Below are 288,358 nucleotides of genomic sequence, written 5' to 3'. Positions count from 1 at the left end.
TTTTGCAGTTTGCTACTATTTCCATGTTGAAATGTACCTTTTTCGTCCTCCATCCTAGGAAGAACACAAGTTCTGCCAGTGGATTTGTCGAGCACAGTGGAAACATTCAAGGCATTCTTTCTGGAGGAAATCATTAATGGTCTGGTGCCTGCCCTGCAGAGTGGGCACACCACCTTTGTCCATGATTTTTTGCGTACCTAGTACATAGTATGAGATTTAACTAGTACCCACAAGATGATGGAGCTGCTGTATAAAAGGTGCATACTATCTCCAAGCCCAGGGACGTGGGCCATCTCCAGGCATGGTGTTGAGAATGCCAAGCATCACTTTGAGCCTCAGTCACCTCTGTGGAAAGTAGGGTTTTCAGAGGACCACCCTGCCAAGGTGTTTAGAGGACCAAGTAGCATGAGCCCTAGTAGTGTTTGCCTCAGGCCTAGTCCTATGGAACAGGCTGCCTAGGGTTCTGAGCTTCTGTGGGTCTGTCTTGAGGAAGTTTTCTGACTCAGGCCTCACTACTCTGGGGCCTCAGGAAAAGTGTGGATTGCACTTGGGAGGGTTCCTGATCTGCATGTAGCTAGCATATGGACCCCTGGGATGATCTGAGGGAAAGCAGGCTTGAGACAGATAGGCAGTAGGTGGTTGGGTTCATTCATCACTCAAATGTATGTGAAGCACCTACTATTGGCAGGTGCACAGCCTATCCTTCAGTAGTGTGGACCAACCTCCCAGCCTTCCTGAGTTTCCATTACTATTAGGATGTTAATTAGGCATCTAGGAAGCTAAGGGGAATGGGATATAAGAGGTGACACCCTCCTGGCCTTCCCTAGTCAGATGTTGAGGAGGAGTACCTCCAATAAAGAAGTGAGTGGTCTTTCAAACTTCTTACGGGATTCTAAACTTTGCTACAAACTTTGGGGGTGGACTCTCAGTGATGAATCACTATTCAAAGTGATTTATGCACACTGGATGTTAGGAAGGTCCTAGAAATATACCCACTGAAGTAACCATGTACAAGGGAACATCTTCAGAACTAGGCCTTTGAAAACCAACATTTAAAAGACTCTGGAACTATTAGACTCAGAGCCCTAGGTGCTATCTACCTGACTTAGAGAGAGCTGCTGTGGTAATGGCCCACTCCTGGTATAGTGCATTTCTGTTTGAATGCTTAGGATGTGAGGGCTCTTCACCAGATGTCACCCTGACACATGGTCTGAAAAAAGATAATGCACATCATAGTGCCCTAGAGGTAGATGTGAGCATTCAGGGCAGTGGATGTCTCAGGTACGAAGAGGTGATTTGCAGATCCTATGTAATCCTGTAGGTAGCATGCCTGAAAGTGAGATCTCACTTAAGGACACTGCCACACTGTGGGTGTGACAGGATTCCGGGAAGAAGAACAGATTTAGACAAAGCTGGGCCTGTCCAGTAGAGGGAACAGTGGGCAGAGACCAGAATACATGGCAGCAGTCTGTCTGCAGGGCCCTCTGAACCTCTGTGTGAGATATTGCAATGCAAACTTTGACATCTTCAAAATGGGGATGAAATGAGCATGGGGAAACTGAGGCTTTGCTAATGCTCCCCCTCTGCCAAACAGAATGACAGAATCAGGATCTGAATTCAAGTCTGTAAGGCTCAATGGGACCCAGCTTATAAGGGGGATGGACTGAATGTCATGGCATGGCCCTCTTGCTCTGCACTTCTATAATCCTCTGCTCCTAGTGCCCACACAAAGGCCATGATTTCCCCAGAGATACACTGGTCCTTATGCTGGAAGACCAGAGGGCTTATGGGCCAGTCTTTTGCACCCCAATTCACAGCCATGACAACTGGGTTCATCCTCAGGGTTGATGGATTTTGCTCTGAAAACATAGTCCTGATGTGCATGTAACCAAGTGATGACTTTAATTCAAAGAACATTTTGCCATTGTTCTCAAATATTTGTTGTAATGACAGAAAGTCCTGTGCTAAAGATGAAAAGCTTCCTCTTCTACAAGATGCTTGGTATGTCTAATTCGTGTGGAGTATTTGGTGCATTCAGCAAGTTAAACCCATGACCTCAGCTCTCACGATTCAACATCACCTGCTGAGTTGCTGCAGGCTGTTTCAGAGGATCCAGCACCTGAGTATGGGTTCACGTTCTAGCACCTTCATTAGCTGTGCTGACTGGAAAGTAGAATATGGAGGAGTGTCCCTTCAATGTGATCAACAGGTTTATAGAAGCTGAGTTCTAAGGAACAAGTTTGTTCTTCCAAAGATGACAAGACTGATGACATGAAATGATCCCTCTTAAGAGCGGAAGCTTGCCTCCTGAATAGGAAAATGAGTCATTGTCTATCTTAAAATCCCATTGTCTTTCCACCTCCAATGTGTTCTCCCCAGGACATTGCTTCTGATGGAAAGTATGATCCAGAGTTCAATCAAAGTCCTTTCCCCTAAGGAAGATTGGATTGGCTGCTTTCATGGTAAGAAGAGACATACTAATTAGGTTACATTATGGACATGTTTAAAGTAAATAGGAAACAAAAATAAAAATAAAGAATAAATTGATTTCTCCCCTTCTCTCTCCTTTTTTTTTTGTTGTTGTTATATTTTTATTAATTTATTTGCATTAATGGTGACTGATCATTGATCCAGGCACACTTCACCACTAGGCTATACCTTTGACCTTTTTTAATTTCATCTGGAGACAAGGTCTTGTGTTGGAAACTGTATAAATTATGGGTTTGTTTGAGCCAATACAGGCAGGGAAGCTGCTTCTCAGGGATTTCCTGGGTGAAATTCCCTCATTCGCGAAAGACCAGATCATGCTGGTGCCCTGCCTTAGCTCAAAGCCCTAGGATCAAACACAGCTGCTCAGAGATGGGTGTAATCTGCCAAGCACCAAATATCCTGTTTTTCCTGAAGAAGTGCTTTACTGATTCCCTTTGGTCTGTACCACTATAAATAAAGCAAGTGCAGGTTTTTCTCTTTATAAGGAGTCAGACCCATCATGTCTGCTCAACCCATCATTGCCCTGCCTTTAAAATATATATTTCTGGTCTTCTGTGTTTATTTTTTAATATTACTTTCATAGCTTTTACTTTGCAGCCCAGCCCACACCTCTGATGGTTACCCACTCCCTCGCCCATGCAGTACGTGAGTTAGAGTCTTGTTCACTTGCTGAGGCTAGCTTCAATCCTGACATTCTCCTGCACCAGTCTCCCAAGTCACTGGGATTACAGGCATAAGCCTTCATGCTGTGCATTCTCTTCCCCTATTTTTGCAACTGCCTAACTCTGTCTCCTTTCCTATGATGGGATTGAGCAAGAAACCCTTGGGCTAGTCTTCTCATGGGTTTCTCTCTAGGACTGGAGAGAGATGTATTCCTATTTTTAATTTCATTTTGTTTTCTTTTAGTGCTGGTGATAGAACTCAGGGTCTTGTGAGTGCCAAGTGCTCTACCACTGAATTATATCCCCTCCATCATTCTCCATCCTTTAGGTTGGAGATTCTTTCCTGGGATGATGAGGCCATTGAGGCATTTCTCAGGTGTGGCTCCCCATCTATTGGCCTTCACCATTAGGCTGAGGTGGGTTCTGATCCTGGACTAGTTGAACAAATATCTCTCTAGGGGATGGCAGGTCCAGACTAAGGAGCAACATTTTATCTTTACTCAGCCCTATTTCAAAATTCAGATTTACACTCAATAACTCTGACACCTTTCTTTTTTCTTTCTTTTCTTTTTTTCCTTTGTTGTTTGTTTGTTTTTAGAGGCAGGGTCTTTCTGTGTTGTCCAAACTGGCCTCCAACTCCTGGACTCAAGTGTTTCTCCTGTCTCAGCCTCTGGGGCCATGGCTCCCAACAATCATTTTATTCTCTCTGAACTGTGTCTATTTAATTCTCAGTTAAAAATTATACATCATGCTATACATGATGATGAACTGAATGAGAGTAGAAGATGAGAAAAGAGCAACTGCGAAGTCTCAAGTTTTAGGTTTTGGCAATGATGGGGGAGGGGAAGAGTTAAAGTTTGCACTATTGCACCTACCAACACTGTAATTTTGAGATGTGTATTAAAGATATTCAAATAGGTGCACACCTGTAAGTACAGCTGATCAAGGAGTTGTGGGTGAGAGAAAGGCCTGTTTCAGGCCAACTGGGCAACATAGGGAGAACTCCTCTCACAATGCAAAAGAATAAAAGTGCTGGGGGTGTAGCTTAGTGGATGAGTACCCTTGGATTCAATATTCAGTAATACTATGTTTGTTTTCACAAAGATATTTGAAGAGAACTCAAGGATAAATAAGCTTGGGACCTTAGTGCCAAAGATATAAAATATTTCACCAGGAATTGAATCAATCATAAATGAACAATTGCTGCTTGTTTGCATTTGACCTCCCCTTCTATTACAATGCTCACACATTGATCTTACTGATACTGTTATAACATGCACAACTTCTTGTGTTTTGTCATAATGCAATTATTGCGAGATGCTATAAAAGGGAAGAAAATATTAGTTCTCATTCTTTTTTGTCCCAGGGATGGGGATGGAACCCATGGCCTCATGCATGCTAGGCAAGCTCACTACCACTGAGACACACCTCAAACTCAAGATACCACTCAGAAATTGTCTCTTTTTTTGACTGGCATGCACATGGAGCAAGATCTCTCCTTTTGTATCCAATCAGTTCTTTACTTATCTAAATATTCATTCTTATTTTGGTTGTAGGATGATGCTCAGAGGTAGAACACTTGCCTAGCTCAGATGAGACCCTGGTTGAATCCTCAATATCACAGAAAAGGAAAAAGGAAGAGAGACAGACAACTGAAAACATTCCAACCCCCACTTGCCTCTGTCCTTCATGTGAGGACACCATGACACAGTTCTGTCTGCAAGCCAAGGAGAAAGCCCTCACCAGACCAACCATTCTGGCATGCTCATCAGAAACCTCCAGCCTCCAGAATTGTGAGGTAAAAAATTTCTGTTATTGAAGCTACTGAATCTATTTTCTTATGGGAGCCTGAGTTGACTGAGATACTTAAAATCATATTGAGGAAATGTAACTAGAACTAGGCAAAGTGAGCCCAGAAACATAAATAATTGTTGAAAATAATGAATGTTATGGGGTGTGGTGGTGTGCACTTGTAATTCCAGACACTCAGGAGGCTGAGGCAGGACAACTGCATGTTCCAGGACAGCCTGGGCAACACAGGCTCACAATAAAATTTTAAAAAGAACACTGTGTAACTCAGTGGTAGAGCACTTGCTAGCATGAACAAGGCCCTGGTTTCAACCCCCAGTACTGCCAAGAAATAAAAGAACGAATAATAATGTGTTCAGAAGAAGCATAGCATTCCCACTTAGTTGTGCCACTTTGTGTCAACTAAACATGAGCTACTTTTTCAGGCAATTTATATAATGAAGCTAGATAGATACTTTAGACAAAAACTTACTCAAAGAATTCAGAATGAAGTAGGCACTGAGGAGTGAGATGGAGGTCACAGAGTGGACCAGAGCTATACATGGAGCCATCAGAGTCCCTCCTCTGTCACATCTGTAAGAACAAGGTACAGTGAAAATCTCCAGTGCTAGAGGGCCAGGGAAACCAGTGTCCCAAGGGTCTTATGACAGCAAACTCAGACTATGAAAAATACTAGCTTGACATAAGAAAGAAAAAATGTGAGAGCAAGCATAGACCTTAGAAATTCCCTTAGAACAAAAGGACCAGATAGTAACCTGGAGCCCAAGAGGAATTCAGGACAAACTCAGCCTGAGTCAAGTGTACTTCCCATTTCCCTGCTCTCCTCCCTGGAGTTTCACATCTTCCCAAGATTGCCTGATCTCTAAAATCATCTTTCTCCAATTTCTCACCTTTCATATGTTCACATCCATATTGTCTGAATGATTTCCAGGCCCAAATTCATATTGCTTTTACTTTCTTCTTTCCTCTTTCCCTGATGCTAGTATTGTGGATTCATTATTTTTGCAATGAATCTAATTATTATGACTCAGCATTGATTGATAACAAGTTTTCTCCTTCTACTGAAGACATGCTTACCACTACAATGCCTATTTTCAAACTGAGAAACACAGAGGTATCCTTGAATCTCTCCCAAGCTCAAGTGAGAACAAATGATAACAGAGGGAAGAGTAGGAAAAACTAATTTTTGAGTTGGAAGCCATCCACTGAGATGTTTTAGGATCCAGAGAAATGAGAGGAGATTTCTTTCTAAGCTGTATACCTGCTACAGTCCTTTTTGTTTGTCCAACCCACCTGGATCTACAGCTCCCCTAATAATCCTGTGACCCTGTGCATGGGACTTCTCCCTGTTTCATTCCTGTGACTTGTATTAAGACAAATGGGGAAGACTGGAAGATGACAGTAGGGAGCTGAGTAGTGAGTCCTGACTACCTCACCAGGCAGAAAGAAGGCAGCAAAGGAAAAGCAGAATTGAGAAGTAGGTGACAAAATAAATGTTCTACATCTCAATATTGTACAGCTTGAGACTTGGAGATTCTTGAAGATAGGTTACCAGAGTAGAAAATAAGCACAGAGTCCCCTAACCCCAAACCCAAACCAGGGAGGGCGAAGAGGGAGGGGCGAAAGAGAGAGATGGGGGAAGAACAAGTCTTCAGCTCAATCACTTAAAAACATCTGGAAAGGCTGACAAAATTTAAAGCATGATGGGAACAACAGGGTCCTTAAAACAGAACAAACAGCTTAAAACTAAATTGTGAAAAGAAAACTAAGCCAGGTGTTTGCAGCCATCTTATGGAGCCCTCAGTCTCCAGTCAGCCCCTTAAATCAACATGGTGTCTTCTCATGCCCAGAGAGCTGCAAACCTCACCAGAAGGAAATCCCCTGTAGTGGGAACTCTTAAGAATTTTGGCAGAAAGAAATTCAAGGACAGCTACTTCCTGAAAATTGCTGAAACCCACACCTCTACCCCCAACTGCAACTAAGGGGAGTGGGTTGGAGTGGAACTGTGCCAGAAAGTGCCCCTAACCCAGTGCTCTATTCAGCCTCCACAATCCAGGCAGAGGACAAAAGCTCTGAACAGAATCCACTGAACTTACAAAAAGAGCAACCAAGCATCTTTGGGAGCAGCACAGGAAGAAAGATTGACCAGGACCCAATAGCCACAAGTGCTGACATTGGGGAGCATATAGTGAGAAGCCTATGGAATGTCCCCAGGATCATGGGGCCTTAACAGAGAAAAGCTGCCTGAATATCCAGTGACACATTCCCAGTTCTCAGAAGGTGGCAGGCAAAAACAGAAGTCTGCTAGGATAAGTTTCCTATAGTTCAGGAAGGCATCTGCACAGATAGCCACAGGGTCATCCAATAAGGTAGAAAATCACCAGAGCAAAGGCAACAGGAAGTGGCTGCTCCCAGCCTTAATAAGTGCCCAGCCTGACCAATGATCACAACTGGTGAGTGAAAGGGCATTGTTTAGATATTGGCAGTACCTTGCAGACATAGTCAACAGAGGGAATCATGTCAACTATTTACAATCTGGGGTACTGGAAACTAAGCCCAGGTGAACCACATTAGTCCCTTCACTGTATTAACTCAGAGAATGACCTTGGCTGGGAGAGTACTTACACAATAGATCACCTATGAATAACCTATGGAGTTCCTGCACATACACACAGCCACCAGGGTCTTCACCATCAGGAAAAGAATACTGTAGAGGGGAGCAAGTACACAGTGACCCATAGCAACACAGGGGTACCCCAGAGCCCTACATCCTAAATTTCTACACACAATAGAAACAATTGAGCCGTAGCACTGTACCCTCTGAACCATCGGTGGCAGGCACCTGAGCTAACAATCCAGAAACTACCAGCAGGAGGTTCATAGCAACTAGTGAATTGGCTCCTGTGCCCCTGCAACTCGGGCACAGATTCACAGATAAACATTGAGTGTTGTCTGCTACAGGTCCAAACCCAAATGAAATCCAAACCAACATTCAACAAGAATGTTGTTTACCTAGGCATGATTTACTATAAATTAGTCTAATGTCTATTTTATTCATGTGAATAACTCTTTAATTTGAATGATAGTTATTACTCTAATGGCAAATACTGTACCTTCAATTCATTTGAATGAATAGGTTTTAAGCATTAATTGGAATTAATTTTTTCTATCTTGTTGTCCTAGTTTATACTTGCTAAACTTTCCCCATATTTGACCTTTTTTATTATCTGCTAGTACATCAATTACCCACCATTGATCTAGTTCTCTTTTCTACCTTCTCATAAATTATTTTATCTTTTCTATATCTTTCTTCCTTTTTCTTTTCTGTCTCTATTATAACTTCTCCTTTTTGCCTGATCTCTCTCTTTCCCCCTTTTAACCCTCACTTAAAGTTACAGTGATTTTACTTAATTCGGTAACTATTTTTTGACCAACTCCTGAACTTTATTAAAAGTTTATACCAAGATTTGAGGAACTGTGAAGAATCATAACAAGTTTTGCTTTTCACAAAGTTAATAATAGGAGGCTTTGTTCTGAAATAATTATAGCAAATACTGTTCAGTGGCATCTCTTAAAGTGGTGCTGATGTTGGAATCAGCAGATGTCCCACATTGACTTAAAACATTAATACTTGGATATTTGCCTAACTCAAGGTTCTTAAGAGAAAAAAGCTCACACAGTATTCCTTCCCTTAAAAGAACAATTGAAAACTATGCCAATAGATGGACAGACATACAAATAGTATGAAAAGGCAAGGGAACCAATCATCAAAAAACAGCCCATAATGCTTTAATATTCGACTCCATTCAACACCACAGTGGAGGAAATGTCATACAAAGAATTTAAGAAAGTTCATAGTTAAAATCTTCCATGAGTGAAAAGCTGCAAGGAGAGAAATTAGAGTCAAAATTCAGGAGGTTAACTTCAATAAAGACAGATTCTCTAAAAAAGAAACAAAAGAATACTGTGGAAATGAGAGACTCAAATAAACCAAATTAAAAGTCAATGGAAAGCATCACCAATAAGTTAGACCACTTTTGAAGATAGATTTTTAAGCTTCAAAGACAAAGTACATAATGTTGAAAATAAAGTTGACCATAAAGAAAAGATGTTATGAGACAATGAGCAGAATAGTCAAGACATCTGAGATAACATTAGAGGCCCAATTTAAGAATCAATGGGATAGATGAAGACAACTGAATACAAGCTAAAATGTGAACAATCTTTTCAATAAAATATCAAAAAAGTTTCCAACCCTTAAGAATGAAATGGAAATTCAAAAACAAGAGGCATATAAGACTACAAAGATATAATATCACATTGGTTCCTCTCCAAAATCATTAAAATAAAAATGCCTAACACAGAATAATAGAATTTTTAAAGCTTCAAGAGAAAAACAATTAATCATATTTAGAGGTAAATCAACCCAGATTTCAACTGATTTTTCAATCTAGATCCTAAAATCCTGGAGGATTTGATACAACATATACCATGTTCTGAAAGAAAATGGATGCAATCCAAGAATACTATATCTTGCAAATTTGAGCTTTAGAACTGAACATGAATAAAAAACCTTCCTTGATAAATAGAAACTAAAATAATGTATAACTAGAAAGCATGCAAAACAAAACATACTCGGTGTAGTAGTTCATGAAGCAAATATGAAAACCAGTATAGGGTAAAATTATGCTAGAAAAATAGTCAACTAATATATGTTTTCCATGCCCCAAACAATGGAACACAACCTTCATCAGACAAATCCTTCATAATATTAAGAATTAATAGATGAAAATACATACTACTGGGTGACATTCACATACCCCAGGATAGATCATCAAAATATAAAAAAATTAAATTTCATAGAATTAAAAATACAATTAATAATATAGACCTAACAGGTATCTATTAAATATTTCATTCCATCAATGCCTACATTCACTGTATTCTCAGTAGCATTTAGAACATTCTAATATAGAACTTGTTTTAGGACACAAAGGAAATATTAGTAAGTACAGAAAAAGAGATATTATATAGTCTGCATTCAATTAGATCTTAATGGAATGAAATTAGAAATTAATAAGATAAACAAATAGTATCCACTCTAACACCTACACATGAAACAATACACTTTTGAGTTATGAATGGATAGCAGAAGAAGTGAGTGGAGAAACAAAAATTCTTGGAAGAAAATAAGAATAATGATCAAACAGATCAAATGTAACAAAGTGAAGATAGTTCTAAGAGCAAAGTTCATAGTATTGAGCTCATATATTAAGGAATAGAAAGATCAAAACCAAATAATCTAACATTATCTTGAGGCCCAAGAGAAAGAATAAACCAACAAAATCAGTGAAAGACAGGAAATAATTAAAGCAAAGCTGAAGTCAATGAAATTGAGAATAAAAAAAAATACAAAGGATCAATGAAAAGAAGATTTGGTTTTTTGAAAGGATAAACAAAATTGATAAATCCTTAGTCAAACTAATCAAAAGAAAAAGGGACAATAACTAAAATTTACAAAATTCATGATGAAAAAGGAATTTAAAACAAAGAAACTATTTTGAAAATTTATACTTCAATAAGCTAAGAAATCTTGAAGATTTTGACAAATTTCTAGAGACATTAGCTTTACCAAATAAAACCATGAAGATTCAGAAAACATCAACACATCAGTATATAATGAAATTGAAGTTGCTATCAAAAGACTTCCAACAAAGAAAAGTCAAGGACCTGATGGATTCTCAGCCAAGTTCTACCACACTTTTAAAGAAAAACTATTACCAAACCTCTCAAGACCCAGGAATTAGATCACAAACACTACAACTGCTAGACAAATGTGTAGGCCGAACACGCCAATATGTCAGCACAGGGACCAACTTCCTTAACTATACTCTTAAAGAGCAAGAAGTAAAATTAAAAATCAATATGTAGGATGGCATTTAATAAAAAGCTTCTTCACAGCAAAGAAACAATTAAGAGCTCAAAGAGACAGATTACAGAATGGGAGAAAATCTTTGCCATGGTTCCCTCAGAAAAGGCATTAATATCCAGAATATACATAGAACTCAGAAAATTTAACAACAAAAACAAATAACCCAATTGATAAATGGGCAGAAGAACTAAACAGATACTCTCAAAAGATAAATAGGTAACAAATATATGAAAAAATGTTCAACATCTCTAGTAAGTAGGGAAATGGAAATGAAAACAACATTGAGATTTTATCTCACTCCAGATTGGCAATTATCAAGAATACAAATAAGAATGTGTCCGGAGCCGGCAGGTCACGCGCCCTGCCTTGCCTCAAGGTCCACGCGCCCTGCCTCGCCTCATTGCTGAGCTAAGATGGCGCCTGCTGGATGCTGGCAGGGCGTGCCTCTACCTGTACACACACCTGTCAGACTTACCAGGTGCATCAGACTAGATTGCATGGTGCTATCATGATTGGCCAACTACACTTCCTTATTCGAGTTCTGGCGCGAGGACTAGTCTTGCCTTCGCGCGCCTTTTCCCGACTGGTTTTTGTACTTTATATTAACTGTGTTTATTCCCCTAATAAACGAGACTTGATCAGGCTTTTGTCTTGTCTCCATTTCCCGTGTCTCTTGTCTCTCCCAATCCCTGCTCCCCCCTCCAGGTTCCCGTTGAAGTCCTGCGGGTCGGGACAAGAATGAATGTTGAGGAGGGATATGGGGAAAATGGTATACCCATACACTGGGTGGGGGGTGAGGATTCAAGTAGTTCAATCACTGGCACAGGGAAAACAAACAAAATACCACCACCAAAAATCAGGGTATCCATTGGTTTTGTTTGTCTAGCTAATTACTGACTTTAAAACACACCACTTTTCATTTAGTTGACTATATTGGGGGTCAGCAATATGGAGTCAACTGCACTGGACAATTCTGCTTTCTGCTGGATTTGCTCCATGTTATTAGGACTCACCCATGTGTAAAAGAGAGAGATTTGCTCTATCACACATACCAACACTTAATTTTGAGATGAGTTTTTAAGATAATCAGAGGTACAAACCTGAAATCCCAGTTTACTCAGGAGTCTGAAGCAAGTGATTGGTGAGTTCAGGACAGCCTGGATAAATGAGAACTTTACTCACAATGCAAATGAATAAAAGGTCTGGGGGTGGAGCTCAGTGGTAGAGTACCATTTTGATCAATATTTAGTACTGTGTGTGGTGTGTGTGTGTGTGTGTGTGTGTGTGTGTATGGGTGTGTATGTTAGTGTATTCAAGGAGACATTTGAAGAGAGCGTTAGGATAAACAATGCCGGGGACATAAATTTTCAGTGCCAAAGTTATAAAAAGTCTGACTAGGAATTCAGAAATTGGATTAATAACAAAGAAAGTCTCATTATTCTTTTGCAATTCTGTCCTCTATGTCCTTTCTGCAGGTAAGACTTGGATCTTAGTGATACTCGTGTAATATAGACAACTTCTTGCCATTTTTGCAATAAACATTTTACTATAAGATGTTCAGAAAGGAAAAGATTAATGAGTCTCATTTTCTTCTTCTTCTTTTTTTTTTTTTTTTTTAGTGCCAGAGGTGGAACCCACAACTTCACCCATACTAGGCAAGCTAAGACAGAGATACACACTAACCTCAAGATATTATCCATGGAAATGGTTTCTTCTTTCAATTGGCATGCACATGTATCTGTCCTTTTGCATCCCTTCAGTTCTTTAAACATCTTTATTGTCATAAGATTTTGAGGCTAAATTGAGTCAAACATCTCTATATTGGGTGTGGTATGAAGCTGAGTGGTAGAACACTTGCCTAGCTCACAGGAAAACCTGAGTTTTGTTCCCCACTATCACAAAAGAGGAAAAAGTGAGAGAACCAGACAGCTGGCAACTCTTTGCCCCCATCCCCTCTCTTTCCACTATGAGAGGACACAGTCACCCAGTTCTGTCTGAAAGCCACAGAGAGAGTCACTCACCAGATCAACCTGCTGGCATTCTCATTCCGGGGTAGCCCATAGGGGGAATGCCACAACATGGCTGACCCATCTGGGGGAAGCTGTGGAGTCTGTGTGAAGGAGAGGGCTGCTTCTAAAGCTAACCTGCTGCTCACTCAGGCCATCCCTGCACCCAAGACCAGAGCTGGTCTGAAGGTCTTCTGTAAGGAGCAAAATTAAATGTGTGACATTTTGTGTGCTGTGTAACCTCCAAGAAGTAACTTGAGTGATGTGTGCTGTGATGATGTAATGATACAATGTTACCTCAAGATAAGACTGACATTGTCCCAAGCTGGAGGCATATGCAACTGACCCCAAGTAAAATAACTGACTTCCCTTGACCAACACTGGCTGGCAGGGTCTGATAAAAAGGATTTATAAAGACTCATGTTGAGCCTAGCTCCAGTCTCCGTTTTACACCAATGACGCCAGTGCAAGCCTGAAGGAGACTCACTGACTTGCTCATTGCTTGCTGGAATATCTGTCGTCCTGACCGTGACCAAGATGTTCCTGTGGAGGTGACCCTGGAGTTGCCCCGTGTGCATCCCACCGAAGACATCTCCGCCTGGCCTCCAGGCCATGACTTCACCGCCCTCCTTCGCCTTCCAACCGTTCTCGCCAATCAGGACTCGGCCGGAGGGAGTTCCCCAGCAAGATCTCCGGATCTGTCTTCTTGATTAACTTCTGGGTGTCGCTGCCCTTTGACTCAAGACTCGTCAAATAGGAGTGGACCTTAGGAACAGGTCTCAGTAAGGAGTGAGTCTTGCTTATTCAGGGCTTACAGTAATTCGGTGATTAAGTAATGTGTGATATTGGTGTGACTAGAGTTAAGATAACTATAATACTTGTGTGATTATCATCAAATAAAAGCCAATTGATTTTGGACCAAATTTATTCTCACTGACTCCTCCTTGCCGCTCATGCCATCTTCTCACCACGGCTTCACCTGAGTGGACCCAATGCTCAGGGCCATGGCCAGAGCATGCTGCAGTGACAGCAGGAGGCCTTCTTCCAAAGAAAAATCCCTTCCAGTTCATGGGCAGGACTGGAAGGGGATGAGGGTATTCAACAATGTCATCGTCTGCATCTACTTTGTGGATTCATTACTGTCTTCTGCTACACATTCAGATTCTGAAAGTCAAGATAAAGTCATTCAAATCCTGCCAAGCATCTCACCCAAGTCAGCAATGGGATGGATTTTACCATCTGGCCAAGGTGAAACACTTATGGGCACATTTTCTGAGCATAAGCCCGTCACAAGAAAGCAGGTAGGGAAAACTTGGGTGCTCCTGCTGGGTGAACTGAGAAATGAGTGGAATTTTCAATTTGTAAGTTGAACCAAGGCCAGCTCTCAGTCTCTCATCAGACAGAAAACTCTTCCATGAAATACCTCCATTCCTGACTGTAAAACTGCAGCTTTGACAAGGGTATTGGAAATGGGAGTCAGAGCATGGCTGTGTCTCAGGAGAATTTGGCTGAGATTTAGGGAAACTAAATCTGTACATTAAGTCTAAGCCTACAACTTTGGGATAAAGACTTCAGATTATAATTCTTCTAAAAATTATGAATTCTTTCTTTTGTTTGGAGAGTTAGTTATAGATCCCAGCAGGGTAATTTTGAGTCCCTTCCCAGGAGTGGCCAAAAAAGACAAAGTATCAGAAGCTGCCCTTGTTAGCTTCAGGGCTGTATATACTCACATGGAAACTGATAGAATTTCTGCCTATTGCATGATCCTATGGGGCCTTAGAGGCTGGTCCCAGGCTCTTTCTCCTTTTGAAGAAACTTAGTAGAACAGGGAATGTGTTCATGTAAGGACATCATCAATTTAATGCCTACAGGGAGAGGAGAGAATGGGGGGGGGGGGGCAATTATCATTCCTCTGAATATACATAGGGGCCATTTTCTGTTTTCACATTCAATGGAGCCTTAGGGTACATCAAGTCCATTACCATTCGGAATTGCTGATCTTCATACTGGTGACACTTCTCTATCTGCCATTCTCCAGTACATTTCAAAGAACACAGAAGCAGCCAGCAATGCCCAGTGCTGCTGGGAGCCCTCCCACTGGGGTGATTTTATAGGTGATTATTGATCTTCAAGTCTTTCCTGGCTAGTGGTCTATCATGCGCCTCTCACCTTTGGTGGGAAGGTGAATAGCTACTTAGCTCTGTTTGTATAAGGAAGATGGACCAAGGTCTTCTGGAATGGTTAGCTAATTTTTGAAGTTCCTTAAGTGAAGGTAAAGACGTTTCTGTTCCATTAAATAGTGAACACAAGGCACTCGGCAAATATGCATGAGGTTAATGAGTACTGCTGCCAAGAGTGGCCTCCTATTTCCTTTCCTTTCCTCAATGCTGAATTGTCCGTCCTTCTCTCTGCTCAGTAACCTTAGTTATTGATAAATATTGCCTGCTGAGATGCTTCTTTGTTCTTATTACTGGGGTCTTGTTTCCTTTTAGTTGGAAGAATAGGAGAAAACTGTGTTAAACTGTGTACATGAAAAAAGTGGCTTGATGCCACACTGAAAGAAGCAATACTGGCTTGTCAGAAAGACATGGAGTAAGAAAAGTCAACACACACGGTCACTGCAATACTACTGGACAAACTGGTGCCCAGTTCATTTCATCCTTGCTCCTTGATATATTTTGTGCAATGGTGAATTTTGTAATAGAATCTTTTCTACTATGTGAAGCACTAAGAAATGGAAGCACAGGAATGCCAGCTCCTTGCCATTTCCTAGGGTTCCCTGGTCTCTTCCTACTGCCACACCAGCTTCCCCCACAAAAGTCTAGAATCCCAGCAGCACCCTCTGATGTAAGGCCCCTCTCAGTCTTCCACTCTCTATTCTCTCTGATGACCAAAGAACAAGGAAGACTGACAAGATATACTGCTGTGACTATGTCACAAACATTAATACCTATTTTCATTGTATGATGACTGACCAGTAATAATGGGGAGAGAGATGAATAGGAGGAGTAAGAAAAGCAGGGGAAGATGATATACAATCTCCCATAACCAAGCTTTATCAGTTTTTTCCTGGCTGTGACCAAATACCTGAAAAGAAAAATTTTTGAGGAGACAAAGTTCATTTGGGGCTCAGTTTCAGAGGCCTCAGTGCAAGAATAGCCAGATCCATTACTCTGTGCAGAAGGTGAGGCAGAACATTATGATGGAAGGGTGTGGCAGAGGAAAGCACAAATCCTGTTTTGGGGACAGGAGCTGGCCTATTCTCAGGAGTAGGGGACTTGTGTGAGTTGGAAAAGACCCAAGGAAAGGAAGTCATATTGGGGTCTTCTGTAGCTCCAGTGCCACCTCAAACTTAAAGAACTGCTTCCAGCAGCAGAGCCCAATTTATAATCTCAACTGTGGAGCAGCAAAGGATCATATTCCCTGAGCTGGGGGAAGAGTAGCCATCAAAGTTGGAAGATGGATCAAGTCTGGCACCATCCCCACAGGGTGAGGTGGAGACTCCAGAAGCCACTGTGTACCGTAAGGACCAAGAGGCAGCTCAGTTGCCAGCAACCAAGCCAGAGGACCATCCACCATGTCTTTCACCCTGAAAGAGAGTCACTTTCCTCTGAGGCAGTAGAAATTCCAGGCACTGAAAAACCAGAGGTAGGAGTTTGAGAAGCAGTCTGGCCAGAACCCACTATATTGTTTGTGAAACACTTCTGCCCTGTTTCTAGAGCACTATCTAGAACTTCCCTCCATGTCAGCTCAAGAATGTGATCCAGTAACAGCCCCCCCACCACAGCTTCCTTCACCTCTCCTTGAAAATCGTCCCCTTTATTTTTTGTGACACTGATTTTTTTTCAATGTTTAGCATAGTATTTTAAGTATTTGTAGGAATAAAATTTCATTGTTGACTCATTTAAAGTTGGATGCTCAATCCACTCACTAGGCCGAGCCATGACCAGCACTCTTTGGTAACCTAGGGAAGGAGTGAGTCTTCATCACAGGTAAACTTCTAAGTTTCTTGGGAGAGACGACAGATATCAGAGCCACCTTGCAATTCAGTGTCAGTACTCAGGACATTGACTGTCCTAGGCAGGAGTGGAGTTGCAAATGCTGCAAGTTTCAGAAATGGGAGGTCTGATGATCAGTTGAGGGACACCCCATTCAATGTGTACTGTAGAATGACTTCCAGGAAAAACAGTGCAGTCAGAGCAAGGTAGACCTGTCCAACAAAGGGAAGAGAGTGGGCAGAGGCCAGCGACCATAGCAGCAGTGGGCTGGTATGAGGGAGACATCAGCAAAAACAGCCTAGGCTCTCTGTTTCCCTGCAGGGGCTCATTACCATCTATTTCACTTGCACTGTCTGCTCTGAAGACACCAGATAAAAATGAAATGAGCATACCCACTAGAGTGATGGGGAAATTGAGTCTTGAGCCCCCTCTGCCCTTCAGAGTGACAGAGATGGGGTCTGATCCCAAGGGTCTGAAACCCTATGGGTCCCACATGACAAGGGGGATGCACTGTGTGTCCTGGTATGGACCTCATGGATCTGTTCTTCCAAGAACCTTTGCTTCTGGGGCCTGGAGAAAAGCCTTGTCCTGATCACAGATAGGCTGGACCTGGTTCATGGAGAGCAGAGGGCCCAGGACGGCCTTACCCCACCCAAAATCAATGCAAGGAGTGATGATGGCTCTGCCACATGAGTTCACAGTGAGGGAAAAAGAAAAATCAGTTTGTGTGTTTTTTTTTAAAAAAATAACTGTATAACATGCTCTTGAGGCCTGGTGCTCACAGCAGACAGTATTCTGTTTGAGGAAAGCAAGGATTGAGGAGAAAATGCATATACCCTGTACAGGTGAAAGTTTTGTTTGGCCCTGGGGCCCAAAAGTTCTGCATGAAGGTGTTGTTCTCGGTCATGGTAAATTCCATCTTTGATACACAGGTCTTTTTTTTTTTTTTTCCATTGGTTCCTTGAACCTGACTCAAGAGCATCATGGGAGATTAAAGGGTGTGATGGTGATATGAGGGCCCATGGAAACCACTGTGATGAAAATCAAGAAGCTCAATGCACTTCTCATCTTTCCAAAAAGTCAAGGTTTCCTTGAAAAGTGGAAGTTGTCATTTTAAATAGCTTTATATCTTCAATATTAAAACTGCCCTGAGCTCTTCCAGGCCTCAGAATGGAATGAGCTTCTGGATATGAACAATAACACTCAGACTATAAAATTTCCTTTCTGAGGGACACAGCCAATACAAATACAAGTAACATGAAACCCAGCTCACATCAGTAGGACCAAAATAGGGAAGGGAAAGCTTCAGTTTAGAAACAGCACTGGTCTGTTCCCACCTGGAGCCATTTCTCAGGGTTCAGTTCAGAAGTGTGACCATGGGTGCTAGTCCACATCCCAAGTGTCACCTCTAGTAGTAAAACTCTTGTGCAAGTGTGATGCTTTGCATTGGGTGTGGTGACTGGTGCCTGGAGTCACAGCTACTCAGGAGACTGAGGAAGGAGGATGGCAAGTTTGAGAACAGCATGGGAAAAGTAGCAAGTCCTGGTTAAAAAAAAAAAAAAAAAAAAAAAAAAAAAATTATATATATATATATATATATATCAAATGGGTGGGGTTGCCTGTCAGTGGTAGTGCACCCCTGGATACAAACCCCACTACATCAGAAAACAAAATGAAGCAAAAGAGAAGAACTGCATTGATGCTTTTGGGGATCACATGAGCAAGAGTGATAATGTGGTAATAAATAATTTATTCTGGTGAAAAACACTTGACTGTTTCTTTTAAAAAATGTTTTTAGTTGCAGGTGAACACAATAACTTTATTTAATTTATTTTTATGTGGTGCTGAGGATCAAACCCAGTGCCTCACATGTGCTAGGCGAGTGCTCAACCACTGAGCCATGACTCCAGCCTCCACTTGTTTCTTTAACAGTTTAAATTCATCAGAAAAGGTAAACCAATCTATATGGGTCAGCATTAACTATACAACACACCAGGGCTGGGGATCAACCTAATGTGGGCACAAAGTTACAAACACTAAAAGCAAACAAATGCAAGTCCCCAGTTGACATAAATATTCCAAAAATTGTATTATTTTGAACGTGACTTTCTTTTTTTAATAAAGATCTACATCTCGCTGGAAACAAGCTGAATCCCACTCATACCTATGTCCTCATTTACTCATGCATCAGTCATGACAATCAGACTCTCAACAGATGAGACTGCTTCAGCCAAAGGAGCCATTGCAATACAATAGTCAAATCTAATCTGAGGGAAAAGAGCTCTTAAACAGCAAGGAAACCCAGCCTCTGTATACACACTGCACCATGCACAACTTCAACTTCCAGTATTCAACAGTCTCCAACTGCCAGGGTTTCTCTTGAATTAACACAGCGGTCACCATTTTCATACAGTCTGATATACTTTCTTTGGTACATAGCAGTTATCACCCCTCTCCCAAGCTAACAACAACAAAAATTCAACTGTGTCAAGAAAAAATATTCCCATCTTCAAATATCAGTCTCATATCCTGGGTATATCCTGGGAGTTGGGAATTTTGCTTCAATAATACAATCTTAGTGTGGACATAACTGGAGTTGATTTTTAATTCAGGGAATGTTTTCTCAATATTTTCAATTTTTTTAAGTGACAGGAACTCTTTTGCTAAAGACAGAATGCTTCCTCTATAATATAAAGTTGTGAAATTTACCACGCCCCCACCACTTTCACTGCAGCTATTCCTCTCCCTCCCATCTTAACATCCTAGCCAGCTATGGGTCCACTTACCAGCCTGTGAACATTCTTGGCAGCCATCGACCTGATCCCTAGCCCGCAAACTTCCTCACCAGCGATTGGCCCAATTGTTTTTAGCCTGTGAAAATTCCACTACTTAAAAGAAGCTCCCCCACCATTCTCTCTCTCTCTGTCTCTCTCTTCAGGGCAGACACTCTGGTTGTCTGCCTAATAAAATCTCTTGCTGAGTTCCTGTGTCCAGAGTAGTTTTTCTGGGTGCTTTTCATGGTGCTGTGACTCTCACAGGCTCCTTCTACTGCCACTATGCAAGTGGAATCCCATTTGATGCCCCAGATCTGCCCCCCAACGCTGGTCTCATCTTCCATTCACCTGGACGCTTGGTTCCACATCCACCACCAGCTTCAAATTGGTAGTCTTCCCCTAGGTCGACTTCTTAAACAATCCTCTGCTGACCTGAAGATGTGACCGTTGATTGTCTGGCGCCCTCTAGGTGGTTAAAGAGTGGGGGTTCCCCAGCCACGACTTTTACAGTTAAGACTGGCCCCCTTAGTTGACCTTATCTCACAGGTGGGTCCCCCATCTTTATGGTGAAGACTCTTTCTCAGGGTTGAGGCTCCTTTTCACTTTCTCTCTCGAAAATTCTGATTTTCGAAAATTCTCGAAAATTCAGGTCCTCAATTCTCCTGGCTTTTGCCTGACACACACTGAGGGTCGGGTGACGACCTCCATCACTGTGCTGCCTTCTTGTCTCCAGCAAACTAGTCTGTGACCTTGGGATGCCTTGGACACTGACTTGGCTGTTTCTCAATCTCCACCATGGGATCTATGTCTTCCATTCTGGCAGATTCACCTATGAGATGTTTACTAGAAAACCTTAAATCCCTTCACCTGATCCCTAACCTAGAACCATCAAAACTTATTTGCTTGTATAATGCTATCTGGCTACAGTATACTTTAGATAATCAATTGGAATGGCCAATTAATGGCACCCTGGACCCCAATATTTTATGGGACTTATACAACTTCTGTGAGTGAGCTGGCAAGTGGAAAGAGATTTTTTTTTTTTTATCTTCAACCCTTTTCTTTCTTGCAAATTAAGCTTGATCTTTGCTCTTTCTGCAAACCCAAACACCCTCTTTTGGCTTCTTCTCCCCCTCCTAATCCCTCATCCTCTTCCAAATTTGACCCAGCTGTCGAACCACCCCCATACCGGTCCCCTGCAGCACCCTCCAGTCCCTGCTCCTCCATCTCCTTTGTCCCATTCTGTTTCTGCTTCCATTCCCCCACTCAGCCCACCCAGTCCTCCTGCCATGAGGTCCCTTGCACATGTTCTAGCCCCTTACGGGAGGTGGCTGGTATGGAGGGAGTGATTAAAGTCCATGTTCTTTTCTCGCTGTCTGACCTTTCCCAGATAGAGAGGTGACTAGGCTCCTTCACCTCCAACTTCACAAACTTCATTAAGGAATTTCAGTATCTTTACCCAGTCTATAGACCTTACCCGGTATGACATTTATATGATCATGTCCAACACCTTGACCCCTGAGGAGTGCAGGAGAGACTGGGAACAGGTATGCAATTATGTAGATGAGGTTCACCAATCGACCCCACCCCACCCCACTGGGGCTGACTAGTACCAGATAGGGAGCCCCAGTGGGACTATAATATGGGGACTGGGCATCTGTGGCAGGATGAGTTCCAAACCTATGTACTTGCAGGTCTCTGAGAGGCTGCCATTAAACCCATTAATTATGATAAACTTTAGGAAGTACAAGATAAAACTGAAAACCCATCTACCTTTCTGAGTTGCCTCACAGAGGCCATGCTCAAATATCTGTCCAGGTGCCAGCCATTTTCTCCTTCCTGGATTGCCCACAGGACTGCTGAAAGACTAACTCCTCCTGTCCCCAGGGATGTTTTACGGATTTTACATATATTCACAGCCCATACTTAGAGGATTAACTTACCACCACACACCACATACTCAATTTAACAAGCCCTCTCACGGCACAGGGATGTACATGAGAGTGGGGTTGCTAGCGCCCTAGACTTTAACAGCTCTTTGACTTTCAACAGGGCCCCCTTGGATCAGAATTATCTCTCTTCCAATTTCCTTCCGGGTGCATATCTTCCGATGGAAGTCACCCTGTGGGGTGAGAAAGGGAAGTGCTCTCAGGAAGAGTGCTGCGTCTATGTCAACCAATCAGCTTGTATTACAGGAATATTAGGACCTCACAGGAAAGAACTGGAGCCTGGCTACAAGTGCACTCCCCAGAGGAACTATCCTGACCACAACCTCCACCTGCTGCAATGACATCTCCCTCCCCTGAATCATTTCTATGCCCACCCCAGCAGGAGGCAGTTACTGATGATGGATCTTTGCCCATGCACCCAAAGGAATCTTCTTATAAAAACAAAAACGGGGGAATATAACATAAAGCTGCAATCATGTACCTCTCCCCGACCCCTTTCACCGCAGCTATTCCTCTCCCTCCCATCTTAACATCCTAGTCAGCTATTGGTCCACTCAGCTTGTGAACATTCTCAGCAGCCACTGGCCTGATCCCCAGCCCATGAACTTCCTCATCAGCAACTGGCCCTATCATTGTTAGCCTGCAAAAATTCCACTACTTAAGAGAAGTTCCCCTGCCATTCTCTCTCTCTCCCTCTCTCTCTCTGTCTCTCTCTTCAAGGCAGACACTCTGCTCGTCTGCCTAATTAAATCTCTTGCGTGAGTTCGTATGCCCAGAGTGGTTTTCCTGGGTGCTTTTCATACTCCACTGCAAGACATTTATATCTAAGTAATGCGGATAATTTGGTGGATTCAGCAGGGCACATTCTTTCTGACCTCAGGTCTCAGGATCATCACTACCTGCTGAGTTGCTCCAGGTTGCCTTAGCATTAGAGCATGAATTCATTTTCTTGCAAGTTTGTTAGCTATTTGACATGTAATTTGAATATGGAGTGTACTCTCAATGTGATAATCAGGTTTACAAAATCTAGCGTCAAACAAAATAAATATTTGCTGAAGAAGAAAACAAGACTGATCATCTGAATTGATCACACTTAAAGCCAACATCATAATGTTGCCACATGAACTGAAAAATGCCTCAGTGGTTATCTTCAAATCTTATTTTCTTCCAACTCCAGGATGTTCTCCCTGACACATTGCTTCTAAGAAAAAGCAAAGTTCATGAACTAGAATTTTGATCCTTTCCTCTGATGAAGAGGAAAATGGACAAATGGTAGAGAATAGGAGAAAAAGAGGAGCCAGACCAATTCTCAATGCTAAATGGAGCAAACCAGAGCTGTAGCAAGCAAAACTCATAGACCGTCACCCAGAAAAAAGTAACGTATGTAAAAGTAACTTAATTTTCAAAATAACCAATCAAGTACACTACTTTTGGAGCACTGAGACCATTAGTGTCAGTAATAAATTGTACTTTATCAGTTAGTAAGTTAGGCAGATGAGGCACTTAATTATTTGAACTGTTATGATTAGTATCATAACTCAGTACTGGGAATCAAACCCAGAGCCTCACTCACACTAGACAAGTGCTCTACCACAGAGCTACATCCACAATAATTTTATTTTATTTGAGACAATACCTCCCTAAGTTAGTAGGGAGGCTGGCCTCAAGTCCTCCTGCCTCATTCTCCTGAGGAGCTGGGATACTGGCTAGAACCACTGAGCTGCTTCCATGAAGCAATTTAATGTATAGGAAGACTACAGCTACAGGAAAAATACAGGAGTAAACAAAAATAGATTCTTCCTACAGTGCTTGTCAACAGCTCATATGCATAAGAACTTAACAATATTCTCTTGGTAAAAAATATCAGAAATAAATGGACTTACGATCAACTATTCACAGTGAGATAAAACAAAATACAACAACAAACAAATCCATTCATGATGAAGCTCTAAGTCATAAAACACAGAACTCTTCCTGACCAACTTCTAAAACTATTACTTTAGAGATATTTTATTTAAAAATTTGTGGTTTGAGAAGAAAATGTTGGGCTGGGTGAGATAGCTCAGTTGGTAGAGTGCTTGCCTCATAAGCACAAGGCCCTGGATTCAATCTCCAACACCGCAAAAAAAAAAAAAAAAAAAGAAAAAAGAAAGAAAACATTTTTAAACATCTTGGTGATCAGCTTAGGCCAAGAATTTTTAGTGTAAATTTCATGATTTGAAAAGTTATATGGTGGCATGGAAACAGAATCCATGCCAGTCCAACCAGGGCCACTGTCCTGGGCTGTCCCTGGCCTCTGCCACATGTGCTCTGGTTCTTTCAGATGTGACAGGGTCTTCTGGAGCTGAACTCCACATTCCCTGTATCTTCAGACTCAGCCAAGCCCCAAACAGTACTACCCAGGAGGCCCAACACTAGAGTCCTGCTGCTGAAGTGGCACAGGGCCCTATCCTTCCACCTGTCAAATAAAGGATACTTTCTGACACCTGAGATTCCCCAAGAGGGTGTGGACACTACTGATCCCATGGACATGTACCAGGAGTGGTTAGTCCTGAAGCTGCGCGTATTTCAGGAGCTAGTGACCTTTCATGACAGAGCCTTGCATTTGCCAAGAGAACAGCAGACGTCTGACCTGGGCTACCAGACCCTTTATTGGAGTCTGATGCTGAACATCAGGAGGTTGGTTGCTTTGGGGTTTTGAGGCACCAGACCATACCTTGTCTCTCACCTGCAGCAGTGGAATGAGACCTGGATTAGGAGAGACCAGATTTGGGGGCAGCAGGGAGAGAACTCCTATCCAGCTCCTCTGGGAAGATCAAGCAGCTGTTTGAAGACAAGCTGGGAGGTTCCTGGATGGATTATGTGGGGCTCCTGTCTAGAAAGAGTATGGAATCTCTTATTGAAGGAAGCTTATCCCAAAGAGGTAACAAGAAAGCTTGTTGATGAGAAGAGATGCTGTGATTGGTTGACCTAGGCTCACAAAAAAGTCCACTTGTGGGGAAGATCCTAAAATGTGGCTGGCTTCAGGAAAAACTTCCTCCAGATTGCTGCAAACATGTACCTTCTCAAAGCCACTTTAGGGAGTAAAGTGAACAAGCCTATGGTTCTCCAGGGCCAGGTGTGTGGGAAGTCTTGCAGACAGTGGTCAGGACCCAGGGAGAAGCACAATAGCCTCTCCCCAGGTCAAGGATCATGATTTCATCCATATCTAGTATAGATCTGGCTGGGCTAAGCTGCCATAGCCAAGTGGCCACTTCACAAACAGGTCTCACAGGGATCAGGTCCTCTGAATGCTTCGAATGCAGTCAGACCTTCTGTGGCATTCCAACCTCCTGTGCCATTGAGAAATCAGAGTGAGAAGCCCACCAACTGTGAGCTGGGTGGTTGGGCAAAGCATCACAAAGTCCACACACAGTCCTGGGCCTACATGTGCACTGACGGGGCAAAGGCCTTCAAGCAGAAGTCCATCCTTCTCCAACACCAGCTGGTACATATTGGAGAGAGCCATTCTTCTGTGCTGATAGCTTAAGCCTTCAAAGATGCACAGCAGGGAGAAGCCCCATACCTGTGCCAACTGAGGAACACTTTCAGGTAGCCCATTAGGGGCTGCAGCTGACCAAGAAGTTCCACAAGTGTATGACCTGTGGGAAGGCTTCCACCACCTTGGCATCTTCCTGTGGCATCAAAGAGGATGAGCTCTAGATTTACCTGGGTCTGTCAGGTGCTGCATAGTTGGGCCTTGGGAAGCAGCTGCCAGGGCAGATGCTCTCGAGCCTGGAAGAAAGCCTTCTTGCTCCTCCAAGCAGTCATTTGGAGCTCTCTTTAATCCTACAAGTTGTTCTACCACGTGAAATGCCATCTGGAGAAGGGAATTCAAGTACAACAGCAGAGCCTGCAGTGGCTGCTCAGCAGGTACTCAGGCCTCAGTGATGTGGAGAGGGCACATTCAGACGGCTCATTCAGCTACCATGTGTCCCAGGCTGTCTCAGCCCAGGAATTTGAATTCCCTCCCTGGTCCCAGTGTTACTTGTGTGCCCTTTCATTTTCTTTCTTTTCTGGCTTCCTCTTCCCTCCTCTTGCCCATGTGTCTTTTTTCATCTGTTTCTGTGCAAGGAAGATTTGAGGTTTGCAGAGAAGCAAAACCTCTTCTGGGACCTTAGGAATGAACTCCTGTGTGGATCTGCAAACACAATAAGGAGTATGGAGAGACCTGATTTCCAGGGCAGGGTGTGGTTAGGGCACTGTGTTTGGCAATGCATCTGTGTGGGTGACAAAGAATAGAACCTGGGACACTCACAAGTCTATTAAAACCACATTCACAGCACTGTTCATTTGGCAAAGCTTCTCAGCCTAAAAGGAACTAGAGGCCAGGTGTGGTGGTGCTCACCTATAATCCCAGCTGCTCTGGAGGTTAAGGCAGGGGGATTATGAGTTCAAAGCCAGCCTCAGTAACTAGTGAGTCCTTGTCTCAAAATAAAATATAAAAGGGCTGGGGATGTGGCTCAGTGGTTAAGTGTCCCTGGTTCAATCTCTTTCCAACAAAGGCCCTTTGCTGCTTTCTTTGACAAAACCCTTCCTGAGGAAGCCTGCTTGACCAATCTTTTATTTTCCTTGTATTCTATAAATCCTATTAAAAAATCTGAATTTTATCCCACCTTTTGATATTTGTTTACTTGGAACAACTATTAACTGACTCCTTTATGTTTAGAGTGTGTTTAACCACTAAGTATTTAAAGAGCAACCTCATAAATTAACAATTGTCCAGTTATATTGAAGAAAGAAATTAAAATTTATTATGTAATCTCTTTATTGTTGATAAACTCCAGTTTAGATGACATGGCAACAGGGATTCTCAGACTTTGCTCCTAATTAGAATCAAGTGTGGGACTTTTAATTATTCCTATGCTAAAGCTGCAACCCAGAACATCTAAATCAGAATCTTTAATAACCCCAGGCATCACATGTCCCTAAATGCAGAAAGTTACAACTCTTTTGAAGCAATTTATCTTCTTTCTATAGCATCCATGATCAGAGATACTCTAGCACAATGGATGGCAGAGGTAGGGTAATTGAGACTTTTCAGCCATTATAAAGGGAACCCCTTTATTAATTGAATACTTACAGGTACTTCTGTAATATACCAAGCTTTGCCATTTCTTTGAAAATGACTAACAATGAAGAATGAAAACAAGCAATATGAAAAAAAAAAAACAACTACTGTTTACTGAAGGAATTTTTTCTGTATCCTTCTTGAAAGACTAGAAGGCCAAGAGTGGTGGCAATCCAGTAACAAAGGCTGGTCATTAGTAAAGTTTAATTGTCCTGTGAAGTAATATTTATGCCTTTGTGCTAGAACACAAGTTTAATTCATCATGTGAATCTTCATGTGTATAACTTATATACACAAAGGTGTATCACTGTGTCACATAACTTATACACAAAGATGAATCCAATTATCCAACCATCTCTTCAGGAAGAAACATTTTGTGAGGATAGGAGAAATGCATATGCAGAAGGATTTTACAAGAAGGAAGAGAAAAGCAGAAAAGAGTAGTAGTAGTAGTGTAGAGAAGCTCCAAGTTCTATTTGTTCCTTACTACCTTTGCTTTGATACACTTATTTTATTAGTTTTTATTCTCAAAGTCTCCAAATGAGGAACTAATCAAATGTCTTAGCAGCTGTTATGGTTTTGATATGAAATGTCCCCCCATGCTTCTGTGTTAAAGCAAGAATGTTTGAAGGAGAAATGATTAGATTATGAAAGCTGTAATCTACTCAGTCCATGCTAGTTTGTTTGTTATTTCCACAATCTCAGAGTGCTGGGGATAGTCCATGCTAGTTTGAATGGACTAACTGGATGGTAAGTATAGGCAAGTGGGATGTGGCTGGAGGAGGTGGGTCACTGGGGACATGCCCTTCAAGGGTTACTCTTCCTTGTGAACCCTCCCCCTCTCCATTCCTGGCTGCCAGGAATGGGGCAGTGCTCCTCCATCACTAACTTCCACCATGACATTCTGCATCACTTTGGGACTAGAGCAATGCAGTCGGCTTACCATGGACTGACCCTCTGAAACCATGACCCAAAAATAAACGTTTCCTCCTCTTTGTAGTCCTTGTCAGGTATTCTGGTACCAGAGATGAACAACTGACACAGCAGCTGTAGTAATCCTATACCTCAAATCCCCGTAGCAGAGTTAGAAGGAAAGATAATAAGGCATCACTTAAGAGTAAACCTTTTCCTTCATCTTGGAACTTTGGACATTTAAAACCTGGGTGAATAAATTTTGTTAAGTGCAGAGGAGAAAGTTGAGAAAGCTAGTAAAAATATGGTATTCTATCAATCTAACACCCCAAGAACAAGTAAAAGCATCTAATATTTGCATGTAAAAAAACATCAGTTACCTCACCATGAGGGACTTAAAGCAGTTTATTCTTGTTAGTTTTCTTAGTCTTTCATGCACATTACAAACTTTGCACAAAAACAATCTCAAAAAAATGTTATTAATCACTCCCACATCACAACTGAGGTATCTAGAGACAAGAAATATAATTTCTTATGTTCTTGATTCTTAGTCTTGGAATTACATCTGCTCTCACTTTCTGTGCATGCTGTACAAGTTTTATAATCTGCCTTCTGTCATTTCAAAAGATCTAGTATTTTGTAGTTCTTCAAATGGAAGACCATCGGAGTTACAGAGAACCTAAGTGCTCGGTGACAGAAATTCTCAACAGATTACTTATCTGCACTTGTAAAAATGAAAGCTCTAATAGCAACCACTGATTAAAAAGTCAAAACAAAAACAAAATAAAACAAAAACAAAAAGAGCCATAACCAAAAAGTCAGAATGTAAATTCTCAGAAAGGATGCTTTAAGGCTCAAGCAAAACAAGAGAAATAGAAATTTCAAGAGCCCTATCATAAAAAAAAGGAAGAAGTGAACAAACTGACACAGAATTTATAGTAACATGACCTTTCTCATTAGCATTATCATCATCTTTATTATATTTAGTAGCAGTAGTAGTAGTAGTAGTAGTTGTAGTACTAGTAGTAGCTGTAATAGTATTTATAATAGTATTTGTAGTGCTGGGGTCATTGCACATGCTGAGAAGTCTACCAATGAGCTACACACATCTTCTCATTATTTTAACAGCTCCAAGGTGACATTATATTTAAGAGCATCCTTTGCTCTACATCTTGAGGACCCTTTCATCTTATCTAAAATATTAGAACAAGTTTGTCCAATTAAACTCTGGAGTACTATAGTGCCTAAAAGCTTATTCAGACTAAGCAGCTTTTCTCTCTGACAAAATGTTCTCTTTAACTTGTAACTTATTTCTGTATTTATGACGTGTCAGTTTTCATGAAGATTCACCAAACATCAAAAAGTTTTTATGAGAACTCAAATGTTTATATAAGAACTCAAAAGTTCTTATATAAACGGTCTTTTAAAAAAAAGGGTATGGCCACTGAAACTTACTTCCGGGACCAATTTATATAAAGAAACATTATAAAATAACCACCCTTCTCTAACCAATTGCTGTCATTAATTAGAAGAGGCTGTCACTAACAGATAAAGAGTTATTTTGAATAACACATTTCCCCAAAATCATATGAGAAGAATAACTTCTAGGTAGTCCCAGAGTCATTCCAACAATTTAATTTTTTTTTTTTTTTTTTTTTTTTTTTTACACAAAATGTTTATTGTGGGAGTATCCATCTCTTTCAGCCCACTTATATGAAAAACGTTAAGTAGTAACTTTAAGGGCTCAGAAGGGTTAAACTAGCTGTGATCCACAATAGTAATTTAAATGTGCCCTTCTAAAGAGTTTACTTAATCTATTTAAACCTGTGACAATGCTCTGAGCAGGAATTCTCAGTGTTTTCATTTTACAGACAAGGAATCCAAGCAGTTGCAGATGAGCTGCCTCAGGCCCTGCAGTGTCCCTCAGGCTCAGCACTTTGACTCCCTGAGCTCTCCTAACTAGTGCCTGATCCTCATTCTGCTGCTTTCTTCACTGTATCACAGCACCTCTTAAGTTTATAGCCAGAAGCAAATAGAACAGACAATTCTTATTGTCTTCAGGAAAATACATGAAAGTATGTGAAACATATGGAGATAAAGGCAATATTTTAAAATGAATGTAAATTAAAAATATAACTTCAGTTTCGTGTCAGGATCTAAGGGTACAACATCTTCACAATCATTTGAAGAAAAATCTCAGACTGCAGCAACGCTCCAGGGTGTCAGTATTGACCACATTCTGTTTTATTTTTCTTGTTCACATTGATTACAAAATATTCTGCCACCTCAGCAGTATTTTACCTTCTGCTTTATAGCTGCTGATAAACTGACCTCCTTAAGAATTTAGCATTCACTTTTCTGTTTTGGCAGAATTCCCAAGTCCACCCAAATAGGTAAAGTATAGAAGAGTGGATTAAGTATATAGGACACTTAGGCATGTAGTTGTAACTTCTATACTTAAGACATGAGTCTCTCATAATTACTGATCATCTCTGTGGTTGGAAGGTGAGCATATTTCTACATACCTTAAATTTTGAGGTGAGTTCTCACTATGTTGTCCAGGTTGTCTCACGACTTCTGGACTCAAGTGATCCTCCCACCTCAGCCACCAAGTGGGTGGGTACATAGGTGTGCACTCCACCCAGCCCAACCCATGTTTTTTCTCTTTATTTTCCCTTATAGACCAAAGGACCACCATTGTTAATTTTGTCTAGCTACCTTATTTTCAAGGAATCACTTTCCTACATATTCTATAGATTAGATGAAAGCTCTAATTTGTTACAGAAATTACTTTTTATAATTACTTTCCAAAGATGAATATGCAACATCTATAATGATGTTTAAGCCCTTCAGAGACTAATTTTATCACACAAATAGCCTTAACTGATTGCATACGTTGGGTTTGCTAGGTATGACGGTTAGATGCTGAGCATACAAAAGTTGAATAAAATCTAGGCCCTTTTGAAAGTAGCTCAGAGCAGATGTTGGTTTTGGGAAGCTAGCTTTGACCCATAGCTTCTGTGGGAACTCAGACTTGTAAGGGTTACCTTTTTTTTTCCCCCTAAACATTGTTGTGGTCCAGACTCACTCTAAAAATGACACCAACATAACTGAGCTCAGAAACGAAACCATCAAACACAAACCCATTCTCTTCAAAGTTCAAGTTTTCTTCCTGGGTCAGACTGAGTGCTTTTTGGCAAATAAGGCAAAAAAGTATCATTTTCCACCGGCTTTGCTTAAAATAAATAATTAGGAGTTCTTTAATAATTTTGAGAACCAAAACATCTTAGAAGCAGTAAGGTTTTATGCTCTTATTTTATAGAAGAGAGAGGGAAGGAACTTGCCCCTCATCACATAGCTGGTTGGTGATTTGATTAGAACTCGGTTTTTACTACATTTTAAAAAACTCTAAGCATAATGCTCTTCCTTATGCTTTAAAAGTGTGTATCAGCTTTCTTTCAGTAATGTTTTCATTAAGAATAGAATGAAGTCTTTTTTTCACACAAGAGCAGGGTTAAAGAACGAAGGTCCACATAGAGGAGGTTTCTACACATTAATGTTCCTCTTTAAATAGTGACGCCCTTAGGGACATGCCTTAGTGATTAATTAGGAAATGATAAAGAACTACGGCAGTGGGTTTGACACGGTTCCTGATCTCTCAAACTCTCTGCTTGTATTACAGCATCCCATCAGTCACTTCAGAGTTCAAAAACAGTTTGAGCTTGTGTGCTTTTTTGTTAGATTGGATTTTCATTCTTAGCCAGTTACTTATGAAGGCTTTTGTTGGAATTATTCCTGATCAGCCATCGTGGAGAACCGGACAATTACAGTCACACTGCCCACTTCACAGAGTAATACAGCCCCTGGAGTCTCAGTTAAAGTTCCAATTTTGATGTCAATTTGCTGTGTAAAAGCAGATCCCACTGGTAGACAAACTTTATTTTTTTATTTTATTTATTTATTTATTTATTTTTGTGGTGCTGGGGATTGAAACCAGGGTCTTGTGCTTGGGAGTCAAGCACTCTACCAACTGAGCTATATCCCCAGCCCCAGATACAATCTGTAAAGTCTCAAAAGTCAGGGTTGGAAACTAAATGACAACTTTGCTATCAAGATTCTGAACCCACTTTGGTGTGGGTGCGCCTAAGATGACCACATAGGTCTTTTATTTTTCCAATTTCTGTGAACCATTATCCTTAGAAATAGATTATTTAATAGGCTAATACATATTTGTGTTTACTCACTCTGCTGTTCTTTTATTTGTTATATTTTACTTGGTTACCCTGGGAAGAATAAATAGATTATGTACATCCAGAGATACTCAGAGGTCAAAATCTACAAAGGACAGAGTTTGAAGGGATGTGGTCAAGAAAGAGAGATGGAGGGTAACAGAAAACTTCAGCTCACAAGTACTTTCTAGATGTTTCCAGAGCAGTGTGAGGGAAAGTACAAGATGTGATGTGTGGATGTGATGTGTTCTGGTGCAGTGGAAAAAAAAATGCAGATGGATGACTTAATTTGAACTCTGACTTACTGGCTCTTAATGATCCTAGCTTCCACACAGAGAGTGAATTCAACAATTATCTTGCTTATTTTAAGAGGCTGGTCTGAGAATCACAAGAGAATATATATGCTAAAGTATAAAATGACATGGAAAATATGGATATTATTCTAATTTAATGAAGTGATTCTTATATTCAGCTGAACAGAAATTTCTGTGCACAAAGATTCATGCCAAAACCAGTTGTATTCCTTAAAGTAATCATGGAAGAAAAGACAAGAAAAGACAATAGGACACTTGCAAAGTATGTAATACCTGCAAAAAAAATCTAATACTTGCAAAGCTACTTGAAATGATGTAATTCAGCAGAGATTTTTCTGAGTGGCTTCTATGTGTAATGTGAAGATTTAGAAAGGAAAAAGTATTAGTATTGTTCTTGGCTTTAAGAATTGCAGCTTAAAGAGGAAAAACAAGTACACAAATACATAAAATGTCTTCCAGGGATTAAAACAGATCCAAATGATTCTCACAAAAGAGGTTTTCTTTGGCTCTACTTGCTCCCACATCTCTCTTTGGTACTCAGGTGTTGTCTCAGGAGTGACCTGCACACTAATCATTGTACACCATGTTGCAAACACCATTCACCATTTTCCTTCTGTCTTATTTCAGTTAATTGTGTTGATGTCTCATTGTCAAAATCCACTGAAACCTCTGCAATTGCTGGTTGGCACAGGTGCCCTGTCTACACCTGCCTGAAGAGCCTCTGTTGCCTATATGTGCCACTAGTATAGCAGCACATGTGGCATTAAATACATGTCAAACAGGTATATAAATCAAGTACAATAGAATCACCTAATAGGAAACTATGGATTCTGCTCAGCTAGGAAAAAGTGAAGGGGTCACAAATGCTCTTCTGAAAGAGGACGTTTATTTTTTAGGATGAGTAGGATCTCAATAGATGGAGGAAGAGCAAGACACCCTATGGAACAGAACTGAACAGAAAGAGTCCAACATGAACTTTTTTCATATGTTCAGAAATAGTTAAACCTTTACTAATGTATTAGGTGCAAACATGATTTTCACTCAAAGAAAAATAAAGAAGTTAAGCATGATTTATAGAAAACTCAAAAATAGAAGAAATCCAAGGTAGAAACTGTGGGTACATATTTCTGGTATTTCTCTTCATTAAAAAAAAATGATCAAGAGAAGCACTAACTGCATGCTGAGATCATGATAGAAATTGTGTTTTCTTCTTGGATTCTACTTTTTAGAGGGCAGTGAAAATCATTTGCTTTTCTAGTCTATCTCATGTTAGGCCAAAAAAAATTTTTCTGTGAAAAATTGCATGTCAATAAAGCTTTTTTTTTTTTTTTTTTGCCAAAATCAAACCATGAACTAAAGAACATGAGGAAGTCTATTAACAAGCCCCAAAGAAATTAAATCCCCGAATTATCCTTGTTTATGGCACTGTGAACAAACCACAGGTCTCCCTTTGTCTCAACTGCCCTCCTTCCAAAAAGCCTCTGTGAGTCAGTGTGAGCTATAATTGACATTAGAAATTTTGCTAAAGCATCTGAAATGGAACAAAACCAGAACATCAAACAGTCTCCAAACCCAACCTGACCCAACCTGGTATTTCACTTGGTTTGCATCACTGGTGTAAAACAATAAGAGAAAAAAAAGAACGAAAAGAAATAAAAAGAAAAAAGAAAAAATTAAGTTGTACTTTAAATATACCATAAAAGAAAACACTGTTATTTCAAAAAGAAATTCTATGATGGACATGCTAGAAAAACAAAGACTTTTGTAAAATGAACAATAATCCATTGAAGTGTTTGTTTTGCAAGTGTCTGTTTTAGGGTTCTGGTTTGCTTAAACTACTTGAATCTCTACAGGCTTTGACTATGGCAATGAGACAAAGCTAGGTATAGCTAATAGTTGTTTTGTTTTCAGCACCTACAACTCTACCAACAAGATAACCTAGCTCATTATTTTAAATTAAAAATTACTTATGCAATTTGGATGATAAATGGAGCAATTTAATTTCTTTTACAGAGAAGCTAGGCTGAGGAAGTTGACATCATACATGTTCCACACTTAGAAATTTTAAGAACTTTAAGAAACCAAAATTTGGTCTGGGGTTGTGGCTCTGTGGTAGAACGCTTGCCTAGCATGTGTGAGGCACTGGATTCGATCCTCGGCATCACATAAAAATTAATTAATTAATTAAAGGTATTCTGTTCATCTACAACTGAAAAAAAAGAAAAAGAAACCAAAATTTTCCCATTCATTTTTACAATTCTGGGTCAGTGTCCATGAGAATTATGTTTGTGAGATACAAGTGCTTGCTCCTACTTCCTGTTTTTCCACAAGAAGACTCAGCCACCTTTCTGGAGGAAAACCTTAGCCAAGGAGTGGACACCATGACTGATGTCCCTTTATGCCACTACTGGGAAAATTCTGTGTCCTTTACAGAAATTTATTCTGAAACTAGCTATCTGACCTTGGGCAAATTACTTAATCTCTCCCATCATACCATTACATGGCTCTGTAATGTGATAAATTAAGAATTATCTTTAGTTGACAATGTTATTCTGTAGATTACATAGAAATGCTGACATTGACAGTACCTAAAGCATGACAGACTCAGACAATTAGCTCTCTTCCTTTCACAAATTTTAAACACATAAGCTATGTGAAAGTTCTATTACCCACTTGTTGAGACCTGTTACAAACAAGGTGTTTGATAGATTTTGCTTACATTGTATAATTTAATTCATTGCACAAACCATCCTGTTAGGTAAATGTTTTCATCCCCCTTTTACAGATGAATTATTTGAGACACAAAAAAGACAAGTAATTTGTCTAAAATCTCACAGCTGGTCAATGGAAAAACAACGATTTGGACCTATGCACTAAAAATCAGTCTTTCATTGCTGTGACCAAAATACCTGATGACGTAAAATAAATGAGGATTTTGTCACCTGGGTTTAGGGGTTTTAGTTGAGTGAGCTGGCTTCATTGTTTTCGGCCTGATGTGAAGGAGAACATCATGGCTGAAGGGCATGGCAGATGAAGCTGCTCAGTTCAACACAAAGAGAGAGAGAGAAAGAGAGAGAGAGAGAGAGAGAGAGAGAGAGAGAGAGAGAGACAGAGAGAGAGAGAAGAAGATGGAGAAGAAGGAGAAGGAGAAGGAGAAGGAGGAGAAGGAGGAGGAGGAGAAGAAGAAGAAGGAAGAAGAAGGAAGGAGGAGGAGGAGGAGAATAAGAATAAGAATAATATGCAATGGGCCAGGCATAAGATACAGTACCCAAGGGCATGCCCCCAGCAACCTACTTCCTTCAGGTCAGGTCCCACCTCCTACATTCCCAATAATGACTTCAATTTATTAATCCACTGATGAGGTCAGAGCCTTCAGATCCAATCACTTCCCAAAAGCTATACCTTTGAACAGAGCTGCACTGGAGACTAAGCTTTCAACACATGAGCCTTTGGGGCACATGTCATATCCAAAACATAGCACCCTATGACCCACAAAAATATTATACTCTTTTCTTTTCACAAGTCTGCTAATCAAGCATGAATAATTCCTTTTAAGGAAAAGATGTATGGGTCTACTTAAGGCTTATCAAAATGAATTAGTAGTCTTTACTCAATGATTAAGAAGATTGATTTATTTTCTGAGGCACTTCAAGAAACCTTGAGATATCTGACAATCTAGAAAATGCATGGTCATTTCCTAAGTGGCCTGACTTCTAGGACTTCACCACATACAAACACACAGACACTATGTGATTTAGTTTATATCTGTGTCCATTTTATCTACACAACAATATATTTGTGGAGTTCACTATGTTGTGTATGCAACTGTAGTTCGTTTTCACTGATAGCTGTCTCTGGGCTTGGATATTCAGAGTTTTCAGTTGCAGACCATCATGCATACATCTGGAGTCAATATTTTTACCTCTTTTGGTTCTCATTTCCATTGGAGAAGAACTCTAGATTTTAAGGTGTGTGTATGTTTAACTTTAGCAGATACAGACAGATTTCCAGAATTGTTATGTCCTTTATGTTTCACCAGCAGTGAGTTTCACTTTTCTACATCCTCATCAGCAATTGTTAGTGATCCATTCTGACAAGTGTCCTGCTGCCCCCTTTTTGTTGCTGGGGGGTACCAGAGATTTAAGTCAGAGGCACTAGACCACTGAGCTGCATCCCTAACCCTATTTTGTATTTTATTTAGAGACAGAGTCTGAATTGCTTAGTGCTTGACTTTTGCCGAGGCTGGCTTTGAACTCATGATCCTTCTGCCTCAGCCTCCCAATCCACTGGGATTATAGGTATGGGCCACCATGCCTGGATTGCTGCCCTATTTCATTGTGGTTTCAACTTGCATTTTCCCAATGACAATGAAGTCGAGCATTTTTTCATAATGTTGATCAGCCATTTGAGGATCCTCTTTTTTATTAATATTATTTTTTATTTTTACAAACTACATTTTGATTCATTATACACATTCTCTTTTATGAAGTTTGAGTTTGGTTATTCTTTCATCAAATGGGTTACTTTTTGACTTCTCCATATAGTCTGAATATGAGCCAGTTTCAAGGACTGTAAATATCTCTCCCTCCCTGGGGCTTGCCTTTCTCATTCTCTTAATTGTACTGAGTAATAGAACTTTTCTGTTTTATTGTTATCCAATTTATGAATAATTTCCTTCAAAAACAATTTTTTTATGTTTGGGTTAAAAAGTCATTCCCTTCCTTTAATGAACAACTCTTCAATATTATGTTTCAGGAACTTTATTATGTTGCCTTTCACAAAGACCTATAATCCATCTGAAATAGACATTTGCAGGTAATTCAGGTAGAGAGTGCCTCATTTATTTCATATGTGTATGAAATTCTCCCAGTACAAATTAATGAAAAGACTATCATTTTTCCATGATTATGGAGTGCCCACTTTGTCTGAAATCTGGGGCTTTCATATGTAGACTCCTTACTTTTTCCCCATCAGTTTGTCTGTCAATCCTTGAGACATCACACTGTCTGAATTATTTTATTGCATCTGGATATCTGAAAAGTAGAAAAATGGGAAAATGTTCTTGTTCAGTTATTCTTCATGTGTATTTTAAATAACCTCAGCTTTATTAAACTTATAATAGAAATTTTAGAACCAGCTTGTAAAGATTCTTAGAATTTTGGGAGGAATTGCACTAAATCAGCAAGATCAATTAGGAGAGAATTAACACATTAGAAATATCAATTCTTTAATTTCCATCTATTTATTTAGTTTTTTTTTTTTCAATTTTTGTGCTTCACCTTTACAAAGTTGCATGTAGAGGTCTTAAAAGGTGTTCTTAAGCTTCATTCCTAGAAATTTGGTATTTGGAAATGACAAATTGTATCTTTAAAATTTAATCTCCCCTTTAGTCTGTTGCAATTGAATGCAATGCAATTGATTTGTTTATTGATCTTTATCCAAAAATTTTCAAAAAAATCTATTCTGAATTTTTCATGTAATCACATAGTTTCTTTTCAACACTTTCACTTCTTACTTATTTTTCTTATGCTGTTTTCTAGAATTTTGCACAGAAGTAGTGATACTGGTGGGCCTCTTCCCAATCTGAAAGTGAATGCTTTCAAAAGTTGTTACCACTAAGTAAGGTGTTTCTTGAAGGTTTTTTGTAGATACCCTTCATGAAATTAAAGTTTATGTTCGTAATTGGCTAGGTTTTGTTAATCATGAATATAATTTAATTTTTTTCAAATATTTTCTACAAATACTGAGATAAATATTTTCTTTAAAATTATTTCATGTTGTGAAGTTTACTGATTGATTTTCTAATGTTAAACCACTTTGTCTTCCTAGTGTAAATGCAAATTGGTCATGATATATTAACCTTGGTACGGCTGGCTAATATACTGTATGAGGATTTTTACAGTTTGTCCATGAGTCAAATTTCCCTGTATTTTTTCCTTAGAACAATCTTGACAAGTTTTGTTATGCAGGTTACCCTGGCCTCATAAATTAAAGATGAGAAATTTTTCAAATTTTCTGTTCTGTGGAAGTATTTGTATAGAAATGACATTCTTCTTGAATGTTTGCTAAAATTCACAGGTTATCTTTCTTGGTCTGGAGTTTTCTTTGGGTGAAGATGTTTATTAACTTGTTATAGTTATTCACATTTCCTACTTTTTCTTTCCTCATTGTAATTTGACACTTTTAGTTATTTTTTTTAGTTAGTGACCATATAATTTATAATCTACATGGGACAATTTTCAAAGTGAGAGTAGCACTACAAATAATTAAAATTGTAAACACTTTGAAGTATTTATTTATTGACCTAAAATTTATTTTTATTATTATAATTTTATTGAAAGTCTTTTTTTCTAAAATAAAACTATTCTATAAAATATAAAATAGCGCTTTTTCCACGGGGCAAAAAGATGGCGGACTAGAGGGTGACTGCATCTCCAGTCGCTCCAGAACCCAGGATTCAAGAAGGGGAGGCATTGAGAGACTCAGACAAAATAGAGCCACGGGGTGAGTCTCCCGCACCCGGTGAAGCGCTGCCTGGGTGGCAGGCCCGGTTTCGGGTGGCTTATTACAGTAGGGCAGGGCAGCGAGAGTCCTCCCCAGGCAGCCCTGCGCACTCAGGTGGTGGGCTCCTCCCACAAGGCCAGATTCTCCAGCATCTCGGAGCAGGTCCCCCAGTGAGAGCCTTCCTCCACAGAACCAGGCTTCAAGTCCCTGAACCAGGGTGGCAAGTTCCTGCCCGCAGGTTGCTTCAGGGACCGGGACAGGGCATCCAGGGACTTCCCCAAGCAGCCTGCAGCCCGGCCCCCTCCGGCAGGAAGCGCCTTTCCAGGCTAGCTTCTCAGAGCAGACCGCCCAGTGAGAGCCTTTCCACACAGAGCCAGCCACAAGTCCCCAGGCCTGCAGTGACCTCCGGCCCGCAAGCAGCCTCTGGGAGCAGGGCAAGGCAGCCAGAGACCTCTCCAGGCGGACCTGCCCCCAGTCCCCACCGGCCGCAGGCTTTTTCCACGGGGTGATCCAAGATGGCGGACTATAGGTTGACTGCATCTCCAGTTGCTCCAGAACCCAGGATTCAAGAAGGGGAGGCATTGAGAGACTCGGACTAAAATAGAGCCACGGGGTGAGTCTCCCCCACCCGGTGAAGCGCTGTCCGGGCAGGAGGCCTGGATTCGGGTGGCTTTTTAGAGTAGGGCAGGGCAGCTAGAGTCTTCCCCAGGCAGCCCTGCACACTCAGGCAGTGGGCTCCTCCCACAGGGCCAGATTCTCCAGCATCTTGGAGCAGGCCCCCCAGTGAGAGCCTTTCTGCACAGAACCAAGCTTCAAGTCCCTGAACCAGGGCAGCGAGTTCCTGCCCACACGTTGCTTCAGGGACCGGGACAGGGCAGCCAGGGACTTCCCCAAGCAGCCCGCAGCCCAGCCCCCTCCGGTGGGAAGCGCCTTTCCAGGCTAGCTTCTCGGAGCAGGCCCTCCAGTGAGAACCTTTCCACACAGAGCCAGCTCCAAGTCCTGGAACCAATAGCGGGCTAGGGGCAGCTTTCCTTGGAAGCACTGCATTATCAAGTTACTCCAAGAATTCAGGCTACTGAAGGCTGGGAGGTGATACACTGGAAATCTACAGAGACACTATAAGCCAATAGAAGAATTCTGAAATATCACAAAGTCCCACTGACATCTGACCAATATGAGAAAACAAGGGAAGAAAATGTCCCAAACAAACCTAGATACTATATCAATAAAACCCAATGACAGCACAGCAGAAGAAATGTCAGAAAGGGAGTTCAGAATATACATAATTAAAACAATCAGGGAAGCAAACGAGGAGATGAAAGAGCAAATGCAGGCATTGAAAGAGGAGATGAAAGAGCAAATGCAGGCATTGAAAGAGGAGATGAAAGAGCAAATGCAGGCATTAAATGATCGCAACAATCAACAGTTAAAAGAGCAAATATGTGAAGCAAGAGATCATTTCAATAAAGAGTTAGAGATACTGGAAAAAAACCAAACAGAAATCCTTGAAATGAAGGAAACAATAAACCAAGTTAAAAACTCCATAGAAAGCATAACCAATAGGATAGAACACCTGGAAGACAGAACCTCAGATATTGAAGACAAAATATTTAATCTTGAAAACAAAGTTGACCAAACAGAAAAGATGGTAAGAAATCATGAACAGAATCTACAAGAATTATGGGATATCATGAAAAGGCCAAATTTAAGAATTATTGGGATTGAGGAAGGCTTAGAGAAACAAACCAAAGGAATGAATAATTATTCAATGAAATAATATCAGAAAATTTCCCAAATCTGAAGAATGAAATGGAAAACCAAGCACAAGAAGCTTATAGGACTCCAAATATACAAAATTAAAACAGACCCACACCAAGGCACATTATTATGAAAATACCTAACATACAAAATAAAGACAGAATATTAAAGGCTGCGAGAGAAAAGAATCAGATTACATTCAGGGGGAAACCAATAAGAATATCAGCAGATTTTTCAGTCCAGACCCTAAAAGCTAGAAGGGCCTGGAACAACATTTACCAAGCCCTGAAAGAAAATGGATGCCAACCAAGAATCTTATACCCAGCAAAACTTACTTTCAGATTTGATGATGAGATAAGATCCTTCCATGATAAACAAAAGCTAAAAGAATTTACAAAAAGAAAGCCAGCATTGCAGAACATTCTCAGCAAAATATTCCATGAGGAAGAGATGAAAAACAACGATGCAAATCAGCAACGGGAGGAACTAGCCTAAAGGAATAGCCAAATAAAGGGGAAACCAAATCATGTGAAAAAACAAAAATGAGTCAAATGACTGGGAATACAAATCATATCACAATAATAACCATGAATGTTAATGGCCTGAACTCATCAATTAAAAGACACAGACTGGCAGAATGGATTAAAAAGAAAAATCCAACAATTTGCTGCCTGCAAGAGACTCATCTCACAGAAAGAGATACCCATAGACTAAAGGTGAAAGGATGGGAAAAAACATACCACGCACATGGACACAGCAAAAAAGCTGGAGTATCCATCCTCATTTCAGATAACGTGGACTTCAAGCCAAAACTAGTCAGAAGGGATAAAGAAGGACATTACATACTACTTACAGGAAGCATAAATCAGCAAGACATAACAATCATAAATATCTATGCCCGAACATTGGCTCATCCATGTACGTCAAACAAATCCTTCTCAATTCCAGAAATCAAATAGACAACACAATAATACTAGCCAATTTTAATACAGCTCTCTCACTGCTGGATAGATCTTCCAAACAAAAATTGAACAAAGAAACCACAGATCTCAATAACACAACCAACAATTTAGACTTAACAGACATATATAGAATATACCATCCAACAAAGAACAAATATACTTTCTTCTCAGCAGCACATGGATCCTTCTCTAAAATAGACCATGTCTTATGCCACAAAGCTACTGTTAGCAAATACAAGAATAGAGATACTACCTTGTACTCTATCAGATCATAATGAATTGAAAGGAGAAATAAATGACAGAATAAAAAACAGAAACTTCTCCAATACCTGGAGATTAAATAATACACTATTATATGATGAATAGATAACAGAAGACATCAGGAGGGAAATTTAAAAATTCTTAGAAGTAAACGAGAACAAAGACCCATCATATCAAAATCTTCGGGACACTATGAAAGCAGTACTTAGAGGAAGATTTATTTCATGGGGCGCATTCAACAGGAGAAGTAGAAATCAACAAATAAATGACTTAAAACTACAGCTCAAAGCAATAGAAAAAGAAGAGCAGATCAACACCAAAAGAGCCGAAATCAACGAAATTGAAACAAAAGAAACAATAGGAAAAATTAACAAAATAAATAGAGGGTTCTTTGAAAAAAAATAAACAAAATTGATAAACCCTTAGCCACACTAACAAAGAGAAAGAGGGAGAAAACTCAAATTACTAAAATTCAGAATGAACAAGGAAATTTCACACCAGACACGAGTGAAATACAAAACATAATTAGAAGCTATTTTGAAAATCTATACTCCAACAAAACTGAAAACCTCGAAGACATCAACAAATTTCTAGAGACATATGAATTACCTAAACTGAACAAGGAGGACATACACAACTTAAATGAATCAATTTCAAGCAATGAAATAGAAGAGGTCATCAAAAGCCTACCAACAAAGAAAAATCTGGGACCAGATGGGTTCTCAGCCGAGTTCTACAAAACCTTTAAAGAAGAGCTCATTCCAATACTTCTCAAAGTATTCCATAAAATAGAAGAGGAGGGAACCCTCCCAAACTCATTCAATGAAGCCAATATCACCCTGATACCTAAACCAGACAGAGACACATCGAGGAAAGAAAATTTCAGATCAATATCCTTAATGAACATCGATGCAAAAATTCTCAACAAAATTTTAGCAAATCGCATACAAAAATATATTAAAAAGATAGTGCACCATGATCAAGTGGGTTTCATCCCAGGGATGCAAGGTTGGGTCAACATCTGGAAATCAATAAATGTCATTCACCATATCAACAGACTTAAAGTTAAGAATCACATGATTATTTCAATAGATGCAGAAAAAGCATTCGATAAAATACAGCATCCCTTCATGCTCAAAACACTAGAAAAAATCGGGGTAGGGGGAACATTCATTAACATTGTAAAGGCCATCTACGCTAAGCCCATGGCCAATATCATTCTAAATGGTGAAAAACTGAAAGCATTCCCCCTAAAAACTGGAACAAGGCAGGGATGCCCTCTTTCACCACTTCTATTCAACATTGTTCTTGAGACTCTGGCCAGAGCAATTAGACAAACCAAAGAAATTAAAGGGATATAAATTGGAAAAGAAGAACTCAAACTATCCCTGTTCGCTGATTACATGATAATATATTTAGACGAACCTGGAAATTCCACCAGAAAACTCGTAGAACTCATGAGTGAATTCAGTAAAGTAGCAGGTTACAAGATCAATGTTCATAAGTCCAATGCATTTTTATACATAAGTGATGAATCTTCAGAAAGAGAAATTAGGAAAACTACCCCATTCACAATAGCCTCGAAAAAAATAAAATACTTGGGAATCAATCTCACAAAAGAGGTGAAAGACCTCTACAATGAAAACTACAAAACACTGAAGAAAGAAATTAAGGAAGACCTTACAAGATGGAAAGATCTTCCATGTTCTTGGATAGGCAGAATTAATATTGTTAAAATGGCCATACTACCAAAAGTGCTATACAGATTCAATGCAATTCCAATTAAAATCCCAATGATGTACTTTACAGAAATAGAGCAAGCAATTTTGAAATTCATGTGGAAGAATAAGAAACCCAGAATAGCTAAAGCAATCCTCAGTAGAAAGAGCGAAGCAGGGGGTATCGCAATACCAGATCTTCAACTCTATTACAAAGCAATAGTAACAAAAATGGCATGGTATTGGTACCAAAATAGACAGGTAGATCAATGGTACAGAATAGAGGACATGGACACAAACCCAAATAAATACAATTTTCTCATACTAGACAAAGGTGCCAAAAATATGCAATGGAGAAAAGATAGCCTCTTCAACAAATGGTGCTGGGAAAACTGGAAAACCATATGCAACAGAATGAAATCAAACCCCTATCTCTCACCCTGCACAAAACTCAACTCAAAATGGATCAAGGACCTCAGAATCAGACCAGAGACCCTGCATCTTATAGAAGAAAAAGTAGGTCCAAATCTTCACCTTGTTGGCTTGGGATCAGACTTCTTTAACAGGACTCCCATAGCCCAAGAAATAAAAGCAGGAATCAACCACTGGGATAGATTCAAACTAAAAAGCTTTCTCTCAGCAAAGGAAACTATCAGTAATGTGAAGAGAGAGCTTACAGAGTGGGAGAATATCTTTGCCTCTCATACTTCAGATAGAGCGCTAATTTCCAGAATCTATAAAGAACTCAAAAAACTCTACACCAAGGATACAAATAATCCAATCAACAAATGGGCTAAGGAAATGAACAGACACTTCACAGAAGAAGATGTATAAGCAATCAACAGATATATGAAAAAATGTTCGACATCTCTAGTAATAAGAGAAATGCAAATCAAAACTACCCTAAGATTTCATCTCACCCCAATTAGAATGGTGATCATCAAGAAACAAGCAATAATAGGTGTTGGTGAGGATGTGGGGGAAAAGGTACATTCATGCATTGCTGGTGGGGTTGCAAATTAATGCAGCCACTCTGGAAAGCAGTGTGGAGATTCTTCAGAAAGCTTGGAATGGAACCACCATTTGACCCAGCTATCCCACTCCTTGCCTATACCCAAGGGACTTAAAATCAGCATACTACAGAGATACAGCCACATCAATGTTCATAGCTGCTCAATTCACCATAGCCAGATTGTGGAACCAACCTAGATGCCCTTCAGTTGATGAAAGGATAAAGAAACTGTGGCATATATATAGAATGGAATATTACTCTGCCATGAAGAATGATAAATTTATGGCATTTGCAGGCAAATGGATGAAATTGAACGATATCATGCTAAGTGAGATAAGCCAATCTCAAAAAACTAAAGGACAAATGATATCGGTGATAAGCAGATGAGGACATATAAGGGGGGGTAGGAGGGGTTAGCGTTAGGGATTAGGGATAAGGAGGGTGGTAAGAATGGAGGAAGGAAGGACTGTATAGTGGGAAAAGAGGGGTGGGAGTGTTGCGGGGGAAGGGGAAAAATAACGGAATGAATCAAACAATATTGCCCTATGTAAATTTATGATTTTTAATTAAAATAAATAAATAATAAAGAGAAAAAAATAAATAAAATGTATAATTTAACTTTAAAAAAATATAAAATAGCATATCTATTTTGTATCAACAAAAAAGAACTTACACATATTGTGTACCTAAGCAAAAGATAACCTAAAAATTTGCTCTTATTAATTATCCATTAGTTTCTTGTATTTTGTCACAAATGTCACTGTATCATGGACATTTCTGGAGAATATTGTTTTCACTGTCTCGTTTTTACATTTTTCCTGTAATTGCTTGCATATTCTTCAAAATTGAATTTTCTTTTCCTACATTTTAAATGGTTGACACTCCAATTGACTTTTCTCTATACAGTAAAATATTTTTAGTTGATAGTGTACTTTTTCTGCAGGTTACTGAGGTTTCTCAAAATTTTGTTTCACATAAAACACATTAATAGGGGGTTTCAAGATGGTGGCCTAGAGGGTGGCTGCATTTCATGTTGCTCCAGAACTCAGGATTCAAAAGAGGAGATATTGAGACGCTTGGGACCAACTCAAAGCAGCCGGGTGACTCTCACCCCCTGGGGGGGCATCCCGGATGGGACGGGGGTCCCGGAACACAGGAAACTTTGTGAAGTAGAAGTGCCGGCGAGACGCCCCTCCCCCCGCTGGAGCAGTGAACTCGGACAGCTGGGAGCGCCGTAAAGGAGGCCGCTGGGCACAGCGCTGGGACTCGGAGCAGCCACTGGGGCTCCGGCGGCTGCCCAGGGGAAGAGTGGCGAGGAGAACTGTGTGGACTCAGGACACCGGGGCCTGCCCTGAGAAGGAGGAGAGGAGCGTGGCCACTTGGATTCGGAGAGACTGCACCAGAGCTGCAGGCTGTTGCCAGAGGAGAAGCTGCGCGGCGAGCTGTTTGGAATCAGAACGACGCTTCTGAACCCCGGGGCCTGCCCTGAGGACTAGGAGGAGGAAGAGGAGCGCGGCCGCTTGGATTCGGGTGACTACACCAGAGCTACAGGCGGTTGCCAGAGAAGGGGCTGCGTGGCGAGCTGTTTGGACTCTGACCACCTCTGAACACTGGGGCCTGCCCGGAGGAGTAGGAGAAGGAGGAGGAGGAGCGTGGCGGGTCGTTTGGACTCGCAGTGACTGCATTAGCTCTCCAGGCGGCTGCTCAGAGGAGAAGGCGAGTGGTGAGTTGTTTGGTCTTAAAGTGACAGCTCCTGAACACAGGGGGGCTGCCTGGAGGAGAAGCATGGTGGGACGCGTGGTCTTGAGTGGCCACACCTGAGCTCCGGGCGGTTGCCCAGAGGACCCGTGCAGCGGGTCACGTGGATTCAGAGCCACTCAGAGGGACTGCTCCTGAACACCCGGGGGGTTATCTGGAGAAGGAGGAGGAACGGGGAGGGTCACTTCGACTCGGAGTGATTGATTGCCCCGGGCTACGGGTGGTTGGTGGGAGGAGGAGGCACGAAGTGAGTTTCTTGGACTCCTAGTGACCGCACCGGCATACTGGGCGGCTGTCTGGAGGAAGAGGCCTGTGGCGGGTCTCTGGGACTCAGAGCGATTGTTCAGGGCCACAGGTGGCTGCTCAGAGGAGGGGCCACGCAGCCAGGCGATTAGGTGCAGAGCAGGGCCCCAGGATCTAGGAGGCTTCTGGGTGGAAGAGCCGCACAGAGACAGGCTTAGGGCGGAGCGAAGGTTCCAGGCCTGTGGGCAAATTCTCTGAGGAGGGGCAGCCTAAGGAGATTCATCTGCGAAGGGTGAGGCTCCCAGGCCCAGGAGGTAGGGCCGGGCCCCTGGAAACTTTGCAGAGGAAGGCAGCCCAGCCCAGGCAGTAGCTGTAAATTGAGAACCTCTAGGAGGAAACTGACCAGCGAGACCTCCCCACTGGGTGAGTCTTCCCTGCCTGGTGAGGTTTCCCCACAAGGACGGTAAAACCAGAGACACAGGCCCAAACAGGCCTTGCCTCAGCCCACAGCCTAGGTCCCCTTTGGATGACCATTGGTCAACAAGTGGAGGCACCTCTGCCCACTAGCAGGGAATATACCCCACCTGAAGGCCACCACTCCTAGAGAGGCAGCTTCCTTGTGGAGCACCGCATTATCAACTTCCTCCAAGACTTCAGCCTACTGAAGGCTAAGAGGGGATATATATAGAAATCTTCAGGGACATTGTAAATCAACAGAGGAAATCTGCAATATCTCAGCGGTCCACTGATACCTGAACAATATGAGAAAACAAGGAAAGAAAATGATGCAAACAAATCTAGATGTTACATCAATAAAACCCAATGACAGCATGGCAGAAGAAATGACAGAAAAGGAGGTCAGAATGTACATAATTAAAATGATCAGAGAAGCAAACGAGGAGATGAAAGAGCAAATGCAAGCATTGAATGATCGCACCAATCGACAGTTAAAAGAGCAAATACAGAAAGCAAAAGATCATTTCAATAAAGAGTTAGAGATATTGAAAAAAAACCAAACAGAAATCCTTGACATGAAGGAAACAATAAACCAAATTAAGAACTCCATAGAAAGCATATCCAATAGGATAGAACACCTGGAAGACAGAACCTCAGACATTGAAGACAAAATATTTAACCTTGAAAACAAAGTTGAACAAACAGAAAAGATGGTAAGAAATCATGAACAGAATCTACAAGAACTATGGGATATCATGAAAAGGCCAAATTTAAGAATTATTGGGATTGAGGAAGGTCTAGAGAAACAAGCCAAAGGAATGAACAATTTATTCAATGAAATAATATCAGAAAATTTCCCAAATCTGAAGAATGAAATGGAAAATCAAGTTCAAGAGGTTTATAGGACTCCAAATACACAAAATTACAACAGACCCACACCAAGGCACATTATAATGAAAATACCTAACATACAAAATAAAGACAGAATTTTAAAGGCTGTGAGAGAAAAGAACCAAATTACATTCAGGGGGAAACCAATACGCATATCAGCAGATTTTTCAATCCAGACACTAAAAGCTAGAAGGTCCTGGAACAACATTTTTCAAGCCCTGAAAGAAAATGGATGCCAACCAAGAATCTTATACCCAGCAAAACTTACCTTCAAATTTGACGATGAAATAAAATTCTTCCATGATAAACAAAAGCTAAAAGAATTTACAAAAAGAAAGTCAGCATTACAGAACATTCTCAACAAAATATTCCATGAGGAAGAGATGAAAAACAAAGAAGCAAATCAGCAAAGGGAGGAATTATCCTAAAGGAATTGTCAAATAAAGGAGGAAACAAGTTGTGTCAAACAAATAAATAAACAAAATTTTAAAAACGAACCAAATGACCGGGAAACCAAATCATTTCTCTATAATAACCCTGAATGTTAATGGCCTGAATTCATCAATCAAAAGACATAGACTGGCAGACTGGATTAAAAAGAAAGATCCAACAATATGTTGCCTGCAAGAGACTCACCTCATAGAAAAAGATACCCATAGACTAAAGGTGAAAGGATGGGGAAAAACATACCATGCACATGGACTCAGCAAAAAAGCTGGAGTATCCATCCTCATTTCCGATAATGTGGACTTCAAGCCAAAGTTAGTCAGAAGGGATAAAGAAGGTCATTTCATACTGCTTAAGGGAAGCATAAATCAGCAAGATATAACAATCATAAACATCTATGCCCCAAACAGTGGCTCATCTATGTATGTCAAACAAATCCTTCTCAATTTCAGAAACCAAATAGACCACAACACAATAATACTAGGTGATTTTAACACGCCGCTCTCACCACTGGACAGATCTTCCAGACAAAAATTGAACAAAGAAACCATAGATCTCAATAACACAATCAATAATTTAGACTTAACGGACATTTATAGAATATACCATCCAACCAAGAGTGAATACACTTTCTTCTCAGCAGCACATGGATCCTTCTCTAAAATAGACCATATATTATGCCACAAAGCTAATGTTAGCAAATACAAGAAGATAGAGACACTAGCATGCATTCTATCAGATCATAATGGATTGAAGTTAGAAATAAATGAAAGAGCAAAACACAGAAACTATTCCAACATCTGGAGATTAAACAATATGCTATTATATGATGAATGGATAACAGAAGATATTAGGAAGGAAATTAAAAAATTCTTAGAGGTAAATGAGAACAAAGAAACATCATATCAAAATCTCTGGGACACTATGAAAGCAGTACTTAGAGGGAAATTTATTTCATGGAGCGCATTTAATAAAAGAAGTAAAACTCAACAAATAAACAACCTAACACTACAGCTCAAAGCCCTAGAAAAAGAAGAACAGAACAGCACCAAAAGTAGTAGAAGACAGGAAATAGTTAAACTCAGAGCTGAAATCAATGAAATTGAAACAAAAGAAACAATACAAAAAATTGACAAAATAAATAGTTGGTTCTTCGAAAAAATAAACAAAATCAATAAACCTTTAGCCACACTAACAAAGAGAAGACGAGAGAAAACCCAAATCACTAAAATTCGGAATGAACAAGGAAATATCACAACAGACAGGATGGAAATACAAAACATAATTAGAAGCTATTTTGAAAATCTATACTCCAACAAAATAGAAAATTTCGAAGACATCAACAGGTTTCTAGAGACATATGAATTGCCTAAACTGAATGAGGAGGACATAAACAATTTAAATAGACCAATTTCAAGTACTGAAATAGAAGAAGTCATCAAAAGCCTACCAACAAAGAAAAGTCCGGGACCAGATGGGTTCTCAGCCGAGTTCTACAAAACCTTTAAGGAAGAGCTCATTCCAATACTTCTCAAAGTATTCCATAAAATAGAAGAGGAGGGAACCCTCCCAAACTCATTCTATGAAGCCAATATCACACTGATACCTAAACCAGACAGAGACTCATCAAGGAAAGAAAATTTCAGACCAATATCCTTAATGAACATCGACGCAAAAATTCTCAACAAAATTTTAGCAAATCGCATACAAAAACATATTAAAAAGATAGTGCACCATGATCAAGTGGGTTTCATCCCAGGGATGCAAGGTTGGTTCAACATCAGGAAATCAATAAACGTAATTCACCATATTAATAGACTTAAAGTCAAGAATCACATGATTATTTCAATAGATGCAGAAAAAGCATTTGATAAAATACAGCACCCCTTCATGCTCAAAACACTAGAAAAAATAGGGATAGTGGGAACATTCCTTAACATTGTAAAGGCCATTTATGCTAAGCCCATGGCTAATATCATTCTAAATGGTGAAAAACTGAAAGCATTCCCCCTAAAAACTGGAACAAGGCAGGGATGCCCTCTTTCACCACTTCTATTCAACATCGTTCTTGAGACTCTGGCCAGAGCAATTAGACAAACCAAAGAAATTAAAGGGATACGAATTGGAAAAGAAGAACTCAAACTATCCCTGTTCGCTGATGACATGATTATATATTTAGAGGAACCTGGAAATTCCACCAGAAAACTCTTAGAACTCATAAGTGATTTCAGTAAAGTAGCAGGTTACAAGATCAATGTTCATAAGTCCAATGCATTTTTATACATAAGTGATGAATCTTCAGAAAGAGAAATTAGGAAAACTACCCCATTCACAATAGCCTCGAAAAAAATAAAATACTTGGGAATCAATCTCACAAAAGAGGTGAAAGACCTCTACAATGAGAACTATACAACACTAAAGAAAGAAATTAAAGAACACCTTAGAAGATGGAAAGATCTTCCATGTTCTTGGATAGGAAGAATTAATATTGTCAAAATGGCCATACTACCTAAAGTGCTATACAAATTCAATTCAATTCCAATTAAAATCCCAATTGTGTACCTTACAGAAATAGAGCAAGCAATTATGAAATTCATCTGGAAGAATAAGAAACCCAGAATAGCTAAAGCAATCCTTAGCAGGAAGAGTGAAACAGGGGGTATTCCAATACCAGATCTTCAACTCTACTACAAAGCAATAGTATCAAAAACGGCATGGTATTGGTACCAAAATAGAAAGGTAGATCAATGGTATAGAATAGAGGACACGGACACAAACCCAAATAAATACAATTTTCTCATACTAGACAAAGGGGCCAAAAATATGCAATGGAGAAAAGATAGCCTCTTCAACAAATGGTGCTGGGAGAATTGGAAATCCATATGCAACAGAATGAAACTAAACCCATATCTCTCACCATGCACGAAACTAAACTCAAAATGGATTAAGGACCTCGGAATCAGACCAGAGACCCTGCAGATTATAGAAGAAAAAGTAGGTCCAAATCTTCACCTTGTTGGTCTCGGACCAGACTTCCTTAACAGGACTCCCATAGCACAAGAAATAAAAGCTAGAATCAACCACTGGGATAGATTCAAACTAAAAAGCTTTCTCTCAGCAAAGGAAACTATCAGCAATGCGAAGAAAGAGCCTACAGAGTGGGAGAATATCTTTGCCAATCATACTTCAGATAGAGCACTAATCTCCAGAATCTATAAAGAACTCAAAAAACTCTACTCCAAGAATTCAAATAATCCAGTCAACAAATGGGCTAAGGAAATGAATAGACACTTCACAGAAGAAGATCTACAAGCAATCAACAAACATATGGAAAAATGTTCAACATCTCTAGTAATAAGAGAAATGCAAATCAAAACCACCCTAAGATTCCATCTCACCCCAATTAGAATGGCGATTATCAAGAATACGAGCAACAACAGGTGTTGGCGAGGACGTGGGGAGAAAGGTACACTCATACACTGCTGGTGGGGCTGCAAATTAGTGCAGCCACTCTGGAAAGCAGTGTGGAGATTCCTTAGAAAACTTGGAATGGAACCACCATTTGACCCAGCTATCCCACTCCTTGGCCTATACCCAAAGGACTTAAAATCTGCATACTACAGAGATACAGCCACATCAATGTTCATAGCTGCTCAATTCACAATAGCCAGACTGTGGAACCAATGTAGATGCCCTTCAATTGATGAGTGGATAAAGAAACTGTGGTATATATATACAATGGAATATTACTGAGCCATAAAGAATGATAAAATTATGACATTTGCAGGCAAATGGATGAAATTGGAGAATATCATGCTAAGTGAGATAGGCCGATCTCAAAAAGCCAAAGGACGAATGATATCGCTGATAAGTGGAGGATGACACATAATGGGGGGGAGGGAAGGGTTAGAGTTAGGGTTAGGGAGGGGGGCAAGTATGGAGGAAGGAAACTACTGTACAGAGGGTAAAGAGGGGTGGGAGGGGTGGGGGGAAGGGAAAAAATAACAGAATGAATCAAACAACATTGCTCTATGTAAATTTATGATTACACAAATGGTATGCCTTTACGCCATGTACAAACAGAGAAACAACATGTATCCCATTTGTTTACAATAAAAAAAAAATGAAAAAAAAAACACATTAATAATTCAGACTAAATATTTTCACAGGTTCTGTCTTTATACTTCAATTCAGAGTACATTTCTTTGAAAAATTATTTTTGCAAGTCAGCCTTCATCACAGACATGTTGTTATGATTCTTTTGAACATTAACTAAATTTATATGCTACAAAATTGTAGGCCTTTTCAATTTCATTTCACTCTTATTCAAAATATGAATTTATCCAATTAAAATGGGCGCTCCATCAAAAGATTCTTTGATAAGATAAAAATCTCACAAATCTCGATTATAATGTTTACAAAGTTAAATCTTGAACCCTTTTTGACTTATAGTTTATTTCCTCTTTGTTTTTAAATAAATAAATATATATTTCTGTGTGAAAGCTTTGTTATCTAATAGAAACTAGTAACTCTGTGAGCTAAAGTTTTATGTTGTTCCTTTTGTTGAATTTTTTTTCCTAAAAATTCTGAGAAAAACAAAGTTTTAGAGGTTCTGTTTACAAAGACCTTCAAAAGCACTGTTGGATACTGAGGTAAACTTACACAAGAATTCTTCAAAGGCTCAAATGATACTGAAATTTGATTGATGGAGTACAGCAAAGGTATCATGGATGCTCTGAGACCTGCTGGATGTTTTTATTATGAAACATCAGGTTTCTTGACAATATTTTTTATACTTCATTGTCAAAATTTACATATACCTGTAATTACTGACAACTACTGCTTTTGTTTCAATTAATACATTATAGCAACTTCTTCGGATATAATTATGAATTATGTTTTAGTTAATGATTAAGATGTAAATTTCAAATTTACTGAGAATATTGCCTACGTTGGTGGTCTCTTTATGGACTCATGCTTGCATCCAGTGCATTAAGACACTTCAGGTAAATCCCCACATACTGTTTTTTTTTTTTTTTTTTTTTTTTAAAGTAAAAATCAAATTGTTTATTGTTGCTTTTTGCCATTTGGTAGCATTTTACACACAGGCTTCTATCTTCAGAATACCCTGGATTCAGTAGAAAAACCTTTTAAATGAAGTTTTATACAATAGAAACTTCTCAGCAGTCAAAATTTAGACTGTAAAAAAATACATGCAAAACATACTTTTCTGAAAACACCTAACTTTGAACAAAGCACCGAACTACACAAATGCAGAATGAAAACAGCATTTCAACTCCACCAAAAGTAGTCATCATAAAAGGTGTAAAAGTCACCTAACTTCACTAGGCACTGTTCACTTTTTAAACATGAGACAATAAAAAATATTGTCCACAAACAATATCCCAGCTCAATGGCAGGTTTCAGAAAGTCTTCAACTTCATGCTTTAATAGCGACGAGGTGAGTAGGATCGTGATTTGGATCGTGATCTGTATCCTCCACGACTGTAGTAAGAAGGTGACCGCCTTCTGTAAATCTGATCCCTGTCTTGAGCAGCTCTCCATCCACCTCCTCCTCCACCTCCTCCTCGTATGATCTGCTATGGTAGTCCCGATCATCATAGCCTCGATCATATCCTCTGTCATAATAATCCCGACGGCGTGAGCTGCCATAGGTTGGTCTCCCCATGTAAATTCCTGGTGTTGGAGTATGTGGTCTTTTCGTTATAGAGAAATCAACTCTAATTCTGCGTCCATCAAGCTCCATTCCATTGGCACGTTCTTTAGCTTCCTCGGCATCATCTACATTTTCAAAATATACAAAGGCAAATCCTCTTGATCGCCTAGACTGCTGGTCATATACAATAGACACATCAGCAATGGGGCCATATTTAGAGAACACTTCTCTCAGATCTCTTTCTGTGGTATATAAGCTCAACCCAAACACTCCAAGACAACAATTGGGGTCAGGATTTGCCCAATTGCCAAAATGGCGCCTTCGAGGAGACATGGGAGAATGACTGTGGCTGTGCCGTCTGCGATAATCTCGACTGTAAGACCTGCTATGGGAACGTCTATGGGAGCGGGAACGGGAGCGGGACCTTGTATAATGCCTCCGAGAACTTCTTCTGGATCTAGACCTAGATTCAGATCTGGACCTGGACTTTGATCTGGAACGCCTGGAATCTTCCTTGGAGCGAGACCTTGCAGGGGTATGCCTTGCAGATTTCCCCGATCCGTGAGCACTTCCACTTCTGGAAGCAGAACGGGATTCCTAATTTATACGTTTCCCTTGGAAGGCACTTCGTTACCCTGTATATATTTTCTTCTATTAAACAAATAATGCATGCATGTTTAGCAAAATATACAGGGACACATAAACAGACTAGTAATTACTTAGCGTAGTGCTTTCTGATTCCAGATTACTTCTTATCTTAACTTCATTTTTATTTCTTTTCTTCATTCTTCCGTTTCAAATTCTGACTTCTTTCATCTTCCCCACTTCACACAAATTGCTCAATATTCTACAAGTGGGACTTTTGGTCTGACAATTAGCATGCATTCTTTCTTTTATTTTTTCAAATTTCAGCTTCACTTATTCCTGAGCTTCAAATACTCATTTATAAAACTTGTCAAATGACGACTTCCGCATTTTCCGTCTTCAACATTAACCCGCTCGCCGTAGTTCTGCTCGCCGCTGTCGCTCATGACTCCTGGCTGACATCGCTGCTCGCCGGGCTTCAATCGAAGCTTCCAACCTCTTGCACCTTCTCTCTAGAGGCTCCGCCGCAGCCTCGCAGGACACACGGGTTACCGAGCCGCTCAGAGCCGAAACGCTCCCCACACATACTGTTTTAATTGAAGTAGCTGTGTAACATTGAAAAATTAGCTGAAATTATTCTGAAATCTATTTTACATTTAATCTAAAAGCGACAAGAGTGTGTTCAATCTGTTTTGACACGGAAACATGGTATTGCTTTGGAAAAGTTAGTGATCTAAGACATTAAAAAATGAGAAAACACTGCGGTGGTCACTATATCCAAGGTGGGTAGCAGCATTAACTATTTCCACTAAGGCATTGGTGACCAGCAAGGACTAGTTGTACTCAGCACCTGTAATTTTTGTAGATCTTCAAAAATAAAAGCTATGAAGGATCTGAAGTTGATGAGAAAAATAATGAATGTTCCATTTTAGCTTTAACCACAATTCTTAAATACTTCCATGACAATTGGAAAATAAGAGTAAACCAGATTTTGGAGCTTCATGAGGACATTCCAGTTTAGTAAACCAGGCTTGTAAGTAAGCTCTTATGGTTTTTCATGAGAGATCATGGAAATAGTGAAATTGATATTTCTGATGGTCAATACTGTGGTGTCAGTGTCAGCATATTTTGATGACTTGATAGGCTTTCCCTCCCACCAGTTACTGACCAGTGTACAGAGTGAATTTTATTCAGAAAAAACACTTTGTGTGTAGAATAAAGTAGCAGACCTCCCAAAATCAGAATGCAGAATCAAATTAATTCAGCTACAATTCAAATCAAGATCCTATGTCCATGAAAAATAATTCTGTATTGAATTTAACCTTTAGGTTTCTTCCCTTTCTCCTATGCTATTTAAGTGAACGTAACTATGTGATGTGGTTATTTTGATATTGCTCTTTATTATCTATGAAAAATATTTACCCATTATATTAAAGCTCCATGAGGGAAATACTATGCCTCAGGCATTGTATTAATACCATGCACATAATTTCTCATTGATTTTAACACAACATTACAGAGGAGGCATGGTAAGGAAACTGAGGCAACAAGACAGTAGCTAAACTGTGATTTAAAAGCTGGTAAGTAATAATAAAATGTTTCAAGTAAGGTTTGTTTATTCCAAAAGGTATGGTTGCTCCAACCCTCAACACTGCCTCCTGGAATGGTGAGACTTCATGAACGTGTTGGAAAGGAAACATGTCATGAAATTTCTTTACAGGTTAAACTGTGTATATTCACCTCTAATTTTTCCAGGACCATATTATCATTCAGGACTTGGACAAGGTTGGTAGGATATTTGGCTTTAGGATGAATAGGATTTCACAGTGTTAGCACTGGAGATATTTTAAAGGAATTCTTAAGTTTTTAAATGCTGTAAATATTTCTTTAAAATTGTAGGATATATAAATTAAGCATACTTCTTGTCTATAAAAGTGAATTCATTTTAAGATTACAAAAAGAGCTCTGCATGCATCTCAAGAATGTGATATACATGGTGACGTGAAAGCAATGCTATTGAGGGGGAAAAAGAGAAGCAAATGAAATGATGCCACAGAGTTAAAGACATGAAATTATGGGAGTAGGGAAAGAGAAGGAAAGGAGGAAGAAAAATACACAGAAAAAGAGAAAGCAAGAAGTAAAAGGAAGAGAAAGGGACTTAATCCAGCTTATGTCTGTGGAAAAACTTCAGGATTTAAATGCTTACTATTCCCTTTATAGGGATTTTCTTACATTTAAATATTAGGTTTTAAAACTCTACTCCAAGAATTCAAATAATCCAGTGGACAAATGGGCTAAGGAAATGAATAAACACTTCACAGAAGAAGATCTACAAGCAATCAACAAACATATGGAAAAATGTTCAACATCTCTAGTAATAAGTGAAATGCAAATCAAAACCACCTTGAGATTCCATCTCACCCCAATTAGAATGGCGATTATCAAGAATACGAGCAACAACAGGTGTTGGCGAGGATGTGGGGAGAAAGGTACACTCATACATTGCTGGTGGGGCTGCAAATTAGTGCAGCCACTCTGGAAAGCAGTGTGGAGATTCCTTAGAAAACTCGGAATGGACCCTCCATTTGACCCAGCTATCCCACTCCTTGGCCTATACCCAAAAGACTTAAAATCAGCATACTACAGAGATACAGCCACATCAATGTTCATAGCTGCTCAATTCACAATAGCCAGACTGTGGAACCAACCTAGATGCCCTTCAATTGATGAGTGGATAAAGAAGCTGTGGTATATATATACAATGGAATATTACTCAGCCATAAAGAATGATAAAATTATGGCATTTGCAGGCAAATGGATGAAATTGGAGAATATCATGCTAAGTGAGATAAGCCAATCTCAAAAAGCCAAAGGACGAATGATATCGCTAATAAGTGGAGGATGACACATAATGGGGGGGAGGGAAGGGTTAGTGTTAGGGTTAGAGTTAGGGTTAGGGAGGGGGGCAAGTATGGAGGAAGGAAGTACTGTATAGAGGGTAAAGAGTGGTGGGAGGGGTGGGGGGAAGGGAAAAAATAACAGAATGAATCAAACAACATTACTCTATGTAAATTTATGATTACACAAATGGTATGCCTTTACGCCATGTACAAACAGAGAAACAACATGTATCCCATTTGTTTAAATAAAAAAAATTAAAAAATAAATAAATAAATAAATAAGAAGAGAAAACCTTCCCATGCAAAAAAATAAAAAATAAAAAAATAAAATGGAGGGGAACTCCTAAGTATCCTCCAGTTAGTTTCTGTGTTTGTTCTGAAGATATGTCCCTACATAATTACTGACACATATCAACCTTTACTTCTTGTATTCATTTGAGCAGAGCACTTTCCAATTCTTAGCAAATTTATGATGTTCTAGAGGCATAATTAGAACTTGACTTCACACAGTGTAGAAAAACTGAAGTTTTTCTTCTTTACATCAACCATGTTTTTTAAGAAGAAAAGGAACAAGAAAAAGAAGATTAAAATTGGAAGTGAAACCAAGGGTTACAAAGATAACTCATGACACCAAACTTGATTAAGAAATGAGTCAATAATTTTCTCATTTTTCTGTAGTCTTATGACTTAAGTATTAAAACAACAATTAGAAGTCTCTGTATTCCTTGAACCTTCCTTTTTATGCTGAGTTATATTTTGATAATACAACTGCAAGACAGTAAATTAGGCTGGGAATTTAATCTAGTGTGGTTAAAGATCATGTTGGTGGTGGGTACTGCAGGTGAAGCAGGCAAGGTCTGTTTCCAGAAGTTAAATGATAAAAACAACAACAACAACAACAACAACAACAACAAGGGACCAGGTGAAGGATGAGAAGTGGTAGTTCTTGGGCCAACTAGAGGCCACAGGCCCAGTTGATACTGACTTGGTCTACTCTTGTTTTTTCTTATGTTCAAGAAGTACCCTTTGTTTATTTCTTCATATGGTCCAAGCTACTTACCCCACTGAAACTGGATGAAGTTAAAGCTATTGGGTTTCTCTTGGAGACTTCAGGAAACTGCCTCACAGCTTCTTATACGTGTCTCAGATGGGCCTGCCAATGGTGAAGATCTCTAAGGGAGAAGCATGTCATCAAAAATTGGTAGGTCTCAGTAACACCTTTTAATGAAAAAAAAAAAAAAAAAAAAAGTTCCCCTCCTTCCACACTGCTCCAGCCTCTGCTCGTATAGGAAATGCTAAACAAAACAAATAAGTTCTAAAACCTCTCCATGGTCCTTCTTACCCCTGCCAGAACTTTTTGCTCATTTTTGGCTAGGACCTGGTTTTCTTCCCAGTAACCTGGTGGTCTTGGCAAAATCTAATGTAGATTCCCATGCCACACATACAGAGGTTATGGGTTGTGGTGGTCACAGGGAGTGAGCCAAAACAGAGAATCTTGAGTTTTGGTTTCTGCTGAGCAACTCTCTGACCTTGTGGATGAGTCATTTGGATACCACTGACCAAAAGGGAGAATCTGGAGCAAATATAGGAGCCTCTGAAATCCAGATGCTGTTTGTGAGCTGTGTTTTCCCAAATTAAATAAACAAGCATCCAGGCCCCAAAGAAAAATATTGTGTGGCCTAGGTGCGTTTGTGGCTGGTGGGTGGTTAAATTAGGTTCTTGTTTTGTCTAAAAGCATTTGAGTATGTATAGAAAATTTTGTAGCAAAAAAGCTGGTGTCCTAAATCTCTAATTATGAAAACTACTAGTCTTATGTCAGCTGCAAAGCACAAATATAAATTAAAAACCAATTCACCAAAAAAACTTATTGCTTACATATTGCAGAAAAACTTAAAGCAACAAGTCAAAACATTTAGATGTCCCAGACCATTGCTGATGGTTATGCTATTCTGGAGTCACATCACAATCATCATTAACTATTAAAATTAAAACTAGAAGACCCTCAGGGATCTCAGAACAAAAGTAACATACAAGATAAGATTCTTTTTTGGTATGATATTTAATCTTGCTAAGGAAAATTTTCCACTAGGTTCCAATTTCTTTCTAGAGGATAGCTGACATTTAAACTCTTTATCGAGGGCTGTTTTTTGTAGAACACTTGTAGGGTTTGGGAATTTACTTCTGCCTGTGAAGTTCTAGAATAGACAGTCTGGAAATCCCCAAAGAAATCCACACTCAGCCACCCTGATGTTTCCTAATTCCTCTTTTGAACTTTCAACCAAATCCCCAAGGACCATGGTGATGATCACCATCTGGCACCTTTTAGTCTTCCATGTGTTGAAAGGAACCTTCTGAGTTAGGCAAATTCCACTCTCCTCCTCCTCAACTTTCCCATCCTTTTTTTCATTGTCATAGATGTTCCCTGGCTGAAAATTTTTTTTGCTGACCCTTAGACACCAGCTAGTGTATTCCCTACTTTTCCTTCAGCTGTCTATCATATTCTCTGTAGGCTTTAGAGCACTCAAGTCAATCAGTATGCTATGATGTTAGCAGTTGTATTAAAGAAAGAGGATTTGATGTAGAGGTGAAACAACTGAAAAGGATTGGAGATAGAAACAACAGAATGATAATCTTGGGTCTATCCTAAGGTTTGAGAGGTTATTGTCTCTCTCTGGATCCTACTTTCCTCATTACCAGTGCAGTTAGCTAAGATGCTTAAGACTTTTCTGAAACTACCATTTAAAAACTGAATGCTTTTCTCCCCATGCACATAATTTTGAGAGAGGTCATCCTGACAATTTCAACTCAGCAGCTAAAGCTAAAGCATGACAGAGATTTATAGTTTGCTATTACCATGTAAACTTCTATATACCATGTAATAAGCAGTTAGCATTTATTAAGCACTTCATATGTATAAAAGTTACTCTGTGATTTTAAAGTATATTAACTCATTTCTTATCCTTATGATAACACCATGAAATAAACAGAATTATCACCATTTTAAAGATCAGAAAGATGGATAATAGAGAGTGTGAGAGTCATCTTTCCATCACTGTGATAAAATACCTGAGAAAAAACAACTTAAGGGAGAAAGGTTTATTTTGGCTCATGGTTTCAAAGGTTTAAATTCATGACAGCTGGCTCCATTGTTTTTGGACCTATAATAGAACATGGTAAGGAGTACATAGTGAAGCAAAGCTGCACACATCATGGTGGCCAGGAAATGAAGAAAGGGGGAAGGGGTCAGGGGTCCAATATCGCCTAGCAGGACACATCCTCATTGGCCTACCTTAATTCCACTGGGTTCCACCTCCTAAAGGTTTCACTTTCTCCCGGCAGTGCCACAATTAAGTCTTTAACACATGGTATTTGGAGGTCATTTACAATCCAAACAATAATAGAGAGGTTGCATGCATGGTCCTAAGGTTCACAGCTGGTAAATGACACAAAAGTCTATCCAGGGAAGCATAATCTTTAAAAATGCTATGCTAAGGGGGTTCTCACAGAAGGATCCTACTTTTTCCTGGTCTCTCCTACATAATTTAACAAGTCTCTGGATAAGTCTATAGATGAAAAGCCATATAATCTACAATATCATCATTGATACTAAAATCCCACTATAAGCTTTGGCCTCCTTGATCACTTTAACAAAAGCAAGCAAAGTCTCCATCCAGTTTTCTCCCAACCTTTGTGCATGACTGACAGCTGTGAAGATCTACTTATTGTCGAAGTTTGCCCTAGGTCCTAAATTTAGTCTGGCCTGGCATTCTTTCCTGTATTTGTAATATCTACTAGTATATCTGCCAAGGTGAAGTCACCTTTCTCATGGTCTTTTCTGACTAAAGCATATAGCTCTCCCATTCACTTATTGAACAAAGAGTTACAAAGGATTTTCCACGAATTTAGTGCTGTGCTATAACAAATTAAAATGGACACATATTCTTGAGCTTGTTGATTTCAAAGTCAAGAGAGAGAAACTATCCAAGGAGCAATTACAACACATAATAAACAAGTCCCTATGTACCAGAGCTATAATAAAATTGTACATAAATTATAATGTATAATATAATATAAAAATATTATAATATAAAATTATTTTATTATATATAATAAAGTTATACATAAAAGCATCTACATAAATGCTTCAGATTAAAATGCTTCTTCAAAAAAGCAAGAGTAAACATAATATTTTCTATTCCAATCTTATCAATTCCTATGATTTTTGTTCTTATATAGCATGCATAATTCCAAAGTTAAAGATACAATACATTCACCCACGTGTGCACTTTTACACCAATGCTAAGGGAAAAAAAAAATCACTATAATTCTAACCATAATAAATAAAAAAATGGGACTTCTGTCCTTTCCCTGTCTTGCATACTCCCCTTCACCAACTTACCTCTATTGAAATTTCGACACAACTACATTGTATCATAGGCCAGGTGTGACCTGATTAATTCATTCTGTAACTTCTATAAAATTTGGTAAAATTTTATTTCAGGCATCTTTTATGATCAAAATAATTTACATATTTCCCTATAACTAAAGGATAAACAAAAGAGAAGTGTTGGATGAGCCCTAAGAAAAAACTCAATTTTTCTAAACCTGGCTTTAGCTTCATGAATCTTAGCAGCAATGGCTCTCCACATCATACCATACAGACTCAACAAAGCTTGTTTTTCAGATCTTCTAAACAAATCTCATATCTAAAGGTGGTTTATTTTTGTGCTTCTAGTACTCCATTCTCATTTCACTATAGGTTAATTCACTCTTCAGGTCTTGGCTTAGTGTGGTTTTTGCACATCTGCTCTACCTTGGATTCTTCTCCACAACACCCTGTAACAGCACTCTGATTACTCACCAGTCTCCCAGAGAACTATGTGTCCCACCATCTGCCAGTGTCACCAGGGATAAGTATGATTCAATTCCTTGGCACAGTGCTGGCTGAGAGTAAAGGCTTATATTTAAGTATAAAGAAATGTATGTTCCTTTTGGGTTCTCTTTGGGAGAAAGAAGAGAAGATTCCTAGAAAGAGCCTAAGTGAAAGACAGTGTGTCCCAGATCGTACCGCTTAATGACAGTCTTTCAAGGAAACCCAAACTTTAGCAACTATTAGGAGAAAAGATAGTATATTTTCCTCAACCATCACAAGGGTCATGGCTGACACCCATATGATGAAAGATGGATTATAAGATGTAGGCATAAAAAGTTTATTTACTAAAGATTTTAATACATAGGAAACTTCTGGAATGACAATCCAAAGACTCTACTTTTATACTTAGGTTTGATGAAGAATTGGCAGTCATGCAAAAAAATGATTAGCCAAAAAGATGCTATGTCTTAATGATAATAAACTGGGGTGCAGAGAGTGAGGGGAAACTTGGCAAAGTCTATTTGTCCAGATTCTTCTTGGCCTTTATGTATAATATGCCTTCCATCTAGGCATAGGGCAGGACACCTGCCACATGAAGTTCTCAAAAGAAGGGTTGGGAGAAGGTCAGAAAGACATTTTTGCTTCTGCAGTTTTCTCAGTTTCCTTCAACTTAAAATTCTCAGTATGCCAAGATGCATACTTTTGGATAGCATTTCCTGCAGTCCATCTCAAACACCCAGAGGGTTTTTTCTTTCTTTTTATGAGTAGCACCCATGTCCTTTGTGTCTTTATTATCTAGTACAAAATCCTGTCAATAGTAGGTTATCAGATAACAAGTTTTCAAGGCAGGCATTTACCAAATAGAAGAGGGCTCTTCTGGAGAAGTGACTGGAAAAAGACAACCCCTGCCCCACCACCAAATGTTTACGATAGGAGGAAGGGAACTGAGATATCTGAGGAGGATCATTGACAGGACGTCACCAAGAGCAGAGCTAAACTAAACCTTGGGCTGGGAATAATAGTTTGAAAAATATCTTTGATGTTACTCAAAGTATAATTAAAGTTCCTTGTGCTTTTCCAATACCAAACATTCAAGTTATTTTTCTCTCAGATTCAAGCAATTCTGGGGTCTGGGAGCTGGGTTAGGCATTTCTCTAGTCTCCAGGAGGTGTCTCAGGATGGGATTTGCCCCAACTAAAGATGGGAGCTTTGGTTTCCAGGATAATCCAAGATGGCCACACTGCCTTCCAAACGTGTTGGCAAATGGGGAGCTGCAGCTAAGGGCATGGGCGTGGTCAGGCAGCAAAGACTGGCTCACAGAGAAACAGATATCCTCAGCTTGAAACCCGGAGTTATAGAGCTACAAGGAACACAGCCTCCCTTTAGTCCACCATCTTGGATTCCTGGATTAGGCATTTCTCTTTTGACTGTCTCTGCATTTATACATATTTGCTAATCTGCCTCTTCTGAGGGCAAATGAGCTGCTAAGAGGCCAGTAAGTGCCTGGAAGATGGAAGGGACAGTGGATGAATCCTTGAACAAATGAACAAAATGAATAAATGGCTGAAGGCTTAATCATTAAGTGGCTTCCTCATACTTCAGGAATCTGGCTTCCTTCTCAACCACATTTTTCAGTTAAAGAACACCTTTAGCCTAGAGCATCAGGCTGGGATGAGGAGCTTGAGACACTGTGAATTTGAATTTCTGACTCAGGACACAATGGCAAACTTCTTGCATGTGGCATGGACGGTAGTCCATAAGTGCTAGTTCTGACATTTGGAAAACAGAGTGCAACAATGACTCCTCCTTCCCAAAGTCTCAAGTTGCAGATATGACATATTTTGAGTCCATTTGGGTCTCAAAGTTGAGGAAAGGACTAGATAACCTGAGTGTCAGCCAATCCTGTTCCTTACCTTTCATCCTATAAATGTGTACTAATTAATCACTCTTTGTATAGCACTCAAAAACACTGAATATATACAGACTTATAAAGACAACATCCTGTGAGGAGTTTGAGACAGAAGAGAAGGGTGATTGCACACAGAGATCACACATTGCTTAATATCAGCAAATAGTGGTGAATCGTCTTACTTTCTTGACTCTCTAAACTCAAGAAAGTGTCTTCATTTACTGAGTAGATAATGAGCTGAATAAAAGGATTTGAGCACAAGACCTTATACTAAAGGAATAAGCGGAGTTTGTCCTTATTTAGCTGCTATGAAGTTTAATACAAAACCAAGTATAGAAGATTTATCTTGATATAATTATTTAGTTGCCATGAAATTTAACTTTTTAGTTACTTCCCATATCAAGTGTTAGCTAATATAATTTTTTATCCTTTTAAATCTATCAAGAAGTGGGTTTTTTTCCCCCGTTTTGAGTAGCACTTATTATCTATGATGGGACAAAATGGAAAATTCTCAAGCAGAGATGGAAATGTCAGTCATGTCCTAGGATGGAAGACAAGGCAGTGCAGCTGCAAGGAAATGCAGTAGGCATTTCCTCTATTTCACAGTGAAAGGGGGAACTGCATTCATTCTAGTCCCATTAATTTTGCTTGCTGTTAAATGACAGCAGGATATGAGAATATAAAAATTCTGAAAGTCAGCTCCATGTGTCACCAGCTGAACGCTCTTAGGTGAGTCCTCACTTTTGTGAACTCAGTTTCCCTGTCTGGCACATAACTGAGGTGAGAAGTTGGCTCTGCTGGTGCAGGCGTAGGACCCACCCAAATCACTCTAGCATCATCAGTCTCTGGTTTGAGGAGACACATGAAGAACAGGTTAAAATCTCACCTTTTGGGACACAGAATTCCAGAGCCTTGTGAGGCAGCCCAGAGGCAGGACCTGGGCTTTGGAGTCAGAATGAATGCTCGTCTTAGAACTCTGGAAGCTAGCTGTCAAGAAGGATGTTATGTACGTAGAATTTATCATTGCATTCATAAAATGAAAGTACTATTGTACCTCACAAAGTTGTCATGAGAATTAAAAATCAGTTCAGTCAATGTCTCCATTCATAGCAAATGATTGTGTATACCTCACCACTGTGCCACCTCACACACACAGAGCACATATGCAAACACACCCCTCAGACAGTACCCAGTAGTTATGATGGGGTATGGCAGGACCAGAAAGATGTTTCATAGGAGACTCACAGATCTCTTGTGCCCTGGATTACTAGAAAGCACGCACATGCAGAAAAACTATCCCTGTGAACTCTGGCAAATCAAAAGTAGGATTCTCTAAAACAGGAGTAAATGAAAAAAAAAAAAAGCCCCAGACAAAAGGACTTTGGATGGAAATACCCATTTCTAGGCAACCATGATGCCAGTTTTAGCTGTCAAGACTCCTTTTTCTAAGGGGAACACCACCCCTGATGGTTCGGGGAAAAAGTCCAGATTTCACCCTCTTTCCAGAAAACAAGACTCTCTCAGTTTGTATTTACAAGAAAACTAGCAGTTTTGCTCAAGCTGGAGATGAAAAGAACGTCACCCTCCTCTCAGTCGAGCAGAGCCCACAGATTTTGATGAGGATGTGCGGTTGTTTCTCTGGGCATGTGTGTTGGGGAGGAGTGAGGCAGGAAACATATTGGGATAATCACCTCAGAGCTGGATTCTCTTCACATTTGTACAATGTCTGTGTTGTGCATAAGGGGCTGAAGGATGAGAAATAATACCCTCTTAAGACAGTTCCTACTAGCTTGATCAAGGGAGGCCCCCCATTCATCTGTTCTGAAGAAGCTACTATTGATAGATTGCTGGTCCTTTCAGTCCTTTCAGTTCAAACCTCCACATTCATAATGTGGACAGAACACCGGGGAGGGAGAAGAAGGTTGCTTAAATGAGAAGTCACATGCTGGTGTGGGTGTGGCAGGCTTGCCACTGCTTGGGGCCTCTGACCCCTGTCCAGGACCACTGTGCTGGGGTGGATATGAGTGTAATCTTAGGTTCTGAGTTACGACACAAAGGCTGACTTCTTGCATGTGCCATACACATATGGGACAGTTCTGACCAATTTCCTGTGCTTTTATCCCAATAGGAATATGGCTGAGCAACCCATTTATGGAGATTGGACATGAGACTGTTAGTAGTTTCCATTACAAAGTCTTGGCAAAGTAGATCAAGGAAGTCACGGAAAAGAGTCAGCCCAAGTGAAATCATAAGTGTTCTCTGGAGAAAAGTACTTTGGCTCTCTGGACCTAATTGTAATATGGGGTCTCAGTCAAATAGTGTGGACCTCATGTTCTACATTCACTTTCTCTATTGTCTTCCAGTAACTGCAGGGCAGGAATGGGGCATCTGTATTCCCTGTTCTTCCACCTCCCAACTCACTGGACCTCTGCAGTCTCTGGGCCAAACTGAATCTAAAAAGCAAAGAAACCTTTGTTATCACCTTTTGTAGGCCTTTATTTTATTAAACTTGAAAGGAGTGAGCATATCATTTGGGGGGAAGAGGCAGTGGAAATTTATTTTAGAAGTAACAATAATGATAATCAGATGAGTGGGGCTCTCCCTTCTCACTTCCATGCTACAGTGCTCTTCTGTGACTGGTCTCCTTGGCTTGGTATGCTTGACTCACTTCATCTACTGCTTCTACTGTTGACTCAGCTCCCAGTTTCCTCTTGGCTCCTGTAGCTCAATTCCTGGTGGGCTACATTAATTCTATATAATATTTCATGCAAATTTATATAAACCCTGATACAAAGTTTACCAAGAAGGTACTGTTTCTTTTTTTGATAGAATTAATCATTTATAACTTGGATCTAAAAAGCCAGTAGAACACGTGGGTCCTTAGTTTCTGATCATAAGAAACATTCCCAGACCCACCCCCAAAGCAAAAGATTTCCTATTCCTCTGCCCTGCCCTGGCCCTGCAAAGTGCCTTCTATTTTGAAATTCCCACTAGTCTTACTTAGAACCAAGTTGCCTGGGAATTCCTCCCAGAAAGTTTCCATCTGCCCCATCTCTTGGAGTCCGATTTCCCACAACCACTTTGGTAGGTTTAGATTGTTGTCTACATCAATAACATAATAAACTTATTGTGGTTGCCCAGGCTTCTCCAAAGAGTTGTGGGACTCATTTGTGAATTACTTCTTTGATTTTTCTTAAACAAAATTCTGTTTTCCCTCACGTTAAATAACTATTACCAGAGTGATTTCTTTGGTGACATTGTAACACTAAAGAAGATGTGAAAAAATAAAAATAAAAAAAAATAAAGAACATGTGACCCCCCTTGTTCTGAATGTAATCAATGAAGTCACTGACCCTGGGTTTTCAATTAGGATAATTTTAAGTTCAGCCCAAACAAGCATCTCTATCTGCCCCTGATGCCTCATGAATAAGGAAGCCATTTCCCACTCTAAGTTTTAAACACTGTAAGGAAAATTTAAGTATGAATGTATGGATTTCTACAAATATACATAGACTGTTCTAGGAAAACAATATAATTTCTCTACTCTTATTTTCTTTATGCAAGAGTAAGAGTACACTATAGCATCTAGCACCTCAAACTTTTTAACCTGTAGAAAAAGTGACAACCTGTAGAAAAATGTTTCAAGTCATTTTTCTCAAACAGCATGGCTGGTGGGCTCTTACCCCCCAGTCTGGTGCTAGTGAAAGTTGTCTTTCTCTGTTTATAGAAATAGCTTTGGGAATAAAATTTCTGCCTTCTATCTAAATGTCTCACTCCTCATTTTTGTTGCAAGGAGTCATGGCAAAATATCCACTCAGGGACGCCTTTGCAAATGTCAGTAAAGATCATTGATATGAACATGGAAGAACATCATTTCTCAGTTCTGTGATTAGAATTCTAAAGTCTATTTTAAAATAAAACATGTAAAGCTCAGACATGTAGTCATATTTTCCAAGTTATACATTAATTGATTTAATAGAGTTAGGAATAAAGTCTAATTCTTCATATTCTTCTTCTAGTGTTTCTTTGTTTTATTTATTATCATTCTATGTCAAAAGTGCTTCTAGCACCATTCTGGGTACTAGATCTATTAGTAGAATTCTTTCCCAGAAGAACTCCATATCATATTATTCTCAGTTTATTCATAGACACTAAATAATAATAGGGTAAATATATGCAAACAGGCATCTGCGGAAGAGGCTTGTTTTAGTTAATGTATATGAGGCTCAGTAACGACTCTACATGAGACCAGTTTCTCACACACACTAGCAATCAGAACTCAGGAGTCAATAACCAAAATAAGAAATGTCTATGAGGCCAGGTCCTATACATGGTAGTTACAGCAAAGGGGGACCCTGTAAAATTTACTTGAAAGATCATACCCTTGCTCTTTTAAAATTAATTTTTAATTTTATAATGGGTTTTGATTTACAAAAAGTTAGTAAATATTGTACAGAGAGCTCCATCAACCCAGCATCCAGACTGCCCTAAGATCTTACAATGATGGAATAAACTTGTCATAATTAATGACTTAATAATGACACAATATTATTCACTGAAATCCACACTTCATTCAGACTTCATTTCATTTTACATGTTGTTCTGTACCCGTATTTCTGGAAAACAAATGCAGTGCTTAACTATATTCAAGAGTGTAGACACCCTGACACCACTACAAAAAAGAACAGAACAGGCTACTTTTATTAAATATTTCCCAAGGTAATTCTTATTTGCTGAGCCATACCTGCCATTGAGAACTCAAGGATTCGGTTTGAGGTTTTTTTTGGGGTCACCTCTGAAGTTCAACTCATCCAAACAACCTCTTCCCTACCACTGCTCCCCTTTCTTCTGTAAACTATTATGCTATGTCTGCATTCCTGCTACTGAAAATAAGTAGTATATGTACTGATCTCAAGTGCTTGAATGTTAAAGGTATATCAATGTGTTTACATGGGATTATTACTGTAGAACTTTGGTGTTTTTGTTTTTGTTTGTAGAGGAAAACCCCAACTTTATTCTATGGTACTGAACACAGTACATGCACATATAACAATGTGACATCACTGACTGAGGGAAAGAAGATGGAGAGGCACAGCAGCAGCATTCTCTACACTATGAAGTTATGCTGCTATAGACTCATATCAAGGTGGTGTCCCTTTCTTGTGTAAAATGCACGCCCATGGGAACCACCAAAAAATACCTACGGGACATACCCAAAAAGAGAGGTAAGGAATTAAAATGTTTCACTACAAACATCAACTAAATAGCAGTGAAGATAGTCATATAATGACATGAGTCACACTGAATCACAACTTATTCTGCTCTCCTTTCAAGGATGTAAGCCACACGGAACCAGGAGTCTACCCCACTCTCCTTATAAGGTGACAAGCCAGGCTGAACCATGGCTCATTCTAGCCCCTTACTGCCTTCATCTTAGGTAATCATACCATAATAATGTCATTTCTCAAAAAAAGACCTTATTCTTAAGTGGGTGCTGATACATAACGGGGGAGGAGAGAGTAAGGGAAGAATAGAGGAACAATGGATTGTGTAGAGGGAAATGTGAGGAGGGGAGAAGGTAGGGGACGGAAAGATGATGGAACAAGACAAACATCATTACCCTATGTACACCTATGATTATACAAATGATGTGACTCTACATTGTGTACAACCAGAGAAATGTAAAGTTGTACTCTATTTGTGTACAATGAAAAAAAAAGGCTTTATTCTTATGTGTGGAGCTTTGATCCTACACCTGTCTTTGGGGGTTATAATTTAATCCATAACATTCCCTGGTCCTTCTTACCTGAGATATTTTATCAATAGGTGTTGAATTTTGTCCTGTAATTATTCTATATCAATCCATACAATCATGTCTGTTAAGCTTTTCCCAGTCCCCCAACTTTTCCTTCTTTTTCTTTTAAAGCTATTTATAAAATGTTTTATTCTACTATTTCTAGTCTTAAAATATATCAAACACTTCTAAATATATAGGACTGAATATACCACTTAAGAACATGTCCACTATGCACACATCACTGGTAAATAAAATTGCACAAATAGCAGTAGTTATATTCTGAGGTATCCTCTAATATGATCATTTTTTCCTTTATCCTTTCCCTTCTACTTCCTTTGACTTTCAGTCCAGTGGACAAGTACAGGCATAGTAATGCTTAGAGATGGTTGAACCAATTCATATCCAAAAGTCATTTACAGAGGACAAGCTTTTCTAGAATTTCAACACAAAATATCCAAAATGTGCTAATTTTACTAACTACTTGATCATACACTGGCAACCTCTTTAACACCCAGACTAGATGTTGCAAATCTGGAATTCATTTGTCCATTATATACACCGCAAAACAAAATGCACAAAACATACAGAAAACTGATGTCTGAAAATGTCCAAGTATGAACACACTAACATATTACCTTTTGAAATTGCTTCCCTCTCACCTCCTCCACATTGCTGAACAAGTACAAATAGTATCATACTGCTGGCAGAGGTTATTTAACAGTTCCATTCACCAAAGACAATATTTCATATGTATTTTAGCAAAAAGTTATTTACAAAGTGATATTTTACTACCTCTACATTTAACACAAATTGGGCACTTCTAAACATTTTAGACAGACTAGAAGTTTCAAGTAAGGACTCAATTTGTCCACTGTGTACATGACAGTTTGGAATAAACTGCACACATGTAACAATACTTCTAATTTGAAAATGTCTTAAAAACATGAGCATTTTAGGCCTTCACCAACCCAGCGAGCTATGATGCTCAAATTTTCAGAAGATAATCCTTTCTAAGGATTTTAACAAAAAACATACAAAATCCGCTTACTAATTCTACTTTTGTCATACACTGGCAACCTCTTTAACACCTAGAAAAACTGGATGTAGATTAGGAGTCAATTGTCTTTTATATACAAGACTGCACAGAAAGTATAACAAAACCCACAGACATAAGGAACAACTCTTGCCTCATCATTAGCACACTTGCATGATGCTAGTGAGAAACAGCACACAACTATGTACTATTCAATACGGGTTGGGAATTGGCCCTCCCCTCAAAAAATTTCATAAAAATTTTAACAAAAAAATTTACAAAATGTGTTGTTTCACCACTTCTACTTTTAACATATTCCCAGCACTTTAGAACATTTAGAAAGTCTAGATATTTCAAAAAAGCACTTAGTATTTTTCAACTATATATACAGTAATAAGGAATAAGACGCACATACAAAATAATGGCTACAATAGAAAAATGTCTTTTACATAAAACCTATCTAGCCTAAGACCTTCTTTTCACGGTCAGTCTTCTCTATGTCCTCTAACCCACTTAAATGTGGACAAGTAACGCTTACAGAGGTGGTTTTAAAAATTCATTTCTGTCAATTTCAAAAGACACTTCTGATTTTTTTAAATAAATGGACATTTACAAGGTGTTATTTTCTAACTCTACCATACCCGTGCAACCTCTTTACATTTAGAATGTTCAGTTGTAGCAAAAATTTTAAAAGGTTGGGGGGCAAGCTAAGAGCAGCTTTTTCATGTTATATACACAGGCCTTCTACAACCCACCAGTAAATCTTCCCAAAGGGCGGTAGGCATTGCCAATTGGTCAAATATGGTATGTTACTCTACTTTTTCTCTCTTTGGTAGATGGAAACTCAACTGCCCGAGGGCCGCTAACCTTCGCCCCACCGTCGTCAGGGTTCCGCTTACCTTCCAGGATGGTGAAGGCCTTTCTTTACCTTGTAGGACAAGGTGCGGGTGTTCCGCGCTGAGGTGGGGTCTCGCGGGTCTAAGTGCGGGTCTCCGAGTAGAGGCGAGGTCTCACGGGTCGGTCCAAGTGCGGAGCTCGTGGGCTGAAGTACAGTCTCGCGGTTCCAGGCGTAATCTCGCGGGACCAGGTGCCAGTTTCTGGGAGCCAGCGTGCCCAGCTCGTGGAACGCGGAGTCCGCGTGCTGGCCTCGAGGAGTCCTGGAGCCGGCATGCCAGGCCGCTAACCGTCCCATCCGTCTTGGGCAGGGATTTGGTCACCTTCCAGGTCGGTTAAGTCCTTTCTTTGCTTTGTGGGACAAGGTACGGGTCTTCCAGGCTGAGGTGCAGTCAAGCGGGACAAGGTGCGGTCTCGAGGGTCGTCGTGCTGGTCTTGAGGAGGGCTGAGGTGCGCGTCTGGGGGCTGAGGGAAGGTCGAGGGTCAAGGTGCGGTTGGGCGGGACTAGGTGCGTGCTCCGGGTCAAGGTGCAGTCTCCCGGATCCTCGCGGATCGAGGTGCGGGTCTGGAGGGGCCAAGTGCCGGTCTTGTAGGACCAAACGCCGGTCTGGAGCCTGCGTGGAGTGGTCGCCGGGGGCTCTAGTCTGCTCGGCTCCACCGTCTGAGCTTTTAGCCATTCACTAGCCTTCTTGGGACCTGTAAGCTACTGGCCTCTGTGGCGTCCAGGCGGCCACCATTCTTCTCGTCATGCCCCGCGAGTCCACCACCACGCCTTGGTGGTTCTTTTAAGAATTCAATTTATTCTGTCACCTTATAAATCAACCCAGTGTTCTTTTTGAAAATAATAAGTATCTAGTTCACAGATAGCATTTCGTTTAGACATCATAGCAAATGTCCTCAAAAGGAATAGGGTACAAAAAGATAATTGGGACTGGAAGGTTTATGATCTAAAATTTATAAAGAAAATAAGAACTGGGCAATACGAGTGAGGATTGGAGAGGGAGACCCTGAGATGAACTGGAAATGCTGGGCTGACATGTGACGGGACGTAATTGGAGAGGAGTGGGGGGAGAGTGAATACAAGTGAGAAAGAGCTATAGAGATTATAATATGCAGCTGCTTGTTTAATCTTTCCTTTGAATCTGGCATTTTCCCACCATTTTAAAGATGAAGAGACTAACAGGTTACGTAATTTGCTGAAGTTTTACAAGACATGCAAGTGGCTACCATTGTCTTTTTGACTCAATGCCTAGGTTCTTCCAATGGCACGAATAAATGACCTTCTCAACAAAATATCATAAAATAGGCCACTAAGTGAATATAAATAAGCCAATACATGGTATTTATTTCAGTCTATATTCATTCTGAGGAATTTCTAGGGGTTGTAAAGATCAGAGAATGTTTTATATATGAAGGAAAGCTTGACCTGGAATATTTAAAGGTAGAAGGGAAGGAAGGGGCACAAAAAAAGAAGAAAGGAGGTAGGGAAAAGCCTAGCATATATGGAAAGCATTAAGTCTAATAAGAGTGGAAAATATAATTAAATGTGAAAAATGGAGTTTGAAGTTCATGTGTTGGTCAGGTTTTTTGCAATGTTGCTATGTATCAAAAAGTTCCAAATTCAAGTAGCCTGTGCCAACAGACATTTATTTCTTGCTCATGAGTGTGCACGTTAGTTAGTATGCTTCTCCTGGATTTGGTTAAGCTTTCTTGGGTTCAGCTCGTTTTGACTCTTGAATACAGGCCAGACCACATATTTTCATTGTAGAAACCAGGTTGCATGATCTATGGTTACCAAGGGCATGTTTGCTAAAGAATGTCATACACTCAGGAGGGCTGATGGAATCTTGCCATGCCTTTTAAAGCCTTTGCTCAGAACTAACACTCTTTCTTCCATTCACTACATTTGGCAAAAGCAAGTGGCATGTCCAAGCCTGATACCAGTATTCTGCCTAGGGAGAAGTCATGGTAAATATGGAGATAAATAAAAGAATGGTGAATAAATTAAACTATGTGTCAGAGTTTGAATAAACTTTGGAAAGAAGAGTAGGCATGTGATGGGAGACCATAAAAAATTAGAAAGGGCATCACATAATTGTGAGGAGCCATGCATTTTCTTAAACTGGAAAATGGCAGAATGATGTTAGCTTTTCAATAGGTTTAATATTAAAGTAAACTAGAAAGTGGGACAAATATGGAACAAAATTAGTTACCAAAGAAATCAGAGCAATGCCTACTTTGGAACAGAGAACTAAGGCCTTCCCTAATAGGACAATCAGAGTAAAGAGGAAATAAAAACTTAAAGGTACACTTAGAAACTGCTTATGACCAACAACTTTTCTAAAAGTCAACCTAAAACTTTAGACTTTTGTCTTGAAAGAACCAGTTTACCACTAAGGGGGGTGGGGGAAGAATAGTCTAGAAATAGCATGATGGAGGCCCTTTAAGAGTTGCTAATTTGAGATGATGGATTGTCTGAATGGATGCTTATGGCACACAGTAATCACATGGAAAAAGAATCCAAATAAGAAGTCAGTTGGGGCTGCTGTTGTGGCTCAGTGGTAGAGCACTTGCCTGTGTGAGGCCCAGGGTTCAATACTCAGCACCACATAAAAATAAATAAAACAAAAGATCCATTGCAACAAATATATATATATATATATATATATATAGTTATATATGTTACAAAGAAACAAAAAGAGTTAAAAAATAGATCTTGCAATCATCTGCTAATTGATTTTAGACTCATCTGCTTAAAAATTGATCTTAGAATTCACTGTATTCATCAAAATGGATTAAATCACTTATCAAGTTAAAAGAATGAAAAAAGTTAATTTATGAAGAAAAAATTTCAAGCCGTGGGATTACATGAGTAGTATATCTTCCATATTGTTATCCATAGTTATGTTCAAAAAATAAGAAGACAGTCCTTCCAAAGCTAGGTTGCCATTGCTATTTGGAGTACTTCCAGGTTTATTAAGCAAAATTAGATCTTTTTCTTTTTACTTAATATGATTCTAGTGTGACTGGATGCAAAACTTCCAGCACCAGGGCCTTTCTGGCATCAGTGAAAACATGATAATTACTGAACCCAGTAGGTCAGATGAGAGAAGAGAAAAGAACTTGGAGAAAATGTTTCTAGAACACCAGAATATGTGTCAAAGTCCTGATGGTTACACTGCTAAGGCCAGTATCATGGAATGAAATTCCTTCTGAATCAGAATTCTGGGGGGAAAGTTTTTTGACTTAGCCATGAAAGTTTAAGGAATTGTTCAGGACCTTACTCAAATCAGGAGTCTCTTAAGTAGTGAGATAGAAGTTTCTGTGCACTAGGAGACCAAACATTTGTCTTTGAACCTTTATTCTCTACGCAAAACATTATTAAACTCAGTAGATGCTAACAACACAGGTTTCATTCCTCTGTTAGTATGAGTTTTTTTCATCTAAAGTCTATACAGTTCTAAAATTTTCACCATCCCTTTTTTCAGGAAGTTGGGATCAAATAGAGACAACTGGATGACCCCTTCAAAGTGGCATCATACCTTTGAGCATGTTGTGAAATCTGATTATCTCTCCTTGAAGGCAATGGAGGGCCATGGTAGCATCCACTTATGAATCTGTTGGTTTTTAGGGTGAGTCCCATGGGTCGCTTTTTCTCTCTAGTAGCAATATTAAAAGCATCTAAGATGCATTACACCTTTAATGTGCTATAATATGCAGAACTTTTCTTTATGGGTAATCAGCACATAGATGCCACTATATCATGATGCCTCATGGTAATGAGGTGGGTTTCAGACCTAAATAAGATAATTTGTTCAAGAATCTTCTAAAACAGTTTCCAGATCAATAGTTTAAACATGTCCCATGGGCCAGAGCCACCCACCATCAAGTTTTTACTCTTACATAATAAAAAGTTTAAAAGAACCATATAGTATATATACAAATGTGTATATAAGAATGTTTGTGTGGGGCTGGAGTTGTGGCTCAGTGGTAGAGCCCTTGCCTGGCCTGTGTGAGGCACTGGGTTCAATTCTCAGCACCACATATAAATAAATGAATAAAATAAAGGTCTGTCAATATCTAAATAAAAAGAATGTTTGTATGCATACATATATAGTAAAATATACAAATATGCCTTTGTATAATTTCAAGCTATCTTTCCTTCAGAAGGATTGTTCTTTATTCTAACATTATATCATTTAATTTCAGAGGTAAACAATGTTCTCTACATTTTTTTTTTTTCTGGTAACTTGGAATTGAACTCAGAGGCACTTAATCATTGAGCTACATCTCCAGTCCTTTCTTATATTTTATTTAGAGGAAGGATCTCACTGAGTTGCTAAGTGCCTCGCCAAATTGCTGAGGCCAGCTTTAAACTTGTTCTCCTTGTCTCACCCTCTGGATCTGCTGGGATTACAGGTATGTGTCACCACACCCCGCTGTCCTCCTCATTTTTAAATCAAATCAAGAGGCAAGGGTTGTAGGCCTTTAAGTATGTGGCCTCTAGAGCTACGTTTTCTTGGTTAAAGGATTATCTTTCCACCAATTAAATATGTGGCTTTGGGCAAGTTGGTTAACCTTGCTACCCAACTTTTAGGGTTGCTATAAGGATTAAATGGGATTACATGTTTATTTCAAAATGGCTATAGTGCTTATAGTGCTTATTCTGAGTCAGCCATTGCTCTGAGCCCTTGACAAATGTTAACTTCCTTAATGTTCACAGCTAGTCACTATTACTTTTATTTTATGGGAGAGGAAACTGATGCACAGATAACCTAATTGACTTGCTCAACCACATGGCTGTTAGGGGAGAACTGATATTCTCACTAAGGAAGAATGACTTCAGTGTGATAAAGTATGTTACAGCTTGTGGTATTGATCATCATCATTACTATTGATGAGTACATTTTTTGTTTTTGTTTTTGTCCTCATTTGTTAAAATACTAAATTTGGTCTCCTGAATGACTTCTTGCATCTTCAATGTCCCCCGAAGGTTCAGATGCTAAAGAGTTTGTCACCAGCCTTTAACATGATTGGAAGGTGGTAGAACATTTAGGAGATGGAATCTAGTGAAAGGAAGTTAGGTCACTGGGAGGTTGCCTTGAAGGGGATTTTTGGGGTCCTCTTTTCTCTCTCTCTGTGTTCCCCACCTTCCATGAAGGGAATGGACCTCCTGTACCACAGGCTTCCCCCATGCTGTACCATCGCCACAGGACCAAAGCAACAGAAACAAGTGGTCATGGACTGAAACCATCAAAACTTTTGGCTAAAATAAACTTCCCCCTTATAAGTTGTTAATCTCAGGTATTGATTGTAGCATAGGAAAGCTGACAAATAACCCCCTTAATTAGTTTCTAAATTTTTGTCTATGATATTGAAAATCCAGAAATTACTCATTGTTACAATATTTCTAAGTCCTAAGGTAAAAGTCATATTTTCTGACTTCCCTACTACCCTGAATTTAAGTAAAGATTCAGTGAGATAAGTGAGAACAACTTTGAGAAATCATGATTCTCATGAAAGTTGTTTTTGTCAACATTGAGAAATAGTTTTCATTTTTTGATATTATCCTGTAGAAAGTGACTCTAAATGGCAGTAGGTAAGGAAAAGTTTTTCTGCTTATCTTTGTGTGTGTGTGTGTGCGCGTGCGCGCATGCATATACGCACCCCCGCCACACACACACATAGAATGATGAAAACCCCTTCAGTGTGGTGGTTTAATAACACTTAGGTTTCATGCTGTTTTAAAAAATGCAGCCCAGGTTTGAAAACCTTTGGACATCAGAAAGTACATGACTACCCCTGTTTTCACTGGGGATTGAAAAATGGGCAGGAGTACCAAGGAATCTCAAATCACTGTATGCAAGACAGTGAAGCTCTAGTAAGCAAAGTATCCAAGCTTTGTAGATATTTGCATAGTTTTACTAGTATAAACACCCAAGGTACCAATGCTTTCATGGAAATTCTGGCTGTGACCAGAGTTAACTGGCTTAGACCTGAAGCTTCCCTTTTAAATTACATTTGGTATTGTTGTTTTTCAGTATGTATAATACGAAGACTTCTTTCCTTTGCCTCTTTTTAATAGGCATGCCTTTCAAACTCTCACATATATGAATAGCCATGAAAACATATAAACAAACTTTTGGGACTGAGCTTATCTAAAAAAAATAGAAAATAAAATAAAACACCCCAACTCTAGCATACGGTACTGGGCTTGACCGCTCTTTCTAGCAAAGCTTAAGGGTTCACAGACTTGTTTAAGAAGACCGAGTCTCTCTGGGCTCCAGTGTGAGCTGTGTCAAAATCGATAAACAAAAAAATAAGGACCAGAGGCTCCATGGAGAGTTGGGGCTCCCTGTCTCTTTCATGAGTAATGAATATAGCAACTACAGAGACTTGGAAAGGACCAATATTCTCAAATCTGCAAGCTGACTTTTAAGTAGGTCAGTACACAATTACAGGAAATTTTGTAGGGGTTGGGGTGGGAGCCAAAGAATAACAAAGAAAGGAGGTTTGGGCATTTTATTTGTCTGTGAAATTGACAAATTGACAATAGGGGCTAGGAAAGAAGGGTACAAAAGGGAATGCTGGAAATCAACCCTCCCTTTCTCCTGAAATTTGTGTGTTAATGTTTAAATGTCCAGGACCTGTTGTGTAGCGTGACCAAATTTCCCAGCCAGTCTCTAGAGAATTAAGACAACTTGTGCCCAAGGGGGTCATCTGTCTGAAGTCTGGGTGTCCTCAGACTCTTGAACAGGTCTATTTTAGCGAAGGATCCATGTGCTGCTGAGAAGAAAGTGTATTCATTCTTTGTTGGATGATATATTCTATATAAGTTGGTTAAGTCTAAATTGTTGATTGTGTTATTGAGATCTATGGTTTCTTTATTCAATTTTTGTTTGGAAGATCTATCCAGTGGTGAGAGAGGTGTTTTAAAATCACCTAGTATTATTGTGTTGTGGTCTGTTTGATTTCTGGAATTGAGAAGGATTTGTTTGACGTACATGGATGAGCCAATGTTCGGGCATAGATATTTATGATTGTTATATCTTGCTGATTTATGCTTCCCTTAAGCAGTATGTAATGTCCTTCTTTATCCCTTCTGACTAGTTTTGGCTTGAAGTCCACATTATCTGAAATGAGGATGGATACTTCAGCTTTTTTGCTGTGTCCATGTGCATGGTATGTTTTTTCCCATCCTTTCACCTTTAGTCTATGGGTATCTCTTTTTATAAGATGAGTCTCTTGCAGGCAGCATATTGTTGGATTTCTCTTTTTAATCCAATCTGCCAGTCTATGTCTTTTGATTGATGAGTTCAGGCCATTAACATTCAGGGTTATTATTGTGATATGATTTGTATTCCCAGTCATTTGACTCATTTTTGTTTTTTGACATGATTTGGTTCCTCCTTTATTTGGCTATTCCTTTAGGCTGGTTCCTCCCGTTGCTGATTTACATCATTGTTTTTCATCTCTTCCTCATGGAATATTTTGCTGAGAATGTTCTGTAATGCTGGCTTTCTTTTTGTAAATTCCTTTAGCTTTTGTTTATCATGGAAGGATCTTATCGTCAAATCTGAAAGTAAGTTTTGCTGGGTATAAAATTCTTGGTTGGCATCCATTTTCTTTCAGGGCTTGGTAAATGTTGTTCCAGGCCCTTCTAGCTTTTAGGGTCTGGACTGAAAAATCTGCTGATATTCTTATTGGTTTCCCCCTGAATGTAATCTGATTCTTTTCTCTTGCGGCCTTTAAAATTCTGTCTTTATTTTGTATGTTAGGTGTTTTCATAATAATGTGCCTTGGTGTAGGTCTGTTTTAATTTTGTATATTTGGAGTCCTGTAATCCTCTTGTACTTGGATTTCCATTTCATTCTTCAGATTTGGGAAATTTTCTGATATTATTTCATTGAATAATTATTCATTCCTTTGGTTTGTTTCTCTAAGCCTTCCTCAATCCCAATAATTTTTAAATTTGTCCTTTTCATGATATCCCATAATTCTTGTAGATTCTGTTCATGATTTCTTACCATCTTTTCTGTTTGGTCAACTTTGTTTTCAAGATTAAATATTTTGTCTTCAATATCTGAGGTTCTGTCTTCCAGGTGATCTATTCTATTGGTTATGCTTTCTATGGAGTTTTTAACTTGGCTTATTGTTTCCTTCATTTCAAGGATTTCTGTTTGGTTTTTTTTTTCAGTATCTCTAACTCTTCATTGAAATGCTCTTTTGCTTCTCATATTTGCTCTTTTAACTGTTGATTGGTGCAATCATTTAATGCCTGCATTTGCTCTTTCATCTCCTCGTTTGCTTCCCTGATTGTTTTAATTATGTACATTCTGAACTCCCTTTCTGACATTTCTTTTGCTGTGCTGTCATTGGGTTTTATTGATACAGTACCTAGGTTTGTTTGGGACATTTTCTTCCCTTGTTTTCTCATATTGGTCAGATATTAGTGGGACTCTGAGATATTGCAGATTTCCTCTATTGGCTTATAGTGTGCCTGTAGATTTCCAGTGTATCACCTCCCAGCCTTCAGTAGCCTGAAGTCTTGGATTAACTTGATAATGTAGTACTTCCGAAGAACGCTGCCCCTAGTCCGCTATTGGTTCCAGGGAAAGAGACCTGGAGAGGTCTCTTGCTGCCCAGCCCTGGTCCCAGAGGCTGCTTGCAGGTCGGAGGTTTCCACTGGCTTGGAGACTTGTAGCTGGCTCTGTGTAGACAGGCTCTCACTAGGCGGTCTGCCCCAAGAAGCTAGCCTAGAACGACGATTCCCACCGGAGGGGGTTGGGCTGCTTGGGGAAGTCCCTGGCTGCCCTGTGCTGGTCTCTGAAGCAACCTGCAGGTGGGCTGGAGCTGGCAGCGGGGCGGGCCGGAGCTGGCCGCGCTGCTTCTGTGCAGAAAGGCTCTCCCCAGGTCATTCTTGAGCTGCTGTTGGACAAGTACACTAGATCAGAGACATCCTCTGTTGACTCTTTGTCACCTCCCTAGGTTCCAAGACCAAAGAGGGACATTTCAACATGAAAACAGTAGTCATCAGCAAAATGACTTACTGCCAGGCAGTCACTTGTAAACAGAATAAAAGATATTCACTCCATGTTTTCAGTTGACATCACAGAAACATGCACTCTCTCACACCTAAGAGGGAATGGGATGTAAGCTCCTGGCTCCTTTGTTTCATTTTTCAGATGTGATATTAGGTTATGGTTCTTAATTTATGTTAATCCAAACAATTACATATGGAGAAATAATATTCAGATAAAGAGGCTAAAGATGATTTCAAGATTAGGGTACCTTCTGTAGATTTTATCAAGAGACCCACTTATGAAAAATTAAGTACACAAAAATGTTTTTGTTTCTGACAACTATTATTAACATTATTAACATAATCTTCTAAACTGCTTTCCATACATAAGCTCAGTTATACATATTTTGTACATACAGAATTCTATTGTTAATTTTAAAGCTTATACTATTGTTTTAGAGTTCACATAATTAGCATTTTACAATACTACTTTTAATGCCAGGTTTTTGTCATATAATTGATTTATCCAAAACCATTGGACATTTGAATTATTAAAGGTATTCAAACAAATATATCTTTATATATAAAGATCACCTTTTCATAGATCCCTTAAAATATAATTGCTGGATCAATGATATAAATTCTAAGACTTTTTGAATAATTTATTGATTCACTATTCTTGACAGATGTTAACAATTCGAATATAATAGCTTCAGTTAATTTAGAGCAATAAAGCCATTACCTGTGAAACAAAAAGGTCATGAGACTAATTTTCAGTGTCTGTACTGGCTTCATTTTATAGCTTTGTAACTCTGCCCACTACTAGAGACAAGATCAAATCATACATTTAGTGAAAACTGGAGCTTCTTTTATTGGAATGCCCTTTTCAACTCAACAACATTGATTTTATTAGTAGGTAACTTTTATTAATCTTCCTGGACAAATAGAAATATTTATTAAGTCACTTCTTATGGTTTAAATATTTGTGCAATGCTAGGCCATTGTCAACAATTTAAGGGTAATAATGTTCCTGTTTATAGCAATCTTTTTCTACAATTAAAAAAAATAAAAATAAAAATGGGAAAACAGATCCCTATGTAAACCAATTAATTTAAAAAAATATTTTCTAAAAATTATATTAGGAGTTTCATCACTGCTGAGTGACACGTGGAGCAATAGAATGCACCACATTTTACAATAAGAACGTATAACCACAATGGTTATATACTAGCTCTACTGAGCTCTCAGGTAAGCGAAATATATGGGAAATCTATTGGGCCTGTTTCTCAGATCCACCTTTAATACACCCAATGATGTGGTCTGGAGAATCAATCCAAGTATTTACTGATGATATTCATATGATGGGAGGTTTTACAGATACATTACACTCATCCATGTGACTGGATTTAACTATACTGGCTACAATGGAACTTATCTAATGCTGGTCCCATGATAGACTCTGGCTAGCTAGAGGTAGCTTCTCAGGAAAAGACAGCATAAGGAATACCTAGGCCAACCAATTATACTGGCCCTTGGAATTTAGGACTGTTTATTCAAACAGTAATTAGAATGGGACTTTCTCATAAAATGTCAGTCATTTCTATAAAATATCCACTATATTGCCTTAATCATTCTGCAATAGAATCTGAAGCCTTTCCTAAATGTATAAAATATCTTTCCAATATTACATAATATTTTTAAAGGTGGTGGATATGTTTTAGATTGATCTTTAAAAATTGACAAAAGACAGTTATATCAAAATATCTTCCTCTAGAAGATTTAAATCCAGAAAGGCCTAAAGTGGCAACATCGCCACTAAGAATGTTTTACTTTTACTTCTTTACGCCATGTACAAACAGAGAAACAACATGTATCCCATTTGTTTACAATAAAAAAAAAAAAAAAAGAATTTACAAGCAACCATATTTAATCTAAATCTTTAATACTATGGAAGATCTAAGAAACTAGGCAAATAATGAGTTATTTAAAACTATTTTCAGAATACAAAATAAGATTAGATAACAATCATTCTGAAACTCCATGTAATCTGGGCTATTCCCTATTGTTTGGATATTACTTTGCACTGCTGGTAACTATGTAATAAACACCAAATTAGAATCCAACAAACTGATATTACACTAGAAAGAACTCCACCTCATGCTGTTTATCACAGAAGAAGCCCTTTCTGTTCTGGGCCCCTTCACCTGTGTGTTATAAATAAAAGGGAGTTGGACTACTCCATGTTATTAGAGGCCAGAGTTGGTGTGTCCAGACCTGTCATGCTCCCTTTCATTTAAAAAGAGTATTGACTTTTGTGCATTGATTAGGTAAGTTTATGGGTGATTGATTGATTGATAGCCAACATCATCCTCTGGCAGTTAACACTTTTCTCATCCACATGGGACATTGCTGAGACACCCCCACCCTCAGCCATGGCAAATCCCATCCTTGATAAGAGGTCTGTACCTTTTTCAGCTTGGTTTCCTTGAGCCTGAATCAAGAGCATCATGGGAGATTAAAGGGTGTGATGGTGATGTACAGGAATGACAGCCACTGTGACAAAAATCAAGTAGCTAAATGTACTTCTCATCTTTTCAAAAGCCAATGCTTCCTTGAAAAGTGGAAGTTGGCATTTTAATAGCTTTATATCTTCAATATTAAATCTGCCCTGAGTTCTTCCATGCCTGGAATCTGTAGTTATTTTGAACAGAAGTTGTCCTGAGGGTGAGGAAGAAGATGCCACCCAAAGAACGCAGACATCAGAGACCAGGCTTGGAAGGCACAGATCTAATTTTACTTATGATTGTACAAGACATATATAGGCACATTATCCAATCAGGTTAAGATACTCGTTAAGATACAGGTTAAGAATCAACGTATTGGTAAGCTACGCTTCGTACTAATATAAGCAAACTAAGTATCCTGGATTTGGTTGCTGGATTGTGTCCAGCAACAAGTCTGAGACAAAAGGCTGGGGGAAGAGCAAGCCTCCAGCACACAGTATGAGGCGAGGCAGTATGGGCGAACTCACATCACAGCTTGCTCTGATGTCTGTTGAGTGAGACCTTCCCTCAACTCGTAGCTCAGCCTCAGTAACTGCAAAGGCCTACGATCCATGGCGAGTCTTTACCATTTCCTCAGTTTCCTCATCCAGACTGTTGTATTTATTTAAACCATTGTATCAGCAACTGCTGTCAAATAAACTTGAGGAATGTTCCCTACAGGAATCTGCCTCAGATTCCCATACAAAAGGGAAAAACTGCATGAACAATGAACACTCAGTAGACTTTAAAATCCCTTTCTGAGAAACACAACCAATATAAATACAAGTAACATGAAACCCAGCTCACATCAGAAGGACCAGAATAGGGAAGGCAAAGCTTCTGTTTAGAAATAGCACAACACTGGCCTGTTCCCACCTGAAGCTATTTCCCAGCATTCAATTCAGAAGTGGCCATGGGTGTTGGGTCCACATCTCATGTGTCACCTTTAGCAGTAAAGCTCTTGTGCAAGTGCGATGCTTTGGGCTGTGTATGGTGACTCGTGCCTGGAGTCACAGTTAATCAGGAGAGTGAGAGGAGGATGGCAAGTCTGAGGACAGCCTGGGCAAAGTAATAAGCACTAGTAAAAAATATCAAAGAGGTGAGACTCCCTGTTTAAATCGCCTCCAGATGCAAACCCCACTACCTCAGTAAACAAAATGAAGCAAAAGGGAAAAACTGCATTGATGCTTTAGGGAAAACACATGAGCTAGAGTGATAAAGTGATAGTAAATAAATTCATTCTGGTGAAAAACACTTTACTTGCTTTTTAAGAATTTAAATTTATCAGAAAATGTAAACCACTCTACATGGGTCAGCGTTTAATACACACCATACTAAGGTCGGGGATCAATCTGATGTGGGCCCAAACTTAGAAACATTAAAAGCAAACAGATATCACCTGTAGTACATGGGGTTCCATCTGACATAAATACTCCAACATTAGTATTGTTTTTGAATGTTTTGGAGTGGCCTTTCTTTTTAAATAAAGGTCCATATCTTACTGGAAAAAATGCTGAATCCCACTCATACCTATGTCCTCACTCACTCATGCATTAGTCATAAGAGACTCTCACCAAAGGAGATTGCTTCAACCAAAGGAGCCATTCAATGCAATAATCAAATCTAACCAGAGGGAAAAAGAGATCTCAAAGAGCAAGGCTATTTTAATATATACCATCATGCACAAGTCTTCAACTACCAGTATTTCTTTTGAATTAATACAGTCATCCATTTTCATACAGTTCATAATAGGTCTTGGTGTTAATGTTTTTCAGACCAAGTCTGATATACTCTATTGGGTACAAAGCAGAGTTATCAATTCTCTTCCAAATTAAAATTAAAACATTCCACTGTAACAAGAACAAATATCCCCTTCTTTACACATCAGTCATGACAACTTGGGTATATCCTGTGAGTTGGTGGATTTTGCTCCAAAATTGTAATCTTAGTGTGGAAATAACTGGGATTTGACTTTAATTCTAAGAATATTTTCAGTTTTTTAAGTGCCAGAAACTCCTTTGCTAAAAATGAAAATCTTCCTCTTCTGCTAGACACTTTGCACATCTAAATCATGTGGACTATTTCATGCATCTATCAGATCAAATCCTTCTTGACATCGGTTCTCAGGTTCCAGCCTCACCTACTGAGGTGCTCCAGGTTGCCTTAGCATGAAAGCCTAGGTTCATTTTGTAGCAAGCTTGTTAGTGTGCTAAGAGGTAACAAGAATATGGAGTGTACTCTCAATGTGATGAGCAGGTTTGCACAACCTAGAGTCAAACCAAATAAGTATGTGCTGAAGAAGACAGTACTGATTGTCTGATCACACTTAAGTCAACAGCATTATATTGCCACATGAAGAAAAATGAGTCACTGGTTATCTTCAAATCTCATTTTCTTCCATCCCCCATGTTTTCCATGACACACTGCTTGTAATAGAAAGCAGAATTTGTAGACTTGAATCTTGGTCTTTTCCTCTGATGAAGAGAATGGACAAAAGGTAGAGGACAGGAGGGCAAAGGAGGAGCCAGAACTATTCTCAATGCTAAAATGAACAAACCAGAGTCATAACAAGCAAGCTCATGGAATGTGATGCAGGAAAAAAACCCAAAACCCTGTTATTTAAGTAAAATGCTTAAAAGAACTTAATTTCTAAAATTACCAATTCCAGTGATTGTGGGGAGATGAGACAGTCAGAAATGAATTGAACTTAATCATGTAAAAATGTAGATGATGAAGCACTTAAAGTTTTGAATTGTAATGATTATTTTTATAATACACTGCTGGGAATGAAATCCAGGGCCTCACTCACACTAGGCAAGTGATCCTCCACTGAGCTACATCCACACCGCCTTTTATTTTTGTGAGATAGTGTCTCCCTGTGTTAGGGAGGCAAGCTTCAATCCCGTCTCAACCTCCTGAGTTGATGGGATTACCAGCTAGAGTCATTGAACTCCATTTGCATGAGGGAATTTAATCTGTAGGAAAAAATAAATGACTATAGCCACAGTAGAAAGATAGGGCCAAGCAAAAATGAATTTATTCTGTCCTTTTGGAGTGGCCAATAACTCATATGCATAAAAGAATTTTGCACCATTCTCTTGATAGAAATCACCAGGAACAAATGGACTTATAGAACACTCTTCACAGGGAAGGAGATGTGCTTCGACTTCCTTTTCCTGGAGAAAGAGACAGGAAACCAGTCATCTTAAAATGTCAAAACTTGCATTGAAATTGCACATTCTCCTTTTTGTTAGGCAAAATATGTCCAACGACTTGGCAATATCACTCTAAAGTGTCCCCTTAGAAGAGGAGGGAACAGGGTGAGTGTCCTCTGGGCCAGCAACTCCTTGGAATGTATGACAAGGCCTTGCAAATATCCCTGAGAACAATTCCCACCTGAGCTGTCTGGAGAGGGTTTTTCTGTTGTAAATACAGACCTGATAATTTGAAAGCACAGAAATACAGTAAGCCAGGTGGGGGTTAAATAAACATGTGAAGAAAGGAAGATGGATGTGTTAACATTTTAATCACATGGTGGTTTCAAACTCTCCATGGAGCCTTCTTGATAAATGAGGGAACTATAACACAGTGGGTGAATTTCACTCTTCTCTGCTATAGAGCTGGACATTGTTACCAAGGCCAGAGTTGGCAAAGGAAGGGTAGACACTGGAAGTCATCTGTTAGCTGAGCAAGATGGGCCTGGTCAAGACTACTGAGCTGAGGTCTTTCAGTGTAGAGAGGACAAGCAATGCCTAGGGTATTCTCCCCTCATTCCGCATCCCCACCCTAGGCCAATGGCCTCAGCAAGGGTGAAAGGACAGAAAGGTCAATGGTAGGAGGAGGGAAGAGAGAAAAATGTGTTATAGTGCTGCATGAATCTGATTCACCCAACTCTGATGGTGATTCCTCTGTGAGGTTGCCTAGCCTTGCTTCCCTGCATAGACGCTCAACGCATTAACCTGGAGAGCTAATAGAGGATCATCAGCACTGACAGCTATGCTATAGGCGTGTGCGCGCGTGCGTGCACACACACACACACACACACACACACACACACACACACACACAAATAATTTAGCATGTAAAGGGAAGAAATCAGCTGCAATTAGAAGCCCTGGACCCTGGATATAGTTTTCCTTATTTTTTTATTTATTTATTTTTTTTGGTGGAAGGTGCTCAGTACTTAGATGGAGCTATACAGTACATTTGTAGAAATCAGAAAAAGGCTGTGATGCAGAGTACAGGCTAAACACTGATGGTCACAAAGCCCTCCCCAGTCTGTCCTCTTGAAATGAACAAATGGTACAGCTCTGTGCAGAGAGACTGCTAAGACTGTTTTGCAGGGTCACTGAAATGGAATAACTTGGAAAAATCAGAATAACTTAAATTACAACTTTGCTTCTCATATGGTAGAAGACATTAAGAAAGTTTCAAACTTCTGGTCAGGTTTCCTCAATCTGTAAATGGGAAGCATAGAAAAATCAATGGCAACTAGAACTGTGAGGTACATGAAGGTATGTGAGAGCCATGGCAGAAGCTCTGGAATGTTGCAAAGGCTTGTCAATGAATGCACCGATTACTGTTACCCAACTAATTTTTTCTTTTCTCATGAAGAGAACATTCTAATATTGATAATTTACCTTTCAAATTCATGGATTGCACAGCTGTGAGGTTATGGATAATGGCAAGTATAGGTTCTGGCTTTGAGTCTGTCGCTGAGATTTTAAATGAGATAATGCTGTGGAGGGGATTCATTCATAGGCTAAATAAAAATAATTCTGGCATTTATGTTCCCTTTAGAAGTTGGATGTATTCTGAATCTTTCCTTTGCCTTAAACTTGGATGTCATGTAAATCAGGGGATAGGAAGGAAAAATATGTTACTTCAACACCAGAAAAAGAGGAGGGAAGAGTTGAGAAACAATTTTTTAAAAACATAATAGCAAAACCCTAAAGCTGTGGTAAGAGGAAGTCCTCATCATAGCTACTGCCTCCCACCACAAGACACAGAAGATCAGGAAGTGAGGAAAGAAATAGAAACGCTGACATATCCAGTTACTCAGCAACTAACGAAGATTCAATCTAGAAAAAGCCAATGAAAGAGCATATTTGCCATTACCCAGAAGAATACACTTGGCCTAATTACTGCAGGTTAATGTTCCTTAGTTTGACAAATGAGGCACCCAGTAGCCAGTTCATCATCACACCTCTTCCTTATTCTTGCCTTTGTGTAGAACACAGACCCCAGTAACCCGTGCTGCAGGTCACCTCTTAGCAACTCAGAAGTGAAACTGGTTCCTCTTAATGCCCAATGTGTTCAACCAAAAGTTGTGAAGATGCAGAGTTTAAAAGCATTAACACCACAAGATTTTATTATGAGAAGAAACAAAATGAAGATAATTCTTAAGTTTCTCTGCTCTCAACCTATGTGAGCATGCATATAACAATTAGAGTCAGGCATCATCACACTGACCTGTCATCCCAGCTCCTCTGAGGCCTACATTGGTGCCTTAGAGAGATTTTGTCTCATAATAAAATAAAATGCCTGAGATCCTGTTGAGTAGCATAGTGCTTCCTAACTTGTATAATGCCCTGAAGTCAATCCTCACTACTGCAAATATAAAATATTAAAAGCAAAACAAATTCAAATAGCCATTAGAATATAGAATAAGATTATGAAACTGAAATCTCAGCCAATCCCTTTTATTCTTATAGGAAAAATCAGGAAGACTTTTTCACATAGGTCCTTTGTATTCTGGTAGAAAAGTTAGGTGTAGCTATGGCTTATAATTATAGTAGAATAGAAAAGGCTAAATAGATTGATAGTCTTATACAGAGGTAAATCTTCCTCACTTGAGAGGTTTCTGATGAGACTGACATGTAGAACAATCCTTTACATGTATTCTAGATAATAAAAGAAGAGAGTCGGTCATTCTGTGAGCCACTCAGAAAGTTAATCAGAACACCTATCATCACCAGAGACATTCAAATGGCAAACCAGAACATCTGTCAGAGTTCAGCAAAATCCCCTGCCCCAGCCTAAGATACTATGGCAATCGTTTCTATACTCATTATGATGGTCCTGGATAAAGACTCTCCCCATGATTTAATAAGTATCATTAGAAAATTGTTTCTCTAATACTGCAAGCCAGGGAACACCAATGATTGCTAGCAAGTCACCAGAAGCTGAAAAAGCAGCTTTTTTCCAACAGCTTTCAGAGGGAAAATGACCCTGATAACACCTTGGTTTAAGAATTATAGCTTCCAGAACTATGAGATAATACAGTTCTGTTTAAAGTCACTCAAAATTTCAGTACTTATGGAAGCTCTAGGAAATGCACATACTGGTTGTCTCTGTACTGAAGATGCCATTGGTTTCTCCCAATGTACCTTGTTAATCACATCAGCATTCAGGAGGCTATTCTGAATTTGAAGAGGAAGAGGAAACCTGGAGAAATTTGGACTTTGATCAGGGGGAGGGGACAAGAAACTGGGCATGACATTTGGAGGGTTGAATTGAAAGACTCCAGGGGAGGTGTGGCTCAAATAAGGTCAGGATATGTGGTTGGGAGGGACCTGCTTGATTTTGAGCAACCCAGTCCCGGTATTCTGAGTCTAGGCCCTTCATTGCAGTACCCTAGGGACATTTCATTCTGAGAACCCTGCTCTCACCTCCGGGATGAGCATCAGATGCAATAACAAAGGTTGAATTCTTCCTCCACAGGCAGTAAAGTCAATAGTCCCAGTATCTGGGGCATAGACCCCCTACTGTATACCCCCTCTGCTCAACTCATTCATCTGAGAGAATCCTCAGCACATTTTAGTCCTTTTTCTTGCTATGGTGGGAAAGGGAGGCCTATGCAGCAGCACAGGAAGGAGAGAGCAATGGCAGGTGTCCCAAGACTGCTAACCAGGTTGCAGGTTTGGCCCCTCTGCCCTCCCTGAGTTGGCCTGGTCCTGGTCTTGACTGAATGTGTGGATCATAAAAATAAGTATATTGCTTTATTTATCTTCATAATTTTTCTAGAAGGTGAAGGTTTTTTTTTGTTTGTTTGTTTGTTTTTAAGTTCTCCTTTTGCATAGAAGGATAGTGAGGATAAGATTCCCCTGGGGAAGAGGAGTGCATTCCTTCCTTGACTGACAACCCAAGTGAACACACATCTACACATAGCAAAATAGCATGGGTGTACATAGGCATGCAGGCATGCACATATACACACACAGTGTTACAACTTTTCTCACCAACAGATACTCATGCCTATTATGCACCCATGCACCTGTGCATGCATGCATAGTACACACACACACACACACACACACACATACACACACACATACACACAGCACACACGAATACATGTGTCCCTATCTGGCTTTTACCTCTGAGGCTATAGCATTAGAGGAAACCAGGAGAAGAGCCAGGAAAAGTCAAAGGAGGAGTCTGGCAGCAGAAGGGAGGGAGAAGTCTCACCTCCTAAGAGATTAGGGAGTTCCCTTTCCTTAACCCAACTCTGCCTCAAATCCTTGATTTCTCTCCCTGGGCCAAGGAATAAATTTTGCAATAATTGAACCAGAGAGACTCCAGGCTTATCCTTTTTCAGGGGTTGATTACCAACAGAGACCTGAGCTGAGAATATGAGTTCCCCGAGGTAGTCCTGGTCTCTTCTCCTTTCAGTCATAAAAGGGGAATGAGATACATAGCTTGGGCTTTGAATTTATTTGGAGACAAAATTTCTTAGGAGACTGACCAAGTGACCAACCAAACCAACCAAGAAAATGAGGAGATCAGTGTGGGAAAAAAACACAGGTGAATATCCCCTGAACGCTTAGGGAAACTTGCCCCATTTTTCTTCCTCATATCTAGAGATGCAAGTGGGGGATTTGTTTGATCAACTATTTCTGGTTTCTTTGTACACTGGGGAATGTGAGGGTTCAGTAGACTTCCTCTGAAGAGATGGAAAGTGTAAGTGGCCACGTGTGTCCTGTGGTTAAGGTGTGGCTCGATCACTAATAACTTCCCCATATTGCAAACATGAAGACCAAGCTGTACCCAAATCCAGTTCAGGTGGAGCTCTGAAGTTTCACTCTCTGTGTAAAGCCTCACCCAAAGTCCCTGCAAACACAGGGAGTTTGCATGTGTCAAGGTCCATTGTGTGTGTGTATGGGTATGTGGGGGTACTGCAGATTGAACCCAGGTCCTTGCACATGCTAAACAAGCACTCACCCACTAAGCTACATCCCCAGCCCATCCATTTGCATTGTTGATGGAAAAACTATAAACTCTCCTGACTCATCTGTCTCTTCTGCTCTGCCACTGAGGGAACTGGTATAAAAGGTAGGACTATCTACACCTACTACATCTCATTGCTTCTCAACTCCTCTTTCCCCAAAGGTATCTGTGTCTTGGTGCTGTGAGTAAACATCTCTGGGACTTTTGCAACCCTGGTGGCCCTGACAAAGTCCCTGGCTCCTTCTCTGGTGGCCACTGTGGAGTGCCTCACCTTTTTCTGGTTCCCTGAGTAGCTTTTTGGCACTATGGCCGATGAATGGACCTTACATTTCCCCCTCGAGGGCCTGTTGGGCAATCACAGACCATAGGGAGGTGAGAACAACCTTGAGGGTCACTTCAGGTCATCTCTGTATACCCTCCACCCCACTGGTCTCCCTGGTAGAGAAGACACTCCCATGGGTGGAGTGGTTTCGAGTTTCCCTCCCTCTGAGTTCCTCCTCAGGGTCTGGGCCAAGCTGACGGTGCTTTTCCTGAAGATCTCCCCTCTTGGTGTCCCAGGGCTTCCCTACACCCTGTGGGGAAGGGCGCTCCTCTCAGGCTAAGTATACAGCTTGTTATACAGAATAAAAATATTGTTCCTTTTAACAGGAAGCCTAGTTTTCAAGACTGTTATCCAAAAATAAAATTTTGTAGCTCAAACTGGACACTTTCTCTTGAGGAAGTTCAAATCTTCTCCAGTGCTGTAGATGTGACTATCAGGAGCCCAGGCAGCTGTGGACAAAGCTAATGGGGGCAAGGTGTGTGATTGGCCTCTGGGCCATGCCACCTGAGATGCAGGCGCTGGCACCTTGTCCACAGAACCATGGCATCTGCCAGGGTTATTCAGTCTCAGGGAGGTGGGGGTTCTGTTTCTCTAGGTTGGCTCTTCCTGGAGTAGATGGGGATGTGGTATGTGGTGTGATTGGTGGAGGCTCCTGGTCTCAATGAGGAAACAGATCCCTTTTGGTGGTAGAGGTCTCATGTGGCCCCACAAAGGGCTCCTGGCTACATTGCCTATCTGGTATATTTAAGTGAGGTTTGTCAGGGAGGCACCCAGTCACTGTAGCTGTTGGAAGTCCCTGGGCACCATGCTGTCAGCAGTTAGCTTTGTCCTCAGCACCAGTCACATCTGTACCTCGGTCCATGCTGCTGTGAGCATCGGGCCCAGGGCTAGGGAATGACTAATGGGCTATAGTGATTCAGGGTTCTCTGATAATGCCAGGTTGGCACATGGGAGGAAGATAGAATATTCTGGGAATAGGTGTCGCTTGGCTTCTTCACGTGGGTGGCAGGTGGAGGAGGAAAGTTGGGCCTGCAGAGGATAAGGCTGCTCTCCCCAGAGTGAGGAGTGAGTTCTGAACCTATTGCCTGAGAATTTCCCTCTTCCTTTTGCTGGTTCCAGACCTGGTCATGGGCCCACAGGGCCAGTCCAAAGCTGACCCAGGACTGGGTCAACATCCATCAAGGACTTCAGAATTCAGCATCTGGGAAACTGACACATTGTTCACCTGGCCTTGGCTCACTGGTGACAATCATTAAGCCTTGAGGAGGAGGAAGGGACAGGTCCTCGCCTCTTGGGTTCTGGGCTCAGAACCCCAGTGGGGAGGGCTATCCACCCTCAGCATAATGACAATCAGCCTGTCCTTTCTCCTTTTCCCTTTCTAGTTTTGTCCCAGGCCTGCATGAGAAGGTATGTGCACACCACCTATCCACCATACTTTTCCTTCCTTAGAGGACCAACCTGGGTCCAGCAGACACGGGGTACCTTGACCGCGTGGAACATTCTATTTTCTGCCTGCATTAGGTACCTTCCATCCTGAGATAAAAAGGATCATCTTGGTTATTCTAAACTGAATGCTGGGGAGAGGTTGCAGGAGGAGATATAAGGGTGGGGGTTGTCAAGTCCTGAGCTTTTTGTGTACTGGAATTTTGGGGATTAGTTTTCTAACATGAAATTTAGTGGGCAAACATTCAAACCATAGCACCATCTTTGCAGATCAAGGCACAAGACAATAGACTCTATTTCAGCTTGAATGTCTGAAATTAAAATTTAGAATAATCAAAGGAATGCAAGGACAGAAAAAATAGAATTGTCATAAATTTATCTGACATAAAAATTTTACATGTTTCTAATTTATTTCCCTTTTTTCTCTCACTGTCTTCTCTCATAAGTCTTTTGTTCTTCATTTCTGGAGATGTTCATCTGACTAAATCCGTAAGTTCCCATTTTCAAGCATTTCCTTGTTCAGATTCTAAAAGGTAGCCGAATATTTAGAAATATTAAGAGAAATCTTTGACCTACTAAAAGAACTTTTTTTATATTTGAATATAAATATAGAAATTTAATAATGTAATCATTTTTAGTGATAGGTTTGTCATCAGTGTTTATGTATTTTAAAATAGAGAACTAAAGGAGACGCAGAAAATTCTATATTGTCAAAGTTGTACCCTGTCAATCTGTCTAAGAGAAGGTCTTACAGATCACATCTCTCATGCTATATGGATAATCACAGAGACACATTTCCTAGCCTTAATTATATATATTTAGAAATATCCTAGAGAGGTGTGGGCAACCACTCAGTAGAGAATGTAAACTAAATAGTAGACAATTTAGTTTTTATATGTGGTAAATTATTGAATTTATCTAAAAGCAAGTCACTCCAGAAACCAGTAATTATATTTTACTTGAACTTCATTATTGAGAAATTCTATAATACATATGGTTTAGTTCAATTCATAAAGATATATAGGATTTTATAATATGGAAATGACACACTGATCATGCAGCAGCCTTACGTGGAGAACTGAGATGCCTGTTCATTTTCTTTAAATCGGCACTGGGTTTCACTATTTACACTGTACCAGCACTGCAAGGAGCACTGTATTCTTCAATTGTGAATTCATCTGAAATACAAAAATGATCCAACAATAAGCAATTAATTGTAAACAAGTCTATAAGCTAAGTAAATAGACATAAAGAATAGTTACAGAACAAATTAAAACAATTCTGTACTAAGCTGTTTGGGATTGGGGGAAGAGACTAAGAGAATTAAGTTCTTGGACACAGAACTGAGGGCTGGTGACATGGATGGTGTATGCCTATGTGCCACTATAGCACTGTGAACAGTCAATTCCCACACATGCATTTTCCCCAGTAGAATTATGCCCTCCTTTATGAACCTTTCTTAAACTCAAAAGGAGATAAGTCTTAGAACTAGCAGCATGCTCTGATGCTGGTAACTTTGACTTTACAGTTATGAGGAAATGGAAGAATTTCTTGATATATTACAAAATTCTCCAAATTGTGTGAGACTGTTCAAAGCAAACTACAAAAAAAAAAAAAAAAAAAAAAAAAATCCAATTTTAGGTCTTACATTATACATCAATACTGATATGTGGTTTTTAAGTTATTGCTATTTTTCTTATCTTTTGGAATAATTCAGTCCCAGAACAACTTTAGAGGGAAGTTTACAGAGAACTGATCATCTACACTTTATGATCAGTTCATAAGAATGACTCAAAGACTTGCTCAGAGAGCAATGTGAGGTTAATATAGAGAGACATCATTTTTTAGTGACCATAAACTTGCCTTTTCTTCCAGTGAAAGATTGTGGAGTTTCATTTTAGTTAAGGTGACCCTGTACCTTGTTAGTCAGTTTTTCATATCAAAGCTCAGCATATCTAAATCTCACCCACTCACCTGTCTCATAGTAATCATAGGCTTTTACTACAGCTGGTTTTAAATTCTCTACTTGGATGTCTTGTTCCACCAAGAAGGAGAAACTCAGGACTTGATTGGTTAGCTGGAAAAACAGGAGAAATGAATTGGAATCAAAGATTAACTTCCCTTCAGATAGAGCACTAATTTCCAGAATATACAAAGAACTCAAAAAACTCTACACCAAGAATACAAATAACCCAATCAACAAATGGGCTAAGGAAATGAACAGACACGTCACAAAAGAAGATCTACAAGCAAGCAAGCAACAAATGAAAAAATATTCACCATCTTTAGTAATAAGAGAAATGCAAATCAAAACCACCCTAAGATTCCATCTCACCCCAATTAGAATGGCAATTATCAAGAATACAACCAACAACAGGTGTTGGCAAGGATGTGGGGAAAATGGTACACTCATACGTTGCTGGTGGGATTGCAAATTAGTGCAGCCACTCTGGAAAGCAGTATGGAGATTCCTTAGAAAACTTGAAATGGAACCACCATTTGACCCAGCTATCCCACTCCTTGGCCTATACCCAAAGAACTTAAAATCAGCATACTACAGAGATACAGCCACACCAATGTTCATAGCTACTCAATTCACAATGGCCAGACTGTGGAACCAACCTAGATGCCCTTGAATTGATGAATGGATAAAGAAACTGTGGTATGTATATACAATGGAATATTACTCAGCTATAAAGAATAATAAAATTATGGCATTTGCAGGCAAATGGATGAACTTGGAGAATATCATGCTAAGTGAGATAAGCCAATCTCAAAAAAACCAAAGGAAGAATGATCTCACTAATAAGCGGATGATGACACATAATGGGGTCTGGGAAGGGGGCAAGAATGGAGGAAGGAGGAACTGTATAGAGGGAAAAGAGGAGTGGGAGGGGTGGGGGGAAGGAAAAAACAGAATGAATCAAAAACTATTACCCTATGTAAATGTATGATTACACAAATGGTATGCCTCTACTTCATGTACAGAGAAACAAGATGTATCCCATTTGTTTACAATAAAAATAAATTAAAAAGATAAACTTCATTACTGATTACCATCTCTTCTTAAAATATTATCAAATCCTATAACTACACTACACATCCATATAAAAACCTAGGAAATATGGGGCATTTTGTGACTTGCTTAACATACCCAGTGACAGAAAGGAAGGACAAAATTTCTGTAGGCAGTCAAATAGGGCAAAATGAAACGCATTTACCAGTTAGGTCTCATTTCCCTTTGTGACTCTTTGTCTTTCCTCATCTGTGTATGTGAAAAGCATTATTTTGGAGTCTGAATAGGCTTATTAAAACTTTTATTGGTTTTATAGACCTAGTAGAGTCTTAAGAAGTCTTACCTTCTTAAAGTAGATTAGAACATGATTGGTGCTCACTTCAGTTCTCTGAATCTCAGGCTTTTCTTGGAGCTATGGACAAAGAAGGTAAGCCAGAAACATGAAGAAATTCTATACTGGGAACAGCTTTTAGGTATTTATCATCAAAATGGCTTCTCTGGAGCATTCAAATTACTAATTTTTATTTCTTCAATAATAACAATAATGACATTATTTATTGATCCCATTCCCCCTATATATCCATATATATGTGATATACCTATATGATATAAATGTATATTCAGATATATATCTGATATGATATTTACACATATATATGCACATACATATCCCATTTTTTTTCTTTTTGTGTAGTTGAAAGGTAACTCAGTACCCCTGTACACGCCTAGATGTTGAAGCCTGCTAGAACATTATTCATCATGTTTATGACTTTTGCCTTATACTGACACCTTATAATCTTCATATCACTAAAAGTATGGGAATACATTCTAGAGAGGCAAGATAGAGGGCATCAGTAAAATCAAACTGGCAATGTAAATATCAGAATTTATCATGGGATTGCTGTCTATAAAAGATTTTTGGGTTTACCTTTTTCACTGATGGTTTCACAGGTATGAAGCCTGATATCATCTTCACATCCACAATAACCATGTTGGAACTGGGTCTTTCACCAGTATAACTATGAAATAAGGCAGAGTAGTGATAAGCCCTTTAAACAAAATTCCTTGGAATTGATTGAAGACAGAAGTCTTACTTTGTTTTTTACTGATAGAGTGGTTTCTCTATCTAGTGTATCTGTCTTATGGTTCTTTGGAAGACCCACCATTTTCAACTCCACTCTTCAGTTATGGCAACATCATATTATCAAGGTTAAAGTTTTTCAGTAAGGGTGAAGACAATTTTCTTGTAAATTAAATACTACAGGACTTTTATACCCATTACATAATGAATTTGCACAATAGAGTTACCCCACAGAAGAAAAAAATTTTCATATGCTACAAAAGGTCTAGTTGTGATTTAGGATTTACCTAATGTTGACATGAATCTGGAATTTCCTGTGAGCATCTACTCCATCACATTTTTTGGGATGAGAATCAACCTGCAGGGTGAATGGAACTTTCCCTTCTTTCTTGGGAGCGATGTTATATCTTAGTGATGTCTTTAAAAAAATGGAAAATAATTCATCTATGCACACAAAGAATTTAACAATCCTTCCAAACAATTCATTCCTTCCATTTAGCATACATTTCTTACTTTGACATTCAAAATTTACCCTTGAGACTTTCCCTCCCATTTTGCAGTATCCGCTAAACCTTGGCAGTCTCACCTGGAGGTACACACATCCTGACCCCAACACTGTGGTGCTGTAATTCCCTGGAATCTCAGGCAGCATGACCTCCTGAAGCAGCAGGCGATTGGTATCATCTACTTGGAATACTTCAGAGAATGTCTTAGAAGATTTGATAGTGACCAAAGCTGCCTTCTTACTTTTGGTGAAAGTTGCTGCTCCGTATTTGGAGAGGGCTTGGAGAGCTACTACTGTATCCTGAAAAAAGATGGTACAGAAATCACAGAAGAGGAAGGTGTCAAAATCACACTGAATGTAGACCATATCAACTCTACACTCATTCAGGATTATTTAGTAATAAATGCAATTCATTAATTTTATCTAAATTCAGTTCAAATCTGGATTTTAATGATGAACCATTCTAGATACTTTGGGGGAAATAAACAAAATTTTTTTTCATTGAAGTAGCTTACAATATACATATAGCAATAAGACTCAACTATCTGACATGAGGAGAGGCTATCAGTAATTTATAAATTCATGTAGCAATATTTGTTGGAAATTTCAGAAAAGGTAGAAGACAATGTGTGCTAGAATAGTAAAAGAAGACTGATAAAGGTGAGAAATGATACCCCTGAATAGTGAGAAGTATTTATGTAGATAGAAGAGAAGCATCAGGGAGTGTCAGGAAGGTTCTAAGAGAAGACACAGAAATGGCAGTGAGCCAATTTCAGAAAACCAAAGGGATCTGCCTAAAAAAAAAAAAAAAGAAACAGAAAACCTTAAAATGAAGGAAATAATAAACCAAATTAAAAATTCAATAGAAAGCATCACCAACATACTAGACCACTTCGAAGACACAACCTCAGGTAATGAAGACAAAAATGGAGAGAAGATGTTAAGAAACCATAAACAAAACTTCCAAGAATTATGGGATATTATGGGATAACATGAGAAGACCAAATTTAAAATTTATTGGGATAGATGAAGGCATGGAGATACAAGCCAAGGGAATACACAATCTTTTCAATGACATAATATCAGAAAATTTCCCAAATCTGAAGAGTGAAATGGAAAATCAAATACAAGAGGCTTACAGGACCCCAAATGTGCAAAATTACAACAGATCTACACCAAGGCACATTATAATGAAAATGCCTGGCATACAGAATAAGGATAGAATTTTAAAGGCTATGAGAGAAAGATATCAGACTACATATGGGGGAAACCAATACAGATCTTAACTGATTTCTCAACCCAGACCCTCAAAGCTAAGAGGTCCTGGAATAATATATACCAAGCTCTGAAAGAAAATGGATGCCAACCAAGAATATTATATCCAGCAAAATTAAGCTTCAGAAGAAAAGTGAAATAAAAACCTTCCATAATAAACAAAAGTTAAAAGAATTGACAACTAGAAAGCCTGCACTACAGAACATTCTCATCAAAACATTCCATGAGGAGGAAATGAAAACAAAAACAAAAACAGTGACAACCAGGAAAAGGAGGAACACTAAAGGAAAGGTCAAAGGAGAAACTAAGTCAAGTTAAAAACCCAAAATAAACCAAAATGACTGGCAATACAAATCATATCTTAATAATAACCTTGAACATTAATGACCTAAAGTCATTGATCAAAAGACATAGACTGGCAGATTGGATTAAAAAACAAGGCCCAACTATATGCTGTCTCCAACAGACTCACCTCATAGGCAAAGACGTCCACAGACTGAAGGTGAAAGGATAGGAAAAAATATATCACTCACATGGATCATGTAAACAAGCAGGGGTTTCTATCCTCATACCAGATAAAGTGGACTTTAAATCAAAGTTAATTATAAGGGACAAAGAAAGCCATTCCATACTGCTTAAGGGAATTATACATCAACAAGACATAATAATTTAAAATACTTATGCCCCAAACAATGGAACATCTACATGAATTAAACAAATCCTTCTTAATTTCAAGACTCAAATCGACCACACCACAGTAACACTGGGTAAATTTAACATGCTCTGTCACCACTGGATAAATCCTCCAAATAAAAACTAAATAAAGAAGCTATAGAAGTAAACATGTCATTGATAACTTAGACTTAACAGACATATACATCCATCAATGACTGAATACACTTTCTTCTCAGCAGCACATGGATCCTTCTCTAACATACAGCATGTTATGTAAGCTCTCACATATGTTGGCACACAATTTTTATGTTACCTTAATATATGTTTAGCAACTGTAGGGTTATTTTGATAGCTCTCTTTCCATTGATATTAGTTTTTGTGTTCTTGCTTTTCTCTTGATTACACTTGATTTTTATCAAATTTTAGCTCTATTATTTCTTCTCTATTTCATATATTTCTGCTCCTACTGTTATTTTTTCCTTAATACTAAACAATTTGAAAATAATTTGATTGTTATTCTAGCTTCTTTCTGATACAAGTACTTTAAGCTATAAATATTATTCTGAGTACTGTTTCATCCCAGAGATTCTGATATTTTAAGCTTTACTATCACTTAGTTCAAAGCACTTTTTATTTACTTTTCTTGTGCTTTCTTCCTTGACCTCTGAGATATTTATAAGTGTGCCATTTAATTTTGAAATAGTTGACATGTGGGGGTGGTGTTCTATATATCTTTAGGCAATTGATTTCTAATGTAATATATCATGCAGGAAATACTGCATGATTTCAAGTTATAAAAGTAATGAAATGCTTTTTATATTTATTGTATTGGTTACACACATGCCAAAACGGATCCAATTGCATACTTTAATATGTGTGTATTGTAATTTAATTTTACCTCAATAAAGCTTTGGGAAAAATATTAGGTAATTTTAGACTTTGGATGAAAAAAAAGATTTATTTTTTCAGAGAAGTAACCCCATGAAAGCATTGCTTTGGGAAGATTTGACCCATCTGTGCTCTCTAGGTCCACAAGGGAGAGAAGAAATGAAAGACTATAAAGCAGGTAGAGCATTAATTCATATACAGAAGAACCAGGCTGGAATTTGTCTGGTGGTGGAGAAATGGAGAAAATGTAAGTTAGAAATACTAACATTCACTTATTTAACTCCTAAAATATGGTTGTATAAACACATGTGTTAACATATTTATTTTCCCTCCCATGGTTGCTCCACAGACCTGAGTGGAAGAGAATCCTCCAAAGGGGTTTTGCTGCTTGATGATCCATTTCACAATACGTGATGCCACAGACAGGTCCTCTGAAGATGGGGTGGGCCAAGTGGTGAGATAAGCAAGGAGAACATATGACGTCATCTCCACCTCAGCAGAAGGAGCTCGGGGTTGATAGAGTGTCTTAGCTTCTTGGACGTTCCCAGGACGTTGCCAGTGCATTGAATCCTCTTTGAAATGAAAAGGACAGAATCCTCATATTAGAGAATGGTTTCAAAATCTAATCCATGAGGTATGATTATAGTTAGCACTCCCCCATGAATTGATAAAAATGAAGTGAAAGGGTTCAGTAGTCATCATCAAGCAAATCTTTGCCAAAAAAGTAAATTAAGCTTCTAGACAATCACATGGAGTCTGTGTCTATTATGTACTTGTCTGGTATTAGAAGTTGGGTTACATAAAATTGATAATTTGTGGATTGATACAATGGTCCATATTTCCCAAGAATTTGAGTGTTGGATAATGCTAATTGTTCATCATAATTAAGGTAGCATGATGGGTGTGAGCTTAGTAGAGGTACTCTCCCACCTTTTGATCAGTAGTGATTGTTAGAAGTAAATTTTGCAGTAACAGTTCTTACCTTCTCTCACAGCCTCTCTGCCTAGAGATTCAAGCAGCTCACTTCGCCTGGCCTGTTTTCCTGCCAGGGCAAAAGCATAGGCCAATAATGCCTTGGTATAGACATGAATTCCTTGGGTCTCTGAAATGGAGCCCCAGGCCGTTTCCAGGCAGAACAGAGCATTGCGGACAACATTATGCTGTAAAGATGAAAGGTGACCCTAAAATAGCAGAACCAGGCTCGTGAACTGTCCCCATGCTAACCCCAGATTTAAAATGCCAATGTGCCTATGCAACATTAGAATTCCTACCAGAGAATGAATTAGCTTCCCCTAATTATAGCTTCCCCTGCAGCTTCCAAAAGGAACTAGTTCTTTATATTCCAGAGAATGATACCAAAATTAAATATCATGAAAGTCACAATTAATTTCCCTCAGGGAGTCATGGTTATGTGATTTTTATTTCTTACATTCAAGAAGGAGGCATGAGGAAGGGGTCTGTACATACAGTGGCAGGCAGTGGCATCTCCAGTAGAGCAATGGTGATGTAGGCAGAGAGTGTCACCTCATCATCTACCCCACCCTGGAAGAATCAGAGGCAAGAGTCTCAAACACAACATTCATCAGCCAGCATCTACTAACTCTCTCTCCTTTTGTATTTGACTTCTTCCCTAGATAGGTTTTGTTTATTTGTTTGTTTTGCATTTTTGATTTCTCCCTTTCTGCCTTATACCTAAAATATTGGAGCCTGTACCAACTCACCTTTCCTCACTTTTAATGATATACTAGATTTGGGTTTTTCCCATTTTTTTTTATTGGTATATTATAGTTGTACATAATGGTGGGATTTGTTGCTACATATTCCTTCATGCGCAAAATATAACTATGTAATTTGACCAATATCACTCCCCAACACTTCCTCACCTTCATCCCTAACTCCTACCCCTTTCGTCCCTTTCCACTAATGATCTCCTTTGATTTTCATAAGATCCACCCCCACCTTTCTTTTCATTTTTCCTCTTTAGCTTCTGCACTTGAGAGAAAATGTATGATCCTTGACCTGAAATTGATTTATTTTTACTTAACATAATGGCCTCTAGTTTCACTCATTTTCCTGCAAGTGTCATAATTTCATTTTTCTTTATGGCAGAATAAAACTCCATTGTGTGTATATACCACATTTTCTTTATCCATTCATCCATTGATGGACACCTAGGCTGGTTCTGCAGTTTGGCTATTGTGAATTGTGCAGCTGTAAACCTGGGTAGATTGTTTTCTTTAAAAAAAAAAAAACAAAAAAACAAAAACAAAAGCCCACCATTTTCATTCAAAAAATTACTACTAATATATTGCTAGATTTTAAAGTTAACATCATGAGGACTGAAAGACTCAATAGAAACATCATTCCTTTCTACATATCACAATCTCTAGGGACCAGAACAAAAGGGAAGGCATCACCTTCATAGCATTGTTTAGCAGTGATCCTGAGAGTTGGAAACAGCCATTTTCCTTTTGTTTCTGTGAGAGCCAGGTGAGAGCATCCGTGATGTGTGAGTTCTCCACAAAGATATATGACTGAGCTTGAGAGAAGGACTTGAGCACAAATGCAGTGAGCCTGTCCCAGAAAAGATATGGAGATATGAAAACCACCTCAGCTTTGGAGCTCACTTCATTCACTGCCTGCAGATACAGACCATCACAATATAATGAGGAAATAATAGGGGAGAAAAAATGGGAGAAATGATTCTTGAGGGTTGAGTGTTCTCTAGACTAGCAAATGTCTGAATCTCTCTTTTTGTACTCTCTCAAATTTATTGGTTTCTCTACAGCTGATGCTTTTCTGCACTCTTTTCTCAAGAAGCCTTTATTGGAACCTCCAAGCCTCCTCACAACACTGAGTTTCCCAGATGACTTCTGATTTTATTCCAACTCAGTCTCTCTCCGTACTCTCACTCCTCTCTTCTAACGTGCAATGTGAAAACTTCATCCTCTGTCCTTGTACGTGATGACACTCTCTTCCTTCTATTTCCATTATTGTGGATCCTCACTTTACCACTGTTTGCTGGAAAAACTCCAGGCATTAGAGAAACTTTCTCTAAATCCTGAAATGTCAAGGATCAGCAGAGAGAATGTGAAGATAATTATCTTACCAAGTGTTTCCCTGACTTCTACCATCTTGCTCCCCAAAGGTGCTGTATGAACCATCTCTGTGCTTATAATTCAACTGCCTTTGATACCCTGAAGAGAAAATTTTCATAGGTTTATGAAATAGCAGAGACATTGGAAAATTAGTGGGTTTTTTCTTAATGATTCCATTAGTGAGGAATCATAGGGCAACAATTATTTTGCTAAAATGTCTCTGAGAATTGACGATGCCATTACATTTTCTTTTTGGAAATCATGGCAATGATGGTTATCAAACCTTAACAGAGGAAATGCTGATTTGAGTTCACTACAAGATAAGTAGGTTATCCATTAGTATTTTTCATTTTGAGATAATCTCTTACCACTGACAAGGTAGCCAATGGCTTTGGACTTGATCTTCTCTGTCAGTTGTTGTGTCTCATTGAGATAATTCAGAACATAGATGTTAGGGACAAAAAGAACCATATTCTGTTCTCCACAGCCATAGGGCATCTGTAGAAGATTCTGGAGGTTGTGCATTGCAGAGCCTAGTATATCTCCTGGAGAATGAAATTTATAAAAAAGAAAATCAGAGGAATATAGAAATGGTTTGTGTTGGCCTAGGAAAATAGATGACTAGATAACTGAAAGGTTACAGTACTTAAGGAGGGAAGAACCAGAAAGCACAAAAGGTAAAAAACAAACAGAAAGAAAAGCAAAAGGTGAGAAAAGCAGATGTTTCCAGGATATTTAAGAAAGCAGGGAAGAAACTGAATGGCACGTGACAAAATCTTTTCTAAAGGACCATGTGTCTTATAAAATGGAACTACCAATCATTTTCAAATCCACTAGGAAGTATTGCCACCTAGTAAACCACTTGAAGATCAGGGCACGGAGCTGGGACCCTCCTTATATTGTAGAGTACATCCAGGCATCACATGTTGCACAACACGCACTTAACCCCATTTCTGACTGATACACAGTGCAATCCTTAGCTTAGTGCTCTTTTTTTCAATCCAAGGCTGTGTGTCAGTGATTTCATTAATCCTGGGTAGTGAGGCACATGCACCAGAATTGTGGAGAGTGATGGCTGTTTCTCTTGGTCTGAAAGACTCACCCAAAACTGAATATGTTGCTCTGGCAGATTCTGCAACTACATTTGAAGGAACTCTCAGTGACAGCTTTTCAGATACTTCGGTATCTAATGAAAGAAAATAAATACATATAAGGGAGGGGAAAATGAGAGAAATGTTCTATTTTTGTTATAAATCTTTTTCCTCTGCAAGATTCAGATTCAACCTTTCATTTCCCGCATACATTATATCATTTCTTTGATACAATCCAAGTTTCTTCTGAAGTCATGATTAATCTCTCAGTAAAATTCACAATAATCATGTATATTTGTGTTAAATTTTTATGGCCTTTCTTACAAGCATATACCTTAAGATAAAATTATTCCCTTCCTTGCATGGCTGATTTTAATTTCTACTATTGTTAGTGTTTTTACATAATCACATTTATTCTATAAATATGTATCATGTGCTATGTATCAAGTTTTCTTTTAAGTGCAGTGATATAATAATGATTTTTCAAAAAGAATTTCCTGACCTTCTGGGGTAAGGTAAGTAAGCAAGCACATTTTTAGGATGATAGAGGTTGATAGGTGTTATGGGAAAAATTAAAAGAGGGCAAGTGTTTATATGATGAGTGAGTTAACCAGGTCAATCAGGAAGTGCAAGGTGTGGAAAGAGAGGGGGCTCCCTACTGAAAGGCTCATTGGTACAAAGTCATATGTGAACAGAGACCATAATTAAGCCAGGGCTATTATTTATAGATTCCTGGGGAAAGGTACTTCCAGAAAAAAGGAACCCAAACTAAAGTCACTTCAGGGATTGAAGCATCCTAGATGTCTTCCAAGAGGATAAAGTGGGCCAGTGTGACTGGAATGGAGTGAGCAAGGGGGAAATTAATAGGATATGAAGTCACAGATGAGGTGAGGTTATACAGTTGACATGAAAGGTTTAGACTTCAACACTGAGGAACAATGGAATCCCCTGAAGGGTTTGGGTAGAGGAAGGACATGATCTGATTGATCTGACATATTCTTTAAAGGATCCCCCTTGCTATAGGGAATGGAGGAGAGATGTTCAGGAGAGCAGTGAGGAAGTTATTGAGATAGGCCAGGGGAGAAAAGACAAGAAAGAAGTGCACATGGGGAGAAGTGGGCAGATTTCGGATATAACTGGAAGGTGGAAATCAACTAGATTTGTGAATGGATCCAATGTGGAGTGAAAGAAAACATAAACAAGGAGAACTCCCAAACTTTATCCCCAGAAAATAGAAAAATGGAATTTCTTATCACCTGAAATGGAGAAAACTGTGGGTTAAGCAAGACTATGGGTATGAGCAGATCTTCTGTTTTTTGAACATGCTAGTTTTGAGATGCCTATTAGACCTGCAGGCCCATAAGTGCAGATAATGCGTGGACAGTGGAAATCATGACTTTGAGTTCAGGAAGGAGGTGTGCACCAAAATGTCAATTTTATGGTCTCTGGTCCATACTTGTTACTAAAACTACAGGCCTAGAGGTGATTGAAAAATGATGGTTCAACTTAACATGATGCAAATGTGATGTGTATTCCATAGGAACTAGAGGCACTGCAGATTTGAATTTTAATCTTTTCCTGGAGTAGCAATATGTAGTATGATGCTTTCTGGTAATGCTGGGCCATGGCAGTGAGCACAGCTCCCTCAGATATGGGATCATGAGGGTGAAAAATAGACACCCTACACTGTACTGTCTGCTACACTAGGATGTTGGGCAGGTGCATAACATACATTTTTTACTCATGATATTTCCAATTTATGGTGAGTTTCTTGGGTTGTAATCTCCTTGTAAGTCGAGGGGCATCTGCACAGAGAACAGATGTGCAGATGGAACATTGTCTTCAAAATGATTCCAGATGGCACAGAATTAAAGTTTTAGTGGTAGTTTTTATATGATTACATTAATGATATTAGTGAAATACTGATTTATATACATCTCATAGCATTCCCCATAAAATTGTTTAATCCAAATATGAGTACATTTAAACAACTAGCTTAATGATAAATAGTTGTAATAATAAATAATAGTAATTACTACTAATAAATAGTGTTAAGTGCCACACTGATATTTCAATATTTTGAATACAGTTTTAGGAGAAGTTTGGAAAACACAGATATATTAGAAAAAATTATTTTCTGGGTCAACAACTTTAGTCCTTATTATTAGCCAACAGCTTTAAGGCAAGCCATTTCAATTCTCTGTGCCTTTTATCTTTATTCTTAAAATATGGCAACAATAATAATAATACCCTTGGTAGATTTATCTTTCACTCCCCTGAGAAAATAGAGCCTAATATTAAGTGATTATCATCAGAAATCAATAAGGATGTCTCTTGTCGAATGTCCTTAGAATTATTCATGGGAGAGTGTTTCAGATGGAAGCATGCACCAATGGACTTTTATTTCACAACTGTACACTTTAGTAAATGGCTTAACATAAGAATTTTATCACTTTTTATACTTACCTGATGCACAGAACAATGTATTGTAAGTTTCCTCCTTTTCTATTCCTTCAGGCTTTGTATCGAAGGCAAAAACAAACAAACAACAACAACAACAACAAAAAAAAGTAAAGTGATACTGAACATCCAGAAGAAAAATCCATCACTTTAAAGTGGGGGAGAAAGTATTAGTGAAAATTTGAGTTGTGGGCACACCCATTTTCACTTGGAAATGAATAGTCACTGTCATACACAGATTAGATAATAATATGTCATATGATAAAGGCTTTGAGACAAGGAATATATTCACATACCTCAACTATTAAGGACTTTACCACAGTGTCCTTCTGTACAAGAGCTGGGAATTCAGTCACCTCATTGCCACATGGTTCCTGAGACTGCAGGGCATCTGCAGTAGCTGTGAAATTCACCCTTCCTGGGGATTAAGGTTTTTAGGGAGTTAAACAGTTATTCTGCATTGAATGGTCTTCTTTTTTTTCTACAACAGATGCTTTAACACAAGAAAAGAAAGCCAAGTCATTCTTTAATGTAGGATACCAATGTATGATTATAGTGATTGAAATATATTGTTTTGCATTCCTGTTTTTCTTCTGCTGAACAATATATCTTCAATTCAAAATTGTCTTTCAAAAAACATTGTTCTGAATGATTTTCTTCTTAATCATTGTTGAATGAGGAGAAAAAGTACGTCTTGGAGTTTGAGAAGAAAGCAAATCATGGATTGTGAACAGCTTTAGCACTTACCCAGTGACTTTGGGGTCACAGCCCAAGACACGGTTTTCTGCCCATTTCCACAGACACAGTGAGATTCTTCATTATCCTCTATTGGTGTGGCCAGGAAAGAAGAAGAGACCTCCAGCTGCACTTTGACCTGTCCCCATACCCAAATGCAAGTTGGTGGCAGGACATGGGCAGAGGGTCATTTGTAGGGAAGAGGAGCTGAGAGGGACAGTACATACCAGTCCAGAGAGTGTGAGACATTGTTTGAACAGGTATATCCTATCTACTACCTTGTAGTTTGGGCATTTGCAACTAGGGAATTGAAAAACTTGTAGCGAAAATGATAAATGCCTGTGCCAATGCATGGAAAAAAATGTTTTTTAAGTCAGAATTAAAAGATGAAGCAATCATGCAGAACCAGTATCTGAATTTTGGGAATAAACAGAGGGACTCAGTGAAAATCATCGTAGTACATTGGGCCTGCCAAAGTGGCTTTATTTTCTTTCTTTCTGAAATTAGAATATATCACATGTTGTTCTGGTTTCCTGGGAGATTCTATAGGAGCTCAAGGCAATGATGATGATGGTGACCAAGTGCCTTTCTTTCATGTCTACTCACTTCCAGAGAAGTACCCTTACCTGGATACAGTGGGACAAATAGTTGGACACAGTGGCTTTGAGGGTGAAGGCTTCTCCTCGTACCACAGAGTAGGGGAGGGTGAGGTCCAGGAAGAAGGGCTGGAAGACTTGAAAAGAGACCGTTTTGGAGAGGCCAAGCCCTGTGGTTCCAGATAAGCAGAGTGCACCGGCCTTCCACTCTGTGATGGAGTCAGGGACCTTCATGGCCAACTCGCTGTGCCCTGACAAGCTTATGAGGGGAAAGAGGATGGTGGTGAACAAATCTCATTTTTAGCACAAGCCATAGCTGATCCTACAACCTGGTGACTCAGTAACCTTGTGAGCTTGACCTATGGTTTAGTGACTCCAACTAGACTCTGAAGGTTTGGTACTTTCTCTTCCTTCCTCCCCTCCATTCCTTCCTCCTCCCCCACCCACTCGTTCCTCTCTCCCTCCCTCTCTATATTCTTTCCTCCCCACTACCTAAGGGGAGAGGGTAGTCTCCTGCTTTCTATTATTTTAGTTATCTGAGGATCAATTGTTTTTTAGTAGCATAGCTTATCTGTGAGTTAAATGAACTGTGAGCCTAAAATAGTTACCAGGAAAGAAAAGAGCAGAATAGAAAGCGTGAGGAACCAAGGATAACACAAGTCCTAGAGAAGGATTCGAATCCTGTCTCAAACTTAATTTCAGGCAACATGTCACTTACTCGAGGACCACCAGGTCCCAGATCCAGGTCTCAGGGAAATACTTCCGGATTGTCTCTTTCACTTGCATAGTCGGAGAGTCTGTCGTCCCTGTCAGTGGGGAAACCATCCCAGAAGGACCTCGAATTCCAACAGGTAAGGCTTGTGGTTCTGCTATGGGAAGACAGCACACAGACCAAAGTGTGAACCTCGTTTTCATCATTAATTTCCATTTTTGTGTGTGTTATTGGGGACAGAACCCAGTAGTTCTCTACCAGTGAGCACTTTTTAAAAATTTTTGACACAGGTTTTCATGAAGTTGTGGAGTCTGGCCTCTGACTTGAGATCCTTCTGCCTCCATTTACAGAGTTGCTGGGATTACAGGTTTGTGCCACCATGCTCAGTCTCATCATACCTTATTTCTCAGATAGAATAAGGCCATTTGTGCAGGAAATGTTTCTTCTTGGAGTTATTTAGCCTTTCAAGTTGTTGCTTTGTTTTTTTGATCTATTTGTCCTATAGGAAGGCTAGTCCTATTGCTTGTTCAAATACAGTTTAGAGGTAAATATAATTTTGTCAATGAATAAAAGCAAATGTAGCTCTCTCTAAGATGAATTTTTTTTTATTAATTAGGAAAGGATTAGAGTGAGTTTATCAATATTGCCGTTACACTGAAATGAAGATAATGCTTTCCATTGGCAGTGAGAACTGAACAAGAAAAATGGACATTAGCTGCAGCAAGGTGATTTCAGAAATGATGTGTTTGTTGTTTGCTTGAAAAGTGAATGAGATATGGAGATATAAATAGTAAACGATAGGACACAGTAATGTGTGTGTTATAGACATGAGCTCTCAAGGAAGAAACGAGAATAGTTGGTTATGGTTGCCACAGCTATAATCCCATCTACTTGGGAGGCTGATAGAGGAGAATCACAAGTCCAAGGTCAGGCTCAGAAACTTAGTGAGGCTCTGTCTCAAAATAAAAAATAAAAAGGGTTGGGGATGTAGCTCAGTGGTAGAGTGTCCCTGGGTTCATTCTTTAGTACCAGAGAGAGGGAGAGAGCCAGGGAGAAGAGAATTAACTTCAGTTTCAGCAGAAAAGACTTTATCAAAGCACAAGGTCAGATGATTCTTAGTGGGTCAGAAACTGAGGAGAACAGAGGGTGTGCCACTGAAAGGGCAGTACACAGAGTTGCAGAGCTGGAAAGTCATGATTCAAAGTGTTTATGAAAAACTTACCCCTCCAGAGCAGAATGTCTATTTGGGGGTAAGTTTAACATCTCTGAGTAAATAGTAGATATAATTATATAATAAGACACCATGAAGCTGATGTCAGGAAAAATAAATTAGCTCTGTTTAGGCAACAGTTACTTAACTTGATAAAAAATAAAGTGATATTCCAGAGATCAGAAGACACACACACACACACACACACACACACACACACACACACACACATATATACACATAATATATATTAAATATTATTTTATTTATCTTTATTATAATGTTATTATATCCTTGTATAGCTGATTTCTGGAACATCACTTTCTTAGTATAATTATATGTAGGTATGTAATTATAAATACATACGTTATGTGTAAAATAAGATTTGAATATGGAATTTGAAAACCATAACTACAACATTCCTATGAATTCTGAAAACAGGAACTGAGACATGAGAACTGTTTAAGGTCAATTAGACTTTCACAGTATGTGGTTTAGATTGAAGTGGAGAAAGACCAGAGGCAAGAAAGGCAAGTACAGAGGGTGTTTTAGTAATCTAGTGTAAGGGATAGGAATGAGGGGATGTAACTGAAAGTGAAAAAGAAAGAATGAATAGGTGACAGAAGCTGAAAGAAAAATTTGTTCAGATTATTTAGGATAATATGATAATGATGGTACTCTGAATTTACAGGTTTTTCTGCATCATTCAATTGACAGATTTTTTTCTTAGAATTGAAAAGAAAATATGCATTTGGTATTGAGGAATAGGAAAATCAATTTATATTGCAATTCAGGTTTCTTTTTTCAGAAACATTTTATTACATGGAATCATAATTAGACTTTTTTTTTTTCATTTTATGCTCTGAACACCTCAGTGAGTTTGGTGCTCATTCTGATTTCAGATATGAAGACACTGAGCCAGCAGAAGGTTACATGAATCTGTGGACTTTCAAAGTCACATTCATCACAGCAAATAAAGGGGAGATATGAAATTGTCCCTATGTTCTAAGAAAACAATGTTACTTATTCACTGTAGGGGATTTTCTTCCTGCTGAGGGAATTGTCTTTTTCACTCCTTTGTTTATAACTAGATCTTTAGCTCGTGTCTTCCCAGGGGTTTTAGACCCCTTGTCTAATATAGTAATTTTACTGTATTTGATTATTTTTTTGTTTATTCCTTAAAAAATATTTATATTACCACACTTATTTTTCACTAGAGAGTTAGATCAGTAGACATTCAAGCTTCTAGGGATGCTGGATGCCTGGCATCAATAGAAAAGAATATTCAGAATCTTTTCAACTTTTCCTTATTTCTAGGTATCTTGAAAAATACACAGAGAACAATAGTATATTTGTCAAAAGCTGAATTATTCTATTATATCTATATATATCTACATATATCTCCAAATTGTATAAAAAGACATGTCATAGTTGATAACTATGTGATCCTTCCCATTTATCAGCTTCCCTTGCAGTTAGGGCAGGGATGTGGGCAGAAGTGGTATTTATCATTTCCACTCATGGTCATAAAAGTTATATACCAATCTGCTCCTTTCCCATGACTGTGACTCTGAAAGGTCCACTGGAAGTGGGGGTATCACCAGATGAAAGCAGACTGGTTATCCCTGACTTTATTTGATGGAAAGAGAGCTATAGGGAGCTACTGGACTCACAAGTAACTTTTGTGTTGAACAAAAAATAAATGGCTAGGTGCTTAGGCATTTTGACATAGGGGTGAATTTGTTACTGCAATAAAATAGACTAATTCATGTACTGAATCTATAGTGAACAAAGAGGATCCAAAGTAGCAAGACTACTGAAGGCTCACACAAAAAAGTAACCAATTTTAACATCAGAGAGAGGTTGAGAGAGAAGAACAATAATTGCTTTAAAGTTCTATTTTAGGGGAAAGATGTTACTTGTGCATAACTTGCCAAAAAAGTTGATGTATAGTCGTAAGAGTCAAAATACAGATGAAGAGTTGTTTATCCCAACCCACCCCAGTAATTATAATTTTTCTTTTGTTTTAGCAGACAAATAAAGTACAACCTTACCTCTTTCATAGAACAAAGGCATTGGTGCATATGGATAAGGACGTGAACAAAAATGTGGCTTACGGATTTTTGAGTTGGTAAAAATATTTAATCCTACAGACTGAAAAAAAAAATTAACTTGTTAAAGCATAGAGGAAATCTAATCTTGATATTGGAATTAATTTATTGAATCTGAATAGCACTTTCACTATTGTTTAACACATAGTTAATAGGATCATTATGAAAATTCTGCACAATAAAGAGGAGAGCTATATATAAATATGCAATGGAGTCACAGAAGGTGAAGTTCACTTACCTAGTGAATGGGAAAAGGGATTCAAACCCATTTCTGATCCCTTTTTAAAAATACTGTCTGTTTTACTGTGATGCCTTTGGAATGATTTATTTTTGTACCCAGGTAACTTCAGATTTCAGTCTTAGATGTTTTCTTCCCTCCCATTTCTTCACCAAACATATATGTATAGCCAGCGAGATAAATGTTAATGACTTCCCTGAAGAGAGTGTGTTTTTGTTATTTGAAATTGTGGGATTACATATTGGAGGGTCTTCTTCACCATTTAATAGATTTTATTGGAAGATATACCTTTCTCTGAATAACTATACTCAATTCATTCCTTTTGGGATTTCTCCTTCCCTCTTTCCCAGTTTCTTTAACTATATTGAATGTTTGCATTCAGAGCACACATGCCACAATAATCTGATTCCTGGAGTCTCCTTGTTCCCATATTTCACCTTCAATATTCATAACAGATTAAACTCTACTTACTGTCTTATCTCAGATTACTTGGGGTATTGTATGATCCTGGGGCATAGTTGTCAGTGGCGGTTGTGATAAGGGATGGAAAGAGTTAGACATAAAGGTTTAAATACTGAACAGCTAGTTAATAAACCTAAAGGATATTTCTTTCATCCCTTCATCACCTTATTATGAATTCAGAGACTTCAGAAGAGAAATTTAAGTTTCCCTCAGCTTAGCTGCAGACCTCTGTCAGATGAATTACCTATGTTTTCCTCAAGGTATAAAAAAAAGTTTTTGTTTCTTTTTGACAGTGGTATGATTTGGATTTAATTTCACAATCTAGTTAAACTCTTCTTTTATAAATCTGCTAAGGAATAGTTAAAACTACGTTTTTCAAACAGGCTGACATTTCTAACACAAATTTTGTTAATCCTCTCTTAATAAAATCTGCTTTCTGTTTTCCTGAAATGTTATTGCCCTAAAGGTGAGGGTTAAAGTAGTGCACTTCATACATTCAGTCATTATTCATATAACAAAGATTATAACTTGTATGATGGCTTCAATAAACTACTCATGCATTAGAATCTTTAAGAACCACTGAGAGGGGAATATAATGGTGGAAATAACCATGAAAATCAATTTAATTAAGGTTTTTGGCTCTAAAAGTAAACCACTTGCTGTTTAAGGTGGACAGAGAAACTCATGTTTGAAAATCTGTACAAAGTTTTCTATGCCTTTGAGATTCTGATATTTTTCTGTCACCTCATTGTTTTTGTTAGAGTTTGTAGAGAACCTGATCCTACATCTTAGAATTCTATTCATTCTCTGCCTTGACAGAGACTTAAAAATCAATTTTGGTTTTATTTTGTGAGAAAATAATTACCTCAAAAATTGTGTAAACATCAGTACCCTCCAGGACCTGCTTTGGTGTGTATTCAATTCCGTTGAGAATGATGTCTTCTGCATTGATACATTCTTCATCCTCTGTGTTTCCCTGGTATCTAACACTAAGGACATTCTTTATTGGTAGCAAATTATAGACCTGTGAAATTGAGAGAACAAGGGCGGGGGGCAGGGGGAACTCTTATTATGTTTATATTTAATGTAACAGTATTCAACATGGTATTTCAAAGTTTATGGGGTTTGTTTAATATTGCCATGCCTACCTTATCAAGAACACAGAGTCATGGAGAGATGTTGCAGGCCATGGACTCCAATCCTCTTACACAAATAAAGTAATCTTTAGAGAGGTGAAATAAATAGATCAAAGTTGATTTAAATGTAGCAGAGTAGTGTTTGCTAGGCAGTGGGAAAGGTTGGGGAGGGGTAAAGGAGGGATGATGGAAAATGGGTACCAAACTCAAAGAGCAGTAATTAGTTCTAGTGTTCCACAGTGCAGTGTTTGGGGTATAGATCACAATAACTTATGATATATTTTATGAAGAGAGGAGCTTGAATGTTCTAGACACAAAGCAATAAGAAGATAGAATTGTTAATTACCCTAATTTGATGGGCACATCTGAAATAAATGTTTCACCTCTCTAAATATTACTTTCTTCTGTGCAAGAGGATTAGGATCTGTGTCCTTTATTATCTCTTCATGATTCTCCGCATTTTTTCTTTGTAACATGAGCATGGTAAAGTTTGAGAAACACCATAGTCTTTGAAATACCAACTTGCCAAGCTCCTCCTAGTTTTCCATGCCACCTGCAGTCTCTCCTATCCTTCTGTCTCCCCACTACATATTAGGTCATTAACTTCTCCTTTTCAGTACAATCTAAATTCATTCTAACCTCACACTACACCTCATAGATGTGTACAATTATAATATGAAAATAAAAGTTTTAAAAATATTTAAAGAATGGGGGCTGGGGATATAGCTCAGTTGGTAGAGTGCTTACCTCACAAGCACAAGGCCCTGGGTTCAATCACCAGCACCACACACACACACACACACACAAAGAAAAGAAAAAGAAAAAGAAAGAAGAGAAAGAAGAAAAAAGAAAAAAAAAATGGAAATGCAAACTCCCTTAATTTGTTCTTTATACATTGCATACATTGCATGCCTATATCAATTTTTATACCATACCACATAAACACATGATTCAAAAATAATTAATTAAAAAAAATCACTTTGAGTAAAAATGCAACCCAAGTCTCTGTCTCACAGACCAAATGCCTACTTTTAAAAGAAAGCAGAATATGTGAATAATGCAGAGAAGCATAATGAAATAATAAAAGCCATTCAGAGTCCCATCACCTTAGAAAAAAATCCTTTGTACATACATGATTCATTTTTTTACTATTTTGTATGATTAAGATCTTACCAAGCTGTCCTTTTAGTCTACTAGTTTAAGACCCAGTTTAGATGCAAGGAGCAATTTAGAAATATCAGTTTCCATGCAGTTTTTACCCAGAGCTTAGTGAAAACCCACTTGTTCAGTTACAGAGTATTCAAATCTTTAAACACACGTGAGGCTCCACATAGACCTCTTAATCTGAATTCTGTCATCTCTTTTTTTATGTTTTTGCTAGGGAATTATGGTCATATATAAAATTGGGGTTCATTTTGGCATAATCATACATGAACAAAATATAATTGCTCCTCTTCAGTCCCCAGTACTTCATCTTTCCATTCTCTCTTCCTTTACTCTATTCTCCTTCCTCTACTCTATTGGTTTTCCTTCATTTATTCACAATTTTTAAAATTAGTACTTTATAGAAGTACATAAAGGTGAAATTCACTGTATTGTTTTCATATATGTACATAGCATAATTTGGTCAGTTTCATTCTGCAATTTCCCTTTCCTTGTCCCTCCTCCTTCCTACTCTGTCCCCTTCCTCTACTCCACCAATCTTCCTTCTATTTTCATGGGATTTCTCTGCCTTTTCCCTTTTCTTGTAAAGCTGTAGCTTCCACTTATGGGAGAAAACATTCAACTGTTGACTTTCTGAGTCTAGCTTAATTTATTTAGTATGATGTTCTCCAGTTTCATGAAATCACCAGCAAATGCCATTATGGCTGCGTAAAACTCTACTGTGTATATACACCATATTTTCTTTATCTGTTCATCTATTGATGAGTCATCTGGGCTGGTTCCATAACTTGGCTATTTTGAGTTGTACTGCTATAAACATGGATGTGCCTGTATCACTAAAGTATGCTGATTTTAATTCTGTTGGATAAATACGAAGGGGTGAGATATGTGGGTCATAGGGTGGATCCATTCCAGGTCTTTTGAGGAATCCCCATGTGCTTTTCAAACTGGCTATACTAATTTGCTCTCCCACCAGCAATGTATGAGTGTACCTTTCCTCCATATTTTCACCTGTTATTATTGTCATTATTTGCATCCTTGATAATTGGCATTCTAACTGGAATGAGATGAAATCTCAAGGTAGTTTTGATTTGCATTTCTCTGATTGCTGTGGATGTTGAACATTTCTTCATATATTTCTTGGCCATTTGTATTTATGAGATACATTTTTAAAGATAAGTTTGGATAGAAACTCTTTTTCATTTACTCTTAAAACTAGTAAAAGCTTGATATCAGGAAAAACTTAAAAATCTGGCATTTTACATGACAACTTACATGCAGTGTGTTAGGGAGTGGCATTGGAACCAATTTGGTGTAAATTTCACCTCTAAAACATAGTTTTGGCATGCTCTTTCCATAATTATTTAATATATACTAGTTATAATTTGTTCAGTCATAAAATAATGTGATAATACCTACCTGAAATTATTGCTCATTTATTCACTCATTACAAATCGGGTAAGCTCCTGCTATACATAAGACACTGTGCTAGTCATAGGGAATGTGATGGTAAACAAGAGTGCTCTGTCAGTGAGTAGACAACAGAATGAAATGAGATGATACATGTAAAGCGCTTTGTTCAATGATTGGTGTGGAATTACATCATGCCTATCACTCAGAAAAACTTGTCCTTTGCAGTCACAACATCCAAAAATAGTCTTGCTATGAGAGCATTCTGTTAAATCTAAGTCTGAAGTGGTACTCACCGATTGAGGTGAAAGCTCAGCTTCAGGTTTCATTAGCAGTACACTGTGGTCTACAGCCCTGAGAGCACAGAGGGAGAAGGGCGTGGCTGTGACCTTCAGGTGAGTGTTTGAGGCAGGCAGGCCCTGGGCTGATGAGAAACTTAAATTTACCTGTAAAGAGGATATGATCATAGCAGCAACTTTTATAAATACTAGAGTCTCAAGCCTCTCTTACTCTGGGCTAAGATGAGTCTTTTTGACTTTTTCTTTCTCTCTTTCCATCTTAGAGCAGACATAAGAGATGATTTTTTCCAGGAACCACCCATTAAACATCTCTGGAATAACCTACCCATGAGGTAATTTAAGTTTCCTATTTCTTGTATAATTGGGGAAATATAAGTTGGCTTTACTCACATAGAAATCAAATCCTGGAATGGAATTGAAAACACTTAAGTAAGAAAGATACATACCTTTCTGTGGCTGCCTTATCTCTGTGCAGTGTATTTGTGATGAATGCGTGTGCTTTGTTAAGATTCTGTGAAAAATCACATTTGGCATTGAGACTGGTCAAATGAATTATTCTCTAAGTAGATATCTTAGCCATATGAAATCTTAAAGCAGGGTACTACTGATAATCATGATTGGGTATTTATTAGGCAATGATATTCTAAGTTTTCAATTCTGTAAATATAATAAATATTCAAATATTATTATTTCAAAGTTACCATAAGAGGTATATTTTTTACTCAATTTAAGTTTTTGTAGATTTTCCACATCTGGGACAATGGGACAAAATGGGTTAAACATCCAATATACATCTAAAGAGTTTGTAGGGAATTCAAACAATTGTGAATAAAGAACAATAACAATAGAATAATTGGAAATTATGCAGAATTTTTTTTATAGATTTGATTTCACTTTAGTCAGTAGAAATTATTTGACAAGTGAATCTTTTGGTTTCTTCTATTTTTGCAGATATGTCCTAAGCAATATCTGAGTTACAGTTGAATTATAAAGTAGCAATATCAGATAACTTCCTACATTTTTTGTTTGTTTGTTTGTTTTTGGTACCAGGGATGAAACGCAGGAGTGCTTTACCATTGAGCTCCATCCCCAGCCCTTTTTTAATATTTTACTTAGAGATAGGACCTCACTGAGTTGCTTAGGGCCCTGCTAAGTTACTTAGGCTGGCTTTGAACTTGAAATCCTCCTGTCTCAGTCTACTAAACTGCTGGGATTACAGGCGTGCACCACTGCTCCTGGCCTTCCTACATTCTTGAATTGCAAACTTATTTGGAAAGAAATGAAAGATTAATATGTCTGACTAAATAACATTCAACCTGGGTTACTGAATTTAACTATAAGAATTCTCCTATGTGGTCTGCTAACTTAGCAGTTTGGAATCATGCACTACATAATAGGCATGAAAAATAATTCACTAATTATATATCTTCAAAATGCAGACATATTTATATCTCTAATTCAACATATTTGGAAAATAATGCTTATGGAAAATTCCATTTTAAATGTTTTTAGTTTTAGAAAATTTTAGTTAATTAAAATAAATTTATGAATATACAAATCAAATGAATAAGTAAGTTATTTCGGATTATAATCAACTAAAAATACTATTGACCAAGAAATGGATATGTGAGAAAATATAAAATCTTTTAATAATATGAAAATCCAAAGAACTTTATAGCATGTTTTGAAGGAGTCTGTATCTAACTGTATTAATCAATGTTTTTCTTAATGAATAATTATATTTAGTAAAGGATAGCAAACAATTAAATCCATTACATATTCAATGTGTGGACCAAAGCTGTTGTTTTTCAGGGGAAATATTTTTTTAAAAAAGTTTTTCTCTGTCCCAAAAAGGATTAAAAGTAAATATTTAAAATATATTTGAAAATATATTTATCTCAATCAAACCTGAGATTTTTCCTCATGTTCTCAGTCCACTATTTAGTCATCATCCTGTCAGGATGTCTAAATTCTAGAATCTTTGATTTGTACCTTCAGTTGATCTACCCTTCTAACATATTTTGGTATTTGATATGAAGTGCAATATAATGTCCATGGGCTTTTGCTTCTGTGGGAAAGTTTGAAGGTGTTAAACAGAGATTGTCACATATTTTGCAGAATGAGAAACATTGTTTAGTTTGAACTCTGAGAAGAAAATTGATGTCCTGTTGATTATATTTTTGAAAACCCCTCTCATTCCCCACTCTGAAGGGAATACCTACTCATCAGGAAGACAGCCTTGCTGCATTGCTAGAATGAGTGTTGTGCTGAAATCTGTGCACAGCACGGCCCTTCCAGGATTGAACAAACTCACTATCCAGGGTTCACAGTGAAGTCTGTGAAGCCTAAGCAGGAATCTCCCCTCAGCTGACAGGAAGTACACCAAAGACCCACATGGAATAGGCACTGTGCTCTTAGACATGAGGTCCAGGTTTATTAGCATTCTCCAGATGGAATTGAAGATATGTATTCGAATCCATTGTATGTTTTTCTTAGATCAGTGTATTTTTTTAAAAAAGTAAACAAATACAGTTTTAATGGGAGAAATGTTGCTGTAAACATACATTGTTTTATTTTCCATAAAATGTGTATTGAAGAGTCCCCCCAGTTATATTTTTGAAGGATATCTGAAATAGGTAGATTCTGATTGCTAATGTTAAAGTTACACTGCAGAATAGTAAAAATCAGATAAACAGCACCAAATTTTACTGAGATAAAACATTTTTATCTAGTGGACTTCACATTGCAGTTTTGTATTCTTTAAAAATAAAAAAAAATTTTTCTTCTCATGTTAGATTTGTGTGCCATAATCATCATTAGCAAATCTAGGCTGTGTTTCTCGAAGCAGAGTACAGACATGTTTTTGCTTTATGTTGTCAAGCTAAATGCAGACTTACAATGGTCTGCTGGTTCCTGCAGTGTGCAGAATGGAGATGTGCTGGGGTGTGACAGGATAAAATGGACACAGCTTTGTGAAGCATCATTTACAGGTGAAAATTTTGGTAATAAAATATTTTAAAATTAAAACTAATAAGAGTTTATACTGGAATTGATTTTGAAATCCATATAAATATTATGATAAAAGAAGAGACTTTTTAAAAATTCTGCTTGTGGCTCCCAGCTTTAAATATTGCCACCAGACTTCTCAGGGTATGATGTCACTCTGTCTTGTGAGGTTCTTTGGAGAAAAGTTTTAGGACCACATATGGGTGTATTTTACTTACTTGCTTGTTTTCCACACTTAGAAAGGGGAGAGGGATGAAATGACTAGGCCTAAACAAAACAACCTACCTTATTTGCTAAACAGTTTTCAATTTTAAGTTTCTGAGTGTCTGCAACAATTTCTCCATTAGGTAAAATGGTGTAAAGAAGTATCTGAGCAGTAGGAGCAATGTCTAGTTCCACTTGAAAGGAGAAGGAAAATGTTCCTTTCACTGGAGAATAAAGAAAGTTCAGGATTATAGATTAGGAAAAAAATTTCTCAATCTTATGAAACAGGGTTTCTCAGAATATTTAACTTATTCACATTTGGAGCAAGCTGAAGTAAGAAAATAATTGTATATACACTACTGTGCATGTAGTAGTTGTTTAATGAATATATGCTAAAATAATGATGTTTTTTAATGATATAGGTTGAAGTGTTTATTTTCTCTGCTTAAGTAGGAAAAAGCATTTAGTCATGTTTTAGAAAAAAACATTCCTAAATATGAAAAAATTTAAGAGAGTTGAGAGGAGGAAGGAGACAATCTCTAGTCAGCTGTAGTTATCCCTAAGATCCAAATCAGCACAATTCTCATCCTGTGTGTGAGGGTAATATAAATAATCCTTCATGCCATTTACAACACAGCAGAGATACAGGTGCAAATAATCACATATAAGACACTGTAAGACTCATTTCTATAAAAGAATTTCACCATGTATCTTAGTGACTGCTTTCTGTGTGAATCACATAGTGTTTATACAACATATCCACCTTGTTTCTTTCAAGAATGTTATAAGTTAAGTCTTTGTAGTTTAAAATCCTTTTAAAAAATTATTCCCTTCATGTATCCTTAAAAGATTTGATGGGCATAGAGTTTTATTTTGGGGTGATGAAAATATATTGAAACTAGATAGAGTTGGTGGTGGTTGAAAAATGTGAATGTGCTAAATGTCACTGCATTAATTGTACACTTGAAAATGACTAACTTTATGTTAAGTGAATTTCACTTCAATAATAAATTTGAGACCAGAGACCCTGCACCTAATAGAAGATAAAGTTAGGTCCAAATCTTCATCATGTTGGTTTAGGACCAGACTTCCTCAACGTGACTCCCAAAGCACAAGAAATAAAAGCAGGAATCAATAATTGGGATAGATTCAAACTAAAAAGCTTTTTCTTAGCAAAGGAAACAATCAACAATGTGAAGAGAGAGCCTACAGAGTGGGAGAAAAATCTTTGCCACACACACTTCAGATAGAGCTCTAATCTCCAGAATCTATAAAGAACTCAAAAAACTTTACACCAAGAATACAAATAACCCAATCAATAAATGGGCTAAGGAAATGAGCAGAGACATCACAGATCTACAAGTAATCAACAAGTATATGAAAAAATGTTCAACATCTCTAGTAATAAGAGAAATGCAAATCAAAACTACCCTAAGATTTCATCTAACTCCAATTAGAATGGTGATTATCAAGAATACAAGCAACAACAGGTGTTGGTGAGGATGAGGGGAAAAAGGTACACTCATACATTGCTGGTGGGGCTGCAAATTAGTGCAGCCACTCTGGAAAAAAGTATGGAGATTTCTTAGAAAACTTGCAATGGAACTACCATTTGACCCAGCTATCCTACTCCTTGGCCTATACCCAAAGGACTTAAAATCAGTATACTACAGTGACTCAGCCATATCAATGTTTATAGCAGCTCAGTTCACAATAGCTAGATTGTGGGACCAACCTAGATGCCCTTCAGTTGATGAATGGGTAAAGAAACCGTGGTATATCTACAAAATGGAATATTTTTCAGCCACAAAGAGGAATAAAATTATTGCAGGTAATGGATACAGTTAGAGAATATCATGCTAAGTGAGATAAGCCAATCCCAAAAAACCAAAGGCCGAATGATTTCTCTGACAAGTGGATGATGATGGGAGGGAGGCAAGAATAGAGGCAGGATGGATTGTATAGAGGAAAAAGGGGTGGGGAGAGAGTGGGAGGAAGGAAAAATAACAGAACGAGACAAACATCATTACTCAGTGTACATATATGATTATGCAAACGGTGCGACTCTACTTCATGTACAACCAGAGAAAGAGTTGTACCCCATTTGTGTACAATGAATCAAAATAAAAAATATATATTACCATTGAATAAAATAAATCATATTTTTCTTAAAAATATTTTTCCATTCACTTCTGTAGATACTCAATAAATAAATGATTTAAACAACATAAAAAAATTTTGAAGTTATTGCTTTATGAGGGAGTTTGTTTTTCATGTTATTAGGAATAACCTTATCTGCTCAAAATAGCAATCTAAGTCCAACCACATCAAATCAATGATTAAGTTGTGAATGTATCAGTTGTGACTTAATGCATTCAAACTCCATACAATTTTTTAAAAAAGCAGGAATAACTTTATTCAGAAATCTTGTAAATGTAAGAGACATACTAGATCTAAGAAGAACCCATGATGAGCCAGATTTTGGAGTGGTGGATCTCATGGCCTCATCATGACTTTGGCAGCCTCATGCTGCTTGGAAAAGGGAAAGTCTAGGGGGAAAATATTTTCATCTAGAGGTAGAGTTAGAAGAATTGTACTAGGAGACGAATTTGAAATTCAAAGAATTGCAAATCAATTTATTAGTCTTTTGCATTCCAATTGAAGTTCATATTAATTTTTAGGGATATGTTAACCACCTTTTTATTATTACTTAAAAGAAATATTCAAATAATTAGTTGACTAGTTAAAAAGCAATTTTCATCTGAAAAATTTTATAAAATATTAGGGTGCAATGTTTTCTTGATGTTGTGTTGAACTATATAAATGAACAGAGGTAAATGAAGCAAGACAAATGCACTTGGTGGAGACTCTTCTTGGTATAGACTTTTACTAAGTGGAGTAAGTTGAGATATTTCTCTAGGTATCAATTTTCCCACTTGCAAAATAGAGAAATTGACTAACACTTCTGAGTCTTTATTTCAACCTTCCATTCAGATTTTCAGAAGGAATTTGTTACAACTTCTAAGTGTTTCTACAGAAAAATAGAACATAGTATACCTACAAGATAGAAAGATATACTCTCTTTGATATAGTTCCAATGGGAAAGTTATTTTAAAATTTGGTTCTTAATTTTACTCAAAGAGTTATCAGCCCTAGATTCATAAATTAATTTTAAAATATTTATTAAATTCCCATCATGTGCCAGTACTAATTTAAGAAATGATATTTCAAAAATAAATAAAAAATGTACTTTAATCCTTGAGACGTATGTTCTTCAGTTTTTTTCTAGTTATATTGATTCAGTTGAGGGTGTGAACCTTTTGATCTTTCTAAATGTGACTGTTAATACAAATTGTTTTAGTCCTGTAGGGTGTGATGGCACACCTATAATCCCAGAGGCTCAGGAGGCTGAGGCAGGAGGATCTTGAGTTCAAAACCAATCTCAACAAAAGTGAAGTGCTAAGCAACTCAGTGAGACCCTGTCTCTAAATAAAATACAAAATAGAGCTGGGGATGTGGCTCCGTGATTGAGTGCCCCTGAGTTCAATCCCCAGTACCCTTCCCCTGCAAATTGTTTTAGTCTAATAACGACCTGTAAAATATTCAAATGAACCAGAAAAAGAAAAGAAGCCCATTATATTTATTTTTTTGTAAGAAAAGATACTTTCGTTGTACTTTTTCATGAGAAATTAATCATTATTTGTGAGGTAAAGGAAATTAACATATTTTTTGATTCAAGGAAATTCAGGAGAATATGTTCTAAGACACAGAAATGTTATCCATCAACTTGACCTTAGTAATATTTAGAGAACAATCCACAGCTGCAGAATACACAGTCTACCATTTATCAAAATAGACCATATTCTGGTCTGTACAGTAAGTCTCAATAAATTTAGAAAAATTAAAGTCTCAAAATCAAATAATTTTAAAGTAAAAATAAAGATCTTTGAAAAATCTCCCATCATTTAGAAAGCAAATAACATACATAATCCATGGTCAATGAAAGAATCATAAGAAAAAGCAAAAAATCTTTTGAACTCCATAAAAAATCAAAGCATTCCATGTAATTATTTCCAGTATGCAGCTAAAACAATAATTAGAGGGAAATGTATAACATTAGCCCTTTGTATTGGACAACAGGAAAAGTCTCAATCAATAACTAGCTTTCTCAGGGAAACTGAATGATATGGTAGAAATTAATTTTAGGAATGAAACAAGGATTTAAATTGTATTATTAGACCTAATTTAAACTACATGTACAAAGTGCATTGGTGACAACACTTATGATTTAGAAGATACTTTAATAAGTAACACTGTGCTACAGACAGATATTAAAAGCAAAAATAAAAATTTTGAGGTATTGATAATTTGGTAAAAAGCTGGATGCAAAACATTATTAAATAAGATAATTTTGAAAGGATTCAAGTGGAAAGATGACTTGAATGGTAATACAGAGTTTGGTACTTGCAAGTGGGTTGCTACTATAATAAATATCAAAAAACATGAAACTGGTTTTAGAATTGGGTAACAGGAAGACTCTAGAAGAATTTTGAGGAGCAGTGAGTGAAAAATCCTATACTATTTTAACAAACTCTTGGTAGAAATATTGATACTGAAAAGGCTGTTTAGAAGAACTTCTAGTACAGTGAGAATCATAGTAGAGAAGAAATCTGTCATATTAGAGTGTACCAAATTTTACGAACAGACTATTGGTAAAAATATGGACATTAAAAATACTGTCCAGGAGGACTCGAGGAAACAGAAGGGAAGGGGATTATTTTCGGATAATGGCAGAAAGTTTATCTGAATTGTGTCTTGAAGATATGTGTTTAGCAAATCTTGTAAGATGAATTTAGGTATTTAGTAAGAAGCTATGAAAGAAAAGCAGTAAGATCTAACCTGTTTTCTTTTGCTGCTTGTGGCAAAATTCAAGAGGAAAGAGATAAATTTAAGAAAGGATTTTTCACCAAAAGGGAACCAGGACTTGATAATTTGGAAATCACTCAGATTATCCAGATTTTAAACACACAAACCAACAAAACACTGTCAGGAAATTGTATTCTAGAAGAAAAGCCATGATGTGACTAGACAGCCTCTTGCCAATATCTTAAAAAAAAAAAAAAAAAAAAAGTCACAGTATTCAGTCACACACACAAAATTTTATCTTTGAGGAGATTAAGTGTATGACTCAGACACCTAATTCATCTCAAAGAAAGCCAAAATGAGGAAGTAATCCAAGAAAGGTCTGTGGAGAAACTTCTTGTTTAATGATGTTAATCACTATGACACATAGTAGCTCTACATGGTTCTTGAGGAATTTATATTGGGGAAACACTGTCAAATTGGACCAGAAGGGACAGAGAGAGTATAAAGTAAAAGAGGAATGTCAAACCACTCTAATTATACTAACAGGAAATAAAATGATGAAAGTATTTATGTATAAACACGTTATAACTAATGAAAAAGGAAGGATGATTCCAAGAACCACTTTTGAATATAACCTTGAATCTAGATGATGGAGACATGAACCAAGGATTATTCCTGGCATTGAAAATTAACATTGCTTGTCCAGTTGAATTTCAACACTTGGACTCTTTTTTCCCCTGGGCCGAATTACTTTCAGGGCCTCAACTCCTAATTTGGATGATGGAGATGATAAAATTTGGGACTTTTAAGCTGATGAGACTTTATGAGATTTGGGTCTTGAGTTAATGCTGCAATGGAAAGAGACATTTGTGGACACTGGATAGAGAAAATGCATTTTGAATGTGAATCGATATGAATTTGGGGGTCCAGAAGGATGACTGTGGTAAGCAGAATAGTGGCTACCTGAAAATATCCAATGTTATGGTTTAGATATAGGGTGTCTCCCAAAAGCTCATGTGTGTGAGACAATACAAGAAATTTCAGAGGTGAGATGATTAGATGAGAGTTGTAATCCAATCAGTAGAGCAATTCACTAATAGGAATTATCCGACTGGTAACTGAAGGCAAGTGGCATGGAGCTGGAGAAGGTAGGTCACTGGGGGCAACTTCTGGGGCTTATATTTTGTCCCTGGTGAGTCAAGCACTCTCTTTGCTTCCTGTTGCCATGTCCTGAGCTGTTCTCCTTGACCACATTTTTCTGCCATGATGTTCTGCCTCACTTCAGGCCCAGAGCAAGGGAAGTGGGCATTTATGGATTGAGACCTCTGAAAACATGAGCCAAATAAACTTTCCTTACTCTAGTTTTTCTTGGCAGGTCTTTTGGTCACAGTAATAAAAAAAAGCTGACTAAAACATCCAATCTTTAAAATCTGTGAATATATTGCATCTTATGACAATAGAACCATGGCAAATGTGGTTAAATTAGGAATCTTGAGATGCAAAGATTCTTCTGGATTATACAGGTGAACTCAATGTAATTACAAGAAGTTTTATAAAAAAGAAACAGGAAAGTGAGATTTGAAGATGGTGTGTTGCTAGCTTTGAAGCGAAAGGAAGGAGTCACAAACCAAGAAATAAAGTGGGTGCCCAGAAGCTGGAAAAGACAAAAAAAAAAAAAAAAAAAAAATGTATATATATATATATATATATATATATATATATATAGAGAGAGAGAGAGAGAGAGAGAGAGAGAGAGAGAGAGTGTTCTTTTTTAGAGCTCCACTGTGATTTTAGCTCAGTGAGATTTCCGATACACAGAGCTATAAGATAATAAATTTGTGGTTTTAAGTTAGTTTATTTGTCGTAATCTATTGCAGCAGGGACCTAATATGCAAATACACAAAAGCAAAATTTTTCTTTGGTTATTTTTCTACATTTTCAGTTATTTTTTTCTTTTAAAATCAATTATAAAATAAACACATTTTAACTTTATAAATAAAATGTGAAATATAGAAATGCATTATAAAAAGAAGAAGAAAAATACTATGCAAGCGAAAATGAACCTGGTATGCCGCCCTATTATATCAGCTTCACCACAGATAATAGGTTATGACAATTTCCTCTAATGTGAAAATAGTTCCAGCTTGCTACACTGTTGAGGATTTGGTCAGTTGAAAAGGAACCAAAAATGGAGTTAGAAAATGCTTACTGTTTCCTTGTTCAATGGACAATACATGGATTCCTGATCTGGAGATGCTTCCTTTTGCTTTGATCTAAAGACACAAAGAAATGTATTTATTATTATTTTAAAGTATATTTATTAATCTTACTTCAAAATATTCATAACATATGAACAAACAATAGTCATACAACTCCAACCAGAAGTTGTTTTTTATTACTATACTTACCTTCCAATATTTTCCTAACTGTGCCTTTGTCTATTTCGTATAACAAATTTTACCCATGCCTTACACTTTTATTTAATATTTACAATTTATGTTAGATGTTTCATTTTAAATTTATATTTTATTTCAATAACTATTCTAAGTGCCTACTATAAGCAGAACAATGCATAATGAAGATGGATGTAAAATATACATTTTCTCTATTATTGTCCCTTTCTCTAAAAAACAAATATATCCAGCATCTTCTTGTATTAGACACAGAACTAAATGATATAATTTTAATAATAATTACATGAAGTGGTTATTATTTCCAGTATTCAGGTGAGATGACATATTTGTCTTTACAGATGAAATTAATTATCCAAGATCAAACTGAAATTATAAATTGTTAATTTTTCTACTTTTTCATGGAATTAAGGAAATGTTATTTATAGTGTTTCAGTGGCAACAAGAACATAAATGAGAAATCAAGGTATTAATTCCTTAGGCATTAATTTCTCTTCCAGAATAAAAACAATACCCCCTTAGTTACTATTGACATCTTATAAAAAATATTACTTTGACAGGAACCCAGCAATTTTAGGGTTTATGCAATGAGAAAGAGATACAGTGATACTTATTCTTACCAAATAATAGAAGGTTAACTCTTTTTCATCCTTCAGGATCTGTTCATTTAAAATGTAGTGTGTTCTAATCTCTTGGGTTTGTCCACACATCAAAGTACCAGCAACAAGTTCTAGGTGAACATAACTCTTGCTTGGGGAAAACACATGACTTGCAGTGTGCTGTGCTTCTGCATGAACTTCCATGAGCCACCAATTATCAAAACAGTTACTATTCCGTTTGTAAATAACCTAATGTAAAAATAAATAGGCTATCTCTAGTTAATATCTATTCATCTATCTATCCATCCAAGAACCATGTTAAGAGGCTGCTTTCCTAAATACAGTTACGGTATAATCCATAGCCACCCTCCTCCTGAGATGATTTAGGTGTTTGCTGTACTGATTCAGTGGATATTATTCACTTGTACTCAAGATCAATTACTTTTTGTTAAGGTTGTAAATTGTATCAGAGTATTTAAATATTCAGTAAAAGCCAAACATAGTATTATGCCAAACCAACAAAGAAAAATCTAATGGTCATTAGAATTACAGAGCATTAATATTTTCAAGGAAACACCAAGATGATTCATACCATGGCACTGGCCTCTAATCCAGGTTGTAAAGAGTCCATCTAAGAGTTAAGGTTTTTCTGGCAGAGACTTTTATTTTGTGTAACTCAGGTCTCCACGTTGCTTAATTTATGTTATACTTTATCACCGTTTATCCCTAGAGTTCACATGCTTCTCATACATCCTTGACTATGTAGCCCTAGTGATCATCTTTCTGTCCCAGATGCCCCATTTCACTCACGGTGATGGCAATGGAAGCTGTTTTGAGGCTGGTAGTGTCAAAGGAAATGTTGGCCAAACCATGCTCATTTGTAGTAAAACTGGATTGGAAGGTGGCGCCATTCACACGGACAGTTAAGTTTTGATTGGGGATTGGCTGATCCTTCTCATCAATTAGAAGAACCTAGAAATATGAAAGTAATAGTTATGTGTCATGTAGGAGTGACATCTTTTACTCTTTGACCTGTTCAGCTTTTCACCTCTTTGTCACTCCCTATCACTTACTGAAGATCTCAGAATACAGAATGTGTTTCCTGAGCTCTAAACTCTGATATTTATTAATATTAATATCAATATTTTAATATTTATTTATTATGATTTTTGAAAATCTAAATGGTGGCTTATTTTACTATTATTTTCATTGAAAAGCCATATTTGTATATATTTCTGGGATATAATATCATATTCATCACCTCATTTTCCTATTATATTTTACAGTGAGACATTTAAAATTTACTCTCTATTTTTCATAAATACAGTACTATTGGTCATAGAACCCCTGCTGTAGAACCTCTGCTGTAAGAAATAGATCTTAAAATCTTTCTAATATTTCTATTTGAGACTACTCAAAAGTGGGACCATGAAGTTACCTTCCCAAATTTTCTCCCCTAGTGTTTTCCCATCTGGTTTCCAGCAGCTTTCTGTTTAGTCTGCACTCTGCCCTCTTGCTGCTTCCATATTGCTCCAAATCATCCTCTATACAGCATGAGCTGACCTGTTCATGGTACTCTCAAAGCCTGCAGTCACTTCTCAATCTGAAATTCTTACTGTACCCTAAAAGGCCCTCCTCATCTGATGGGCTTACTCACAGCTACTCAGTGAATTCAGTTACACTTTTTATTTTAGCTGCAGTCGCACTGCAGTTTCTTCATTCTTGAAACTATTCTGCACCTCAAGCCTAGGCCAGTCTCCTGTTTCTGGCCAGGTCATCCTCATCCTTCAAGTTTTCTCATCTTCTCTCTATCTGAAATGGCCTGGCCAGACCATATCTCTATATATTTCCTAATTTCTTCCCCATTTTATGGATGAAATACTGGAATGAATGAGGAAAATGGAAAATCACAACTTCAGATATAAAATTCAAAATATAAAATGAGGAAATTGGCTATAAGCTATCAGTTGAAAGATAAGTTACTCAAAAAGCAAATTTAAAAATCCTTGGGAACCTTACATATCTTATTTAAAAGGAAATTAATAATTTATTAAATTGGAATATTTATCCTAAATTTTACTGGTGTTGACATCATTAGATATTGAACTTTGAAGCTGAAAAAAAATTTTAAACTATCAGTAATAAAAAAATTAATCATCTAGATGAAAGTTTATTGCTATAGTTTGGATGTTAAATATCACTCGAATGCCAATAGTTATAGGTTTTGTCCCTGGGTGTTACAATTGGGAAGTTGTGGAAACTGGTCAGGAGGGTGGCTAGTGGGAGGTGCTTAGGAAATTGGGGGTGCATCCTTGAAGGAGATTGTGGCACTCCAGCATTCTCTCTCTCTCACTCTCTCTCTCGCCCCCTCCCTCTTGTAGCCCTTCTCCCTCCCTCTCTTTTTCCAGCTCTATCTCTCTTCTCAGCCTTGAGAGGAGGAGTTTCTCTCTGCTATATGTTCCCATCATATACTACCTCACCACAGGGTCTGAAGCAATGGAGCCAATCAGTCATGGACTGGGACTTCCAAAATTATGAGAAAAAATAAACATTTTCTCTTTGTAGCTAATTATGTCCGGTATTTTGTTTTAGGGATGGAAAAGTGATCGACACAATTACATTTTATTCTTTTTATGGAAAGTTTTATTTAAAAAATCATTACCTACAAAGAGAATTGCACAGGAAATACATTAGAGGTATGTTACGAATTTAATAAAAACATGCTTTGTTTTCCTGCATTTTTGTGCTATGTACTTTTCAAATTTTTTATTTGCATTAATTTTTTACCATTTTTTTATTCTAAATTTTATTTTTTTTATAAATATTGATTTTTTTGATTTTAAAATTTGTTTTCTTAAAAGCCTCATTCTGAAACTAAGGTTATGTTGAAATATAATTTTACCTGCCCAAAAAAAGGGAGTCCAGGTCTGTAATGTGAATCTGCTTTAGTAAATTTCAGTTTACTCAAGATATTTGTGATTTCACATGATTCATAACCAGTTAATTCTAATCCTGAAAAAGAAAAAAAGTGAAGTTGAACAGTTCTATGTATTTCAAATTCACCCTCTAATTCCACATTGGTTTCACTCCATCATAACTCCATATTCTCTTATTCATTCCAGAATTCCCCATACTTACACTATAGAAGCTATTTGAGAAGCAATTTGACATTAACTTCATTTACATAGAAAACAGAGTTAGCATCCACAATCCCTAGTTCTGGTTTTGCAAGAAGCCTACTTGTTCCACATATTTTTAAGTTCTCATCCTCTGTGATCTTGCTTCAACTTTCTGTCACTCTCACATCTCTGCTTTTTCCCTCAACTTTGTGCTTATAATTAGATCCTTCACATTCACATTGGCCTAAAAATATGCTTACATTTCTATCATGAATACTTCCCCAGAGACTTTCCCTTTCACTGGATGGCTTGTCCAAAGTATACCCAACATGTGGCATTCTTCCATTCAGTGAAGAATTTTCTTTGTCTTTTTTCGTCACCTGAGTCACCATGTTACCAAAGTCTAAATGATCCATGACTTGTCTCATAGATTCCTTGTCTTAGATTCATCATATATGTACCCTTGGTAATACTTCACATAGAAGTATCCTTGCTATTCTTTCCCAGGGCATCTAGGAAATTCTACATTTTTATTCTCCCCTCTCCCCGGGCCTTATGATTTTATTATATGCTCTTCTGTAATCTCCTAATGCAGTTGTTTTTCTTCTTGAGATCCTCTTTGTCCTGCCTCTATCCTAAATTTGGCAATGCTAAATGAGCTCACTTTCAGAAACTACAGCACTCAGGCTAGAAGAGTGTGGATCCAGGAGGTGTGGCTTCAGATTTATTTCTCTTACCCCAATCTGATGGCTCTCTTATTGGCACAATGTATCCACTTCAACTTAATATAGATATAATTAATTAAATTTGACACATTTTTATCACGATAGTTCTCTCACTGTGTTCTTTGTCATGGTTAATGACATTTCCTTTTCCTAGACACCAACTTTGGAATCCACTCATGCATTATTGGTGCAAATCAGCACCATCACTTTGAGAATCAGTGTAGAGATTTCTCAAAGACTAGAACTGGAACCACGATGTAATGACTGATTCCTCTCCATGGTATTTATCCAAAAGAACTAAAATCTGGGTTCATCTTTTGAATCAGCTTCTGGTATATCACATTGTAACACATTTTTTCATTTAGCTTATCTTCTTTATGTATGATACAGTTATATTTTAAAAATATCAATTTATTTAATTCATCTTTTCAAATATATCTGATAACTAATACTTTTTAGAATAACTTCTAAACTCTTCAGCATATGATTTACTTTCCTCCCCAGCTTAGTGTGAATCTACATTTTCAGATTCTTTTGAAAATGAACCCACTTTTCTATGTTTTCATGTTTCCCTGACCATCACCAATCTTTCAAAATATTAGACATCCTGTTCAACTCATTTCAAATGCTAGATTATCTTATAAAGCTTTCTTCTGGCTCTACATTAGGATTAATGATTTCTTTTCATATCCATTTGGCCCTTAGTTTCATAACTCTTGTAGAAATTTTATTATACATGCAAACAAATATAAACACCTAATTTTAAAATTTCAATGCCTTGAGGGCCCATGTCTTCTTCATAATCTGCTAAAACTGTAAAGTATTTAAATGGAAAGGAAGCTGGGTAAATGTTGATTGGATTAATAAATAATTTAAAAATAATGCAAACCTGTTCCCTCCTCTCTGATAGTGGCTTCTACTTGTATTTTCATGTCATAACCCCTTCGTCTCGGCTGAAACGCTTTAGTTTTTATCCGTTGTGTGAAACATCCTTTTTTGTCTGCCTGAAGAGAAAGGGAAAGAATTCTTGGGTCTTTTGATTTGCTATCAAAAAGTCAGTTATCGGGCTGGGGAGGTAGCTCAGTCAGTAGAGTAGAGTGCTTGCCTTGTAAGCACAAGGCCCTGGGTTCAATCCCCAGCACCAAAAAAAACAAAAACAAAAACAACAACAACAACAAAAAAAACAAGTGTTCAGACTACATTTTGGGGACATAAAATTTCACATTAACCATAGTTATTCATTGCTAACCTTTGCCTTCTCCCCTCTCTTCTGAAAATGATCCTGTTTCTGACATAGTGAACTTCTTAGAGTTTCCACATGTGCCATGATATTTGATAATTATAGTTTTTGTATGTCTTACTCCCCAAATGACAACTTTCTTTCTCCCATTTTTACCTTGGCCAAGGGTTGCTACTCCTCAAAACTCAAATTAGGCATAACACATTCTAAGAAGTCTCTATAATCACCTCCACCTAAATACTGTCTATGGATTACATACTCTTAACTGCATTTTCCTGCTATCTTGGATATTAATAGGAACACATTCATGAACTAGATGGATCCTTCTAGTAATCAAGTTTCCAAATGAAGAGTTGGGATGCATGTTTTCATAAAGATGTATCTTCATTTTGTACTCATGTACAAAAAAATTTAATGCATAATAAAATTCAATCATCTTTAATTTCTTCAGATGTCTTGACTCACTTTAAAATAAAAATTAGTACTAGTCTCCCTGATATAGTATAGATTTTGGCAGCTATATTCCTCTCGTGGTTTCTTGTTTATCTTGATGCTCATCATCAACTCTTCACCCTGGCCCTCAGTTGATTTCTGCAGATTTGTTAACTTTCATTTTTTTAATCCTTGCAACACCCACTGTCCTCGTCATACCCTAGGCTCTTACATCCTTTTCCTGTGAAATCAGTAATTTATGAATTCCATTTTATCAATGCAACATATTTAACTTTTAGCTGTTTCTCTTAATTTTCTTATTAAGCCTTTTCTTTGATGTAACTGGGGCCTCCAATCTCTTGTCCTCCTAGGTCTTCTCCTGAACCTTGTTCTAACATATTACTGTTCCATAAGCAGTTTGGATCCATGGCACATCTTTCAATTTTCATACTAGCCAAACTCTTAGCACCTGCCACATTCTTCTGTTATCTGTTGGATAAATGTCAAATTTGGACACTCCCTTATCGTTTCATACTTTAAATTTGCATGATGATTGCTATTGGAATACAATTATAAAATTGGCCAAATGAATACAACAATAAATTCATGAGCCCAACACTCCTAACACTGCCTGTATTAAAATTTTCCTTACTCCATAATTTTGCTTGTTGACTATTTTGAACATGTTCTCTATTGTATTGCATTTACTATTCTAAGCCATGAGAAAACAAGATCTGGTATTAGTTCTCTGGGGAGTTGTTTTCACATACCTGTTGGCTGAATTCTTCACAGGTATCTCGTGAATGTTTGCTATGGCAGGCGGAAAGGTGTCGGGAATATTTTCTGCATACATTAATTGTCACCAAACCAGGGACAGGTTTTCCATATGTGTACCTATAATATTAAAGTGGTCATACAAAAAGCATTTCATGTAAATGGCACAGATGTGTCTTCTCCTTCTTTGACCTGTCCATTCATCCCTCTTACACACCTAAAGCAATGGTTGTCCCTTCCATGACATTTGCACTCCAGAAGCAATTATTCTGAGAGACTGTGTCTTAATTATAACTTATAACTTTAACTTTATAAGTTAAACACTTATAACTTTAAGAAAAAGCACTTATTGAATCTTTTTGAAAGATCTCCAACTAGAAAGTTAATCAGTTTAGCTTTCCTCAGATCTGTTCTCCCCTTCCATTTAACACTGTCCTGTCTCTCACTTTCTCTGCTGTCTGATTATCTAGGTTATAATTCTAGCTTTGACAACACCTAATTGATTTAGAACAAAAAGTAAAATAAGGGTGTAAAAAGAATATATTTCTAAGTCCTCCATAATTCATAAGTATTTTAAAAGGACAAGTGGGAAAGTAGCAGCTACAAAACAAAAAAATGTGATTTATGAACATTATCATAATGACTTGATTTACTTTTGCCACATATGATGGAAGGATATGATGCAAGGCTCAAATCAGTTTACTTTTTCTCCAAGTATATTTTGTGAACCACCACCCTTGAAATTATCTATAATATAGAGTGAGGTTCCAAGTGCTTGAGTATTGCCTTAGGTTTATAAATAGAATCTCTGTAGGTGGGACCTGGGGTGTTCATTTTAATTAAATACCTCCTATAGATTCTCGTGTACCCTCAAGTTTGACTTCTGTTGCTTTAGCCCAGGTGTGAAGTAGGTGAGGTTCAGCCTCAGTGCCCCATGCTTTCCTCTTCTATAGTTTGCTCCTCAAAATTCCCATAATTGCTGATAAAGTAATAAATAATCTATAGAATTTAAATTTGATTTTGAATCTTATATTTAGATCTGGTTCAAAAAGTTTCCCCTCTGATGAAAAAATTTAAAGCATTGAGGCTCTTGAAAAGGATAAAAACATGTTACTTATGCTATTTTCAAAAGTAAGAGAGAAAGTTTCTCTCCTCTATGCATGTTGAGGATGCTATAATACATTAAGGCAATCAGGGAAGAAAAAATTATGATATGCATTTTAAATTCTATCATGTGTATCCACAAATCAAGGTACAGCATATGCATATGTGCTTTCCAAGTATTTTCCATGTCTTTTCACAGTGAGGGAAATTTGGAGCAATAAAGAAAACAGGACACAATAGCATAGAAGGTATGAACATGAGCTCCACGGTTGGACTACTGAGTTCAGCTTAGCACAGGGTCTGGGAAATGTAAATTCTTCATAAGCATATGGCATAGTGGTGAAGAGTTCAGAGTCTGGGGCCGCTTTTAGATCTAAGTTCCAGTCTGCCATCCACCATTTACAGTAATTCAAGCAAGTATTTTTTTTCCTTTATGTGTTTTGTTTTCTTCATTATAAATTGAGGATAATAAATATTTCTATTACATAGAGTTAGTATAAGAATAAAAATGTGCTTAAAACATTATGTCACATTTTAAATGTCCAGTGAATGATGTTATTATTAGTAGAAGTATCGTATATTGTCATCCCTGCTCCTTAGTATAGGCAAGCTGGGGAGAATTGTTACTCCCCTAATTAAAATACTTAAAGTACAGTAACTTATTTAAAATACATTCTCTTACATATAATATGGAGAGAATAATGAGATAGAAAATGCAACTCACAAGCCACAGACGGATACCTCAAGTTCTTCATCTAGAAAAGAAATAGTCTTGGGCATTTTCACTTGGACCTCGAATTTGGGTAAAACTGTTTTGAATAGAAGAGAAAAAGAGGTGAGAATGGGCCAGAGATTTTAAAGTATTAGTAATGGATTCCATTAGAGGAATTTATAACATATAGGATCATGTGAATTGATTTCAACTATAGTAGGATCACTGGAGAAAATACTGACAAGGAGATGTCATTCACATTACCAGGGGCACATTGTACTGTGTTATCTTGGTTAAGTGAGCACTGTATTTCCTAGACTGCTGTTCTCTGAGTGTGTACCAGATTTCGAACATAGAAGGAAAATAGTACCATGAGCCTCTGAAGATCATCACAGTAAGATGTGGCAGCAGAAGGACAAATAGATTCCAATGTGTCCTTAGTCATTCTCTGTGTCCAGCTTTTCTTCTTAAATGTTAGCTTTGCAGACTACCAAAATCCCAGGCCACCACCATACCTCAACTATGGTTCTACTGTACTGATAACTATGCAGAAGTCATAGCCTTCTGTCGGTCCTTACATAAGTTCCCCTGCATGGTGCACCCTGGCTGCTGAAGATGTTTTCTTCCCCAGTCCTTTGCAAGTTCAGATCAATCCATCCCCACTAATGTTTCAGATATGGTTATCAATATTGTCTGTCAAGTGCTGCTGATAGATTCTTATTTTCTAGCCTTTCCCAGAGTTGTGTAAGAGGTTATTCCTATAGTTTAATTTTATTTTGTAATTTTTATGGCAGTTCTGGTGAGCATTGGGAATTATTTTTCATGATAAGACCTCTCAGCTGTGGCATGAAACATTTATTTATATTAGAAAAGCCACATAATTTATAACTAATTAGTTGCTTGAATGTCTGATTTAGTAATTAGCTGATTGTTAAATCATCTGTTATAGTTTAATTGATTACTTAGTTGAACTATAATTTAGTTGAGTACTAAATTACTATGAATTAGTTGTCATAGTTGATTACTATAAGTATAAATTAGAAAACCATGAGATAATGCCAAGAAATACCTTAAGTTATAAGATAGATATAAATAGATACTTGGTGCATGTAGTTGATATAATGTATGGATTAGCAACTTATATTTGAATAGTCAGTGGTAATTATTGAAATTTCTCTTGCTTCTTATTGTCTTTATGATTTTGGCAAATGACTATTTTTTCTAGTATTTATATACTCATTTGTAAAGTGAAGAAAATAATTGTATCTGCCTCAGAAGGCTGTGGAGAGGATTAAGTGAGATAATACATGACAGTACTCAAGTGAATAAAAAAACTTGATTTCCGAAGACGATGTTAGACCTTGCTTGCTTCCTGTGTAAATATTACAATGTTATTCATGCCTTATTCCTGCATAATTCTTACCATATTCTTTCACCTCAAAGAAATGCTCTATTCTTTTCCCAGACTCCTTCAACAGTGTGATCTTGTAGGGACCGAGGATGGGCTCCACTGATAGTGGGAAGGAGAGCTGACTGAGTCCCCCTTGGAGCTTGAGACTTTGCCATTGGAAAATTCGGTTCTTCTTGGGATTCTATAGGTAAAAATATTATGAGCTCATAGAAACCATTGAAATAGATATTTTTGAGTAGTGGGGCCACTTTTCAGGTAAGAATGACATTGGGAGTTAGAAGCTAATGGGCCAGTAAATTGGCACTAGAAGTATTAGCAACATTTTCAGTGAATTTTAGACTGAGAGAAGGATAATAAGTTTATTAGCTCTGAGGTATTGCAGATGATATTTCAAACTGTACCTCTTTTGACATTATTAAATTACATCATTTCAAGTAATTTGTTCAGTTTATATAAAACCCACTTTTCCCAAAGAATTTAAGGCACACAGGGAAAATAGTATTTGTTAGTTTTGTTAAAGTAGGGAATAGAAGGGGAGAAGCAATTTAATGTAACTTGTAGTGAGCCCTCATTGAAACCGACATGTAGAATATATTACCTACCTCAATATAAATGACTGGGAACTGGAAAAAAAAAAAAAAAAAAAGAAGAAGAAAAAGTAGTTTGAGTGTGTGACAGAGTTTAGAAAGAGAAAACCATGAATTCAACACTGATAAAAGTTTATGGACCAAGGAAAGAAAGTAAATTTCTTGTTCAAATAAGGAAATATTCCTTGTTTGGTTCATAGCACTTTATATGTTTAGTTTGGTACATAAATCTCCTAAGAAGTCATGTCTTCCTTTTTGTGAAATAACATACAATTGGGTCCAACTAGTAAGTTTATTGTTATTTTCAAATGATACTTGTTTTACAAAAAGTTTTTAAGGAGAGAAATCAAATGTACTTCTTTTGTTCACCCTAATCAGATTTTTTTTTTTTTTTTTTGGTGGAATAATTAAGTTTCTCTTACATTGGTTTCTGGTTTTCCAATAGAACCTTAAATTTTGCCTATTTTCCTTAACCCCACCCACAGATATGAGACTCACTGTTTCATTGAACGGGTGAAAATTGATATCCACGGAGACAATGCGAAATCTCACTGAAATAAAGAGATTTTTTTCTCATGAAATTCCCAGCAGGAACCCAGGGTAACAAGAGCATGCCAGAAGTCTTATGACAGCTGAATCAAATAATTAAGAATATCCACCTTCCCCCAAAGTTGTCTTTGCTCCTTTGGTTCCTTATACCTGTTTGTCCTGGCTTGTATACAGGTTTGTCTGTCTGGACAAAGACCAGGTTCTCGACTTTGATTATGTGTATTGGCTTCCTTTTTTTGAAATGCTGGGTTGTACCCTTTATCTGCACAGTAATGAATGCTGTGGAAGATGGCAACTCTGGAATCTGCAAAATAGAAATGAGTGAAGAACCTACCCAGAACCACTTCTGAAAGTTTCAGCCTTCATGATATTCTGTTTTCCTGGTAAGTCCCTGAGAATTAGAAAGGAACAAGGCAAAAGGTCTATATTTCTCATCTTATAAGTAGATGATTGCAATTGTATAACATGACACTAACAATTCATTGATTTGGTCAAGAGGGGAAAAAATGAACTAACTCTTCTTCAGTCATGGTAATGAAAGAAATGACATTTTCTCATTTTCATAGTTGTATGGTGATATTCAAATAATTATTATATTTTATTTTCCAAATGCCAATAACAAATTTATTTTATTTATAGTAAGTAAGTAGGATTAAAGATTTAAAACTTTAAGTGATAAAAAGCTATGTGGAATAAATCAACAATTAACCATCTGTGAGATCTTAAGTGATTTGACTTTAGTATTTATACCTGTAATGGCAAGAGTATTACTTACTTCAGACATTTATTTTAAGGTTAAATGAAATTCTATAGGTACTGTTACCTTTCAAATACTGCATTCGATCTGTTTGTGTTGTGTAAGCATGTTTGGTACACTTTTATTTAATTTTTAACTTACTCCATACTCCTCATTTTCCTTCATTATACTTTTTTTTTTTTTTTTTTTTAATTTTGAGAGATGAGACCATGAGGTCTCAACTGAACACTCTTTCTCTAGCCACCTCCCTCATCCCAGTGGTTGATACTAACAATGAAAGGACTGCATTGGAATGAGTCCCTGTCTGCCACCAGGTCCGTGAGGAGGTTCCTGCTCTCTGTTCCATACTCCAGATCCATACTCAGTGTCACTGTCTCATTCAAGTGATTAAGGATAACACAGGCCTTTTCAGGAACTTGAGCATAGAGCTGTAATGGGACCAGAACCATGTACTGCCTGTGGAAAAAAGGATCAAACATAGAGAGGTTCAAAAGATGTTGTAATTGTTCCTGTTTTCTAGAAAATCTTTACTATCATCACCAATCATAGCATAGAGCCAGATTTCAGATTTTAACCAGATTTCATGTTGCTCAAAGATCAACATGAAATCAGACCACAGGATCAGAAAACATCAAATTAAAAATGATATGCCTCTCTCGTGTTTTGGAAATATCCACCCTTGGAACACTAGAAAACTTTGGGGAAGGAATCTTTAGTCATTACATATTTTGGGTAGAAATTCCAAATGTACATAAATTCATCAACAATTTACTACTGAAGATATTAAGATCTGCCTGCATGAGATCTTGAGTTCCATGTGGCTATCACAAATCTCTTTGTTCCAGGAAATACTAGAAAACACATGGGAGACACTGAATTGTTTTTGCTTCAGTTTAAGAAGCAATCTTCATACTTTTCTTTCTTTTACTCTCCGGTGATGGGAGCCAAACCAAGTGAAGCTAGGCTAATCACCAGACACTACCAGATACTCCCAGAAGAACAGGCCTCTCCCCTGTAACCATTTGCCTTTCTCTTATAATCACTCAAATATGCACTTTGTGATGCTGAATGTTTGCACACACCTCTCTCTTTCTGAGTGTCTTTGTCTATTTGGAAAACTTAAATTATTTTCATAAGACTCATCTCAAAAGCAATTTCTTTTATGCAGAATTTAGGAATGGCCCTTTTCTTACAGCAGGCCCCTTGAAAGAATTAGGGTTTCTTAGCAGTATTCTCAGAGAATCCTGCAATGCCTGCTTCTGTTTAGGGGCTATATTTTATTTTCTGTGTTCTATCTCTCTCCTTTTCTATTCTGTGAGGTACTGAGGGAAAGATCTGAATTTTGTTAATCTGTGTATTCCCAAGATCTAATGTTAGACCCTAATGTTTGCTGAAAGATTAAGTGAATTAATACACAAATCCTGGCTTGTCTGTAGGTCCCTCCATACATCTTGGCAATCCTTCACATGGGGAAAACACAGATCCAGAACCATTTCAAAGTGGCCAGAATACTGTACTCCTCTTAATGACTAATAAAGAATTATCCTTGTTTTTATTGTAGGAATACTATATTCTTTGGTGGATGTTTGACAAATGTTGCTGCCTTATGTCTAAGCTTTCTAGAAGTGGAAAATTTCATTCTACATGAGCAATAACAATTTGCTGACACCCCCAAGTTCTTTGACAACAGATGACTGAACAGGAAATCAGGAAATTAAAAAAGATCAAGAATGAGATAATGCCATGGGAAAGAAGAAGGACAATAAAATTTGGGGGAAATATTGCTTACGGTTTTGCAGTAGCCAAAGCATCTCTGAGAAGAAGCAGGAAAAGTAGAATTAAGAGTGGCTTGGGCAATTGATTTCCCCTCATGGCGCAGAGAGGAATAGAAGAGAATGGGAGCCAAGCTCTTGATTCCTTGAACTCTGAACTTGTTTCAGATTCACTGGTTTTTATTTTACCTGATGGGTAGAGAAGGTTAACTGTCAATCATTTATTTTTGTAACATATTAACTACTTCAGTATTAAAAAATCAATTCCAGATAATTTCCAGGAACATCAATATTCTTCCATCCACATTTTTTAATTTTCCAAATGCTTGACAAATAGTACTTTAAGGCTGCCACTGGCTCAGGTTATTAATCAGTACTTTAAATATTTTAAGGAAAAATAAGATAAATTACATGATTTGATGAAATAAATCAATATTCTTGACTTTTAAAAAGTACAATAAATGTGTATCTATATCCCAGATTTCTTCTTGGTAATCCAGGAGCATCACATTTATTCATCTAAGATTAATCCTCAGTGGTTCCTTTATAAAATAAGGGAATGAAATCTGTCACAGAATTTTAAACAAAATAAACTTGGAGGCAATTCCTCTGCTCTTTTAAAGTTTAACTTCATCTCATATACCTATTCTTATATTTGTTTTTTGTAAAGAAAATGATAGTTCATTTGGATATAACCACCCATGTAATACATAGTTTCTAATTTCACTAAACCTCAAGAATACAAAGTCAATTAGTTTATTTCATTCTTCAGGAAATAAAATCTATTTGGTGAACATTCATGTTTAATTTTACCTAAGTTATATAAAGACATTTTATCAATTGTGATGCATCATCCTATTTGCCTTTCAAAGGATATTGGGCTGCTGGAATCTATTTGTTACAGAGTTCTCAAAATATGAAAGATCCTACTATTATGTTAATATAAATAGAAAACCCCAAATTGGAGTTTGCATATTTTGAAAAGAGAACTATTTTCAACTATAAAATATGAAGAGAAACAGGTACTTCCAGGGCTCAGCACATGCTAGGCAAGATCTACCAGTGAGCTTTATCTCCAGCCCCTTGTTGTACATTTTAAAATACAATAAGGAAGAGTGACAGGGAAGTGAAGATAATACATGTGAAAACATTTGGGTAACTATGAAACTACAGTTATGTCAGATATTAAATTTCAATGATTATAATAAACACAGGTGAAAAATTCCAAGTTAAATAGATATTTTCCCAGGAACACTTATGCTTTTTGGATACACATCAAGTCTATATTTGAATTGATGCTGAATGACCAAGCCTATATTTTAAGTAATGCCTAGTGACTAAGTATACAAATCCTTTTTTGAATGATGAAAAGATCATACTCATAGTTTGAAATTCTAAAAGGAAAGAATTAACCTGAAGTATTATCAAAATGTTATCATTTTGATTTTTGATTAAAAATTTAGTAAATATATTTTAAATATTTGACATTATAATGCCAAAGCAGTACTTTTTCAACACTGTCACCTAAAGCTCTTCAACTCTTATGCTCTTCAAACTTTTTTCTTGTATTCCCTGAAAGAATTTCATGAAAATAATTTTGTGCTTACTTGACCACAAATATCATCAAGAGCAAGACAACAAAAGGTGTATTATATAAATTGTCATTGAAAAAATAAGTGTAGCATTTTCTAAATGTAGCCAATGAAATGTAAATGTTGTCACAATGTCACCCAACAGTATACATTGCAAACTTATCTAACCTCTTTATGTGTTGAAAAATTTTACATCATTCTTGTTTCTTTTTAATTCTACATTTCCATCCTATTTTGGGGGGCCATTTTACTCTGGTATTTCATGCCCTATCAGATATTACTGCAACTAAATATAATACAAATTTTATAATGTTTTGTGCATCTGAAGTTCTAAGTAGTAATAGAACGTTTCTAGATGAAGTTATTTTTGAAGTTATCAATTTATTACTTATCAAATTATAGTTATTTAATCCTAATAAATATTAGACAAGAAAATTTCGTTTGAAAATAATTTCTTAACGAAATTAATCAAATATTCCATTGGGCTCACTCAGTGAGATTGTGTATATTCTTGGATAAATATTGCTTATTGCTAGATTGAGACAAGTTTCAATTGTTTATTTTCTTTCTTTTTTTTCAAGTTTATTGTATTTCTATTTTAGAATACTCCTATTTCCCATTACATTATATTTCCAATATGTTATATGGGAAATAGAACAATTAAGTGTGTTCACTTAAAGTGAGATAGTAAAGGGGGAAGTTCTAACAATGCCATTTAATCATTTAGGCTTCCAAGTTATAAACCATTGGTCACATTATAGTCATCATTAAAAATTAATTTTAATTATGTGTAAGCTAAAAAATTAAATACATCTTCACTAATTTTGTTGAAACAAGTAGAAACCAGGCCAATTGCAAAAGGATTTGAAAGTCCATCTTTATAATTATTCTCATTGTTAGTGCTTAGAAATATGAAAATAAAAAAGCTTATCAGTACTTATGAATGGCTACCAATTCCTACTTTCTTTTTTAAAGACACAATGTATTCAGGAATTTGAGGAAATTGAATTATCAGCAACTTAAATATGCTTTTGTCAATCTAGAACTTCATAAAGGTCTTTAGTTTTATCAAACCCATAATTTGCACATTTAGCTCATTTTATTTGCAGCACATTTCTGATAATAACCTAATTTTTCATTGTCAAAACAATAGTCAAATTCAACTTATCTCTGACAGGAAATTATTAATTCATTTTTAATTCCAATAACTTTAATATATATTCTCATGATACTCTTCCGCTTCTCAATTTTATTATAAGGTGAAGATTCTTACTGGGGATTTCTTACCTAGATGAAGTTAAATATCTCTACCTCACTACTTCTTCCCACGCCCTCTTCTTTACTCTTGCATAACTCTCAGAGGGAAACTGAAATAGTCAGAGAAGGAAAGAGATAGTGTTCTTAAATGAAAATTGTCGTTTCTGCCACTTACCTTTATAATATGTATGCATAAAGAAAAAGTGATCAGAAGGACCCATTTCTAATGTCATGTGTTTTTCATACCAGCAATAGATTTAAGTTGAATGGATGCATGAGGTCTAGGATGGGCTGAAGATGCCTTGACTATAAAAGTATATATAGACATCATCTGGAGACTGTCATGCAAAGGTCCAATGTTTTCTCTGACTTGTGGAAGCTAGTCCACAATAAGGGTAGAGGGAGAATAGAAGTAAGACACATGGAGTAGACAAAGGGGAATGAAGGGAAGAAAGGAAGGAAGAAGGTTATGAAAGATAGTGGAATGAATCTAATATAACATTCCTACTGTACATATATGAATATACCATAGTGAGGTTCACCATCGTGCATATTCAGAAGAAACTAATTAAAAAAAATAACTGTGTAATTGGCAGAAAGATCAGAGAGGAAAGGGACCAGGGGTTGGAGGAAGGAAGGGAAAAAGAGGTACTAGAGATGGAATTAGAACAAGTTATATTCCTTGCTTTTATCATTATGTCAAAATGAATTCTACTCTTAGGTATAAACTAAAAAGAACCAATAAAAAAGAGTTTATACAACTATAAGTGTCTTGAAATATCTTTTTTTTGTAAGAGACAGCAATAAACTTTCATTTCAAGATATATCTGAAATGCATATAATAACTGAAAGAGAATGTTCACATATTTTTAAAAAACCCACAGTTCATGCCATAATTACATTGTCAACAGTATGTAATGCTAATTTTTTATGTAATTGTTACCAATAAAAATCACAGAATTGTTTATCATGCACGATTTCAAAGATTCCAGAAATGATGTTGAAACTGAGAACAAATCTGAATCTGAATGACGAATTTTAGACACATATCAAAGTCAAAGATGAATCTCCTGGTATTCCGAAAACCTTTACACATTTATCAAAAGTGTTGATTTTGAAGACTTTCTCACATCCTCCAAGGCTTTAATGAAAAAAGGACAAAACAAAAGTAAAGTTGTGAATGAATTATAGCAACAAGTGGTTTCATTAGCAAGAGGAGAATAAGTACAGGTGAAAGGAGTTGACTTTGTAATTGCTGACAATTGATATAATTATATAACAAACATCTTATCAAAATAAGACTAGTTATAAAAGTTACAAAAGACATCATTACCTTTGGACGTTTAAACTAATGTCATTTCCAAAGAGACCTATGTTTACAGAGCATTGAGCAATCCTGAGTGGGTTGAGATGAAAAGTGTCCTTGCCACTGTAGTGTACATTGGGGGAGTTAGGTACACTCGCATACATAGAATGAAACTGAAGTTCGTATGAACACAGAAAAAACATTAATAACAATAGTTTTTGTTGTTCATTTATTTTTGCTACTGGGGATTGAAACTAGGGAGTTTAAATACCGAGCCACCTTCCCAGTCCTTTATATATATATATATATGGTTTTTTTTTTTTTTTTTTTTTTTTTTGAGGCAAAGTCTCGCTAAATTGCTTAGGGCCTTACTAAGTTGCTAAGGGTGGTTTTGAAGTTGCAATTCTGTCTCAGCCTCCTGAGCTGCTGGAATTACAGAAATGCATCACCATGCCCAGCTAATAACAATATTTTTAATGAAAAAAGTAGAAATATTTGTTGTGATAATTTATCTATCATTATAACTTGATGAATAATTCTGTGTTTTCTCTCCTTGTGAATACTTGCCTGTTAGAGAGCAGGCTAGAAAAATCAGGAAATTAAAGACCATGTTTTCATCCTTCCTATATATTCCTGTACAGATTCTCAGAGGCAGAACAAATGATAAAAATAATAAAGAAATGTGCTATTTTTAGACTCATGTTTACTATTACCACTACATCGGCGTTCAGAGATCAGCCCATGGACTTGTCATCTGAGCTGCCATTCTTCTTGCCTGTCTATTCAAGACTGTGGAGGTACTTTCTTCAGCTTGCATCATTATAAACTGCCATAGTAGCAAATTAATATTCTCTCCCACCCAGTTTTCTCTAAGTCATCATGAAAGTTTTGCCCAGGAGAAAGAAATGTTTAATGCCTGCGCTGGGACCCTAGTCTCTGCATCCTCCACCTGCTGTCTCTTCTTTCTTCTCCTCTTCCACCATTCTGAACTTCCTGTCTTCTCCAGCACTGGAAACCCTTTCCACTTGATGTAAAGCTTTTGTGCTTTGTGAAACTTCCTCCTGGTTTGCTCTTCTACAGATGCTCACATAGCAAACGTCCTCTTCTCATCTCCTTATACATTTGCTCATCTATCAACTTCTCAGTGAATTCTACTCTGACCTTGGGTTTTAAAATTGCAGTCTACCTCCCATCTTCTGGCACTCTTGATCTTTCTTGCCCTGCTTTTTGTCATAGAACATGTCATTTCTGACTTATTATATAATGCACTTACTATATTTCATACTTATTGTCTTGCATTATGTTAGAAACTTTGTATAATTTTTCACTGTTCCTTGTCATCAAGAACAATATCCACTAATAGCAAACAGTCAATAAATATTTGTTTAACAAATGAACAAAAGAATCATGTGCCCATGAGATATGACCCTCGATTTCCTCTTTTGCAAAGTATAGAAAAAAGAATAAATAACTTGAATTGTGAGTATATGTTTAATATAGAACAAAACAATAACATTTCAAGGAGAATGAGTTAAGACTTACCCAAGGTAATGAGAAGTTATTCTTTGTGCATAATTATATTCCAGATTCAATTGCACTGTTTTATCAGAAGATCACAGGACATTTTTCTTCCTGTTATCAATGATATTAATATATATGTGGTGTGTGTGCGTGTGTGTGTGTGTGTATGTGTACTGGACATGTAAACATAAAAATATTAGCTAAATGTAATAAAAATGTGATTTTATTTTACATTCTTTTAGTTTATTATTATTTTCCAAAAGAAAATTTCTCTAATACATTTACTTTAAAATTTTTTTTATTTGTTCTTTTTAGTTATACATGACAGTAGAATGTATTTTGACACATCATGTATACATGAAGTATAACTTCCCATTTTTGTGGTTGTACATGATGAGGAGACACTGGTTATGTATTCATATGTGAACATAGAAAAGTTATGCCTTATTCATTCTGCTGTCTTCCCATTCACAACTCATCTCCTTTCCCCCATTCCACCCTGTCCAATCCAGTGAACCTCCTCTTCTCCCTTCCCCCAACCCCCACTTATTATGAATCAGCATCCATATATCAGAGAGAACATTTGACCTTTATATTTTTTGGGATTGGCTTATTTCACCTAGCATGATAGTCTCCAGTTTCATACATTTACCAGCAAATGCCATACTTTCATTCTTCTTTATGGCTGAGTAACATTCCATTGTTTGTGTGTACCACATTTTCACTCTAGTATGCTGATTTTAAGTCCTTTTGGTATAAACCAAGTTGGGCTGGATGGGTCAAATGATGGTTCTATTCCATGTTTTCTGAGGAAACTTCACACTGCTTTCCAGAGTGGTTGCACCAATTTGAGGTCCCACCAGCACAATGTATGATTGTACTTTTCCCCCACATCCTTGCCAACATTTGCTGTTAATTGTATTCTTGATAATTGCCATTCCAACTGGAGTGAGATGAAATCTCAGTGTAGTTTTAATTTGCATTTCTCTAATTGCTAATGATGTTAAACATTTTTTCATCTATTTGCTGACTGATAGTATTTCTTCTGTGAAATGTCTCTTCAGTTCCTTAGTCCATTTATTGATTGGGTTATTTGTTTTTTTGGTGTTAAGCTGGAGATTAATGCTCTATCTGAGGTGCATGTGGTAAAGATTTTCTCCCATTCTGTAGGCTCTCTCTTCTACATTCTTAATTGTTTTTTTTTTTTTTTTTTTCTGTAAAGAAGCTTTTCAGTTTGATACTATCCTATTTATTGATTCTTGATTTTACTTCTTGTCTTTAGGAGTCTTCTTGAGAAATTTGGTTCCTAAACTGACATGATGGAGAGTTGGGCTTACTTTTTCTAATAAATTGTTTTGGGGGTACCAGGGATTAAACTAAGAGGCGCTCAACCACAAAGCCACATCCCCAGTCTTATTTTGTATTTTATTTAGAGACAGGGTCTCACTGAGTTGCTTAGGGCCTCGCTGTTGCTGAGGCTGGCTTTGAATTCATGATCCTCCTTGCTTCAGCCTCCTGAGCCACTGAGATTACAGGCATGTGCCACCCTGCCTGCCTCTCAATACATTATCTTAATAAAGATAAATACTTTTGCATTCATAGAAATCTGTTTTGAGTCCATGTGGCTTACTCCACAGTCAATGAATGACCAGAGACTCATAGACTAATTAAATATCAATTAAAACAGTAAAAGTGCTTATATTTCCATGATGGATTATGCAATAAAATGATAATATAAATCAATAGCCAATAGTTACATAGCACTCCCTGAAGACTTTTTGTTGAATAAAAATGTAAATTTGACAGATTTTAATCTGTTAATCTGCAGTTTCCTAAGAATAAAACAGGCATGAATTCTCAAGAAACAACTCAGATAAATAAGAAATTTATTTTTCTGAGTGAATGATGCCCTTTTTTGAAGATCTAAATGGGATTCTTAAGTTCCACAGATGACACAAAGGAGCTCCAAGCTGGAGGAAAGGGCTAATTTTAGGAGAAAAGCAGACATAGTCATATGTGACTTCCCCAACTGCTGTGCTGGACCCAAGAGTGGTGCACTTTCCCTATGGTAAAGATCCTTTCTATGGGTTTTGAAAAATATAGGCACAGAACCATTAGAAAATAAAACATAAATTAAAATAAAAAGTAGATCAAACCTGATTCAAACTAGAACTACTACATGAATACGAAGTGTGGACTGGGAGCAGAATGATGAGTTAAGAGGAATTTGAAAAGGAAATAATTCTGACTTTCAGAGAAAGAGATGCCAGAGTAAATATAACCAGTGTTTCCAAAAATGTTATAACCAAAAAAAAAAAAAAAAAAAAAAAGTATTTTCAGGAATAGAATGTCACACTTTGCTTTTAAATTGGAAGGTTATCTTCCAGGTGTAAAAGAGGAGAGACTTGGGAAGAGACATGTGGGAAAAAGTGATTGCTTGAGGTTTCCAAAAAAAGTGAAAGGATCTACCTCAGGCCAGAATAGAAATAAAATGTCTATCACTAGACTCCCTGTGCTGTATAATAAATCACTTGGACTTCATGCTTCTGATTTCCTCAAGGGGGCAGCATCCTTTCATTGTGTCAATCAGTCCTCCTGCTTCCCATCATCTGACGGTTATGGAGAGAAAGAGCATGTGTTGATGATGGGAGATGCATAGTAGAAAAAATACTTTGAAAGAGTCAAGAGATTGATAAAATATTTTATTGAGGCCCTCTCAGCTTCATGGTAGCCAAGTCCTGAGCTGCTTTCCTCCACCACACCATTCTGCCATGATGTTCTATCTTGCCATAGGCCCAGAGCCATGGAGTCAACCATCTATGGACTAAGCCCTCTGAAATCATGAGTCATAAATAAACTTCTTTCTCCTCTGTGTTGTTCCTGTCCAGTCTTTGATCACAGCGATGAAAAAACTGACTAAAATAGAAATTGTCACGCAGAGGTGTGGTCATTGCTCTGACTAATGTGATCATGTGGTTCAGGTGCCTTTGGAATTGGTTTGTGGTGGGAGAAATTTTGAAATATTTGGAGATAAAAACTGGAAAACTTTAGAATATTTTAAATGGAATTTTATGGGCAATTCTGGTAGGGATTCAGAAGACCAGAATGCAGATAGGACTGTGGGCAGTAAAGACTTGGCTCATGAGGTTGAGAGGAGAAGGAAATTGGAGGCTGGATCTTGCCACTTTCTGGCTAATAAGATCTCTACATTTTCCCCATGACCTTCTGTGAGACTGAATTTAAAGGTACTAATTAATCTGGTGGAGGAAATTTCAAGGCAGCACAGCATTTAGGAGGTGCCTTGGATATTGCTAATAGCTTTTAGTCAAGTTTAATATGATAATCAGGGGCAGAAAGCAGAACAGAAAGATTTTAAAGACATTTATAGTTTGACCAGAAAAGTGCAAGTAAAACTGTGGCTAAAGAAGGTATGATTGTTAAAGAGACTTGAGCCACTAATGCCAAATACTTTACCAAGGGACAATAGGAAAGATGGATTGAGGGCAGCTCAGGAATGGTCAGGTCCCCACTCACCTCAGGCTCAAGAGTATAAAAGTAATTCCTTTCAGAAGAGATCATGGGGATGCCCTGCTGTTACATGGGGTCCTAGGAAGTTATTTCACCATGCTCCCCTGCCCAGGAACTCAGAGGCTGCTAAGATTGTGGTTCCAAGGGACTTGGCTGCTGCTTGATATCACGACAGACATTGGCGGCAAACACGCGGTACTGGTTCACCAGGAATGCAGGATGCTAGGGTTAGGGGTTCATGGAGGCTTCCACTGAGATTTCAGAGGAAGACCTGGAGGCCAGGAAAGGTGTAGCAGGGTCAAAGTCCCTGTGGGCTGCCCTTGAGAAGGTGATGTATGAAGTTGTAAGAAAGTAGTTGAAGCTGCAGTGGAGACCCTGGAGATAACAGATAGCAGGACTGTGGGAAGTCTGGTGAGGAAAGTTGCAGGAATTGAGCAGAAATGAGCTAAGAGCCCATGTGGGATGCAACCAGCAAGGTTCACAGAACTACACAAGCCCTTTGGTAAGAACATCATGGAAACTTTGTGTCCCAAAAGCTGGGTGTGGAACTACAGGACCTGTTTACCCAGCTGGATTTTAGTCTTGCTTTGGTCCCATCTCTTCTTTCTGTGCCTGTATTTCTCCCTTGTGGAATGGCATCGTTTTCTCTGTTCCTTTATATGTTGGATGTATGTAACTTGCTTTTTATTTTTACAGATCTACAGATTTATGATGAGACTCAGAGAAGACTTTGGACTTGGACTTTTAGACAATGAAAAATATGTTAAGATTGGGGGATTCTTGGAAATGGAGTAAATGTACTTTGCATTGTGAAATGGGCATAAAATTTTGGAGGTCAGGACAGAATGTTATGGTTTGGATTTGTGGTTTCCCCCAAAAGCTAGTGTGTGAGACAACACAAAAACATTCAGAGGTGAAATAATTAAATGATTAGGTTATGAGAGGTGTGACCTAATCAGTGGCTTAATCCACCAATATGGATTAATTGGGCTGTAACTGTGGCAGATAGGGTGTGGCTAGAGGAGGTAGTTTACTGGAGTCATGTCTTTGGGGTATAATTTTGTCCCTGGTGAGCTTGCTTTCTCTACTTTCTGGTGGTCATATCTTGAGCTGTTTTTCTCCACCACATTGTTCTGCCATGATGTTCTGCCTTACCTTGGTCCTAGAGATATGGAAGCAGCCATCTATGGACTGAGACCTCTGTGAGCCCTAAATAAACTAATGTCCTCTATAAAAATTTATTGAAATTTATTCTGTATCAAGCATCATTCTAGGCTTTTTTGGATGTTAGCTTAGGAATTGGAGGTAAAGACAATTTGCATTTTTCATATTATAAGAAAATTGACTGCCCTAGGGGTGGGGGAGCCCTTGCAAAAATTGATTACTGATACCATTACAACGTAAATATGATTTGATTAAATAAATAATTTATTTAGGTACTAAAAGAGATGAATTATAAAAGAAAATCAGAGGATGTTTTCCTGTACAGAAGAGATGTAAAGCCAAGGATTATAAATATCTGCTGATTGTATTTCAGGACACAGTGATAGTTTTGTTTCATAAACTATTTTCTAGAAGCAATCCTGTGCTGGTCATGAAGAGTGGAACCATTTACTCCCAAGTATATGAAGAATAAATTAAGTCATAGGTGCTATTATTATTATTGTTGTTTTTATATAACTTGTTCATTATGTAGATTGCTTCCTACATGGATGTCCTTTAGGTAAAACTTAATGAAATTTACAAGTCTCTAAAAGATCAGATATTATTAAGTGAGGATAGATTTAATAAGAGTTTGGTATCTTTCCCTAATTTAAGACTGACTTCCTTCTCAGGGACAAAGGGAAAGGGTTTTTCTTTTCTTTTTTTTTAATCCCATTGGGGCAAAATTTAGGGACACCAAGATACAATATCCAGTCCCAGAATTTCTCACATCCTTATTTTTGCCTTCTAAATGGAACACCGCCAAAATAATACTTCACATCCCTGGAATTGGAATGCCTGTGCCTCCATCAAAAGAAACCTTTGTACTCAAGCAGTCCCCAGGAGTGAGGTAGCATATCATGTCTCAATTCAGGATGTTCTGGAGTACTATAGGTAAGAGACACCAGCCATACTTGATTTCTCTGTAGGATCTTTGTCTAATATTGCACAAAAACACAACCAGAAAGCTATTAATCTGAGAAAGAAAAACTGTCATTTGAGAGAATAAAAATAAATTATTAAGAATTTATCAGTAGGGTGTGGTGGTGCATGCCTGTAATCCCAGTAACTCAGGAGGCGGAGGCAGGAGAGTCACGAGTTCAAGGTCAATCTGAGCAATTTAACAAGACTTTAAGCAACTTTGTGAGACCCTGACTCAAAATAAAAAATAAAATAGGCTGTGGATGTGGTTCAGTGTTTAAGTGCCCCTGGGTTCAATCTGTGGTATCAAAAATATGTGTATATCAAAAATCACCAAACCTGTATGTCCCTTCTCAAATCCAAATTCTACAAATGAAAAAACTTAGTTTTATAGGGCAAGTTTTTTGTTTTGTTTTATTTGTTTTTGCTTTATCTATCCCCTCCTAAGATTATGCCTAATCTTTGGCATCACAAAAAGTCTTTCTGAATTTTAGGTGAAAGCTGAGTATTAGAGAGTAGATTCTTCTTCAGGGAAAATTATGGTTTTCCTGAGATTCTAAACATGACTTTTCCATAAGTAAACGTCAGAGAAGATGCGAATCTTCATGATTATAAATAAAGTCTGAACATTACATCAGATTTCCTGGAGTACTTGTGAGTCAAACAAACTTGATTTAATCACTTGACTGGCATTGACATATTTGTCCTGATTTAATTTGCTTTCCTTTCATGTTAGTGAAAGTTTTCCTTCTGTGGTTTCTGAAACTGCATCCATATAAATCAACATTTATCCCCAGGACTTAGCAGTAATTTGGCCAGATACTCACACAGTACTCAACTTATTCAACTACTTCATGGAAAATTTAGAGAAATCTTTTCCTCTTTAAATGATACAGTATGATCTTAATTAAAACATAGTGTTTAGTGTTCAATCACTTATTTTAAAAATTAAAAATTAAAAAATGGTTAAATATGATTTTGTTTTCTATCTTGTATCACTGAAAAATCTTCATGTTTGTGTACCCTCTATATTAGTAGAATTTGGGGAAGTTTGATATTATATTAAAATAAAATATATATTTTTATATCCAAAGAGAATCTTACAGCTATATTTTCAGAAATATCCCAAGTGATTGTGGTAAGCAGGAAAGGAGAATGTATTTGCTCCATGCTAGGTTTATACTGAGAAAGAAGATTTTATTTTGAATGGAAGATAAAATACATAAATGCTTGTAAGGTTTTACTCAATAATAGTTATCAAAATAACCAGATTTATATTGAGATATTGCAAAAGTCCTACTTTTCTACAGTTCCCAGAAAAAAATATTTAAAAAACAAACAATAGAACTAAATTAACAACACCTACAGATATTCCATACCTAACAAAACATTTTATGTAGGTATTCAGTGATTGATGTGATATGTGATATCTTTGCTCTGAAAGCAGAATTTGAGGTAAGGACTTGAGTGTGGATAATTCATTCTCTGATCAGTGAAATGGTGCAAGAAAGGAAAAGACCTAATTTAAAAATTTTCTATGGAGACTGCTTCATGAGAAAATGAAATGTTGATTTTCAAAGGGATTTCACCAGAAACATGTGGATTGGCCCCAGAGTTCCCCGAGTAAAAGCAGGTGGTAGGAGCATGTGTCCAGTGGTTTCAGTTTCTGCTGGTTGAAGTTTTCTCTTGGAACATTAAGCCTGTGCTTCCCATTCACAATTGTACACAGGCTAAACTGGCTACCACAACTCCAGAGAAGGTCATCAGGCAGAAGGCATGAAGCTGGTGGTAGAGTGCCTGAGGGAGGATGCTGTTGGAGGGGGAACTTGGACATCTGCAGCATTCTGAAGATTCCAAACCTTTTGTTGTTTGAAACAGTGGAAATGCTCTCTTAATATAAAGCCCAGTTCCAAAGTGTCCTCTTCCTTTCCATCACAGTTCTCTTATCTGACAACTAAGAGGTTTCAAAAGATATCTGTTTGCATGGTGTGTTGTATTCTGCAACTGCAAATTCATCTGGAAGAGAGAAATTGTTACTCGAAACAGTTACATTGTTCAAGAAGAAAACATCTTTGTTTATTATCTGCTTATAAATAAGTTCCCCTACATCTATGCTACTATAACAACTGCTTTACTTGACAACTGTCAGATGTATATTTGTTCCTATGACATTTTATACAAATGTATGTGATCATTCTTAAGTGTTTCCAGGTATGATCTTTTGTACATGTTACACATGTTCTGTAAATGAATTTTTGTACATGTTAGCTATTACAACTCTGAAATAATTTGTATTAGATGGTATGAAAAGTTTCAAAACAGCAAAGTGACAATTCCAAAAACAGAAACTATAATACCAGTGGAGAAAATGAAAACTAGCTTATGTTTAAATGTGGAATAAAATGGTACTAAAATGAAGTAAAATTCTTACCAGTTGCATAGTAATCATAGAGCTGAACAGATGCAGGCTTGGTGTTAGATACAAGTGCATCTCGTTCAATGACAAATGATAATTGAATTTCCTTTTGAGTAACCTGGGAATAAATCAATATTTTTAGCATATAAAGTATATTTTCTCACTTTCTTCCCATTTCAAATATTTAGAATTATTTTAACAATGCTTTTTTGGAGAGCTGGGGATATGGGCCAGTGGTAGCACCTAGCATGCTGAAGGCCCTGGGTTCAATCCTCAGAACCTCCATAAACAAAACAAAATGAGAGTGACAACAACAATAAAACAAACAAAAACAAAAATAAAATAATGCTCTTTTGCTACTTAAGCCCTTAGGAAAATATAAAAATCATAAAAAATATAACCAAATTGTGCCTCTGGCAATACACCAACAGCCAAATCACATTATGACATTAAACTTACATTCTCCAAGTAAAAGAACACATGTGTGGTTTTGATTTCTATGCGTTGTACTTTGCCATCTTCTTGAAGCTAAAAATAAGGGGGGGAAAGTATGCTGAAAACTTAGGGAACTCGTAATAGGAACAACTAATAATTCAAAGATAAGAATATTTAATTGTAATTCGGTAATTTTCTTGCTTCTTTATACATTCCTGTGAAGTTTCCATGTAGCCTCGCCAATAAATACTAATCCTTGGGTGTCCTTTGTTCAACATTTTTGAGAGATTTGTTTGTATAAAATTGGTTTCTGATTTATCATAAGTAGAATAATAGAGTAGAATACAGTAACTGAACACCAACTTATCTGCTCTTTTTCCTTTTCAACTTTTAAAACATAAATTTATTTTTAATTGAGAAATAAAAGTTGTACATATTTACAGAGTGAAATGTGGTGCTTTCATCTTTCTATATATTGTTGAAAGATTCAAATGAAATAGCTAATATATTCATTATTGCAGCAACTTTTGTTTTTTGTGGCTATAATATTAAAAATCTATTCTCCCATCAGTTTTAAAACATACATGATTATTAACCATGGTGAACATGCAGTGCCATGTGTCACTAAACTTATTCCTCCAGTCTAACAGAACTGCCACACTATTTTTTTTTTTTTTTTTTTTTTTTTTGCTGCCACACTTTTTGAACAACATTTTTCCTTTCTCTAGATCTTCCTCTTGCCCCCAGACTCTGGTATATACCTTCCATGAAATCATTTTTTTTTAATTTAGATTTCACATATAAATGAGATCATATTTGTCTTTCTGCCTGGCTTATTTCACTTAGCACAATGTCCTCCAGTTCCATTCATATTGTTACAAATGACAGAATTTCTTTTTTAAAGGTAGTTTGGCATTCTAATCTACATATATGCCACAGTACATATAAACCACATTTCCTTTATCCATTTGTCTGATGTTGTACAGGTAAGCTGCTTCCTTTTTGGGACCAACGTGAATAATGCTGAAATGAACATGGGAGTATAAATATACCAATTTCAATTCCTTTGGATATTTGCCCAGAAGTGGGGATGTTGGATTATATAGTAATTCTATTTTATATTTGTTGAGGAAATTCTACATTCTTTTCTAAAATGACTGGACAATAATATACATTCCCACCAACAGTGTGCAAGGGCACTCTTTCTGCCCCATCAATGCCAAGATTTGTTAGCATTCATCATTTTGATAATGGCAATTCAAACAGGTGGAAGGTGTAAGCTTTCTGTAGCTTTAATTAATATTTCTCTGATGAGTAGATGTGTTGAGCATTTTTCATATATCTGTTGGTAATGTAGATCTCTTATTTTGAGAACTGTCTCTTCAAATTCTTAGCCTATTTTTTGTTGGATTATTTGTTTTCTTGCTATTGAGTTGTTTGAGTTTCTTATGTAATTTCAATATTAGTCCCTTATCAGATTATGTTTTGCAAATATTTTCTCCCATCCTGTCGGTTGTCTCTTCACTTTTTATTATTTTCTTCGCTGTGTAGATTCTTTTGAGTTTGATGCAAGATAAATTTCGCTTGGTTTTTCATTTGATGCTTAAATTTTGCAGATCTATTCAAGAAATTATACCCCAGACCCATGTTGTGGAGTTTGCACCTTGTTTTTGTTTAGTAGCTCAACTCTTTGAGTCCTACATTGAAGCTTTGTTGATTTTTGTATATGGTGTGAGACAAGTTCCAATTACATGCTTCTGTATGTAGATATTCAATTTTCTTAGGAGCACCCTGTATTAAGGACATTGTCCTTTTCGCATGTGTGTTCTTCACATCATTGCCAAAAATTAATTGAGTATATTTGGGTATATTTCTAAGCTTTCTGTCTTGTTCCATTGGTCAGTATATCTGTTGTTATGATAATAGAATGCTATTTTGATTATAATTGTTCTGTCATAAGTTTTAAAATTAGAGAGGGGTTGATATCTCTGACTTTGTTCTTTTGTTCAAGATTGTTTTGACTCTTTAGAGACTTTACTGGTTCCAAAAAATTTGAGGATTTTTTTTTTCTATTTTTATTAAGCATGCCATCAGAATTTTGAAAAGAATTGCACTGAATCTGTGGACTGCTTTGGTTATTTAACAAGGGTATTTTAACAATATTAATTTTTCCACTTCATAAACGTGAAAGATATTTCCACTTATTTGTGTTTCCTTCAATATCTTTCATCAATATTATGTAATTTTCAATGTACAGACTTTTTATCTGCTTGGTCACGTTTACTCCTAAGTGTATATATTTTAATTTATTTTTGATGCTATTATAAGTGGGATTCTTAAGTTCCTTTTCAGATAATTTGTTGTTAGTATCTAAACATTCCACTGTTTTTGTATGTTGATTTTGTAACCTATAATTTCACTGGATTTGTTTATCAGTTCTAACAGGTTTTTTTTTTTTTTTTTGGCAGAGTCTTTTATATGATCATGTCGTCAGTATTCAGAGAGAATTTCAATTCTTGCTTTTTGGTGACTTTTATTTTCCTTTTCTTGACTTTTTCTTGCTCTAGGTGGGACTTCCAGTACTATATTGAATAAAAGTGGTGAGAATGGGCATCCTTGTCTTGTTCTTCATCTTAGAGAGAAAGCTTTCAATTGTCCACCAATCAGTATGATGTTAGCTGAATTCAAATAAATTTGAGACCCTTGAATAATGTACTATTAGACATTTGTGATTTAAACTTCATTTCTTAAGAATAGAAAATGTGTTGTATTTTCAACTTATTACCAATGCATAACATTAAGAATAACACATTATAGCTATTCTGAAGCTATTTTAATTAAATTGAATTCTTTACCTTCTTAACTGAAGATTTATCAGGTACAAATCCTGAAAGCATTTTCACATCAATGATTGCCATGTTGGAAGAGCTGTGTCTTCCAGAATAACTTTTTAAAAAAATACAAAATTTGTAATTCAGTTAAGTGTGGATCATTATTTAAGAAAACAAATTACCAATAAAATATATTTACATGCAAAAAAGTTTATTTTACCATATCCTTTATAATGTTTATTGTTCTGAGATTAGAATAACCCTCAGAATAAACTGAAATTAGTGATATTCCAAAATGAAACTACATTTCAATCTATTTCCAAGTGGACATAGAGAGCTGAGCCTAAGTGATATTCTTATTTTAAAATTTGAGGTTCCAAAAGTAAGAACTATAACATGCTATAATATGTTAATTTATGAAATATCAATTTGAGGGAAAAGCAATTCTTGATCTTTCTTTTTCTTTCTTTCTTTCTCTCTCTCTCTCTCCCTCCCTCCCTCCCTCCCTCCCTCCCTCTCTCTCTCTCTCTCTCTCACTCTCTTTCTTTCTTTCTTTCTTTCTTTTTCTTTCGTACTGGGGATTGAATTCAGGGGCATTCAACCATGAGTCGCATCCCCAGCTCTATATCGTATTTTATTTAGAGACAGGGTTTCTCTGAGTTGCTTAGTGCCTCGCTTTTGCTGATGCTGGCTTTGAACTCGATGTCCTCCTACCTCCTACTTCCTATATAAATATAATTCTTATAACGAAATTTGTAAAACTTTATTGTACAATTCTCTTTTCTGCCTTCTATTCAAAATTTTTGAAGCCACATTTACTTTTATCTAGTTTATTGTATACAATTTAGGCAATTTAAACCAGATGAAATATATTTCCCTAGGTAACAGAAACAGGTCAACCTTTTCCATAAAATGATTGGGGTAAGCTTCACATGAAGGCAGACAGAGAATATAGGCTATCTTTATTAGAGGTGGAGAAATATCTTAGTTTACCAACAAAACAAAACAAAACATGTCATTACCTGGCTGAAACCACAAGATCAAACTTGTCAAATAATCCTCTGCAGAAAACATTGGCTGTATTTACAGAAAGGGAAAACCCAGATGACTTCTTAGGCAGCAGGATATTATATTTCAGAGTTGTCTTAAATAAATATAGAATATATTACTTATTAATAAAATAATATTTTTCATTTATTACCTCCTTATTGAAGTTTAAAATTAAATGAAAAATCAATTTTTACCTCTGTGCTTCCTATTTTCTATGCCACTGGTAATATCAGTAATGATAAGCTAACATTTATTGAGCATATCCTATGTTCTCCCTTTTAAATGCTTCTCATGTAATAACTCTTTATTATTTCCAATAACCCAGTGAAGTTGATGCTACTTTATTGTCCATTTTATAAAGGTGGGAAATGAGGTTCAGAGAGATATGTAACTTGTCAAAACTTACACAGCTAATGAATAGCAGAGCTAAATTATATCCATACGATCTTTGGGGAACTAATTAAAATGATCTGATTTTAGTTGTAAGAAACTGCTAAAATTAATATAATGCAAAAGTTATAGGATTAAGGAGAACACCAGTATTAAAACAAATGAATAAAAAAGGAAATTATAGAATCAATCTACAATAACTTGGCTTGGAAATAAGATTGGTTAAAGATTTAATTTGACTTAAGTAATCACACTTATAAAAATGTATTCTGAAGTTGCATTTGTCTGAGTATGAAGTAATTTGCATACATTATTCATTACAATGCTATATGTAATAGTGAAAGAAGAGAAATAATCCAAATGACCACTAATAATTTATTTACTACATTCTGTCATATCTATATTGTGTGAAAATACCAGCCACTAAAAACAGAAGACATGTTAGAATTACAATTCACTACTTCATATCCCTTATTGGAGTATCTTATTTAGGCAAAGATCATTAATGCATGTTAACACATGTTGATGAAAACTGATGCAGAAATTAACTTTTGCATGGTCTCAATGTAATATTTTAGATATTAATTGGTAGTTGCGTAGCAGAAAGAAACCAGCACCTTCAATGAAGAAATTTGGCCATTATCACCTTAAGCTAATGATAAAACACAATATCATTAAGAATGATGCATCTCTGTATGTGAGACAAATTAATACAGACCTAACTTTAGGTTGTAGAAAATACAGGTAATGAGGCCAAAAAGAAAACAATCTGATAAATCCAGAATTAAGGATATTCTACAACACAAATAGCCTGATGTCTTCAAAATGTTAACGTCACACACACACAAAGATACAAAAGACCCAATAGAGCTATTAAGTTAAGAGATTTATGACACACAATGAACAATTGCAAAGCATTTCCTTGACTGAATCTGGTTTGAAAAAGAAAACAACTACAAAATATATTTGGTGGTAATTAAATGATATTATAAACTATTATTCCCTTGTGCTAGCTGTGATAATGGCTTTGCAGCCACATGATGGAACATTTTGAAGTTGCATTATATCATACTTGGAGTGGTGAAATGCCTCTAATTTACTTAAAAATTCAGCCAAGAAAAAAAGAAAAAAAAAGTGAAGCAAATAGAAAAAAATGTGAACAACTGTTGAGTCTGGATATTGGTGCTACTACTCTTTCTAGTTTCATGTGTAGTTGACAATTTTGATAAGTTAGGGGAGAAAGTACAGATTTACCTGCATGTATGCACAGCCATCACCACTCACTTCCACAGTGTAGTTTTTCTGAATTTCTGGCAATGGAATTTGTTGTAGCAGCAATCGGTTGTCTTCATTCACTCGGAAGGCCATATTGAATGCTTTGTCAGAAGAAATTTGCACCAAATTTTGTCTGTTCTTAGAATAAGTAAGCCTTTGGAATAGAGTTAGAGCTTGGAGAGCCACAACAGTATCCTAAAATAATAAAGATGGGATTGTATTAGAGCATATTATAGGATTTAGAAATCACAGTCAAATATAGCTACAATTCATTCAAAAATAATTTTAAAAGCCACTGCAATTTTTGTCTTTTTCATTGTTCAGTGAACTATATTGTCTTGGACTGTATATAATTTATCAAAAATAAATGCTTCTTTTGTTTGTTTTGTGAGGTGTGGTAGTGCATGTCTGTAATCTCAGTTACTCTGGAGGCTGAGGCAAGAGGGTTACAAGTTCCTGGCACACCTCAGCAATATAGGGAGGTCCTCAGCAACTTAGTGATCCCCTGCCTCGAAATAAAAAAATAAAAAGGATTGGAGATTGTTGTGGTTTGGATGTGAGGTGTCCCCCAAAACTCATGTGTGAGACAAGGCAAGAAGGTTTAGAAATGATTAGGTTATGACAGCCTTAGCTCAATCAGCAAAGTAATCACCTGACAGGATTTATTGAGTGGTAATTGAAGGCAGGTGGGGTGTGGCTGGAGGAGGTGGGGCATTGGGAGCATGGCTTTGAGGTATATATTTGCATTTGGCAAGTGGACATCTCTCTCTGCTCTCTGATCATCATGTGAACTGCTGCCCTTTACCACACTGTTTAGCAATGATGTTCTGCCTCAGCCTAAGCCTTGAGGAATGGAGCTGATGGTCTATGGACTGAGACCTCAGAAACCGTGAGCCCCCATAAACTTTTCTTCCTTTAGCATTGTTCTGGTCAGGTCTTTTAATCACAGCAGCGTAAAAGCTGACTAAAACAGGGATGTAGCTCAGTGGCAAAGCATCCCTGGATTCAATTCCCAGTACCTAACTAAATAAATGGGTTTTATGGCAACATTTCCATTCTTTCATGAAGACAAAAATGTCATCTAATATAATACACATGTGAGAAGAAAGAAGGACATTTTTAAAATGTCTACAGAGCCAGGCTACTGGATGTTAAAACATATAAGGCCACAGGTTAGTGGAATAGAATGGGAAGCCTAAAATGACAAGAATATACAATTTTATTTCCCCAATAAAAGCAGTGGTTTGAATAATTAGCAACATTAATTAGTGCATAAATGACACTTAGACAACCAGTTACTTATTTTACAAGTTATGCCTCTACCATATGTCTATATCAAAATATATTATAAATTAATTGATAATTGAAAACAATAATTAAATGTAATTAATCCATAAAGTATGGATATATATTTATATAATGTTTGTTTTGTTTTTGTGGTTACTCTTAGCATACTATTAAGGTGAAAACTTTAAACATTATCAAATTAACTAAAAATGAAAAGAAAAAAGCTACATATCCAAAGCATTACACAAATCAAAAGGGAAAAAGAAAGAATGTTACAGACACCAGCATGGCTGATGCCTTTATTTTACTTAGAAATCTTAGAAAGAATCAAGAAAAAGATGAGTACTCCTATTAGAAAATGTACAAATGATATGTGACCGGGAAACTGATGACACATGAAATAATAAAACTAAGAGAGGAAAGAATAGTCTATATAAGTAGAAACCATGGAAATTTGTTTTTACAGAGAATGAGTGATCGCTTTTATTGTATTGGATCAAAAGAGATTTAACCAATGATTTTGCAGTTAGAGAAAGTTATTCTCATTGCTAATAAAAATGTGTTGATACAACTTTGATAAAATTCTGACTTTTAATTTTACGTAGAAATTTTTAACAAGTAGGTATTCCTATTTAAAACTCCAATTTTAAAGATTTAAAAGCCGATTAACTTTTGAATAAATACTTAAGAGTTCTTACTAGAGAAAATATGCCCCCAAACCTGAAAGACTACAAACTTAAAAATTATAGGCATCTTTGAACATACCACACTGAAACCCACTATAATATGCACCAATTAAAGATTCCTATGAGCTATGGGTAAAATAAGGATAGCAAGCTTAATAGTGATAACAAATTAAATTGGATAAATATAATTTATACATTGAAAGACCAATACTGCCAGTGCAAAGTAGGTGCCCAGTTTTCTTGCACTTAAAGATTTAAAATAGATATTGTTACCTTTGTGGAGGAGAAACCTCCATAGGAATTTTGCTGCTTTGCTACCCACTGCACAACCTGTGAAGCACTGGACAGCTCTTCTGAAGTCAGCCTTGGCTTGGAAAGAAGGGCCAGTAGGCCATAAGAGGTCGTCTCTATGTTTGCAGAGGAAGACTGAGGGTAGTAGAAAGAGGATGAACCTTCCACAGAAAATTGCTCTTCCAGTTCCCAGTACACTGAGCCACCTGAGAAAAAAGTGAAGGGAAGTCAGTAGTTATCTATGTCAAAGCATAGTCACTTATGTCTAACCGAATGGGTGATATCTGAGGGAGTGCAAACCTGACAAATGGAAACAGAGAAACATGAGAGGATGTTAACTGTACTCCTTCTAGCCATTTTACTTGTTCAACATGTGATTCCAAAAAAGGTCAAGGGCACTCACCTGCTTTCTTTGCTTTTTTGCTCAGCTCATTGATGAAGAATTCTCTTTTGTCTTCATAGTGTGCTAAACTGAAAGTGTAGGCCAAAAGAGCCTGATCATAAGTGGTAACAGCTCTCTTCCTAGATGCGGCCTCTATGCACTGGAGACCCTTTTGAATTGCCACAAACTGTAAAGTAAAAGAAAAGAAAAAATCTTTGCACATGAAAACATATGTGCAAATACAGGTGTGTTTGTTACTGGAAAAAACAGGAATGAATCTTGCTTGTGCTGAAATGTTCAAAGGGCGAAGGCAATGCATTTATTTTTAATATTCGCATGGTTCCACCTGTACAGTGTGATTTGATTATTAAATCACTGAGACCAAAAGATCTGACAAGAAAACTTAAGAAGAAAAGTTTATTTTGGCTCAAGATTTTAGAGGGTTAGCCCATAGTCAGCAGACCCCATTGCTATGGACCTGAGGTGAGGGTGTGGCAGAGGAAAGTAGCTCAGGACAAGATATTCCGGAAGCAGAGAGAGCTCTGCTCAAGGACAAAATATAAACTCCAATGTCATGCCCACCTCCTTCAGTCCCACCTACCTGCCTATAATTACCACGTCGTTAATCTACCTTAGTGAGTTAATGCACTGATTAGGTCACACCTCTCATGTAAATCATTTTCACCTCTGAACTTCCTTGCATTGACTCACACAAGACCTTTTTGGGACATCTTGTATCTAAATCTGACAGAAGGATATTGGTTCAGCATTATTTTGCAGTAGCTATGAGCATATAGTTCTAGTTCTTATTATGACATTGTTAGCATAAATTTTTGAATTCATAAGAAGCAAGTTAGTGGTATAAGTGGGAGCTACTTACTGAGACTGGATGACCAGCTTCAAGCAGAGCGTTGATGACATATGCAGTAAGGGAGATTTCATTATCTTCTCCCTGATTAAAACATGATCACTTAAGTTTCATGGAATTCAAAGAGAAGCCTTTCTTTATAATGCAATATATTGTCAGTCTTTATAATTATAATGTTCCAATTAAAATAATAAAAAACTTAGAAATGGGATTAGAAGACCAAAGCAACAGATGGGGGAGGGCAGAGGGAAGGAAAGGAAGGTACAGCGAATGGGGTTGATCCAATTATGTTATGGGCATGTACAAATATGGAATAATGAAACAAACTATTATGTATAATTATAATGTACTAATTAAAAAATAAATGTAGTGTATTGTGAAAACTTAAGATTTGAATATCTTTTCCTAAATATTTTGGGCAAAGATTTTCATATCCTCAAAAGGTACTGCTCATAAAATTAAGAAATAGTGCATGAAAATATAAAACATTTATAGAAATAGGAACATAATTTAGAAAAATATATTATGATCCTACAAAGGTATTTAAAATCAAAGGAAGCATAGGATGCTCTGCAAACATCTCCCAATTCTCTTCCTCATCCTCACCCCAGAAAGAACATAGAAAGTGTCATGGTAAATGCATGCTATCATATTACAATAATTAGAAGAGTGTGGCATAAAATATAAAGGCATGCTGATCAACAGAATGAGCAGAGCAGAAAGACATCCTAGCAAGTACAGAAAGCAAAGTGCAAAGTTGGCCTTAAAAACCAGTAGACACAGACAAAAATAATTAATAGGAGGTGTTACAAGTGGTCAACTATTTAGAATATAGAAATAAATGATTTCTAGATTATACAATAATTCTAGTAGTAAATAAAATCAAAGTTGTTCCAAAGATTAAATGAAAATTACAAGGGAGGAAATACAAATGGAAATAATCATGTGAAAAAAAATTGTTTAAGTAATTGACCTATAAACAGAAATAGGATAAAGCAGTTCTTTGGTGCTCTCATACTTTTGAAGATTTTTGTTTTCATACATATATTACTCAGTTCTAGTGATAGTACTATGATTCAGATAGAAACTCTCTACATAGAGGAAATGTAAATTGGTATAACTTTACTAAAAATCAGTCTGATGTCATTATTTTAGAACTTTAAAAAATTTTACTTGTAGATATCTATCCTTAAGTCAATGAAGTTGGAGCACATATAAAAATGTTTATATAACTTTAGTTTGAATTTATTCAACATTTTTGAAAACTCGATACAAGAAGATCAATTTAATAACTGATGGTCCATCCATATGATAGAGTATATAAAGCTATTTATTTTATGTTTTTAAGTTATTGTAATGGCAGAGCAAATCATTATATGCAAATTAAGTTTCAAAAAAGTAAGATGAAAAAACTTAGTACAGAATAATCCAAATTATGTTTATATAGCATTGGAGAAATGACTGAAGGAAACAATTGTTAAAACATTAACAGTGACTACCTCTGAGTTGTTGAAACAGGAATACTATTTTGGCAAATTTCTTATATTAAATATGTGATGTACTATAAATACATAATTATGAAGAAAATACAAGCTTAGGAAAAGTCAGAAATACAAATTCATTTGTTAGCACCTACCTTGGGGATGTTAACAAGTGAGAGTTAAACAAAGTGAATTCTAATAATTAAAAAATTAATAAAGAATTTATTCATGTGTGGTTCTGGGAATTGAACCCAGCGCCTCATGTAAGCTAGACAAGCTCTCTACCACTCAGCTACATCCCCAGTCCTAAGTTGCCCAGCTGGCCTCAAATCTGTGATCCTCCTGCCTTAGTTGCCCAAGAATAAAGAATTTCTTAAATGATTAACTATTAAATTACTGGTAATTATCTGAGTTCTCTTACGTTTCTACTTCCATGAATACTTGTACCAGTCATTCTGCCACAGTGCCCCACCCTCATTACCACAACTACTGTTAAATTTCTTCTAGACTTTTAAATCTGACTGAAGGAAACAAAATTTTCTATTTGTTAAGAAGAAAGAAATTACTGGTTTTCCAGATAGTTAATTTATGTGAGTAGAAATTCAGTTTGATGACCTTTGTCAATTTCTTAAATGGTACTTTGGAATTCATTAAATGATCATGATGAAAGAATAGAAAACTGTAAGGCAGAATTCCACGCATACCTTCAAAGCATTGTTGAAGACATCGCCAAAGTTTGTAAAGCAGCCATCTGATTTCTGAATACTTAAGAGCCAAATAAGGGTTTGAGACTGAACTTTGTCATCAATATAAATGTAGCGTTTGGCCTGTGTAAATGACTTGTATACAAATGCTGTGAGCCTGGAAAAAATTACATGCAGTGCATATTTGTAACAATCATTGAGAGGCAGACAGTTTCTCATTAGCATAGGTGACTGGACACAACTGGATTTTTGAGTGTCACATCCTGAAAATTCCTTCTCCAAATTTTAATCTAATAATGTATCCCCTGTCCCCTTCAAACCTCCTCTCATTTGGCTCACGTGCCTCTTTTTCTTTCTCTCCATTCATCATGTGTCCCAGATGAAAGGCTAGCTCCTCTATGGTGTATTCTCAGATTCTTTTACCTTGAGCAAAAGTAGACTTCTTGCATTTCTCCTCTCTTAACATCTAAGAATTTAATGAGAGGTTACAGAATGATAGACCTTAGCAGTCAAGCTCAGGCATGTGTGACTTGTTTTCACAGAAGGTAACCTGAAATGCTCCTCCAGACGCAAGGAGCAAGGTGTGTGCTTAGAAAAGCATCTTTCTTCCTCGTAGACTGGTGTTCCTTACAGGTAAGTGCTAGGTCAGATTGATTAGCGTGTGTAATGTGTACAAACTTGTCATTACACAGTTCCTGGGAAACTTGTTCTGCCTCTGGGCTACCATAGCATTTTATGTATATTTTGATTACATTTTTTGCAATATTGTGCTCCAATGTACTTTCTTTTCTCTCCCACTATACTGTAAACATTCTGAGGTCAAAGATCATGTGCTACTGACAAGCAAATATTAGAGCAGATTCTGAAGCAGACGTTAAAATTCCACCACATAATTAGCAGGATGAATTTAGAAAAAAAATATTTAATCTCTCTTTGTGTTATGGACTGCACTGTGTCTTCCTCATTCTCATATGTTGAAGTCCCAACCCCTTAATGCCTCAGAAAGTGACCATATTTGGACACAGTGTCTTTAAAGAGGTAATGAAGTAAAAGTGAGATATTTGTGTAGGTGCTAATACAATGTGACTGGTGTCTTTATAGGAAGAAAAGGAAATTTGGATGCAGAAACGCACAGAGAAAAGACTGTGAAAACCGAGGGAAAAGGTAGGCATGTAGGAGCCAAGGAGAGAGGCCTTGAAAGGAATCAAGCCTGCCATCCCCCTGACCTTAGGACTTCCATCTTCCAGAACTCTAAGAGAATACATTTCTGTTGCTTAAGCCACACAGCCTTAAGCCACACATAGCACTTTGTTATGGTAGACCTGGCAATAAACTGTGTTTCTATTTCTTCATATGCAAAATGAGTATTATAATGTTACCTGTGGTATTAATTGTACTCAATTATAAAAGAAACGATAATGATTACTCTAATTACCATTTATCTTTTTGTATCTCAAGGGCTTATTAATGTTCAGAACATGGTGAATATGTATTTGTAAATAAAGATTAATCATGGTGAATATGTATTTGTAAATAAAGATTAATCATAGGAGGAATAAAATTTAAAACAACTTGCATCTCACTAGTGATCTTATATTTCAGGCTTACATAATAACACAACCTATGCTTAATTTATCTTGTCTTAGTTATTGCACTATTTATGGTAAGTTTTATTCTAATAAAATTAGTCATTTGTCACTAAGAGAGTACATATCTACACAACATGATTTCTGAGTAGTATTGCAAGTCAGCATAAGCAATGTTGGAAGATGTTAATGTTTCATCAGAATAATTTGCTATATAATAAATGTGATTTCCCATCCTTTATCCTGCCCCAATGAGTAACTATCTATAATGATTTTCTTATTTACCATACGTTGTTTGGGTAAATAAAAGATAGGAATTCCATAAGTGTTTGACCTAAGAGCCCAAGAGTCCTGTTAAAATGATGTCCATAGTTTGGAGGTGAGGGCCTATACTTTTTAGAAAATCCCCAAAATCCATTTAAAAATACATATTTTGAAATATATAGTTAACTGCTGATATAAATAATAAATTCAAACCATGTATTTTTTTGTTGATCTGTATGTCCAAAGGTACTATATGATCCATCTGAGTTTTTATAAGACATCTGCCTCTGATATCCTAGAAGAAGAAAAGAGTTATTATTTTTCAATTTAAAATTATCCAAAAGAAATAATATGTGTGTATATATGTGTGTGTATATATACATATATAGGTGTATATATATATGCACATTCATGTACTTAATAAGCAAAACAATTTGGATTCAGAGATTTACTAGGATAAACAAAATATGACTTTTAAATGCTTCACCTGCAGTCAAATATCCAATAGCTTTGGATTTTATCTCTTCTGTCAGTTGTTCAGTCTGATTCAAATAGTCCAAGATGTAAATATTAGGAGCAAATAAGGCCATATTCTGTTCTCCACACCCAAAAGGCATTTGGAGAAAATTCTGTAAGTTTTGCATGACAGAACCCAGAATATCTCCTGAAAAGACAATCGAGTCAATATGAAGTGCTTCATAAAAAGTAGTAAGATAAATAAAATTAGTTTATGCTCAAGATTTTTATGTTATGGATATTCAGGATAACTATTTTTTAATATTATCTGAGTCTTCTATCTGTTCTGTTTGTTAGGGTCATACTATAAAATTAGCAAGATTATTTCAGGAACTATTTTCAGAAGGGGGTAAATTGTTATCCCATGCAGCACGGTCAAGAGCAGAAGAACTAAAATAATTGTGGGAATCAAAAGTCCTAATAGCTCCCAAGATAAGGTAGAAAATGTCAGGTCATTCATCAATCAAATAGGATAGAATGTGGCCTCCAAATTAACATCTATGAAAATTGTATCAGATACTGTTCTGAGCACTTATATTAATTCGTTCAATCCCTAGAACAATAACATAAACAGGAACCACAGTTCCCATCTATGAAGAAATAGGCAGAGAAGTTTAAAAATATTTTCAACATCATTCATAAAAGATGCAATAGAGTCAGGAATAAGCCAAATCAATATGGCTTCAGAGTTCCTGAACTCAGCCCCTTCCCTACACACTTCCTGTCAATGTTTAGTATTTATGTAGCCTGAAAATGTATCTGGAGGTATCTATGCATCTTACTTTCATATTTATAACAACCTTATGAAGTAAGTAATATTATTAAGTTCTCTTAAGGAATAAAGAAATGAAGCACAGAAAGGTTCAGCAACTTGTCTAAAATGCTACAAAAAGTGATAAATCTTTGATTCAAATCCAGGAAGGGTTCTGGGAGAGTCAGTTTTCTTATCTGCTGTGCTCCAACACAGCAAAGAACATAGTCCGAAGATTGAAATCACATCAATCATCTGTTCTGACAAAAGTGACATGAAACTAAAAATCAACAACAGGAGGAAAAGTGTAAAACACACAACTCTGTGGAAATTAAACACACACTTATGAACAACTAATGGGTCAAAGAAGAAATCAAAACATCCTGAGGTAAAAAATATGGAAACAAACCATAACAAACTTATGGGATATAGCAGAGTAGTTGAAGATGGAAGTTTATAGCAATAAATGCCTACATTAAGAAAAAAGAAAGATTTCAAATAATCACCTAACCTGACACCTGAGGAACTACAAAATGAACAAATAACAGTCCAACAGAAGGAAGAAAATAAATTATCAGAGTTGAAATAAAGACTTAAAAAACAATTATAGAAAAGACTTAAAGCAGGTTTTTTGAAGATAAACAAAAATTGATTAACCCTTACCTAGATTAAGTAAAAAGAGAGAAGACTCAAGTAAAAAAAATGGGAAAAATTTTACAACAAAAGAGAAGACACTAGAATGGATGCCATAGAGATAGAATCATAAAAACTACTTTGAATAATTATATGCCAATGAATTGGATAACCTAGAAGAAATGAACAACTTGCCAAGACTGAATCATAAAGAAATATAAAACATGAACAATAATTGTAATAAGATTAAATGAGAAATTAAAAAATGTCTCCCAACAAAGTAAAGCTCAGGACCAGATGGCTTCACAGTGAATTCAATTAAACATTTAAAGAATAATTAAAACCAATTCTTCTTAAATTCTTTCAAAATATTAAAGAGGATGGTACACTCCCAGATTTATTTTGGGTGGCCAGCATTACTTAAAAAGAGAAAACTATAGGTCAGTAACTTTGCTGAACATAAATGCAAAAATATTCAACAAAATACTAGCAAAGTGAATTCAACACCATTTTAAATGAAGGGAAATTAAACTATTTACAAATAAGATCATAAAATGTTAAAGGGCCTTAGAAGCACTGCCATTAATATGATTATGTTTGCAACATACTTGTAGGGCATCATTTTGGGGATGAGAGTGATTTGCTTAGAGTGTAAGCTCAATTAAACTCCAGCGTGTTTTTTTTTTTTTTTTGCTTTTGATGTTGGAGGTTGGAGGATGTTCTTGATATAACTTCTTGTTTTGCTCATGAGTACTTTTCTAGAACACACTTTTTCTTTGGCAGCAAGAGAATTAACCAAAATGCCACATGGAGTGCAGAGCCCTTGTACTGAATCCCTCAGATCTCCAGGTTAAAACTACCTTGTGCTGTATTATTGAGTATAGGGTAGATGATAAACAGTACAGAATTTGTACAAAATGATTTTTAAAATGATTTCATATTGCACTTAATTTTGGCAAATACTTTATGCTTCTATGTCTGAAAGCATCTAATAGTTGCTATTGATCACCCTCAAGATCTTCCATTTATTTGTAGATTGCTGAGGCTTTATGTTTACAGAGCCTGCAAAGTAAAAAAAAAAAAAAAAAACAAACAAACTTTGTCTGCCTGTGGTTATTGGCCTGCAAGAACCACTACTTTTGTGTGGAGTGTTATTTGTTCCTGCCTCAGTATTATAATTCCAATCAAAAGGTGTGAAATATCAATGCTTATTAGTCCTGCATGCTATGCTCTAAAAATCACTAGTTTTGAGAACATATCAGAACTATTTTTTACTGTGGTGGTCTTTAAATGAGACACCAGAGGGAAAGATCAATAATGAGACTAAATTGTATGTACCAGAGTTACAATGACCTTTATAAAAGGAAAGAGACTAGGATAGTGGCACACAGCTGTAATCCCAGCTATTCAGGAGGCTGAGGCAGGAGGATTGCTACTTTGGGGTCAAGCCTGGGCAATATCGCTAGACTATCTCAGTTAATGAGACAGACATCATTACCCTAAGTACATGTATGATTACATGAATGGTATGAATCTACATCATGTATAACAATATAAATGAAATGATGTACCCCATTTGTGTACAATGAATCAAAATGCAGCCTGTAAAAAATAAGAAAAAATTAAAAAAAAGTAAGGGAAAGGTAAGATTCAGAAAAATGAAGGTGTTTTAGTTTCTGACACTTAATTTCTGAGTGCATTTAAATATCTAGTCAGATATATCTATCTGAATCATAAAATTTGCAGAGTAGATATGGAACCCAATAGATGACAAGCTAACAAACAGAACCAGGGCAGAAATAGGAATGCCTTTTCTTCTTCCTAACCTATGTATACCTTCCTTATATCATATTACAGACTTACCAAGGACAGACCAATAAGCTCTCAGTGAGTCTTTCACAAGATTTTCTGGTGAAGTGAATGTTATTGTTTGAGATATTGTGGATCCTAGGAAACAATAAAAATTAATCAATTAATTCAGAACTTTCATTTGTTTTCAAAACCAGGGTTTTTATGTTATATTTTATATTCATTATTAACAAGTCACTTAATATCTTCTTATTGCTTATTCCCAACTGTAAAGCAACCAGAAAAAAGTTGAGGATTTCTATAATTATAATTAATTGGATTATCTTAAATATTTCCACAATCAATTATAATTTAACATATAGTGAAACCTTAAGTTTGGAAAGCACATTATAATTTACAGTGTACTTTCATAGATATCATTTAATCAATTTTCATGAAATAAATTATGGTATATATAGAGACCAGATATGAACACCACCCCTGGCCTTTGAATTGAAGAGAATGTTCAGGAAAAAGAAAATAAGAGATGTGAAATGTTGCATAATTCAAAACAATAAAACACAGAGTCTGGATCCACGCTTTTTGAATTCAGGGTCAATATAATTTCTACACAGGTGCTAAAGTACTCTACTACCTGAGTATATACTCCCTGAGGTGATAAAATACTGGAAAATGAAATGAGACTTCTGGCTTCTCTGACTACAGGAATTTCTACATTTCTAACATTCAAACAAATCAAGAAACAATAAACAAAACAGTCACTAAAAATAAGTTAGATAATACAAAAATATTTGTTGCTATGTTATTTATGGAACAATTTAGTTGTCAAATTTGGTGAGATGGGAAGATTTCTAGATAATAGATATGAGTCAAACTGCTGGGTAAGTAATGAATCTCTGATGATGTAGTAGTAAGAAAAAAGATGTCATAATTTGGCTCAGAGGTAGGATGACAAGAAAAGGTCCTAGAAGTCATGTATGTGAGTTAGTTAGAGATCATTCTAGTCTGGTGGTGGTCTTTGGACAGAACATTTATAATCATGAGTATTTTAATGAAAGAATCAATGTTGAATGGAAAGACATTAAGGGATAGAGTTAAGAATTGAATAAAATCAAGAATGCTCTGATTTTTGATTTGGGGAGTAGGAAATAAGGAAGACCTAAAAATTTTACAATTACACATTGGTGGGTAGGATGCTCAATTTTTTTTATTATTTGAAAGTAACAAGTTTTCCCAGTAGCCATTTACTTGAGAAGAAAAACGAATTAATTCCCAAAGAGAAATAGAGGTGTCTTTCAATGTTGCCATGTCACAGGTCTGTGTAAAGATATCTACTTACCATTAGTGCAAATAAGTGAGCCTTGTGTCACCTCCTTTTTAATACCTTCAGGCTAATCGTTGAAAGAAGAGAGGGTAATCATAGTTAATTTCATGTTTTAAGTAAATTTAGAATATTTGTCAATTAATAATATTATTTGAATAGAACAAACCATTCTCAAAAATTTATGTCAGGTAATGAATATGTGAATTTTTATATCCAAGATAATGCTGAAACGAACAATTCAATTTTGCATGTTATAAAAGAAGCTGAGTGTTACCAAAACTGAAGTCAAGAACTTTCTAAGAAATCTTTCAATCTTCAAAATTCTGTCAACCAATTTCAAGAATAATATACATTTGATTGCAAATGTTCTCTCTATGGAGTGAACTAAGTGGCTATCCCTGGCTTTTTGTCCCCAAAATTTTATTGAAATATTGTGCTGTATTGTTATATAAGTGGATAATTCCTATTTCTATGAACTCTGAAAGGGATACTTAATATTTGTTTATGAAGAAAAAAATTTGAAATACAGGTATATTTTTCCTCAAGGTCTGTAAGTTTTTGAAAATTAGCACACATTTATTGTACATACTTATGGGGTTTTGTGTGATATTTCCATGCATGAATACAATGTGCACTATAAGCAAATCCAACCTCCCGTTTTCTACCCTCATCTCCACTCCTTGTGTTTCCCAATCTCTAGTAATCATTACTTTTGAAAAAATTACTTATTTTTAAAATTTTTTTTAGAGACTGCATTTTGATTCATTGTACACAAATGGGGTACATCATTTCATCTATGGTTGTACATAATGTAGATTCATACCAATCATGTAATCATACATGTACATAGGGTAATGATGTGTTTCATTTCATGATTTTTGGAGGAACTTTAAATTATCAAGCAGGAAATGAGAAGGGGGGTAATCACTACTTTCCGAACAACATTTTTAGCTTTTGCATATGAGAGAGAACATATAGTACTCATCTCTCTATATCTGGCTTATTTCAACTAACATGCTATCCTCCAGTTACACCCATTTTTCTTCAAAAGAGAGGATTACACTTTTATTTATGACTGAATAATTCTCCATTGTGTATATAAAACACATTTTCTTTATTCATTCCCTTTTTCATGGGCACCTAGGTTGATTCCACATCTTACTATTATGCATAGTGCGGCAATAAACATGAAGGATCACAGTTTTCCTTTAAAGTCATACCTCTACCAACAGTGGTTTGATCAATGTATCCTTCCAACCAATATCATGAACCATGGATGACCCATTCACATAGCCACTTGTCTGCAGGGTTTTAGTTGTGATGGTGATGTTGATTGTACCTGAAATGGCAAGAAATATAACTGGCAGAGTCAGCTGAATGGAGATTCAAGGAAGTGGTGATCATTTTGGCCTCTAAGTTGAGGCAAATTATAAAAGTAATTGAAATTTTACAGAAGAGAAAATTAAAAATGGTATAGAAAACACGAACTTTTAAAGTCAGAAATTGCAACTCCCCACCCCTATCCCCAGGTATATTAGCTTTTGGTTGTAAAAGAGTATTGTAGTAGGAATACGAGAATGGATGGTGGTACAATAAAATGGGTAAGTTTGCTATAGAAGAGAAATAATATAACATCAACTCTTAGGAGAATTTACCTAGGAATATAAAATCATGTAATAACTGCAAATCTTACCGACTTTATGTGGGATAACCAGCCAAGTAAAGGACTTTTTTTCATTGCTGCTAATATAATCATTTTCATCCTTAGTTGAAAGAAATCTGGCTTGGTAAAAACTAGATGCTTTCAGTACAGTATTTATCTGTGAAGACCAGATTGAGAAAAAAAAAAAAAAAGAAAGAGAGAGAGAGAGAGAAAGAAGACTTAATCTTTTCCACATGTAAACATAATACAATTGTTCATGTCTGAGAAGTTAAATTTCCCACATTTCACATTTTCTGCTATGGGAAGAATGGTTTCCAAACCATGAGGGAAACCTTCAAAATCTTGTTATATAATTATTATAATTTGACCTTTGGCACCTTCTGACTAATTAGTTTGAAAAAGAGATCAATGCACTAGTAACTTACTCAACAATACATTTCTTTAGAGATCTGCAGCACAATAAAGTTGGTGTTTTGATCAATCTGTGTTGAACAAATTATCATAAGCTCTTGTGAATCTTGGTTTCATTTTTCTTATTACAAATTGAGTCCACTGTCATCACAGGCTTGCAGTTGTATAAGCCATAGTAAATAGCATATACAGAATATCTAGAACAGTACATTCCAATTCAGCCTCACAAAAAAGCAAATACAAACTCTCTTGAATATGAAAAATACTCCTATTTTTTCCTAAAAATAACTATTACTTAATATTGCATCCTGATAAATGAAATAGATATTTACAATGTATTTTCCAATTTTATTTTTATTTTTTTCTGGGGATTGGACCTAGGGATTTGCATATGCCTGACAAATACTCTATCACTGAACTCGCCCTACAAACCCCTTTATTCTTTTCAGTAAATAGTATCAGTTAAAGTAAAAATATTTTGATCATTTATATTACTTGGCATTTTGAGTATATCATGATGTACCTATTGTTTGGTGACTTTGACCCAATAAATGGGTGTCAATGAAGGATTGACAAAATGGTCTCAAGTTCCACCCATTTTCCTTCAAAGGACATAATTTTATTTTTCTTTATGGCTGAATAAAACTCTATCATGTATATATAACATATTTTCTTTATCCATTCACCCATTGATGGACACCTAGGTTGGTTCCATAATTCAGCTATTGTGAATTGTGTGGCTGTAAACATGGATATTCATGTATCACTGTAGTATGATGACTTTCTTCTTCAGGATAAATTCCAAGGAGTGGTATAGCTGGATCATATGGTGGTCATGGCTAGCCTTTTAAGGAACCTCTATACTGATTTTCATAGTTGTTTTACTAATTTACAATTCCACCGATAGTTTAAAAGTGTTCCTTTTTTATCCACATCCTCTCCAGCATTTGTTATTACTTGTCTTTTTTTTTTTTTTTTTTTTTTTTTTTTTTTGGGCAGTGCTGGGGATTGAACCCAGGGCCTTGTGCTTACAAGGCAAGCACTCTACCAACTGAGCTATCTCCCCAGCCCATTACTTGTATTTTTGATGACTGCCATTCTTCCTGGAGTGAGGAAAATAAACCCAATGTCTATTTGCAGTGTTTTGTACAAGACTGTTTATATTAATCTCATTCATTTCTCATAAGAACAAAGTGAAATACCTATTACTGATACCATTTTTACCCACTCCTAATCTGAGACTAAAAAAAGGGTAAACTTTGTTCAAAGAAACAGAACTAAAAACTATTAAAACTAAGATATGAATTCAGGTTTAAATGTCTGAGCTTTTTTCAATATGAAATTGTTGTTTTGTTTTTTAATATGTTGAAGAATGGAGGTACCATGTATCTCTTCATCTAATCTGCCCATCCATCTTCCTCTCACAAACAGAAAAGATGACTTACAACATAAAGCTTGTCTTAAGTTCTATGTTCAGTCACCCAAATATGGTAATTTGTATTTCTAAACCCCTCACTGAAAGGTAGGTTAATGTGCTCAAAAGCTTAGGAAAGACAGGTTCATAATACTGATATTTGAAGATAATATACCTGGAAGCGTATATTATTACAATGGAAAGGTATATTATTACTAAGGTATATATATTACTAAGACTTGAGTTAATACCTGAACACTTTTGTTCAGATAGTTGAACACAGTGGCTTTTAGGGTGAATGCTTCTCCTTGAACCACTGAATAGGGTAAAGTGAGGGAAACAAAGAAGGGCTGAAAAGCTGTCAGGGAGATGGTTGGAGAGATGCCAAATCCAATTTTGTCATCCATGCAGAATCCACTGGCCTTCCATTGTGTAATGGTGTCAGGAACCGTCAGACCAAGGTTGGCTATTCCTGTGGAGCTAAAAGAGGAGATTCAGGTAACACTGAAGAAATGAGCTGTCACCATATCATCACCTCATTCCATCTATTCAAAGGTTTACTTTACTTTTACTGTTCAGAGTTATTAAACTACAGTAGGCAAATCCTCTTTTATCCTCTCCTTACTCTGTTTGTTCCATGTTACTTAATCTATGAAGAAGCTCAAAATCAAGTCTGTGTTCTGGACATTAGATGATCTTATTGTAGTACCAAGTTACCTTTGCCTCTACTCCGTTTCTTAATTTTGTGATCTCATCCTTTTAACTCTACATTTTACTGATGCTTACAATTCCTACCAAATTACAAACTACTTAAGTACTTGACATAGACATAAATCTCTCACTTTCTTATAGAATACTGAGAAAGATGCTTTTATCCGTATATATTTTTATCTTTGTTATTGGTGGACACCATGAATTTTCTCAAATATCAAAGCATTTAGAAATGTTGAGTGGGCAGGATGCATGTATTAAGGACTCATTTAATATAATTTACACAGAAGACATAATTTAGTGACTAGTGTAGTCTACTTTTAATGTACTTAAAGTAATTCATAGTGCATTTGCCCAAGTTTACTGATAAGCATGGAAATTTGAGCTACATAGGTAGTTTTCAAGTTTAAAATGTGCATATCAGCCTTGTACTTGAATTTTTGGGGTGCTGTTTAGAAACTCGTTTTTCTTAACCTCTCTTCCTCCCTATCTTCCTCCTTTTCATTATTTCTACTTTGTTCCCCTCTCTTTTTCTTCCTTAACATTTTATTTCCTATTATTTCTCCTGTCTCCCTTACAACCCTATGCACTTGATGAGTCTCAGGTTCATCATGTCATACAACAAAAAAGAAAATTCCTGAGTATTTTATATACAACTGTCCTTTCAACAAAGTCAAGTTCTTATGAAAGTAAATGGTAAAAAAAAAAGCAACAGAGTAAGAAAAATAAGTAAAGAAAACATGAAAGAAAGGAGAAAGTGAAAGAAAGAAAAAAATTTAGTGGAAACCTCTCAGAGGTTGGCAGAAGTTTAATACTCTCCTAATTTTCAGTCTTTAGGGAATTCTCATTTTGTGAAGGCTTATAAGCATTATGAATACTGTCTCTCACTCAAGCAAAAAGAAAAATTAAATGAAGAAAAACAATAATAATAATTTAAAAACTCACTCAGTTGTAATAAGATTCCAAACCCAAGTTTCAGGAAATGATTTCCTCAGTGTTTCAGTATAAAATCCACCAAAGTCACGTTCAGAATCTGATTCTGTTAGTTTTGCAGCAATAGCTAAAGGAGAAGATGTTAAATGTTCTTACCATAAAGAAATTATAAATTTTAAGGCAAAAGGAAAGTTAAATAGCCTGATTTTCTCACTATATATTGAAATATCTAATTGTACCTCATGAATATATATGATTATTATTTGTAAATTTACAAATTTTAATAAAATAAAATACAACATATTAGGAGGAAGGCAACATATTATTAGTTAGTTCACACCCAAAACCTCATCTCTTAATAAATGAAGTTATATTTTGAGGGCAATGTTTAATAATAAGAGCAGTCATTATTCATTGGTAAATAACCCATGAATATTTTATAAATGCTTATTAAAAAGTCAGGAGAATATTAATTATTTATCCCTGCAATTGTCATTGATATTTTGTCATATTGTATTTAGACATATTCTACACAACTAGTATGGGAACACTTCATCCAACAAAATAATTAAAAGACAAAAAACAAAAAGTTCCTTTGATTTTGCCACCAACGCTCCCTTCATCTCTCTAAATACCTTAAAGATACAATATTCATTTTCATATCTTTTTCTTATCACTCAACTTTCCATTTAGCTTTCAAGGTAGCTTCCTCTTTGTTGTTCACTTTTCATAGCCTTTCAAAGCTTACAGATTGCTCAGGAGCTCATAATTCTTAGTCCTGAGAACATAGTCTATGGGAGGCTTTGTGTGTACATTTTAAATTTCAATGGTCTCTCATCTGGATGGTCTCCTGACTCTTTTAGATGTGACTGGATAAACTTGCATACAGACTATGATCTATGCCAATTTCTGTTTGCTAATTTTAGCCCATATTTCTACTTATCTATAAGTACACATAAAAGTAATATATTATCAGCATGTATAATATATAAATATTTAAACATTACCCCTCTCTTTTCCTTGAAGAACTATTCCCCTCCACTAGCAATCTAGTTATTTTTTATATATACTCACTATGTATATATACTTGAAATTTTGTTGAGAATATTCATCTATTTTTCACTAAGGGAAATGATATTATAATTTGGATGTTAACATGTTCTTTACTATTCCCTACGTAAAAACTGGTCTTAAATCATACCATGCTATTTCTGAATGTTATAAAACATTCCACAGCATGCAGTCACCGCATGATTTTAATCCATTCTTTTAGTAATAGTTCCCTGGATTGTCTCCATCCTATGGCAGCACACATGACAATGTGCTAGATATCCCATAACGTTCAAGGCCACTTATGAACTTGAATAAAATACTTTGGTGTATTTCTGAGATTGCTGTGTTAGAAGGTAGATCATATTGGCTTAAGGGTTTTCACCCACATATAGCTGTGCCAACTTACGGTTTTTCCTGCAGCGTGTGGGGTGCTCCCATTTGGTGCATTGAAACAATTGCTATTTGACTTTTTCTTTCTCTTCTTTTTGCTATTAGCATGTATGTGAACTGATTTCTTGATGTTCTTTTAATTATTTTTCCTGATTACTAGTGAAATTATATAAGCTTTTCATGTAGTTCAATTTATTTGTTTTTCGTTTTTTGTATCATGTCTTCATATTTTTAAAAATTTCCAGATATTTCTTTATATAGAACTTGACATCATTCAGTTTCTGATCAAAGGTTGCCTCTTCACAGAGGGTTTTGCTGACTACCTTATTTGAAACAGCATCCTCATGGTTTGTTCTCTTCCCTTCTATCATTTTATTTTCTTTATAGTAGTTCTTTGAGAGAGAATACAACATAGTGCTAATGTAATATGACTTGGGACCAGAATGCCTGGATCACAGACCCATCTCTGTCACTTGTCTGTGGCATTGGGTAAATTACCTCACCTCCCTGTGCTTCCTTTTTCTCTCTGCCAAACTGAAGATAACAGTTTCTAACTTATAGCCTGTGATGAGCAAGTTGGTTGATATATGTAAAATGGTTAAAACATTGCTTGGTACAAAGCAACCATTCAAAATAAATATTAGCTATCAGTGCACTTATGACCATCTGAAATTATGTCATTTGTGTATAGTCAGGATCCCAAATTCAATTTAAACTCCATGAATATAAAGATATGCCTGCTGTATTCTCACTATATTTCTAGCATTTGCTATGACAGTCACATTGAATGAGTTAAAAACCAAAGCAAAACAAAACAACATCCTCCTCTCTTGCCCAGAGCAGTTTAGATGAATTACAAGACTGTAGGCTGTCATCTCTCTTTCACATTATACCACAACTCACTTGAGTAATTTTCATCAGCATAGCCGCGATGTTTGGGATCCTTACACAGCACTGGTTTCCGGAGATGAGAATTGGTGAAGACTTTTAATCCTATTGCCTTTCAAGATAAAAATCAATTTTATATCATATGACAGTACAGGATATCATTTGGATCAGTTTTTTTAAACATGCTTTTATTTCTTTCTCTTATTTCTCTATCTCTATTGGTCACATAGTTAGAGAATTTCATGGCCATTTTGTAAGGTCTGTGTTTTCCATTTCCCTAGGTTCTTAGATTTAACAGTCTTTCCCTTGTTTTCATAATTAACAGCTATCAATGAAAACCTTTACATAAGAGAGGACCAAAAAAGAAAAAAAAAAAAAAGAAAAACAACAACAACTAAAAAACCAACCAGATCCCAGTTCATATCCTACTTCACTGTATAGTCACTGCTTTGAATTTGGCATTTTTTTTAGATTAGGGAAAATATCTCACTTGTAAACACTTCAAAAATATTTATAACTTCATACAGTAGAATTTAAATTTGGAATATAGATGTAGGAACATGTTTTTGGTATTTACATTAGAGACTCAGTATAAAATGCATATAACATTGTCAATGAAACTGATGATTCTCTCAGGTATTTTCTTTTAATAATATGACTATCAATTTTTTATATTCTCATAATTGTGTAATATCTTATTAAACTTATAACAAATGTATAATAGTAGTTCTTTTGTAAAATATATTTTTGAAATACTAGTTCTCAGATATCAATACTAGAGATTAGACTGATAATTCTTGTACTAAAAATTCACACAATAGACATTTTTATTTTCATTCCTAGCTTATTTATATATTGTTACACAGTCACCATTTTAATGCATAGTCATTTTACCTTCACAAGATCATAAGCATCTTTTCCAAAGTCAGCCAATGCAGGTTCATAATAAATTCCTTGATGAAGGATTTGTTCATTTTTCAAACATGGAACTACTGGGCCATCTTCTAAGTTAAGTCTTTTGAAATAATAGCCATATAGTTCCCTATAATATAGTTGATTATATACCTAAGTGATAGAAGAGAATTAATTATATATTTTTATAAAAAGCAATTCATTCTTTGTCTCATGAGTAATATATAAAGAGTCACTAGGAAAGATGAGCTATAAAGACTGAAACATTATTTAGTCAGTTACATAATTGTTGGTTTAATCATTTTGAAATAAAATTAACAAAGATACGTGAGACTCAATTGGATTTTCCAGATAAAGGGGTGTCTCAATATTCTTCAATGGCTCATTCAAAGACATTGTCAGACAATACCTGTGGTTAATTTATTAAATCTCCCTGATATTATTCATTAGTCAAAATGGGGAATTACATTAATGTTATATGGCTAGTATGAGAATAAAATTACATAATGTATACCAGAATTACTCAATATAGTATGTGTCAAACAGTAGACATTCAGCAAATATTATATAATTGGAAAAGGATAAAAATAATATTTTAAAAGTTTAATTCATTTTTAAAAGTGGTAAATTTAACTTTTAGCATAAGAGAATAAGTATAATCAGTAAATAAAGTTCATTTGATCTGATTTCTAAACTAAAATGTTTTTTCCTTGGATTCCAGTCAATTTCTTTGTGCCCCAGTTTATTTAAGGTTTCTCATTTATATCTAAAGGTAAAAACATAAACCTATACAGTTTGGTGGTAAATTGAGGTAGTTTCAAGCACTCACACTTTGTGCTGAAAGCTGACCATAATTTCCTAGTAGCAATACACTTTGATCTATAGCCCAAAGAGCACAAAGAGAATTTGAAGTAGCTGAGACTTGAAGACTGATAGCAGATCCTGGTGAACTTTTTTCTTCAGAAAATTTTAAGTTGACCTGAAAATAAAAACAAACAAAAGGGCGAAGGGATTTCAAATCATTTGAGAACAATCATCTTTCATTATTTTTAAATTTTCAAACACACACGTTGGAAGCGTTCTCTGATTTACTCTTCTAATGACGCCTGTAACTTAGAAGAATGGGAAAGACATCCAAAGTGAATGCATAATCCTGACACTTTTTGATTGTCTAACATATTAACTAAAATTCTAGCTTTAGTTTTTTTATTTTGAACTCAGAATAAATGGATGTAGAAGCCCAACACATTTCAAATTTGTTTTAGTTTTCCAATAAGTCAAACAAATCTGAAAGAGTCTTTTTCCCCTTTTTTCCTCACCTTATTTTTGAAGCATTTCTCAATTTGGAATCGGGTGGTGTCAACAATCATTTCTCCTTCAGGATGCAAGCTATAGACCAGCATAACTGCAGAAGGAGCTAGCTGGACATTAACGTCTATAGGAATAGAAAATACTCCTTTCATAGCTGGGGAAAGAAAAGCTCAAACTGAAGATGCGCCTTGGTAAAACAGTTGACTGCCATCTTGTAGAAACCTTCCTAGACATCCCATCCTCCGCCAATGAATAAGACTGCCCCAATCTAACACATTTAATTTATGGAAACTTTTTAGGAGGAATTCATAACTTATTCTGTAAATTATACAAGGAAGGGTTAGTTGGACATTTCTTAGTACCTCAAACCCTGAAGTTTTATTTTGTTTCATTGTTTATTCCTTCCTAATTGAGTGTACAAATACTTAACTGTAATTCTTGGAAGAGAAAGGGAATGATTGCTTTCTCTCATATAAAGATGCTTTAAATATAGTTAGCATTATAAATACTTATTAACTGATCATTTTTGTGTGACATATTGCCTATTCTTTTAGCTTGCATAATCTCCAAGGGTGATTTGGCTTTTGTAGTCCTAAAATGTGAAGGCTGTGACTTTTAAAGAAATATGTAAAATATACCCCAGCTAAAACATTCTATTTGCATAAAATCCCATGCTCAAATTAGAGGTCTCACAAGCATCTTTCTTCTCCATTTTCTGTTGCCCATGAAGAACAATTACGCCTTTTGCAATCACCTAGGAGAAAGAAAATATTGTGATAAAGTTTGTGAAATAGAAACCAAACTATACTTAATTATAAATGTATATGATTTTTCTGTTTTCCCTAGTCTGAACAACATAACTGAAAATGTTTACCAGTGAACTCAGGATACAAATATATGAGTATATAATCCTATTAACAATCTTTAAGAGAATTTAAGATTCATTTTAAATTTTCATTTTAAAATTCATTCATTTTAAATTTTCTGTAAAAACAATTAATGTTACACATTCCAAATCAGTTCCTGTAACCAGGTGAAAAACTTTCATTCATATTTGCAATTCCTGAATTATACTTAAATTTATTTATTTTAGTGGAACAAAGTCCACAGAGGCATTATCAAGAGACTCTCATGTTATTGCTACATGGAAGGAACTAGAGATCATTGAATGAATTAAGCCAGTACTGTGTGATTTCACTCATGTGGAATCTAAAAATGTTGATCTCATAGAAGTTGAAAGTAGAAGGGTGGTGGCCAGAGGCTGGGGGAGTCAGAAGGAGGAAGGGATGGCAAGAGGTTGATCAGTGGGTACTAAGGTTCAGTTAGGAACAAGAATTCTGGTGCGCTTCTAGACAGTAGGTGACTATAGATAACAATAATGTACTGTGAAAGTGTATGGAGTAAGACTTGAATTACCAGGGGGATTAGAAAATTTCATTTAACCTGAGAGAGAAATGATGAGAAGGATCAACTAGGAAAATGGGGTACAGGTAGTGTGGGTGCAGTGACAGCACATGGGAAAAAAGATGGTTATGAACAGTCAGAAAAGGATGTGAGAAGCTCCTGAGGTAGACAAGAACATGGCTTGTCACAGAAACAACAGGCCTGTGAGTCTGCAGTAGAGAGGGCCAAAGAAGAATGATGCAGAATGAAGCTAGCTAGCGTGCAGTCCTAAGCAGGCAAAATAGAGACAGGAAATTACAGAATGTATTTCTATTAGAGGATTGAAATAACCCAAGTTGCTTTGGAAAAAAAAATCTCTTGAAATTTCCAGAATTAGGGAGGGAGGAAGGGAGGAAGGGAAAGGCAAACTTTCTATTTTAAATGGAAATCAGGAGAGGTAACTAGAAAAGCATTATCAGAGCAGGGAAGGGTTGACCTTAAGCTGTTTCAAGAGGGAAACTGATGAGGAATAAACCAGTTCACCCTCAGACCTAAAAGGGGGCTCACTCTGGGGTGGGAGCTATTGGATACTGAGATGGGCAGGGTGCAGCAGCAGGGAAGAGAGACACAAGCATAGGGAGATGTTTGAGTGTCTACATGCAGACGAGTTAAGAGGCTCAGCTTCTCACCCAAGGATGTTTGATATTCCATGCACACCCCTGTGGCAATATTGCTGTTGAAATGCTGAAGAATGTCTGTACTGGTTGGTAGAGTCACTTCTCTGAGTTCCCCAGATCTCTCACCTGGCCCTGCTAGGACCTTCCTCCACAACCAGCACCCCCACCCCCATCACCTAAGGGAACCACAGTCAGCTTAGCTAAGGGATTCAGTGGAGTTATACAGTGTCTATTCTATTCTGAGAATTTGGTGTCTAGACTTACTGGTCTAAAATATTTTAATGTTTGTAGAAATGCTTAAAGAAAGAAAAAAAATGTGAAAGGTAATATTTTTAAAAAAATGGGTAATATGAAGAAGAACAGCAAGGACGATCGATGGACTGCATCCAGGTTATGGTAACATGCTCTGTGTGGTTCCTCTTATATTTTTTAATTTAAAACTGGAGCTTTAAATTTTTAAGTTATGTAAGCTTTTTCTTCTATGTTTACTTTGACTTTTTTCGTGATATTCAAGCTAAAGGATTTGTACTAGGTTCAAAGACCTAGTGAAAGTCAAGAAGCAATTCTAGTTTGGGCAGAATAGTTTCAGTTCATACCAAATAATTGAAGTTCACTGTATAGGTTTTGTCTTCAAAGTCTTCCATGTTGAGGAGGTAGTGCACTGTCACCTGCTTCTGCTGGTCACACCTCAGTTCTTCCATCTCTGGGACAATCTTTAGGAAGCTATTAGTCCTGGAGTAAAATCGGGTCACAAAGTACTCTGCCTGTGGGTATTGAGGCAACACCCAGCCCTGTGCATGGCAATTCTCATTGTCCTTGTAGGTTGCCTAGATGGAGAATTAAATTTAGTTATTTTAAGGTAAAAAGAAAGAATAAGTGAAAGAATATTTGGAAAGATGGTTTATCATCATGCTGCTCTACCTCTACAGGAAAATTTCAGGACCATTCTTCAAAGTCTAACTAAATCCCCCAATCCCACTTTCCAGTTATACTCTAGAATGACCACTACATTATATAATTTACTATTTAAATCCTTTCAGTACTCTTACACCAAATGTTTCACTGTGCTTTGTACTAAAATTATGTTTTTATTAGTGTGTATATTATTATAGCTCTCAATGTCATATGAAGAACCTGTGAATGCATACATCAGTTGATGTTGATAGTAATAACAAAATGGAGTTTTGCTGAAAGATTGAAAAAAAGTTTTTATCAAATAGAGCAAGGAGATTAATCTAACTACGGTCAATTACCATTGCCAAATACAAAAGTCTGTGAGGTCCTTTAAAAATATCTAGGAAAACTTGACACTTAGTCATTACTAACTTATTCAAGATACTAGGTTACTTCTCTTGATCGTGTCCAGAGAAATTCTTTATATTATCCATGATAAAAGATTATAAAGTTCCCGAAGTATTTCCTTCTATAGAAATGCCATTCTCTTTCTAGTTCAACAATGAAAGTGAAGCAAGGCTTATTTTCAGCTAATGTTCCTCTATACACTTCAATATGTATGCTTTCCTGTATTTTCTCAGGATTTGTAAAATAGTCATCTATTTTAATAGAGACTGTTTCTTTAACATGTAACCATTCTGTAGCACTCTAAATTCATACCAACATGCTTTTTTTCATTTCTGTTCCAAAAATATAATGTAGCATAAATGTAAACCTTAACTAGCCAATATATTTTTGCTTGTTCATTTGTTTGCTTTTCACTACTTGCCTTTGGATAACTTACTTTCAAAGTGATGTTTGGGTACATAAGCTTAGATGTGTCCAAGGAAAATTGAGCAGTGCCATTTTTATCTGTGGTGTAGTTCCCCACAATTTTGTCCATTAGGTGCAAATGGACAACTTCATTTGGGATGGGAGAGTTGTCAGGATGAAGCAATTTAATCTGTACAAGAGGAAGAAAAGCAATTTCTGAAGCATTTAGTAAGTTTGAGAACCAATCTTGATGGAACTGCCAAGCTGTGTCATAGACATACTCCTCTCTCCTGGTGTGCTTCCTGGGTAGTTCCATTTCCTGTGGACTGCATGACCTATATCATCAATATTTTGTTGACTCTAAACTCCATTTCTTCTTCACATAAAGATCTTTGGAAATTCAAGTCCACATATATAATTGTATCCTGAATACTATATAATAAAAATATTATAGAGACCCTCAAAATGCCATAATTTACTACTACACCTTACCTTCTCTTCTTTCTTTTTCTCTTTATTTCAATGACTAGCCCAACCATTCATTTAGCTACTGAAATCAAATCTATAATTTTTAATAGTTAATAAAATATTTTCAATTTAAATTTTCATGATTTTTATTTATAATTCATCATATTCATTCTCATTGTTACTGCCTTATATTAATTTCTCATTTTTTCCTCATATGTGTTGAAGTCTCCTACCCAATCTATATCTTCCGTATTGCTTCTATTCTTTATAGTGACACAAAGCCAAATTCTCTAAAATTCAAAACTTGGAATTTTTCCCCCTAAAACATTTCAGTGAGTGCTATTAAATCACATTTATTAGTTAGAAATCTTGTTCTCATTGTCCCTTCCGAAACTGCAAGTTTATAGTAGATATAGTGCCTGCATTGATTTCTATGCCTCTTATGAACCTGTAAGTGCACCCCTATTAACAACATTTAATGCCACAGTCACCAGAAAAAAAAATGGTCTTCAGAAACCCTCTTCTCAGCTTATGTGATTTCCACAAATCACCTGCCCTGATATTTATGGCACCTATCATTTTCTTATTGGTTCAGGCATCTCTAATTTCTGTCCCTGGTTGACTCCTGTAGACTCATGCCTCACCTGCACCACACACATGGCTCTTAAATTCAGTTTCATTTAAAGGCTTGACCTCATAAAAAATTCAACTTAGTGATCCCCAGGCCATGGACACATGACAACCTGCTTCTATGATCCCCACAGACATTTGTTCTAATCTTAGTACACTGAAGCCAGAAAGATCCTCGAGCCCTTTCTAGTCACAGAAGGAGTAATCCACAAGGTCCCTAGGGTCTTTGTTTGTCTCTACCCTAAAATGGGCTTGAACAGTGGTGGTAAGCTCACAGTAGACTTCAGGGGCCAGGCATGCAACACTCTCTTAGCAGATACTTCTTGTGGCACATATGTGTATCCTCTGTCTTACATATTTAAGTGCTATTATTTTAGCTATCTGGTGACACTGCTACTGTCACTTATGGAGAAAATCTCCTGTTAGCCCACACCCTCGCTCCATTTTCATGTTCAAATACAGCTCCCCCTGGAACCCTTTCCTCTGAAATTTTGAAATGTACATCTGATGACACAAAGGTAAAATAGTACTAGTAATAAACTTGCCCTCCAAAGGACCACCTAATATTCCTGTGCCACATGTGGAGAATTCTATTACTGAAGGCAGGCAGATGTGCCACTTGTTATTTATAATAATGCAGCTAGTACAGTGACCCATGTATCACAAAGTAATCGGCCCATTTCTAAAAGGTAGAAGAGGAATCACTGATTTTTACTAGCACATCTCCAAAGAGTGAACAGAGCACTTGCCATTAAGAAATGTCTAAAAATCCAGAAGAGGCCACTCCGTACTACCATATTTTTTAGTGAAAACGATTTTATTTAATGAGACCCGTCACATCTGTTTATCGCTGCCCTCTGTCACCTTATAATGTTCAAGGAGATGAGAGCTCTTAGGTTAGTTTTCAAAGAACTAACTCATTCAAATGCTAATGAAAAAGATAAATCCAGGCTGGATATCTGCATTATATTATGATATAACAGACTACTTTGCCAAGGATTCCTGAGCCATGTAGCTGTCACTTATCTGCCTGTCTGTGATAAGTTAGTACTCACCTCAGTTGGTTTTCCTAATTGTCTCCTATAGGAAGAGATAACCTGGTGTTCCTGATCATAGGGGGAGATGATGTTATACTTTAATATATTAAGAACATTTGAGAGGGAATGGGAAAGAGCTGGGCTTTAGTAGCTAGGTTGAGGCTTAGCTTCTAAACACACACACACACACACACACACACACACACACACAAACATACACATATACACATACACACAACCTTTATGGTCCTGTGCTGGAGAAAAACAAATGAAATCTCTGAGCTAAGTTTTAATATGACTGACATGGAAATTTTAGGGAATTATTACTAATTTTTGGATAAAATAATATAATTTAGATAATGTGCTCAAAAGTATCCAAAATTCCCCTTTGTTGAGAACTGTTATTCTAGGGATTACAAAACGCGGTCACCTCTTAATTTGTTAGCTAACATATTTTGCCCCCTAGTGGCCATTGTAGCAAATGGGGCAGGGATGGTGCTACTGACATTTAATAAGAAGTCAGAGATCTTTCTAGACATCTGCCATTCACAGGATACTCCCCACAGCAAAGTATTATTTGACCAAAAATTTAAATAGTTCCAAGACTAAAATATAGTAGCTAGAGAAATAATGTATCTAAGCAATTATTGCCAATGGCTGCTAACAGCACAAGGGAAAAAGTGTATTTTGAGAAAAATATGATGCTACCTATGAAGTTTCCTTGCCTTCCTGCAAAAAAAAAATGAACTCCAATATGGTCAAGCCCCTAAATCCAACTACCAGCTTATAGGAAATGCAGAGACAGAAGAAAGTGTTCAATGATAACATGTGAATGCAGTCAGAAAAATTCAACCTCTGGAAAAATCTGCAGGACAAATAACAGTTTCCTCAATAGACATATTTCAAGAAAACAAAAGAAACAAGAAAGAGGATCCTTTTAATTTTAAATAGAATTAAGAGACATGTTAACCAACAGAATCTATGGATCTTATTTCTGTCCTGTTGTAATAACCTTAAAATATACTTAAAAATTCCAGTTGGAGAACTTAAAACTTGAATGTTTTCAGGGAGTACTATTGATTTTTTTTAGATGCAATAACAGAATTGGGGTAACAGGTTTAAAAGAATCCATCTATTTTAGAAAAAAATACAAAAGTATTTAAAGAAGGATTGATACATCTATAGTAATCTGAAAAGAAAGTTTAATTTGGTAGTTGTATGTAGGAAATAAGTTTGGCATAAATTTATAAATGTTTTACTTGAGTGATGGTACATGGTGGTTAATATACTATTTTCTCTAATATTTTATATATTTGAAATACTTTTTAATGAAAGTCACCATTTTTTAACAAAATGTCATCAAATGCATGAAAAATCAGAAGATATTTGTAATACCCAAATGCAAAATAGTCTAATATCTAGAATAAGCAAGATAATCTTGAGAATGATAAACCAATAGAAACACAGGCAGTTCTCAAAAGAGAAGGTTCAAATGACTAATGTGTACATGAGGGGATGCAAAGCACGTGAGTAAAGCGATAAATGCAAACTCAAGCAATAATGACAAATCACTTTAGAAACCAATAGATCATCAAAATAATTGAATAATTGGATGATATTAAAGGTTGAGATGTGATAATGCAGTGCTATTGGAATTGTTAGAATGTGGGGCCTCTTAGCCTCTGCTGGGGGACATTGTAGTTATTATTTTGAGCAATTTGGCAATAACTAGTCAAACTTCACATGTATTCTATGATGAACCAGCAATTCCACTGCAGAGAATACATTCCAGAGACAGTTTTACACATAGAATTTTAAGAGTACAAGTAAGTATATTAGAGTAATAACTAAGATAGGGAGAGAAAAATGGGACTTAAAAGGGAAATAATAAACATAAATAAAATAAGTGATATGTTCTAAAGTATCATTTCATGATCTGAGATTTATAATTAATTGAACTATTTGCATGGGGGCCTAAAAAAGAAATTGTGACAGGGCCTTGACATATATATTATGAATGACAATTCTTTTGTCCATAAATTATTATTATCACCAGTCTAGGAAATCTGAATAAGAATAATTTGAAAGAATTTTAGGATACGCATGTGTAACAAGTTAGAAATATTGTCAATAAAACAAGAAAGATTATGCATGAAGCAGATGTGGTTATAATTAAAAATAGATGTAAAATACTAGGCAGTAAAATTGGAAATTAAAAAATACAATTAAAATTTCAAAAACATATTTTAGGATAGAAATTTAAAAAAATTTAAATATATTAAATACTTAAGGAGTAACAAAAACTGTTGAAAGAAATTGCAAGGATAAATTTTAAGAACTGAACAGAAGACCAGGTTAAAAAAAAAAGGGAAGTTGAAAAAAAGGTCTGTGGGAATAGAAAGCAAAAATAACAAGGTATAAATAAATATACCTGTACCAGCATTAATGAATAAATGGATTTAACTTATTAATAAGGAAAAATTTTCATGTTGCATTCAAAAATTCACCTCCATCAGACACACATAAAAATATTCAGAAAGTTAAAAACAGAAGAATGAAAAGTGACACTCAGAAACTGTTTTAAAATATTAAAGTAGAGTGAAAGAAGTGAAATACACCAGTAGGGATAAAATGGTACATACTTGATAAAAAAAAATTTCAACTTTGTGTGTGCGTGTGTGTGTACCAAACATTGACAGAAATAACAAAGAAATTTGTTAACAAATCCACAATTATTGCAGAAATATTAAATGCAAACTCTAAAAATGGCTAGCCAACTATTTAAAAACTATGCAGAATATTTTTTTTACAGAATTAGAAAAAATGTATTTTTTTATTGTAAACAAATTGGATACATGTTGCTTCTCTATTTGTACATGGAGTCAAGGCATACCATTTGTGTAATCATAAATTTACAAAGGGTAATGTTGTTTGATTCATTGTTTTTTTTTCCCCTTCCCCCCCAACACTCCCACCCCTCTTTTCCCTCTATATAGTCCTTCCTTCCTCCATTCTTACCACCCTCCTTATCCCTAACCCTAAACCTAACCCTAACCCTAATGCTAACCCCTCCCACCCCCCATTATATGTCCTCATCTGCTTATCAGCGAGATCATTTGTCCTTTAGTTTTTTGAGATTGGCTTATCTCACTTAGCATGATATTCTCCAATTTCATCAATTTGCCTGCAAATGCCATAATTTTATCATTCTTTATGGCAGAGTAATATTCCATTGCATATATATGCCACAGTTTCTTTATCCATATATCAACTGAAGGGCATCTAGGTTGGTTCCACAATCTGGCTATGGTGAATTGAGCAGCAATGAACATTGATGTGGTTGTATCTCTGTAGTATGCTGATTTTAAGTCCTTTGAGTATAGGCCAAGGAGTGGGATAGCTGGGTCAAATGGTGGTTCCATTCCAAGCTTTCTGAGGAATCTCCATACTGCTTTCCAGAGTGGCTGCACTAATTTGCAAACCCACCAGCAATGTATGAGTGTACCTTTTTCCCCACATCCTCGCCAACACCTATTGTTGCTTGTGTTCTTGATAATCGCCATTCTAACTGGGGTGAGATGGAATCTTAGGGTAGTTTTGATTGGCATTTCTCTTATAACTAGAGATGTTAAACATTTTTTCATATATCTGTTGATTGCTTGTATATCTTCTTCTGTGAAGTGTCTGTTCATTTCCTTAGCCCATTTGTTGATTGGATTATTTGTATTTTTGGTGTAGAGTTTTTTGAGTTCTTTATAGATTCTGGAAATTAGCGCTCTATCTGAAGTATGAATGGCAAAGATATTCTCCCACTCTGTAGGCTCTCTCTTCACATTACTGATAGTTTCCTTTGCTGAGAGAAAGCTTTTTAGTTTGAATCTATCCCAGTTGTTGATTCTTGCTTTTATTTCTTGTGCTATGGGAGTCCTGTTAAGGAAGTCTGATCCTAAGCCAACAAGGTGAAGATTTGGACCTACTTTTTCTTCTATAAGATGCAGGGTCTCTGGTCTGATTCTGAGGTCCTTGATCCATTGTGAGTTGAGTTTTGTGCAGGGTGAGAGATAGGGGTTTAATTTCATTCTGTTGCGTATGGTTTTCCAGATTTCCCAGCACCATTTGTTGAAGAGGCTATCTTTTCTCCATTGCATATTTTTGGCACCTTTGTCTAGTATGAGAAAATTGTATTTATTTGGGTTTGTGTCCATGTCCTCTATTCTGTACCATTGATCTACCTGTCTATTTTGGTACCAATACCATGCCGTTTTTGTTACTATTGCTTTGTAATAGAGTTGAAGATCTGGTATTACGATACCCCCTGCTTCGCTCTTTCTACTGAGGATTGCTTTAGCTATTCTGGGCTTCTTATTCTTCCAGATGAATTTCATAATTGCTTGTTCTATTTCTGTAAGGTACATCATTGGGATTTTAATTGGAATTGCATTGAATCTGTTTAGCACTTTAGGTAGTATGGCCATTTTGACAATATTAATTCTTCCTATCCAAGAACATGGGAGATCTTTCCATCTTCTAAGGTTTTCTTTAATTTCTTTCTTTAGTTCTTATTGTAGAGGTCTTTCACCTCTTTTGTGAGATTGATTCCCAAGTATTTTATTTTTTCGATGCTATTGTGAATGGGGTAGTTTTCCTAACTTCTCTTTCTGAAGATTCATCACTTATGTATAAAAATGCATTGGATTTATGAGCATTGATCTTGTAACCAGCTACTTTACTGAATTCACTTATGAATTCTAAGAGTTTTCTGGTGGAATTTCCAGGTTCCTCTAAATATATAATCATGTCATCAGTGAACAGGGATAGTTTGAGTTCTTCTTTTCCAATTCGTATCCCTTTAATTTCTTTGGTTTGTCTAATTGCTCTGGCTAGAGTCTCAAGAATGATGTTGAATAGAAGTGGTGAAAGAGGGCATCCCTGCCTTGTTTCAGTTTTTAGGGAGAATGCTTTCAGTTTTTCACCATTTAGAATGATATTGGCCATGGGCTTAGCGTAGATGGCCTTTACAATGTTAAGGAATATTCCCACTACCCCAATTTTTTCTAGTGTTTTGAGCATGAAAGGATGCTGTATTTTATCGAATGCTTTTTCTGCATCTATTGAAATAATCATGTGATTCTTAACTTTAAGTCTGTTGATATGGTGAATGACATTTCCAGATGTTGAACCAACCTTGCATCCCTGGGATGAAACCCACTTGATCATGGTGCACTATCTTTTTAATATATTTTTGTATGCGATTTGCTAAAATTTTGTTGAGGATTTTTGCGTCAATGTTCATTAAGGATATTGGTCTGAAATTTTCTTTCCTCGATGTGTCTCTGTCTGGTTTAGGTATCAGGGTGATATTGGCTTCATAGAATGAGTTTGGGAGGGTTTCCTCCTCTTCTATTTCATGGAATACTTGGAGGAGTATTGGAATGAGCTCTTCTGTAAAGGTTTTGTAGAACTCGGCTGAGAACCCATCTGGTCCCAGACTTTTCTTTGTTGGTAGGCTTTTGATGACCTCTTCTATTTCATTGCTTGAAATTGATTTATTTAAGTTGTGTATGTCCTCCTTGTTCAGTTTAGGTAATTCATATGTCTCTAGAAACTTGTTGATGTCTTCAAGGTTTTCTGTTTTATTGGAGTATAGGTTTTCAAAATAGTTTCTAATTATGTTTTGTATATCACTTGTGTCTGTTGTGATATTTCCTTGTTCATTCCAAATTTTAGTAATGTGAGTTTTCTCCCTCTTTCTCTTTGTTAGTGTGGCTAAGGGTTTATCAATTTTGTTTATTTTTTCAAGGAACCAACTGTTTATTTTGTTAATTTTTCCGATTGTTTCTTTTGTTTCAATTTCGTTGATTTTGGCTCTGATTTTAACTATTTCCTGTCTTCTACTACTTTTGGTGTTGGTCGGCTCTTCTTTTTCTAGGGCCTTAAGCTGTAGTGTTAAGTCGTTTATTTGTTGATTTCTACTTCTTCTGTTGAATGTGCCCCATGAAATAAATATTCCTCTAAGTACTGCTTTCATAGTGTCCCAGAGATTTTGGTATGATGTGTCTTTGTTCTCGTTTACTTCTAAGAATTTTTAAATTTCCCTCCTGATGTCTTCTGTTATCCATTCATCATATAATAGTGTATTATTTAATCTCCAGGTATTGGAGAAGTTTCTGTTTTTTATTCTGTCATTTATTTCTCCTTTCAATTCATTATGATCTGATAGAGTACAAGGTAGTATCTCTATCTTCTTGTATTTGCTAACAGTAGCTTTGTGGCATAAGACATGGTCTATTTTAGCGAAGGATCCATGTGCTGCTGAGAAGAAAGTGTATTCGTTCTTTGTTGGATGGTATATTCTATATATGTCTGTTAAGTCTAAATTGTTGGTTGTGTTATTGAGATCTGTGATTTCTTTGTTCAATTTTTGTTTGGAAGATCTATCCAGCGGTGAGCTGTGTTAAAATCGCCTAGTATTATTGTGTTGTGGTCTATTTGATTTCTGGAATTGAGAAGGATTTGTTTGACGTACATGGATGAGCCAATGTTCGGGGCTTAGATATTTATGATTGTTATGTCTTGCTGATTTATGCTTCCCTTAAGCAGTATGAAATGTCCTTCTTTATCCCTTCTGACTAGTTTTGGCTTGAAGTCCACATTATCTGAAATGAGGATGGATACTCCAGCTTTTTTGCTGTGTCCGTGTGCATGGTATGTTTTTTTCCCATCCTTTCACCTTTAGTCTATGGGTATCTCTTTCTATGAGATGAGTCTCTTGCAGGCAGCAAATTGTTGGATTTTTCTTTTTAATCCAATCTGCCAGTCTATGTCTTTTGATTGATGAGTTCAGGCCATTAACATTCAGGGTTATTATTGTGATATGATTTGTATTCCCAGTCATTTGACTCATTTTTGTTTTTTGACATGATTTGGTTTCTCCTTTATTTGGCTATTCCTTTAGGCTAGTTCCTCCCATTGCTGATTTGCATCGTTGTTTTTCATCTCTTCCTCATGGAATATTTTGCTGAGAATGTTCTGTAATGCCGGCTTTCTTTTTGTAAATTCCTTTAGCTTTTGTTTATCATGGAAGGATCTTATTTCATCATCAAATCTGAAAGTAAGTTTTGCTGGGTATAAGATTCTTGGTTGGCATCTGTTTTCTTTCAGGGTTTGGTAAATGTTGTTCCAGGCCCTTCTAGCTTTTAGGGTCTGGATTGAAAAATCTGCTGATATTCTTATTGGTTTGCCCGTGAATATAATGTGATTCTTTTCTCTCGCAGCCTTTAAAATTCTGTCTTTATTTTGTATGTTAGGTATTTTCATAATAATGTGCCTTGGTGTGGGTCTGTTGTAGTTTTGTATATTTGGAGTCCTATAAGCCTCTTGTACTTGGTTTTCCATTTCATTCTTCAGATTTCGGAAATTTTCTGATATTATTTCATTGAATAGATTGTTAATTCCTTTGGTTTGTTTCTCTAAGCCTTCCTCAATCCCAATAATTCTTAAATTTGGCCTTTTCATGATATCCCATAATTCTTGTAGATTCTGTTCACGATTTCTTACCATCTTCTCTTTTTGGTCAACTTTGTTTTCAAGATTAAATATTTTGTCTTCAATATCTGAGGTTCTGTCTTCCAGGTGTTCTATCCTATTGGTTATGCTTTCTATGGAGTTTTTAGCTTGGTTTATTGTTTCCTTCATGTCAAGGATTTCTGTTTGTTTGTTTTTTTTCAGTATCTCTAACTCTTTATTGAAATGATCTCTTGCTACCTGTATTTGCTCTTTTAACTGTTCATTGGTGTGATCATTCAATGCCTGCATTTGCTCTTTCATCTCCTCCTTCAATGCCTGCATTTGTTCTTTCATCTCCTCGTTTGCTTTCCTGATTGTTTTAATTATGTACATTCTGAACTCCCTTTCTGACATTTCTTCTGCCATGCTGTCATTGGGTTTTATTGATATAGCATCTAGGTCCATTTGGGACATTTTCTTCCCTTGTTTTCTCATATTGGTCAGATGTCAGTGGGACTCTGAGATATTGCAGATTTCCTCTATTGGCTTATAGTGTCCCTGTAGATTTCCAGTGTATCACCTCCCAGCCTTCAGTAGCCAGAAGTCTTGGAGTGACTTGATAATGCAGTGCTTCTGAAGAAAGCTGCCCCTAGCCCGTTATTGGTTCCAGGGCTTGGAGCTGGCTCTGTGTGGAAAGGCTCTCACTGGGCTGTCTGCTTCGAGAAGCTAGCCTTGAAAGGAGCCTCCCGCTGGAGGGAGCCGGGCTGCCTGGGGAAGTCCCTGGCTGCTCTGTCTTGTTCCCTGAAGCTGCCTGCGGGCCAAAGCTTGCCGCTGGCGGGACTTGGAGCTGGTTCTGTGCAGAAAGGCTCTCACTGGCTGGCCGTGTGGGAGGAGCCCACCGCCAGAGTGAGCCGGGCTACCTGGGGAAGACTCTAGCTGCCCTGCCCTGCTCTGATAAGCCGTCCCTATCGAGGCCTGTCTCCCAGGCAGAGCTTCACCGGGTGGGGGAGACTCACCCCATGGCTCTATTTTAGTCTGAGTCTCTCAATGCCTCCCCTTCTTGAATCCTGGGTTCTGGAGCGACTGGAGATGCTGTCACCCTCTAGTCCGCCATCTTGTATCCTATGCAGATTATTTAACTTTCTCAAAATACCATCTGTCCTTGCTTAGGAAGCTACTAGAGGGCTTGCTCCATTAAAATAATGTGGGAACCAAGGAAAGGTGGGGCAGAAATTTAAGAAACAGGACATTTGAAGGTGAAAAAAAGCAAAGGGAGAATCAAGATATTAGGAGAATTATCTTTGAGAATGACAATTACTTTTGAGAAACAGAATGATTCAGATAGGTCAGGAATGATAGATTTAACTGATGCATTTTGACCACATAATCAAAACCTTTGGGAGTAATTTTAGACATTTTGGACATTAGTAGTGACATGCACATAATAATAGGAAAGGAGAACCAAACATTGCACAAACGAGGAGATTTAATCCTACAATCCTTAATTAGTTATCCTGTGATGCAGACTATACAATCTATTTTCTAGTCATGGACATTTGAGTGTGAAATGGGACAGTTTTAACAGTTACACCTTGGCAAAAGGCAAACACCAAGATGGGTCTGTGAAAACCAACAGTGTAAATCATCCTATGATGCTTAGCCACAGAGCTTCTAATATTGTAATTTCTCAGGAAATAGCTTTTGGATAGATGAATGAATGAATGAACAAATGAATGAAATATAGATGAATAAATGAAATGAATGAGAGAATAAATGAATGAGTATATAAAGAAGTTATTGCTTCTCTTACCTGGCCTGAATAAGGCAGGCCCTGTTTGTAGACTGTCTCCATATTCTCAAATCTAATCTTCACCATTGATGAGTCTATGGTTATGTACTTGAATTCTGTAAGCTGTATACCTGTAGTAAATTAAGTATTATTAGGAAAATATCCAAAAAAATAAGCCAAACAGAACTACAGGAAAAAAAAAAAAAAAACTCAAAATGTCATTTCTTTCAAATAGTTCCCTTTTTCTATGCAGTTTTAATATATAATTTTTTTTCAGAAATTTTAAAGGAATATTAATAAAGATGGGAAAAATAAAAAAGCTTATCATTCTTAACCAGTGTTTTTCTTTTTATAGACTATTCAATTCACTTATTATTCTTTCATGATGTATTAACATCACTGATTTCTTATTATTCTTAATGGTTTACTTTTAAATGGTTTTAAACTTTTTTTTTACTCTCTGCCTGCTTAAAACATACATTTTAATCTGTTCATAGTAAGAAAGGTAACATACATATATCAGCAGAAATTTTAAAGTTTTAAGAAGATAATGCAAATTTTTTAAAATGTGAAAGAAAACCTAATTTAATGAGTTAGGCTATTTTCTGCAAGTTTTTTTTAGCCTTTAAATTATCATTATAATAATATAGTTGGGATTATATATGTGTGTAAATATACATACTTACCTACTTTGTAAAAAATATGTAGTTTGACATTATGTTTTTAAGCATTACATTGAGATTTTGATACCCTTCTAAACACTTAGTTCTTTTAATGACTGCATAATATTCCAGCTATAAATGTGTATGTTTTCATTTAGCTATTCTTTCATTATTTATTTTGTTTAGTGTGACAAACATATCCATTAAATGTTTATTTATTTATTACTTGAATTTTCTCTGGATGTGAAAGATGTTTCTAAAACTTTGGATTGAAGCATATTAATATTTAAGATCTCATGGACAGAAATTTTACTAAAATATCACATGGGTGAGTTAAAGAACATCTATTTTAACAGAAAAAGGCATTTCAAGAAAAAGAATGTATCACCTTCTATTTAAGGGAGAGGAAAAAATATACTACATCAGAGAGATGAGAAATTAGTCATTAGAAATATATTTCTGGTTGTGGGTTAAAGATATTTCATTGAATTTATTTTCAGAGGTTTGATAAAATATTCTCAAAAAACTATATTCTACACCCTTCTTTTGGTTCCATGCTCACCAAAAAATTTTGCAATCAACCACTGTGTTTCTCAGTTATATATTGAATGATTAAGGAAAGGGAATATACAAGTATCCAAAACAGATGCCCCCTTTATATGCTAATACATTAGCATGCTGAATTTTATTGTAGTCTCATTTGAAAGTAGTATTTATCCATCCATCACTAGGTGTCTAAAAACTTATGGTTAAAATAAGAAACATTCAGAGTTTGGATCTAAGAGATTGATAACATATCTTTTGTGAAAAATGATCATATTAACATTGTGAAATTAACCTGCAGTGACAGTTCAAACAGGAAATTGATATCCACTGGGATCTTGGGTTCAGGAGCATTACCTGTTCCACTTTCTGTGACAACAGCATGTACTTCAAAGTACCTCCGGTATCCTTCTCGGTTTAACTCAAAAGCATCTGTGTTAATAAGCTGGGAGACACAGCCATCTTTCCCCAACTGAAACATTAATGAATGTAACAATAAAAGAGAAATCAAAATTTAAAGACTAAGAAATAACAGTCGTAGAAAAAATGTGTAACCTACGGGAAGCAATGTTAAGAGAAATATTTTACTCAAATTTGAATTTTATAAATTAATTCATTGTGTTTATATGCTTTAAAATTCCAGTTCATGTATTTAACTCTGACTCCATTTGAATTTTTAACAAACACCAATTCTCACAATTAGTTAAACAGATTCCTCCTAGTGGTATTACTTTGTTAATCTATAAGATAAACGCATCTATCTCCAATAACTTTTACTCAGACATGATATTGCAATTTTGTTAATTTAAACCATATTCTTTTTCAGTTTTGAAACAGTCATATTTTGTGGTTACTATGCTTGAATATTTATTGAACTAGAATTTAAATGGCAATTAAGGACATAGGCTTTTGAGTCAAACACTAGAATTTTAATATTGGTTTGATCACTTATCACTTGGTACAAAATGAGATGTTAATAACGATGTTACAGACGTATTGCACAAGATAGTATTTGTAAAGTGGTTAGCATAGTGCCTGGTACTTAGTTAACATTTAGTAAATGGTAGTGTTATTATTATTACATTCTTTGAATTTGTCTCAGTATCTATTTAGTCAAGCTAGAATGCCTCATTTTTTAAAATGTCATAATTAGGAAACAGTTAAACAGAAGGAATTGGCAACTACTTTAAAGATATTTAGGATGGAGATGAAATGTGTTCATAGATTAATAGATTATTAGGGGACAATTGAGTTGTTGTTCTACCCTTCATCTTGAAATGATGAAACTGTCCTTGAGTAGCAGGTTAAAATCCTATGCCACTTTATGCTCAGCATATGTGAGTCCATGGGTTTAACCCCCAGCACCACCAAAACAACAGAAATCATACCAAACCAAAATCATATGCTACTTCACAGTGTCCCTAAAACTATATGAAGACCTTGAAACATTTACACAATCTTAAGGGTCCCTGTAAATTTCACTAGAGTTAAAGGTTAGCAATCAGGTAAATTCAGGCTACACTCCTGCTTTATATATGGAAATGAATATTTTAAATTTAAAAATCTCTCAAATCTCATGAAGGGCATCTATATAACACAATCTTCTTTGTAATTAATTCTGGGATCTATCCACCCCATGTTCTTGGCTTACTTTTGTCCATTCTTCCTGAGTGTGCATCTTCTGAAGATAATGACTACTTCATAAAATGCAAGCCCCATGAGGATGGGACCAGGTCTCTGTGGTTCAACACTGAAGCTTTGAAACACAATAATGTTTATATATTAAACAACCTCAGTATTTACATGTTGAATGAATAAATGGAGAAAAGTCTGTAGACCCTGAAGTGCCTGAGGATACAGCAATGCTACTAATGCAAATGTGTGACCTCATGCAATATACTTAAACCTCTCCCTCCTTAAATCCACTCATCTACAGATGAGTGATAGTAACATTACAACATATAAGGTTGTTTTAAGATTTAAATGCTTATGAACTACTTAGTCCTAGCATTTGACACATAGTAAGCATCCATAATATGTTGGCTGTTATAATTATTACTCTTACTGTCTATTGTCCAAATGCAACTTTTAAATTTAAGAGCCAGGGAATTTATAATTATTTTTAATCAAAAATTCTTCTCTAGGAATAATAGAAGTATATGATATGTGTGTATGTGTGCATGTGCATGTGTGTGGGTGTGTTACTGTTTGTGATACAGAGATGGTAAGTAGCAGTTGTATATTAACATGTGAAACTCTGGCATAATTATAATTGAAGTCCTTGTTACATCCTAGTCTTTTTGTGTAGATTTTCTGGTGCTGGTTCTCAAACATTACTTGAATCTTTTCAGAAAATTCCTCCCCTTAAAAGTTTGAAAAAGTCAACTCCTCTTGTTAGTAACTAAGAATTCCACCTGATACATGTCTCACCTGGAAATCCTGTAAACACCCAACTCCAGTGAGAAAAGATTGAGAAAAAAATAATCGGTCATCTAAATAATCTTGAAAACACATGAACATCTTCATACCTCCCTTACTATATCTAGAAAGTATGAAGTGAAAGGTATATCAAATGTGGCACATTGTTAGAGTGTAGATTTTGATATGGAACCAAATTCATTTTTAGTGAAGAATAGGAATTTACTCCAGAGCTTTCCAATAATACAATCTGTGTTTTGTCATCTAATAGAACATGAGAAGTTAGCAAGAAAAAAAAAAAATAGAAAATTTAAAAATGGAAATAGGAATATAGAATAGAAGTATAATTTTTAAATATAAAGAGGGAAATAAGAAGAAAGGAAGGAAAATGAATGTTGAGGTCATAAGGTTAATGCAAACTTATTTATGATTTTGCAGATACACCTCTTACCTGAAGAGTAAAATTTTTACAGAGTGAATTGAGAGGTCCACAAGAACCATAAAAAGTAGATGCCCTGCACACACTAAGGTGAACTTTCCCCTCCACAGGTTTGCCATAGGTGTATCTAATAGAAGAATATAACAACAACACAATCATCAAAGTCAATGACATTATTAGTTAGCCTAGGCTTTTTTTAAACTTACTTTTTAGTGTCTAAAACTACTACTGCCACAACATTTAAATAGTGAATTATCTTAAATTTTATTTTCTGGAGGAAATCTAAGCAATGATTTTGACTAAAATGAACTGATCACTTTGGGCCAAAATATGTTTTAATTAAAAATGGTCAAAACAGACAACATATAGACCTCATTAAAGTAAATCACTAAAATACAGTATAAACAAAGAAAAATAATACTAAGGGAAAGAAATACGATGATCATTGATTGTTTCATTTCTTAGGATAGCATTTTGCTTTACATGAAATGTGGTTAGTGCAACTGAGGGATTGAATGTTTAATTTTATTTAACTAATTGGAATATAACTAGCCACATATGACCACTCAATGGATACTGCTTTGGATGGTATAAACACTGTGTTATGATATAAGACAGTAATCAGTAGTCAAACTGTTAACCTGAAATGTGTCATAACACATATTCAAATAATTACTGATATAATTATATTTTACATTATTTGATATGAAATCAGCAATGTAATTTTGCACTGTCCTTTGCCTTTGCCTTCCATCACTTTTTATTTGCTTCTTTTTAGCTACCTTTGCTCTATTCTCTATCCATGAGTACATCATACAAATTGTGTACAATTTATACTTACAAAGCACAGATATTAATTTTGAATTCAGAGTCCACAACTAAAATATTTTCTGGTGCATCCACAGTCATTTGAAATTTGGGTAACACTGTTGATAAAAAGGAAAAAGATAACTTACTAATATGAAGGTATTCATATTAAGCAATCTTCCCCTTTTATAATTCATTGTTGGGGGCTGTGCCATGTTGGCGGCGCCAGGATGGCGCCTAATCACAACCGGCAGTGAGGAGGTTAATTGACATAAGCACACTCAGGTGATTTTCTCGACCACGCACACAATGTATGCACATGTGTTCTCGAGCACTACAGAGCGTCTGGCCTAATCTTTGTGTTAGAGGTGTGGCCCTGCTCTCCGCCTCCTGGAGGTGATATAAGCGTAGGCGGAACGAGACAGATGCAGCAGCCATTAGCAGAAAAGCAATAGAAGAAGACACACGGGCGGCAGCAGCCAGAGGGAAAAACACGCCACAGTAGCCATTAGCAAAAAAGCAGCCAGAAGAAAGAACACAGCAGTGAGTAGGGGCAGCGGCGGAAGGCAGATCACGGAACGGAGAACTGAGACGCATCACTAGGGCACCTTAGGTAGACCTACCCTTAGTTCACGGGATGCAGGACTTTAAGGTGTAGCAAGTCTCTTCCTCTAAGCTCTAAGCAAAGCCTGTCCTTCTCTCAAGGTCTCTCTTAAGCAAAGTCTCTTTCTCTCTGATAAGCAAAGTCTCTCTCTCCTCTCAAAGCAAGTAAGCCTCATTTCCTCTATCCTCTATGAACAAACAAGCAAGAAAACAGTGCACTAAAGAGAAAGATAGAAGTAGCTCAGTTTCCACTCCACCACCCATAAGACCCGCAAGTTGTTGCTGCAGGCGGTGACAAATATCCACGGATTTTGGAACCAGCGACAATTCATGGGCCTTTGCCAATATTTGCTGTTAATAAAAAGTATTAGGAAGATGCAGAAGGACATAAGAGCTGGATTTGAAATTGAATAGGAAAATTCAGGTGTGAATTTCAAATCCATAACTTCTGAGATACTGATCTTGGGTAAGTGTGCCTCAATCTCTTTATCTGTAAAATGGGAATAATGATATCATAATGGAATTTTACAAGGATTTACTAAAATTCTGTGAAAAGTACCCCTCCTTCCATAGCTAATTTTAATTCCTTTTCTTTTGTAAAAAGTGCTTCAAAGCCTAAATATGACATAAAAAGAAAGTAAACATACCAGAAACCATCACATAAACTCAGTTTTAGACACCACAAAAGAAAAATAGAAAAGATATCCTAGATCAACAGAAAATTGTGTGAAGATTACGATCTGATAACTAGGGGATAAAAATCAGAAAAAGTAGAGAATTCTGAAATAATACTGGGAGATAAGGAAAGTGGCAGAGATGCACAATTACTGACATGTTTTTAAAGAACCAGGCCCTTGAAAAAAATGAATAGCTTTGCATTTTTCCTCATTAATAGATAATATCTTCATAACCTCATGTTTACCATATTCTTCCACAGAGAAGGAGTGGTATGTTTTTTTTTTCAGAACCCATCTCCACAGTGATGTGATACCATCCAAGGGTGGATTCCGGGATTAACTGGAAGGAGAGCTGTAGGATGCCTCTCTCAGACTTTTCATTAACCCACTGTTGTATGTGGTTACCATGTGGATCCTGAGGAGGAAGAAAGCATATTGTGTTCCATGTTAGATCTTTCATTCATCATAACATTTCAACAAGTAACTTCTTAGTTGTTAAAATTCTAATCTGCTGATTCAAAACACAAATTTTAAATGAGTCACCATAGAGAAGTGATTGTTTTCTTGCATGGATTCACATCTCTACATATTATAGCATTTAGTATATTTTTATGTTAGTATTTATTTATTTTTGCAGTACTGGGGATTCAATTATTATATCTTTAGAATTATTATTTTGTTATATCTGTTTTCTGCATCACACTTTCATTTCTTATGGGTGAGCCATATTTTGACCCCAGTGCACTTTTCTTTTATCTTTTTTCTTTTTAGCGGTACTGGGGATTGAAACCAGGGCCTTGTGCTTGCAAGGCAAGCACTCTAACAACTGAGCTATCTACCCAGCCCTCCAGTGCACTTTTATATACATTCAATAAGTGTAAAATAAAATTATACTGGCCTATGTCAGTATTAAAGAGTAGATGTGAATTTAAATCAAAGGGAAGAAAAAACTTTATTGTCTTGAGGATGGGATGGCTACACAAAATAAATAATTTCTTAGCAATTTAGATAATTTTCCCATAAACTGCCTTCTAATTTTGAGATTTGAGGAGGTGCTCTAAAATTGAGGGGGAAAATAAACCCTCTTAAACTTGCAGTTATCTTACCTCAAGGGTGATTACTGGATACTGAAATAAAAATAAAATAATGTTAATATATGAACTCAAGATTGTTTTTTAATCAATGAGTACATAGGGTAATTATAAATCTATTATTGAACAAAGTTACCTAGGCAGATAATGTAGGAAAACTCAAACATTTATTTCTGACTGAAAGTCTAAATATCTGTTGCTTACATAGCTCTCCCACATCATTTTCAAGAATTTTTCATTGACTCCTTTCTTTCATAAACATACACCTTGCAGTTTCAGTAAGCAAACCTACCCTTAGGTTTCTCCAACATACTAAAAAACTTCTCTGAGCTTGCTATTAACTCTTAATGGACAAATTCCATGACCAGTCTTCAGTAGAGGAGTGACAATATTTTACACTGCTGGCTGACCTCTGAAATACTTTGATGGTTTAAGTTCTATATCATTTATCTTAGATTTTTAATTTTTCTGTATAAGTAGAGTAAAGCATCTTAGGCATTTGCTCTAAATCTTGCCGAGTCTCTTCTCCCTTGCCTTCCTGTACCTGTTTGCCCCGCCTCGCAGTTCTCACAGTGCACAGCCTCTGCACCCTCTGGACCCACAGAGTCAACCGTTTGCTTTTCATCTCTCAGTGCAATTTCTCAGGACCCTAAAACCTACAAGCCCATAGTTGAGAATCCATGGGGCAGATGTGAACAGGCTGAGGGGACTGTTGAAACTGCTATTTAAGCTTCTGCGCCTGCTCCTCAAGACTAAGTGCCACTCCCCACAAACTGTAGAATATGATAAAACTCATAAAACATGATAACTCATAAAAATACATGTTTTATCATGTACAAGCAGAATCCATAATCTTTGGAATTCAATATAGCAGCAGAATTGGGGCTCTATTTGTATTATATATTCATTATGGGAGTTTTTTGATGAAATGTCAAGATGGTATTAAAGATAACTACTACTATGTTATTAACTCAAACAGTAAGGGAGACAGATCTTCTCATGGAATTCCCTCACAGGAGAGAAATAAACAACTATTATCCATATTACCATAGGGTGAGGTTGTGGATCAAATTCTAATAATAAGTGTCAAAGTTAGAGTACTGTCCCTTTTTGTTATCTATTTGTGATGCTTCCAATGCAGATGACTTCCATTGTGTTCAATACATTAAAATTTTGTATTAGTATGTTTAGTTTTTATTAAGGATGGACTACTTCAAAAAACTAGTATGCAAAAATCAAGTAAAAGTATAATACCATTGCTCTAAGCTTCTTGTTTTGTCCAAAAGCAAGGATTAAAAAATGGGGCTGAATCTGCTATAGTAAAAAATGACTCTGCACAACCAGCTCTGGACCAAAATCACCTTCATGTCACCTTCTGAATGAAGGGAAGGAAGACTGGGCAGAAGAAATTAGGTGTATGCTCTATATCTTCATCCATCTGATAAAGAGTCATATTACTACTATGTTTTGATTATTATCAAAATTACTATGAATTCTTGTTCTCATAGAAGGAGCCATATATTGAGTCATTTATTTAAGTGGAATATGATACTGAAACAGTGGCTGATTTTAAAAACATTGGTCTGGAAATATACATAAATATAATCTCCATCACCATTTTTGGAAATGCTACGTAATTTTGATCTCTGTACAAAAGTGAATGCCATTTGCTATGTCATAGAAACTTTTCCCAGAAAGGTTTCATATAAATGATATTCTTTTCTGTGACCAATATTTGAAGAAGAGTTAATTGATTTGATTTGCTTCACGTAAATGCAATAATTATTAAATCTGGGAATAAGATAATCATATTTGGCTTTATTGACAATATGAACAATTGATATGGGTGGAGGAGCCTAACAAGGGAATTATGATAGCTTTGCAGTCCCTCAGGTTTTCAGGGGGCCCTGCACTTTCCCATGATCCTTCTAGTCAAGGCTAGGTAACTTTGATTAAATGATTGCAGTAGGAATGTTTGCTGCTTTGTTTAAAGAGAAGAGAAGCATTCTTAAAAAAAAATGATATTCAACCTTGAACCAAGGAGAATAAGAAAAAAATGGTATCTCTTAGATGTGATTTATGATTTAAATTACTAAAAGGAATTCTGGCATTTAAATTAAGTATATGTGTTCTCAAAGTTAAAAAATAAGAAGGAATTCAACAAGATTAATGTGGCTTTAGGAGATAGGAAAAGGTTGTGGATTAGAAGAGATGATGCCTTGACTATTTAAGGAGGAGGGTGATTTGCGGGGAGAAAAATGCAGTCAACCTACAGAGAAACCATCCACATAGCTTCTATAAGCTTAACAGAGTTTGATGTGACTGCTCAGTTGATAGGTCAACATGCGACACCACAAAAGAATGGCTAGTTCTCATGAGCCCCTTTCTATATATGGAAAAACCACGTCAGGTATCCCACTGAAGAAACTTCAATCTCTGCTTAGGCAGATATTCACTGTCTTGATCATTTCCATTATTGTCCCCCTTGTTCTCAGATTGCCTTGAGTCAGGTTGGAGACTCCAGCTGAATCACCATCTGAGATTATCTACACCATTTTCGTACTATTCATTTAGTCCCCTGACTGCAGGTAAGCATCTGTGAAATAACTCCTCCGTATTTCTAAGTGGAATGGAGTCACTTTCCCTAGTGAATAACTACACTGCCCCCTCTTACTACCCTGGTATACCTATAAAGAATAATTTCTCAAGAAATAGGAAGAAGTCTGGGAACACATCCCTAATCAGTGTCTTGCTCTATCCTACCCACAAACTACACCTTTATACTAACTGAAATTCAGGTGCCTTTATAACACGGCACTAAGTGTCCTGTGCAGGTTCCCCTCCCCCCATGACTTCTTTACCATTAGGTGTTTCAGCAAAGATGGACTGCTACATTACTATTTCCTAACTCATCTTGATTCATCACCCATGTGCCTTCACTAAAATTTTCCCTCTATTTATATCGTCCTACTCCTAATTTAACCATTGGGTCATCTATTTTCTAAGGAGTGTCTTATCCTCACCTCTCCCTGACATCTGTAGTAGATGTGGCTGATGTTCACCCTCAGATCACTTTTTCTGGTTCTTTGTACCCAGCCCCAATTTCCCTGTGCTCTGCTCCTACCAGTATTTATCTGTGAACTTCTTGAGAGCCCTGCCATTGTGCCTCTTGGCAAGTTCCTGGGAGGTTATTTCTACCTAGGGAGCTTCCTCTAACCAACAATTGTCTGATGCTGACATATGAAAATACTCCTAATAATGGAATAAACTGAAGCGTAACATATGTTCTGAAGCTTCCTGTTGGTCAGGCTGATGACTTAGCCTAAAACCAGTTGTGCACAGGCTTGGCTTCTTCCTTTACCCTGTCCTGCTTCCCCCAACTCTCACACTGGCTTCTCTTGTACCACTTCCTTAATAATGTATTTGCTCATTTTTCTCTGACTCAGGATCTGATTTTGGGGAAGTGGCTTAATTTAATACCTCTGTTGATCATTTCAAATATGAAGCAACCCTAATGCTTTCATTCATACATTATAAGTTCTTTAATGCAGGTATTATATAATGTTATTCATCCTGTATAATATTTTCTCATTCACTCAATACAGAATTTTCCCACTATATAATTTAAAACCTATGATCTGCCATATCCTATTCTTCCAGATGCCAATGACTCAGTGATGCATTTTGCTTTTATGTTTTTAATGCCACTTTCCTTATGGTCATTTTTGTTCTTTCCCAACTACCTCAGTTCTAATGTAATCATTTGGGAGGAAGGTAGGATCAACATCTTCACTATCTTTGGATCACAGTGTACCTAGCACAGTGCTTTATAGTGGTGGGAGTTCAGTAAATTACAGGCTTGTATTTGTAATTGGAAAATATATTTAATTTTGTTAACCAAAGAGAAAGAGAGAGACAGAGGGAGGGAGGGAAAAGGGAAGGAGGGATAGAGAAAGGGAAGAAGAGAAAGAAGAGAAAAAAGGAAGAAGGAGGAGGAAAAGAAGGAGGAGGAGGAAGGAGAAGAAGGATTTTAATTCTAAGTGAGGAACACCATGGGTCATAGACTAATGGAACATAGAGCCAACAATTTAAGACTGACCTCTTCTTTTTCACAGATTAATTTTATAATGTGAGAAACAGAACTAAGTGTGTACGTAACCTATTTCCAACTATAACTTACCGTTTCCTCAACAGGCTTCAAATGATCATCCAGAGACACAACTCGAATCATCACTGAAGAAAGAAATAAAACAGTATTTATCATTAGAGTCATAATGGCTTTCCTCCTAAATGGATTAACCTACGTGAATCAGAGAGCATGAGATTATTGCAAACTGTAAAGAGTAGTAACACATATCCAAAGTGATACATATCAAGTGCAGGGGTTATTGTCATGAGCCTGTTAAAGCAGACTCAGCAAAGAGTTCAGTAAAATGACTTTGTCATTCTTTTACATCCATCTGCACTTTCTCTTCCTATGTGTCATCATAAAATGTGCTTAGGGTTGCTTAATTACTTCCTTAAAGAAAGAAAGAGGAGGAAGGTGAGATAAGTTAACTCTTTCTTACCTGCACAATTCATCCCAGAAATTCTGTGTGGACTTAATTCGAGTACACTTTTATTCTGTCTATGGCTCATTAACTAATCCCCTTCTTCCATCATCCGCAGTGTAAGCAACTACAGGCCCCTCTGCTCTCCCAGTCTTCCCTAGCTATGTCCTATCCATTCTCAGCCTGATGGCCCTTGTCAAATCCATGTTACCACGCTGTCAATAAAATTCATTCTGTTTTAAGGAGTTTCCTTTTGTCCCTATTTTTCTCACAGGATGCCTTTTCCATTTCTTTTCTGCACTGAGGTTACCTTTTGCCCTCTAGGTCTCTCTAATGGGAACTGTTCATCTTCCACATGGCTTAAAAATGGAAATAAGCAAATTCCTGGAGTCATACCTCCAATGAAACAATTTCCTTGCACTTTAATTAAAGAGAAAGTGTTACTTTATATTTTGCTTTTTTAAAATTTTTATTTTTTAAATTTTTACAAAATGCATTTTGATTCATTATACACAAATGGGGTACAACTTTTCATTTCTCTTGTTGTACATGATATGGAGTCACACCATTTGTGTAATCATACATGTACATAGGATACTATTTGTCTCATTCCACCATCTTCACTTCCCCTTTCCTCTCCCTTCCCCTAATTTCCCTCTACACAATCCTCCATTCTTCCCTTACTCCCACCCCAATTATGTATCAGCAACCACTTATCAGAGAAAACATTCAGTCTTTGGTTTTCTGAGATTGGAGAAAGTGTTACTTTAGATGCCATTAGTTTTTAAAAAATCCTATGCAAGTAGTTATTGTCTCTTTAATCATATAAAAAATTTCACTGAGCTAATGGTATTTCTTTCCACCAGCTAAAGATGTCCTAGATAGTTTGAAATGCTCCATGGGGTAGGGTCCTTAAGTTGTCCTTTTAAGGAAAATGAAGATCTGTGTTGAAATTTGTGTTATCAGGCCAATGCTATTGCACTTTGGAGAAAAGGGCCCTCATTCATAGGGTCAGATGTCATCACCTGTATACATATCCTTACAGGCCCTTTAAATGTTTTTTCAGACTGAGTTAGAATTCAGCTTTGTTAATCTCATTCTTCCAGACTATTAACCTTCTTCTCATTTCAATTTACTTATGCATACACTTTTTAAAATCTTCATGGAGAACGTATTTTGTAATTTTATTCACGTGTGTGTCCATGGATTGGTGTCAAGCACTGAAAATAAAGAAAAGCATGCCTCTGTATATCACAAGTCTGCCGTAGACTGGCAGGAAAATCCCAATCTTAAGTCTGATGGTTTTAAATGTGATTTCCTGTGGATGGCTACCCAAAGTCACCACCCTTTCTTTTAACCTATGGATTTGTAAACCATGCTTCCTACTTGCCTACTTATCTGTCCGGTTGTTTAAAATTCACTTTGTATTTAGTGTGTCTAAAAATGAACTGCATTTCCTCATTCAAGCTTACTCTTGCCCTACTCTTTCACATTTTATAAAAGGATGTTTTTACAACTGCAGGTATTCAGGTCAAAAATCCTGGATTTCTTCTAATGTTACCTCCCTATATACCTGGAAAATACTGTGCTAACCATGTCTCTTACCCTGAATGACTCTCCCCACCCATGCTGTACCTGTGGTTCACTTCATTGAAAGTCTTTACTTAATTACCTTAAAACAGTATTTTCCTCTAGCCCCAGTCCTTCTGCCCACTTTGTTAGCACTATCATTTAGACACTGATTTCTCTATTACTCTGTTATTTTCTTTATTCAATACACAATGGTCTTTATTTGGTCTTTTGCAAGAAACACTAACTGGATCTCTGCCATTGGTGTTACCCTCATGATTTAATCCTTCTGTAGTTATAAAAGCGACCTTCTGCAGACTAAATCTGATCTTTTCTCTGATGAAAACCTCCCATTGCAAAATAAGTGTGTCTTAATAACTTATTGAACTAGTAACATTTACACTCTGGAAAGCCCCAGCATCCCCTCCCTGCAGCCTCCTATCTAGCCACTCCCCATGGTGCCACCTAACCTGAAGCCATGTAGCAGGTCCCTCTGTCTTATTTCATCATGAGCACTATCTTTAGTTCTGTCATTTCTGTCTATAATAACTTTAGCCCTTTTCTTATCAAAAAAGAAGAGTGATTTTCTTATTTAGCTTATTTATTCTTACATGCTAGAATCATGCGTGACTTATTTTTTCTTCGTTAAGCAATATTTTCTTTAATGCTGTTTTTAATACTAGAGTATATATCTATGGGGGAAACTGCCCATCCCACACCTCTCTTGTCTGAACATCCAAGAGGGTGAATCCCTAACAGTTCTACCACTCTGTGTGAACTTATAATGTGGCCTGAATACCTGGATGGATACCTGATCCAAACTGAGCAGTTGTATAATTTGACATTGTTCACTTATACCTCTAGAAAATTCATTGCCAAAAGAGCACCAAACTGTCGTTCTTCTTCATGGGATGACAGTAGTTGTCAGTGCAAACATACTAAATGCACAAGTTTCTTTTCTGGTCAACAGGAATGCTACGACATTTTCTAGGCTAGTGGATAAATTAAAATAATCTCTTCTTAAGTCTTAAGAGTTTTGCTTTAGGATCTTAATTCATCTTTCAGATTTTTGGTGAACCCCCTCCTGACATGGCTCCCTCTCCACCCTCCATGTAGCCAGTCCACTAATCCCCACTGAGAAGTGGCAGTGGAGCAGTGTAGTGCCAGAGTGGTGGCCTGGGTAAGCTGGAACATGGGCAGCGAGCACTGACCATGGCAATGTAGATCCCAACTTGCTGGCCAAGCCTGAGATGGGGCAAGTCAGGGCACACCTGATCTGTTACCCCATAGCAGCCTCACCTGACTGAGCTGATGCCCCATTGCAGAAGCCCACTTCATCCCTGCCCCCAGCATTCACAATCTGCTGACATCAACCTCCTGGGAAGCTGGGACTGCAGGCGGAGAGTGGGAAATGGAAATGGGGCCCACCATTAAGAACTGTAGCACATTTCTGTGTTGCAGAGGCCTGCAGCTTATGCAGACCCCACCTGCCAGCAGAAGTGGAAACTCTTTAGTTTCATTTCCTCCTCTATTCAAATGCCTGATGTCTTTAAAGTTTTACCTGTGAGTATATACTTTTAAGAGAAAAACTAAAATATTCAGCCTAATGTTTAATAATAAAAACCTCTTTATGTCCAAAATGTTTTGTTTTTGCAGGGTAAATATTTTAAACAAATTCAATAAAACTCTTACTACGAAATTCAGAGAACAAAAAGCAGGTGGTAACTATTATTTGGGAGGGATTTGCAACCTGAAATTATACTAGGTGGAACCTGCTCTAAATTTCTAAGGATTACTCTGTTGTCATTGTCTGTAAGATAGAAGACAAGTTAAGTGGCCATCCTATTCTTATTTCTGTTCTCTGAATTAGAATTTCTTTTCTTTGATCTGAGGCAAGTTTGGGCAGAAGTAATTACAATCTTCATGAAAAGCCAGTCAAACAAGTATCTAATTTTCAGTCAGCCAGATAATTCTGGTCAAAGATTTCATTCATAGTAAGGTAAGATACTTTCATGTAAGATAAAATTCAAATTTGAAAATTGAGAAACACAAAGTTAAAAAAATGCATGTAGCTAATTTATGGGTCCTTTCTTAAGAAATCTCTTAAGAGATTTAAATGGCTAGATTTATTATGACTTAGTCATCAATAACTTCCTGTAAAATTTTTAGTTTGCACTGATGTCATATCATCTGTAATTTCTTAGAAGGAGAAGGAAAGATAAGCATATATGCATCAAAATGAAGATGGTGGTCATATAGGAAGCTATGAAAAACCATATGTGCATTGAGGTTTAAGCATAAGGTCATAGTTAATACGACAATGTGCTTTATATGAAAGAACTGCTATAATGTGTAAACTATGAATAGTTGCAGCATTGTATCTTAGACATTAATGACTTTTTTTTGAAAACTGAGTATTCTTCAATTGTCAATACTCAATCTTCATTTTATGCCTTATAGAAAAACCATCTCTGCACATTAGGTCCTTTACTAGAAAGTGGATGGGATAACAAAAACAAATTCATTTTGATTAAGCTTTTACATTTCTGTGCTGTTTGAAGTAGTGACTTCCTTACCAACCTCTGCCTTCTGCAGTTCTTCTTAGCAAGAATCTGGGAACCTTCCTTGGGCATTTGCTTGTGTCTACTACATACAGTCCTCCTCCTCATGAGCACCTCTCAACACCACAGGTAAATTTATAGTGTCTGTTCAAAAACTGTTGGTGCTGTACAAATTTTAGCACTGATCAATGCCTTCGTTTTCTTACCTGGTGTATCTGTTTCCCTCTGGTACCCAAGTGTAGCTGTGAAATCCCACGTTTGTGACTGCTCTGCAGTGAGGGAGTGATGGCAAAGGGCAGGGAAAGGGGAGTGGAAGGGCGTGGGAGGGAAATACACACACGCCCCAGTTCCCACAGTGTCCATATTTTTCCCCTCCCTCAGTTTGGATTTTCCAAAGTCACAGCGTGTTGATGCCTAAGCAGCCTGTGATTAAAAAAAATCCCCAACTTACTCATACCCAACTCAAAGGTCCAGTGTCAACTAGCAGGTTAATACTAAAACAATTTTTATGTCTCCTGAGCAGAAAAAAAAAAAAAATCCCGCCTTTGAAATTTATTTTTAAAATACAGATTTTAAAACTTCCTTTGCTCTCAGGTCAAAATGGACTTTTAACATACTTCTTAAGTAATTAATTTTAGTCACTGAAACTTGGGAACCACTGTAGCACCTCAGATCTTTGTGATATTATATGAAAACAACTAGACAAAAATAGTTATACAAATATGTGTTTAAAGAGCCTCCATCACTTTAGAAAACATATTCACGTTCATACATGATAATTGTAGCTAATAGTATGAGAAAGATATTTAGGGAAGAACAAGAACTGTAATAACAAAACCAGCATGATATTGGCATCAAAGTAGACATGAAGACCAATGGAATAGAACAAGAGGCACGGAGACAAACCCACATAGATACAGCCATCTGATACTTGACAAAAATGTATGTTTGGAGAAAAACAGTAGTCTTTTAAACAATTGATATTGGGAAAACTGGATATCCATATATAGAAGATAAAGAAATAAAAGTAAGAATCAATAAGTGGGATGCCATCAAATTTAAAAGCTTCAGCACAGCAAAGGAAGTGATTAAGAGAGTAAAGAGAGAGCCTACAGAATGGAAAAACTTCTTAGCCAATCACTTCTCTGACAGGGGATTAATTAAACAGAATATATAAAGAACTCAAAAAACTCAATGCCAAAAAACCCCAAATAACTAAATTATTAAATGGACCAAAGAACTAAATAGAAATTTCTCAAAAGTAGAAACACAAATGGTAAAGAAATACATGAAAAAAATATTCAACATCTTTAGCAATCAGGGAAATACAAAGGAAAACTCCACCACTATTTCATCTCACCTCAGTGAGAATGGTAATTATTGAGAACATTGACAGCAATAAATTCTGACCAGGATACAGGGAAAAAGGTGCACCCATACATTGTTGGTGGAACTGCAAATTAGTACAACCACTCTAGAAAGCAGTGTGGAGAACTACCATATGACCCAGCTCTCCCACTCCCTGGTATTTATCCAAAATAACTAAAACCAGTATACTATAGTGATACAACCACTTCAATGTTTATAGAAACACAATTTACAACAGCCAAATTATGGAATCATTCCAGATGTCTGCCAATAGATGAATATATATGTGACGGGTTGACATATCTGACTCCATGGAAATGTTATAGGCCGAGCTATATGGGCAATGACTAAACAGACTCCATTTTACCTTGAGACTCCATGTTATGTAGGAAATACTTCTCCCATGGGATCGTCCTGCCTCTGTACCCATCAACAGTTGCTTAGCATGACTTGTTTGGCAATACAAAATGACAAAATGGCAATTCTTATATAAAGAAAAATTGTTCTCTTTTTGATTCCTAGTTTCCTAAACAATGTGCCATGTTAATGGTGATGTCAACAGTGATTATTTAGATGTTAGTGTAATTTCAAATCATAGCGAGACACTTATGATTGATGTACTGATTTATGGTATAAAAACCCCTGCAACCCTATGGTTAGAGCTGTTCTCCCAGTAGCCATTTTTGGGGCATTGTGTGAGACAGTCAGCCAGCCAGCTTAATAAAGACTCTCAAATTTGGACTTCTCATTGGTGATCAGTCTGTTCTTAAGTTGTGCCCCATAACATATATACTACATTTTCTTGATATATATAGAGTAGTATATATACTCCCATGTAGTATATATACACAAGGGAGTTTTAGTCAGCCATAAAGATGAGTGAAATAATGGCATTGCTGGTAAATGGGTGAAAATGGAGAGCAAGATACCAAGTAAAATAAGCCAGACTCAGAAAACCAAGGGTCAAAATTTTCTTTCATATGTGGAATCTAGAGCAAAAAAAGGGAATGAAGACAGATGAGGGTAGATCAAATATCATAAATATGTAGGGAAGATCAGTGGAGTAGATCATTAAGAGAATGAGAAGGAAGGAGGGAAGACAGTAAAAGGGGAGGAATATCCAATGAATTTAACAAAATCATGTCAAATTTCAAAAGGAATTTCACCATTATGTGTATGTAGAAAGTACCAGTCAAAAATAAAGAAAGAAGTGAAAGAAAAGTGAGGAAAGCAGAAGAGGGAGAATAGGGGAGGGAAAAGGGGAGGTAAAGAGGGGAGACTGGGGATTGAAATCAAATTCCTTGCATGTATGATTTTGTGAAAATAAACCCAACTACTATGTATATCTATAATGCTCTAATAAAAATAAATCCAGTTAAAATGAAATGTATTTTTAAACTGATACATGAGATGAGTTTAATAGCATGTTTCATTAAACTTTAAATATATGAGTGCATGTGTATCTCAAAAATAAATGTCATATATATTACAGATATGTAAATATTTAAATCTCTATTATTCAACATGATCATACTTGCAAGTTGAATGAAAAAATGATCATGTCACATATCAAAAGATGTAACATTTTTTATTTTGTTCATTCTTTTTTCAAAAGAAGCCTGTTTGAAGAGCAGAAGTATAGAAGCACCTGGGTTCATTTTTTTTCTCACACCTTTCCCCTATGTTCATGTCCACTTTTCCTGGCCAAGCACATTGTGCAACTCATCACTACTATCACACTTACTAATGGTTTCAAAAACCTGAGTACCATAACAATATGTAGATATTCCTCAGAATAATCCCTGTACTGTTTCATATGGTGTAATCCCCAAAGCTGTAGTGATGCCTCACTGACATTGCTCAACAGCATGAAAATGCCACTTCAGCTCACAATCGGGGCTTTTCTTAAACTGTCATTCACTTTGCTTCTTCTTCCTTCCATCTATTTTCTCTACTCCAAATAAGTCTATATATTTCACATTTTAAGGTATGGCTTTTGAATTAATTCTGTGTTTTCTTGTGTTCCACTTAGCTCGTCAGACATGTCTTCCAGTTTATGATTGTGAGCTGTGTTCCTGATCTCTCTCTAAAACCAGGAGATGAGAGGAGGCTTTTCAGTTTAATTCAACATCATACTGGACAATTCTTTAGCTACTAGGAGAATCTCTCTCTTTCTCCGTGTGTGTGTGTGTGTGTGTGTGTGTGTGTGTGTGTGTGTATGCATATATTTTTGATACTAAGAACTGAACACAGGGCTTCGGCACTCTATCACTGAGCTGTACCCCTGGCCCATTTTTTAATAGGTGAGGGGGTCTTGCTAGTCGTCCAGACTTGCCTTAACTTGTGATCCTCCAGCCTTAGTTTCCCAAGTAACTGAAATTACAGTTGTGTACCAGTGTGTCCTGCTTTTAATACGTTCTTGAGACACTTTGTTGCTGTTGTTTTAGAAATGTTGAGACATTTCTAAAACAACTAAATTTGTATAAACTGAAATGTCATGGTTCCCAAACATATAAATTACTAGAAAAATATAGATATTATTAGAATATTAAGGAACTCTTTAATAATAGTTTCTGAGGCTCCTTACCCAGACATACTTAAATTAAGTTTCTAATATTTAGGTAATATAATCTATTTTATATTTTAAGCACTCTCTAATAGATTTTAATGCAATACATTTTCTGAGCTTGTATTGTGTACTATCATTTTAAATATTCTATAAATAATATTAGTTGAGGGTAATAGAATATAGGTACACACACCTTTCTGTCCAGGCATGTAGATGGATTTATCTGTCTGCACAAAGACCACATTTTCCCTGGGTCTGATTGCCACAGACCTCCTCTCTTCCAGATGGATAGTGGCTCCTTTAGCAGAGAATGTGATGAAAGCCACTGGGTCCAATCTGGCCTGAGGAACCTAGGGAGCAAACAAATACACACTTCATGAGATTGGTGTTTTGTCAAAAGATCTCTATGACTAGGTATATGTTGTTTCAGTGAATTTAAATCCATAACTTGTTGTCTCTATTTATTGAATAACCCACCTTGTTTATTTTTCTTTCTTTTGCCACTTTGTTATCTCGCCATTTTAATAAATTCTTCTTCATCTTTCTTTCTTTGATGGTACTGAGGATTGAATCCAGGTCCTTGCACATGTTAGGCAAGTACTCTGCCACTTAGCTACATCTCTGGCCTTAAAACATTTCTCTCTCTCTCTCTCTCTCTCTCTCTCTCTCTCTCTCTCTCTCTCTCTCTCTCTCCCTCTCCCTCTCCCTGCTTCTCTGGGTTTTCTTCCTTTCAATACATTTCTTTTAAAAATCAAATAGTTAGAACTTTCTCCTTGACACCATTTATAATTGTACTTACATCATCTCAAACTAAGGAGTACATTGTTTTTAGAAACATTAAAATAAATTTATATACACAGCAAATAATCTTTGTTTTAAAGAAGGTCAGTTTTGCGGGTGGCTTTCATGGCCCTGCAGTATTTGTTTTCTATAGTGAGTAGAATGAAATGTTTACCTCAAAGCTGATGCATCTGAAGACATTTTCTCCTGTAACATACTCTTCCAATATTTTGGTCTGGACCTCACCATAGTTGAGGGAGACAGTCAAAACAACAGACTCAGTCACATTAAAAAGCTGGACACAAGCTTTATCCAAAGAGCTTTCTTGTAGAACAGAAGGGACCAGCAGGACATACTGCCTACAAAATTTAAGCAAAAACACTAAATTTGAAATTGTCAAAGAAATGATTTGCTACTTAGCAATTATTTATTTAGCTGAAGGATTGGAGTTTAAGAAAAATGTATCATTTCTCAGTGTTAGAAACATACCAGAATGCTACATCAGAAGGCTTCAAATGCATGAAAGAGAAAGATGCTGGCCTGTGAACTGAATTTTGTAAATTCAACAAAACAATATCACTTCCAAAGAAGCAATTAATTTGTCATTAGTTCTACAAAAATCAGCAACATCTGTGTCCTCATGCAATGATTTTGCTCCTAAACTGATAGGCACATTCCATTTCATTTTTGCCTAGTGTTTATCTAGCAATTTTTTCCCCCAAGCAGTTGTTTGACACCTCTTCGCCAGTATAAATAGTTATAATTTAATCAGCAGATATGCTAACAGTGATAATGGTATCATTCAAATTCAGAATTCATTGTGAAAATTAAAATATGTTTATTACACTGTGAAAATGTTTAAAATCTAATGTTTAAAATCTAATCACTGACATAAAATATAATGTTTTAATTTTAATGCCAAGCTCTATTTGTCTTCCACATGAAATAACAAAACTCTATGCAATCACTTACACTTTTGGAGGCTGAGAAAGAGACAGATGAAAGAGAAGAACACCCAGAAGTATTCTCATCCACTTCATGATCCAAAAAGACAAAGAAGTCAATAGACTGTGCTCACTGGATCCTCATCTGGGTGAATGTACTGGAAGCTCAGACATTCTAACTGGTCAATAAAGCCAAGTGTGGAGTTATATATCCATGCAAAACTTCTGGGACCATTTCCTGAATCATTCCTAAAGAATAACACATGTGATCCAACTGGATACGGTTTTGAAACTTTAGTCACCTCCCTGTAATCAGTCATGCCTATTATGTTATTAGGGTGTCATTCGAGTATCATCATCTTATGAAAACTATTCCCAGACTTAGTATATAATGAGTGAGTCTTTCTAGCACAAAATAAATTTCATTCCAATAAATTCAATCATTAAAAATAAATTGATATCTTGCTAAACCATTGTTTAGTGGTTGAGAACTAAATCTGTGTTGAAAATAACAGTATTGATTTCTGGTTGGCAATAGTTCCATACAGTTAATAGATGGGAATAATTTAAAAATAATAGAAAAAGGCTTAAGGAAGTTCAGATTGTGAAAAAAAAGTTTCAAACATGATCATGTGTTTTTACTTACCAATTGTTAATGTTGTGTTTTCCATATAATATATTTTACATGCCAAATATATACTTGAAATTCTAAATCAAGAGGAAATAATTAATTCTAGGCTTCAAGTTTTTAATAGAATGATTATAAGAAAATACAGAAATCAATAAAATTTATTGTTATAAAAATTATCTTCTCTTGCTCTAAATGGTTTATAAATGTAGCAAAATACCTAATAAAATGGCACATATTAATTTACTTAGCAAGAGAAGTTGCCATACTAAATATATATTTAGATTGTTATATTGACACAACCATAGAAAGTCACCTTTCACTTAAAGCAAGCTGGTGCCCATTAATGCACCTTGGAAAGAATGGAATAAAATGTTTTGCGTTTAGTTCTTTTTGTACCTCCAGGTTCAGCCTCCTTTACTTTGCTAAGGTTGCATCCCTTTTTATTTCTTATAAGCAGAGTCCAAGAGAGTAGGAACAATTTGCCTCAGAAGCTGGAGAGGAGATAAGGACATCACTTTCACTTCCACAGTCAGGCAAACTTGTTAAGATGAATCTGAGTTAGGTAAGCCTCACAGGGCCTAGGCGTGCACATCCAAGTGTAGTAGCAAGAAAGTTGACTGAAATGTCATTTTAAAAAAAAAAATTCAATTTTAGCTTTTCCCTTTACAAGTTTATCACCAAGTGTTTTGTGTCCTTTAGAGTTTTGACTAAAAAAGAAGTTCTTGAAAGGATAATCTCACAATTGCTGTGATTTCACCAAATATCACCAAGTGGCCTCTAATTAGGCTCTAATATTGCCCTTTTTAATAAACAGGAAATCCATTTTATACTAAAACTAAAACAACTCCTTTTTTTTTTTTTTTTTTTTTTTTTGCCTAAAAGGCAAATTAATTATGCAATTTGTTCTTTAAAAACTCTCTAGTGTTCCACACACGCTTACTGGATAAATCCCAAACTCCAGCAAATTTCTTCTTACTAAGGATCCTTACCCACAGACACTTTTTGTTTTCTTCCATGAAAACACCAGCAGTTTCTTAAGTCTGCCATGTTTTTTCATCTCTTCTCGAACATCTGTATCTAGTATCTCCCTCTCTCTTGCTATTTCTGACTTCCTTCTTTATCAGAAATACATTTCTTTTTCATTCTTCATGTCTCGGTTCAAATTTTATGACTCACAAGTTGAAATTGGTTGTTGCTCCTTTAAGATCAGGTGTGAATAGAGATCAGTTACGAATCTCTATTACAGGATGTCATTTTACACCATAATTGTTTGCTTTAATGTCACATGTGCCACTTGGCTGTTAGAATCTCAAAGTCACGGTCTGTGCGTTTGATTCCTTGCTGGCTTTCCAATAGTTGGAATGCTAATGAGCCAACCCATTTATTGGGATGCTGTCTTTCTATACAAGGAGAACACATTGACTTTTGAAGCAAAAAGGCAGATACACCTTTCTGGGTAATAATGTCTTCTGCTAGGTTCCTACTGCTCTGCATTCTAGACAATGCAAATGGAATAACGCCAATCATGATATGATCTTTAGGTCAACTTGAGGTATTAGTTTGTATTTACTCCTTAACTGTATTTATCCCTAACTCTTTCTAGAAAGATAGCTTACTATTTTGTTCTTCCTCTACAAGGTTTTGACCAAGTTGGAAGAAAACTGGCTCCACTCACTTGAATAAGACTGTGGACTTTATGCCTTTAATTGACTACATTTTTATATGTCAGATGGTGAAAAGTCTCATACTGGCGATCATTTATGATATTATTTATGAAAAGCAGTACCAAAACCTACTATTCTTTCTGATTGTCCATTACTGAATCCTTGGGGTTTCTTTGCCCCTCGCCAGAAGACTCACTACAAAGTGTAAATCTAAAATGGTCACTTAATATTTGAAAAAATGCAAACATCTGCTTACATATAGAATATCCTTGCTAAATAAAATGCACAACTGAAATCATAGCAGTAGTGAGGGACATCTGGAGGTCCAATGCCTTCCAAAACCTTATTAGTGCATTATAATTCGGAAGTCCAAGTCTAACATCAATAAAAGAAAATTTCACATAAAAATATCAAAAACACAAATTAATTTAAATGTTGAAATTATTGAGTAGGAGGGAAACTTGCAGAACATTTCTCTTTTATAAGGTGAATGAAATTTGTGTTTACACACATACATATAATTTGATTTGGTAAGGGCAATTATAATTATTAAATACATGAATGACAATTCTCTGGAAAGTAAATTTATGTCACTATTGAGCTTACTGCATTGGCCCATATGTAAATGCTCTAGATGTCCAAATAACACCTAAAATTTGGTGTAGCTGGGGCTCACATCTAGAAATATGGTTTCTCTTGCCATAAAAGTGCAATGCTTATGAAATGATTCACTTTATATTATTTATCCTTACCTCTTTTTATAGCTGAATTTTATCTTACTGAGAATAGGATTCTTATTTTTGAGATGTCTCCCCAGATCTCCAAAGTAACTGCACATTAGATGTTATCTATACAGATAGATACATAGATACATACCTCCATAATAGAACATCTGAATTTTGTAAAAGTAATATAATTGTTTAAAAGCGAAACAGTAAGAAATACAGAAAGATATATGCACATATGCACAGAGATATAAACAAGGATTTTTGGATCACATTAATGAACAGCAATGTTATTTGCATAGAGGATGCACAGCAATTGTTTCTGGTTTTCAGTTCACTGCCCTAGGAATTCCCCTTCTACGTAAGAAAAGATGTTACTATTTAAAAGAAAAGAAAGACATCATTAATAAATTTAAGGGTGTGTAGAGAGTGGAGAAAATGACAGTGGTGTTGTCTGTCAGGAAATTTGGTCATACTATTTACCGGATATAGGAAAACCCCTTTTTCCATTCACCTACATCCCAATATCCATTCCCTCATCCTGTAAAGCAGAGATCTACTTCATTACAACTGTAAAAGAAATTTGTTTGGAAAAGTCCTCCTTAGAATTACTATAAGAGTTCCAAATAAAATCTGAATCAATGTTCCTAAATTTAAGATTATTTTTTTCCCCAAAAAGCAGCATTTTTTTTAAATGAAATGAAAACTTGAGTTTAGTAATCATGAATTAAAATATAAACAAGATTATGAGGAGTTATTTTATGAATAAATTGCAATCATTTTATTTTGGTAATATATACTGTGGGTTTTTATTTATAGTGACTTTTTATGTTTAAAATAAGAGAAAAATTTATATCCAGATACCTTTATCTAAAGTGAAAAATGATTGAAGACTATATAGGTAATATATTCCTAAAAAGTAAATAGACATGTATTCTCATGAAAAGTAAAAAGAGTAAGAACAAATTATTCTTTCATTCCTATTGAAAGCATATTCTTTACTTCAAAATCAATTTTGAAATATAAACTCCTTTCCTACATCCTCTCATGTTTCCTGATTCACTTTCTTTATAGTGTGATAGTATTCTCAAGAGGACTATTAAGAAAGTCACAACTTCAGGAAAGAATTCTAACCATTTTGCACCTTTTGCTGGCATCAGTTTGCATAACATTCAGTGTTTCTTCTTAGATAGATGTTGAAAGGCTTAGGGGAAATTTGCCAGGAACTTAACCATGAGTCAGTTAACAAATGAGAACTTGTCCTTTCCCTGCAGAACCTGTTCTTGACAAGAACTTTGTCTAGATGCTCAGTGGACAGGTATTTCATGCTGTAGAAGGTAAGAAATGCTCACCTGTCTTCTCCCTGAAAGACTCTTTTTGTGTGGAGATCCACAGGTGAATGGGCTCATGGTAGGGCTGTGTCAGGGTAGCAAGCTTGTAGTATTGTCCTCTGGATTACGAGTACTGAACATAATAGAGTGTCTGTAATCTTGTTTCATTTAGCATTAACTTGTCATGGCAGGTCATAAGCATTTCCAGGAACTTACTGCCTTTGGAAGCAGATGAGTCTTAGAGGCAGAATGTGGTTGGGAAATGAATGCCTCATGCTAGGAATTGTTTAGAGTAGATGCAGGCCTTTTTCATAAGAATAGTTATGCTTTTGTTGAGGCTGTAAGGACTACAATTACACTGACTTAAATATTCATATGTGACCATCTCTTTGGTATGCAATATTGTCCTTCCTTTCCTTACAAGGCGGTTATAGAGAGGGGAACAGTCCTTGAAGCCTCACAGTCCCTGAAGTCTCACAGTTTGGATCCTGGTTCTACCACTTACTAGATGGGTGAACTTGGATGAATTATTAAATTCCCTGTGATCCTTTTTACTTATAATTGGGAATAATAATGGTTAAGTCATAATCTTATAATAAGAATCAGATAAACCAAAATACTTAAAGTGATTAGCACGGTGACTGACATATAGCAAACATTTGGATACATTCCTACAAAGACTAAATATCACATCATCACACTCTCCCAAGTTCCTACCCATACAGAGCATTACTGTGAAAAATGGCACAAATTTGAAGCATGGTGGTGCTGGGATTGGTTTAGCAGCTCACTCGTGCCATTAAAGAATTTGTACATTTTTTCTGCTCTACTTCCTTGGTGTTTCAATATTATTGCCTTTTTGGCCACAGTTTGAATTGTGACGAACTAAAGATCGTTTCTACCCAGTAATATCCCAACCTGGAAGGAAGTAATCAGCAGTGGAAGAATGTCCTACTCCTGCATTTTTTTCTTCTTCTCCCTTTTCTCCTCACTTTCAACCAAGGAGTGAAATGTTTGCAGATGCCACACCAGGAAATACTCCTGTTGGCCATGCCTGGCTTATATCCCTCATTACCAGACCAAGGTGGGCTCTGCTGTAGTGTGCCCTTAGATATTGCCCTTTATGACAGAGGCATTCAGGACTCCTGCTGTTGGGAATGTCAGGGACTCTTGGCTCTCAGATGAATTCAGCTCTGAGAATTTCCCTTATCCTCAGAGAGACATTTCACTCAAGGCTCCTCCTTCTCCCTAGATACTACTACATGGGTAGTGTTTCCTGAAAGACACACTCAGAGATGGTCCAAAAAGGGCTTCTGAAACTTTATCATGTTTATACACCATCTGAAGATCTCAACATATTGGTTTTGGTTCAGTATGTGTGGGTAGGACCTGACGCCTTGCATTTCTAACTGGCTCACAGCAATGCCAATGCTGCTACTCTTCTGATCACATTTGGAGTGGCAAGGCTCTGAAGTGGCAGTTTTCAACCAGTTCAACATGAGAAATGTCTGGAGAGCTTTTAATAACCTTGATCCCCAAACTACACTCTTAGATCAGAAATTTTTAGTTGTTTTCCTCAGCCTAGCAGTACCAGCAATACCTGAGAATCTGCTAGAAATACAAATTCTTATGTGCATCCAGACCGAGTCAGACTCCTGGGAGACAACCTCAGCAATCTCATCACTTGGGTGATTCGGGTGAACACTAAAGTTCAAGAACCACTACCTCATTCTCATTAGTGTAAGTGAGACCCAAGAATTTACATTTTTATTTTAAAAAGAGAGCAAACACCCTGGGCTCCTATGAAGTTCAAGGAAATTCCTTCCAAGAAAAATGTGATTCTTCTAGTACACTTGTGTGAAAGATCTAAGCAGAACGAATGCATGTCATCCTTGAAAAAGGACAATAAAACACCATGTCCTTGAAACTCCTCTTTCTAGTCCAAAGATCTTAGCCAAATTAAAGGAACAATAAAAGTGGGCTCAGACCAGAGTATCCAAATAATTAGTATCTTGGACAAGGACACTAACTCTTTCTCACGTATGTAGCAACTGGGGAAAACTAGTGTTATCAGCAGGAATTACTTTCTTGCATGCACACCAGGACTGCTGCTCCTTGGAATGTCAGTCATACAAAGAACAAAGCAAAGTAGGCAAACTAACAATGTTCTGTTTTTGCAGTCTAACTTATAAAACCCTTCCTGTGTGATAATTAGTGCAGAGTTGGTGGCACTATGGAAAGAATGTGTCACTTTTCCATCTGACTGCCACTGGACAAGGTACCATGAAGGACAGAGGTGCTCTCTGTCCAGCCTGGCACCACTGGAATTTCCCTGAAAGTAATTTCCAATAAACCTTGTATCTTGCACACTATCTTCAGGTATTTTCTTTGGCCTTTTGGCAACCTATTCCACTTCCCTAGCAGAATCAGGCCATGGTCTCAACAGAATCTGATTACTTTGGTATATGACATTTTTTATGGGACCAAAATCAAACTGTTTGTAAATTTGTTTTCTGCCCACATAAGCAAATGATCAATTTGCAGTTCTCATTATACTTTATTAGGTAGTAGCACTTGACACTTTTTCCTTCGTAGAGTTTTTACTTGACTTTCCATCTCACTGGCTGCTCCTTTGGTTCCCAAGGCTGATTCCTTCTCAACTGACTTTCCCCACCTCACAATGTTCACAGCAAAGTTCTTGTCCAACTTGCTATCTCCACTTCTGTCCATAACATCAAAACCTCACCAAGGAATTCTTAATCTTCCATCCCAAACCTACTTCAGCCGTGGCCAGCTCAGATGATGACAATTCTATCTTTTTGACAACTCAGGCAAAATACATGAAAATAATCTCTGATCAGTATTTTTATCATTCCATTCCTTATACCTAACCCATTAAGAAATACTATTGGCTTTACCAATAGGTAAAACGCACCTGGAATCTGTTTACTTTTCACCATCTGCCCAGCTTTAACACTGGTCCAACAACCATCACCTTTTGCTGGGTTACTGCAACAGCCTCTACAGGTCTCCTCATTTCTGCTCTTGTACTCTTACAGCCTTTTCTCAACACAGAAGCCAAGAGATCATTTTAAAACAAGTGGGTCAGGTCCCTCCTCTACCAAACCCTGCAGTGAGTGCTAGGTTGGTTCTGAACAGTGAAGCCAAAGTCCAAACAGCAACCCTCAATCCCTTTCCTGAAAGCCAGTAATTTTTCATCTCTATCCTATTTTCTCCATTTTCTTCTTGATCTTCTCTCCCCAATATTAACTTGTTATAATACTCATATTAAATAAGACAATTATAGACATTGGGTATTACTTTTCAGCAATAAGTCATAAGCTCAGAAGAATAAAAAAATTTAAAAAGATAAATGCCCTTAGATTAACATCCTGATCTTGCATATGAGCTCAATAAATCAATCACTTAATTTGTGACCTTTCTCTGTTTTTCCCTCTTTATAATATTTTACTGAAAAGTCTGTTTTGTTGTGTTTGTGTGATTATTTTTATTTCCTTGAGCTTTTATAAAGCCCTCTTCAACTTTCACAGTCTTTCTCCTTCCCTCCACCTCTCTCTCTGTCTTCCGTTGCATATTGGAACATTCCAATTCTATATGCCATAATGTCTAAAATCTTGAATTCAGAGTTGACAACAATGAAGGGCCTTATACAAGTTGCTATCACATAAAGCCTCAAGTTTCCTAGAATAAAAACTATGAATGAGTACTAGAATAAATGAAAATCAGGCATTCAGATGTAAAATGACAGCATTTAATGGGATAATAAAGAAATACAATCTGATAAGAAGTCAAAACATTTCAGATTTTTCAGGATGTAATGGGGTTTGTGGTTCTCTCAGGCATGATACAGAAGAGGAATTTGTTGAAAGAAGTAGTTTTCCACCTGGGATTTAAAACATAGTTTAAGAAATAGATAAATGCATATATGTGTGTATTTACATATTGATAAATAGATATAAAACATGCTAATATATACATGTTCAGAAATATATACATATGCACATAGAATATATACATGAATTGTACAAATATATTGCATATAGATTGATGACCTGCAAACTTGTAAAACAAACATGACAGATAAAACAATACATAAATAACTATGAACTTCTTAAAGCTATTTTAAATAAGTTAAGAACGTTTCAATGATCATCAGAGTAGTGAGGTAGCACACTTAGCTACATAAACCTTATGAAGGACTAGAGACTTCTCTTGGCTTGATCCATTTTTCTATCTTTATATATTTCATTTTCTCACTAGGTATGCTTTTAAGACTATGATGCAGGTAATTTCCTTACCTTTGATTCATTGGGAAACTGGAATATTATTGATGTTGTAAGAATCAAGGGCATACTCATCTGAAAAATAAGGGGAACATCCATCCATATTGACTCTCCAACTGTCCATGACCAGACTACATCAGACAATATAAACACATTATATTTAATATTCCAATAAATTTTCAAGAGAAGCTGTCACTTCTTCATTTTAGAAATCCATAAATATTCTGCTAACACTTAAGTTACTTGAGAGAATGCATTCAATTAGTAAATGACAGGGACAGAGTTAAAATACTTTTTAACAAACTTCATATGACACTCAACAAGAAACTAATAGTATCAACCTTCCCGGGAAGAGTTTTATGGTTTCTACAACACATTAGTAACTGTTGTAGAACCTAAGCTATTGAAATTCTATAACATTTCAGAGTATCATTCACATCCCTTTGAAAGTCAGAGTCCATAGTGGTAACGTGATAGGATAAGTCTTGGCATCAACAACAATGACAAAAACAAGAAAGACTTAGAATCTTAGCATGGTTTGTATTTTAAGTAAAAAGGGAGCCATTTCAGATTATATCATAAAGATTCTAAGTGTTGAAAAACTCTAGGAAACTAAAAAATGGCCTAGTCAGAAAATGTATTATGGAATAAAAATAATCCTCATACAAAGTAAAGACATCCATTGTTTAGTTTTTGAAGGCAGAGGATGACTTTGGAAAGTTTCATACCTCATAGAATGTTAGACATAGATAACATTCAACTGCATTAGGGCACAATTGTTACTTTCCTACCTTTTTCATAATAATTGTAGACCACAACAGGTGCGGGTTGAATGTTAGATACAAGGTTGCTTTGCTCAACAGAAAAAGTGAAACTCTTTACTACACCAGTAACCTAGAAACATACAAACAATAACTATATTATAACATGTCTGGAAAAAGGAAATCACTGAGAAAATTAATATTAGGAGTTCATGATTTACTCAAAGAGATCTAGTGTGAGCATAATCTTGCATAATAGCAAAAACAATGAGCTAGCTATTATTAAAGTGTATATTATCTTCAGTTCCATTGTTTATATTGAGGTGAAAACAATTTAGTTGAAAATGTTAGAGGGATGCAGACATTTATGGCAGTAGTAGTGATGTATACATAAAAAGGATGACTTTAAAATAGTTTAGAGTTTCCTTAAATAAGTTAAAGTAGAACTACTATTAGATTCAGCAATTCCACTTCTGAGTATGTATCCAAAAGAAATTGGATTATAATTTTGAAGAAATATCTACACTTCCATGTTCAATGCAACATTATTAAGAATTACCAAGATATGGAAATAACCTGAGTGTTTGTCAACAGATGAATGGATAAAGAAACTGTGGTATATATGCAAAAGAGAAAATTATTTAACCATAGAAAGAAAGGAAATCCTTCAATTTTTGACAACACGGAAGAACATGAAGGAATTTATGGTAAGTGAAATAAAACATACAAAGAAAATAATACTGCATGATGTGACTCTGAAGTAAAATATAGGGGCTGGAGAGATAGCTCAGTTGGTAGAGTGCTTGCCTTGTATGCACAAGGCTCTGAGTTTGATCCACAGCACAAAAAAAAAAAGTAAAATATATAAATTAAATTTACAGATGCAGAAAGCAGAATGGTAGTTATCAAGGAATCAAAATGTACAAAGTTTCAGTTATATAGAATGAATAAGTTATAAAGACCTAACGTATGAGATCTATAGTCAAAAATACTCATTGTATACTTAAAAATTTGCTAATAGATCTTAAGGGTTTTCATCATATAAGAGGTAATTATATGAAGAGATGAATATATTAATTAGCTTGATCATAATATTCAGTTCACTGTGTATATACATATGAAACATCATACTGTATACCTTAAATATATACAGTTTCAATAAATTTAAAAAATATTTCTGCCTTCACTGGAGTTCATGTCAAATGATAAAAGAATTGTATCTCTCAAGACTAAGCTAGATATTATGAGGATTGAAAAATGGGGAGATGATGCTTCTAAACTTGAGAACTATCTAGTCAGGTAAACAAGGCCTGTATACAACAATTTTACAGTTAACAGAGAGAAGAGAATCAGTGGGACAGAATATTTAATATCATATTTTTTGTAAACTCTAATTTATGTCTGTATGAAATAGGAGCATCCAATAACCTTTTAGAAGACGAAACAAAAAAAAGACATGAAAGAAAAAAATAATTGTGAACTTACATTTTCCAGGTAGAAAAGAACATGGTCGTTTTTAACTTCAGTCTTCATTACGTGGCCATTGTTCTCAAGCTTGGAAGAAAGTGGCAGGGAAGATGAGGTAGATATTAGAACACAGAGAGAAGCAGTCGCAAATTGTACGTTCAGGTCATTGTTTTGTCAGGTTCTTATTTATGAGATGTTTTTAAAAGCACACTTAGGAACCAAACAAACATACTATGAGCCATGGGGGAAAAATGACTGAGAATTGCTGCAAATTGAAAACATCATTCCTCTAGGTATGTTACAGCAAAAATATAACTGTGGACTCTAAAGAGGTATGCTTAAATAAAAAAAAAAAAAAATCCCATGGTTTTGTTTGCTAACCAATGGTTTGTTTCATCTATATACAAGATCATTTTCTCTGTACTGAAAGATTGTGTTCCAACTGTTTACCTCTTGAATGGATGCCAGAACGGGAGTGAATCCTGAGAGCATTTTGACATCCACAAGGACCATAATGGAGTTATTGTGAATTCCAGTATATCTTAAATTTAAAAACAACAACACTAGTTTAGCCATCAGTTTAGAAATGTGACTTAATTCACAGTAAAGGGGGCAGGTGATGAATTCTAATGGGCTAGACATCTGGAGAAAAGGCAAAAGTTGAAGAACAAAGACCTTAAGAAATTCATCCTCAAACATCTGAGAATTGGTACAACCAGAGTGACAACAGAGGAGATGACACAAACCAACAGTAGCTGAAGCTATAATGAAGTGTCTAGATCTAAACTCTCCCCAAACACTGCTGTTAAGTTCACCTGCAATCTCAAAGTCAGAACTTATAAATAAATACATAAATAAAGCTTATACATTTATGTTATATATAGTCATGTTAGCCTTAGATCAGCACAACATGTAGAGGAGATCTTTGTTTAAAGGAGAGCATTCTGGTATACACACCCCCTGACATTTTCTAGGTCCTATTTCGGCCTCTGGAAAGCATTAGTGGGACATGAAGTTAAGAGTTCCACAATGTACTTAATCCATAGCTCTGGTTTTCAAGAAAGCAATCATTTAGAAATCCTAGGTAATAGTTTTACTCAGTGTTTCCCTATACATTAACTTATGGTAAAACCCTTTGGTGTCTATAAATTATATTTGAATTCAAGAGGATTATTTTATTTTTCTATTCTGAAAAGTAGAAATCTAAAATTTGGCTCTTTCAGGTATAAAATAAAATTTGTGAGACTTCCACTATAGGGCCACCTATACTTGTCTTGAGGAGAAAATACACTGTCTCCATTATCCCAAAATGGAAGTGATTATACACACACACACACACACAAATAAAAACATTACTGTTAATATTAGCATGGTGAAACATTCGATTTATACTTGCACAGAGTACAAATTGTACTTGAATAACCTTAGCTCTGATTTAGCTAAAGATGTACTAAACGGTGGTGTCTATACATACAGTTGTGAAGTGATGTAGAACATTCTCTATCAACATGTGACCTCATCACAGGTACCATCATTTATATTTTGTTATTTCACTTCAGTTTAATTATTTTTTATATATCACTCTCTCTTCAACCTGGGAACTGATATCAAAATGTGATACTTACTTGAGAGTCACCGTAAGACCAAAGTTAGCTTGGAATATATCTGAGGAGTTATTCTTTACTATGTCCAAGGAAAGGGAAAATCCAGATGCCTTCTTAGGTAGTGGCACATTATACCTGAGGGTGGCCTACAACGAATGACACATGATGAGAAAATTCATCCTGTAGTAAGAACCAAAGGACTTCTTGTATCTCTTTGTCCATTATTAATGCACTCTATATATTTATCATCAAGTAATCAGGTATAGTTTTCATCATTAATAGAACCTTTCCCAACATAATTTATGGAAGATAGAATACTTTCTAATGACTATATTCCTCAAGAAACTTTTCCTAGCCAGTTAAACTTAAGAGTGAATACGCTAAAAAGAATAATTAGGATGGCTATTATCAAGAATACAAGCAACAGCAGGTGTTGGCAGGGATGTGGGAAAAAGGTACACTCATACATTGCTGGTAGGGTTGCAAATTAGTGCAGCCACTCTAGAAAACTGTGTGGAGATTCCTTAGAAAACTTGGAATGGAACCACCATTTGACCCAGCTATCCCACTCCTTGGCCTATACCCAAAGGACTTATAGCATACTACAGTGATACAGCCACATCAATGTTCATAGCTGCTCAATTCACAATAGCTAGATTGTGGAATCAATCTAGATGCCCTTCAATTGGTGAATGGATAAAGAAACTGTGGCATATATATATACAATGGAATATTACTCAGCCATAAAGAATAATAAAATTATGGCATTTGCAGGTAAATGGATGCAGTCGTTGAATATCATGCTAAGTGAGATAAGCCAGTCCCCAAAAACCAAAGGCCGAATGATCTTCCTGATAAGCGGATGATGATACATAATGGGGGATGAAAATGAGGCAAGAATGGAGGAAGGATGGATTGTAAAGAGGAAAAAAAGGAGTTGAGAGGAGGTCGGGGGAAGGAAAAATAACAGAATGAGGCAAACATCATTACCCTATGTACATGCATGATTATACAAATGGTACGCCTCTACTTCCTGTACAACCAGAGAAACAATAGTTGTATCCCATTTGTGTACAATGAATCAAAATAAATAAAAAAGAGCAAATACACTAAAAAGAACAAATAAAATAAAATAAATTCATAATCATAAATAATCAAATAAGTGCAAATTTAAATTATAATATATTAGCATTTTATAGTCAAAAGACTAACAAAACTAGAAAGCTAGATGACTCCACTACTTATGAATCTGGGTGAGTCTCTACTGAATGTAGAGACTGCTAATACATTTTAGTTAAAGATGAATAGTTAATAATTTAGATAAATATCCTATAATTCTGAATATTTGTTCCATAGTATGTAACCCAAAGAACTCACTGACATGTCCATACATACTAAGACAAAGAGTTATATATTTTTATGTTAATATGTCACAGTAGCATCATTTGCATGGTGGGAAATTACAGATTGATTTACATCATCAGGAGACAGAAATATTGGAACAATTAAGATGTATTGAGTACTAGGGACTTAATTAGAGCAAATTATATTCCATGGTTATACAATTATGTCAAAATGAACGCTAATATTATGTATAACTAAAATGAATTAATAAAAAATAAAGGAATAAAGAGTACCTTTTCATAAAATAACTTGCATTTTCTGCTATTGATTAGAAAACACATGAGAGCAAGAACAGAGATAATCACAGAACAATGCAAAATGGCAAATAATACTTCATATATAATTGAACAGTTTGTATGATAGCAGTTAACTGGTAAACATTTGTTTCCCTCTTAGGTTGATTTCTATTACCTGGATAAATGTGCAGCCATGTCCTTCCACATCTACTGTATATTGTCCATATGCTTTTGTTAGTTCTGAACGTTGGACTAGCAAGCGGTTTTCACTGTTAATCTGGAAAATCTCACTAGACTCTTCACTTCTAAAGGTGACAATGTTTTGATCACTAGAGAAGGTTAATTTCATGTAGCGGGTTATGGCAAGAAGGCAGACTGTGGTGTCCTGCACAGAACAGTACAAGCAATGACCCAAGCTCTGTTATGAGGCAATATTAGTCATCATTTAACTGTGAACTTTCAATCAACCCATAGAAATATCCCTAAAACAGTCAAGAGGACACCAAGAAGTAATATACTGAACAATAGAAAAATATATTCACTGTGCGAGTTGTTGCCTTTGACTTTCCTCAAGAACTCTTGATTTTAGTTTTCTGAAAATATTTTATAAAATATAGTATTTAATATAATAGATATACATTATATATATATATAAATATCATCTCTGCCTATGGTTTTAATGACACTGAGACTAAAATGGGAGGGAAATGAACATTTTTCTTGTATAAATTAATCACATTTTCTTGAAGTTTCAATTTTTCCCACTAGGAAAAGAAATATCATTATTTTTATGATTATTGATTTCTCCTGTTATCCATTCTTATCAGTTACTTTTTCCAATGTTTAAAGCACAGAATTAGAGAGAAATCTTTCTTCATTGTAGAAAGTATCATCAAATATCTAATGTACTGAAAACCTGATGTTTATGGTACAAATTACTTATAGACTTGCATTCTGTAGAATACCATCTTCCACACATTGTTATTAATGTCAGGTCCACATTGATTACCTGGGTGGAAGAGAAGCCTCCATGGGAGTTCATCTGTTGAGCCAGCCACTGCACAATCTTACTAGCATAGGTGAGGTCCTGAATTTTCCAGGAAATGACAGCCAATAGCACATAGCAAGTCTTCTCAGTCTCCCCAGAAAGTGCCCATGGAATAAAGGATGGAGATTGTTCTGTCTTGAGTTTCTTTTCTCTTTCCCAATATATCACATTATCTGAGAAAAAGGAAGAATTTTCACAGTCTGGATAGAAAGTCCCTATAAAGTTACAGATAATGAGGGTGAAAATTCCATTCTTGGCCTCTGTTATGAACTGAGTTATATCTCCTTAAAATTCATATACTGAAGTCTTGACTCCTGGGACCTCAGAATGTGATTGAATATGGAATCTTTGAAGAGGTAAAGTTAAAATGACTTCATTAGGGTAGGATGAAATTCAATCTGATGTCCTTATAAGGAATTTGGAGACACAGAATGAACTCCAGGAATTCTTATACACAAAGGGAAAACCAGGTGAGGACAGGGAGGAGATGCCTAGCTACAAGTAAGAAAACTACATCTGCTGACTCCTTCATCTTATTATTTTACTCTTCAGAACTGTGAGCAAACAAGTTTTTGTTGTTTAAGTCACTGTGGTCTTTTGTTTTAACAGTTTTAGAAGACGAATACAGCCCTAAAGAGCAACTATGTAAGGTCAAAAGTGGTATGTGATTAAGTTTCACAAGTAGTTATTACTGATGAGTTCAGTGGAAGACTGCTAGTCTAGGACACCTGGGGCCCTGGGTTTCCTCTCTAGAACTGCAAAACCCAAACCCCCAACAACAAAACAAAACAAACAAACAAACAAACACAAAAGAAGATACTGGATATGGCATGGTTGGTGTGCCTGATTTCCATTACTATACTCATTTGAGAAGAATTTAACAAAAAAGAGAAAGAGGGGAATCTAAAACACACAGTATTTTTTAAAGATAAAGGGGGCACAGATGAATTCCTTAAGAGAAGTAGGAATACCCTGGTAAAGAGAGGGTTAAAAAATCATTATGTAGTAAGTTCCATTACATTGTTTCAAAGATAATCTTTTATTAGCAAAATTGAATGCTATAACTTACTTGTTTTTATAGCAGATTGATCCAGGATCTGGAGTAAGGCTTCCACTTTCTCTTCTTTTCCAGCTAATGCAAAAGCATAAGCTAGGATTGCCTGTGTATAGCCATTAGGGACACCACTTTCCAATGCCTCCTCTAGGCAAAAGAGCCCATTACGTAGAACAGGAAACTAGTGAGGAAAAATATAATTTAAAATGATCCTCAACATTTTGTAAGTTTGCTGGATATTTAGTCATTGTTCATAATATATATATATATATATATATATATGTGTGTGTGTGTGTGTGTGTGTGTGTGTGTATGTATCTTTGAAATATATTTTGTATATATTTTGAATATATATTTCATATATATTCAAAAATAATATAGTTCAAAACTATAACTTGAAATACATTTGTAATGTTATTATTACTATGTAAGAAACAAAATTTAAGTAATAAGAAAAAGGCAACTTTCCTCCAGCCTAAGAATTTTGATTACTCTTAATCTAGAGTCTACTTAATGTGCATTCAGATGCTGAAGCTAGAAGTTAGTGGGATCCATACAGAGGAATTGAGCCCAGCTTCAAGGAGTGCTCCAGTGATATATGCAGAGAGTAAAATGTCCTCTTCATCTCCACCCTAAAAGGAACAACAACGAGTCACATAGGATGGTAGATAACAAAAGAACAGTTATTCGTCTGCAGAGAAACTAAGTAGGAAAGAAATGCCAGGACAAATATCCTAATTCACAAAACACTTGAACATGTGCAATTTGTGTGTGTGTGTGTGTGTGTGTGTACACATGCATGTGCAATGCTGGTGATCAAACCCAAGGATTCACATGCTAGGCAAGTGTTCTATCACTAAGCTATAATCTCAAACCCAAACATGTATAAACTTTAAATTTGCTAATTAATAGCCATGCTATCTGAACAAGAATCAATTAAGGTCCAATGTAATGATTACATTGAACATAATAATTTTAGATATATTTAATACATATATGATATTTATGTGACCTGATATTAAGCATGTACTCCAAGCCACTCATATGACTCTATTTGACATTATTTGGTATTAATTTGACCAGCAAATAAAGAATTTGTGATATGGTAAAACAGAAAATCACTGAAAAACATTCTGAAAAATCTATGCAAAATTACCCTAGGAGGTAATTCTTGTCAGGTCTCATAGAGTAGTACAGTGTAAAACTAGAAAGAATAAATAAATCAAATAATTTTCAAATTGGCTGTGTATAAAAGTTCTCTAAGAAACTCAAGCATTAAATAAGGCTGCATCCACACAAGACAATATCATTTAAAAACTCAGAAATATGAATTGTAATAGGTGTTCAGGGAAATGAGTTGTAATGGGTACTCTAGTGATTCTGGTGCAGACAGCATTCAGACTGGATTTGGGATCCAATGATCTAATACACAACCATCATTTTATCTAAGCAAAAGGAAACCTTTCTTTTTTTCAGAAAAGTAATAATTTTGAAGTACAGTTTTCAAGGTGCAAATAACAGAACAGGGTGGACACCAAAGCAAGATGTGGTTAGAAGCATGTTTAAATTATAGTAAATGGTATCACCATTCTTCTGCCATGTTTTTACTTTTCTCTTGCATCTTTCTCAAAATTCAACACACACACACACACACACACACACACACACACACACGGAGACTTAATTGCAGGCATCCTTAGGTATCCATGGGGAATTAGTTCTAGGACACCTTGCAGATATAAAAATCCATGGGTGCTCAAGTCCTGTATAACGTAAATAATTTCTAAAATACCTATAATATCTAATATTATATAATTTCTATTTTAAAATAGCTCTCTATTGCTATAAGTATTGTGTTGGGAATAATGACATGGGAGAAACTTTGTACATGTTCAATACAGATGCAGTCCCCCATTCCACCCCAAATACCCTTAATCCATGGTTGGTTGAATCCATGCATGTGGAACTCTTGGATACAGAGGGCCAGCTACACTGTATACAGAAAGGATTGAGTGAGATCATACAAATGGAAGCATTGATCAGTAACACAGTCAATAAGAAGAAAGATACAGAGACGGTATTTTAGAAGAGAACATTAAAATGTCTTTTATTTTTCTACATAGGAACAAGAATTTTTCCCATTAGGGTCCTCCCTTTGTGAGAGTAGGTTTGGAATAACTTAAAGACATCTCCTCCCTTTCAATTACATAAGAGTAAAGCAGTTTGAAAATAAACTGCATTAAAGTTAAATACCATAAATGAAGCAGGCCAGGCACCCCCATCCAAAAGACCCTTGCCAAAATTAAGCTTCTCCTCTAGTCAGAAAGATTTTTAGAGTATCAGCAGGAGGTCTGCAGAGAGAATTGTGGTTTTAAGTTTCCTCTTTCTTGTACATATCAGGTTTGCACACAAAAGAGGTGATAGAGTTAGAGACCACAGTCAAGTTTGTTGTATAAAAAGATATTATCTCTGTTTTCTTGATAAAAACTTATAAAACCTCTGTCTGGCCTAAAAAGCACTTTCTGAGAACTCAAAGAAAAATAAATACTTTTATGTAGACTTCTACAAAAACCTTAAACACCCACACACCCACCACCATCACAGGGTATAAAGTTCAAAGAATTTCTAGACTTTTGGTCCAGAGGAGAATTTCAGGCATGAGCCAGGATGAGCCTGGATGGGCCAGGCGCAGCCAATAAGCCTGGTTCCTGAAAATCCCTTGGGTGTCCAGCCTCTTCTGTCCTACTTTGTAAGGAGTTCCCATTCATCCATATTTTGTAGTGGATTAGATTTATAGGCCACAATCCAAAAGTTGGAGTGGTCATTATGAAGGATACAGAGGAAAAACCCAGGACCTTTTCTTAGGGACTATCTGTTATGCTAAAATATCAGGATAGGAGGTTGCAAACATCCAGAGGGAAACAGGAAGGTTGGGAGAATAGAGAAGACATGTGATGGGGTAGAGTGGATAGCTGTCTTCAAAGAGCAGAAATATGAAGGGAGGGAGAATGCTTAGAGATTTACCTAAATGTAGGTAGGAAAAGGAAAAAGGTGAGTCCTGCCAAGGACACACTTTACCCCATTTACATTATGGCCAGGGTTGAACTATCCTTCAACCCTCCTTGAGAGGTATTGGAATAGCTTGCTTCATTGAAACAATGGTAATTACTAGATTCAGTCCCCTGAGCTTTCTTGCCTCCCACAAATAGGTACAAATTTACATTCCTCATACACTCAAGACTACCCCTGTCCTTTAAAATATTTTCTGGCTCCAAATTTATGAATGTTTTCTCTGTAGGTTTTCTTCTTTCCCCCTCAATTTTCAATTTGTTTACTGTAAAGGATTGAGGATGGAAGGCTTAAGGACTTAAAGACATAAGCAAAATTTGGAGGAGTTGTATCTCTGCTGTGGTTAAACATGCATACAACAGGAATGATGCTGCTGACCAGGACACCACAGGCCTGTGACTACAGCCAACTCAGAAGGCATAACATTCCCCCTTCAAATGACCATGTTCAAGATGAGGTAGGCCAGAAGTAAGGGAAGGAACAGTAGGCACAGGAACAAGGAATACCTCATTCTATTAGTACTCACCTCCCAGGCATTGTTGAAAAGCTGGTCATCATTTTCAAAGCAGCCATTGCTTTTCTGTTTGCTTGAAAGCCAGATTAAAGTCTGCTTTTGAACTGTTTCATCAATAAATACATATTCTTTCATTTTCTCCAATGTCTTGAAAGTGAGGGCAGTCAGCCTGTAATGAGGATTGCCATAGCAAAAGTTAGATACAAAGAGAAATGATGTCGGCTCCCCAGCCAGCTCATCACTGTGGGTCCCCTTGGGTGATAGATGCATTCAACTTGTCTAATATTGACGGCAACAGTCTTGATTGATAATGGCTATTTCTTTGGGGTTAGCAAAATATTATGAAAAACAATCTGTAGAAATTATGGTAGGCAGTTTTTAGCTTGTTTAACTCCAAAGGTCTTGCTATGTAGTCTGTTAGATTAAATATACATGGAGACAGAATTGTTGTCATCAGATGCTTTGAGGTCTTCCAGAGTCCTTCCTTAATCTAAATGGGACTCCGAAGTGCAGAGCAGGATGTGCCACTTTCCAGGGAGTTAGCCAGCTGTGTAAGTGTAGAGATTATCATTAAATGATCAGACTGCTAAGCAAATTGTATGAGACTATAGGTAAATTGTCACATTAGAGTTAGAATAATTGAATATTTTGGTTTTATCGGATTCTTCTCCGTAAATTCACTTTGAAATCTACTTTGCTGGAAAAACCACACTGAACTCAATCCTCTCTCACCTCCTTTCAAGCCCTCCTCACATAATTTTTATATCATAGAAAATAAAATTTTTGTCTCACCATATGCTTCCTTTCCGATCCCACTGCCAAAACAAACTATATGAACCATCAGAGTTTTTGAAAGACAACTGCTTTTGATAACCTAAAATACAACATAGTAGGAAATTGTTTAACCTAAGGAAGATGGAAGAAAAAGAACGGTATAGTGTAATCCCTGAGTTTTGATATTAGACACACAAAAATTACTAGGAATGAATACTTCTGATTTTAATTTCTGACAGTTGGATTTTTTATCCATAATGGGGAAAAATAACTTCTTCCTTATATATTTTAATGACAAGTCACATGGGAATATGCCTAGCTTAATAACTGTCTCATCATTTTGCTTACTAATCAACACTTTTCCTTCACGGTGATTTTACTTCATTTAGTTTTACCTTTCTGAAAACAAACAAACAAAAACCAAAGACATTATGCTCCTGGATTTTTCCTTAATATTATGTTACAAGGTTTATATACCCCCTTTCTATATACAAATCTCATTACTACAATTAAACACAACTGGGAAAAAATCTAGGAGATGAAAAACAAATGATTTATGGCTAATATTAACAACAACAACAAAGGTTGTCTGACAAAACATTAGGTGTTAAAAATAAATTAGTTCATAATTTGAATCTTTACAGCACTAAATTATGAAGCTAAATGATTGCACAAATTTTGAAATCCAAGAGAAAACACACCTAGGACTCAAACTAGCAAGAGTCAGGATCACTTTTGCTGTGCCAGACAAGTGTATAATTACAGTTTTTTTACTTCATGATGTTATTAAGAATCAATTTTACCTACTATGGGGAGAGACTACTTAAATCATCTTACCGTTAGATAAGAGAAATAAAGTCTTAGATTTAACTTCCTCTGTTAATTGTTCAGTAAATTTCAGGTAGTCAAGGACATATGTATTAGAAGATAGAAGGGCAATATTCTGTTCTCCACATTCATAAGGCATTTGGAGAAGATTTCCCAGATTTTGCATTGCAACTCCTAGAATGTCACCTGGAAACAGGAGAAACAGAAAGTCATATCACTTACAGTTGCCATCTCAGCATAAATAGCTGTAGATTAAAAAGGATTGGGGAATTAAGAAACACTTTGTGAGTCTAAAATGTGAAAACAAGGAAAAAGTAATTCTAGGTAGATGGATATGAAGAGTGGTGTTATGGTTCGGATATGTGGTATCCCCCAAAGCTCCTGTGTTAACACAGGGATATTCAGAGGTAATATGATTGGCTTAAGAGCTGTAACCTAATCAGTCCATCTTAGTTTAAATGGACAGATTAGTAAATGCAGGCAGGTAAAGCATGGCTGGAGGAGGTATGTCACTGGGATGTGCCTGGAAGGATGCATCTGCTCTGTCACCCCTTCCTCTCTTTCCTCTTTGCTTCCTGGCTACCATAAAGAGAGCCTTGCTCTTCCACCACGCCCTTGTGCCATGATGTTCTGCCTCACCCAGAGCAATGCAGTCAGCTGTGTGTAGGCTGAAACCTCTGAAAGTGTGAGCCCCAAATAAACTTTCCTTTAAGCTATTCCTGGTTAGGTACTGGTGACAAATTCTGGCCGTGGTGACAAAAAGCTGACTAACACAGATGGAATTAAAGGGAAAATATTTCTGAAGATCCCTTTAACCAGTAAGAATGGGAAGTTAGGAAAATGTGTTTTGCTTGTTTGATTTTGAGAAACTGATCCTATGCCATATAATCTGTAATCTATCCCTCTCCAAAGGGTGTTAATGATAGGCAAGGAAGTTTTCCTTTTATAAAACAGACTTCTCATTTTACTAGAAAATTCCCAGTATCTTTAATAGGAAAAGTTTTTCTGATTCTCTGAGAATGGATCTGATATTTAAGATTAGTTACTGTAAGAGAATGTTAGGTTTTCTCTGCACCACTCATCATCTACCAGAACTAACATTTCTTGGCAACGTTATGGAATATGGAAAAAACAGGGAAGACCTGAACAATAATTTCTTCATTGATAGCATAGGAAAATCTCTCCATTTTAGGAAATTTACCTCGACCAAGATTTTCAAATATCATGAAACAAAGTTTAATCTATTTACCCACAACAGTGACAAAGGCTCTGGCTGAGCCTTCCACTACATCATTTGGCAGGTCCATAACTATCTCCTCAGAGGCTCTGGCACCTAAAAAAAAACAAATCCATAAAAAATAATGTGAAGACTCCCTTTTATAAGAAATAGATTTTAGAAATACATTAGGAAATAGATTTCATTACTTATTTTTATTTTACAAATTGCTTGTTACATGAAATTAAATTGATAGTTTGATCTAGTTTAATATGGCAATATTTTCAGAAAATGGTATAAATCTGTGTGTTTGTTAGTAGTACTCATTCACCATGAGTTTAGTGCCTAAACCATTTATGTAGGGAAAAATGTAAAAATTCAAAACCTTCTGACTAAGACACATAAAATAGTCCATACAAAAAGTACAACTTGAAGACTCTGGTTAAGTATTAAAACTTGGTCACCATTACCCAGGTAAAACAGTACTCCTGAGGAGCATAAAGAAGGCAGTTGAGGATTGGTGATAGCTCTATGGATTATTTGATCCTAAGAGTACCAAAGCAAAGGTTATATCATGTTCTACTTAAACATAAGCCTGATTTCTCTTTGACGAACACTGTATGATGATCATATAATAAAAAGGAGCCAAGCATACATAAGATTGAGAAAAACAGGTTGAGGCAGAGCAATGTTGTAGGTGAACTAAAAAACTCCATAAGCATATATTTTATCTGCTAAATTTATACAAAAAGACTGACCCTATTGAAATATTTTCTTTAGGACTAACTGACCACCTAAAATATCTTCTTACCTTTTGTACAGATAAGGAAACTCTGGGTCATTTCCTTTTCAACACCTTCCGGCTATCAAAGAGTAAACAAAAGCAAACACAAAATGATGAGTCTGTATCATCTTTCCAGAAAGGAAAAGCAGTAAATCATTGGCTCACTTAGGCCTGGCTGGTAATGTTTGCCTTTGCAGATCTGTTCACTGTCCCCTTCACACATATCTAAAGTCACTGTGCATTTCCTACAGCCTTGTGGACTCTCTGTTCTAATACGTTGGACAAGGATAACCTGTGTCATTGGATGACACTCTAAACTCCTCTGATCCTGTCCAGCATCTCCAGCAGATAGGTGAAAGTGTTTTGTGGAGTAGGGACATGCCCAGAGATGAGGCATCAATTTTTATCTAGGATGACAGGAGCTGCTCAGGAGACAAGGGCAAGTAGATTTGTCTTATGGTTTTGAGAATCAGTTGAAAAAGAGACGGGAGGGGAGTAAGTACACGGGAAGCATCATGAGTCACGAATGAATAAAAAATCAAAAAGCCTGTAAGTTTTACTATCCTGGATGAGAGATCAACTAAAGAAAGGATGAATTTTATGTTCCAACTCATTTAAAATGGAATGTTTTATATCAAAAGTAACTGGTCAATTAACTCTTTTCGAGAAGAATGTCTTTTATTATTTAGCCTCTTAGACACTATCTATTTCTTATCAGGAAGAGCTTGATAGTTTTGCAGGTACACACCTCTACCAATAAGCTTCTGACCACAATGTCTTTCCAGTTTAGATTTTGCTGCTCAGTTACTTTGTCTGGGCAGGCACTGTTTGGTTTGGACTCAGCAATCACGGTGATATTCACTTTACCTAGAAAATAATCCCAAATATAAATTAAGTCTACCATCAGCTCCCTGCATAATGAAAAACAATTAGAATCTGTCAATCACATTTTGGAGTGGATAACCCAAGTGCTAGCATCATATTAATGTCAGAGCAAATTAACTGGCTGCTTCTGCCTGGAGATAATGTGGTATATTTTGTTTCACCCATTTCAGGATCTTATATGAAAGTATTTATAAATAAATTTTCAGGCAAGAATTTTGAAGACCTAGCATAGGTTAAAAATTGACAAAGTTTAAGTATTGTAGGAAAAATAATCCCAGGCACATTAATATCATTGGTAAACAAAAATAATCTTATAACTCTACTCTTTGCTGCTATACTAATACAATGAATATGAGATAGGAAATTAAAAAAACTTTTTGCCACATCTTAAAAAATTACTCATAATTAGTATTATGCACATCACATCTAGAATTTTTACTGTACTTTTTAACTTTTCCCCTTCCTTATATCTTCAATAAGATACTTCTAAATTTAGTTTCCTAGCTGTAGATAATACATGCCCTGAGACAATATCCTTTTCAGGGTTTGGTCCTCATTCAAGTATTCAGTGTTTTTGATATCTTGTCACAAATCTAGTAAATTTACATATCCCAGAAATTCCAATAATTGGTCACTGTGATTGAAGAAAATTTTTTATATTAGTGACATTTGAATAAATGATGGATGAGAAAAAGAAAAACATTAGGGCACGTTAGTGAAAACGTGGTCTTCATTTAGGACGTGATGTGTAGACTCAACATGTTATACAAATTATCATTTATGTTGTGCTTTTTAAATTTTTTTGGTGGAATTGGAGATTGAGCCCAGAAGGGTTCTGCTTCTTGGTTACATCATCAGCCCCTTTTTAAAATTTTTCTTTTGACCATAAGCTGGCAATCCTTCTGCCTTAGCCTCCCAAGTAACTGGAATTAGAGGCATATACCACCCACCCAGCAGCATTTATGTTGTATTTTATTAAGATTATATTTGCATGCAAATTAATGGTGGTTCTGCTTTATATATTAGCAAACAGAAATTAGGTAAGAACATAATTTTAATGCAGGATAATGAAAAAAGAAAAAAGGTAAGAAAAAACATTTGTTTAGAGAATTTAAGAAAAACATAGTATTAAAATGGCTGGTTTCTCAAGAGATTGGGACACACGGTTACTGACCCAATTTCTTAGGTTTAAGATTCCAGAGGTATGTTTTCCTCTCTCCAGCCTGGATAATCTCACTGCCATTGCTTTTCAGGTTGTTGATGTTAGCTTCATAGTTCTGAGATGCTTCTAGTTGAACAGATACCTAAAAAAGGAATGAATACAGTGATTCCTTAACTTACATACTGTGATGTTATTATCCCATCTTTCTTCTTACGACAATTCTGCTTTATTGATTTTGTTTTGTTTTGGGTACTGGGGGTTGAACCCAGGGGCACTCAACTACTGAGTCAGATCTCCAGTAACCCCCCTTTTTGTGTGTGTATTTTATTTAGAGACAGGGTCTCACTGAGTTGCTTAGCACTTCACTGTTGCTGAGGCTGGTTTTGATTTCGTGATCCTCCTGCCTCAGTCTCCCCAGGTGTGTGCCTCCATGCCGGCCTGATTTTGTTTTAAATTAGCAAAATTTATCTTCTTATGACTCTTCTCATAAGAAGATAAATATGGGAGAATGTGCTTCATTATGAAATGCCATTCTCAAAACTATATTCAAATCATTGCCATGAGTTAAGGCAATTGATTTGTTTGAAGAATGTGGAAACAAGTCTATTCCTTTATAGTATCATTTCACATTTGAGAGTATAGACAATACAGTGGCATTGAAGGAAAATACTAAGAAACTCTTAGTTTTGTTAGATTTTGTTTCCAGATCAAAGGAAGCAACTTACCTCTACACAGGTATTCAGGGAACTGAAGACATTGATGATCAAATCACACTGTTCATTTTGAATAACTGAAAAGGGGGCAATGATTTCAACAAAGAAAGACTGGGAAGCTTCCAAGGAGACTGTTGATGAAATGCCAAATCCAGCATCACCGTTCACACAGAAGGCACTTGCTGCCCATTGGGTTATAGTATCAGGGATGAGGAATGAAAGATTTGCGAAACCTGAGGAACTGCAATAAGTGATTATTCCCAAAACACATTCTTTGTCTGAACTAAAACCTGAATTCAGTGCAGAGTAAGCAGAAACGAATTAACTGAAGGTTAAAAAATGAGCTGTAGTGTTTGGATAGGGCATTAGATAAAAATCTTTTTTTAATGTTAATTAACTTGATTTATTCATTTCAGATTGTATACGTAAATATAACAACATATCACATTGTGCATCATAAATATGATTTTTCAAGTCAATTAAAAATAAATTCAAGGTTTTTAAAATTTATTTATTTTTATTCATTGTACACAAATGGGGTACAACAGTTGTTTCTCTGATTGTACAGAAGTAGTCACACCATTTGTGTAATCAAACATGTATGTAGAGTAATGATATTTGTCTCATTCTGTTATTTTTTCTTCCCCCCACCCCTCCCCACTTCTCTTTTAGATAAAAATCTTAAGAGACAGATTTCTAAAAAATTTAACCTTAGAAAGGTTATATTCTTTAAAAATATTAGTTTTTTTTTTAAAACAAAGGAAATCAGCTTATATATATCTGCATGAAATTTATAGAGGAGAAAGCTTTGGTGAAAAATATCTACTAGGAAAAAAGACAAAATGATTGGTATTTACAAATGAATGACACTATATATTTTATAAATATGGTACAGTTGTATATACCCAGAAACAAAAGCTAATGAATAAAAAGAAAAACAAAACAGAAATAAAGATATATGAGAGAAAACTGTTAAATACTCACTCAACACTGACAAGATCCCATATCCATGTCTCAGGAAAGTTTGTTCTTACTGTTTCCATTACAGCCTGTTCTACATAGTTGACATCTGATATGACTTCAACAGAGAGAGAGAGAGAGAGAGAATTATAATTCTAAAGAACAGGTTTTCGGCTTTGTGTCCTGTAGACTGTATCTGACATTCTTAAATAGTGTTATTTCCAAAATAATCACAATTGTTAACCTGAATAATGCCATATCCTAGTGTTTTTCTTGTCTGTTTTGAAGGATGAAAACTTCTCATTCTTGATGTTCCTAAAAACTCTGTTTCATATCTTCTACAACACACTGTTTCCCCATTGATACCCCAACACATGACTTAACTGTAATACTTGTTCTGAAGCCTTCTCAGCCTCATCTTCCACCCTGAACTCCATCTTGAGCCCCAAACTTATGCATCCCTGCATGCATCTCCTGTGGATGCGGTATAAGCTTTTGAAATGTAACTGTTCCCAAAGTAAACTCAACATGTATCCCCTTGCTTCTCTCCAGTTACCCAAGTCAGAATTATCCTTGTCTCCTCCCTACCCTGCATTCTCCATAACTCATCAACCTACAAATGTCTTCTATTTACAACTTGAAGACAGTTCACAGACCTGTCCATGTTTCTTTATGTCCACTGCCTTTTGATATAAATCCAAAGCTACCACTGTCTTTCCCCTGAATTAACATTTACATAATTTCATAAATTCTTAAGCAGTCTAAATCCCAACCCCTTTTCCTCACAGCAGACACAGATATCACTTAAAAACTCAAATTACACTGTCTGCTTAAAGCTTATCAATGGTTTATTACATTAGAATGAATTCTGAATGCTTTAAATGCCCTGCAAGGTTTTCATGATCTGTTTGCCTATCCCTCTTGCTTCAGCTGGGCTTGGGCTCTTGCCTTGGGCTCACCTTCTTCTATTCTCAAGGACTGTGGCTTCTTACTTCATCTTTCAAAGTACTTCCCTTTTTACTTGAAATATCGTTCTCTTTTTGTGATACAATATCATTCATCTTTCATGTCTCAGTATATTGTTCCTCCAGGAGAATTTCATAGGCTCTAGAGAAATTTAGGTCTCTTCTATTCAAAGTTATGTTATTTCCATTTAATGCACTATTCCCAAGTTTTGGGAAATACCTCTATAATTGTAATACTTCCCTCTTAGAAGAAATTCTCCAGAGAAGCAGAGATTAAGTCATACACTCAGTACCCAAATTCAATAAATATTTGTTGAATAAATTAATAAATGAATGACTAAAGAAAGAAAATATTTTTAAAAAATAGCTTTGGAGGTTGGGGTTGTAGCTCAGTGGTAGAGCACTTGCCTAGCACATGTGAGACACTGGGTTCAATTAAAAATAAATAATAAAAATAAAGTTATTGTGTCTATCTACAACTATTTTTTTTAAAAGAATAACTTTGGGTTTCAATATATTTTAATCAGAGATAAAGAAAAGTTTAGATTTTCTGATAAAGATCACTAAATATGGCTTAATCTCATAATAGAAAGTGTCATCTTGACCAGGACTTCAAAGTGGTTTCAACTTTTAGACTGTATTAGATCTCTTAAATATTTAAATACCTGTCCTTACATAAAGTTTTCAGGCCCTTCATTTTTCTCAGGTGGAACTTCTGACATTATTTCCAGAATCAGACCCACTTTAATCACTGGACTAATCTCCTGTGAGGCCAGAGGGATTTAAGGAGTGCTATTCAAGTCCTCCCAGATGCATTGGGAATACACCTTTGATTTCAGTTCTGCTATGGTGACCTTGTTCTATTTTGCTTCCCTGAAAACATTTCTATATTAGAAATCTGCATACTTACATTAGTCATCTCATATATGTCCCAGTTTTATACTTACCGTCCTTCTAGTTGAAAATAAACTGGTATTGGAACATATACCTCTGAAACCAGCTGTCTGGTTATACAGGAATTAACATATCTCTGCCTTCAGAACGTAAGACTGACATAGATAAATAAGATTGATAACATTTTAGCCTGACTAACCAAAAGAATTTTGTTAACCAAAAGAATTTGTCAATTCAACAAAATTAGACATGAAAAATGATACTACCATAGATACTTCTGAAATCCACAGGACCATTAGAAATTATTTTGAGAAGTTATACTCTAATAAACTGGAAAACCCAGAAGATACTGACAAATTCCTAGACATATATGACCTAACCAAATTGAATCACAGATTATAGAAAACCTAAACAGACCAATAAGAAGCAGTAAGATTGAAGCAACAAAGAAAAGCCCAGGACTAGACGGATTTTTAGCTGAGTTGTACCAGACCTTTAAAGAAGAACTAATGCTAATACTTCTCAAATTATTCCATAAAACTGAAAGAAAGGGAACACTGTCAAATTCATATGAAATCAGTTTCACCCTGATACCAAAACAAGACAAAGACATATCAAGGGAAGAACACTTAAGATCAATATCTCTGACCAACATAGATACAAAAATCCTTGATAAAATATTAGCCAACTGTATTCAGGAACATAGTAAGAAGATCAAGTGGGTTTCATCCCAGTGATGCTAGGTTGGTTCAATAGACACAAATCAATAAACTTAGTTTATCATATAGAGATAAGGAAAGAATTATATGTTTATCTCAAGGATGCAGAAATATCACTTGACAAAATATAGCACCCATTTACTTAAAAAATGCTGAAGAAACTTGAGATAGAAGGAACTTACCTCAACATTGTAAAGGTTATATGCTTGAAACCTAAGGCCAACATCATACAGAACCAAGAAAAACCCAAAGCATTTCCTCTAAAATCAGGAATAAGACAAGGATGCCTATTCTCATTACTCCTATTCAATATAATTCATGAAACTTAGCCAGAGAAATCAGGCAAGAAAAGGAAATTAAAGGAATACCAATGGGAAAAGAAGCCAAATAATGTTGGGCTTAATGACACATTAACTAACTCAGGCTGACTCCTTACTCCCTGGCGAGTCAGCAAGATCAAGGCCTCAAAGGCGGTTTCAAAAGTTAATGACGATAAATCGGACCACCTTCAGGGATTGGTTAACAACAGTTCCGTGAACGTGATCAGCTCGTGCTTGCCATATAGTCCTATGGGACTCGCATCTGCGTGAACCCCCCATGCCTTGCTGACCTTTAAGCTGATTGGTTCTCACCTAGCCTCCACCCTACATAAAAGCTGTGTGACTTCCTCAATAAACAAGTTCCTGCTGTGACTGGTCTCCCTGATGCATCTGATTGTCCTCCGCCTGGAGGGCTGGGTGCCGGCGGTCAGTCAGCCCTACCTTTCCCAGTCTGGCCCTGTTGGGGAGTGCTCCCTTCCCTTGTCGCTGGCCGAGAAGAGCAAGGGGGCTTAAGACCCGGACAAAATAACCTTTTGGTGATGACATGATCGTATAAGATCTCCCCACCCAAAACAAAAACAAAAACAAAAAACACAAAAAGAAAACCCAGAAAACAGTACCAGAAGAGCTCTAGAGCTGATAAATGAATTCAGCAATGCATTGAGATATAAGATCAATACATAAATCAATCACTTTACTATATTTCAATAATGAATCTACAGAGAAAAAACTATCAGGAAAACTATCCCATTCATAATAACATAGGAAAAAACAAAATATTTGGGAATAAATCTCACCAAGGAGGTGAAAGACTTCTACAATGAAAACTATAGAGCATTGAAGAAAAAAACTGAAGAAGACCTTAGAAGATGGAAAGACCTCCCATTTTCTTGGATAGGCAGAATTAATATTGTCAAAATGGTCATATTACCAGAAGCATTAAACAAATTCAGTGCAATCTCCATTAAAATACCAATGATAGTCTTCACAGAACTAGAACAAAACATCTCAAACATTCATCTGGAAAAATAAAAGACCCAGAATAGGCAATGCAATCCTAAGCAAGAATAGTACTATTGGTAGTATCACAATATTGGACCTCAAATTATATCGCAGAGCTCTAGTCACTAAAACAGCATGGTATTGGCACCAAAATGGGCGTGAAGACCAAAGGAGTTTCTAGAGACAAACCTACTATTATGTTTAGATATTAGGTGTCCTTCAAAAGCTTTGTGTGGGTCAGTGCTGGGAAGTTTAGAATTGAAATGACTGTGTTATAAGAAGTTGAATCTACTAAGTGCATTAATTCCTTGATAGGGATTTACTTGGTGGTAACTGTACGCAGGTAAGGTGTGGCTACAGGAGGTGGGTCCCTGGGATGTGCCTTTTGTTTTCATATTTTGACCTTGTTAAGTAGAGTGCTCTCTCTCTCTCTCTTTCTCTCTCTCTCTTTCCTGCTGCAATGTCCCCAGCTGCTTTCTTCCAGCATGATGTCCTGCCTCACCTCAAGTCTCCAAGGAACGAAGATGACTAAGACCTCTGAAACCATGAATCCCTAAATAAACTTTTCCTCCTCTAAGTGTTCTTGGCCGGTCCTTTGGTTGCAGCAATGAACTAGCTGACCAAATTGCACATAGATACATTCATCTAATACTTGACAAAGGTGCCAAAAACATATGTTGAAGAAAAGATAGCCTTTTTAATAATTAATGCTGGGAAAACTAGAAATCTGTATGTAGAAGAATGAAACTAGATCCTTATCTTTCATTCTGCACAAAAACCAACTCAAAGTGGATCAAAGACTTAGGAATTAGGTCAGAAACTTTGCAACAGCCAGTAGAAAACATAGAGTCAACCTCCAACATATTGGCACAGGCACCAACTTCCTGAATAAGACCCTGAAAGTGTGAGAAATAAGCCAAGAATTAATAAGTGGAATAGTATTAAATTACAAAACTTCTGCATAGCAAATGAAATGATTAAGAATTGCAGTGAGAGTCTACACATTGAGAGAAGATCTTTGCCAGCTGATCCTCCAACAGGGGATTAATATCCAGAAAGTATAAAGAACTCAAAAAATTTAACACCAAAAAGAGGAAAACCCCAAATGACCCAATTAATAAATGGGCAAAAGAACAAAGCAAAAACTTCTCAAAATAAAAACTAGGGTCCAAAGTGCAGGAAATGATATCCCATGCACACGTGATTATGTCAAAATAACCCCAATATTATGTATAAATATAATGAACTAATAAAAACACAAAAATAAAGTAAAATAAAATACTTTCTGCCTTTGACTCTCTATACTTGGCTCTATATATAAGTATGATGGGCACATAAGCAACATCACTCTTCTCTGTCATACTCATTTACAATGACTGTCCTCTCACATCACCACACACTGCTTGATCCTATTTTGACATTTTGTTCTACCAATAAAAACAACATTCTTCTCATATCTAAAGTCAATTATTCCCTATAGCCAAGAACTATTTCTGGCCTGTTTTATTCTGCTTACTGAAGCTTAGGATGTCTAGTTGTAGCCAAAAACATGTTAAAAATTCACATATAAAATCCCAATTTTCTGTGGTTTTATCCCCAATACACCTAATTTTAAGAATCATTATGAATATCTCAGAACACAAAATTCTAGATTACGCACATGCACTTCTAGCTGGAGCACTCTGCATCAATGCATACTCTCCTTCTTTTAGATACACAGGCCCAAGGAATGGCAGATTATTCTCCTCTGAACATATTTCTGGTTTCCGGTAATGGAGGTTGGTAAAGACTTTCAGACCCATGTCCTTTCAAAGAAACAAACAGAAAGTTCATTCATTTCATGTAAAAAGTATAAAAAGTATTTATTATTGCAATAATAAATAGATCATAAATAAGCAGATTTTCTGTGCTAGCAAGGTCTGAGATCATAGGGGTCATCACCTCTATTTGACTTAGGGAAAACTCCTAATTTAGAAGAAAAATTATAATCATTATTATTTTATGTGCTGGCATTTTGCTGAGTATTGTATTTCATTCTTTCTTTAATATTACTCATGAAATCAGCACTAGCTAACTAACAGAAAAACACCCACCCAACCCCACAAACATATACAATGGACGCTGAGTAAATTGAAGAGTTGGGACTTGAGTTAAAATCTGTCAGATTGAATACCCCTGTTCTTATACAACTGTAATCCTAATTATAAAGATCCTGCCATTGAAGCCTCAGCACATCTATTTTGTAGCCTAGGTATGTATAGAATCCAGACTATATTTTAGCCTCCTGATTTTACTTTTTCTGCATACGATTTTTTTGTGTAATAAATTGGGTGATTATCTCATTATAAAATCTCTAACCTGAGGTTTTATAATTTCAGCCATGTATTTTCAACAGAAAAGAGAAATATCAACAATAAAAGATGCCTCACTTTATATAAGACAATTTTGGAGTACTGGATTAGCAAATTACTGAAACTAAATCTCAAATTAGGTAAGAAACAATGAAACCGGTATTATGAATACTAAAATTAAAACCGAGAGAAATATTTTGTAAAAGTTTCAATGATCTTACCCTGACAATGTCATAGATGTCTCCATCTCCATAATTGTTCACAGGCATATAATATAAACCATTATAGAACATATCCTTCTGAGGAATGCAGGGGTCTACCTTGCCATCATCTAGGTCGAGACCTTGGTAGAAATAACCATATGGTTCCACATTTGGAAGCAGGTTGTACACCTGTGTGGAAAAGTACATGGTTCCCAGTGGTTTTAATCACTATTATAATAACAAAATTGAAAAAGTTTGTGTCACAATCATTTACTCTTTTCCTCTTTAAACACAAGGGAAAATATTTAATTCAATATTTTTTAGTTGATTTATTATTTCAAAATAAGAAACCAACTTTATTTTAGGCAGTTAATGTCATGTCACAATAATTTTCTAGCCTAGTGTAGAATTTAGGAGAGCATGAAAGAGTTTGCTGAGATCTAGCTATTGATTAATTCAAAGTCAAGTATATAAAGGATTCATTTTTCTTACTAATAATGCGAAGTCTGTTCCCAGGTCCAGAGGATAATATTACCTGCTGGATTCTAAATTTTTTCATGTAGCTTCATGAGAAAATACAAAATAAAAAAAGAGAGCAAGTAATAATATTCATGACATATCACTAACATTACTAAGACACAGAGAAAAATGCTATGATCTTCCAATAGTTAGTGGAAGATAACACCAGCCATTGCAGGCAGGGCAGGTAAGGAGGGAAGGATGTAATGTGATAACATTAACAATACTGCAGAAACAAAAGAAGAATTTTGCATTAAAAATTATTTTTGAGGGTTGGGGATATAGCTCAGTTGGCAGAGTGCTTTCCTGGCATGCACAAGGCCCTAGGTTCCATCCCCAGCACTAGCAAAACAAAGAAAAATTTGGTTGGGCACAGTAGCTCATGCCTATAATACCAGCGGCTCAGGAGGCTGAGGCAGGAGGATCATGAGTTCAAAGCCAGCCTGAGCAACTTACTGAGGCCCTGTCTCTAAATAAAATATAAAAAAGGGCTGGGGATATGGCTTATGGTTAAGCACCTCTGGGTTCAATCCTGGTTACAAAAAAAATTATTTTTGTAAAATAAAATAAAAGATATTTTCCTTTATGAACATTATCCACAAAATACTAAGCATTAGAAAAAAACTCCATATAAAACTGCTGTAAGAGAAATAAAAACTGCTAATCAAAATATCTCAGCTGATGAAACTTCTCCACTTTAGTAATTAACTAAATAAATAGAAAAAAGCCATGTCCAAACACTTCAGTATAAATGAAGTGTTCACATGCTGTCATTTGGATATTTTAAAACACTGTGAATCAGAAATTCAATATAGAATAAAAATGGGTGAAATAAAAGAAAACACAAAATAATAATTTATTGAACTCCAAAATAGATGAAATAAACAAAAACATTAAACACAAATATGACACTATAAAAGACCTCAAGAGAATATAAAATGATCAAAATAAAACTTTAAAGCAGTTTTGGAGAAAAACATAAAAATAAAAGAATGGATTAAAACAGGTCATAAGCCATGCGCTTGAATCGCAAAGCAGACAAGTAGTTGTATTGTATGGATGGAGTTTTTCAAGAAAGGGAAAAATAAAAATTTTAATGTTTAAACTATAATTCAAGATAAATTTTTAGAAATAAAAAAAATATGGTTTTACTGGGTACCTGGTAAAACTTCTACCTAATAATAAATATTGAGGGATACTTTACTTAAAGTACTACATTTTAAGTATTAAGAGGAATAAAACTTCAAGGCCTTCAGAGAAAAAGGTCAAATAACCTAGAACAAAAAATAAACTAGGCTGAAGTCAGAATTCTTAAATACAATAGTCAAAGCAAGGCAATAGTGGAGCCATATTTTCAAGTAGTTTGAAGTATGAACCAAGAATTTAATGTGCAAGTAGCCTGTCTTCATGTATGAAGAAGTCTTTTGAAAAACAATTTGGAATATGAAGACTTTTAGGGAATTCTAAACCTATGTGACCTTCTGAGGAAGCCAGTAGAGAATGAGCTTTGTGTACCCAAAAGATGAGAAAATTGGTAAAACATTGCAGATAAGAGGAAAAAGTCAGAACATAAGCATTAGATGTTCAAAGAAGAAAAAGATACAACTGTAAAATGAGACAAAAGGCAAAGAAAAGCAGAAAACAGAGTAAGATTATTGTCTGTTGAGTAGGTAAAAGGTCTAAGTCAAAGAATACTACTTAAAAATAACTAGCTTAATTTTGAGGTTAAACAAGAAGTATGAGACCTTGGGTTTGATCTCAACAACTGCAAAAGCACAGGAAAAAAAAAAAAAAAAAAAAAAAAAAACTTAAGCAAGAAAAAAGTGAGATTAGGGTATTATAAAATATAACCACTAAAACAAAATATTGATTTAACCTAAACACCAAAAAATAAAAATAAAAAAGGAAAAAAGGTATCTATAACAAAGCAAAAAACCAACAATGAGGAAGTAAATTTAACAGTAATTATAACAAAAGTGATATGATAGAATTCAAGCCTAAGTATACAAATCATTATTAATACAAGTGAAAGGAATTAATTTTCCTTGAAGAGCAACATTTTTTTTAAAAAAAGCAAAACCCAATGATATAATTTATATAAAAAATAATGAAGCACAATGTTTCAGTGTTTCAAAGAAAAAGGGTAACTCTAAAGGGCAGGTAAATAAAAATAATAAGGAGGCAGAGGTTGCGGTCCTCCTGATATCAGAAAAAAACAGAATTAAGGCCAAAATGCATCAAGTAAAATAGAGGATTGTGATTTATATTGCTAAAAGCTGCAATTCATAATAAAGTTTCAATAGTTATGAATATCTGTGTCCCATGTAATAAGAAGAAATTATACAGAGAGAAAAATATGTAAACAATACTAACAGGGTATTTATTCTTACATACTACTTTCAGTATAAGACACGATAAGTGGATTTAAGAATATAGGCAAGAGTAAAAAAATCTATACCATCAGATTTTATGGGTACAAAATAAGATAATAGAAATTATATCTTCTCACCAAATGGAAACATTGTTAAAAACATATTTGGGCACAAAAATATATCAGTAGACTTTATAAAATAGAAATATTACCAATTATAACACAATATAAAATGAAACTAAAATAAAGTTCCAAAATAAAAAGGCATTTCTACACATAAATTAAAAAATGTTCCAGTAAGTACATTTCTTGGTGAAAGAATAAATGCAAACAGAAATTAAAGAATTTCTTTAAAATAAAAATGGAGCCATCATGACATATCAGAATGCATGGAATATTTTTGAAAGTAGAGATCAGGGCTGGTTGTAGCTCAGTGATGGAGCACTTGCCTAACATGCACAAGGCTATGGGGTTGAGCCTCAGGCACACACACTTACACATACACACACACACACACACACACACACACACACACACACACATATTAGAAAAAAACACCTAAACATCCAAACCAAAAATTAAAATAAAAATCAAAAAATTGAAAAAACTGTGTAAATTTTAAATAATAAAAAAATATACTAACTAAAAGCAACAACAACAAAATGAAACACTACTAAGGAAATGCTAAATTAAGATAGAGTACCAAAAAACCCATACTGCATCTAACTGACATAGATTAAAATCTCATTTTTTAGGAAAGAGCAAAGTAGGGAAAACACTAATTAATTTAAAAAAAAGTACAAATATACAAAATAACAATTATATAATGGAGAGGAAAATATAAATAAAGTAAATGTAATGACACTGACAACATGGTTTGTAAAATTCTTTTTTTTTTTTTTTTTTTTTTTTGTGGTGCTGGGGATTGAACCCAGGGCCTTGTGCATGTGAGGCAGGCACTCAACTGAGCTATCTCCCCAGACTTATAAAATTCTTGAGGCTTCCCTTTTCAACAATATATTGAAAAAATATAAAAATCTTAATTTCTTAAAAAACATAATGTGCCAATGCTGACACTAGTAGAGAAAGAAAACAAACTATTTTCCCCCAAAGAAAAAGAAAATTAGTAAGAATGTATGATACACAAATGTACCCAACACTAGTCATTTCTACTAGGTTAAGAAAAAGGCAAGAATGTTATTCCCCCTTGCAATTTGGCACTGCACTGGTATTAGGGGAAAAAATAGTCATATACAATGAAAAAATGAAAGGGAAAACTATCTCTATTTGTTCATAACATGGGAGCACATCTGAAAGTCCCCAGAAAACCAATGAAAAACCAATTCAACCCAAAGCAATCCAGCAATTTTGCAAAATATAAAATTATTAGTCAAAAATGACTCCTTTAACAGAAAAAAATATTTAGAATATATAATAGAAGGGAAAACAACCTCATTTACAGTCAACAGAAAAAGTTGAAATGCTGATAAGCTTACCAGGAAACTGTATAGGAAAATCATTTAAAATTTAAATTCACAAAAATATGAAAGTATGCTTGGACAAATAAAAAGACATTTATTGTTCTGAATCAGAACATCACCCCATAAAGTTGAAATTATTAAGTTAGTTTATAAATTCTGTGTACTCACAACAAAAATATCAGTAAACTGGAATTTGAGAACTTGGAAATAAGTTGGTATCTACAATCACCAATAGCAGCTAGGGGAACCCTGAAATTGAATTGACTGGGGAACCCAGGAAGGCCAAAGAAGTTGATTCATAACAATAATTTTTACTTACCACAGAGCCTCTATAATTGAAACAGTGTGGAACTGACACATGATAAGACAGACCAATGGAATAGAATATGAAGTTCAGAAATAAACATAACTATAAATAGAAACATGAAAAATTTCATATTTTAAATGAAAAGAGTGAAGATGATGTTGTGTCAACTAGATCACTATTAATTGAAACAAGATAAATTAGATTAATATTATTCTATACTCAGAATCAGGCTCCCTGGGAAAATATTGGTTTTTAAGTCTAATGCAAAGACAATAAAAGATAGGTCTGGAACATTCTTGAAGTAGAAAGTTTCTTGAGAGCTAGAACCAGCAATGTGGACATGTCAAAAAGGACATAGAGACCAACTTGAAGATATTCCTACTGAACAAACCTGGAACAATTTGAGCATAAAAATAATTAAGACTAGCAATAAATTTTTCACCATTGAATAATAGGAATTGTGTTTCCTCAAGTGAAGAGGAAGAGGTAAAACTGGAATAACCACCAACTATTACAGCAATATTGATTCAGGCAAGGATTATTAATGAATGCTAAATCTACATGGAAACATTGATGAGGTTATACGCACAGACTTAACAAACACAAACTGTTTATCAGTTCAATGGGGATAATAAGACAATGGATGTACAGGAAAACATCTTCACCATGGTAGTCAAAATTATTATTATCAAAGATGGGAAGATGGACCTTGTGTAACTTGGATGTAATATCCTGAAAAACATATCACTTATGTGGTATTCTGCATATAGATACATAATAATAGGAAGCATTACATAAACCTAATATAAGGAATATTCTATTAAATAACAGATATGTCTTGCATTCTTCAAAAATGTCCATTCCATAAAGAAAAAAAGAAAGACTCTTTTCCAGATTAAAGAAAACTAAAGAGATATTTGACTAACAAATGCTGCGTATGATTCTTTTCTGAATCTTTCACTGATATAACAGGAATAAAACAAAATGTGGTTAAAAAAAAGGAGAATTAACAATGGGACATAGTGGTCAAATTAGGTCCCAAGTATCAAATGAATACTAAATATTATTATAAAGTTCTTAACATGTTATAATCATCCATAGAATTATGTTTTACTATGAGTGTTGAGTAACTCAAGAAAAATAAATGTATAAGCCACGAAGTAACAAAGGAATAAAACATGTTCCATCTCACATAAGCTTCATATAAAGGATAAGACTTTGAGTCCAGATAGAAATAAGAAAACTGAGGAAATCAGGGATCTTACACTTTCAGCTGACAGCTGTTGTTCTGATTTTAGCAGGAGGACACTTTTATCCACAGCCCCAAGGGCACAGAATGAGTCAGGGGCTGCTTGAAGATAGAGACTGGCATTGGAGCCAGGAAGCCCCCGCTCCTTAGAGAACTTGATGCTAACCTGAAGTGGAGAAAGAAAAGAAATGAAAGTAGAGATAATTTTCTATGAAGATAATCTGAATAAATTCAATCTTTTCTTAATAAATCCTGATAGATTCTGTACATATATTTCTCCAGCGCATGTTCACCCACGGCTGTCCTTAAAGGGCACATCTCCTTTACCACCCTTCTGTTATCTCAGGATTAGCACTTTTGTTAAGGATAATTCATTCCATTTGGCAATTTTCTGGTTCCCTAATAACTTAAATGATACCCACCCTTATTGTGAGATTACCATGTAAAGATCATAGTGGTGAGTTAAGGAGGTAGCAAGAAGCAAACTGCTTACCCTTCTTATTCTGGACAGGTCAGAAATAGAAAAAAAAAAAAATCACCTTGTTTTTAAAACATTTCTCAATCTGGAACTTGACACTATCGGCCACGATTTCTCCACTGGGGTGAAGGGTGTAGACAAAAAGGATAGCCACAGGAGCCAGATCGGCACTGATGCTGATGGGAAATGAGAAGTTTCCATTCCAGGCTGTGTAAATAGGAGATCAACAGGTATGATGTCAAAAATTTCTTGTATCACTGGGTATGCTTAGATAAATAGAATGGCTTATGGATAGAAAGTGCAAACTAGGCTTTTTTTTAAAGGCAAACAAATTAAATAATGCAAATTACATATGAAAAATAAGACTGTGTAATTTAGCTAATTAGAATACTCTGGTTCTGGAAATCCCTTTTCTGTAATGTACTTGATGACCTCGCAATAGTAGAAAGAGGTCAAAGTGTCCTGTATCAAAATATTTAGTAACTTTCTTTAAGCCATCCTATTTGCACTTTGCCCACAAATTGAAATAAGTGCTCTTCCTAACTTCTGGACTCTCTAATATTTCCTTAAAGAAAATAAAAGTTTGCACTTTGCCCACAAATTGAAATAAGTGCTCTTCCTAACTTCTGGACTCTCTAATATTTCCTTAAAGAAAAAAAAAAGGTAAACTACATATTTATAAATGATTGCATTATATACACCTTTGTTTCTGATTTCCTTTTGTCCACTGAGGAAGATAGCTCCTTTTACCATCATCTGTATAGGACAAAGAAAACACAATATGAGATCTATTGCCTAATATCATATTATATTGTTATTATATAATGAATTATCCAATGATAATTCTGTCCCATAAGATACAGTAGCTTCCACAAATTAAAAGTGAACTTAGCACATTTGAAGAACAGAAAGTAACCACAATGGATTGAGTGCCTATTATGTACTAGAAACTCTGTGAACAATGTGAAACGTACTGTAGGAGCCACTGAATTTATCCAGACTATCTAGATCACGATTTATCTAATCACTATTATATGCCTTTATCTAATCACTATTATCTAATGTCTTTTCTAATCACTATTAACTTTATCTAATCACTATTATCTATGCCTTTATCTAATCACTATTAACTTTATGATTTAAGACACATCATTTTATCTGTTTCCCCTCTGTTCCATTAGCTGTAATATGGGATTCTGTAAGGCTGAGGAAGCCAACCAACACATACAAGGGTGGAGCCTAACATGTAATACTCATCCTACGAGGCAAAACTTATCATTTCCAATTATACTATACATCTGAAGAATCCAAGGCTTAGGGAGTTTAAAAACCTGTCCAGGATGGACTAACTTGTGTGATTAAGAGGAGAGGGTGGGGGCTGGGTGTGGTGGTGACGCAAGAGGCTGAGGCAGGGGGATCACAACTTCAAGGCCAGTTCAGCAACCTTGAAAGGCCACAAGCAACTTAGTGAGACTCTGTCTTAAAATAAAAAGTAAAAATGCTGGGGATGTAGCTCAGTGGTAGAGCGACCCTGGGTTCAGTCCTCAGAACCAAAAAAGAAGAATGAGGAGAAGAAGGAGGAGGAGGTGGGGGAAAAGCAGAAGGAGGAGGAGAAGAAAAAGAGCACAATGACAAAGTGGTATTCAAAGTAGGAATGCCTTAATTTCCAAGTCTGTGTGTCACTCTTCAGTATGCCTTGAAGACACAAAATGGATAGGCCCAAGATAGCTAATTTCTTTTACTGCTTATCAAAGTGAATCTTCCATTTTACTTTTTTTGCATCTGCCTAATATTTTACTATCACAAAGAGTTATAAATACTTGATATGAGTTATAATTGAATGCCTAAGAAAGCAGACTCTGAACGGCAAGTTTCAAAATCTGAGGGAAACAATCTAAGAGCATTTTATCTGTTTGTTTCTAATGGGTCCAATAGTGAGCAAAATGAGAGGCTGGAACTCCCTCAGATTGACATGACTCAGCTGATGCACACTGTCTGAACTGTCATGTGCCTACAAACTCACAATTAGGCAGGATTTCAAGAATTCGCTAACTGAGACTTACCAAATAGAAGAAGTTGACATTTGAATTATCCTTATATGCATCAGGATTTAAGGAGTAATGGACGGTAATAATCTTCTGTTGGTTACATTTAAGCTGCTTTGGTTCAGGAGCAATCTTCAGAAAGCTGCTGGTTCGGGAATAAAAGCGTGAAACTTTGAAGTGGGCATCGGAATACTCAGGTGTCAACCAGCTGGTAGGATAGCAGCTCTGAGGTTGAACATATGAGGCCTGACAGGTAAAACAAAGAGAAGGATCTTAGAGATGTAAAGACTTCCAAAGAAAGTAACAGAACAGAAGACCTGTCTTCAAACCAGAGAGGAAACTTAGCCTGGGGCTGACATTTCATTGTTGAGTTATTGGAAGTGAAATAATAACACCCTTCTCTTTTATGTACTAAAAATCACCATAATTGTATAAATATTTCATTAAACTAACAATAAATTGTTTCTTACATTTGAATGGAAGTCAGAGAATCAGACTTAATCTCTATTTCCTGAAGCTATATTTGAAGACTGACAAATTGTTTAACTGCAAAATTCCATTTAAGCAGCAGAAAAGAGAAATCAGAGTATCCCCCCTATCTATGCATAAACTGATCTGAAGGAAAAAACCAAATTTTCTCCATGAGTGAATTCTAGCTACACAGAGGAGAATACTGGTTGTTATAGAACTTATAACAATTGTAGTATTATTAGTTTCTCATCATCCTGAACAAATATTCTCATATATTATTTAACAAACAAGCAAAAAACATATACTGTCTTAAGAAACAGTGGAATGAATCTGATATAATTTTCAAATGTACATATATGAAAACAACACAGTGAATTCCACTATCATGTACATCCATAAGGATGGAATCCTAACTAGAATAAGATATATTCTATGTTTGTATAATTATATCAAATGGATTCTGCTGTCATGTATAACTTTAAAAAAGAATCAATAAATTAAAAAGAAGAGAGAGAGAGAGAGAGAGAAATAGAAACTCCCAAAGTTCAAAATTCCTAACATTTGATTCTGATGTAGGATACCTATCAGTCTTCATCTATTCTTTGATGTCTTACCTTCAGTTTGAATTCTGGATCAAATATGCCTGAAGTATCAATGGAAAATTGAGCTTCACCATTCTCATCTGTAGTGTAATTTCCTATAATTTTATCATTGAGCTCCAGTTGCAACAACTTGCTCACCATAGGAACATTATTGGGACCATAAAATTTAAGCTGTACAAATAAGGGAGTGTTAATATTCTTCAAATACAAAATTTCATATTCCTACAGAGAAATAATTTTCTATTCATAATTTTGATCACTCAATAGAAATTCTCTTAAATTCTAATGAACAGAAAGATGTTTTATTAAATATATGTGTGTGTATATAAAATATGGAAACAACTAAAATTGTATTTATTCCTTTCAGCCAAGGACTTTTCCAGTATATCAGATATGGTAATATTAAAGATGTACTATGAAAGTAGGGAAAAAAATATCTAGAAATTTTCAAAGGATAATCAGTGATCAAATAAAATGAAATAGGGACACACATTTTTTAAAGTTAAACTTACAGTTCCAAAATAAGAAATTCCTCTTCTATAGAAGGGGTCCATATTCTCAAAGTTCACACTACCAAGTGATGAAGTGATAAAAATAGAGGTCTTTTCACTTATTTGTACACCTGTAAGAAATGAGGAAACACAGTGTCAATAAAGAATTAACCATTCCACCAAATATTCCAGAACTGGGGATATAGCTCTGTGGTGGAGCACTTGCCTAACATGTTCAAGGCCCTGGCTTCAATCTCAACACCTGCGGGGTGTGGAGAGCTTAAGACACACATAAGAACTATATGAATACAGGTTTACATTTTTGTTCTATATTAAAAAGGAGGTATAAATGATTTGAAATACATGCAACCTATTTCTTTGAAAGGAATGATAGTTAAATCAGGAGCAGGAGAAAATGCTCTTAAGTTTTTCCTTCCTACCATTCCACTCAGTTCTGACTTGTAACTTTATAATGGAAAATATCTTAAACCATAGGGTTTCCACTTTTGAAAACTTTCTTGACCTACAAAATAACTATATAGCATTTAGACTTTATTCAGATTTGCAAAGCAAAGTTAAAAAAAAAAAAAGTCTTGAGATATCAACAAACCAATAGGCAGAATCAAACATATTTAGTTAAGTTGTTACAATAATAGAAGTGTGACAAACTCACCTATTGTGAGTGCTACGGCAATATTAATCAAGTATATGTACATAGATCACTAAATAAAGAGTGTACTCCCAACCTCTTTATAAGTTGCAAGAAATTATGAGCCATTCAACTGGTTCCCTCACCCAAATTAAATCTCACTTTCCTGTTTTTTCACTTGTTTAACAAAATTTACTGAGCACTCACTATGTATAAGTTTGTAAATTTCTCACTAATAGTCTTTTTCATTTGCAGTTCTAATAAATCAGGGCTTGATAAACTTCCATATGACTCTAATAGTCATTCTAGGGTTTGGACCGCTCTGGGTTGAGTCTTTGACACGAGTACTCTACTTTGTTATAGCTGTTAAGCAAGGTAAACAAAATATGGCTATGTTCAAAAAAATCTGGTCCTCAGGATATAGGTTTTAAGTACTGAGCATAAAATCAGAAGTTAGGTGATGGCAATTGCTTATCAACGGATATATACAAAGTTAAAAAGGAATTGATAATTTATTAGCTCAACTCTATTATTTCTGGTTAATGGAGTCACAGAAACAGATAAAGTCATAAAACATTTACATACTTATTTTATTTTAAATATAATTAGGAAAATTTTATTCAAAAGCAACCCTCAAGTTGACCTAAGGGCAAAAGTACAACTTTTTACCAGTTTGAGCAATAATTGATGTGTATTTTATACATGCTGCTAACTTAATTAACTTCTTCCCAGTAAGCTGATATCCCAGTGGTACATAAAACAATCCTTACCTGTCCCAAATTCTGTAACAATTACATTGACATTAAATGTCATAAAAAATCCAGAACGATAGAGTTGGAAGACTTTTGTATGTACAGTTTGAGAAACACAACCATTTTGCAACTGAAAAATAAAGAGAAAATAAAGTGAAAAAGTTAGGGATTCAAGAGCATTTTAAAAACTATGAATTTTTAGCATAAGTATCTAACCACCACCCCCCATGACTGTTGAAATAACTAAAGAAAAAACTTAGAGGAGGAGAAGGGGGAGGAGGGAAAAGATTACATCAGCATATCAAACCAGGTAAAGAAGATAATCTTTATTTCACAGATTTGAAAGAAATTCTCCTGGAAGCAATGTCAATGGGAGGAGATTAAAGGAGGGAAATGAAGTTGAATGCTATTTTAAATCATCTTGAAAGGCACTAAAACGGGTGGAACAGAATCACTTTTCAAGGCTCTACCATCAAAATAAATACTTCTTAGAGTAAACTGTATATTTAAAATTAGGAAAACTCTATAATCTTTTGCCAGTAACGTCGACAATTAAAACAATATATATTTTGTTATATTTGAAAAATATTCACTAATTTAAAATTTTAAAAATTACAAGGATCTGTCAATTCATTTGGTTCTCAAGATTCTCATATGAACTAGGCCCTATTATTATACAATTATAAGGATGAGTAAACTGAAACATTATATAACCTACTCAAGGCCACACAGTTATTTAAGGTATTGGAGCTAAACAAGTGTGGTGGTTGTAGAGTGTGCACTCCTAAAGACTAAGGAACTATTTTATCAATAACACCAAAACATTACTTCTACTTTGTCTAAATAATACCAGTTAAAATGAAATAATTAAAAGTGGCCAGAAGACTCTTAATGACTTTGAAATTAGGAGAAAAACGTTTTTAGTCATCTTTCAATCAAAGAGAAAAGTAAGGTTAACCAGTAAGAATTTAGAGATAGGGTAAAGGAAAAATACTGTGCATCAAATGACATTAAGCTGTATGGAGAAAGGAAACTGTAAAACACTGAATGTGTGCATTACTAAATGAAGCCATTAACACAGTAAGCCCCAACCATGCAAAAAAATATTTGGAAAAAAATGCACCTGTACTGAACACAAGCAGAATTTTTCATTTGTTATTATTCTTTAATAATACTGTATAACAACTATTGACATCACATTTACATTGTTAGATAGCATAAGTACTCTAGAGAAGTTAAAGTATACTAGAGGATGTGCTAGATTATATGTAAATCTATACCATTTTATAGAAGCGCCTTGGCTAGCCCCAGATTTTGGTATATATGAGGTTTCTGGAATCAACTCCCTTTGATAGGGAGGGATGACTATATATTTAAAATATCAACTAAAATATTAGGAAAAGGAATTATTAAGATGAAGATTAAAATAAATGATTGATGAACATAAATAACATAAGAATATAATAAAAACCTGTACAATAGGCAAACACAAGTATGATTTAGAATAAAGATGAAAAGCAAACATATAAAATGGGTGCTATGAATTCAATATCCAGGTGGGAGAAAACAAACTTCTTATATTAAACATAATCAAAAATTAATTTTATGTTTACTGAAGAAATTGAATTAATCTTAAAGCATACTTAGTTACATATGCAACAGAAGGGCAAATCAGACATTTTTTATCCTAAGCCTGAAACCCAAAAATGGTAAAAGCCTTGGGATGTCAAAAATAGCACAACTGCAAGTCAATGGTTTGACTTATTTAAATACTAGAAAAAATTGCTTAGAGGATGGAGAATGTTTATAATGAAAGAAAGTTTCAATTGTATATTAATAAGGAAAAGCAGAGTCAATTAAGAGTTTTCAAGAGACCAAATCCAAATTGATAACAAAAATATGAAAAGATGCTCAAATTAGCTAGTAATTAGATAATACCATGTTAAAACAAAATAAATTTGTCTATCAAAATGATAAAAAATTAAAGTCTTAAATACATTGCTGGAAATAACTTGGGAAATATAATCTGTATAACATTATATTCGCTGACAAGAATTTGAATGACTAAAAATTTTATGAATAGCAATATGCTAATATTTCTTAAAATGATCTCTATAGCTACATCAATCTATACTTCCCTTGACTCAGGAAACTCACTCCAAGGAATCTGTTTCAAATAAATAAAGCTTCTCACATAGAGATGGTCGTATCAGATCTCTTTATTGCTATGTTTTTCATATACGGAGAGAAAAAAACATTAGCTGAGTGAACACCTTTCCCTAGGTAAAATGTTTGACTGAATTATGTTATAACTTAGTGGAACAATGAGCCACTGATGTGGAAGAAATTCACTTAACATTTCTTAGCTTATATTTCCTAGTTTTTTGGCTTGTATTTGCAATTATTGATATTTACCTAGAGGGTGGTCATCAAATTTTGGGAGTAACTTGAGGACAATCAGACATATACTATGGTGTATATGCAAATTTCACTATTGGAATTCCAAAGTCAATTCTCACTCAAAGAAACAGGTGGAGTCATTCTCTTAAAGTTATAATGTTACAGATGGAGAAAGCAACTGTTGACTTGAAATATGAACCTCAGGGTTTGGGGATGTATCAAGGCTCTGGGTTCAATCGCCAGCATCATCTCTCTCTCTCTCTCTCTCTCTCTCTCTCTCTCTCTCTCTCTCTCTCGCTCGCTCTCTCCCACCCACACACACACACACACACACACACACACACACACACACAAAGACAACGACAACAACAACAACAACAAAAACCCTACAAATCTAAAGCAATGGATGTATATGAAATTGCCTATGTTTGAAAATAAGATGTTTTAAAGAGGACAATTCTAGGTTGCATAGTGAAAAATAATGCAGATCCATTTATTTAAAGATTGGGACAGCCACTTACAGAGTATATAAATAAGGAACGCAATAAAATCTTTTTCAAGTTCTAAATATTCTAAAAAATGGTAAGTGAATAACAATTTACATTGCCTAGAGAGTAAGAAACTTTTAGACATTGTATTTTCTCATTTTTTACCATTTTTAATTGCATCCTCTATTATCCATAAAATGAATATATTGCTAAGTCCTTTTTATAAATGAAATCAAAGAAAGAACAATAGCCAAAAATGAGTAAGACTTTTTTTTTTTTGAGTAAAAGATCATTGTTAGTACCTGTGCAATAAATTGCTCACATATTTCATTGTTTTCTTTCTCACAATTTGTAGAAGAAAAAAATGTTCTGCATACTCGGATTTGGGCTTTTCCTTGCACAGACTGGCCAAAGGTGTACCTAATGGGAAAAGGTGCACTTGTGATTACCGATTAATGACATCAGAGCAGTATTTTATGGACTCCTTCAACACTTATACATGAAATCTCTAAACTATGAAGACCTTAATCTAACCCAATTCAATTAGGAATCCTCACCTATTGGCAGTACTTCCTCATAGAATTGGTCATTTGATTTATTAGGAGGATGTGGCTGCTTTTTAAAAAATCAAATTCAGTGACATAGTATCTGAAGTAATCTAAAATCTCAGTGAATAAAATTTAATGATTAAATTTTTAAAAATAATTTTTAATCTGATAGAAATATCATAAAAATTAGTTGTAACTTTTTCTTTAAGAAAATATGTAAGTAAGTAAATCTGGGATGATTCGGGTTCTCGAAGTATGTCCAGATCAGCATTTTAAGCAGCGATGCTTGTTTTGCCACGAGCATGGGGACCGACATAAATTGGATATGTTTTGAATAAAGGTATAATACCTTATGGAGTGGTGTTGAATCTCATTTTCTCCAAAAACTATAATGAAAAATTTTTAAAAGTTTCAACCAAACACAAATCCACTCAATACCAGTGTTTGTTTTTTAACTTGAGGATTCTTTCCACTAGGTTTAAAAAAATAGCAACTACATAGTTAGGAGATAATCAAACTGAATATTAGGGAATTTATAGATTACAATACTTTGAATGATTGTTGGACAGTGATCTATATTAGATCTTATTTACATTATTTAATTTTTCCAGTGACCTTGATTAGTCAACTAACTTCCTCATGTTGTGATTGAAAATTCAAACTCAGATCTGTTTCACTCCATGGTCTATCCTCCTTTCATTCTGTTAACCTATTTCTCTTTTTACTTAAAAATACTTCATGTTTTTGAGATTTTGATTCAACTTAAATTACTAAAATCATCTTTTAGTTCTAATTTTTGTCTCATGTAAAACAGAAATTGAGCTAAGATTGGGACAGAAATGTTAGGTCTGATGTAAGATGTAAGAATAATAAAACATATGTCTCATTATTTCTTCTATTTTTTATTTATAAAATAAAATTTTTACTGTAGCATTATTTACAGATTAATGTTTGTTCCTGGAACATGTAGTTTACTTCTTCATGCAGCATAGAGTAGGAAGTCCCTTTGTAATTTGAAAAGCTTTTGATGGGTACTAATGGAATTTATTGAAAAATCTCTTTATCTGTAGATAAATTTTATTCCTCCTTAAAAACCTAGTTCATTTCTGAGATTTTGCTAAAATAATGTAATTTTGCTGTTGTTTTCCCTAGCCATTCCAACTAAATCCCTGGGCACAGCTGGTACAGTGCTATTCAGCCTACGACAGGCAATTCCTTGATTGTGTTAATTCAAATCTGGACAATGACTACACCATCCTGCTCTCAAAGTTCGCTCAGTAACATCTGTGCAGCAAGAACAGCTCCTGTCTAGTTGCCTGGTCGTATGACAGGATCTTATTATTGCTGATATTGATGTGCTCCTTAATGTCAGATATATAATGTTAAGTTACAAGAAGTCAGAATAATGATAATAATCCAAAGTAATGAAGAAACAACTAATTTCATGTTAGCATTTGGTCTAGAAAGTGTTTTTGTACACACCACTTTGAATAAATATTTTGACTCTCCTGATCTGCGGGTTAAACTTTTTTAGCATAATACTAGGTATATAAATAAATTAGAGATGCCAATGACATTAAAATTTCTGGCTTTGGATTTTCTAGCAAAGCCTGTTTAAGATCCTGGATTTTTTCAGCCATATGTTGATTATCTCATGATTTTTAACAGATAATTTGCAATCTCATATATATTAAATTCTGGCACATATTCAAGTACTCTACATTGAAACTCAGAGAAATTTTATGATCATTTCCCTAGAGTCTAAAGATTTTAAATACTACTTTAAAAAAGACTAAAAGTTTCCAAGATTCTGAAGAACTTCAAGAATTACCCTCACATGCTTACTAGACAGTTCTTTACACAATGTATCATTAATATACTAAAAAAAATTAGTAGCTTGATGTCAGCCATAAAGTATTTAAAAGATATGGCAAATATTGGTATTTGGAATAAAGTATAATGGAATTATTAATTGGGCAAGTATTTCTAAAGCCATAGAGCCCATGTGTAAATCCTAGCTCTGTCATCAAAGGGCTCCATTATTGTTGGATAGTTATTTCATTTTTGTCTTACCAATTTTCTTTATAAAATTGAGATGATAATAGCTCCTGTGGCATCACAGTGAGAATATGTATAGCTATTACACTAGAAATTGGCACCCAAAAAATAGCAGATGTTTTATATTATTAGAAATTTAAGAAAAGTCATCACAAAAATGGTTTAAAGATATTAGAAATAATTTCCCAAGAAGAAAATAAAAATTTGGATTTTTTATATTAAGAGGATTTAAATGAATTCAAATTAAATCATAAATTTCCTTAGTTGCACTACGACAATTTCAATAGCTCATTTTCTGTTATTATTTTTATTTTAATGGTGCTATTAGTAATATTTTATTATATCTCTGTTAGTTTTTCTTTCCCTTCTTTTCATGTGCATTTTATTTTTTATGAGAATATTCAATAATTATGAAGACTAAATGAGGTAGGTACTTTTGCACCAGCTGCTGGAATTGTACCTTGGCATAATATGTTTGGTGAGTAATAGGGCAATCAAAAGATTAAAAGACTGTTATCTATTTTGTCTTGGTATTTCCCCTTCTGGAAATATTTCTTAAGTAAATTACTATTAATTGAAAAATTATTATATAGCATTACACAATGGTACATGCTACAAAATTATTAATTACTAGGAAATAGAATGGAACAGCCCACATTAGATAATAAAATAATAGTTTAGTGAATTTGCTAAAGATAACTGTAAAGGTATGTTGATATGGTAAGGAATTGGCATAGATAAAAAGACTGACATAATTTGGAAACAAGTTTTCTTAAGTACTGTAGATAAGAAAGTAAGATTGTTGTCATGGAAAATATTCATAAAAAATTACAGGAAAATAAATCACAATGTTAATGACAATGAGTACAATTAATTATAGCTTATTTCTTATGTTTTTCTCTATATTTTTCAAATATTCAAAAATTCCCTAAGATTTTTAATGTAAGCATATAAACAAATTTCATGGTTAAACTCATATCTTGTTTTCCCTGAGCTTTGAGTTACCTGTGGGGACAAATCATAATAAATACTTACTTAGCACATGCATCCACTTGAAATTCATCATCTGAAATAGTTACTGCCTGTGGTGCACTGACCTTAATTTCAAACTTGGGCAACACTGAAAACAAAGAGAAATATATATTAGCCCCCTTTTGGCTAGGAGCAAAACTAATTGCAATCATGCAGATAACTATGCTTCCAAGCATAATTTTTTCCTATTTTTGCATCTGAGCTGACAATGTTTCAATTGCCTCCAATTCTGTGGGGAACCAGTCCACCACAGTGAATGACAGTGTCTCATTAAGGATTGAGTAGTCCCCCCCTTTTTAAATTTCCCTATCCCCATAACTTTACATTTTGTTGAAAACTTAGATACATTCTAGGAAACTAGGGTATTTTCTAGGGGAAACAGATAAGCAGGGATCAGAATAAGGAGTGAGGAGCAGGAAAGGACTCATGATACAGCAGAAGACAATGGCAGAAAACCAAATCAAGCTTCACTTACATTTGCCTAAATCTAAAGTAAAAGTTTTCTCAATTATTTTGAACTCATTTATATAGAAAAAAATAAAAAATAGGAATTAGTTACCATATTTATTAACAGTAAATTGATGTGTCAATGTATTTCCTGATTTTCTTTTCACAACAATTGTATAATCTCCAAACATTGGTTCTGAAATCAATTGAAATGACAGTTGGGTAATATTTCTGAAAGAGGTCACATTTTGCCATTGAAAAATCTCATTGTTTTTAGGATCCTAGAAAACAATGAATAAAGACAATCAGAAGTTGCATGTGAGTATTTTTCTTTCCTTCTTTATTTTGGAAGTAAAGAAAGTGCTATCATTATATTGAACTAATCATCTTAAATCATGAAAACAACATAACTTCTGTTATGTATTCTGAATGTATTCATATTCAATCTTATTTACTGATAGGCACAAGTTTTCAAAGAAGTTGAAGGCCACAGTACTCTGGAGAAACTGGTAGAAGGAGACAGTCAATTATTTTCTAAAAGCAAAGAATCAGTTTCAAGATAATATCATCCTCTCATATATTTCTAAGTTCTTGGGTATTTGTGTTTGTGTTTTCCATTTTCTTACAATAAAATGTGAATTAACTAAGATTGAGAAGGGCCTGGCAACAAAAATCAAGTCATTTCAAATATACACCTGCCTTAGAGTCTAATACTCTTTCATATTCCATACAAACCAAATTATTGCATTTGCCCCACAGGCTATCCTGAAAAGAAATAGACTCTATTTAGATCTTAATCTGATGCCTTATACTGTACATGCACACGAAGATTATTCTTCCCTTTATTTCAGTCATCTTAATTTCTAATTATACAAAATGAGAACAAGACATATTATGTATCTGAATAATTAAAGTAATGGATATGAAAAGCAAGTCTCTTACCTGAAGTGTGATTAAAGGATACTGAAAGAGAAAATACAGATTAGTACATTCTTTTTGCCAAATGCTGTATTACACATATGACATCTCTTAAAATTACCCTTGCTTCCCCAGAAAACAAAGTTTTTATAGCTAAAAATGCCAGACACACCCCAAATGTAAAGAGATCCTAAATCTCCTCTGGGAAGTAGAAAGCAGTTTCCATGCAACCTGTGTTTTCTTTATTTGATGAAAAGACCTAAAGAATTATAAATCAACTCCCTAAAAATGAAAGTTTTATGTTTAAATATGAGACTAGCATTAAAGCTGCACCTATCTTACACTCTACTTTGGAACCTTATTTTCATGCGTTTGGAAAGCTTCCTGAAGATGCTTTATATAGCAGTGTCTTTGCTTAATATGTTCAAATGTTACTGTACCATTAGAAATGATTGAACTCACCAAATCCTCAATAGGTTTGAAGTGGGTATCCAATGTCACAATGCGAAAGTGAGCTAAAAGAAAAGAAAGGAACAATATTTTAATAAAAGAATTGAATTGTTCTAATATCACAGGATACCATATTCCCTTTTTTCTCAGCTCCAATGTGATCCTTTGAGACTGAGTTTCACTGGGAAAGAAATATCTCCTATTATATTTGTCATTCTTCTGTTAATGGTGTTTTGCTGTGACCAAGGCTGACACACTGGTTGCTGCCGTCAGCAGAAACTTTTACCCCAAGAGCCATAGGAACACCTTAAGGCTTGGTGGCATAATTAGTCATAGAGGGGAAAAATGTAACAAATGTATAGTAAGAGATAGAACACAATACTCCTGAAAAAAATAAATTGAAACTAGTAAACAGTTGAAAAGACAATTTTTAATTCTTTGTGCATACCGAGCTTCATATAGAAGCCGTCATCACAACATTTAGTAAGTTCAGAAGAGAGGATGTAATGCAGCAAAAATCTCACTATAAAAATTCTATATTTAGTTCATTTACTTCTTTTCAATAAACCATAGCAACATATAATATTCATCAGCACAAAATGTATAGATGTTTTCCACTAATTCTAATTTTAAAAATGAAGAAACAAGTCCCAAATATCCAAACTTACTTGACAAAAGCCAATAATTTGTTTTACCAGAGCCAAGACCAAAGCCAATCCCTTTTGAACACTAGTTTGCTGTCCTTCTGTCACATTCTACTTACTATAATAATAAAGAAAATGCAGGATTCTGCCTCAGTTATCATCTGTCTAGTTACACTTATGACAATCAGTAATACTAGTGAAAATAATGAATATCACTTATGAGATCTATGTGTGAGTCACTCTTTTATAGTGGTACTCATTTCATTCTCACAATATTCTTGGGATAAACTTTTATTTTCTATATTCTACATATGATATAATTGAACCTTTAAAAAGAGGGTTAATTTAACTTGCCCAATTGGTAAAATATGGAAAAATGATTCAAATTCATTAATTACACTCCACATACCATGCTTGAAACCTTTATATTATGAAGGCCTGTCATTAGTGTTTATATACAGGGGAAGGGGAAGATAGGTAAATTTGATGAAGCAAAGTATTCAGTGACAAGAGTTAAAAGGTACTATTTCATAAAAGGCCTAGACCATCAATAAGACCTTTTGAAATTCATGTACCAATGATATTAATGATAAATTTAACTAAATCTTACATGTCTGAATTGCTTTTAACTTGCAGAATGCATTTCTAAAGTCAATGTTAGAAAGGAAAGGAGAATAGACTTACCATTCTCTCCAGGTTTATAGATGGGTTTATCTGTCTGTACAAATGTTACCTTCTCCTCTGAACTGATTGCTACAGATCTCCTCTCAAAGATTTTAAGAGTATCTCCCTTAGCCAAGAGAGTCACAAAAGCAAACTGTTCAGAAGACTTCTGAGAGACCTGTTGATGTAGGACAGCAGAGAATGGGAAAATCATAAACAATGTCTTAATTTGGCTTGTCAGGCAGAGAGATTTCTGTAAACCCTTTACTTCCTAAAGAAAGAATTAATGATTGCTTGTTACAATTGCTTAATTTAGTATGGGGACACTTTCTAATAAACTTGTGTTTTATGTCTTCTTGCCTGCTATTTCCTTTTTTGTTGTTGTTGTTTCCCTGAATCCAATCCTTTCACTTTTTCCCTAAATTTTCTTTCCTGACACTGTGAAACATTTTTACTGCCTAAAATGAGGTAGTTATCTTATTATCAATTCTTATGATAGAAGATTGGCAACATTTATACATTGGCTGCATGTATAAATTTTTCTTTTATTCGCTGCCTCTCTGAAATTTCTAATTGTCCCTCCTAGTTTCTACAACTTATCCAAATTCTAATTTTGTTATGTAAAAATAATCTTTTAATAATAAGTTAATGTTCCCATATCTGCAGTTCTGAAATACTAAATTCATTGTCTCACCTTGAAATTTGCACAAGCATAGAAGGTGTCCTCTTCCACAGACAGGTCAAAAATAGTGGTATTAGATCCATCATATTCCAAGACAACACTCAATGATACAGATTCATTGAGGTTTAAAAGATGGAGACAAGCTTTTTCTGTAGAATAACTCTTCATCACAGAGGAGACCCATAAGATATATTGCCTATGCAAAGAAAAAAAACCAACGTTCTATAAACAAGAGTATGAGAAATGAAGAACATCCACCAGAAACTATTTTAGTTTATTGAAATATTCCTAAAAGCACACATTCTTCATAGATAGCATTACAATAAACTCTAGTACACAAAGAGATATCTTGAGATTAAGTTGTTAATTGCAGTTATGCTTGCTAAACATTTATAGGAGAAACCAGCACTCAGTTGCAGAAGTTGAAATGGTAAAATACAATTAAATTTTATTTGGCCTTATTTTAACAATTGTTAGTAGTTTAATATAAATAGTGTAGTATTCCCTTACGGTTTGGAAGTCACAGCAGCAGTCAAATGAAGCAAAAAGGTGCTCAGCAAAATGGCAGGCACCATTTTATCCCAATGCCTGAACAGCAACAACTTTAAAATAAATTCTCTTTCTCATGAGAAGGCAGCTATCTCAACTCTCTCTTCCTTCTGTTCGACCTTTGTGCATTGTTGCTTTTATAGTCACAGTGAAAGATCAATTTCTTTTTGGAGCAAGTGTCAGGGGACCCACCTGTCACATTTAAATCACCTCTCCTATTACTTCTCCAGGGGGTATCACTTTATATAAAGTTTCCTGCTTAAGTTCACTGAATAATGCTCTGGTTTTAGAATCAGCAGCACAAGTTGGACAGGAAGAAAGAGGAAAAACAAAGAAACTAGTTGTGCAACGCTTTGGAATCCACACTATTTCAGCACTTCACTCATAGGACTAACCGCAGTTATCAAAAGCATTGCTGCACCAGGGTAGCACTTGGAAGAAATTACTTCTCCAAGGAATTATCATAACAATTCCCAAAAGGCAAATTTTCCAATCTTCTAAGAGAAGGGATATCACTGATATTGCCAAAACATGATGAAAACAGATATCTCAAATATAGGCAGATTTTACATATCATTGACACTGTTAAGTGATTCTTTTATAATTTCAGAATACAGAATTCAATAGTTAAAATGTTGATATGCATTCAACATTTCATATAATTTTCTCCATGAGGTTTACTTTGCCATGTTCAAAATCTTCTCCCAACATAAGAATAATTTTTTAAAAAAGGTAACACACATACCACACACACATACACATCACTTCCTGGCAAAAAACAATACCCATAATTTTAATTGCAAAATATTTCATTTCTATAAAGCAAACAAGCCACAAAGAAACTGGCAAACCCTTGACAGAGTCTGCAGTGCATAACATAATAGCTGAGGACTTGTAATGCAAGTGAATAAGTACATGCAACAGTGAGGTCTAGAGCATGTGAAAACAGGGACTCCTTGATGACCACGTATTTTTATCAAGACAGAATAGTGTCCATGAAAACTCTGATCACAGTGCTCTCTCAGTAGAGTTGGAACATTGTTCCCTTACCCATTCCCCTCTAGGAGTTCTGTCTCTGTGTGCCTTTCCTCTAATCTTGCCTAGGAAGAAAACTCTCTTCAATTCTGCTAGAGAAACTAATTTCAATGGTTGACCTGCCCTGATAATTTTAAGGTATAATTTCATTCCATTGGAACCTCAAACTGTTCCTCTCTGGTTTTGAATGATACCCTGCCCTCTGACAGCCTAATTAGGCTTATGATTAGAACCACTCTTTGCACTAAACTGAAACCAGTATACTATAGTGATACAACCACTTCAATGTTTATAGAAACACAATTTACAACAGCCAAATTATGGAATCATTCCAGATGTCTGCCAATAGATGAATATATATGTGACGGGTTGACATATCTGACTCCATTGAAATGTTATAGGCCAGGCTATATGGGCAATGACTAAAAAGACTCCATTTTACCTTGAAACTTCATGTTATGTAGGAAAAGCTTCTCTGATGGGACCTGTACCCTGCCTCTGTACCTGTCAACGGTTGCTTAACATGACTTGTTTGACAATACAAAATGATGAAATGCCAATTCTTTTTTTTTTTTTTTTTTTTTTTTTTTGTGGTACTGGGGATTGAACTCAGGGCCTTGCACTTGTGAGGCAAGCACTCTACCAGCTGAGCTATCTCCCCAGCCCCGGCAATTCTTGTATAATGAAAAATGGTTCTCTTTTCGATTCCTAGTTTCCTAAACAACGCATCGTGTGAACAGTGATGTTAACAGTGATTGTTTAGATGTTAGTAACCATTCTTTAGTTTGTACCTAAGATCATTTTTACCCATTTCCCCCTCTGCTAATGATTTCAGATCCCATAATGTTACTTTGTAATTTTAAATCATAGCAACAGATACTTATGATTGATGTATTGATTTATAGTATAAAAACCACTGCAACCCTATGGTCAGGATGCTCTCCCAATAGCCATTTTTGGGGCATTGTGTGAGATAGTCAACCAGCCGGCCTAATAAAGACTCTCAAATTTGGACTTCTCAGGGGTAATCAGTCTGTTCTTAAATTGCGCCCTGTAGCAACACCTAAGACAACACCACAAGGCAGACTGTTCATAGAGAAACCAAGTATTTATACCTAAGACCAATAATCTAAAATAGTGAAACTTCTCTAAAGCATTTGTATATTTCCAAATGTAAAGGATTTTTTTTTTTTTTTTTTTTTGGTGGTGCCGGGAATTGAACCCAGGGCCTTGTAATGTAAAGTTTTAATGCTGAATAAATGACCCAATTTTCTTTCATTCAGGCACTCCCTGTTATCAGACGTATTTGTTGTATGCTATTCTTTTAGATCATCCTGAGAAAGGACATGCTCTCTTGATAGCTCTCTCTACACATATGGGATATACCAAAATAGTTTCATGTGATCAACTTAGTCTTCAGGCTAATGGGCCCTTATCCCACAAAATTTAGATATGAATCCAACATAGCTATTGACCTGTGTCCAGGTCGGTGCTGGGTTCCTAAAGATAACAAGATGAACAAGACACAATGGAGGATTTTATCTTCTATTAGAGAAGGGAAGAAAGGAAGACAAGGAGGAAGAAAGTAAGAAAGGAAGATAAAAAGGAAGCAAGAAGAGGACGGAGGTAGCATAGGTGATAGTGGGAAAGGAAGGAGAGCCAGGAGGATGGTAGGAAACCCAGGAGGGAGAAAATAGCTGCTGACCGTGAATGTGCAGCAGGTCATGTGCCTGGTACAGGAACTTACTGTATTTCATGTGATTCTCAGAAAACACAATTTTGAATGTTGTGTACCCTATCTTTACAGGAAGACAAATACAGTGTCACAGAAGTCATTAATCTTCACAAGATCACCTGGAGAGTAAGTGATGGGAAAGACTATTGTAACAATAATAATGAGATCATGGATGTCTCCAAGTCTAAGAGTAAAAAAGTGCATGCTCACTGCCCCACCACTGCTCAGTATAGGGTAGTTGTTCCTGTGCTGAAAGACCTTCTTTTAGCTTCTCAAGTCTGGCTACACATTAAAAATCCCAATGTTAAATCTGCACCCAGACCAAAGAAAAGTCTCCGGAGGTGGGAGCCTGATATTGGCATTTGGTAAAGCTGCCAGTGATTTCAATATGCAACAAAGCGAGACCCAGATGCCAGAAGTCTCCTTCAGCTGTCTTACTGTTCTCATGAACATTTGGAAATAAAATGCCAGTGTTAACTCCAATAACTTCAAATTAGTGAAATAATTTTAGAATTAAGGAAAAAATATAATTTTCTTCCTTTCTTGGAGCCTCTTAGAAAGCAGAAGGTCCTTGGTCTTATGAGAATCCAAAGCTATTTGATACTACAATTGACTACAGGTGTCCTCAACAGCACTTGGAGGGTAATTGTTGATTTAATTAGACTGAGAGAATAACACACAAATCTGAAGTTGACTTTAAATATCTCTGCCAACTAAATTGGATGATATTCAATGCAGAATCATTTGTTTCCTTGTAGTTCTCCAAGTTTGAAACCTAAGAATAGAGAACTTGACAACATCTTGGAACATTATGGGTTAAAAGTCCATCCTTTTGGTTACTGCCCATTTTTCCCCAATTTGCTTGAATATAGGAACTCCAATACTCTGTATTTTCTTTCTCTCCTGAGACATTTCAAGTCAACTCTACTTGATCACACTCCACCTGTGCCTGAGTCAAAGTATTTTCTATACCAAACTTTATTTTTAGAGCACATTTTAAGATACACAGAAAAACTTAGCTACAAGTATAGAGTTCCCATTACCCCTTTTTTCCAGCCACCTCCTAGTTTCTCGTATTATTAATGCCTTACATTAAGTGTAGTTTATAAGTCCATAGTTTACATAAAGGTTCACTCTGTGTTGTAAAGAAGCCATTAATTCCAGCTCACACACCAGTGGAATTTCTGAAGCTTAGCATTAAGACCACATCAATGGCTGACTCCATGGCTGTTGTCTTTCATAATAATCAAGTGAAAGAGGTTTTCTTTCATTCTTGTGAGTTTGGGGATCAGCAAGAGGGCCTAAGGGAAGCTAATCCCACTAGTCTGTCTATTGTGTATTTTGTCAGGAATTGCACATGAGGAAGTTAATAAATGACAAGAATATCCTTGGAAACAATGATGTTTGTTCTTGAATTTTTTAGCATTGTAAACCTTCTCATGACTAGGTGATGAGGATCGCATGTGAATCATTAGGCCATAAACGTTCACCTGTGAGAAGGCACCCACCGCTCTGCCGTCATTCATCCCTTAATCAAACTGCCTCTAAGTCAGTCTCCCAGCAAGATGGGTTTTGGAGTAGAGTTCTTCATATTTGCCTTCAACTTCTTTGCCTCAACACCCACAAAGCTATTCATAGAAATTCTGGGGGCAGTTTGCATTGGTGAATTTGAATTAGGTTCATTTTCTCATTCGTTCATGGCAACAACATATTATGGCTTTTTCCTGGTCCTGGATATGTTAAATTTTGGATCTGGAATATTCCCCAAAGTCCCACGTACTGAAGACTTGATCCCCAGCTGGTGACAATATCGGTAGGTGGTAGAGACTTTAGGAGGTGCAGTCTAGTTGGAGCAAGCTAGGTCACTACAAGCATGTCCTTGAAGGTTAGATCTTGTCCTTGGCCCTTCCTTTCTCTACCACATGTCTCGCCATGAGATTTTGCCTTGTCACAGACCCAGAAACAATGGAGCCAAGTGACCATGGATTAAAAGCATGAAAACAAAAAGCATTAAAAACAAACTTTTCTCTTTGTTTATCTTAGGTATTTTGTCATGGTGCCAGAAAGCTAAGTTTGTCTACTTTAATAATTTTTTGAACAGCATGCCTAATTTAAAACATGTAAGGCTTTAAATTTTTTTTTCTTCTGCTGACCTTTTTTCCTAACTTCATTTGAGAATGAGAAAAGGGAAAGGACAGTAAGAGAGTGTTTTTTTTTTTTTTTTTTTTAAATCAACCTGTTACGTGAACTGAAAAATTTTGGTCCGCAGCCTCAAACATAATTTGGATTCAATTGTCTTTTTATAAACTGGTGTATTTATGTGATAAAATCCCCTAAGGAATTATACTCAAAGTGATTTACAGATAAATGAGTACACAAATTGAAAGAACGAGATGACACCAACTGCCAGTCCACCGGAGAAGTTCCACTTTATTCGGAGAATACACGCACTTTTATAGAGTGGAGAGAAGTCTCAGGGGCCAGGGTATGGGACTGGGCGGTAGGTGATTGGGCAAGCTCTGTTGCTAGGGGATTGAGGCAGGGCGGTGGAGAGTGATTGGGTGCGGGCCACGCTGGCGGGAAACTGACACTCCGGAAGAGAAGCAGGATATGCACCACATTCCCGAGGTGTGGTTCCAAGGGGGGCTGGGGAGCTTTTGCAGCTGCTTGTGGGGGGTTAGGCCTTATACAGATAGTTAAAGTAAATATATGGTAAGATAAGAGTAAAGATGTCTTCAGAATTGTTAGCAAGCTTGCTTGCCTGGGGTTCTGGTCAGTCAGAATTATGTTTATTTCTGTCAGCTGTGTAAGACGTAAGAACAAATATGTAAATGAAAGTATATTAAGTATCCATGACTTTCTGTGTTTCAAGTACAGCAACTTTTACAGTTTATCTGTGACAATAACAACGACAAAGAAAACAAAACATAACAACAACAAAAAAGAAACCTTGAAATGATAACCACCATGCTTGTCTGCTATCTTAGCTTTCTTAAGTAATTTAGTAATAGCTGTTAAAAATAAGGTAGGTATAAGTGGGATAAATGTTTAAATGTACTGTAGAGAAAAAAAACATCTAAATACAAGGATATATTTTTGGTGATGAAGGTTAAAAGAGAAGAGGGCTGAATTGGTCTGGCTCTCAACCTCCCACAGTAGACAGGAACCTACTTGGCCGGGGTCGCCCCTCTGGAGCAGGGCAGTTGTCAGTACTGGAGGGGCCCAGTTTGGATCCAAATGAATCAACTCTTTACTTGACATTGCTGCCACCTGAAATCTATGAGCAGGTAAGTGCCATTTTGGGGCGCACAGGAGTGTAGGAAAAACAAGAAATTCCCAATCTGTACAAATAGCCCTAAAGAAAAAAATATTATAAAATTTAATTTAAAGCATATCTGGTAAAACAGGAAGCAAAGAAGGGCATAAGACCAATTTTTAAAAGACTCTTGGACTTCTATTCTCCCTGTTAAAAAGTCCAAAATCTAGTGAATCCTATTATATGTGTGGGGAGATGAGGGAGAAAACTAAAATAATGGAGCTTGTGTAGATTTGCTCTTATTTCAAATCACTTTTGGTGTACAATGATCTGTATTTTCCTTGCAGAACTGATTTTACTTAAGAATTCAATTTCTTAGTAAATATAAGACTCTTCAGATTGTATATTTCTTCTTGAGCAAACTCCAGTAGTTTGTGAATTTTAAGAAATGTGTTCATTTCATGCAAGTTGTTGAATTTTGGGGTATAGAGCTGTTCACAATATTTCTTATTATTTTAATATCTATAGGCACTGGATGACATCATCTGCCTCAGTAATTTATGATATACTTTTGTTTATTCCTAAACAGCTAAACTAAAGGTTTATCAAGTTTGTTTACCCTTTTGGAGGAAAGAGCTTTATGTTTCATTGATTTTTATTTTTCTGTTTTCTATTTCATTGATTTCTTCTCTCATATTTAGTATTTCCTGTCTTTCACTTATTTCTGCTTGAATTCCTTCTTTAAAATGAATTCTGAGGAGAGAAAGGAAAGCACAAGGAGCTGCTGAGGCTGCCGCCCACACAGCCACATAGGACCCAGAGCAGCCCAGGAGTCCCACTTCCAGAGACTTGTTTCAACAAACTGTAAAACGTGTTGAATCACTATGACCTTCTAGGGATGCAGAGATGGGTCTCACCTGAGGATATCAAAAAGTCATCTCGGAAGCTGGCATTAAAGTGGCATCCTGATTTTTAAAAATCCTTAGAATAAAGAAGCAGAGAGAAAATTCAAACAAGTAGCTGAGAGGCATATGAAGTGTTATCAGATACTAAAAAACAAAACATCTGTGACAAGTATGGGAAAGAAGGATTAAATGGTAGAAGTGGAGGTAGAAGTCATTTTGATAGTCTATTTGAGCTTGGCTTCACGTTCCCGTTCCCAGATTCTTCAGGGAAATTTATTGTGCAAGGGACCCATTTTTGTTTGATCTCTTTGAATACTTTTTGGGAACCAAAGGAGTCCCCAGGGATGCAGAAACTGTTATGGAGTATGGGAAAATTATAAACCACCAAGCATATTGAGCCAAATTGAAAGGGGAAATGGTTTTTTTTAATGAGCATACCAGGCAAGCAGTGGCTGGGAGCAGGCTAATGCCTTAAAGAACTCCCAGCCCCTGAATTTTGGAATAAAGGGTTTATAAAAGCAAAATTTACAAAAACCACAAGGACAATTGAGGCACATGTAGGTCAGAAAACACCTTGTTGAGACAGATATTTTGATTGCATGCGAGAATAGTTTTGATTACACATTTCAGAGTCATTTTTGCTATACATCAGGCCCATAGTCAGGGATATGGAAAGATCCCAGTGTACTGTCAACACAGGTGCAGCTTCAGGTGGCTGAAAGGAACATGTTATAAGCAAGGATATAGTGGAGTCAGAAAAAAAATAGTGTTACTTTGGTTCTTTTCCATTTCAAAACAGAGGTATGGGGTCATTTTTCTCTACTTTCAGTGGATTTCCATAATTTGGAGGTGGATTTTCTTCATTTGATGCAGAATTTACTTCATTTGGATCACTAGGTCACCATGGCCTCACTTCATTCTCTCCTATGTCATTTGGAGGTAGTGGGGTGGCCCACTTCAAACCTATATCAACTCCCACTAAAATAGTGAATAGCAGAAAAATCACTACAAAGAGAATTGTTGAGAATGGTCAAGAAAGAGTAGAAGTTAAAGAAGATGGCCAGTTAAAGTCCTTACCCATAAATGACAAGGGGCAGCTGCTATGTGGGAATAACAAGCAATTCAACTCTGGCCTTTAGCAGAAATGTTAAACTATAACAAGCACCATTGTTATAGGATTAACAGGAACATTTTTATGAAGACTTCAAATGAACTCAACTTTCAGTATAATTGTACCTGATCTAAAGTATTTATAAACAACTCATCAAAGCCCCTATTTGTCATAGACTTTTGAGTTTATTGTTGGTACCACAAAGCAGACCATTTTTTGTCTTTAAAATTGTTGTTATCTCTTTATGCCCTTTGCTTTTTATTAAATGTAATCCAAGATAAGCCTTGACATTTGAGTAGTGCTGCAACAAGATTGTATTCTAACACCAGTGTGGATCTGCTTTCCATTGTGTTTGACGTATGAGCCAGGTAGTGTCAGCCTGCTGTGAGCTAATATTGCCAGGAAGAGTATTCCATAGAAATAATTTCATTCTTTTCCCAGTATTTAGTATTGAAAGATATTAATGCATGAATGGTAGTACATTTCTGATTTAATAAAAATCAGAAGGATTTTTTCCTAAGGATGTAAGGATGTTTTCTAATTGTGTATAAATGCTGGTAGCTTAGTAAAGTTTTGACATTTATTTAAATATGTAATATTAAGCTTAGATTTTAAAAACTGGTAAACTGGGTTTTTGTCATTTGTTTAAAAAAAGAATATAAAATAATATAATCTGACATCATTGATTTAAAACTCTTATAAAGAAAGAAAACATGGAGTAGGGCCTTTTTAAAAAGCTATTCTGATATTAGACATCATATTTAGAAATTCACATTTGAAATGATTATTAGCATAAGTTCATCTTTACCACATTTACAACTGTGTTCTTTTCAACTTGTTATTTTGCTTTATTTCTCTCTTATGGCTTTCGTTGAGCATTTTATATGATCCTATTTCATCTCCTTTAGCACATCAATTCTGTTCTTTTTAAAAAATGTAAGTGGTTATGCTCAAGTTTGCAACATGCAATAGAACTAATCTAAGTCTGTCTTCAGATAACACTACAGGACTTGATGTGTAGTATGGCCAGTTTATAACAGTTACCCCAATTTTTCCCTTTCACCTCATACCTCAATCCCATTCCATTTATCCACATGCTATAATCATGCAATACATCACTACTATTATTTCTTTAAACCAGGAGTTATCTTTTCAGATCAGTTAAGAATAAGAACAATAAACAATTTTATTTTATCTTCATGGTTTCTATCTCCTATATTGGAGTATGCATTGATATTTTCAATACTGTCTTTCACCACTATTTCATTTTACTTTTTGTTTGCATGTTTTCTGATCAGAAGTCCATTATAATTCTTATCATAGTGCCTGTGCCTAAGGCATTACTTTCCTTCTGCTTTTTTTTAAGAGTTCCTCTAATTACTTTTAGTTTTTCAGCAGCCTAAAAATGACGCTTCACTGGGGGAGGGGACATTTAGCCTGCTTGATGATCCTGAGTTTTGTACATGCAGGATTTCATTTCTGTTGTTAATTTTGGAAAATCGCAACCATTATTACCACAAATGTTTCTTCTGGTCATTATCTTCCCCTAATAAACACAATTATGTTTTTGTTGCAATTTCTCAACTCATTATACAACATTATGTCTATTATGCCATATTTTTCATTCTCTTATCTCTTTGTACCTCTGTTGGCAAAGTTACTTTGGACATATCTTCATGTTCTGATTATTTCATTGGCTGTGTTCAGTGTACTAATGAGTCTATCAAGGCTGATAGTTATATCTATTACAGTGTTTTTAATTTTTAACACCTTTGATTCTTTGAGTTTCCATCCTTCCTATGACACTCATTTGGTCTTGCAGTTGTCTATATTCCATTAGCTCTTACATATTAATCATAATTGTTTGACATTCCCAGTCTCTGTGTGTTTTTGAATCTGTATTCTGTGTCTTATGCTAGGTCATGGTGGAAGAGAAGGGGCCTTCTCTATCACAGTCCATGTAGTACAAGGGATGGAAAGAATATATACAAAAATTGAAAGAATGTCCAGAATAAATTTTTATCAATAACAAACTTGAAAATGAATAGCAAAGGAAAGAATCAACAGAGTCAAGAGAAAAATTTTTATAAATTATTCATCTGGCAAGGGATTAATATACTAAACATATAAGGAAATCAAACACCAGCAGAAATAAAAAGCAATTTGAGTTAAAAATAGGAAAATGATTTGAATAAATAGATTTGAATAGACATTTCTCAAAAGAAGATAGACAAATGCCCAACAAGTATATGAAAAATGCCCAAACTCACTAATTGGCATGGAAATGCAAATCAAAGCGGCACTGAGTATCACTCCTTGAAGAGTGTGGTCTGAAATAAATCAATGAGCCTATTAAAAATGTTGTGTTTGTCTTGTGAAGGTCTTTTACTTGTGCTAAGGAGTTTGAATGCTATAGTAAATAAGTGTAACAATGCTTCTATTTCATGATGAACAGAAAAGCTTAAGGATAAAACATTGATAAGAAACCCATATAAGACTTTGCTCAGACTCCTAGGTTACAGATTTAAGAGTGAACAATGGCAATAACTCAAGAGATATTTTCACTCCAATTCTTAGAATTTGAAGCTATTTTGATAGGGAATTGAAGAGGAGGGAGAGGGGGTAACTAACCCTGAAGGTGAACACTGTTAAAATTAGAAAAGTCAAATTAAGCATAGATGAAGGGAGGATATAAATTTGGTATATATTAAGTAGGTTCAAACTGCAGTACAACAGAGGTGATTGTCAGTTAATGGAAGTAATTTGGTCTCTGGAAAGTAGATATGGATATATATTTGGGAGTCATTATAGTATATGAATGAGATTTATTATCATGGACATTGATATAATTACATGGGGAAACAATTTACAAAAGGGAAGTTCCCTGAATTGCCAACTTGGAAAAGCTATTTGCTCAAAAAGTTGTATCTGAATGAAAAAGAGCAGACATTGTCCTAAGACCTCTCTGGAAAGTCTCTCACGGCCCCAAAGTGGTTTCATTAGACTTCTCAGAAGAGGCTTTGAAATTTCAGTGACTATTTTGACAAACCGAGGAGAATGCTGTCTCTAACTGAAGAATCTTTGTTTTGATAATGTAGCCAGGTCCTAAATGGAACCATCACCTCTGGTACCTTCCTTCAGAAGACTTAATGAAGAAATACTTGGAATTATTTCAGATTCCTAATGGTAGGGCTGCCATCAGTCCCTGTAGCCATCTTTGTGTGATGAGAACAGAATCTCCTTCTCCAAGCAGAAACAGATCAGTACCAAAGCACATTACTTGCTCAGTAGAGCACAGGTGTGCTTTCTGGGCCTTAAGGTCAATTTCTTTTTTTTTTTTTTCAATAAACACATTGGCACACTTCAAATTTTCTGGTATTATAAATGTTCCATTAGTATTAAATTTTAACCTGATTTTTTTTTTTTTTTTTGTCATTTAAACATAACTTTTTCAGTGAAACTTGTAGAATTCAGTGTTTTCTGACTCAGTGTTTTCTAACTGGGTGTTCTTGATACAAGTAGTTAAGTATCCTTGGCTAAATTTTGGATGTTAAGTTCCATCTATTTTGCTGTAATTGTTTTAAAAAATATTTTTGTGAAATGTGCATGTGAAGTTTTCTTTTTCATAGTATTATACAAATTTCAAAGTGAATATCAGTGTATTGTTTATTTAATCTATATATGTGGATTAGTGTTGAAGACCATTTAATATATATTTCACCTAAGAGAAGAAATAGATGTCTCTTTGTTTTTAATTTCCCAGGGCTGAGTGTTGAATCCAGGGACTTGCTCATGCTAGGCTAGTGCTCTA

The 288,358-nt window shown here is 36.2% G+C and overlaps 3 protein-coding genes and 1 pseudogene across 6 annotated transcripts; all 4 read right to left on the bottom strand.

Annotated features, from left to right (window-relative positions):
* Positions 1 to 53,247: 53,247 nt before the first annotated feature.
* On the bottom strand, positions 53,248 to 55,015 carry LOC306661853 (transformer-2 protein homolog beta-like; annotated as a pseudogene). The gene is made up of 2 exons (XR_013766655.1): positions 54,868 to 55,015; positions 53,248 to 54,469 (listed from the first exon to the last, which is right to left on the bottom strand). The product of XR_013766655.1 is annotated as a transformer-2 protein homolog beta-like (transcript).
* Positions 55,016 to 94,370: 39,355 nt separating this feature from the next.
* Positions 94,371 to 142,025, bottom strand: LOC306661277 (pregnancy zone protein-like). Of its 2 annotated transcripts, none has more exons than XM_079140131.1 (35): positions 141,870 to 142,025; positions 140,353 to 140,536; positions 139,474 to 139,627; positions 139,273 to 139,325; positions 138,790 to 138,810; positions 138,200 to 138,368; positions 136,789 to 136,873; positions 134,957 to 135,080; positions 133,404 to 133,518; positions 131,573 to 131,682; positions 129,481 to 129,642; positions 128,692 to 128,919; positions 127,870 to 127,933; positions 120,876 to 121,018; positions 117,582 to 117,731; positions 114,441 to 114,599; positions 112,819 to 112,918; positions 109,561 to 109,711; positions 108,873 to 109,101; positions 108,259 to 108,385; positions 107,808 to 107,929; positions 107,518 to 107,569; positions 105,063 to 105,146; positions 104,329 to 104,505; positions 103,972 to 104,059; positions 103,280 to 103,436; positions 102,330 to 102,404; positions 101,845 to 102,022; positions 101,214 to 101,434; positions 98,106 to 98,324; positions 97,807 to 97,937; positions 97,367 to 97,457; positions 96,782 to 96,850; positions 95,397 to 95,499; positions 94,371 to 94,600 (listed from the first exon to the last, which is right to left on the bottom strand). In XM_079140131.1, exons 1-35 carry the CDS (start codon positions 141,950 to 141,952, stop codon positions 94,548 to 94,550), a joined length of 4,431 nt encoding a protein of 1,476 aa, XP_078996257.1. In that variant the 5' UTR covers positions 141,953 to 142,025; the 3' UTR covers positions 94,371 to 94,547. The 2 variants fall into 2 exon arrangements, with proteins under 2 accessions (XP_078996257.1, XP_078996258.1); XM_079140132.1 differs by having other exon boundaries at positions 109,561 to 109,708.
* A 12,311-nt stretch (positions 142,026 to 154,336) lies between these two features.
* Positions 154,337 to 220,879, bottom strand: LOC306662251 (ovostatin-like). The gene is made up of 36 exons (XM_079141779.1): positions 220,652 to 220,879; positions 219,855 to 220,038; positions 219,093 to 219,249; positions 210,463 to 210,515; positions 206,298 to 206,318; positions 205,437 to 205,606; positions 204,138 to 204,148; positions 203,946 to 204,030; positions 203,117 to 203,231; positions 200,605 to 200,719; positions 199,064 to 199,173; positions 187,644 to 187,802; positions 186,502 to 186,732; positions 184,539 to 184,599; positions 183,854 to 183,999; positions 183,364 to 183,513; positions 182,517 to 182,687; positions 181,638 to 181,734; positions 179,304 to 179,418; positions 177,899 to 178,127; positions 175,853 to 175,979; positions 175,380 to 175,498; positions 174,175 to 174,226; positions 172,890 to 172,973; positions 169,614 to 169,790; positions 169,340 to 169,421; positions 167,277 to 167,433; positions 165,104 to 165,175; positions 164,245 to 164,410; positions 163,824 to 164,047; positions 161,557 to 161,772; positions 159,885 to 160,006; positions 158,887 to 158,977; positions 156,056 to 156,124; positions 155,612 to 155,714; positions 154,337 to 155,196 (listed from the first exon to the last, which is right to left on the bottom strand). Exons 1-36 carry the CDS (start codon positions 220,717 to 220,719, stop codon positions 155,135 to 155,137), a joined length of 4,371 nt encoding a protein of 1,456 aa, XP_078997905.1. The 5' UTR covers positions 220,720 to 220,879; the 3' UTR covers positions 154,337 to 155,134.
* Positions 220,880 to 228,609: 7,730 nt separating this feature from the next.
* Positions 228,610 to 277,597, bottom strand: LOC306661205 (ovostatin homolog 2-like). 2 transcript variants are annotated; one of them, XM_079140033.1, is made up of 36 exons: positions 276,467 to 277,597; positions 275,969 to 276,152; positions 275,296 to 275,452; positions 273,980 to 274,032; positions 273,542 to 273,562; positions 272,712 to 272,880; positions 272,156 to 272,240; positions 268,817 to 268,934; positions 265,645 to 265,756; positions 264,247 to 264,356; positions 263,747 to 263,905; positions 262,680 to 262,907; positions 261,318 to 261,372; positions 260,678 to 260,823; positions 260,155 to 260,304; positions 254,230 to 254,400; positions 253,318 to 253,462; positions 247,782 to 247,875; positions 246,810 to 247,038; positions 246,097 to 246,226; positions 244,786 to 244,904; positions 244,065 to 244,116; positions 243,287 to 243,370; positions 242,047 to 242,223; positions 241,228 to 241,309; positions 240,448 to 240,604; positions 237,410 to 237,484; positions 236,868 to 237,033; positions 235,760 to 235,971; positions 234,926 to 235,135; positions 233,132 to 233,256; positions 231,957 to 232,047; positions 231,525 to 231,593; positions 230,070 to 230,172; positions 229,294 to 229,353; positions 228,610 to 228,878 (listed from the first exon to the last, which is right to left on the bottom strand). In XM_079140033.1, the coding sequence occupies exons 1-35, from the start codon at positions 276,529 to 276,531 to the stop codon at positions 229,301 to 229,303; spliced, it is 4,356 nt and encodes a 1,451-aa protein (XP_078996159.1). In that variant the 5' UTR covers positions 276,532 to 277,597; the 3' UTR covers positions 228,610 to 228,878; positions 229,294 to 229,300. The 2 variants fall into 2 exon arrangements, with proteins under 2 accessions (XP_078996159.1, XP_078996160.1); XM_079140034.1 differs by having other exon boundaries at positions 228,611 to 228,878; positions 247,782 to 247,866; positions 276,467 to 277,596.
* Between the last annotated feature and the right edge of the window lie 10,761 nt (positions 277,598 to 288,358).

This window comes from Sciurus vulgaris (genome assembly GCF_902686455.1).
Source record: "Sciurus vulgaris genome assembly, chromosome: 5".
NCBI classification, from domain to species: Eukaryota; Metazoa; Chordata; class Mammalia; order Rodentia; family Sciuridae; genus Sciurus; species Sciurus vulgaris.
This window is presented reverse-complemented; position numbering and strand designations above follow the sequence as displayed.

Coding starts and splice junctions, on each gene's coding strand:
- LOC306661277 (XM_079140131.1), bottom strand. CDS start 141,952: ATGAGGGGAAATCAATTGCCCAAGCCACTCTTAATTCTACTTTTCCTG. Junction 139,628..140,352: donor TCCAATGCAGTCCTTTCATT/GTTAGTATCAAC, acceptor TCTATTTTGCAG/ATTCCAGAGTTGCCATCTTC. Junction 112,919..114,440: donor ATGTTTACACAATTTTTGAG/GTAATTATTTTC, acceptor TTTTTTTTTCAG/TCTGTAGGATTAAATATTTT.
- LOC306662251 (XM_079141779.1), bottom strand. CDS start 220,719: ATGAAGTGGATGAGAATACTTCTGGGTGTTCTTCTCTTTCATCTGTCT. Junction 174,227..175,379: donor TCAAACCACTGTTGGTAGAG/GTATGACTTTAA, acceptor TTCAACGATTAG/CCTGAAGGTATTAAAAAGGA. Junction 172,974..174,174: donor CTCACTTATTTGCACTAATG/GTAAGTAGATAT, acceptor ATTGTTTCCTAG/GATCCACAATATCTCAAACA.
- LOC306661205 (XM_079140033.1), bottom strand. CDS start 276,531: ATGGTGCCTGCCATTTTGCTGAGCACCTTTTTGCTTCATTTGACTGCT. Junction 240,605..241,227: donor GATCGGAAAGGAAGCATATG/GTGAGACAAAAA, acceptor TCCTCATTACAG/GCTGACTGCCCTCACTTTCA. Junction 232,048..233,131: donor GGTCTTACGGTGACTCTCAA/GTAAGTATCACA, acceptor TTTAAATTTAAG/ATATACTGGAATTCACAATA.